The sequence below is a fragment of the Cnephaeus nilssonii genome (assembly GCF_951640355.1).
Source record: "Cnephaeus nilssonii genome assembly, chromosome: 9".
NCBI classification, from domain to species: Eukaryota; Metazoa; Chordata; class Mammalia; order Chiroptera; family Vespertilionidae; genus Cnephaeus; species Cnephaeus nilssonii.
Genome location: NC_137080.1, coordinates 7,571,314 through 7,859,671, shown reverse-complemented (window position 1 = coordinate 7,859,671; position 288,358 = coordinate 7,571,314). Strand labels below are relative to the sequence as shown.

At 39.7% G+C, this 288,358-nt stretch overlaps 3 protein-coding genes across 11 annotated transcripts; all 3 read right to left on the bottom strand.

Moving 5' to 3' along the window:
• Positions 1–99,670: 99,670 nt before the first annotated feature.
• Positions 99,671–110,266, bottom strand: FBXO5 (F-box protein 5). Its single transcript, XM_079780172.1, has 5 exons — positions 110,130–110,266; positions 104,411–105,116; positions 102,615–102,705; positions 101,611–101,793; positions 99,671–100,538 (listed from the first exon to the last, which is right to left on the bottom strand). Exons 1-5 carry the CDS (start codon positions 110,239–110,241, stop codon positions 100,287–100,289), a joined length of 1,344 nt encoding a protein of 447 aa, XP_079636298.1. The 5' UTR covers positions 110,242–110,266; the 3' UTR covers positions 99,671–100,286.
• Positions 110,267–113,636: 3,370 nt separating this feature from the next.
• Positions 113,637–127,132, bottom strand: MTRF1L (mitochondrial translation release factor 1 like). 7 transcript variants are annotated; one of them, XM_079780173.1, is made up of 7 exons: positions 123,664–125,211; positions 121,786–121,865; positions 120,748–120,931; positions 120,123–120,286; positions 117,498–117,615; positions 114,669–114,805; positions 113,637–114,018 (listed from the first exon to the last, which is right to left on the bottom strand). In XM_079780173.1, the coding sequence occupies exons 1-7, from the start codon at positions 123,926–123,928 to the stop codon at positions 113,818–113,820; spliced, it is 1,149 nt and encodes a 382-aa protein (XP_079636299.1). In that variant the 5' UTR covers positions 123,929–125,211; the 3' UTR covers positions 113,637–113,817. The 7 variants fall into 7 exon arrangements, 4 of the variants coding, with proteins under 4 accessions (XP_079636299.1, XP_079636300.1, XP_079636302.1 ...); XM_079780174.1 differs by lacking the exon at positions 121,786–121,865 and having other exon boundaries at positions 113,664–114,018; positions 123,664–123,788; XR_013813958.1 differs by lacking the exon at positions 117,498–117,615 and having other exon boundaries at positions 113,880–114,018; positions 123,664–125,217.
• A 44-nt stretch (positions 127,133–127,176) lies between these two features.
• RGS17 (regulator of G protein signaling 17) lies at positions 127,177–213,923 on the bottom strand. Of its 3 annotated transcripts, none has more exons than XM_079779845.1 (6): positions 213,784–213,881; positions 198,977–199,098; positions 166,447–166,590; positions 148,558–148,647; positions 145,002–145,236; positions 127,177–131,959 (listed from the first exon to the last, which is right to left on the bottom strand). In XM_079779845.1, the coding sequence occupies exons 2-6, from the start codon at positions 198,982–198,984 to the stop codon at positions 131,771–131,773; spliced, it is 666 nt and encodes a 221-aa protein (XP_079635971.1). In that variant the 5' UTR covers positions 198,985–199,098; positions 213,784–213,881; the 3' UTR covers positions 127,177–131,770. The 3 variants fall into 3 exon arrangements, with proteins under 3 accessions (XP_079635971.1, XP_079635972.1, XP_079635973.1); XM_079779846.1 differs by having other exon boundaries at positions 148,558–148,635; XM_079779847.1 differs by lacking the exon at positions 198,977–199,098 and having other exon boundaries at positions 213,784–213,923.
• Between the last annotated feature and the right edge of the window lie 74,435 nt (positions 213,924–288,358).

Below are 288,358 nucleotides of genomic sequence, written 5' to 3'. Positions count from 1 at the left end.
GAGTACCAGCCCTACAAAATGATGGGCATTTGGACTGCTGGTCAAAGTAGAGTGAAAGCAGCTGCTGGGAATAACACCCAACCATTAGTTAGAACCAAGTTCTAGTTCAACTCTAAGGGCGAGAACTGGTGGAGCCACAGAAAAGACTCTTAGTCACCTAGTAAGTATAGCAATGCCTCAGCTTCTTACATGTGAGTGAAGTTTCTGAATTCTTTTGTTTGAAAGATACTTTCCCTGAATACTGTTTTATAAATTACTCATTCAAGTAGGGTTGTGTTTTTTCTTGTATATAAATTTTGGACTAAAGGATTCAGTGGGTACCTTTGATTTTGATGTTTTCAATGTTTTAAAATATTCATTTGTGATTGTTGACCGTATAATAGATGTCCCCATTATCCCCACTTTGCTGCCCTCTATCCATCCCCAGCCCTCACCCCAGGTCTTCATAGCACTACTGCCTGCTGTGCGCATGCGCTATGCATATATGCACGTACGTTCTTTGATTAATGTCTTCCAGTCCTTTCCCCAAACTCCTTCCCTCTGAGATCTGTCAGTCTGTTCCAGGCATCCATGCTTCTGGATTTATTTTGTCTGCCAGTTTATATTGTGTCAATTTGTGTTTAAGTGCTGTTCTTTTCTGTCAGATGTTGGTTATGTGGAACTACAAAGCACATATTTTCCTCTTTGTTTTAAGTTTAAATGGATTCATTTTTAAAGGCATAAAGAGAAACATACCTGGAAGTCCTAATTTTCTATCTAAAAACTACTTAGAAATGTAATGTATATGGGATTGTATGTAAAAAGCACAACTTTTATTTTTAATATATTTTATGGCAACATTATTTCAGTGATGTCATGTGGTTTAATGATTTTGTGGTATTAATTTTTACTGATAATTGAGCTTAGCCATGCAAATATAGGTATAAGGACATAGACTTCCAATAATGTCTACAACTAAAAGCAAAAAAAAAAAAGATATAGAGAAAAGGAGATGATATGTAGATATAGACATAAACAGATAAATAAAGGTATTTATATAAAGGTATATAAATATACATAAATGTATATACACACATTATCAAATAGACAACACCGCAGTATTCTATTAGTCAGAGGCTACAACTTAATGTAGAAGAAACAAACAGTTTTTTGAAACTGTTAGAAAAGATACCTTGTGCCTGGCAAGAAATGTACAGCAGTTGAAGGGGATCCTAGTTTCTACTCAAGCACCTGTCACGAGAGAAATCCTCTTTATGTAAAATGGAATCATAATGCAGTTTATTTTTTTATAAGATGAATACATTTTTCCAAACTCTGCAACACCCTTTAGAAACTCTGCTACACACCCATAATTACTGGGTATCTTTCTGAAAATTATGAAAACACTACTTTGTAAAGATGATAAGTATATCTATGTTTATTGCAGTATTATTCACTGTGGTTAACACATGGAAACAATCTATATGTTCTTTAAAGGATGATTAGAAAAAGAAGTCATGATACACATGTACAATGGAATATTCATCAGCCATATAAGGAATGAAATATTGCCATTTTTAATAACATGAAAAGATCCTAACAGTATCATGCTAAGTGAAATCAGTCAAACAGAAAAGTTCAGAACCGTGTAATTTCACCACTTGTGGAATATGAAACAGAAAGCAACAAATGAACAACAACAACAACAACAAAAACTCATACACACAGATAAAAGGATGGTGGTTACCAGAGGGGAAATGGGATTCAGGGAAGATGAAGAAAAGAAGGTTAACTATTTGGTGATGGAAGGAAACCAGACTTTGAGTGCTGAGCACACAATGCAATATACAGATAATGTATTATAGAATTGTACATTTGAAATGTATATAATCTTATTAATAAATGTCACCACAATAATTTAACAAAAAGAATGGTCTGGCTGGTGAGGTCTGTGGGTGGAAAATCTGATGTGACGCTCTCCCTTTCGAGGTACAGAGATGGGAACCAAAAAGAATTCCCAGCTCCTTGTGCCCCTGATCCTTCTCAGCGTGCTCTTCTCACAAACATGGGCCTTGCCTGCTTCAGAAGCAGAAGTGCTGAGGTAAGTTCCCTTTCAATTGAGACAGTTGAACCTTCTGTCTTCACTGAAATGAGAATTTCCTCCCCAATGGCCACTATCAGTCTGTTCTCTGTATGTATGAATCTGATTGTATTTTGTTTGTTCATTTATTTTGTTTTTGAGATTTACATGTAAGTAGAAATCATATGGTATTTGTTTTCTCAGGCTGTAAATCAAAAACAAAATTTAAATTAAAAAAGGAATTTACTTTTTGTTATTTTAGACAACTCAATTTTTTAATTTATGGATTATTCATTAAAATATTAGGTTAATATGCTCAGTAAGACCGTATAGCATCATGTCAACCTGATTATTCCTTTGTACATCCATTACTGAAATTGTATGCATACATAAGATTACAAATCAGAAGGCCCCACCAGATTAATTAAATTTGAGTGATTATTCAGCAATGGGGCAAATCTTTGGACCTGATCAATACAGGGAAACATCACACCAAGGTGAAGCTGAGTGTTGGGACATAGAGAAAGAAAAATACTTGAGGAATGTTTCAGCCAAATGCTACTAAACATCAACAAATAGCCGAAACCGGTTTGGCTCAGTGGATAGAGCGTCGGCCTACGGACTCAAGGGTCCCAGGGTCGATTCCGGTCAAGGGCATGTACTTTGGTTGTGGGCACATCCCCAGTAGGGGGTGTGCAAGAGGCAGCTGATCGATGTTTCTCTCTCGTCGATGTTTCTAACTCTCTATCCCTCTCTCTTCCTCTCTGTAAAAAATCAATAAAATATATTTTTTTTAAAAAAACATCAACAAATATTCAAAATGCTGTCAGTTTTCATACTGAATATTAAAATATTTTCAAAGTTTCTATTTTGTATAAAGTCTTTATCCTGTGAAATTTAACTTCTCAAAGGGAAGATATTATCAATGAGGTATACTTGGCTTAATGCTCTGATCAAAATGAATTGAGTAGCTCATGCTTATAAAAGTTGTATGACATCAATTTCTGGGATAAACATACTTTTACTACTCATCTATATATATAAAAGCCTAATATGCTAAGTGTTCGACCATTCCATCGCCCCGTTCGGTCAACCACTCGACCAGTCGCTATGACATGCACTGACCACCAGGGGACAGACACTCCAACCAACAGGTTAGTTTGCTGCTGGGGGCTGATGGATCGGGACTGGGTGAGATGGGCCGGACACACCCTGGAGCCAACCTCCCGCGGTCCCTCCCAGCCTCTAAAATATTTCTTCTAATTTCCTTTCAATGTGCATGAATTCATGCACTGGGCTTCTAGTACTCTCATCTATTTTGTTGCAATTTGATAGTTCTTAATAATGTTAAACTTTGTATTAATAAAGTGCTCACTGACTTCTCAGACACTTATATTTTCTTGGTGGCAATTATTTGTAAATTTATAATCAAATTGAAGTTGACATAGTGAAAAATAAATAATACATAGAATAAAGTGAAGCAAATTTTAAGGTAAACCATAGTACTTATTTTTAACTTTCCTGCTCAAACCAAGCATTGGAAGATTCTTTCTTTAAATGGCCAAGAGCTAAATATAGAGATAGCAGCCTTCAGGGGAAAAACTTCTAAGGAGCATTTATTTTTAAAGAATATTTCCTCCCAGGGGCAGAACACAACTACAAATAGTTCCCCACTTAAATATATATATTTTTTACAAACATTTGCTCAGTTGGTACAGAATGTGTTGTAAATATCCCAGAAAATGGCTAATGTATTGGATTATTCCTATTTTCCCAATTTTAGCCTTAGGGGTATATTTGTTTTAGTAAAATTGTGATAGAAAATGAGTGGGGTGTTGGCATTCCTTGTTAGCGGACACCAACAAATCTAGTACTTTTGTCATATATATCTTTTTATTTTTTTTCTTATAAAACCCTGTTTGCTTTCTCTCATTTTTTTTTTTTTTTTTTTTTTTAGCAATGACATCTCAGAAGACCAGGGACCAATCAAACGCCAGGCAGGTTCAATTTTGAAACACGAATATTCTCCAAGACAGAAGGCTATGAGGGAATACTTGAAGAAAGTGCTTGACAAAAAGAGGTAAAGAAACAGAAAGCTCTCAAAATTCAGAAATTATAAATGACTTTCAAAAAACAAGCTATATATGGAGCCTTACCTAAATATCTCACTATCTATACTCTGCAGCAGTAATTCTCAACTTTGCCTGCCATTAGACAACCCTGGAAAATTTTTTAAAAAACAATGTTTGGGCCCTACCCAAAATCCATTGCCAGGAAATTAGTGCTTCTACAGATATGGCTTTAGACATGGGTATTTCTTAGCCACCCCAGTTAACTCTATTGCTTCCAGGGGTAAAAATGATGACTGTAGAGGCATCTACTCCAAATCTGGAAGCAAGTTTTATCAAAAGTGCTAGTTTTTAACCCTGGAAAGCAGAGTCAACTAGCAATTGATATTACATGGGACTTCCTGTATGAGCATTTCAACTCCCTTATTTTAACAAATTAGCTATGAGATATTTTGTCTTCTGAGATTCTGTAAATCCCAAGTCTGTCTGAGGTGTGTAGATATCAGAGCACAATTACCAAGAAGTGGGCTGCTCTCTCTTTTTATTCTGATTATTATTGTGTAGATGACTGTTAGGACAATTCAGGTTGGGTGAGAACAGACAAAATGACTCTCTTTGCCCACTAGATTAGAATTCTCTAAGGATAAGTTAAACTCCTTTAAGGTTAAAAAACAAATCATAGTTATTAACTAACATCATAGATACTGTATTTACCGGCTTATAAGACGACTGGGCGTATAAGAATGGAGTGCGGCTGTTTTTGAGCTCCCTGCACCGAAAGCGGCGACCGCAGATTCTCCAGTCCAGCTCGGAAGTTTCGGTAATTATTAAGCCCCCAGAGAATTTCACAGGGCACAGATAATAGCATAGGTTACACATCTTCATTTCTTTAGATGCTTTCTCATCTAAGACCCTTAACATGTACAATTTTTTCTTCCTGGTCTGCAGTAAATAGAGAAATTCTTAAGAGTCAGAAAGATGATTCAAAGAAACTCTTTGGAACAAAGCCGATGACAAGTTTTCAGTGGTGAGTATATCTGTGCATTCTTATCATATTCTTACAGCCATCGTCTAGCTATTTCAGTCACTTGGTTAGAAATACCCTACGCTTGTTGACAGCAGGACCTCATATAAGAATGACACTCCTATATATAGTGAACTGTGGACCAGTAATGGGCTTAAAATATTCATGCAGGGTTCTGATCGCATAAAGGAGAAAAACCACAACGAGTAAACAGTTTTCATCCCTACTTTACTCAGACATATTCCTACCTTCTGTCCAGATATAAAATGGAGGAGACTGACCCTCACCACATAGTGAGAGAACTGGCTTTCCTACTGAGATCAAGCCAGGCTGCTCTTATTGATTTAAGGATTCGCCTGATGATCAATTGCTAGCATCTTATTTAATTTAAGTACAGGGAAATGCCACAGATTATAGCAAGGCCATTGTGAAAATACCAAGGCAAACTGGGTCTAATTGTCTTCCTTGAAACATACCAAGCATCATGCAAAAAAAGTCAGCTTCTTTTACCTATAAAGTGAGTGTAGGTACTATGACTCCAATAGTAGTCACTATAAAAGATTTTTTGAGTAGAGAAAACACAAATAGGTTTGTTTTGTTTTTTGTTAAGTCATAAACTTGTTATCACAATTGCTTTTACATATACATGATATTTCTTTTCTGAGTACATTAATGTTTACATTAGCTCATAAAATATGCTTATAATATTTGGCTTAGTAAAATGTTCTTATCACTATATCAGAGTTGTCAAATTATTCTCTAAAGAAGCCACATTTTTCTCTAAAGGAAATATTTTTGGTTTTGTGGTTTATATGGTTTCTGTTTGAAATACTCAAATATACTATTGTAATATGAAAACAGACACAAATGATATGTAAAAGGAATGGGAGTATCTGAGTTACAATAAAACTGTAGGCTAGACTACAACCCTGAAGGGGTCAAGGAGATTACAGGAGACCCAAGCTCAGAAAGAGTGTAATTCATTGTCTTACTTCAGTCCTGGTATTCATGCGAGTCCTCAGTAGTGGGCAGGGTATCTGGGAAGACACCTGCACAATTGGTGACTTGTATCCACTGATTACCCTTCACTTCTAAGGGACATACATGGTCAGGGGTGTGGCGCATGCCCATTCGTGGTCATAGATGGATAGTTCAGAGCAATGGGTCCCTTTGCTCACAAAAGGAAGGTAATCCTATGAAGCTCCTTGAAAAACTGTTTATAAGAAGAAGCCCTCTCCATTACATTATACAGCACAGCAGACACTAAAGCACAGAAGAGGGCTAATCACTGTGTCTTTTGTAAATTGTAAGATTATTTATGAAATTACATCTTCCATTCTTATTTTGACATGTCGTTTTAGGTAACTTCTTTTTCAAAAGCAATCTTGTGGGTCAGCCATGTGTGAAATTACAAATGGGGAATTAGTGACTGGTCACAGGGCCCCTTCCCATCCCAGGGCCTATCTGTCCATCAGGCCTTTGGAAGATGCGCTCCTGATATCCCACCACATGCTCTCCTGTCACAGGCTGTGGACAAGGGGCAAAGAGAAAGAGATGTTCATCAAATGAGTGGATGAGGGAACGATATTAAGATGCTGCCATTAAATTACTTATATGCTTACATACCAATTCTTTCTTTTTCAGATTCCCCAAGAAAAATCATTAGATGAAGTAATTCTAGTTTGATTTCTATAGAAGTAACTCAAGAAAGCATAATTAATAAAATTAATTAATTAAAAAAGAAAATACTGTGTTTTGCTAGTTGTGATTTATTTTATTCTTATATGATAACTATTATGCTTACATTGGTGATAATATTTGTGAATTCTTAAGATTGTCTTTAGTGAAAATCTTGAAATTTTAATGCTGTGTTCACTTTCTGTCAAAAATATACTTAATGTTAAAAATACAAGGCTAATTCCAATTCTATGAGGCTTTTTGGAAATGTAATATTTGAGCAAAATTGATCTGTATTTCTAGAACTTCTTTAACTATTTAGATAGTAGAGCAAATAATCAGTGTGTGCAAATTTGAATGTTAAGCAGTTAGAATACAATGATAAATAAATCTAAAAATGTGTCAGAGACCCCAGCGGGATTTTCTCAGTGGTTTGAGCAATGGCCCACACACTGATGGGTATTGGGTTCAATTCCCGGTCAAGGACAATTACCTGGGTTGCAGGTTCAATTCCCAGTCCCAGTCCAGACTCATAAGGGAGTCAACCAATCCATATTTCTCTCTCCCTCTGTCTCTCTCAACCTGTCTCTCTCTCTCCTTCCCTCTCTTTTTCACTCTCTCTGAAAAAGTAAAGAAAATAGATATAACATATATAGAACTCAAAAAAGATTACATAAATTAGGATCTACATGAATAGCATAAAAATAAAATGGGTTGTAGAAGATTAGCTGCTTTGAAATAAAGGAGAATTATACATTTGTAAGAGTAAAAACATGTTTTTTGATTTGTGAATCTACTAAACATAAAATTTTTATTATTTGAAGAAAACTCATTGGTACTGTCTATAACACTAATCATTCACTTATATCTTTGCTGCTAATTGAAGAGAAAAATATTTCACATTAAACTTGGTACCATTTTTATCTAAAGAACAGGACATTTCCTCTTGATCTTTTACATCATGGACTCACTCACTATAAATCTATTCACCCTGTGGGAGAGGTGCTGAGACCTCTTTCAGAGTTTTGTGATGGCTCAGCCCTGAGTACCAGCCCTACAAAATGATGAGCTTTGAACTGCTGGTCAAGGTAGAGTGTAAACAGTTGCTGGCAATAACACCCAATGCTTAGCCAGAACCAAGTTCTAGTTCAACTCTAAGGGCCAGAAGTAGTGGAGCCACAAAAGGATCTCTCAGTTAACTGGTTGGTACAGAGATGCCTCAGTTTCTCACATATGAATGAAGTCTCTGAATTCTTTGGTTGAAAGATGCTTTTTCTGCATGCTTTTTGATTCAATTCTCTTTTTAAAAAATAATGCATTCAAGTAAGTGGGGTATTTTTTTTTTTGCTTGTCCATAAATTTATTTTTTATATTTAAATTTTTGACTGAAGGGTTCAACGGCTACATTTGTTTTTGATATTTTATACATGCTTTGATTTCTCTGTGTCATATGTTGATTACATGAACCTAAGAATTATATATATTCCTCTTTATCTTAAGTTAAAATAGATTAATTCTATAGGCAGAAATAGAAAAACACCTTGTACTCCTAAGTTTCTATCTAAACACTACTTAGAAATATAATGTATATGTGGAATAGAATTTTAAAGAAAGTTTAATATATTGTTCTTTTTATGGCAAATTGTTTTCAATGAGGATATGTGATTTAATGATTTTGTGATATTAATTTTTACTCTTTTTGAGTTAATTTGTTCAAGCCCAAGCATTAAAGAAATAAGATTTCAGCAATATCTACAATAAAAAGCCAAAAATGTACGTACAAAACAATTTTAGTGTATACATATAGATATATATATAGATATAGATATGTATAGGTTTATTCATATATATACACATATTATTAAATAGATGATACCACTGTTTTATATTATGTTGATGCTAAAACTAAATGTAGAATAAAGTCAGGGTTTTTTTAAAAACTGTTAGAATAGATACTAAACCTGTATGTCACAACTTGGTGATATGCAGATGGTCCCCAGGTTACTTCCAGGAATGTAAGAGTACAGCATTCATTATATACCTGGGCCAACTATGTGCCTGGTGAGAGGTGGGCAGCAGTTGAAAGGGACTGTAATTCAAGCACCTGTCACTGAGAGAAATCCTCATGATTAGAAAGAAAACAGCCCCAGCCAGTTTGCCTCAGTGGGTAGAGCTTTGGCCTGCAGACCTAAAGGTTCAGGTCAAGGGCATGTACCTTGGTTGCAGGCTCCTCCCAAGCCCTGCCCCTGGTCTACTTGGGCCTATGCAGGAGCCAACCAATTGCTGTGTTTCTCTCACATCATATTGCTCTCTGTCTGGTCTTTCCCTTTCTCTCTCTCTCTCTCTCTCTCTCTCTCTCTCTCTCTTTCTGTCTTTTCCTCTCTCTAAAAATCAAAGGACTAATATCCATGGGTAAAGAGTAACAAACAAAAACAGGAATCATATTGCAATTTAACCTTTTCATATGGTGAAAATTACTTTCCAAACTCTGGATGAACCTTCAGAAATGTCTGCTACACACTCAGTATTACAGGGTATCTTTCTGAAAATTAAGAAAACACTTATTTTTAAAGATAAGTTTACCCCTTTGGTTATTGCAGTATTATTCACAGTGTTCAAGACATGTCCTTTGACAGATGATTGGATAAAGAAGTAGTGGTACATATGTTCAGTATCATACTAAGTGAAATAAGTCAGAAAAATTCAGAACCATTTCACTCATTTGTGGGATATAAAACAGGAAGCAACAAATGAACAAGAACCAAACTCATAGATACAGACAATACGATGGTGGTTACCAGAGGGGACATGGGGTTAGAGGAAGATGAAGAAGGTAAAGGAGGTTAAATATATGGTGATGGAAGGAGACAACTCTTTGAGTACTGAGCACACAATGCAATATACAGGTAATGTATTATACAATTGCACACCTGAAACATATATAATCTTATTAACAAACATCTCTCCATTAAATTAACAACAACAACAAAAATGACCTGGCGGGTGAGATCTGTGGATGGAAAATATGACTCTCTCCCTTTCGAGGTACAGAGATGGAAACCAAAAAGAATTCCCAGAGAGTGCTTCAGTGTGCCTTGCTGGCAAACTTACCGTGGGTGCTCCTGTGAGCTGCCACTGGGAGTAAGTGCCTATCCACCACAGGTACAGCAGCAAAAGCTGAGTCTGCCCACCCCACAACTACAGAACTCTGGGTAACACAGTCACGCCTTTCCAGAGTGCAGGCCCCCCGAGCCACATCACCCTGACAGGCAGTTCCTTGGAGCCACTGTGAGTCCCCACTGGGCAAGCGTAATTTCAATTTAGGGTGCAAGACAGAAAAATTGGGATACTACCCTCCACGACTGCTGACCTCTAGACACTGCAGTTGTGCCTCTCAAACTCGCAGGCCTACATCAAGAGAACCCAAATAATTCAAGTAGGGAACTACACTAGATTACCAAGCCCAGGAGAACTGAGAGATTATACCAGTAGCACCATCACCAAAAGAACCTGAGTAGCAAAGCAATTGGAACTACAATTAAAACATTACAGGAAAACATGGGGAGACAGAAAGGAAATTCTCAAAGGAAGGATCAAGAGGAATCACCAGAAATGGAGTTAAATGAACTTGAGGCTAGCAGCTTAACAGAGAAAGAATTCAGAGTATTCGTTATAAGGATGTTTAAATGGATGGATGACAAATACACACAACTCAATGAGAACTATAAGGAGCTGAATGAAAATGTCACCAACATGAAAAGAAACCAAGAGGAGATGAAGAACAACATAGCTGCAATAAAGAACACAATGGAAGGCTTAAAGAGTAGAGTAGAAGAGGCTGAGGACCGCATCAGGGAATTAGAAGACAAGGTAGGAAAAAACACACAAACACAGCAGCAACTGGAAAGAAGAGTTACAAAGCAAGAGGAGAGCCAAAGGGAGCTTTGGGACGACAAAAAAAGAAACAACATTCGAATAATAGGGATAAAAGAAGGAGAGGAAGAGAAGCAAGGAGTAGAAAACATTTTGGAAGAAATAATGACAGAAAATTTCCCTGATATTGGCGAGAAAAAAACTATCCAAGTCCAAGAAGCATACAGAGTCCCAAATAAGTTGAACCCCAAAAGACCAACATCATAATTAAATTGACGAACACCAACGACAAAGCAAGAATCTTAAAGGCTGCCAGAGAGAGAAAGAAAGTTACCTACAAGGGATCTCCTATCAGAATATCAACTGATTTCTCAACAGAAACACACCAGGCCAGAAGGGAATGGAATGAAATATACAAAGTGATGCAAAACAAGGGACTGAATCCAAGAATACTATACCCAGCAAGGCTATCATTCAAAACTGAAGGTGGAATCAGAAGCTTCACAGACAAAAAAAGGCTAAGAGAGTTCATCACTACCAAGCCAGCAATGCAAGAAATGCTAAAGGGGCTGCTATAAGAAGAAGAAAGAGAAAGGCAAGAAGAAACACAAACACTAAGGAAAAATATGTCAACAAACAGGTACTTATCAATAACAACATTAAACGTAAATGGATTAAATGCACCAATCAAAAGACATAGGGTAGCTGAATGGATAAGAAAACATGACCCATATATTAGTTGTCTACAAGAGACCTACCTTAGAGCAAAAGATTCACACAGACTGAGAGTGAAGGGATGGAAAAACATTTTTCAGGCAAATGGAAATGAGAAAAGAGCTGGGGTTGTGATACTTATATCAGATAAAATAGACCTCAAAGTAAAGGCCATAATAAGAGATAAGGAAGGCAACTACATAATACTAAAGGGAGCAATCCAGCAAGAAGATATAACTGTTGTAAACGTTTATGCACCTAATGCAGGAGCTCCCAAATACATAAAAAATCTCCTGGAAGATATCAAGGGAGAGATCGACATCAATACAATCATAGTAGGGAACTTTAATACACCACTGACATCAATGGATAAATCCTCTGGACAAAAAATCAGCAAAGAAACAGCACTTCTAAATGACACACTAGATCAGATGGACCTAATTGACATCTTCAGAGTATTTCACCCCAAAACCATGGAATATATGTTCTTCTCAAGTGCACATGGGACATTCTCAAATATAGACCACATATTGGGTAACAAGCAAAGTCTCCCCAAATTCAAAAAGATTGAAATCATATCAAGCACTTTCTCAGACCACAATGGCATAATATTAGAAATAAACTACAATAAAAACATTGCAAAAAATTCAAACACTTGGAAACTGAATAGCATGCTACTAAACAATGATTGGGTTATCAATGAGATCAAAGAAGAAATTAAAAACATCCTAGAGACTAATGACAATAAAAACACAACATTGCAAATCCTATGGGACACAATGAAAGCAGTCCTGACAGGGAAGTGTAAGCTCTACAGGCCTATCTCAAAAAACAAGAAAAAATGGTAATAGATCATCTAACTCAACAACTCAAAGAATTAGAAAGGGAGCAACAAGAAAAGCCCACAGTGAGCAGTAGAAAGGAAATAATAAAGATCAGAGCAGAAATGAATGACATAGAGACCAAAAAAAATTACACAAGAGCAACAAAACCAAGAGCTGGTTCTTTGAAAGGATAAACAAGATTGATGAACCTCTAGCCAGGCTCACCAAGAAGCAAAGAGAGAGGACCCAAATAAACAAAATCAGAAATGAAAGAGGTGAAATAACAACAGACCCCACAGAAATACAAAGGATTGTCAAAGAATACTATGAACAACTCTCTTCCAACAAACTAGACAACCTGGAGGAAATTGACACATTCCTAGAAAAACACAACCTTCCAAAACTTACTTAGGAAGAGACTAAAAATCTCAATAGGCTGATAACTATGGAAGAAATTGAAGCAGTCATCAAAAAACTTCCAGCAAACAAAAGCCCGGGGCCAGACGGCTTCACAGGGGAGTTTTACAAAACATTCAAGGAAGAACTAAAACCTATCCTCCTCAAACTATTCCAGAAAATTCAAGAAGAAGGAACACTCCCAAGTTCCTTCTATGAAACCAGCATCACCCTAATACCAAAACCAGATAAAGATAACAAAATGAAAGAGAATTACAGGCCAATATCCCTCATGAACATAGATGCCAAAATCCTCAACAAAATTCTAGAAAATCGAATCCAGCAGTACATCAGAAAGCTCATACACCACGACCAAGTAGGATTTATCCCGGGGATGCAAGGATGGTACAATATTCGCAAATCAATAAACATCATACATCACATAAACAATTTGAGAGATAAAAACCATATAGTCATAATTGATGCAGAAAAAGCATTTGACAAAATCCAACACCCTTTCTTGATAAAAACTCTCAGCAAGATGGGAATAGAAGGATCATACCTCAACATAATAAAAGCCATATATGACAAACCCACAGCCAACATCATACTCAATGGGCAAAAACTAAAACCATTTCCCCTAAGAACAGGAACAAGACAGGGATACCCACTCTCACCACTCCTGTTCAACATAGTGTTGGAAATACTAGCCATTGCAATCAGACAAGAAAAAGAAATAAAAGGCATCCAAATTGGAAAAGAAGAAGTAAAACTGTTCTTATTTGCAGATGACATGATACTGTACATAGAAAACCCTAAAGACTCCATCAAAAAATTATTAGACTTAATAAATGAATTCGGCAGAGTAGCAGGATACAAAATAAATGCTAAGAAATCTATGGCATTTCTATACACCAATAATGAACTTACAGAAAGAGAGACTAAAAAATCAATCCCATTTACCATCACACCAAAAAAATTAAGATACCTAGGAATAAACTTAACTAAGGAGGTAAAAGACCTATACGCGGAAAACTACACAACACTAAAAAAAAGAGATAGAGGAAGACATAAACAGATGGAAGAACATACCATGTTCATGGATTGGTAGAATCAGCATCATCAAAATGTCCATACTACCCAAAGCAATCAATAATTTCAATGCACTTCCCATTAAAATACCAATGGCATACTTCACAGACCTAGAACGAACTTTCAAAAAATTCATCTGGAATAAAAAAAGACCCCAAATAGCTACAGCAATCCTGAGAAAGAAGAACAAAGTAGGAGGGATCTCAATACCAGATTTCAAGCTATATTACAAAGCCACTGTTCTCAAAACTGCCTGGTATTGGCACAAGAAAAGACATATAGATCAATGGAGTAGAATAGAGAACCCAGAAATTGATCCAAATCACTATGCTCAATTAATATTTGACAAAGGAGGCATGAACATACAGGGGAGTTAAGACAGTCTCTTCAATAAATGGTGTTGGGAAAATTGGACAGATACATGCAAAAAAATGAAACTAGACCACCAACTTCACCATACACAAAAATAAACTCAAAATGGATCAAGGATTTAAACATAAGACAGGAAACCATAAAAATACTAGAGGATTCTACAGGCAGAAAAATCTCTGACATATGCCAAAAGAACTTCTTCACTGATACTGCTTCTAGGGCAATGGAAGCTAAAGAGAAAATAAAAAAATGGGATTACATCAAAATAAAGAGCTTTTGTACAGCAATGGAAACCATCAATAAAACAACAAGAAAGCCCACTGCATGGGAGAACATATTTGCCATTGATGTCAACGATAAGGGTTTAATCTCCAACATTTACAGGGAACTCATGCAGCTTAACAAAAAGAAGATAAACAACCCAATCAAAAAATGGGCAACTGATCTAAATAGACACTTTTCTACAGAAGACAGAAGGAAGGCCAAGAGACATATGAAAACCTGCTCTAAATCACTAATCATTAGAGAGATGCAAATCAAAACAACAATGCGGTACCATCTCACACCTGTCAGAATGGCCATTATCAACAAGTCAACAAATGACAAGTGCTGCCGAGGATTCGGAGAAAAAGGAACCCTCGTGCACTGCTGGTGAGAATGCAGACTGGCGCAGCCATTGTGGAGAACAGTATGGAGTTTCCTCAAAAAACTAAAAATAGAACTCCCATTTGACCCAGTGATCCCACTTCTAAGAATATATCCTAAGAAACTGGAAACATCAATCAGAAAGGATATATGCACTCCTATGTTCATAGCAGCACAATTCACTATAGATAAGATTTGGAAACAGCTTAAGTGCCCATCAGCAGATGAGTGGATTAAAAAACTATGGTACATCTACCCAATGGAATACTATGCTGCGGTAAAAAAGAAGGAGCTCTTACCATTTGCAACAATATGGATGGAGATGGAGAACATTATGCTTAGTGAAATAAGCCAGGCAAAGAAAGATAAATATCACATGATCTCACTCATTTGTGGAATATAATGAACAACATAAATTGATGGTGGGAAAAATAGATCCAGAAACAGAGAAACATCAATCAGAATGTCATACCTCAGGGAAGAAATTGTGAGGTAATCAGAAACCCAAGAATGCACGAGAATGCCTTTCCAGACATGCTAGCAATCATCAGATGTACGGTAATTTTACCTGGGACAAGAGGATAAGTATTTTGGACTTATGCTCCTGACCCTTCATGGGTAAGACCCCTTATGTGGGCTGATCCCCTGACTAATGTAGTTACCAATAATACCAAACACCTTGGTCATCCAGGAGGTCCATGGGTGGGGCAAGAAAGTATAAATACACAGGTGTCTCCCCCCAGCTTCCCTTTTGTATGACACAAAATCAAAACAATGCCCCTTTGTTTGTAAAATTAAAGAGAGGTTTCTGGCTTGTGTGGACACCAAAGAAAGGGTGTCACTACTATCACTACTTGCCCGCGGTAGAGGTGCAGAAAATGTAACTAAGACCTTGTCTATAAAAAAATAAATAGACAGCCAGTTTGAAAGGGAATTGCCATGGACTAGAACAAAGAATATCCTTACATGATATTATTCTACAGTCATTAAAATTTTTTTCAGATTTGGATCACCCCCATTACTTATAATAGTTCCTCGCACCCATGGGGATAAAAAAAAAAATCATCTGTTTGGTGCTTGGAGACAAAGGTAACACATCTCTAGATATTTTAGAATTACAACAGCATATTATACAATTATCCCAAACAAACTTACAAATGAATTCTTTGAATGTCTGGCAGCAATTTAAAAAGGACATGAAAGGGTTTAATCCCTTCCACTGTGTAGAGGGCCCCCTGGGAAGGCACCTGAGCATTCTAAATTGGCCTCTCTTGCCCTTTTGGCCAAGAGGGACCCGCTTCTCACAATCCAATTGTCCACAGCTGTTGCCTGAGCTTCTGTTCATGCCAAGGTTGAAACCTCGTGATGGCTGGTACCATAGATCTGTCTCTCGCCCAGTGGGGTGAGCTGGGCCTCCTTGGAGAAGAAACTTGGGTTCCACAAGAATATGATCAGTGCTGGGACCCTGCCAGCAGGCAAGGGGATCCCAAGGCAGGTGATGGGTGTGGAGGCCATGGGGGCATAGGCGATCAAGGAGACAGAACTAAACCTCACATCACCCTGCTTGGCCCTGGAGGATGGCTGGTTAGCCAGAGACGGGTAAGATTCCTCAGGGAAGGAATAACTTAAGACAGGCACAGTTGCATAGGGGCCATCAGGAGAGAACTTGGGGGTCAACAGAGGTGGGGCACAGACCTTCACCCCCCCAAGTTTGCAGGTGCCTGAACCCTCACCCCTGCTGAGGGAGATCTCCTGCCCCCATGGCTGCTCAGCTTCACATGCCCAGCTCAAATTGGGACCCAGGTAACAGAGAATTGGCCGACAGCAGATGCCCTCTCACTGCAACAAGACTTGATGGTGATGTCTTGCACCCATGATCCAGGGAACTGGGGTCTGTGATATCTAAATCCAGCCTAGTACCAGGAATGCTTAGGGCCTACTCAAGAAGGCAAATAATCCTCTCCACTAATATTTACAGGGTAAAACAAGATGGTTATTAGAGTATTAAATTTGACAGTAAAATAGTAGTCAAGTTTTCAGACTAATTTAAATTGGCCAATCAAAATAAGCAAATACTCTAGAAAAATCAATTGTACTGGACAAAAAAGCTGTTCCTAAAGTGTTAACTAAAATTTTTATTGGTAGATCATCTCATGGTAAAATTGTGTAACATATAATGAACCTAAAGCAGTCACGTTTTAGTGCAAAAAAAGTAAAATTTAAAAGCTATCAAGATTACAGCATAAAATTTCCAAAAGCCTCCCAATATTTAAACCAAAAAAGGGGGGATAGTAGAAGAATATCATGTAAGGAAAAATACCCTGCAAATAAATTATATCTAGAAAATTTTTACTTTAGAAAATTAACTTTCATTTGTAATGCTAACAGCAAGACACCCAGGTAAAACATACATGGTGTCAAAACAAGCCAAAGGAAAATCGTTTGGGCAAAAAAATGAAAAAGGATCGCAAGTCAAATTTATAGAAAATATTCCTTTATTAACTTTTGGTTGAGAATATGTTTGTATATTTTCAGAAAACAACTCCGAGACCATGTGGATTCCTGCAACAGAGAGGAATTGACAGGAGTGCTCTAGCCATCAAGACAGAAGAGAAACAGTCCAGAGATGGAAGACGCTGACCATGCCTTGCCATACTAGCAGTCAGCAGATGTGCATCACTGCAGATTGCCCAGGACCAAACCAGAGAGGGTCGGACCTGCATTACCACCATTTGTCCACGATCCAGAACTGAAATATCATTGCTGTTATGTACACATAAGGAACTGGTGGACATAGAAATCGGGACTCAAAATAACGGTTGGCCAAGAAAGAAACTCACTATAGACTGATTCATTTGCCTCTCAGCATAACCATTATTACTTGTCTCATTTTCGGTTCCTATAAGTGTATTCCTAGTATCACATGAGCTCACTCATCTAGGGGAAAAGATGAACAACATAGACTGAAGAACAAGAACAGCATTGATCAGACTGTCAGACCTCAGAGGGAAGGTAGGGGAGGGTGGGGACAAGGGAGATAGATCAACCAAAGGACTTGTGTGCTTGCATATGAGCCTAACCAGTGATCACGGACAACAGGGGGATGGGGGCATGCGTGTGTGTGGGGGGGGGGGTTTGGGATGGGAATGGAGGGGGGGGTGTTGATGACAAAGATGTGATACCTTAATCAATAAAGTAATTAAAAATAAATAAATAAATAAATAAATAAATAAATAAATAAGATGGATTTGAGAAACAAAACAAAACAAAACAAAAAAACAATGGGGAGATTCTTTGGACTTGATCAATACAGAGAAACATATCACACCAAGGTTAATCTTTGAAGTTAGTATTGGGACTTGGAGAAAGAAAAATACTTGAGAAATGTTTCAGCCAAATGCTACTAAACATCAACAAATATTGAAAGGGCTCCCAGTTTTCATATTGAATATTAAACTTTTTTCCAAGTTTCTATCTATATATATAAAAGCCTAAGCAACCAACGACCGAATGATCAGTCGACCAGTCACTATGATGCGCACTGACCACCAGGGGGGGGGAGATGCTCAATGCAGGAGCAGCCCCCTGGTGGTCAGTGCACTTCCACAGCAGGAGCGCCACTCAACTGACCTTTGGGAACCAGATGCTGGGTTTATGGCTGACGAGCACAGCTGCAGCTGTGCTACCAAGCGACGGGGGCAGGCACAGTGGGGCCAGGATAAGTGGAAGTAGAATGGCACCCACTGGGGCTCTGCCCCAGCTGCCTGCCACTTCACGCACTACTACATCTCTCAGTCCCAGATTGTGAGAGAGTGCAGACCAGGCTGAGGGACACCACCAGTGCACGAATCCGTGTACCAGGCCTCTAGTTTTGTATAAAATCTTTCTTCCTGGGAAATTTAACTTTGCCAGAAAAAGGTATTACCAATGATGTGTACATTGCTTAATGCTCTGATCAAATTAAACTGAATAGCTCTCATGCTTGGTATGTGCGGCTTATAAAAGTTATATGGCATCAATTTCTGGGATAACCAAAATTTTACCACTTATACTTTCATAAACCATAGAAGTTGTTGTCAACTATGCTACCCATCTTTTTAATAGGTAACACTTCACAAGACTTTGAGGGTCTAATTTTAAATTGCCTCACTGATTTTGGTGACAGGGAGGCAAGAATAAAAATTCCTTATAGGAATCATTTCAAACTCTTGTCCTATATAATAAAGAGGAAATATGCAAATTAACCCTCATGCCCTCACACAAGATGGCCATCCTCATGTGGTCAAATATGGCTGCTTCCATGTGATCAAAGATAGCCACCACAAGATGGCTGATAGGGGAGGGTAATTGTGGGCGATCAGGCCAGCAGGGAAGGGCAGCTGGGGATGACCAGGCCTGCAGGAGAGGGCAGTTGGGGGCAACTGGGCCAGCAGGGGAGGGCAGTTGGGGGCAACCGGGCTGGCAAGGAAGCAGTTAGGCATGATCAGGCTGGCAGGGGAGTGGTTAAGAGGTGATCAGTCTGGCAGGCAGATGAGTGGTTGGGAGCCAGCAGTCCCTGTGGGATTGGGCCTAAACCAGCAGTCAGACATCCCTCAAGGGGTCCCAGATTGGAGAGAGTGCAGGCTGGGCTAAGGGACATCCCCCGCAAATGCACGAATTTCATGGACCGCGCCTCAAGTTTGTAATAATCAGATTTAAACACAACAACAACACACTAAGATTTCCTGGAATTAAGCCACAGTAACTGAGACTTAAATTAGAACTATGATCTAAGTAATAAAATTCCGTACATTTTGAAATGTAATTAATTTAATTTTTCTTGTAACTGGAATAGGAAGAATGATTAGCATGACAGAATATTTTTTAAATATATTTTTATTGAAATCAGAGAGGAAGAAAGAGGGAAAGAAAGATACAAACATCAATGATGAGATAGATTCATTGATTGGCTGCCTCCTACACACCCCAAAATGGGGATCAAGCCCACAACCAGGGCATGTGCCCTGACTGGGAATCAAACTGTGATCTTCTGGTTTAAAAGTTGGTTCATAAGTCATCTCTCAACCTCTGAGGCATGATGGCCAATCAAAAGCAAGATTTTCTTTACTGTATCAGTATGACTTTCACCAAAGCAAATCAATACTAAAATATTAAAATACAAGGAAGAATTGGACTTTTGAGTCATTCTCTCTGGAGGAACATAAGAACAAAACTAGAAAAAAAATAAATACACTGGAAAAATTGAACAGATAAAAGTAAAGAGAATATTTTACTTTCTTGTACATAAAGTTGTTCATGTGGCTGTACTTTTACTTTGAACTCTCTGAATGTATGCTAAGCTACTTTGAATTAAAAATCCATAAATAGTAATTAAGTGTGTGTCAAAGCACAGTACTATATCCATGCTTTCCAACTAGTTCTTTGCCACACCCTTTCAAGTGATTGAGTTGGAGATGTGTAAAAGCTGGTGTGGGTGTGTGTTGGAGAATGAAGGAGAAACACAGTAATTCTGAGCAGTGCAATGATTTATGAAAATGATGAGTATGACTTTTGGAAAAGAATAAAATTTGAATCCCTAGGGGTAGATAATCTGATAATTTCATTTTTAATCATTTGAGATTATGTGTGAGAGAGTGCATTGGGAAGGATGACATTCTATAGAAATGTCACACAGCAGTGGTACTACCACCTTCTACTACCCTATGCATGTTGCCCTAGCCTGGAGCCTTTCTGAAACTTTTACACTGGAATTAATTTCAACATAAAGGAATTGTAATAATATGATGGAAAATTACTTCTCTATGCTTTTAAAACTAATATAGGTCTCAAAAAAGATTACAAGAATTGGGGACTACATGAACAGAATATGATTTTTAAAAGGCTTTAGGAGAATTGATTTTTTTGTAATAAAAGAAAATTATACATTTGTCAGCATAGCAAACATGTGTTTGTTGCTTTTCAAATCTATTTCTGCACATAAAATTTTTATTTTCTGAAGAAAACTCAGTGGTTCTGATGATAATATTAATCATTTGTTTATATCTTTGCTGCTAAATAAAGATTAAAATATTTCACATTAAACTTGGTACTGTTTCTATCTAAAGAAGAGAACATTTCCTCCTGATCTTTTACATCCTGAACTCACTCACTATAAATTTATATAAATCAGATATAATAACAATTATATAAGAACTCCCTGACCTATGCACCCTGTGGGAAAGCTGCTGTGACATCTTTCAGAGTTCTGTGATGGCTCAGCCCTGAGTACAAGGCCTATAAAATGATGGACTTTAAACTGCTTGTCAAGGTAGAGGGAAAGCAGCTAATGCCAACAACACCCAACCCTTAGCCAGAATAAAGTTCTAGTTCAATTCTAAGGGTGAGAACTGGTGGAGCCAAAGGGAAGATTCTCAGTCACCTGGTAAGTATAGAAATGCCTCAGCTTATCACATATGAATGAAGTTTCTGAATTCTTTTGTTTGAAAGATGCTTTCCCTCAATATTGTTTTTTTAAAATTACTCATTCAAGTAGGATTTTCTTTTCTTTTATTCTTGTATGCAAATTTTGGACTAAAGCATTCAGTGGGTACCTTTGATTTTAGTTTCAACTTTTTAAAATATTCTTTTGTCATTGTTGACATTAATATAGACTAGTAGCCCTGTGCACAAATTCATGCACCAGTAGCTCTCTGTGCAGCCTGGCCACTCCGTGCCCGCTGCCCAGAAGCTCTCTGTGGCCCAGAGGCCCATCCGTGGCTGGGCGTGGAACGCTTGCCTCATCACTGTGGCAATGAAACAAGCATTCCACCAGGCCGCTCAAGCTGCCCGCTCTCAGTGGCTGCCCTCCAAGGACTGGGGGACTCCGGCGAGACTGAGAGGACTGGGCCCCACCATCTTGTGGTTATGGGCACCACCATCTTTGTGATGGAGTGATGGTTAATTTGCATGTTACCCTTTTATTAGATAGTATGTCCCCTATTTTCCATATTTTGTCCTCCTCTAGCCATCCCCTGCCCCACCTCAGATCTTCATAGCACTACTCCCTGCTTTGTGCATGGGCTATGCATATATGCATGTAAGTTCTTTGATTAATTTCTTCCAGTCCTTCCCCAAACTCCTTCCCGCTGAGATCTGTCGGTCTGTAACATGCATCCATGCCTCTGGATCTATTGTGTTCCCCAGTTTATATTATGTCAGCTTGTTTTCTATGTCATATGCTGGTTAGGCAAACCTAAAAAGCACATACTTTTCTCTTTATTTTAAGTTTAAATGGCTTAATTTTTAAAGGCAGAAAGAGGACCACACTTGAACTCCTAATTTTCTATACAAAAGCTACTTAGAAATGTAATGTATATGATGACATTGTATGTACAAAGCTCAACTTTTATTTTAAAAATATTTTATAGCCAAATTATTTCAATGATGACATGTTTAATGATTTTGTAGTATTAATTATTACTGATTATTGAGATCAGCCAGGCCACTGCAGGTATCCTACCTAATAAAATAGTAATATGCAAATTGACCACACCTTCGCTACACCCAATCCACACCCACCATCCAAAGCCATGCCCACCAGCCAATCAGGGCGAGTATGCAAATTACCCAACAAAGATGGTGGTTAATTTGCATACACTGAGGGAAGGAGGAGTGAAGACTGAAGACAACTTAGAAGGAAGACGGAGGAAAAGCGGAAAGCAAGATGGCTGCCAGAGGGAAAGCCCGGGCGGGGCGGGGTGGGGCGGAGCGGGGCGGGGCGGGGCGGGTGGCAGAGGCGCACGGGTGCAGGCGCGGCGGCCGCAACAGCGGCGGCAGCGGCAGCACATGCGGCCACAGCGGCCGCTTGCAGGATTTTTCCTGCAAATGGGCTACTAGTAAGTAAATAAAAACCTAGTCATAGGTATAATTAAAAGCCAAAAAGTCAAAAGAATGAGAAAGGGAGCTGATATACATATACATATACATATACATATACATATACATATACATATACATATACATATACAGACGTAGACGTAGACATAGACATAGACATATAAAGAAACAAATAGAGATATAGGTATGTACAGTTATATAAATGTACAATAAATATATACACATATATTATTAAATAGATGATATCCTAGTATTATATTAGTAAGAGGCTACAAGTTAATGCAGAAGAAACAGTTTTTTGAAACTGTTAGAAAAAGATAGCTTGAGCCTGGTAAGAAATGCACAGCAGTTGAAAGGGATCCTAATTTTTACTCAAACACCTGTCACTGAGAGAAATCTTTTTGATTTAAAATGGAATCATAATGCAGTTTTATTTATTTTATAAGATGAAAACATATTTTCTAACTCTGCAACAACCTTCATAAACTTCTGCGACACACTCAGAATTACTGGGCATCTTTCTGAAAATTATGAAAACACTTACTTGTAAAGATCATGAGTACAAGCCATGTTTATTGAAGTATTATTCATTGTGGTCAAGACATGGATATGTGTCCTTTCAAGGATGATTGGGAAAAGAGGTAGTGGTACACAGGTACAATGGAATATCACTCAGCTACATAAAGAATGAAATATTGCCATTTTTGACAACATGGGTAGATCCTGACAGTATCATGCTAAGTGAAATAAGTCAGACAGAAATGTTCAGAACCACATAATTTCACCATTTGTGGTATATAAAACAGAAAGCAACAAATGAACAACAACAACAAAAAAAGCTCATAGACACAGACAACACTATGGTGGTTTTCAGATAGGAAATGGAATTGGGGAAGATGAATATACAGATATATACAATGCAATATACAGATATTGTATTATACAATTGTACAACTGAAATGTATATAATCTTATTAACTAACTAGAGGCCCAGTGCATGAAATTTGTGCACGGGGGAGGGGGTCCCCTCAGTCCAGCCTGCACCCTCTCCAATCCAGGACCCCTGGGGGATGTCTGACTGCCGGCAGTCTGACATCCCTCTCAAAATCCTGGACCGTTGGCTCCTAATCTCTCACCTGCCTGCCTGCCTGGTTGCCCCTAACTGCCCCCCCTTGCCGACCTGATTGCCCCTCACTGCCTCTGCGTGCTGGTCTGATTGCTCCTAACTGCCCCCTCCCCCTGCTGGCCAGGTTGCCCCTTACTGCCCCCCTGCCAGCCTGGTCACACCTAACTGTACCCCTGCTGGCCTGGTTGCCCCCAAATGCCCCCCTGCCAGCCTATTCACCCCTCACTACCACCCCTACCAGCCTAATCTCCCTCAACTGTCCCTCCCGGCCAGCCTGGTTGCCCCAAACTGCCCCCCACCAGCCTGGTAGCCTCTTACTGCCCCCTCTACTGGCCTGGTCACCCCTAACTGCTCCCCCCTGCTGGCCTGGTCGCCCCCCGCCGGCCTGGTTGCCCCGCACAGCCTGCTTGTTAATTGTTTGGTAGTCCCTCACTAACCCCCCTGCTGGCCTGGTCGTAGGCAGCCATCTTGTGAGGGTGTGAGGGTCAATTGCATATTACCTCTTTATTATATAGAATATCATCCCATTGAATTAAAAAAAAGAAAAAAAGAATCACCATGCTGGTGAGATCTATGGTTGGAAAATCTGATGTGAATCTCTCCCTTTCCAGGTACAGAGATGGAAACCAAAAAGAATTCCCAGCTCCTCGTACCCCTGATCCTTCTCAGCGTGCTCTTCTCACAAACATGGGCCTTGCCTCTTGTGGAAGCGGAAGCTCTGAGGTAAGTTCCCTTTCAATACAGACAGTTGGACCTTCTGTCTTCATCAGAAGGAGAATTTCCTCCCCTATGACCACAATCATTCTGTTCTCTGTATGTATGAATCTGATTCTATTTTGTTTGAACATTTATTTTGCCCTTTGGGTTCCAAATACAAATGAAATCATATGGTATTTGTGTTTCTCTGACTGTAATGTAAAAAAAAAGTTTTCAATTAAAACAGGAATTTACTTTTTGTTATTTTGGATAACTCAATTTTTTAATTTACTTATTTTTATTGAAATATTAGTTTGATATGCTAATCAGGATCTTTTTACATCAGGTTAACATGATTAGTCCTTCATATAATCCCTTACTGAAATTGTATTCATACATAAGATTACAAACCAGAAGGGTACATGCTAATTAAATGTGAGTGACTATTCTCGATGAGGTTGAGAGAGTGGGGCCATTCTCTCGACCTGTTCAATACAGAGAAACAACATACCAAGGTAAAGTTGAGTGTTAAGTCTTAAAGAAAAGTACCTGTGGAATGACTCAGCTACTAAAAATCATCAAATACTCAAAGTGCTCTCAGTTTTCATATTGAATATTAAAATTTTTTCAAAATTTCTATTATGCATAAAATCTTGCTTCCTGTGAAATTTAACTTCTCAAAGGGAAGATATTATCAAGGCAGTGAACATGACTTAATGATCTGATCGAATTGAACCATGTAGCTTTTATGTTGGTTAAAGCAGCTTATAAAAGTTGTATGGCATGAATTTCTGAGATAAGCAAAATTGTACTACTTATACACTCATCAACTAGAGAAACCATTGTCAATTATACTACCCATCATTTTTAAATGGTGATACTTCCCAAGATTTTAAGTGCCTTATTTCAAATTATTGTAAAAACATGAGTGTTATATTGTGAGAATTTTATTATACTTGGTGACAGAATATCATTTGAAGGAGAACATTAACCTTGATCAAGCTTTATTAAAAGGAGACCCTGACTGGTTGCAAATTGCATTAGCTGAAAATGGCAGGTGGGTTCATTTTTAAGGAGTAGTATTTAACAAAATATAAATGTCTTATTTTCGTGTTTCCATGAAGCTATTTCTACAGTGTAATGCTGCATGTTTCCACGTGTCATGGCTTCATCCAGCCTCATTTATGGCAGCTTGTGCCCCTGTCCATGACTTGCATGCAGAGGCTGTAACATGGAACAAGCCAGGATGAACTAACAACCACTCACTTGTATTCTGTTGCACAAAATGTCAACATCAGAAATTGCAAGAATTCTAGGAAAACTTTCACCTTCAGGATTCCAGGTTAGAGGAAGTGTCATGTCTGTCTAAAGAAAAGATGTCTAATGAGAAACACTATTCATTAAGAGCAACTTGTCAGTAGCAGCATTGAGGTGTAGACAGAGTAGCTCTATACTGCAGACAAGGAAAAGAAGCTTCCTCATAGAAGAGAAATCTTGGTTCCTGGACCCTAACGTCATAACTATGTTAAGAGATTTTGATTCCAAAATAGTTTGGAGAAGAAATAGCAAAAGGTGTAATAAAGTTTTTGGTAACATCAAGATAGTTTCTTTTGTGTATATGTTTTGATTCTAAGTAGCAGAATCAATCACCATAGATAAATAAATGAAATGAAATTTTAAAAAAAACTAATTTAAATATATTTTTCCCACCAATGTGTCTCAGAGAAGAACTAGTTTTATAGATTCTGTTAGGGAGTGTTATTTAACACTGACATAGAATTTTAAAAAAGGTATTTTTTAATTTTACAAAATTTGGGATTGCAAATATAGAGTATATTTTTATATAAAATGACAAGAAATATATTTTATTAGGTTGTTAGGGAATCTCCTTTTGGATTTAACTGTACATGAAAGGCTTTTCCTAATAAGCTGATGAATTTCTTTTTTATTTATTTAGAAAAATAACATTTAAAAATCATTTTTATAATGTGTATGCTGTTGTCTTCCTTGTTTCAGGAATGTCAGACATGCTGATGGAGTGACATTAGTAGTCTCTTGGGTCAACATTCTGACAATAAGTACCCTTAGTCCCTTGTTGAAAAATGAGCGACATAAAGAGAATTTATTATTTTCATGAAACACAATATGTTAATTAATATGAAATTATATTGTCACTGTCAATGATTCATTTACTTGGTTGCAATTTGATAATTCTTGATAATGTTCAATTTAGTTGGGTACACCACACCCATGCATTAGGAAATAAGTCTTCGTATTATTATCATGCTCACTGGCTTCTCAGACACTTATATTTTCTTGGGAGCAATTATTTGTTAATCTACAATCAAATTGAAGTAGACATAGTGAAAAATAAATAAGACTTAGCATAAAGTGAAATAAATCTTAAGGTAAACCATAGTATTCATTTTTAACTTTTCTGCACAAATCAAGCATTGGAAGGTTCTTTGTTTAAATGGCCAATAGCTGAATATTGAGATGGCGCCATTCAGGTGGCATAGCTTCTAAAGGAGCATTTATTTTTAAAGAATATTTCCTCCTAATGGCAGATCACACTACAAATAGTTCCCTGTTTACATATATATTTTTATAAAGCCTTTGCTCAGTTAGTACAGAATGTGTCTTAAACATCCCAGAAAATGCCTAATGTGTTGGATTATTCCTCTTTCCCAATTTTAGGCTTAGGGGTATATTTGTTGTAGTATAATTATGATAGAAAATGAGTGGGGTATTGGAATATCTTTTTAGCTGACACCAAGAAATCTAGAATTTTATCATACATATAATTTTTGGGTAAAACCCTTTTTTGCTTTCCCTCACTTTTCTTAGCAATGACATCTCAGAAGACCAGCGACCAATCAAACGCCAGGCAGATGCAATTCTCCTTAAAGACTATACCCGCTTTCCTCAACAAAACCCTGAGAATGAATACTTGGAGGAAGTGATTGGGAAAAAGAGGTAAAAAACAGCAAGCTTGCAAAATTGAGAAATTATAAATGACTTTCAAAATACAAGCTACATATGGAGCCTTACCTACCTCCCTGTCTCTCTATTCTCTGAAGCAGTAATTCTCAACCTTGGCTATCATTTTACGACCCTGGAGAATATTTAAAATGCGATGTTTAGGTCATACACAAAATTCATTGCCAGGAAATTAGTGCCTCTACATATATGACTCTAGACATGGGTATTTCTTAAGACTTTCCAGATAACTCTGTCTCCAGGGGTGAAAAAAAAAATAAAAATGACCATAGAGGCATCTACTCTGAATCTGGAAACAAGTTTTATCAAAAGAGCTGATTTTTTAACCATGGAAAGCCCAATCGACTAGCAATTCGGTATCACATGGATCTCCCTGTATGAGCATTTCAACTCCCTTATTTTAATAAATTAAGCTCTGAGTTATTTTGTCTTCTGAGACTCAGTAAAGCCTGAGTCTGTCTGGGGTGTGTAGACATTGGAGCACAATACATAGGAAGTGGGGTGCTCTCCCTTTTTATTGCAATTATTATTGTGTAGATGGTGAATGTTAGGGAAAATACTGGTTGGGTGAGAACAGACTAAATGACACTCTTTGTCCACTCCTATATAATAAAACTATACTATGCAAATTGTCCCCTCCACTTGGAGTTCATCCTGGAGTTCAACCAGGGGGTGGGGCCAGCCGGCCAACTGCCCGCGGCCCCTCCCCCCTGCTGGCCCCACCCCGATCGCCCTGCAACCCTGATTGGGCCAACCTCCCATGTTCCCTCCCCTCAACCGGCCCTGCTTGATCCACCCAGATCAGGGTGGGCCGTCCGGACTCTACCCATGCTCAAATTCATGCACCAGACCTTTAGTAGATTATAATTATGAAAGAATAATTTTAGCGCCTTTAAAGTTAAGGACCACTTCATAATCAATTACTAGCATTATATATAATTATTTAGACCACAGAGAATTTTACAGAGCACAGATAATATTACAGGTTACATATCATCATTTCTTTAGATGCCTTCTCATCTAAGAGTCTTAAAATGTACATTTTCTCTTCCTGGCCTCAGTAAGAAAAAATCTTAGGAACCGGAAAGGTGATATTTAAAAACCTCTTTGGAACAAAGCTGATGACAAATTTTCAATGGTGAGTACATCTGTGCATTCTTATCATAGTCTTACAGCCATCAGCCAGCTATTTCAGTAGGTAAGAGTCGCTTGGTAAGAAGTATCCTAGATTTGTTCACAGTGAGACCTCATGTAAGAAGGACACTCCTACATGTAGTGAACTGGGAAGCAGTCAAAGGCATCAAATGATTCATGCAACTTCTGGTTGCATAAAGGAGAAAAATCACAATGAGTAAAGAGTTTTTTATTTTCTAGTTTACTCAGACACATTCCTACCCTCTGTCCAGATATAAAATAAAGGAGGTCTGACCCACACCACATAATGAGAAAACTGGCTTTCCTGTTGTGATCAAGGCATATTGCTTTAAGAATTTGTCTGATGATCAACTGCCAGCATTTTATTTAATACTAGAGGTCAGGTGCACGAAATACATGCACGGGTAGGGTCCCTAGGCCTGGCAGGCGATCAGGGCCAATAGGGGCCTTCCGGCTGCTGGCCAGAACCTCCCTTCCCCAGCTGCCGGCTGCCAGCTGGGACCTTCCTTTGTGGGTCAGCGCACATCATAGGGAGCAATCAGTCTCCCAGTCAAACTCCCATAGGGACAATTTGCATATTAGGCTTTCATATAGATAGATAAGTACAGGGAAAGGCCACCAAATTACAGCAAGGCTTGTTGTTGTGAAAATACGAAGCAATTCTGGGTCGAATTGTATTCCTTGAATGAAACATAGCAAGCTTCTTGTAGCAAAAAGTCAAATTCAGCTTATTTACCTATAAAGTGAGTGTAGGTACTATGATTGCAATAGTGTTCACTGTCAAAGATTTTTCCAGGACAGAAAACACAAATAGGTATTTTCCTTTTGATTAGTAATAAACTTGTTATCACAATTGTTTTTATATATACATACATACATATATATTCTTTTCAGAATACATTAAAGTTTACAATAGCTCATAAAATATGTTTGTGATATTTGGCTTAATAAAATGTTATGTTATTACTATATCAGAGCTCACAAATTTTTTCTCTAAAGGTACCAGAGGAAATATTTTTAGTTTTGTGGCTTATATGGTTTCTGTTTAAAATACTCAAATATGCTATTGTAATATGAAAGCAGATATAAATATTATGTGAAAGGAATGGGAGTAGCTGTGTTACAATAAAATTTTATTGCTAAAACATGAAGGTAGGCTTCACTACAACCCTGAAAGGATCAAGGAGATTACAGAAGACCCAAGCTCAGAAGAGTATAATTCATTGTCCAACTTCAGTCCTGGTGTTCATGAGAGACCTCAGTAGTGGGCAGGGTGTCTGTGAAGACACCTGCACAATTGGTGACTTGTGTCCACTGACTACCCTTCACTTGTAAGGGACATGCATGGTGAGGGGTGTGGTGCATGTTCATTCATGGTCATAAGTGGGTAGTTAGAGAAATGAGATCCTTTGCTCAAAAGAAAAGAGGTAATCCCGTGTAACTTCTTGAAAGACTGTTTATAAGAAGAAGGCCTCTTCATGACATTATATATCACAGCAGACACTAAAACATAGAAGAGGACTAATCACTGTCCTCTGTAAATTGTCAGATATTTTATGACATTACTTCTTTCATTCTTATTTTGATATGTAGTTTTGGACAAATTCTTTTTCAAAAGCAATCTTGTGGGTCAGCCATTTGTGAAAATTACAAATGGGGAATTAGTGACTGGTCACAGGGCCCCTTCCCATCCCAGGGCCTTTCTGTCCATCAGGCCTTTGGAAGATGCGCTCCTGATACCCCACCACATGCTCTCCTGTCACAGGCTGTCGACAAGGGGCAAAGAGAAAGACATGTTCATCAAATAAGTGGACAAGAGGATGAAATTAACATGCTGTCAATGAAAATATTTATATGCTTACACACCAATTCTTTGATTTTTCAGATTCTCAAAGAAAAATCATTATATGAAGTAATTCTAGTGTGATTTCTTTAGAAGTAACTCAAGAAAGCCTCTTCAAATAAAGTAAATGAATTAAAAACAAGTAAAACAATGTGTTGTACACGTGATTTATTTTATTCTTATGTGATAAAAATTGTGCTGACAATTTGTGAATTCTTAAGTTTGTCTTTAGTGAAAATCTTGGATCTTCATATGCTGTGTACACTTTCTTTCAAATGAACTATATATATAAAAGCCTAAGCAAACAAATGAATGAACGACTGGAATGACCAGAACGACTGGAACAAGAGGCCGCTATGATGCCCGAGGATGCATATGTTCCACACAAGAGCTGCCCCCGGTAGACCTTTCACTCCTAAAGCAGGTGTGTCGCTCAGCTGATAGACCCATCCCAGAGTCCCATCGTCCCAGTGGCAGTCACTCCCTCAGTAGTCCTGCAGGTCCAATCTCTAGAAGACGGGCCAGGCACCATGGACCAGCGCCACAGGCTCAACCCCAATAGTGCCACCAGCCTCCTGGAAGTCAGCCTCAGGCACTGCAGCTGCTTCTCCTCCCTAGACGCTCTACAAGGAAGAAAGGATATAAAATCGGCTACCAAGTGGCTCCCAACAACCAGCAGGAATGTCAGCAGAACTGATTCGGATCCTGGGCCGGCAAGGGCATCCCACCACCTGCCCAGAGGGCCAAATGCATCCCCCACCCCCTTGGAACCCCACCTGTGCACGAATTCATGTACTGGGCCTATAGTATTCTATCTAATAAAAGAATAATATGCAAATTGACCATCACTCTAACACACAATATGGCCACCCCCATGTGGTCAAAGATGGCTGCCCCCAGGTGGACACAGATGGCCACCACAAGATAGCCGGCAGGGAAGAGCAGTTGTGGGCCATCAGGCCAGCAGGGGAGGGCAGTTGGGAGGGACCAGCCCTCAAGGGAGGGCAGTTGGGGGTGCCCAGGCCTGCAATGGAGGGCAATTAGGGGTGACCGGGCTGGCAGAGGAGGGCAGTTGGAGGGGACCCAAGCCTGCAGGGGAGGGCAGTTGGGGGGGGGACCAGGCCTGCAGGGGAGGGCAGTTGGGGGGACCAGGCTGGCAGGAGAGTGGTTAGGGGGTGATCACACTTGCAGGCAGAAGCAGTTAGGGGCAATTAGGCAGGCAGGCAGGCAGGCAGGCAAGCAGTTGGGAGCCAGCAGTCCAGGATCAGGCCTAAACGGGCAGTCGGACATCCCTCGAGGGGTCCCAGATTGGAGAGGGTGCAGGCTGGGCTGAGGGACACCCACCCCCGTGCACAAATTTCATGCACCGGGCCTCTAGTATCTATATAAATATCTATATGTATATACAAAAATTGTTTTGTATGTACATTTTTTTGTCTTTTCATTGTAGATATTACTGAAACTTTATTTATTTAATGCTTGCATTTGAAAACCTTAACTTGATTAAGAGTAAAAATTAATATCAACACATCATTAAATCACATATCCTCATTGAAATAATTTTGCTATAAAAAGAACAGCATATTAAAAACAAAGCTTGTATTTTTACATCTAATCAACATATACATTATATTTTTATGTAGTTTTTAGATACAAACTTAGAAATATAAGATGTGTTTCTCTTTCTGCCTATAAGAATTAAAGCATCCTATCTAATAAAGAGGGAATATGCTAATTGACCTTCACGCCATTGCAAAGATGGTGGCACCCACAGCCAATAAGGAGGGAATATGCTAATTGACTGCCCCACCCTCAAAGATGCACCCACAGCCACAAGATGGCGGTGCTCAGTCCCCTCAGCCTGCCGAGGCAGCAGGTGCGTGACAAGGCCAGGCCTGCCCTGTGCACCTGCCTCCACAGTGCCCCAGTCCCCTCAGGCCCCAGCTGCCCAGGGCTGGCCCAAGGCAAAGGCAATCCTAAGATGTCAGCTGCCCAGCCTGCCAGGGCTGCCCGAGGCTGAGGTAACCAGGGCCGGCCAAGGCTTGTGCTGCCAGCAGTTGCAGCAACAGAGGTGTGATGGGGCGTCACCTTCCCCTGATTGCCTGGTCGCCTCCCACCCCTGAGGGCTCCCAGACTGTGAGAGGGGACAGGCCAGGCTCATCACCTTCCCCTGATTGCCTGGTCGCCTCCCACCCCTGAGGGCTCCCAGACTGTGAGAGGGGACAGGCCAGGCTCATCACCTTCCCCTGATTGCCTGGTCGCCTCCCACCCCTGAGGGCTCCCAGACTGTGAGAGGGGACAGGCCAGGCTCATCACCTTCCCCTGATTGCCTGGTCGCCTCCCACCCCTGAGGGCTCCCAGACTGTGAGAGGGGACAGGCCAGGCTCATCACCTTCCCCTGATTGCCTGGTCGCCTCCCACCCCTGAGGGCTCCCAGACTGTGAGAGGGGACAGGCCAGGCTCATCACCTTCCCCTGATTGCCTGGTCGCCTCCCACCCCTGAGGGCTCCCAGACTGTGAGAGGGGACAGGCCAGGCTCATCACCTTCCCCTGATTGCCTGGTCGCCTCCCACCCCTCAGGGCTCCCAGACTGTGAGAGGGGGCAGGCCAGGCTGAGGGACCCCCCTCCAGTGCATGAATTTTTTCACTTTTTTTTTTTAAACATATTTTATTGATTTCTTACAGAGAGGAAGGGAGATGGATAGAGAGGTAGAAACATCGATGAGAGAGAAACATCGACCAGCTGCCTCCTGCACACCCCCTACCGGCGATGTGCCCGCAACCAATGTACATGCCCTTGACCGGAATCGAACCTGGGACCTTTCAGTCTGCAGGCCGACGCTCTATCCACTGAGCCAAACCGGTTTCGGCCAGTGCATGAATTTTTATGCACCAGGCCTCTAGTTTTAACTTAAAATAAAGAGGAAAATAAAAATATTTTTATGTTCATTTAACCAACATATGACATAGAGAAATCAAAACTATAAAAAGACATTTAAAATCTCAAAACAAATGTACCCATTGAATCTTTCAATCAAATTTAAATACAATAAAAATAAATTTATGTACAAACAAACAAAAAAAACCCCCAAACCTACTTGAATGCATAGTATTTTTAAAAAGTATTGAGTCAAAGACAAGCAGGAAAAGCATTTTTCAGCCAAAAGAATCAGAAACTTCATTCACATGTGACAAGCTGAGGCGTTTCTGTATAAACCAGGTAATTGAGAGTCTTCCCTTTGGCTCCACCAGTTCTCACCCTTACAGTTGAACTAGAACTTGATTCTGGCTAAGGATTGGGTATTATTGCCAGCAGCTGCTTTCACTCTACCTTGACCAGCAGTTCAAAGCCCATCATTTTATGTACTCAGGGCTGAGCCGTCACAAAACTTTGAAAGAGGTCACAGCAGCTCTCCCCCAGGGAGAATAGGACTGAGAGTTCTTACTTAATAGTCATTATATCTGATTGCCTACCGGGATCGGGCCTAAACGGGCAGTTGGACATCCCTCTCACAATCCAGGACTGCTGACTCCCAACTGGTAGCCTGCCTGCCTTCCTGATTGCCCCTAACCGCTTCTGCCTGCCAGCCTGATCACCCCCTAACCACTCCCCTGCCAGCCTAATTGATGCCTAACTGCTCCTCTGCCAGCCTGTTTGCCCCTAGCTGCCCTCCCCTGCAGGCCTGGTCACCCCTAACTGCCCTCCTCTGCAGGCCTGGATTCCCCCCCAACTGCCATTCCCTGCAGGCCTGGTTGCCCCCAACTTCCTTCCTCTGCCGGCCTGGTCACCCCTAACTGCCCTCCCCTGCAGGCCGGGATTCCCCCCCAACTGCCATTCCCTGCAGGCCCGGTTGCCCCCAACTTCCTTCCTCTGCCAGCCTGGTCACCCCTAACTGCCCTCCCCTGCAGGCCGGGATTCCCCCCCAACTGCCATTCCCTGCAGGCCCGGTTGCCCCCAACTTCCTTCCTCTGCCGGCCTGGTCACCCCTAACTGCCCTCCCCTGCAGGCCGGGATTCCCCCCCAACTGCCATTCCCTGCAGGCCCGGTTGCCCCCAACTTCCTTCCTCTGCCGGCCTGGTCACCCCTAACTGCCCTCCCCTGCAGGCTTGATCACCCCCAACTGCCCTCCCTTGCAGGCCTGGTCCCTCCCAACTGCCCTCCCCTGCTGGCCATCTTGTGGAGGCCATCTTGTGTCCACATGGGGGCAGCCATCTTGTGTGTTGGAGTGATGGTCAATTTGCATATTACTCTTTTATTAGATAGGATTATTAGATAGGATAGAGGTCTGGTGCACGAGTGGGGGCCAGCTGGTTTGCCCTGAGGGGTGTCCCAGATCATGGTGGGGGTTCCCTTGGGGCATGGGTCGGCCAGGGCGAGGGGCCTGTGATGGTTTGCAGGCCGGCCATGCCCCCTGGCAACCCAAGTGGAGGCCCTGATATCTGGGATTTATTTATCTTCAATAATTGAAACTTTGTAGCCATGAGCAGAGCCAAGCCTCCTGCCCACTCCATGGCCAAAACCATTTTTGTTGAGATTTATTTATATTCTATAATTAAAACTTTGCAGCCTTGAGTGGGACGGAGGCCAAGGCAGGCCAGGGCAGGTGGAAAGCTTGGCTTCCTCCAACGCCAGGGGCAACTCATTGAGCTACTCTCTCCAGCTCAATGGCCTGCCAGGGTGTGCGGAAAGCTTGGCTTCCTCCATTGCCAAGGAAACCCAAGCCTCCTGCTTGCTCCATGGCCACAGCCATTTTGGTTGGGTTAATTTGTATACTTGCTCCTGATTGGCTGGTGGGCATGGCTTGTGGGTGTAGCGTAGTGATGGTTAATTTGCATATTACTCTTTTATTAGATAGGATGTATAGGTATATACATGCACACATATATATATACACATATTATTAAATATATGATATCCCACTTTTCTATTAGTCAGATGTTTAAAATAAATGTAGAATAAACAATCAGGTTTTTTTAATTGTTAAAAAAGATACTAAACCTATATGTCACTACTCGGTTATAAGCAGATGGTCCCCACAGTTACTTCCAGGAATGTAAGAGCATGTCATTCAATAAATACTTTGGCCAACTATGTGCCTGGTGAGAGATGGGCAGCAGTTGAAAGAGACTGTGATTTAAGCACCTGTCACTGAGAGAAATCCTCTTGATTAAAAAGGAATCAGCCCTAGTGGGTTGGGTGAGTGGATAGAGCAGAAGACTGTGGACCAAAAGGTTCATTCTATGTACTTTGGTTGCAGGCTCCTCTCCAACCTGGGCCCCGGTCTGATCAGGGCCATGCAGGAGGTAACCAATCGATGTGTTTTTCTCACATTGATATTGCTCTCTGTCTTTCCCTCTCCTACACTCTCTAAAAATCAATGGGATAGTATCCTTGTGTGGGAATTTAAAAAATGAATCATATTGCAACTTAAGCTTTTTATAAGGTGAAAATTACTTTCCAAACTCTGGAAGAACCTTCAGAAATGCTTGTTACATACTCAGAATTACTGGGTATCTTTCTGATAATTATGAAAACACTTATTTGTTTGATTTTTTTATCTTATTTTTTTAAACACTTATTTGTAAAGATAAGTTTACCCCTTTGTTTATTGCAGTATTAACCACAGTGGTCAAGACATGGAAACAACCTATATGTCCTTTCACAGATGATAGAATAAAGAAATAGTGCTACATATGTTCAATAGAATACTACAAAACCATATAATTGATGAAATATTGCCATTTTGGACAACATGGATAGATCCTGACAGTATCATACTAACTGAAAAAAAAGTCAGAAAAATTCAGAACCATATAATTTCACTCCTTAGTGGAATATAAAACAGAAAACAACCAATGAACAAAAAACCAAGCTCATAGACACAGACAATAAGATGGTGGTTACCAGAGAGGAAATGAGGTTGGGGGAAGATGATGAAGGTAAAGGAGGTTAAATATATGGTGAGGGAAGAAGATTAACTAGTCTCTGCGTGATGAACACACAATGCAAATACAGATAATATATTACAGAATTGTACACCTGAAATGTATATAAACTTATTAACAAATGTCACCCCATTAAATTAACAAAAAGATTGACCAGGATGGTGAGGTCTGTGGTTGGAAATCTGATGTGACTCTCTCCCTTTCGAGGTACGGAGATGGGAACCAAAATGAATTCCCAGCTCCTCCTGCTCCTGATCCTTCTCAGCGTGCTCTTCTCACAAACATGGGCCTTGCCTCCTTTGGAAGCAGAAGTGCTAAGGTCAGTTCCCTTTCAATTGAGACAGTTGAACCATCTGTCTTCATCAAAATGAGAATTTCCTCCCCAATGGCCACTATCAGTCTATTCAATGCATCTATGAATCAGTTCTATTTTGCTTGTTCATTTATTTTGTCCTTTAGATTCCACATATAAGTGAAATAATATGTATTTGTCTTTCTCTGACTGTAATTTAAAAATAAAATTTAAATTAAAAAAGAAATGTACTCTATTTTGGACAACTCAAAATTTTTAATTATGGATTATTTATGAAAACATTAGGTTCATACGCTAACCAAGATGTTTTTAGCATCAGGTCTACTTGATTATTCCTTCATACATCCCTTACTGAAATTATATTCATAAGGAGGATTACAAAGTAGAAGGCACCACAAAATTCATTGAATGTTAGTGACTATTCAACAATACGATGATACTTTGGACTTGATCAATACAAAGAAACCTATCACAACAAGGTGAATCTTTGAAGTTGTGTTTCAGGACTTAGAGAAAGAAAAATACTTGAGGAATGTTTCAGTCAAATGCTACTAAACAACAAATAATCAAAGTTCTCTCAATTTTCATATTGAATATTAAACTTTTTTTTCAAAGGTTGTATCTATATATACAAAAGCTTAATATGCTAAGTGTCCGACCAATCAGTCAACCATTCAGTCGACCACTTGACCAGTTGCTGTGACATGCACTGATCACCAGGGGGCCGATGCTCTGACCAGTAAGTTAGCTTGCTGCTGGGGTCTGGCCAATGGGAACTGGACGAGACAGGCCAGACACATCCTTAAGCCCTTCCACGGTCCCTCCCTGGCCAGCCATCCCCATGGCCCTGATCAGGACTGGGCAAGATGGCCCCAATTGGCCCCAATCGCCGGCCAGGCCAAGGAACCCACTCATGCATGAATTTGTGCACTGGCCTCTATTTTCATATAAAATCTTTCTTTGGTGAAATTTAACATTGCCAGGGAGAGATATTACCAATGAGGTGTACATTGCTTAATGCTCTGATCAAGTTGAACTGAGTAGTTCTTATGCTTGGTACATGCAGCTTATAAAAGCTGTATGGCATCAATTTCTAGGATAAACAAAATTTAACACTTATACTCTCATAAGTCATAGAAGCCATTCTCAATTATACCACCCATCTTTTTTAAATGGGTGATATTTCCCAAGATTTTGAGTATCTTATTTCAAATTTCTTCACTGATTTGGGTGACAAAGAGTTAATGATAAAAAGTTTCTTATGAGAATCATTTCAACCTCTTGTTTGTAATAATCCTGTAAAAAGAACCCACAAAGATTTCCTGGAATTAAGCCACACTTACTGAGACTTAAGTCTGAACTATGAACTAGGAAACAAACTTCCTTATATTTTGAAATGTAATTCATGTAATTTTTCTTGTAACCAAATTAGAAAGTGTGATTAGTATAGCAGGATATTCTTTTACTGGACCAGTATGAATTTAAACAAAGCAAATAGATACTAAAATCATAAAGTACAAGAAAGAATTGGGCTTTTGAATCTTTCTCCCTTCATGAACATTAGAACAAAATTGTAAAAAAACTATATACACTATAAATTTTCACGGATAAAAGTAGAGACCATTTTACTTTCTTTTCCATAAAGTAGTTCATGTGACTATTCTTTTACCTTGGACTCTGGTTAAATGTATGCTAAGCTTCTATAAATTCAGTTCCCACAACCATAAATTAAGTGTGTATCAAAGCACAGCCCTCTATCCATGCTTGCCAACTAGTTCTTTGCAGTACTTGTCAAGTGATTGATTTGGAGCTGTTCAAAAGCTGGTGTGGTTGTGGGTGTGTATTGGAGAATGGGGGAGAAATGTGGTAATTCTGCGCAGTGCAAGGATTTATGAAAATGATGCGTATGACTTTTGAAAAAGAAGAAATTTAAATCCCCTGAGAAAGACAATCTGGTAATTTGTTTTTTAATTATTTTAGACTAGAGGCCCGGTGCATGAAATTCATGCAGGGGTAGGGTCCTGAGGCCTGGCTGGTGATCAGGGCTGATCTTCAGGGCGACCAGTGGGGTGAACGGAGGGCCCCTTCTGGCACCCACCTTGGCTGGCCTGGCACTGCCCACTTGCCCACGCCCTCGTTGCCGCCACTGGTCAGGACCTGCGGGATGTCGGAAGCTCCTGCTTGAGTGTCTGCCCCCTTGTGGTCATTACGCATCATAGCAACCAGTCGTTCCATGGTCATTCTGCTGTTCAGTCGAATTTCATATTAGGCTTTTTTTATATAGGATTATGTGTGAGAAAGTGCATTGGGAATGATGACATTCTATAAAAATGTCAAACAGCAGTGGTACTACTACCTTTTATTACAGGGTGCATATTACCCTAGAATAGGGCCTTTCTGAAACTTTTATATTGTGATTATTTCAACATCAAGGAATTGTAATAATAAAATGATGAAAATTACTTCTCTATGCTTTAAAACTTATATAGATCTCAAAAAAGATTACATAAATTTGGGTCAACATGAATAGCATAAAACTTTTTAAAAGGCTTTGGGAGAATTGATATTTTGTAATAAAAGATAATTATAATTTATTAGCATATCAAATGTTTTTGTTACTTTTCAAATCTATTCCGGCACATAAAATTTTTATTTTTATGAAGAAAACTCAGTGGTTCTAGCTATAACATTAATCATTTGCTTATTTCATTGCTGATAACTAAAGATTAAATTATTTCACATTAAACTTGGTACCCTTTTTTATCTAAAGAACAGGATTCTTTTTCTTGATCTTTTACATCATGAACTCACTCACTATAGATTTATATGAATCAGATATAATAACAATTAAGTAAGAACTCCCAGTCCTATTCACCCTCGGGGAGAGCTGCTGTGACCTCTTCCAGAGTTCTGTGATGGCTCAGCCCTGAGTACAAGCCCTATAAAATGATGGCTTTGAACTGCTGGTCAAGGTAGAGGGAAAGCAGCTGCTGGGAATAATACCCAACCCTTAGCCAGTCCCAAATTCTAGTTCAACTCTAAGGGTGGGAACTGGTGGAGCCAAAGAAAAGACTCTCAGTCACCTGGTAAGTATAGAAATGTAGAAATGCCTCAACCCCTCCTGAATTCTTTTGTTTGAAAGATGCTTTTCCTGAATACTCTTTTAAAATACCTCATTCAAGTTGGGTTTTCTTTCTTTCTTGTATTTTGGACTAAATGATCCAGTGGGTACCAGAGGGGAAATGGGGTTGGGGGGAGATGAAGAGAGTAAAGGAGATTAAATATATGATAGTGGAAGGAGACCAGTCTTTGACTGCTGAGCACATATTGTAATATACAGGTGATGTATTATACAATTGTACACCTGAAATGTATATAATCTTATTAACAATGTCACCCCATTAAATTAATAAAAGAATGATCAGGCTGGTGAGATCTCTGGATGGAAAATCTGATGGGACGCTCTTCCTTTTGAGGTACAGAGATGGAAACCCAAAGGAATTCCCAGTACCTCTTGCTCCTGATACTTTTCAGCATGCTCTTCACACAAATATTGGCCTTGTTTGTAGAAGCAGAAGCTCTGAGGTAAGTTCCCTTTCTATTCAGTTGAACCTTCTGTCTTCATTGAAATGATAATTTCCTCCCCTATGGCCATTATCAGTCTTTTCTCTGCATCTATGAATCTGTTTCTATTTTGTTTGTTCCTTTATTTTGTCCTTTAGATTCCACATACAAGTGAAATCTAAGTTATTTGTGTCTAACTGTAATTTAAAATCAAAATTTAAATTAAAAGGAAGAATTCCCTTTCTGTTATTTTTAAATTATGGATTATTTATTGAAATATTAGGTTGAGCCCTGACCGGTTTGGCTCAGTGGATAGAGCGTCGGCCTGCGGACTGAAGGGTCCCAGGTTCGATTCCGGTCAAGGGCATGTACCTTGGTTGCGGGCACATCCCCAGTGGGGAGTGTGCAGGAGGCAGCTGATCGATGTTTCTCTCTCATCGATGTTTCTAACTCTCTATCCCTCTCTCTCTTCCTCTCTGTAAAAATTCAATAAAATATATTTTTAAAAAAAGAAATATTAGGTTGATATGCTAGCCAACATTTTTTAACATCAAATCAACATGATTAGTTTTTCATACATCCCTTACTGAAATGGTATTCATACATAAGATTACAAACCAGAAGGCCACACTAAATTAATGAAATTTTGAGTGACTATTCAGCGATGGGGCGATTTTTTTGGACCTAATCAATACAGGGAAACAGCACAACAAGGTGCAGCTGAGTGTTGAGACTTAGAGAAAGACAAGTACTTGAGGAATGTTTCAGCCAAATGCTACTAAACACCAACAAATATTCAAAGTGCTCCCAGTTTTCTAATTGAATATTATTTTTTTTTCAAAGTTTTTATTTTGTAAAAAGTCTTTCTTCCTGTCAAATTTACCTTCACAAAAGGAAGATATTACCAATGAGAAGTACTTGGCTGAATGCTCTGATCAAAATTATCTGAGTAGCTCATGCTTGGTACAAGCAGCTTATAAAAGTTGTATGGCATCGATCTCTGGGATAAACAAAATTTTACTCATACTCTCATAAACCATAGAGGCCATTGTCATTTATGCTACCCATCTTTTTTCATTGGGTGATACTTCTCAAGATTTTGAGTGTCTTATTTCAAATGATTGTAAAAATATGTGTTATATTGTGAGAAAGAATTTTATTACACTTGGGTGAAAGAATACCATTTGAAGGAGAAAACTACCTTGATCAAGCTTTATTAAAAAAGACTTTAACTGGTTGCAAATTGCATTAGCTGAAAATGGCAGATCGGTTTATTTTTAAGGAAGAGTATTTAAGAAAATGTACTTTTGAAATATAAATGCTTTATTTTTGTGTTTCCATGAAGCCATTTCTACAGTGTAACACTGCATGTTTCCACGTGTCATGGCTTCATCCAGCCTCATTTATGGCAGCTTGTGCCCCTGTCCATGACTTGCATGCAGAGGCTGTAACATGGAACAAGCCAGGATGAACTAACCACTCACTTGCATTCTGTTGCACAAAAAGTCAACATCAGAGATTGCGCCAATTCTAGTAAAACTTTCACCTTTAGGATTTCAGGTTAGAGGAAGTGTCATGTCTGTGTAAAGAAAAGATGTCTAATGAGAAAAGTTGTTCATTCACAGAGCAATTTGTCAAGAGCAGCACTGAAGTATAAACAGAGTAACTCTCTACTGAAGACAAAGAATAGAAGCTTCCTCATTAGAACAGAAAACGTGGTTGCTAGACCCTAATGTCCTCTAATATTGCAAAACAAATAGCAAAAGGTATAATAAAATTTGTGCTAAAATCAGGATAGTTTCTTTTTTGTATATGTTTTGATTCTAAGTAGAAGAATAAAGTACCAAAATTAAATTAATGAAATGGAAAATAAATATTTTTTCCCTCCAATGTGTCTCAGAGAAGAATTAGTTTTATAGATTCTGTCAGAGAGCATTATTTACCACTGACATACACTTCTAAAAAAGGTACTTTGTTAATTTTGCAAAATTTGGGTCTGAAAATATAGATTTTGATATGTGATGAAAACATCTTTTATTAAGTTCTAAGGGAACTTCTTTTGCATTTAAGTTTGCATGAATGGCTTTCATAGTAAACTAATGAAGTTCATTCATACTCAGTTAATCAAAATAACATTGTAAAAATCATTTCTAAAATACTGCCTATCCTGTCTTCCTTGTTTTAGGAATGTCAGACATGCGGATGGAGTTTCCACCAGTGACATTAGTAGTCTCTTGGATCATCATTCTCCCAAAGACTACCCGGAGTTCCTTATGGAAAAACGAGCAAGGTAAAGAGAATACACTATTTTTCTCAAACACATTATGATTAATTTATTTGAAAATTACATTTTCAGTGTTAATGATTCATTTACTTTGTTTCAAATTGATAACTCTTGGTAATGTTCAATATAGTTAGATACACCAGGCCCATGCCTTAGGACATAAGACTTTGTAGTAATAAAATACTCACTGGCTTCTGACAAACTTATATTTTCTGGGTAGCAATTATTTGTAAATCTACAATCAAACTGAAGTAGACACAGTAAAATATCAATAAGATATAATATAAAGTGTAGCAAATTTTATGATAAACCAAAGTACTTCTTTTTAACTGTATTGCTCAATCCAAGCATTGGAAGGTTCTTTCTTTAAATGGCCAATAGCTTACTATAGAGATGGCACCATTCTGGGGCAAAACTTCTAAATGAGCATCTTTTTTTAAGTCTTTTTAGTTGAAAGTACTACGTATGTTCCCTTTCTTCCCATTGACCCCCCCCCCCACTATTTTTTCCCAGAGGCAGAACACCATTGCAAATAGCTCCCCATTTGTGTATTTTTTATAAAGCATTTGCTCAGTTAATACAGAATATGTCTTAAACATCCCCCAAAATGTGTTAGATTATTCCTAGTTTCCCCAATTTTAGGCTTAGGAGTATTTTCCTTTTAGTGTATTTGTGATAGAAAATGAGTGGGGTGTTGGAATACCTTTTTAGCTGACACCTAGGAATCTAGAAATGTTGGCATATATATCATTTTTTTAAACCATTTCTTTGCTTTTGCTCGTGTTTATTAGCAATGACATCTCAGAAGACCAGAGACCAGTGAAACGCCAATCAGATTCTGAATTTACTGCTGCTTTTAACCGCTTCCTTCAAAAAAAAAAGGCTAAGAAGCAACCAAAGAAGAAATTGAGGAGAATAAGTAAGAAACTGCAAACTTGCTAAATTGAGAAATTATAAATTACTTTCAAAATACAAGCTACATATGGAGCCTTACCTATCTCTCTATCTCACCATCTATACTCTGAAGCAGTAATTCTCAACCTTGGCTGCCATTAGACAACCTGGGAGAACTTTTAAAATACCTGTTTGGGCCCTACCCAAAACCATTGCCAGGAAATTAGTGCCTCTACGGATGTGGCTCTAGACATGGGTATTTCTTAAGCCTTCCCAGTTTGACTCTATTGTGTCTCCAGGGTGAAAAAAAAAATGACTGTAGGGACATCTACTCTGAATCTGGAAACAAGTTTTATCAAAAGAGCTGGTTTTTAACCATGGGAAGCACAGTCCACTAGCAATTTGGTATCACGTGGAACTCCCTGTATGAGCATTTCAACTCCCTTATTTTACTAAATTGAGCTATGAATTATTTTGTCTTCTGAGACTCAGTAAAGCCTGAGTCTCTCTGGGGGGTGTAGACATTGGAGCACAAAAAATAGGAAGCAGGGTGCTCTCTCTTTTTATTCCAATTATTTTTGTTTACATGTTGAGTGTTAAGGACAATTCTGGATGGGTGAAAACAGACAAAGTGACACTCTTTGTCCAATAAATTGTAATTCTGAAAAGATAGTTTAAGCTTCTTTAAGGTTAAGGACCACTTCATAATCAATTACTAGCATTATAGATAACTAGAGGCCCGGTGCACGAAATTCGTGCACTGGGGCGGGTGTCCCTCAGCCCAGCCTGCACCATCTCCAATATGGGACCCCTCGGGGGATGTCCAACTGCAGGTTTAGGCCCGATTCCACAGGGATCGGGCCTATACCTGCAGTTGGACATCCCTCTCACAACCTGGGACCCCTGGCTCCTAACTGCTCACCTGCCTGCCTGATTGTCCCCTAACTGCTCCCTTGCTGGCCTGATTGACACCTAACTGCTCCTCTGCAGGCCTGATTGTCCCCAAATACCCTCCCCTGCTGGCCTGATCACCCCCAAGGCTTTTATTAGTATAGATATGACCCTGCACAGAAAATTTTACTAACCCTGCTTTACAATAAGGGCTTGATAATTGAATCATTAGGACCAGACACCAAGATTTTCTTTCTTTGAATAGTGGAGGGAATAATTATCTTGTCTTTAAGTTGCCTGGAAATTAAAATGAGATAATGACTTAGAAAAGTATAAAAGTATAAAAGCACCATATAAAGACAACTGTCTTTTTAATGAAGTGGTAAAATGAAAAACACTATTTTTATTCTCCCCTTCCTTCCTTTACAGCTTTTATTTAAACTTTGAAATTTATAAAAATTTCACTCCAATTTTCATTTCTTTACATTCAATATTATTTTGTATTGGTTTCAGGTTTTATATTAGTTACAGAATAGTGGTTAGACAATCATATTCTTTACAAAGTGTTCCCCGATATTTCTAGTACCCACCTGGCATCATACCATCATTACAACACTATTGACTATATTCCCTATTTAAGTGACAATGGGTTTACAGGTTCCTTTCAGTCTTTCTTTTGTGTTGCTTGTCCTTCCTTTTCTTTCTCACTTCTTCCCTCATTTTCTTTATATAGTACCTCAATTGGCCATCAAAGCTCAGTGAAGGCAGTGGGACACACTTCATCCATTTTACAGACCAGGAAACTGAGGCCAATTCCAGTTGGCTGTGGAACTTGACTCAGCACACAGGAAGCCCTCAGAGCCATGCTCTTTGCGCTTCCTAAGAGGCAGCGCCCGGCAAACAGAACAAACCTTCCAGTCAGGCTTCCGAGCCTCTTTCTGGAGCACCTCTTCATTGCGGATGCTCCACATTCTTTCCTCTCCCCGTCCCCTGCCCCCCATTCTTTACTGCCCCCGCTTCTCCAGAGCAGGTGGAAGGCTTTGCACTCACTGCCTAGGCATGCTCTGCCATGGGGCAGGGCACCGTGGGCTTGCTTTTGGGTCAAGGCAGGAGCAGGAGTCACTGCCTCTGAAGTGTGAAGGCTGCCTGAGTGAGGCCCGTTAGCACTGGGAGCTTCTCTGAATAACATCAGTCAGTCCAGTACCCTGCAGTGCAGCATCCCTCCACTGAGGTGGCACCACCCCTCAACCCCCGCCTCAGGGGTGAGGGTCCTTGCCCCTCCGCCCAGGCATTCTTCCATGCCCCTTGATCCCTGGCTGGGCCCACCCACGTCTTGGGGCCACTGCAGAACCTCTGTCTCTCTGCAGATGAGGCAGATCCCTGCCCTCGGTCTCCATGAAGCTATGAATCTCAGCAACCCCATGCCTGCAATGTTCCCAGGGACCCCCGGGAGCGGCTAGGGTCTAGCCTCGCTTCCTCGGGGCAGCGATCTTCCCAGGGACCCCCGGGAAGTGGCTTGGCGGGTCCGGCCTTGCCTCCCCAGGTGGCGATCTTCCCAGGGACCCCTGGGAACGGCTAGGCAGGTCCGGCTTCAACTCCCCGGAGCGGCAATGTTCTCAGGGACCCCCGGGGAGAGGCTTGGTGGTCTGGCCTCACCTCCCCTGGGCAGCGATCTTTCCAGGGACCCCCGGGGAGCGGCTTGTTGGGTCCAGCCTCGCCTCCCCGGGGTGGCGATGTTCCCAGGGACCCCCGGGAGTGGCTAGGTGGGCGCTGCCCCTCCTGGGGCCTGCAATGGACCCGGACCCCTCCTGTGCCGTCTGGCGCTGCCCACCCCACCTCCCCGGCCATGGATCGGTACCTTGTGGACGGTGTCTGGCGCTGCCCCGCAGGGCCTCCTCTGCTCCCGATGGCCCCCGGAAGCAGGCCATGGTGCTGCCTGCCCTGCCTTTGTATGCAAATTAACCGCCATCTTTGGTGAGTTAATTTGCATACTCACTCTGATTGGCTGTGGGTGTAGCGAAGGTACAGTCAATTTACATATTTGTCTATTATTAGGTAAGATTATTTAAACCACAGAGAACTTGATAGAGCACAGATAATATTACAGATTATATATCATCATTTCTTTAGATGCTTTCTCATCTAAGAGCCTTAAAATGTACATTTTCTCTTCCTGGTCTATAGGAAGTCAGAAGGATGATTCAAAAAGCAACTCTTTGAAAGAAAGCTGATGACAAGTTTCCAGGGGTGAGTATATCCATGCATTCTTATCATATTCTTACAGCAATCATCCAGCTATTTCAGTAGGTACCTTTTGTCCAGATATAAAATGGAGGAGACTGACCCACACCACACTAATGAGAAAACTGGCTTTCCTATTGAGGTCATGGCAGGCTGCTCATATTGATTTAAGGTTTATCTGATGATCCACTGCTAGCATCTTACTTAATATATGTATAGAGAAATGGCACCAAATTACAGCAAGGCTTGTTATTGTGAAAACACCAAGGCACTCTGGGCCGAATTGGATTCCTTGAAACATAGCAAGCTTCATGCATTAAATGTCCAACTTGGGTTCTTTTACCTATAAGGTGAAAATAAATACTATGACTCCAATAGTATCCACTGTGAAAGATTTTTTTAGTAGAGAAAACATAAATTGTGGGTTTTTTTCCTTTGTTAACTGATAAACTTATTATCACAATTGCTTTTATATCTACACATCCTATTTCTTTTCTGAGTAAATTAATGTTTACATTAGCTCATAAAATATATTTATAATACTTGGCTTAGTAAAATTTTATGTCATCACTATATCAGAGTTGGCAAATATTTCTCTGATGGCTCCAGAGGAAATATTTTTTGTTTTTTGGTTTATAGGGTTTCTGTTTAAAATACTCAAACATGATATTGTAATATGAAAGCAGCTGCAAATAATATGTAAAAGAAATGGGAGCAGCTGTGTTACAATAAAGCTTTATTTCTAAAACAAGAAAGTAGGCTAGACTACAACCCTGAAGGGGTCAAGGAGATTAAAGGAGACCCAACCTCAGAAAGAGTATAATTCATTGTCCAACTTCAGTCCTGGTGTTCATGAGAGTCCTCAGTAGTGGGCAGGGTATCTGGGAAGACACCTGCACAATTGATGACTTGTATCCACTGATTACCCTTCACTTCTAAGGGACATACATAGTCAGGGGTATGGCGCATGACTATTTCTGGTCATAGATAAATAGTTCAGAGCAATGGGTCCCTTTGCTCACAAAAGGAAGGTAATCCTATGAAGCTCCTTGAAAAACTGTTTATAAGAAGAAGACCTCTCCATTACATTATACAGCACAGCAGACACTAAAGCACAGAAGAGGTCTAATAACTCTGTCCTCTGTAAATTGTAAGATTATTTATGAAATTACATCTTCCATTCTTATTTTGAATATGTCGTTTTGGACAAATTCTTTTTCACATGCAATCTTGTGGGTCAGCCATGTGTGAAAATTACAAATGGGGAATTAGTGACTGGTCGCAGGGCCCCTTCCCATCCCAGGGCCTTTCTGTCCATCAGGCCTTTGGAAGATGCGCTCCTGATATCCCACCACATGCTCTCCTGTCACAGGCTGTGGACAAGGGGCAAAGAGAAAGAGATGTTCATCAAATGAGTGGATGCGGGGATGGAATTAAGATGCTGCCAATGAAAATATTTATATGCTTACATACCAATTCTTTCTTTTTCAGAGTTATAGAAGAAACATGATTAAATGAAATAATTCTAGTTTGACTTCCAAAGAACTAATTTAAGAAAACATTTTCAGATAAAATAAAACCAAATAAATGCTGTGTTGTGCATGTTGCAGTTTATTCCAATATGATAACTATTGTGCTTACATTGCATTTAATATTTGGAATTCTTAAGTTTGTCTTTAGTGAAAATCTTGAATTTCATTTGCTGTGTACATTTGATGTGTGTACTTTTCTGTAAAATACAATAGCACATCAAAAAAATAATACATCACAATCAAGCGGGTTCATGCCAGGCACACAAGGACAGTTCAACATATACAAATGTAATCAATATAATATACCACATTAATAAAAGAAATGATAAAAATAATATCTTATCAATAGATGCTGAAAATCATTGATAAAATGCAACATCCATTTATGATTCAAATACTCAATAAAATAGGAATAGAAGGAAAGTTCCTCAACATAATAAAGGCCATATATGATAAACCCTCAGCTAATATACTCAAGGGTGAAAAACTGAAAGCTTTTCCTTTAAGATCAAGAACAAGACCAGGATGTCTACTCTCACTATTCTTATTCAACATCATGCTGGAAATCCTAGCCAGAGCAATAAGGCAAGAGAAAGAAATAAAGGCATCTAAATAGGGAAGGAAAAAGTCAAACTGTCACTTTTTGAGCACTGTATGATTCTGTATATAAGCCAGTTAGAGAAAGATAAATATCACATGATCTTACTCATTTGTGGAATATAATGAACAATATAACTGATGAACAAAAACAGATCCACAGACAGAGAAGCATCGATCAGACTATCAAACCTCAGAGGGAAGGTAGGGGAGGGTGGAGGTAAGGGAGAGAGATCAACCAAAGAACTTGTATGCATGCATATAAGCCTAACCAATGGACACAGACACCAGGTGGGTGAGGGCATGAGTGAGAGGGTTGTGGGGGGTGGGGAATGGGGCGATAAGGACACATATGTAACACTTTAATCAATAAAGAAATAAAAAAGGAAACCCTAAAGACTTCACACAGACACACACACACACACACACACACACACACACACACACAAACTATTAGAAAGAAATACAGTCAAGTTGCAGGATAAAAAATGAATGTGCAAAAATCCATTGCCTTCCTGTATACTAACAACAAATGTCAGAGAACAGGAACCCCTATGCACTGTTGGTGGAAATGCAGATTGGTGCAGCCACTTGGAAAACAGGATGGAATTCCTTCCAAAAAATTAAAAGTAGATCTGACTTATGACCCAGTGAATCCACACTTTGGCATGAAGCTAAACTCAGAGTTTATCTCAGTCCTCAAGAATATACCCTTCCCAGCCAGGAGAGATAATAAAATGAGCAATTACTCTCTAACAACTGATACCTATATAGACACAAGCAAAGTGTGTTATATGGGAAAAGGAATCACTGGGGACTGGGAAAATTAATTCACAGTATCCCAGAGTGCAGCCTTTGATAGTGTCTGTGAAGAGAAGATGGCCAGACTTCTTCAAGGCCTCTTCCCATGGGAATAATGGCCTCCTATGTCTAAATCTGATGTAAATGCTGAATTTCCTGATGTTCTTATGTACAGGCCTGCTCATACAAAGCAGTCTGGGCACTAGAATCCATAATAGACCTAACTATCAATAAGAAGGGTCCTCATGGGACATTTTCAAAAATAGACCACATTTTGGGTCACAAAGTCTCCCCAAATACAAAAAGATTGAAATCATATCAAGCATTTTTTTAGACCACAATGGCATAATATTAGAAACAAACTACAATGAAAACATTCCAAAAAATGTAAACACTTGGAAACTGAATAGCATGCTATTAAACAATGATTGGGTTATCAATGAGATCAAAGAAGGAATTAAAAACATCCTAGAGACTAATGACAATAAAAACACAACAATGCAAATACTATGGGACACAATGAAAGCAGTCCTGAGAGGGGAGTTTATAGCACTAGAGGCCTACCTCAAAAAAACAAGAAAAAATGGTAATAAATAATCTAACTCAACAACTCAAAGAATTAGAAAGAGAGCAACAAGAAAAGCCCACAGTGAGCAGAAGGAAGGAAATAATAAAGGTCAGAGCAGAAATGAATGACATAGAGACCAAAAAAACAATAAAAACATCAATGAAACCAAGAGCTGGTTCTTTGAAAGGATAAACAAGACTGATGAACCTCTAGCCAGGCTCACCAAGAAGCAAAGAGAGAGTGTCCTGATCCAGGACACCTTTCAGGGCAAACCAGCTGGCCCCACCCCTGCACCAGGCCTCTATCCTATCTAATAAAAGAGTAATATGCAGATTGCTCATCACTGCAACACACAATATAGCTGCCCCCATGTGGTCAAAGATCCTGCCCCCATGTGGACACAGGATGGCCACCACAAGATGGCCAGCAGGAGAGGGCAGTTGGGAGGCACCTGGCCTGCAAGGGAGGGCAGTTGAGAAGGACCAGGCCTGCAAGGGAGGGCAGTTGGAGGTGATCAACTCTGCAGGAGAGGGCAGTTAGGGGTGACCAGGCTGGCAGAGGAGGGAAGTTGGGGGCAAATAGGCTGGCAGCAGAGTGGTTAGGGGGTGATCAGGCTGGCAGGCAGAAGTGGTTAGGGGCAATCAGGAAGGCAGGCAGGCAAGCAGTTGGGAGCCAGCAGTCCTGGATTGTGAGAGGGATGTCCGACTGCCCGTTTAGGCCCAATCCGGGATCCCTTGATGGGTCCCTTGAGGGGTCCCATATTGGAGAGGGTACAGGCTGGGCTGAGGAACAACCCCCCTCCGTGCAAGAATTTTGTGCACTGGGCCTCTAGTCCTATATAATAAAGAGCTAATATGCAAATCATCATCACAACCTCACGCCTTAATGCCTTAACGGCTCAGACACACAACACTGGGGAAAGAGGAATGGGGACCAGCCAGGCACAAATGAGCTCGCGAGAGAGGAATAGGGACCAGCCAGCCTGCGGCCCAGGAGAGGGACAAGCCACATGCCCCACAGTCCCGGGCACCAGCAGCTGCATCTGCACCTGCGGCAAAGCCTGGGAAAGGGACAAGCCACCTGCCCTGCAGTCCCGGGTGCCAGCAGCTGGGCTGTGGCTGAGTCAGGGAGGAGGGACAAGCCACCCACTCCGCGGTCCCACGCGCCTGTGGCTGCAGCCCGGGTGAAGCCCCCTGCCCACGGTCTCCTGCAACTGTGGCTGGCCCTGATGAAGCCGGCCCAGGAAATGGGTGTCTGCGGCTGGCAAGAGGGAGGAAAGCCTGGGTCCCAGTTGCCTGCAACTGGCCAGAGGTGGGAATCCTCGGTCCTGGATGTGGGGCGAGGCAGAGGTTGTTAGGGGCAATCAGGCCAGCAGGGGAGCAGTTAGGGATAATCAGGCAGGCAGGCAGAGGTGGTTAGGAGCAATCAGGCAGGCAGGCAGAAGGGTTCGGGGCAATCAGGCAGGCAGGCAGGTGAGCAATTAGGAGCCAGCAGGCAGTCAGACATCCCCTGAGGGGTCCCGGATTGGAGAGGGTGCAGGCCAGGCTGAGAGACTGCCCCCTTCCCCATGCACGAATTTCATGTACCAGGCCTCTAGCATATATATATATTCACACACACACACACACACACACACACACACACACACACACACATATATATATATATTACATGAATTAGTTTCTACATGAATCGCATAAAAATTAAAAGTGAATTGATGCTTTGTAATAAGAGATAACTATATATTTATAACCATAAGAAACAGGTTTGTTGCATTTCAAATCTATTCCTGCACATAATATTTTTATTTTCTGAAGAAAACTCAATGGTTCTGGCTATAACATTAATCATTTGCTTATACATTTGCTGCTAAATAAAGATTAAAATGTTTCTCAGTAAACTTGGTACCGTTTTAATCTAATGAACAGGACATTTCCTCTTGATCTTTTACATCCTGAACTCACTCACTATAGATTTATATGAATCAGATATAATGACAATTAAGAACTCCCAGACCCTGTGGGAGAGCTGCTGTGACCTCTTCCAGAGTTCTGTGATGGCTGAGCCCTGAGTACAAGGCCTATAAAATGATGGGCTTTGAACTGCTGGTCAAGGTAGAGTGAAAGGAGCTGCTGGCAATAATACCCAACCCTTAGCCAGAACCAAGTTCTAGTTCAACTCTAAGGGTGAGAACTGGTGGAGCCAAAGAAAAGACTCCCAGACACCTGGTAAGTATATATATGCCACAAATGCTCACATGTGAATGAAGTTTCTGAATTCTTCTGTTTGAAAGATGCTTTTCCTGCTTGCTCTTTGACTCAATACTGTTGTTTTTTTTAATTATGCATTCAAGTAGGGTTATTTTTTGTTCTTTGCTTTTATATAAGTTTTTGGCTGAAGGGTTCAGTGGATACATTTGTTTTTTTACTTTAAACTTGTTTTTATAGTGTTGGTCTCTCTAAGTCATATATCAGTTATATAAACATAGGAAATATATATTTTCCTCTTTATTTTAAGTTAAATGCCTTAATTTTTTATAGGAAGAAAGAGAAACACACCATGTACTCCCAAGTTTCTATCTAAAAACTACTTAGAAAAATAACGTTTGTGGAATAAATGTAAAAATCACAAGCTTTTTAAAAAAATATTTTTATAGCAAAATATTTCAATGAAGATATGTGCTTTTAATGATTTTGCAATATTAATTTTTACTCTTAATCAAGTTGTTATTCAAATCCAGGCATTAAAGAAATAAAGTTTCTATAATATCTAAAATTAAGGGCAAAAAAATGTACATACAAAACAATTTTATATATACATATAGATAGATAGATGTATAGGTATATACATAAACATACACACATTATTAAATAGATGGTACCCCAGTTTTATATTAGTCAGATGTTAAAACTAAATGCAGAATGAACAAGCAGGGTTTTTTTTTTAACTGTTAGCAAAGACACTAAACCTGTATGTCACAGCTGTGTTATAAGCAGATGATCCCCAGGGTTAATTCCAGGACCGTAAGAGTATGGTATTCAGTGTATACTTGGGCCGACTATGTGCCTGGTGAGAGGTGAGCAGCAGTTGAAGGGGATTCTAATTCAAGCACCTGTCAGAGAGAAATCCTCTTCATTAGAAAGGAATCATATAGCAGTTTAACTTTTCTTATAAGATGAAAATTATTTTTCAAACTCTGCAAGGACCTTCAGAAACTTCTGCTACACACTCAGAATTACTGGGTATCATTCTGAAAATTATGAAAACACTTATTTGTCAAGATATGTTTACTTCTTTGTTCATTACAGTATTATTCACTGTGTTCAAGACATGGAAATAGCCTATTTGTCCTTTGATGAATAGTTAGATAAAGAAATAGTTGTACATATGGACAATGGAACACTATTGAACCACATAAATGATGGAATATTGCCATTTTGGATAAATCCTGACAGTATCATGCTAAGTGAAATGTCAGACAGAAATTCAGAGCCATATGATTTCACTCATACAGGGTGTCCCAAACACTTTAACAGCTGATAGCTCAATTTTGAAAATGAAATGAATTTTAATAAACATTAACATTATAATTATTCAAAGTGTGTGTATACATTTTGTGGACACCTGTGTGTGGCATATAAATCAGAGCAACAAATGAACAAGCAAAACAAAAAACAAACTCATAGACACAGACAGTAGGATGGTGGTTGCCAGAGGAGAAATGGGGTTGGAGGGAGATGAAGAAGGTACAGGGGGTTAAATATATAGTGATGGGAGGAGACTAGACTTTGAACGCTGAGCACACAATGCAATATACAGATGATGTATTTTACAATTGTACACCTGAAACATATATAATCTTATTAACAAATATCAAAATTTTTAAAGAAAAGAATGGCCTGGCTGGTGAGGTCTGTGGGTGGAAAATCTGATGTGACTCTCTCTCTCTTTGGAGGTACAGAGATGGAAACCAAAAAGGATTCCCAGCTCCTCATGCCCCTGATCCTTCTCAGCGTGCTCTTTTCACAAACATGGGCCTTGCCTGCTTTGGAAGCGGAAGCGCTGAGGTAAGTTCCCTTTCAATTGAGACAATTGAACCTTCTGTCTTCATCTAAATGAGAATCTCCTCCCCTATGGCCACTATCAGTCTGTATCTATGAATCTATTTCTATTTTGTGTGGTCATTTATTTTGTCCTTTAGATTCCACATACAAGTGAAATATAAGGTATTTGTGTCTTTCTGATGGTAATTTAAAAACAAAATTCAAATTAAAAGAATTTTCTTTCTGTTATTTTGGACAACTGAATTTTTTTTCCATTATATAGAATTTATTGAAATATAAGTTTGATATGATAACCAAGATTTTTTAACATCAGGTCAACATGATTAGTCCTTTGTATAATCCCTTACTGCAGCTGTATACATATTGAATGTGAGTGAGTAATGAGCAATGGGGCAATTCTTTGGACTTGATCAATACAGAGAAACATTACACCAAGGTGAATCTTTGAAGTTGAGTTTTGGGATTTAGAGAAAGAAAAGTACTTGAGTAATGTTTCAATCAAATGCTACTAAACATTAACAAATATTCAAAGTGCTCCCAGTTTTCATATTGAATATTACAACTTTTTCAGTTTCTGTTTTGTGAAGTTTAACTTCCCTACAGGAAGATATTGCCAAGAAGCAGTACATGGCTTAATACTTTGTTCAAATTGAACTTAGTAGCTTTATGTTTATTACATGCAGCTCATTAGAGTTGTATGGCATCAATTTCTGGGGTAAAAAAATTTTATACTTCATACTCTCATAAACCATAGAAGCCATTGTCAATAATGCTACCCATCTTTTTTAATTGGGTGATATTTCCCAAGATTTTGAGTGTTCTTATTTAAAATAATTGTAAAAATATAAGTATTATATTCTGAGGAAGAAATTTATTATACTTGATGACTAGTAAATGAAAGAAGAAGAAGAAAATTAACTTGATCAACATTTAGAGAGGCTAACTAACATGTTGCAAATTGCATTAGCTGAAAATGACAGGTGAGTTCATTTTTAAGGAGTAGTATTTAAGAAAATGTACTTTGAAATATAAATGTTTTATTTTTGTGTTTCCATGAAGCCATTTCTACAGTGTAACACTGCATGTTTCCACACGTCATGGCTTCATCCAGCCTCATTTATGGCAGCTTGTGCCCCTGTCCATGACTTGCAGGCAGAGGCTGTAACATGGAACAAGCCAGGATGAACTAACCACTCACTTGCATTCTGTTGCAGAAAAGTCAGCATCAGAAATTGCACCAATTCTAGGAAAACTTTCATCTTTAGGATTCCAGGTTAGAGGAAGTGTCATGTTTGTGTAACGAAAAGATGTCTAATGAGAAAAGAATTCCCAGCTCCTCAGGGGCATGAGGAGCTGGGAATTCTTTTTGGTTTCCATCTCTGAACCTCCAAAGAGAGAGTCACATCAGATTTTCCACCCACAGACCTCACCAGCCAGGCCATTCTTTTCTTTAAAAATTTTGATATTTGTTAATAAGGTTATATTAACAAATATCAAAATTGTTCATTCACAGAGCAACTTGTCAAAAGCAGCATTGGAGTATAGACAGAGTAACTCTCTACTGAAGACAAAGAATAGAAGCTTCCTCATAAGGACAGAAAACTTGGTTGCTAGAACCCAAGGTCTTTGCTATGCTAAGATATTTTGATTTCAAAATAGTTTGGAGAAGAAATAGCAAAAGGTGTAATAAAGTTTTACTAAAATCACAATAGATTCTTTTTTGAATATGTTTTAATTCTAAGTAGAAAATAAAGCACCAAAATTCAATTAATGAAAGAGAAACTAATGTAAATATATTTTTCCATCAATTTTTCCATTCTTTCCATCAGAAAAGAATTAGTTTTAGTTTTATAGATTCTGTCAGGAAGCGTTATTTAACTATTATTTCTACAAGATATTTTGTTAGTATTGCAAAATTTGGTTCTGAAAATATAGAATATATTCTGATGTAAATTATAAGAAATTATCTTTTAATAGGTTGTGAGGGAATCTTCTTTTGAATTGAAATTTGTATGAATGGCTTTCATAGTAAGCTAATGAATTTCTTTTTACTCATTTAGAGAAAATAACATTTAAAAAATCATTTTTATAATAATGGGTATCCTATCTTCCTAGTTTTAGAAATGTCAGACATGCTGATGGAGTTTCCACCAGTGACATTAGTAGTCTCTTCGATCATCATTCTCCCAAAACATACCCAGCGTCCCTTATTGAAAAACGAGCAAGGTAAAGAGAATTTATTATTTTTATCAAACACATCATGGATAATTAATTTTAAAAATTATATTTTCACTGTTAATGATTCATTTACTTTGTTGCAATTTGATAACTCTTGATAATGTTCAATTTAGTTAGATACATCAGGCCCAGGCATTAGGAAATAAGACTTTCTAAGTAATACCACACTCACTTGCTTCTGACACACTTATAGTTTTTGGTAGCAATTATTTGTAAATCTACAATCAAATTGAAGTAGACTCCATAAGAAATGAATAAGATATAGTATAAAGTGAAGCAAATTTGAAGATAAACCATGGCACTTGTTTTTAATTTTCCTGCTCAATCCAAGCATTGGAAGATTCTTTCTTTCAATGGCCAAGAGCTGAATATAGATATGGCACCATTCAGGAGGACAGCTCCTAATGAAGCATCTTTTCTTAATCTTTATAGTTGAAAGTACTACATATGTCCCTTTTTTCCCACTGGCCCTTTATTTCCTCCCAGTGGCAGAACACCGCTGATTTAAGTATTTTTTTATGAAGCATTTGCACAGTTAGTACAGAATGTGTTGGATTATTCCTCATTTCCATATTTTAGGTACAGGTGTATTTTCCTTTTAGAGTATTTGTGTAAGAACATGAGTGGGGTATTGGAATTCCTTTTTAGCTGACACCAAGAAATCTAGAACTTTGGGCATATATATCTTTTTTTTTTTTTAAAGAAAGTCTTTGTTTGCTTTTCCTTGCATTTCTTAGCCATGCCATCTCAGAAGACCAGGGACCAATTAAACGCCATTCAGATGCAGAACTCTCTTTGGCTTATTCCCGCCTCATTAAAGTGAAGGTTGGGAATAAAATCGTGAACAAATTGCTTAAAGGCAAGAGGTAAAGAAACAGTAAGCTTGCTAAATTGAGAAATTATAAATTATGTTCAAAATACAAACTACATATCTAGATGTACCTATCTCTCTACCACACTATGTAAACTCTGAAGCAGTAATTCTCAACCTTGGTTGCCATTAGAAAACCCTGGGGAAATTTTAAAATACCGTGTTTGGGCCCTACCCAAAACCTTTTGCAAGGAAATTAGGACCTCTAAGGATATGGCTCTTGACGTGAGTATTTCTTAAGCCTTCCCAGTTGATTCTATTGCATCTCTAGGGTTAAAAAAAAGACATCTATTGAGGCATCTGCTCTGAACCTGGAAGCAAGTTTTCTCAAAAGAGCTGGGTTTTAACCTTGGAAAGCACAGTCCACTAGCAATTTGGTATCACATGGAACTCCCTTTATGAGCATTTCAACTCCCTTATTTTACCAAATTAGCTCTGAGTTATTTTTGTCTTCTGAGATTCAGTAAAGCCCGAGTCTGTCTGGGGTGTGTAAACATTGGAGCACAATAAACGGAAAGTGGGTGCTCTCTCTTTTTATTGTGATTATTATTGTGTAGATGGTGAGTGTTAGGCACAAATCTGATTGGGTGAGAACAGACAAAATGACTCTCTCTGCTGACTAGATTATAATTCTATAAGGATAATTTAATGTTTTTTTCATATTTTTATTGATTTCAGAGAGGAAGGTAGAAGGAGAGAGATAGAAACATCAATGATGAGAGAGAATCATTGATCAGCTGCCTCCTTCATGCCCCCTACTGGGGATCAAGCGTGCAACCCAGGCATGTGCCCTTGACCCAAACTGAATCTTCACTCCACAGGCCAATTCTCTATCCACTGAGCCAAACCGGCTAGGTTCTGTAAGGATAATTTAAGATACTTTAAGATTAAAAATCAATTCATACACATACACACACACACACACACACACACACACACACATACATACATATATATGGCTGCGTGACCTTCTGACTGTCTGACCGGCCGGTAACTATGACACGCATTGACCACCACGGGGCAGACGCTCAACGCAGGAGCTGTCAAGCTGCAGTGACTTGGCAGCGGTGCTTCTTGGGTGACGCACCCTGAAACCAGAGAAGAGGGAGCCCGATTCCTCGCAGGGCCTCGCGAGTCCACCTTTGGCCTGGGGCACTGTCAGCCCCGAATCTGGTTTACTGCACACTTGTGTTTGCTTTCCACACCCTGTATGACAGCGACTTTGCAGAGTGCCCTCTCACACTCCGGGACCCCTCGGGGGATGTCGGAGAGCCAGTTTCGGCCAGATCCCCAACAGGCCAGGCCAAGGGACCCCACCTGCCAGAGGGACCCTGCTCACTCCGCAGACGCCCTTAGAGCCACGGGGCCGCCCCAGGTGCGGCCAGCCAGGGAGGGACCATGGGAGGTTGGCTCAAGGGCATGTCCGGCCCGTCTCACCAGTCCTGCTCCGCAGGCCTCCACCCAGGAACGCCTGCATTAGTTCCTGCACCGGAGCCGGAAGACTCAAACACGAGTTTTCTTTCTTTTTCTCACCCCGCCCCAAACTCCGCAGACACCTTTTGAGCTGCAGCACTGTCTCAGGAATTCTAATTAATTTCCTTTCAATGTGCACAAATCTGTGCACTAGGCCACTAGTAGATAATAATTAGCATCATAGATAATTATTTAGCCCCTTGGGGACTACAGAGCACAGATAATAGTATAAGTTTCACATCATCATTTCTTTAGATGCTTTCTCATCTAAGAACCTTAACATGTACAATTTTCTCTTCCTGGTCTGCAGTAAAAAGAAAAAATTTAAGAGTCATAAAAATGATTCAAAGAAACTTCGAAACAAAGCTCAGTGGTGAGTATATCTGTGCATTCTTATATTGTTAGAGCCATCATCCAGCTTTTTCAGTAGGTAAGAAATAAAATTAATGGTAAGATATTAAATATACTTAATGGTAGGTAAAAATATATTTAATGATAAGAAATATCTTAGACTTGTCACAGTGAGGCCTCATGTAAGAATGGCACTCGTATCAGAAGTGAACTGTAAACAAACTTCAAAATATTCTTGCGGGGTTTTGATTACATAAAGGAGAAAACCATAGCGAGTAAACAGTTTTTCATCTACTAGTTTATCACACATATTCCTTCCCTCTGTCCAGATATAAAAGGGAGGAGACTGACCAACCACATAATGAGAAAACTGGATTTTCTATTGAGATCAAGCCAGGCTGCTCGAATTGATTTAAGGATTCGTCTGATGATCAATTGCTAGCATCTTATTTAAGTGCAGGAAAATGCTACCAAATTTCAGCAAGGATTGCTGTTGTGAAAATACCAAGGCACTCGGGGTCTAATTGTGTTCCTTAAAACATACCAAGCTTCATGCAGCAAAAGTCAAGTTCAGCTTCTTTTACCTATAAAGTTGAGTGTAGGTACTATGACTCCAATAGTATTCAGTGCAAACGATTTTTTGAGTAGAGACAACATAGTTTTTTTTGTTGTTGTTGTTAATTGATAAACTTATCACAATTGCTTTTACATATGTAAGTCATTTTTCTGTTCTGAGTACATTAATGTTTACATTAGCCCATAAAATATGTTTGTGATACTAGGCTTAGTAAAATATTATGTTATCCCTATATCAGAGATTGGCAAATATTTCTCTAATGGCTCCAGAGGAAATATTTTTGGTTTTGTGGTCTATACGGTTTCTGCTAGAAATACTCAAATATGCTATTGTAATATGAAAGCAGTCACAAATAATATGTAAAAGGAATGGAAGTAGCTGTCTATAATAATAAAAGGGTAATATGCTAATTAGACTGAACGTCCTTCTGGGCATCATACTGGATGTCCTTATGGATGAAGCTGGGGCCAGAGGGAAGCAGCCTGGGTCCCAGGTGCTGGAAGGAAGCTGGTACCGACAGCCGGGGGAAGGAAGACCTACTCTTGCACGAATTTTCATGCATTGGGCCTCTAGTATTACAATTAAACTTTATTTCTAAAACATGAAGGTAGGCTAGACTCCAACCCAGAAGGGGTCAAGGAGATTACAGGAGACCCAAGATCAAAATGAGTATAATTCATTGTCCAACTTCAGTCCTGGTGTTCATAAGAGTCCTCAGTAGTGGACAGGGTGTCTGCGAAGACACCTGCACAACTGGTGACTTGTGTCCACTGAGTACCCTTCACTTCTAAGGGACATGCAGGGTGAGGGGTGTGGCGCATGACCATTCATGGACATAAGTGGGTAGTCCGGAGAAATGAGTCCCTTTGCTCAAAAATAAAAGATAATCCCATATAGCTTCTTATAAAACTGTTTATAAGAAGAAAGCCTCTCCATGACATTATACAGCGCAGCAGACACTAAAACATAGAAGAGGACTAACCACTATGTCTTTTGTAAATTGTAAGATTATCCATGTGATTCTGTCCTTCATTCTTTTCATTTCTTTTTTGAATGGGTAACTTTGGACACATTTTTTAATAGAAAAACCTGTGGGCCAACCATTTGTGAAAATTACATATCAGTAGTTATTGTCTGTTCAGAGAGCCCTTCCCATCCCAGGGCCTTTCTGCCCATCAGGCCTTTGGAAGATGTGCTCCTGATTTCCTACCACATGATCTCGTGTCACAGGCTGTGGACAAGGGGCAAAGAGAAATATGTGTTTATCACATGTGCGGATAAGGGAATGAAATTAAGTGGATGTCAATGAAAATATTTGTATGCTTATATACCATTTCTTTCTTTTTCAGATTCTCAAAGAAAAATGATTGAGTAAAGCAATTCTAGTTTGATTTCAATAGAATTTATTCAAGAAAACATCTTCAATTAAAATAAAATCAGATAAAATGCTGTGTTGTGCATGTTATTACTATAACTGTTACATTTACATTGAAAATAATATTTGTGAATTCTTAAATTTGTCTTTAACTCCAGAAAATCCTGAAACTTCATATGCTGTGTATACTTTCTTGCAAAAATATATTTAATGATAAAAATACTAAGTTAATTTTAATTATAGAAGGCTTTTTGAAATTGTAGTAATTGTGCAAAACCAATGTGTTTATTTATAGAGCTTCCTTAAATATTGATAGTAAAGCTAATCATCAGTGTGTGTAAATTTGAATGTTAAATGGTTAGAATACTGTGCTACATAAAGCTCAAAATGTCTAAGAGAATACCAACATAGATAAAAAGTCATTCTACAAAATTTTTACATGTCATGCATTTCTGTGTGGTTTTTTTTTTAATGAAATACATTTTTATTGATTTTTAGAGAGAGGGGAAGAGAAAGATAGAAACATCGATGTAAGAGAAACATCATCTATTGGCTGCTTCCTACATCCCCCTACTGGGGATTGAGCTCACAAGCCTGGGGATGTGCCTTAATCTGGAATCAAACCAGTGAGCTCATGGTTCATGGGTTGATGCACAAACACTGAGCTACACTGGCCGAGCTAAATAAAAAATCTCTCAAATTTGAATCTCTAAATGCCAAAGGCACTCTTTCAAAGCAGTGTTTCAATGAAAGGAAATGGCCTCTACTTCTGACATTGAGCCTTGCCTATATGTTGGTTCTAAGTATGCTTAGAATGTAAACTGAGAGGAACATTTGTGTTTCAGTGACAAATTTATTTCTAAATAATACTTTGGTGATACCAGGTTTCATCAGTGAAAGTAGTTCCAGCCATCATAGCCCATTTTAGGCATTGAGATAGAAGAAGTGACATGAAAAACAAGGGAAGGAAAGAAGGCATGCTGGTTCCCTTCTAGCTGATACCTTACTAGTGGTCGGCAAACTGCGGCTCGCGAGCCACATGTGGCTTTTGGCCCCTTGAGTGTGGCTCTTCCACAAAATACCACGGCCTGGGCGAGTCTATTTTGAAGAATTGGCGTTAGAAGAAGTTTTAAAAATTTGGCTCTCAAAAGAAATATTAATCGTTGTATTGTTGATATTTGGCACTGTTGACTAATGAGTTTGCCGACCACTGCCTTACGCTAATGCTAACATCCCCTTGACTAGAGCTCAGTTGTTTGGTCACAGTCATTTGCAAAAGAAGCTGGAGCATGTTTTGTTTTGTGTTTGTTGTTTTTATATGTCCTGCTAAAAACTAGTGTCCCGTTAATATAAAACAGAGCACTAGCCGGTTCGGCTCAGTGAATAGAGCATCGGCCTGTTGACGGAAGGGTCCTGGGTTTGATTCTGCTCAAGGGCATGTACCTCTGTTGCAGACACTTCCCTGGCCCGAGCCCTGGTCAGGGCTCTTGTAGGAGGCAACCAATTGATGTGTTTCTCTCACATTGATATTTCTCTCTATCTTTTCCTCTCTCTTCCACTCTCTCTAAAAATCAATGGAAAAAATATCCTCTGCCCTGCCAGCAGGACTCAGTGGTTGAGCATCGACCTATAAACCAGGAGGTCACCAGTTCAGTTCCCAGTCAGGGCACATGCCCAGGTTGCTGGCTTGATCCCCAAAGTGGGGCATGCAGTAGACAGCCAATCAATGATTCCCTCTCATCATTGATGCTTCTATCTCTCTCTCCTTCTCACTTCCTCTCTGAAATCAATAAAAATATATTTTTTTAAAGAAATCTTTTCAGCCGAAACCGGTTTGGCTCAGTGGATAGAGCATCGGTCTGCGGACTGGAGGGTCCCAGGTTCGATTCCGGTCGAGGGCATGTACATTGGTTGCGGGCACATCCCCGGTAGGGGGCGTGCAGGAGGCAGCTGGTCGATGTTTCTCTCTCATCGATGTTTCTAGCTCTCTATCCCTCTCCCTTCCTCTCTGTGAAAAATCAATAAAATATATTTAAAAAAAAGAAATCTTTTCAATTTATCCTCTATCCTTTCAAGAAATATTTATTGAATGACTGATGTGCAGTGTAGAAATCTGAGTGTTTGGGCAGAAGGCACAGCTAGTTCCAGCGAGGAAATAGTCCTGGTGCAAGGAAGCCAGTGTGGCCTCACAGTGTGCACTGCATGAGGGCAGAGGTGAGGATGAGCTCCGAGAGGTTACCATGTTCTGGTCCTTGAGGGGTCTCATAGACCCCCAGGAGGACTTGAGGTCTGAGAGGAGACGATGATGCAGAGTTTGGGACAATGGTGTTATACTAGCTGAACTACATAGGGATAGGATCATTCTGGCTGCTATATTGTGCATAGAGTGAAGGATATAAAATCAGGAAGCAGGGAGACAAAGAAGGAGCTCCTGCTGTAAACCAGGTGAAAGATGGTGGTGGCTACCAGGGCACAGACTAACGTGGTGAGAAGTGGAATGTGAATATGTCAAATATTTTGCTGATAGATTTACGATATGAATGAAAAAGTCCTGCAGGTTCCAAGGTAGATCAGCTGAGCAACGTGAAGGGAGCCATTGCAGATAAGTGAGAGGGCAAAGAAGGGAGGAAGGAGGTTCCAGAGCACAGTGAGCTCAGATTTGGACATTTTAAAGCTGATGTTGAATGGAGTTGGAGATATATGTGGGAATTTCTGAGGTGATGCTGGCTGGAGGTAAGCAGTTGGTAGACTTCAGTATATAAATGAGACTTAAAGGCAAAGTCATGAGATCACTAAGGGATGGAATGTAGCTAAAGTAGAATCTCAACACCTGCTACCCGGGTGTGTTCATTTACTTGGGCTGTCAAAACAGCATACCGCAGACTCACAGGTTAAACAACAGAAATGTATTGTCTCACAGATCTAGAGGTAGAAGTCTGAGCTCAGGATCTGTAGGGTTGCTTCCTTCTGAGGACTGGGAGGGAAATTCAGATCCAGGCCTCTCCCTGACTCTGATACTGTGCTGGCAACTCTGGGGCTTGTAAAAGTGTAACCTTGATTTCTTCTTGAGCTTACCACCATGTTGTCCCTGTTTGTATGTGTGTGTTTATGTCTGTGTGTGTGTGTGTCTCCAAACTTCCCCTTTGTAGAAGGACATGAGACATATTAGATTAGCCCCCATGCTAATGACCTCACTTTAACTCGGTTATGGCTCTAAGAACCCTATCTCCAAATAAGGTTCTATCTGATGTAATGGGGTTAGGACTACAGCATATAAATTGGGGGTAGAGGGTGACACAATTCATCCCACAACACTGAGACACTCCAACATCAATAATCTGGCATGTTGAGAAACAAATGGTATAAAATGAAGTGAAAGAAGAAGCTAATGAAATAGGAGAAATATAGGCCTCTTGATTCACAAATGCCTTGAATTAGAAAAGATGTGTTTTAAAGTATTCTACAGCATTCCTCTCAGTGCTTTGCTCATTGAATCAAGTTCTTCATATTCAATGCATGATTAGCAATACAATATCTCTTTGCAACTGAATTATTTCTAAGGCACATGTAGTACCAAAGTTATTAGCAAAAACACACACACACACACACCTATTTTTTGTTTACTTTGAAAAAACTATATATTACTATGAATATATTGCTAAATGCTATTTTAATATTAAACTAACACACACACCATGCAGTTTCTGGTTTTCAGATAAAGAATCCATTCTACAGGCTTTCTTGAAGACAGAAAGTAAGACTTCTCTAATAATGTCTATGAATAACTGAGAACCCTTGGAGATGAACATTTTATGAGATCTAGATTTTAGAAAAATGCTCTCCCTTGTTTTACTTGCCTGTTTGCTCGGTGCTCCACACTGTGGTTAACTGATAGCGGCTGCCATTGTCTGACGGAGAGAGGGGAACAGGCACCTTTAAAGCATCTGCCTTGTCACTATCCTGTCCACAGCTTTCTCTCCCGACTATTGGGAGGAAACATTCACTCGGTCCTTCTCCTTTGCTTCCTGTAATTGCAGGTCTCCTGCAAGATGTGTCTCCTTTCATACTTTAACTTTTCTCATTTTCCCCACACAATTCTTCTCTTTCTTTCTCTCTTCCTTGGAAACTCGCCATGGCTTCCTAATGTTGCTTCTTTTTCTTTGACTCTTCTGTTTTCTACACAGTCGTGGCTTCATGCACTGGGTCCTCTTGCTCTGCTTCCTGTCTTACCCACATATTAACCTCATTTGTTCCAGTGATGGAAAATGTATGTAAATCTCCCAAGATTTTCTTTTGTCTCTTAGACTTCAGAACTCAGAATTAACCAAAAGCTGGCAACAGTCTGAGGAGGATATATTCAAAAAATGGCCCAAAAACTACTCTGTAGTGGAGAAACAGGGAAAACCCAGATAATAACCCAGACTAATTCTAATTATACTAGTAGTTTACCTTTATTGGACATCAGGGACTGATATGTGCATGGTCCTAGTTTAAGGTCTAAGGACCTGACTCATAGGTCCTTTAGAATAAATTATGGTCAATATATTACCTACCCAGGAAAAATTATACCCTTAAGCAATATATTGTGCATTATAATTTACAAAGTTTATTATGCATTATATTACAACTAATAGCCCATCGTGCGATATCAAGCGCATTAGGACGCCCACCGCTTCTGCGGGAGCCGGCGGGAACTGCAGCACACCGCTGGGAGCTACGCTACTTCCACAGGAGCTGGGAGGGACCCACGCTGATTCCACGGGAGGTGGGAGGGACCCACGCTGCTACAGTGGGAGGGAGGCCCTCTGTCTCCTCCCCAGGCCTGCGCTCAGCCACGGAGGCTGCAGGCCAGCTCCCCTGTCCCTGTCCATGTCTGCTCTGGTTCCAGGGGTCCGGCCTGAGCCGGGCGCAACGACGAAGCAAGCATTCCACCAGGCCGCTCACACTGCCTGCTCTCAGCAGCCACCCTCCCAGGACTGGGTGGCTCCAGCGGGACTGAGAGGACTGGGCGCCTCCATCTTGTGGTTATGGTGCCACCATATTTGTGATGGAGTGACAGTTAATTTGCATATTACCCTTTATTAGATAGGATCAATTATCATAATAACTCTGAATTATTGTTGCTGTTATCATTATCATTAACAAAACAAACACATTGAAACCAGGTGAATTAATTAACTGACCAGGGTCACACACAAATATATGTTAGAGCATTATGCACACTTTCTGACTCCTAGCTTGTTCTACATGTGAACTCAGCCTGCAAAGGTTTGTTTCTTGCTAATGGAACTTTAGGCATCATTTGTTTGTTTGTTTGTTTGTTTCTTAATCCTCACCTAAGGATATTTTCCCATTGATTTTTAGAGAGAGTGGAAGGGATGGAGAGAGACAAAGAGAGAAACATCGATGTGAGAGGGACACATTGATTGGTTGCCTCCCACATGAGCCCTGACCAGGACTGGGGATCGAGCCTGCAATTGAGGTACATGCCCTTGACCAGAATTGAATCCAGATCCTTCAGTCTGCAGGCCAACACTCTATTCACGGAGCCAAACTGGCCAGAGCTAGGCACCATTTAGTAGATGGGGTGTGTATGTCATTTTTTAAGTATAAAGGGTCTTCCTTGGTGCTCTGAATGCAAAATAATTATTAAATGACATTCATTTGTTCTTTCATTTATTCACAACTGAAACCCCAAGTCATATCTAAGTATGTTCTTTCTGGAGTCCAGGACATTCCAAGAACCAAATAGAAGATAGGAGCCAAGTAGATAACTAAAAAGGAGCAGAAAAAATAAAAAGGAGGTGAAACCAAAAGAGTGGAATGTCAAAAGCTGAGAGAGTTTCAAAAGACAGAAGTATAATGCTGAGAATAAAATAAAATAATTATTAAATAAATGTTCATTGGATTTGGCAACATGGAAGCAATTCTTGGTCTTACAGGAAAGCTAATATAAATGTTTTTGGGCAGAAACCAAACTGCAATGGATTAAGGAGCATATGGATTGTATTATACTAGAGTCCCGGTGCATGAAATTTGTGCACTGTGGGGGGTCCCTCAGTCTGGCCTGCACCCTCTCACAGTCCAGGAGCCCTCGGGGGATGTCCTGGGGTTGCAGGCTTAAGCTGTCAGTCAGACATCCTTAGCACTGCTGCAGAGGTGGGAGAGGCTCTCACCACTGTCGCTGCGCTCGCCAGCGGTGAGTCCGGCTCAGGGGTTTTGGCTGAGTGGTGCTCCCCCTGTGAGAGTGCACTGACCACCAGGGGGAAGCTCCTGCATTGAGTGCTTGCCCCCTGGTGGTCAGTGTATGTCATAGCGACCGGTCATTCCGCCAGTCATTATGCCGTTTGGTCAATTTGCATATTAGGGTTTTATTATATAGGATAATGTGCAATTAAAATAGTAGCTACATCTGTTTTGAAAATAATTCTAATGTCTTTTACTTACAGATATTAGATCTTTGGGTGGAAAAAGCATGACTATGTTGGAAGAGGGAACTCCTACTGAGATGTTAATAACAAAGGGGTTTAGTATCCAATGGGAAGTGAGAAGGTGTCACTTTGATTCTCCCAAGAAAAGAATCAGGAAAGGGAAAAACATAGTCATTGAGGAAACAAAGAATTTGAGCGGGGATCGAGAATTTAGGGGAAAGGATTCGCTTTGCAAAGAGAAATGTCTACTTCTGGAGAAGGAGAAAGGGGAGAAGATGCATCCACATACACTCGGTTTTGGGGAGCGGAAAGAGTTCAAGTACTTCACCGTATATAACCTTGAGAGGGTTCTGGCAAGGAGTAAAAGGCATAACGGTGGCATTGGGTTTGAAAAAGGAAGGTTTAGAAAAGCTGCTATAGGTGATGCAACAGACAAGATATGTGGAGAGAAAAATGTCCATAGTAGAAAAGGTCCCACACAAGCATTTGTAGCATCATGTTCCCCCTAGACTGTAACTTGAGTGTTATGATAACATGCAAAAATAATTGTTATTGGAACATAAAACTAGTAGTTTTTAAGCTAAAACATGGGATTTAAAAATTTTTCACCCATTTCATGACCTTATGCGGTACTCTCAGCCTTCCAAAGATGAGTATTTGGTTGAAAACTTTGAAAAGCACTGCTTTTCAAAAAAGGTATGTATAGCAAATTCAACTAGGATTTAAGGAGAAAACAAATGCCACCATTATGAATAAAATTTTAGGAGCCACAAACAATTTGAAAACATATGGAGGCTATACATGGTTTCTTTATCTCTGCTTCTTGGTGGTTAAAATAATCCACGAATTGGAAGGTCTTTAGTTTGCATTATAAGGAAGAGAGTGCCCAGGCCAGATCATTGTACTAATTTATTTGCCATCACTACTCTGTACTGAGACTACAAATGCAGAAAGAGAAGTTGAGACACAGTTGCTGACAAATATGCTGCGTGTATTGAAAACCAGAAAATTTGCAGCTGCCTCCCAGACTCCATTGTGCATACTGACAATGAGCCACGAAAGGGACATGAGGTAAATGTAGGGTTGATGCTGCAAGGCATTCTGATGAATATCTGGAGGACAATTTAATATGAAATATCAGCTGGTAAAAGAGACCAGCTGCCTGTTTGGAAGGATGACTCAAGCTAAAAACTCTAGCTTATATTTTATCATGAAAGATTTCCAACATATAAACCTTCATTTGGGAGAAAACAGTGATGGGTTTGCATGTGTAATGGGTATGCCTGCAAACTTCCAAAGATCTGATGGAACAATTTTCCTCAGTCTAGTCAAAAGTCAAAATGTCTTTGGAAATCAAATATGCAGAAACCTTTTTAAATTTAATTTAATTTTAAAAATCAATTTCAGAGAGGGAGAGAGAGATAGAAACATCAATGATGAGAGAGAATTATTGATCAACTGTCTCCTGCACACCCTACACTGGGGATTGAGCTGCAACCCAGGTATGTGCCCTGACTGGGAATCATACCTTGATCTCCTGGTTAATAGGTCAACTCTCAACCATTGAGCCACGCCAGCTGGGCCAGACCTAATAAAACACACACACACACACACACACACACACACACACACACACATATATATATATATATATATATATATATATATATATATATATATATATATAATTTTCCTTATGTAGCTAACTGACCAATCCCCCTATATCAACCTCACATGAATCTCCTTTTTAGAGTTACCAGATATACCCAGTTCCTGAGTTCCAGCAGTCTTACAATACAAATCACATTTATCTGGGTAGCACACACTACCAGTTTAGCTTTGAGCTTTCTTCATCCTATAAAGTCAATTGCCACGAGTCCATCTCCCTTCCAGTTTCCAGAATGTTGTTGCTGTCATCACCTCTTGTGTTCTCTATATTCCGGTGCGAAAATCTGCCTCACCATCCCCTGACGCAGGGTATGTTGTTCTCACAGGACTTACTTATCCTTTGCATCCAAGGATAACATCCCTGTTATACCAACATTCTATTGCAAGCTCTAAAGGGATCCTTTAGCCACAATGGTCATGAAAACACTTCAGTCCATTCTTTCTCCTTCTTCCGTTAGGATATGTTTTATTAGGTCTCCTTAGTTTAATCCAATGAAAGAATAGAAATTCATTTTACCAAAATAGATCACCTCTCCATCCTAAGACAAACCCTGTGAAAATTCCTAGAAATGAAATCACCCTGATGTTTAAGGCCTACCTAACTGGGCTATGCTTGTAACAGAATCTGCCTGCAAATGAAATTCTGTGCCTATAAAATAAAAGTATGTAGTTGAAGACTTTTGCCCAGGTGTTTTAGCACTTGTAAGTAAAAGTGTGAGCACCTAGGTCTTGGAAGCTTGTCTGAGAAAAGAAGGCAAGAAGAGTTTAGAGGAATCTATCTGAGAGGAGTAAAAACATATATTCATACAAGGACATGTCCATTAATGTTCACAGAAACATTATTCATAATAGCTCAAAATGGAAATTACTCAAAAGCCCATCAACTGGTACACAAATAAACAAAATATAGATACTCATACAATGAAATCTATATAAGATTTAAAAAGAGAGGTACTGATACATATCATAACATAGATGAACCCCCAAAACAGTATGCTAAGTAAAAGAAGCCAGATGTAACACTCTACATGTTGTATAATTCCATTTATATAAAATGTCTAGAAAGGGCAAATTTATAGAGAAAAGATAGATTGGTGGTTGCCAAGAGCTGGGGGTAGAGGGTATTACTATTGTCATACCTTAGGAGATGTTTTAGATACACGGAGCAGAAATTGAGTTATTAAATACAGGGAAGAAAATATAAGCTGTTTTACTCAGTTGTGAATCTACCTTTTTGCCTCATGGGCAAGAAATTACTTAATTACAAACTTTAAGAGTCAGAAAAGTGTTCATTAAGTGTCCACAAGTGACGTATACTTTCAGGTAGAAAATAATTTCATATCAATCTCTCTCAGCTCTGCTTGTACACAAAGGACACAAAATCAACATTTGCATTTTGGTTGATTATGAAAGAACATGACATTTAAGTATGAAATAATGGGCACAGAGAATACTTCCTTTTGATTTAGGATTAACATTTTGTTGTTGTTGCACCATTTCAACCCATAAATCAGCTGATTCACGTAAATGTCACAGAACTATTCTGCATATTGTCAGAAAATAAATATTCTACAAATATCTGCAGCCAGGATCTCTCCCTGTAATTAGCTTCTCATTATGTAGCTCACCCTTCAATTCGTTCTAATAGTCCTTTATGCTAATTGCATAATATTTCATTGTTAGCAGAATGTGAAATAGTGCTCTCACCATTTAACAGAAGTTGGATTCTTAATGTAGACCTTTTGTAAATTAAAGTAAATTGCCTGACACATAGTACTTACAAAGTTTTGGTTTAGTTATTGAACATTATTATACTTAAAATATGAATAGATACATTTATTTTTTATTTTTCTTAAATATATTTTATTGATTTCAGAGAAGGAAAGAGAGAGAGAGAGAGAGAGAGAGAGAGATTAATGATGAGAGAGAATCATTGATCGGCTGCCTCCTGCACACCCTACACTGGGGATCGAGCCCACAATCTGGACTGTGTCCTGACTGGGAATCAAACTGTGACCTTCTGGTTCATAGGTTGATGCTCAACCACTGAGCCATGCCAGCCAGGCTGGATAGGTACATTTTAAGTGGTGTGTTTTATAAGTGTGATGTATTACTCAACAATTCATCTCCTGAATAGCTCAGTATTTCCTTGGATTTCTCATTCTTACATTTAAAATGATAAATTCACCCCTACAGCTGGGATAAAGGAGAACAGACTGGGATTGTTAAATTTAGAGATTAACAAGAGAGCTTTGTGGAGTTGGGACCCATGCTCATGAGGAAGGAGCTTCCCGGCTGCAATTACTCCCAGGAACTGAGGAGAAGGCACCTTGGAACTTGTGAGGCCGAGAGCTGCAGGGGTGAGCTTTCTTCCTGCAGTTGGACCTCTGTGGATCACTAGTTGTGACTATTTGAATTTTCAGTTCCCTAGTACTTGATTGACAGTCATTCATAGCCAATCTTATTAAATTAGCTGGCGTGGTTTCTCTTCCTTGACCAGATCCTAACTCATAGAGAAGAGAAAATGGAAATAATGTCAGGAAGACTGAAACAGGGAAAAAGCCAATAGAAAAGAACAAAGTAAAGCCCAAAGTTTTCAAGTATTCTAGGTAACTGTATCCTGGGAACAGGAAAACATACCCAGGATTTATTTAGGACTAGAAATGGGGGACAAGATAAGAAAGGCAGAAGCCTGGTTACTAAAAGTAAGACCAGGAGCACATTTTCTTTAGTGAGTTTTTAGTTCTGGTTCATTATCAGAGTCACTTAAGGAATATTATAATAATGCATATGCCTAAGCCCCACAATGGACCTGCAAACTCACAATCTCTTGGCATAGAGTCCAGGGATATGAATTTACTAAAAGCTCTTCTCGGTAATTCTGATATTCTTCAGGTTTGAGAAGCACTAAACAAGGGCTCCTTATACTTCTCTTCCTTGACCATAGCCATCATGACAACCCCCACCAATCCAAGATCATGACTGAGCCTATCACTGGAATCCAGGGGAAGAGGCTGAGAACACAAGAAGCCCGTGGACAAGCTGGCTACATAACAACTTCATAGCAGAACAAATTTCACCTTCAAAGTTCTGCAAGTCTTGTAGCCAACAAAAGATGTCCAACACAGGAGGCCTCAAGGTTTGTTGTTGTTGTTTTGTTTTGTAAGAGTATTTAAAATAGTTATCTGGCATACCGATAAAAATCCCTCTGACCCATTCCCTTGCTTCAGTTCAAAAATCTCTTTGGCCCTGTTCTCTTGCTCCATTTCAACAAATAAATATAAATTTCACTTATCACTGAGACTTCTTCTTGTTTGAGATTTTTTTTTTTCATGCAGTGACTATTGGCACACAGCAGTGTTGAATAGAATGTTAATTTATTTTATTTTTTTTAATCAGGTTAGATTTTATTCCTTTAACTATTCTGATATCTTAAATAGAATAGGGTGTTAATTTAAACCAAACAGAATTGGTAGCATTAGTTGTTCCATGGCTTCATGCCATGTTATGCTATTTTTCAAAAAAATTTTTCCTATAATTTTAGTTTTAATTGTATATCTGATAAATCACACCAAAGCAAAATGTGATCTAGAAAGATAATAACCAAGCTAAACTTTATAGCAGATGAAACCTCTCTTTGTAAAGAAAAAGCAGGAGAATCACAAGATAATCTGTTTCAAAAATCAGTTAATTGGTGCTAAGTACTGTCCAATTGCATAGGGTGCTATCCAGTTGAAATTGAGCCAGGCCACCTGATTCCTGCTTCCCCTGGTGAAGCCCACGCCGTACACACCAGCTGCCATGGATGTGGTTCAGAAAGCTGTCCCTGAAAAGAACTCTGGGCCATCTGTGCTTGCAGTTCTATTCATAAAATGTTTTCCAAATTATAGACCTTCATCCGGTAACCTCACATCAATACCTTCTCCAAAAGATTTTGAGATCATCACTCATGGGCATTTCTTGTTTCATTAGGAGGTTACCATGATTGAAGGGAAGGGGAACCAGGGTATGGTTGGAATCTAACAAGACTGTGAACTATATTTTCATCTTTCTAGGGTCAGGCACGGTCTGACAAAAAACAAACAAACGAAAAAACTTGTATGCTGAATTATACTGAAGAATCTTATCAAGTGTTGAGCGCAGTGCTAGAACTATAACAATATTATCTCATAATGGAAATAATAGTTTTTGTTATTCTAAAGAAAGGTGAGAAAACTTAAAACTTAGACTCATCGGTTACTGAGTGGCAGATTCGAGATTTAGATATAGAAGTAGTGACTCCACACCTCTATTTGGCAATTTTCATTATCTCACACTCTTTTTGTCTTTCTGATTGTCCTTTAGAACTTCAGCTTTGATTGTGATTTTTTTTCTCTTGAGCAAACCTTTGACACAAGTTTTTTATGTCTCCTGAGAGAAAGGTGAAATGATTAACACAGTGAGGGTAACGTAGCTGTGAAATTATTTTTACAATTTTATGTTTAGAAGACAGGGACTTTTAAAACATGTAGACATAACAACAGAGGACTTAGACACAAAGTAGAGTCAAGCCAGGCAAAACGTATACGTTCAATAAACTTAAGAAAAAAATGCTAAAATTCACTAAAGAAGTGAAAAGAATATTTATATTTAGTTCTTTTTTTAATGTATGTTTATTGGTTTCAGAGAGGAAGGAAAAGGGAGAGAAACATAGAAACATCAATGATGAGAGAGAATCATTGATCAGCTGACTCCTGCATGCCCTGCACTGGGGAAAAGCCAGCAACCCGAGCATATGTCTTGACCGAGAATCAAACCACAACCTCCTGGTTCATAGGTCAACGACACTCAACCACTGGCCATGCAGACCAGGTTATATTTAGTAATTTTTACTTTTGTTAAATATATTTTTGTTGATTTCCTAGAGGAAGGGAGAGGTAGAGAAAGAAAGAAACATCAGTGATGAGAGAGAATCATTGATCGGCTGTCTCCTACACACCCCACACTGGGGGTTGAGCCCGAAACCTGGCCATGTGCCCTGACTGGGAATTGAACTGTGACCTCCTGGTTCATAGGTTAATGATCAGCCACTGAACCACACTGGCTGGGTTATATTTAGTTCTTTCTTTAAAAAGAAAACTTTTGCTAAAGCCATCATTTACTCTTCAAGACCATTCAGTTAGTGGATGCCAGAAACATTGTAAAGATATCTAAATATATTGATGTGAAATATAGGTGTGGCATCCCCATATGTAATGCACTGGTGAGGAAAGAAATGTAAGTGAGCCATGCCCTTTATGGTATTTGTCTACCATGGCCCCACTCCTACGAACAGTGCCAAATAAAAGAAACGTGAAGATGACAAAGATAATTTGAAATACAGCCTGAATCCAAGCATATGGCATATGATATTTTATATAGTGTCAACATAAAATAAAATGGAGACCAGACTTGAAAATCTCCCAAGCAGACAAACCCATTTAGTCCATGTAAAGAAAACTAAATCTAGTTTATTTCATGAACATAAGAGAAAGTTAACTTGGGTTATTTCTTGTAAACATCTCTGATCTTCATAAGTAAGTTTCTCTGTTCATGAACAGCTTCCCATTCAATAAAATATTCATAACAAGTAAAGCTCTCTAAATTTTCTTTTGAATATATTAACATAATAATATATATATAATACATCATATATATTTTATGTATTACATTTATAACATATAACAACTGCCAAGAACTGAAGTGAGGAAGAAGTTATGTAAATATGTTTTAAAAATCTGACATAGAAGTTGGAATACAAGTCAAGTCAACAAATCATCTAAGAAAAATGGTAATATAGTTTGTTCAGTCGTTCATGCATGTGCTAGAAAGTGTTACATGTTCGAGGTTATATGATTTTCAGTATCTATTCAATGTATTTAGATATAGTCCCAATTTAGTGAAGAATATTAAAATGTATTTAATTTTTTTATGTTGGGCAAAGAATTGGAAAAGACTTCTAAGAATATATAAAAGACAGAAATTAGGGGGAAAAAAAGAGAAAATACAGAGTTAAAAGTTTGTTTTAAAACATAGGATAAGGAGCCAAATCAAGCTGTTCCCGGGGCCAAATTTCTATTTAGTAGCCATTATTACCACAACACGATGAGAAATTGCCTGTGTAAAAAAAAAATAGTTTCCAAAATCTGTTGTTTTGCCACTCAAAATGAAGCTTCACATGATCTATTGCACTCCCACTCAAAAGACTACTTCAAGATTGCCTTTCCATAATTACTATTTTCCCTCCTTTATTAATTACTAGAGGCCTGGTGCACGAATTCGTGAATGGGTGGGGTCCCTAGGGCTACCCAGCGATCAGGGCCAGGCCATTCAGGGCCTGCCGGCTGGGGGGGGAGGGACAGAGGGAGGGACCATGGGCCAATAAGGGCCTGCCAGCCAGGGGGGAGGGACAGGGTGTGGCAGGTTGGCCACCGACCATAAAGAGGGAGCCGGCCCTCAGCCCCCCTGGGAAAGGCGTTGCATCCACCACCATCCACCCCCAGTTCCCCGTCCCAGCCCAGGGCCCAAAGGCCCCAGTGGAGTTGGGAGAGAAGGCAAAGGTCGCTGGACTGCGAAGGAATAGTCGCCGGATGCCAACGCCACCGGCCAGCTGTGGGAGGTTGGCTATGGGAGCATACTGACCACCAGGGGGCAACTCCTGCATTGAGCATCTGCCCCCTGGTGGTCAGTGCACATCATAGCGACTGGTTGACTGATCATTCTGGTCCTTCCGTCATGATGGTCGCTTAGGCTTTTATATATATAGATAGTGCCCTGTTCTAGAAGCTGTCTGCCCATTCACATGCAAAGACAGTGGTGGCCTGACCTTTCCTGAGAAATAACTTACTTAATTTGAATCATATTAAAGTTGGTTACGCCCAGCTGGTGTGGCTCAGTGATGGAGGGTTGACCTAGGAACCAGGAGGTCACGGTTTGATTCCTGGCCAGGGCACATGCCGAGGTTACAGGCTGGATCCCCAGTGGGGGCTGTGCAGGAGACAGCCCATCAAAGATTCTCTCTCATCATTGATGTTTCTATATCTCTCTCCCTCTCCCTTCCTCTCTAAAATAAATAAAAAAATATTTTTAAAAAATACTCTTGAAGTTGGTTTAACAGTTGGCTTCAGGCAGATGAAGATGATTTTTCTGGAGAAAAATTCCTCTGTTACCATGTTATATTTTATCCCATATCAAGTAGCAAGATGATATTATTTACTTATAAATAATACAGGAGTAATCTGGAGGTTTTCCCTAATTAATGACATGTAAGATGAATACCTAAATAGGTCAGTTAAAATGTTCATATAGTTCTCCCTATATATAAATTGTATCCCTCAAGATCCATCTGAAATACCCCCTCTGTGAAGGCTTTGCAAATTTCAAAGCAGCCTCATCACAATGGGGAGGGGGGTTTCTTCCCTGAACCTGAACCTCAGTGGAGGCATCCAAACCTATCCTGTCGCATCTAGTTTGTAGAATGCCACATTTAGGACACATATCAGTAACAAACACTGGGACCCTACAGCCCAGAGGGTCAAAGTTGCGCCTGACCTATCTATCACTTTGCAGCTACTAGCATAGGACTTGAATATCATAGGAGCTCAATCTTTTATAAATAAAGCAAAGAATCTTAAATTTGTGAGTTAGCATTAGATACAATTGTTTACTTTTTATGTAACACCCGGTAATGATGAAGTCTCAAATTCTTGAGAAACTTAATCTAATGGATTATTTTTTGAATAAAATATGGAGAATTTTATGAGTTTTTTAAATCAGTGTTCAAGTAAAGAAAAGGTTATATGCCTGAGGAAAACGTTATTGAGGAGCTTCTTAAAAGCTTTGTCTCCTCCTTAGATCTCCCAGAATTCTCATGACAATGAAATGTGCGCTCCACTAGTACCATTAGAGTTAATAGAACATTGCACTGGGATCGATGTCACAAGTACATTCTAAACTGCCCTAAGTTCCAGTTATGTTAGAAACGAGAAACGACTTCATAGAACATTGTGGACTAAAAAGTAAAATTCAAAAGATTACTGTAGCCCTAACCGGTTTGGCTCAGTGGATAGAGCATCTGCCTGTGGACGGAAGGGTCCCAGGTTCGATTCTGGTCAAGGGCGTGTACTTTGGTTGCGGGCACATCCCCAGCAGGGGGTGTGCAGGAGGCAGCTGATCGATGTTTCTCTGTCATCGATGTTTCTAACTCTCTATCCCTCTCCCTTCCTCTCTGTAAAAAATCAATAAAATATATATATATTTTTAAAAAGATTACTGTACTCAGTGAAGTGTGAATTATATTATCGTCCCTTTCCTGAACTGACTCTTGCTTATGGCATGTTATATATCCAAAATGTTGGTATTCATGAGACTGTAGCTGGTAACTCATGCATGAATTGTTTGCATCAAGTACAAGGACAAAAGCATTTTCACTGTCTTTTGCTCACATAGACAATACATCAAGTAAATCACAGGGTTATCAGCATTGCTCCACATTGTTCATATGTGTATGAAATAAATTTTTTATTATTCTGAACATTTTAAAAACATTTAATTCTGCGTAGTAAAAAAAAATGAATTTTTTCAACTTATTCTTATTCTTTTAATCATATTCTCTCATTCTGACCAGACTGAGAAAATCAATTGTCTTTCCTACTTCAATTAGTACCACAGGACTCATTTCGCCAATAAAAATTCCCAAATAATTTAAACCTATGTCTAATAGAAACAAAGACAAATTAGTGGAACAAGAGCCAAACCTATGATATAACATTTTCTTTTACTCTTAGATACTTTTTTATTAAGTGAATTGTTCTGTTTGTGAAGTTATCAGTCTAGCCTCTAAATCTATTTAGAAAGAAGCTTGGGATTTTATCTCAATGAATGGACTGATTAGATGTTACATAATGTAATAGAAACTATTACAACCAGGGCCTCTGAAAACAATGAGTATATCTTTGTAAGGATGTTTTACTTTGTAATAGAGGCAAGGATGCTACAGCTGTGAAAGGAAAAAAATGGCATTCTGTTCTCTGTTCTTCGACCAACCAAAAACATATGCAGTAAGAAGTAATTGTTGGCAGAGAGCATAGCTAACCTCACCAAAGACATCACCACTGAATGTTATCCCCAAACTATGAGTGTGTATAGTGTCATAGAACAGAAGGAAAATTGGACTTGCCTCACCCAAATCATAAAGTAGATTTGTACTTTAAGGCCAGAAAGTTCCTTTACATTCCATACTGAGGAGTGTCTGCCATCTATTGTTCATGTAGAAGACTACAGGAGTTGGAAATCCAGTCCTGCCCCTCCACAAGTGAACTCATTCACCAAGTATTCAAAGAGGACCCATCCCAATGGCCCTCCACATTCCTCTCAAGTCTCTTTCCTCTTATTAAAAATAGAAAATATTTGAGATTATGAATCTTTGTGAATTACTTTAACTATAATAAACATCTTTCTAAATGTGAAAAAAAGAAGTAATGGTGAATAAAAGGAAGAAAGGACTACATGAAAGAAGGACACCTTGATAGAGTTACATAGTCTTCACATATGGTTAAGACTGTTAAATATGTTACTTGCTAAGAAACTGAAGTCTAGAATGGATACGCTTGTTTAATTTTACACTTCTCTAGGTATTATTATTTTTTAAGTTATTTTTATTGATTTCATAGAGGAAGGGCAAAGAAGAGATAGAAACATCAATGATGAGAGAGAATCATTGATCCAGCTGCTCCCTGCATGCCCCACATTGGGGATCAAGCCCAACCCAGGCATGTGCCCTGACCTGGAATCGAACTGTGATCTTCTGGTTCATAGGTCGATGCTCAACCACTGAGCCACACTAGCTGGACTCTAGGTATTATTTTAACACGTCTTGGAAAAGGTGACTATAAATCCTAACTCAACTGTGTAAAAAAAAAACACACACACATCAAATTTACAAGTCACTACTGCGGGAACCATGAGTAGTCACGTTCCTGTTAAAGTTCTCGTTGTTTCTCCTACTGCCAGATGGAAGGACAGAACACAAGCAAGACACTCTAGGCCAAAAAGTAGTCCTCTCTAGGAATCAAAGCTAAAGAGGGGGTAAATGAAGTTTCCAAAGGGCATCTGATTAAAGAAAAGAATCCAGGCAGACGGAAGCACAGAGACTAACATAATGGCTATTTTGGTCCAGTGAGTACTGACCATGGGAGAAAAGGGGTTTACATTGTCATTCTCACTCCTATCTGACAAAGTCTAAAGGTTTCTAGGTCACCATGTACCCAGTTTTATCAGAGTGACTTTTAGATGTCACATAACTATATAATTTATCTTCTGGCTGAAGTTAATCAAATAAACTAGGAGTTCTTTGAGGGCCAGGCTGACCCTGACCTGCACATATTCATTCTTCATAGCTTTTTCAATGAGGAAACTATTTCCGTCTTAGGTAGTCTTAAAAATAACAAGGAGCATTTTCACAAGAACCTATACATGAGGTGGGGGAAAAATAACCATTTTCAGGTAGCTTTTCTTTCCAACATATGATTACACTCTTTATGTTTTGACGTTAGACTTTCAGGCTGGCCAGCACTTATAGGGAAAAGAAAAGAAAGGCTTTAGAGACTGGTCAAAATGCCACTGATTGAGATGGAAAAATACTGTGTAAAAAAATTGATGAAACCAACACATCTAGATAAAGGTTTTAGGGATATCCACCTTGTCCTGAGTGTCAAGATGTAGAAGAAGCACCTCACCAGACTACAGCAAATGATGACATCTGGAAAAATCATTCTCCGCATAATCAGACAAAAAAAAAATGATGGATGACTTAACAAACAAGTTCCTTCTTTTTTGGTGTCATTTACACATTATTAATGATTCATCCTAAAATTACTGAGTTTAAGATAAATACCACTTAGATTAAATTATGTGAACTATAATGTATTTGATTTTAATTATCCACTCATTTATCATGGTTTGTGGTTAATTTCCTAAAACCTCATTTAGGCATGATCAGAAATGTTTAATTATTCATAAATAAATTGTGTATTTTTTAAACTTTTATCAATGCTATCCATGCACACATCCAAACAGTTCTACGAAGTTCAAGCACTTATTTTAAGGACTCAATTAGCTCTACATGACTTGCCAAGGAAAACATAGCTTCCTTAGACCCCTCACCTCCACCTTACCCTCCTAGCAAGAATTTTATTTTATTTTATTTTTCTGACCCAGTTTTTCTTTTATTAGTAGACTAGAGGCCCAATGCACGAAATTCATGCACGGGTAGGGTCCCTAGCGGCTGCCGGCTTGCCAGCCAAGGCCTCCCTTCATTCCATGCCGCCCCCATGGCAAGAATTTTAATTCTTTTGGGTGTTCACCCCTGCATAAAGTATTTAGACTGCCACACCCTAACTTTTCAACATTAGGCATAATCTATGCATTTGTACTGTCAAAGCTGAAGGTCACTTCTTTTCCTTCGCCTCTATGTACTCCATAGGCACATTTCTTATTTCCCTTTCTCTTTAATATTGTAGATTATCATTGTGAGTTGGGTTATCAGATCATATAGAAATAGAACAAAAAGCTGATTGGGAGTTTTGCACAAAACTGGAGCTTTGGGCCCTAACCAGTTTGGCTCAGTGGATAGAGTGTCGGCCTGCGGACTGAAGGGTCCCCGGTTCGATTCTGGTCAAGGGCATGTACCTTGGTTGCGGGCACATCCCCAGTAGGAGGTGTGCAGGAGGCAGCTGATCAATGTTTCTCTCTCATCGATGTTTCTAACTCTATCCCTCTCCCTCTCTGTAAAAAAATCAATAAAATATATTTTAAAAAAATGGAGCTTTCGTTTGTGGATTTCACTCAGATCTGTGTGGTGGTGGAGGTAGACCTTGAAGGGAATCAGAAGACAGCTACCTCGCAGGAGACCATGGTAGTTTCTACAGGCAGGGGGACAGTAGCTCTCTAAGACTGCAGAGAATAGGATGCTTCTATTGGCAAAGGAGGCTTGGCAGAATTTAGGGTTTGATTTTCTCAGCTTTGTCAGAATCTGCTCGGATTTTATTATCTCAATTTTTCAGGATTCCATCTTCCACAATTAATGTCTTAAATGTAACTTAAGAAATCCAAAAACGCTCAGCCTGACAACATTATTTTCTGTGGGAATGTGTTCATGAAGGTACAGTATAGAACTGTATCATCAGCTATTATCAAATACTGATGTAAGAAAAAGACACTAAAAGTTCTCTATATTTGTATAACTACATAAGTGGTGCCGATTTTGTTTTTCATTGTGCTCATATCAAAACAAACATGATAAATTCAGTGTCATAAAAATGAGATTATTCTCTTAAGAAAGTCTAATGCTTCCCCTTACTAGATGAGAGCTCAATTATAATAGCTTTTTTCTTAATCTGGGTTTCCTTTTTATATCTGCCTCCATCCAATGCAGGACTCTTATTCTTTTATCAGAATTGCAATGGTTCTGTGGCTTTATTGCATTTGTCTTTTCTTATTGTATTAGAGCACTTTGCTCAAATCATCACTGTAATATTGACTACATATATTATTGCTAATTGCTGGCCTGCCCAAGGCAGTGAACTTCTTGGGTGCAGAGAACACAGGATATCCACTCTGACATACCACTGTGCCAGGCACATAGAAGATGCTAACACGTTTTTATTGATTTGCACCATTGAATTATTTACAAGCTACCTCAAATCCTTTTTGGTAGCAGGCAAAGTAAAACATAAATAACAATTCAAGTAAGATATCACAAAGTGTGTTTGGACCTCTTGACATTGGAATAAAATATTTTACTGTTATTCTTCTAGGAAAAGATAATTTCTATGCTATTTTTATAAATAAGAATGTCACACAAAAAATGCTGAAAGTTGTCAGTACTGATTATTTCTCTCAACACAATGTGCTGAAAATCTCTGATGTATAAATCACTATTTTTAAGCACTGGAGAAAAATGCTGAATATAACAGAAGTGTAAACAATAGTAAGAAAATATACTTTATCATATAAGGTTTCTATTAATGGGATCCAACTTTCTTATACTTCTTAAGAGTATGATAATTAGAAAAATTGTAACAAATATAGCAATGTCCTTAGTCTGTCCTTTAACAGAATATCTGTAAGCACCAAAAAGAAACCTTGAAATAAGTGGCATTTAGGTAAATACAGGTGTAAGTGGAAGAGAAAGACAAATCTATTTCTTATAATGTTCCTTTAAAACAAAGTCATTTTGAGAATAAGAGGTCTATGGAACAAAAGCTAAAGTTATCATGGGGTCTTAAGTGCTGGGTTGTATAATAAGCTTTTATTCAGGTTTTCTTAAAAGTATATATTTGTATTGATTTCAGAGAGGTAGGGAGAGGGAGAGAGAGATAGAAACACAAATGATGAGAGAGAATCATTGTTTATCTGCCTCCTTCACACCCCTAACTGGGATGGAGCCCACAACCCAGGCATGTGCCCTTGACTCGAATCGAACCCCCGAGCTGACACTGAGCCAAACCAGTTAGGGCCAGACACCAGGTTTGACTTAACTCTAGTAAAGTTGTAGAAAAGTAATAGGGAATTCAGGATTCCAGGGTTCTAGTCCATAGCCCCTCTGTAACCTCAGGAGAGTCACCCTTTCTTGATATTTCATTTGAAGCTCTAGGTAGAGTAGAAGTGACAATAATAAGTACTAATATTTGCTAATATTTATTAATATTTTTTCTTTCTCTAACTTACTAATTATTTCTGAATGATTATTTCCCATATACACTTCCCTATATAGGAAGTATGGATTCTATAAGCTAGTAAACAAATTTATACTGAAAATAAAATAAAAAACTATAATTTCCATTGTTTAATGGTTAGTATTATTCATAAGGGCAAATTTGATGTCAAACTAATATTCTTTCTTATTTCAGAGCAATGGAAAATAGGTGGGGAATGCTTGGCAGATAGTCAGCAGAAATGTTTACAGTTCTGGAGGCTGGCATGGAGATCAATGCCCTGGCCGATCTGGTGTCTGGTGAGAGCCCACTTCCTGTCCATAGAGGCCATCTTCTCACTGTGCTCTCGCGTGGTGGAAGAGTGGAGCAAGCGCCTAGGGGCTCTTTTATAGGCAACTATTCGTATTTACAAGGTCTCTGACCTCATGACCTAATCACCTCCCAAAGGCCCCATCTCCAAATACCATCACACTGGTGATTAGATTCCAATATCTGAATTTTGGAGAAACAGAAATATTCAGTCTATAGCAGTCTCCCTGGTGTATGGTAGGGTAAGGTGGGGATATAAAGATCTATAAAACCCATCACACTTGGTTATTACTGTTTACCACTGGGACTGCATTTTCCAACCTTCATTCTGTCAACATTTTCCATAGCTCTTGGTATTTTGAAGCCAAATATTTTATGAAGTTTAATTTGTATCAAGTTGTTAATCACCCTGATTATCACCGAACCAGTCAGTGCTATCTAATGCTTATAAATAAGAGGAGGTCTTTTATGGCTCTTATCTTTTAAATTCATTTTAATATAACATTTTAAAACAGAAATATAGTATATAGTAGCTTCAAATAATTGGAAATGTGTACTTTAAAAGTAAATGTATACTCAAAATTCAGAAAGAAAGAAGGAATATATTTTGGCAGATTATCAGATGTTTCCATCTATTTTGCATAATGTCTACAGATAATATTTTTATTTATTTACCTATTTATTATTTTCCAATTCTTTTTTTTTAAGTTATGTGATTTTAGTGAGCACATGAAAAAATAGTAATTAAAATTATTTAACTAATGTGGTTTGATATTACATTACTAGAGGCCCGGTGCACAAAATTTGTGCACTCCGGGTGGGTGGGGGGGTTCCTCAGTCCAGCCTGTGTCCTCTCACAGTCTGGGAACCCTTAGGGGATGTCCGACTGAAGGCTTAGGCCCACGCCCCCTAAGCCGTCAGTGGGACATCCTTAGCGCTGCCATGGAGGCAAGAGAGGTTCCTGCCACTGCCGCTGTGCTGGCCAGCCATGAGCCCAGCTTCTGGTGCACTGACCACCAGGAGGCAGCTCCTACATTGAGTGTCTGCCCCTTGGTGGTCAGTGCACATCATAGCAACCAGTCATTCTGTCGTTTGGTCGATTTGCATATTAGCCTTTTATTATATAGGATAATCATAAAAGAAAAATTAGGCTAATTAAGAGTATTTTGGGACTTTAAAATTATTTCTTTTTCAACTCTGATGATAACTGAGGTTTGGATTATTTCAAGTTAGGTTTTCTCATGATAATACACATAGATCTCACTCATGCTTGCATTATTCGATCTGCTTGAATACATCTGTCACTTTTAATAAATGCTCAAAATTTCAACATCATCAATTATTTCCACCTAAAAGTGTGTTGCCCTATAAAAATTATTAAATCAGTAGTCACAGAACAAAAGATTATACTAAGCACATTTTGAGTAAATTTAAAGAACAATTGGTATAGCATTTAAAATATAAGATAAACTTGGTATAAAATGAAAACTAAAGAAAAAAATGAAAAATAGACATTGCCTCTCCTAACTTGACACATATTGTTTATGTGTAAACATGCAAAAGGGCAATACCCATATGAAAGCCAATTACATGATGTTAAATCACATTTAAAATATAATTTTATGCCTGACATGTTTATTTATCTTATAATCTTATTAAAAAGCTATCTTAAGATGTTTGAAGTATGTTGAAGTATTTTGAAAAAGGAGTAAGAAGAAGAACTCTCTCCATACCCTGATTTGATGAAAGATATATAACCCTAAATAGAATTGTTATCTGGGGATAGATACATTATCATTTTCTTCTTATGACTCATTTCCACGTCATATATAGCCTTACTTCATTTTTTTTCCCCCTTTTCATCTAAGATAGCAATCATAGCTCCGGGAGTTGAGAGCAACAAACCAATTGTCCCTATAAAGGTCAGTCTTAGTCATAGATAAGGCGGCGGACATCTTGGGGGTATGACTTCAGAGGCACAAGCAAGGTTCCGTTTCCTAAAATACCTTCTCCTCCATGCCCAAATTCGTCCTACAGGATATATTCTTTTATTTCGGTTAGGGATAAGACCAAAAATATGAGCTCTTCAAACACATGCCACTTTGACTTAAATTTACAATGAAGACTACTATCCAAGTAAACCCTTCTAGCTGGAAGGGTTTTGTAATCGAAAGATAGAGAAGAGGGATTAAGATACAAGGTTCCTCAGTACCCAACACGGGTAGAGTTAAAGGGAAGGGAACAGTCTCATGAGTCAGATACACCTGGACTTACCTGGCCTCTGTAAGTCCCAAGGTAAGCATTGGTAAAACAAGACTCAAAAAAGCATCCACTGGGGGACAGAGGTTGAGGGAAGAAGGGAGTTATATAGGTCAAATGAGTTGGTACCACCTAAGATGTTAGCTTAGAGTCTAACACAGAGAGAGTACTCAGTGATGGTAGTTGCCGTAATTATCTCTTAAAATAGATAGAAAATTCTCCGTGGCAGATAAATCAGGTGTGCAAGGCTGTATGCCTGGAAAGGTCATGAAGGAAAGTTAACCAGGTCACAGTGCATCGCAGACTGCATCCTGCCACGAGACTCTGGTCTCATGGTTGTTCAACCAGTCGTTCACCTACTGATAAGGCTGTTCCCAGAGCCAGTCTGAGACTATTCCAGGGGGAAAGAGAAAGGCATTTTGCTCTGACACCTCATGGAAACCTGCAGGTTTTATTCTCACAGCAATTCAATTCAATAAAAGTTATATGCGGTATAAAATATCACGCAAATTATGCTGGACTTTGATACAGTGGTGCTTTTGTTAATGCATCTGCAGGAATAAAGCTCTTAATTAAATAAACCATAAACTCTGGTTAGAATATGAGGGAGTAAGTCCTCAGACAACATAGAAACAGGATACTGAAAGATAGAAAAATAATGCACTCTTAGAGATGCCAGTTCATGTGGAACTGGGTACAGAAGCCCCTCAGAGATCCTCTTTGGGGGTAATAACCATGAGATAAACTGTGACATGTAGGAAACAGGCTGGAGAGATTACAGGAAAATGTCCAAACAATAAGGAATTGGACAATTCGGTATTTTCAGCTAAGTCCATTAAAAATGAACCCTACTTCCCAAGAGTAGAAAAGTGCGAAGCATGCTCTCACAGCTTAATACCCAGTAAAATAATCACGAGCACCCCTTTAAAAATAATTTGGTTTCTCTAGAAGGCTTTTCTTTCCCGGAAGGAATTGTTGGTTAAGGAAAAAAGACTATGTATTTCAGTTAACAAGTCATTTTTTAGGTGAAATAAAAATATTCACACTCAACCTATCTCAAGGAAACTGAAATATATCAAAGGAAACCAAACCCGAGTTTGCCTTTAGTTGAGTTCTGAGTCCCTAGACCCAGTACGCACATCTAAGTTAGCTTAGACCAAATGGAACATAAATTATTGCTGTGTTTAGAAAGCCTACATAACGAAGCCAAAAAGTCTGTGCCGTGTCTTACTCCCGTCCTCAGCCCAAATTCCAAACCCAAGTCTTGGAATTACCTCTTGCCTCCATAAATAAACAGGAGGGGAGAAAAAAACAAGAGAAAGTTTTCACTGAGAAAGAATTGTCGTTTACATAGAATTTTTGATTGACTCTAACGTAAGCAAGACTATGGTAATCATTTGATAGCCAACTTTTTGCTATAGTTCCCTTGGGTACAACTTAATTTGATCATATGATACCGTAGACTATAGTAATAATACCTTACATACGTGTTTTCATTGGATTTTGGTTTCTTGGCCATCAGATTCTAAAGGCAGGCATTTCAGAGTCTCTTTATTGTCCTTATCACCCAGCCTTTCCCGTATAGTTCGGGTCCCTCTACTTGTGTCCTGTACTTATTCAAAATTAAGGAGAGACATCCTTAAGAACAATATGGCAGGGACTTACTTTAAAAGCTATCCCTCCACGTGAAGGGACAAGAAAACTGCTTAGCAGATCAGAGATGTGGCAGGAAAGCTTTTCCATGCTTGGGTCTTGCAGCGTAAGGGGAACCAAAACAACAAAGTACATTTTTTTGTGTGGCACTCAAAACCCTAGTCCTTAATATGAATGAAAGGACAGCAGGAATTTGAACTATTGTTATGGGGTAGGAATCCAAGGTGAAACATTTCACCTAAACCTGGTGCAAATAAAGCACACCTCTGGGCACTTAGCAGAAGTCAATGCAAAAGGGCTCTAAAGAAACTTTTCAAGACGAGTTCATGGGAGTTACACATAAAAAAAAAAAATGCAGTCTCAGCCAGATATTAATTCATACTCAAAAATTGCATACTGTAATAAAGAAATTATAAACTCCATGATGAAGTAAAAAAATAAATACTATAAAGGAAGTACTTACATTTAGAGCAGGAATACCTGAAGTGGAATGCCATAAAAAGGTCACAAGTAATGAGATAGAACTAGATATGTCAGACAAATGTTAATAAAGGAAATCTAGCTTATCAGTTGCTAGGGCTGTCAGAACAATATACCACAGACTGGGTAGCCAAAAATATAGAAATTAATTTTCTCACAGTTCTGGAGACTAGAAGTCCAAGGTCAAGGTGTTTTCAGCTGTGGTGTCCTCTGAGGATTCTCTCCTTGGCTTGAAGATGTGTGTCTTCTTGCTCCTTCGTCACATGATTGTCTCCCTGTGCATGCACATCCCGAGGTCCCCTCCTCTTCCTATATAGAAAACAGTCATCTTAGATTATGGCTTCATCCTAATGGCCTCACATTTAGCTTAATTGTCTCTTTAAAGAATATATCTTCAAATATGGTTCTGAGGTACTGGGTCTTGGGACTTCAGTATATGAATTTCGGGGTAACACAACCCAGCCCATAGCATCTGGTACAGCTAAACTTCCATAAGATAATATGGTATTTAATATAAAAATGCACTAATAGGAATTGCCCAGCCTGGTTGAGCATCGACCTATGAACCAGGAGGTCATGGTTCGATTCCTGGTCAGGGCACATACCTGGGTTATGGGCTCCATCCCCAGTGTGGGGAGTGCAGGAGGCAGTTGAACAATGATTCTCTCTCATTGATGTTTCTCTCTCTCTCTTTCTCCCTTCCTCTCTGAAATCAATAATGGGTATGAATGCACTAATAGGTACGAATTCACTACACTGATAGAAGAGATGATTCTCAAGGAAGTTCCAAAAGCCCTGAAATTGTATACACAAAACAACTTAGCCCCAAAACATAGAAATCAAATATTATAAAGAAATGGACATATTCCTAATCTAAACAAGGGATGTTAATGTACTTACATGAGAATTGATAGATCAAAGAATCAAAAATGAGTAAGGATTTAGAAGGTATGGATAATACAATTAACAGGCATGGATATAAATCTATATACCTAACAATTGCAGAATACACATAGTTTGAAATCAAACACTAAACATTTATAAAATTAGACTACATACCGGTCCTCAAAGAAAATCTCAGAAAATCAATATCATATTATGGGAGGAGGTGGGGAAGCCACAAGCTAACCTGACTAATTCAGGGAAGGCCTGCATGGCAGTTTTGCAAACTCAAAGACCTAAAGTAACCACAAAGGATGGTCTGAAATTAAAAATTTAACTAAAAGCAGTAGTCATTTCCTAGGCCAGTATTTTCCCTGACAAAGATCAACTTCTGATCTTTACCCAGCCTATAGTCTTTCTGCATCTAAAATAACACCCCTGTGAAATGTCTGGGTAACTTCTAACTTCCCTTTTTCAGGACCCCTCAGGCTCAACGAATGGGACCAGAGTGGAGACCACAGATTCCCTCATTGTTATTGTTATCATGTTAATTGTCGACTGTTAACTATCCTTATCCCCCTATGTAAAAGAAGCATGTGTCCATCATTTCACTTTTTATCCAATCCATTACCTTGAGGTTTTGCTTCCTGGCAATTGTAGACAGTTTGGCTCAAATAAACTCCCAAAAATTCTTTACAGGTTTGAATGATTTTTTTTTACATTAACAATATTTACTACCTTCTCACTGTATTTTCCACAGTTAAATAAAGTTAAAAATCTAGAGCAAAACGGTGCACCTAAAATTCTACTTATTTAGAAATCTGAGTTTATTTATAAATAATTTTTGGATCAAAAATAAAGAGTAATGGGAATAATAAAAAACATTTGTAATAACAGTGAAAATAATACATATTAAAACTTGTGGCCTACAGCTGATACAGTATTGAGAAAGAAATGCATTGCCCTAATTGTAAATGTTTTTTTTTAAAAAAAAAAAACACATTGAAAATTAGTTATTAATTTCTTTACCCCAAAAAGAATAGAACCAGACAGTGGCAGGAATACAAAGACCAAAAAGGAAGAAAATTGTAAAACAGGGTCAGAAATTAATAATATAGAAGGCAAAGGGAAGCTCCCCAAAAAGTTAAAAGTTAAAATTACCACCTAAAAACGGAAGAGAACTGTAGATAAAGCTCGAAAGAATTAAAAAGACATGTTACCTACCGGTGAGATGATGAGACCTCGGTTCTTGTCTTCTTAAAGGCAAGATTTCAATCAAGAGACAAAGTGTAGCAAAGTAAGAATTTATTGGCCACAGCAAAGATATACTTAGGACAGTGACACAAGGAAGGGGAGCCTAGGCTGGGCTGCCTTAGCTCACTGGGAAGTCAGAGGAAAGAGGCCGTGGAGGCAGGTTCAGGCAGTTAGCCCGGGATGGGCTGTGCTGCCCACTGCTCCCCTGGTTACAAGTCTCATGGGGTTCCCCAGAGGGAAGAAGGGGGAAGAGAATGGCCGTGCTCCCCTGGGGGAAGAGCCCATGCTGGGTCCTTTGTCCTGAGCATACTGATTTCTCTCTTGCAGTTGGAAATCTCAGGGGAGGTGTAGGGAAGGCTCTCGGTAGAATGACTATATATCATCTTTCCAGGTGTGCTCTTTCAGGTCATGGTCTCCACTGATTGGTCAGTGCCAGGGCAAGGGGTCATTAGTCAATGCAGCTGGTCCTGAGGCAGCCATAGCAGCACCTGTCTGGTTTTGCTGCCATTTGGGGGCCTGGGGCTGAAATACAACTGAGGCCTACAAGTTATCCTTAGGGAGGAAAAGGTCAGGGGGTCCAGATGGCATGATCAGCCAGGGAGGAAAGGTTACCCTGGGGGCAAGGTCCTTGCTTTCCCAGTTTTGTCCCTTACTAGGCATCTGGGCTATCTGCCTGGTGAGCTCCTGTACCTGGCCCATTGAGCTTGCTCTGCTCCTATCTGTCTAACTGCTGATAACACTATGACTCCCCTTTTAATGATAATTCTTTTTAAAAATGAAATACAGCCTGACCAGTGTGGCTCAGTTGCTTGAGCATCATTCCATGTACCAGGTGGCCAGTTTGATTCCCAGTCAGGGCACATGCCCGGGTTTCGGGTTCGATTCCCATTAGGGGGTGTGCAGGAGGCAGCCAATCAATGTTTCTCTCTCATTGATGTTTCTATGTCTATCTCCCTCTCCTTTCCTCTCTCTCTAAAAAAAAAAAAAAAAAAAAAAATCAATAAAAACATATTTTAAAAAATGAAATACATAAAAAATTTGTTTAAAAAAATAGCCTAACTGGTTTGGCTTAATAGATAGAGCATCAGCCTGCAGACTGAAGGGTCCCAAGTTCGATTCCGGTCAAGGGCATGCACCTTGGTTGTGGGCACATCCCCAGTAGGGAGTGTGCAAGAGGCAGCTGATCAATGTTTCTCTCTCATTGATGTTTCTAACTCTCTATTCCTCTCCCTTCCAATCTGTAAAAAATCAATAAAATATATTTTTTAAAGTGTTCTCTGATTAAAAAATAAAATAAGACAAATATACAGGTTAACTATAATATATATGTATATATGTAAATGTATATGTATACATACATATAATGTAAATGTACATGTAAATGCATATAACACTATTGAAGCCATTTCTGAGCCAGATATCTACTTACCAGGACTTGGATGCAGGTAAAGGTGGACTCATGGTTCAAATATGCTCACCCACTGAAAACAACCACAAAAAGTGAAGAAAACATTTTTAAGTTTGCTTACAGAAATAACAAGGCAGAGTTGTCCCTTTAGACTTTACTTACAAAAAATAAGTTAAAGGTAAAATTATTAAGGATTTTAAGAGGGTGTGAGCAGAGCATTAAGCCATTCTAGACCTGCTGAGCGCAGAGTACAATGTGACTACACAGGTCAACGCTCACGAAACGGGCCCTGACTAGGTCATTCCCGAGGCTACCGGTGAATTGAAACTCCTTAGAGATGGGATAGCTTTTTTTCTAAGGTTTTTGTGTCTCAGGAGCTTCTAGCACATAATCAGATTTACTTTTTATAAAAATCGCTCTTACAGGGGAGTCCAGGTAAGAAGCTCTTGAAGTAGTTTTGCTATTAGTGAAAATACTCATTCTCCACTCCTGTCTCTTTGAGCATCGTGAAAAACTGGCCACTTGAAAATGCTTTGTTTATCAATCCTCAGAGATCCAATTTCCATGGAATATATTTAACTGGCAAAAAAATTCAGTATATGCCTTTGCTTATATGTGGTGTTCCCTTTTCTTATGAATAGCGAATCATAAGAGTGGAATCTTGACAGTGAATTCCACAATATACTGACACCGTCTTCCACAAAAATAAGCTAGGGATGTATATTTAAATGGAACAGAAATTATGCTTCAAAAATGCTTTTTGATGCTAATGACCTAAACTATTGTTACTGAGGACATCCTTCAATTTGGCTACATTTCCAAATAGCTTCAATAATTGCTAAAACACTGCCAAAGCCCTTTGAGTCTCCATGAACTCATTGCCTCTAATAGTATGCAAGAGGAAGAGAGAAAGAGGACATGGGCACAGCTGTCTTCACAAACAAGAACAAAATGGCTTTCAGAGAATAAAGCCCCTGTTCGTGGAAGTAAATATGAAATAGAAGGTGAGAGCCAGTGTTTTCCCAGGTGCTGGAGGGAAGCCAGTGCTGGCAGCCGGGGAAGGAAGGTCTACTCTTGCACGAATTTTGTGCATCGGGCCTCTAGTATAGTATACTAGGCAGTATATTTCCTTGTAACTAAAATTTGTTAGTATCATAGGCAGCAAAGACAGGAGACATCTGTCACAGAGAAAGACAGTTCCATAAATTTCCACTTGACTATCCACCTCCACGATGGATTTAAGAAACACATTTTGGTGATTCATAGATACAGCATAAAGATAATATCGACAATAAAATACACCCATAAATAAAGGGAAATCAAACCTTTCATACAAGTAATCCATGTAAGAAATCATTTTGTAAAATTAGAGAAATTTGTTCTAAATTGGCATGGTACTTGCAAGTCCCTATAAGGAAAAAATAAATGTTTGTAGTCTTCATTTTTTAATACAGAGTTCCTCCTCACCCCTCGAAACCATGTTTTGTAGTTTTATAGTGCCTAGCATTATTTTTTTTCCCAGTCCCTTGCTTTCTGAAACATGTTCAATAAAAAGTGATTAACTAACTAGTTAATGGAAATCCATCATGTATTTTCCTTAATTAACCATACTGAGGAGGAGAGCAGCACTTCTCAAACCTTAACGTGCATATAAATCACCTGGGGATCTTACTAAAATGTTGATTCTGATTCAGTAGGTCTGGGCAGAGACTCAGAGAAGGCATTTACATACTGAGTGTGAACCAGCCATTGCATGTTCCAAAAAGTAGATTTTAATGTAAGGAGGCTTTTGAAGTTCTTTTTTCTTTATTATTTGCTTCCATTTTAGTTATAGAAAATAGGTTGCCAAGTGCCTTAGGAAAACGTGTTAGGAATATTTGCAAGACCTGCTTGAGAGTAATTAAGTAATTTTTTTCCTGAATTAATGTTTTGCTAAGCACCATCCAGACGCTGGGGAAAGAGTCCTCATAAACCATTAGCAAAGGAATACCTTCTGTTCTCCCTACTGACAGTGGAAAACGCAGCCGGACAGTTCAGTTATGAAAGTCAACCGAAAGTTCACTTTCTTCAACCCTTTAACCTTCTCACCCTTTCTCCAAGGTAACAAAACCCCCTGGAAAGAAGACAGGTTTTTGATAGGATTTAGTTGTGTGTGTGTTGTTTTTTATTAAATCCTCCCCTGAGGATATTTTTCCATTGATTTTTAGAGAGAGTGGAAGAGAGAGGGAAAGACAGCGAGAAATATCGATGAGAGAAACGTATCGATTGGCTGCCTCCTGCAGGGGCCCTGACCATGAGCCGGGTAGGAGCCTGCAACCAAGGTACATGCTCTTGACCATACTCAAACCCGGGACCCTTAGATCCGCAGGCCAACACTCTATCCACGGAGACAAACTGGCCAGGGCAGGATTTAGGTGCCGATAAAGCAGAATCCAGTTACTTGTGTGACCCTAGGCAGCTTACCTCCACTTCCTAAGCCTCTGGGTTTCTTACCTGTAAATATAGTAAAAATCCTGGTACTTTCATTGAAGCAACACCTTCAATGCATCAGACGCTGTTGTAGCCCTTGAGGTGGATCCATAAACAAAGAGACATAGACTTCTCCCTCCTATGTTTGTTGGGTGGAAATGTATATAAGTAGGCCTGACACACACCTGACACTCAGGAAGGGTAGTCATTAGCTGTATTTGTCGCTTCCACCTCAGACGCCTTCCAGCCAGGTAACTCCTAGTTAAGTGGAACTGCCATTTTCATACTTTCATGGCAGCTGCCACTTACTAGTGCTCACTGTAGTCCGGGCACAGTTCTGAGTGCTTCACCAGGTGTCTACACTCATTCAATCCCCATAACAAGCCTATGAGGCAGTTTGTTAGTCTCATTTTACAACGATGAGAACACATAGGGAGGATATGAAGGAGTTTCAGGGCCACAGAGCTGGTGGATAACAGAGCCGGGATCTGGATTTGGTCTCCAGAGACCCTACTCTTAACTATAGCGCCGTGGAGTAATGAAATTAGAACCCATTTTCTTAAATTTTATTTTTATTGTTGAGAGTATAACAGATGTCCAACCAAGTACAAAAATTTCATGTATTAAAAAAGTCTGCGCCTAAGTATGTATTAGATGGGTTTGTTATGCCCTCTGGTGGAAAACCAAAGCAGGGAAAGAAAAGGAAGTTAGGTGCACTAGGAAGAAAAGCCCCCAGTTTGCTGACATTCTGGGCTCTTCAAAAGTTTGCAATCTCAAGAATATGGCTCGAAAATCTCTCAGGAATAAAATGTGAGACTACTCAGGATGCTTCGAGATAGTTAACATGACAGCAAAGCTTGCAGAGTGACAATGGTGTGGAGGGTAAAATCCCAAGGGATAAATATCAGATTACAATGTTATTAGAAATAATCTTAATTAAAAAAAAAAAAAAGCATGATCATGACCGATACATCTCCTAGGTCCTAGACTAGGACAATGGAAACTAAGGAGAAAATAAACAAATGGGACTACATCAAAATAAAAAGCTTCTGCACAGCAAAAGAAACCATCAACAAAATGACAAGAGAGCCCACTGCATGGGAAAACATATTGGCCAATGATATATCCGATAAGGGTTTAATCTCCAAAATTTATAGGGAACTCATGCAACCTAACAAAAGGAAGATAAACAATCCAATCAAAAAATGGGCAAAGAACCTAAATAGACATATTTAAAAAAATGCTCAAAGTCACTAATCATCAGAGAGATGCAAATCAAAACAACAGTGAAGTACCATCTCACACCTGTCAGAATGGCTATCATCAACAAATTAACAAACAAGTGCTGGCGAGGATGTGGAGAAAAAGGAACCCTCATGCACTGCTGGTGGGAATGCACACTGGTGCAGCCACTGTGGAGAACAGTATGGAGTTTCCTCAAAAAATTAAAAATGGAGCTCCCATTTGACCCAGTAATCCCACTTCTAGGAAAATACCCCAAGAAATCAGAAACACCAATCAGAAAGGATATATGTACCCCTATGTTCATAGCAGCACAATTTATAATAGCTAAGATTTGGAAATAGCCTAAGTGCCCATCAGCAGAGGAGTGGATTAGAAAACTGTGGTACATCTACACAATGGAATACTACCCTGCTGTAAAAAAGAAAGAACTATTACCATTTACAAGAACATAGATGGACCTGGAGAGCATTATGCTAAGTGAAATAAGCCAGTCAGAGAAAGATAAGTATCACGTGATCTCACTCATTTGTGGAATGTAATGAACAACATAAACTGAGGAACAAAAATAGATCCAGAGACATAGAAGCAGCGAACAGACCATCAAACCTCAGAGGGAAGGCAGGGGAGGTTGAGGGGTAAGAGATCAACCAAAGAACTTGTATTAATATAAGCATAACCAATGAACACAGACAATAGGGGAGTAAAGGCCTGGGCCGGGGGTGGGAGAGGTCAATGGGGGAAAAAGGGGACATTGTAATTCTTTCAACAATAAAGAATTTAAACAAACAAACAAACAAGATCATGAAGCTATTGTACACCATCTTCTCTTGAATGAATTGCTAACAGATGAGGTATTCCCTTCATTGAAGTGCTGGGATTGTCAGGATTCATGAATTCTTAAGACATGACCTAAGAGCTGCTTCTGCAACTCCCTACTTTTGTGGACGAAAGGAGCCACATGCTAACATGACAAGCTCAGGGGAGGCCTGCGTGGCAGTCTTGCAAACTCAGAGACCTTAAATAACCACAAAAGATGGTCTGAAAATTAAATATTTAACTACAAACAGGTTATAGTGGGTAGTCATATCCTAGGACCTAGGCTGGTATTTTCCCTGACAAAGATCAACTTAGATCTTTACTGAGCCCATTTGCCTTTTTGCCTCTAAGATAACATATCTGTGAGATGTCTGGGTAACTTGTAACTTCCTTTTTACCCTGGACCCCCCAGGGCACAATAATGTCCAGGGCACCTGGACATTCCCTCATTGTTATTGTTATCAAGTTAATTGTCAACTGCTAATTACGTTAAAGTATCCTGTACCCAGCTCTGTAAAAGAAACACATGCCCATCATTTCACTTTTTACCCTATCCCAGAGGTCTCCCCGCTTTGCTTTATCCCACCTCCTTAACCTATCACCAATGAATTTCATGTAACTCACCTACGTCCCTTTCCTTTGATTGCTATGTACAAATAGAGATGTAACCCTCCATTCTCCGGAGCATTATCTCAATTCATTGAGGTTCTGCTTTCCCGGCATATGTCCACAGTTTGGCTCAAATAAATTCACAAAAATTCTTTACAGTCTGAATTATTTTTTTTTTTTACGTTAACCCCTTTATCCTCCAAACTAAAGCCAAGGTAGAATTAAGACTTTATTTCTTTGCTCATCAGAGTATACACTCAAGCAGTTTAAATACAATGGTCCTTAAATGCAAACTGACTCGTACAACCTGATGATTGAACAGCCTCTTTTATGAAGTTACCAACACTGATACTTTTCCTCTGCTCAGGCAGTGGAGGAGGGGTGGGGAGTACTGCCTTTCTATGCTCTCTTCTCTCTTCCCCTCAGTCCCAATCTGAGAAGCACCTTGCTCCCTGGAGGCTAGGAGGGTCTCAAAAGACTTCCTGTTACTCCTGGTACTGTATTCCCTGGAGGGTGAGAAACTGACACCCTCAACTAGGCTCTTTAAGGATTCTCCTCTCTGCCACTTATTGTGTCTCACTCAAAGGGAGATGGTGATGGCATTAAAAGATTGCCTGCAACCAAAATGTAAATAGTTTATATCTACCTATTCTCGATTAACACTATGTTGTGGCCTTAATCTTATAAAACACAAATTGAATAGAAAACAGCAATACTGTTTGATCCATTCTGATATTAAGCTTCACAAACTCAAAAATATGGTGTTATGAGAGCACCATCTTGTGGCCTGTTGTTTACATTGTAGGGAAGGGGGAATATTGGCAATCAGTGTCAGATTATGAATGTAAGAAATTACTTTAATAGAGGAACTATCGTTGTTTTCTGTTATATGCAGTCTTTTTGGCAAGTCCTCAAGCTGTGTGAATGGGCATGAAATTTCCCAGCCACAGGATATGGACATGCTCAACTCTGGGCACCAGATAACACTCCAATGTGAATCTTGACTGACGGCAAGCCAGACCAAGTTAGTACATGTGTGAGTAGTCCTGGGGAAGTCCTAACCATATTATTATTAACTAGTGGCCCGGTGCACAAATTCGTGCACATTGAAAGGAAATTAATTAGAAGAAATATTTTAATATCACTATTTGCCCTTTCTCTATAATAGAAGTGTCAGAGATGAAAGAAAATTATAAAATGTACATGAAAATAATATATAAATTGATGAATAAAAAACAATAGCAATATAACGAGTATTTTCCATGAAATTTTCAGTCAGAATCTTCATTTATCATTAATTTTTTAAAAATATGCTGGGTATTCTGGAAAATTTATATAATTTGGACAAACTTTGCCTTTGCTACAACATCGAGTAAATTTTCCATCAGATGGTTTTTCATTGGAGAAATTTAGGGATAGGCAAAATTGACATGTGACAGTCATTCCACCACAACTGTGTTCGATATGAAGTCAGTTTCTACCAGTATTGGTAGTACGTGTTGATGACTGTTCTTCAGCCATATTCTGTCGATGACATTGCTTTCTTTTGGCTTCAGAGGTACATTGTGGCAAGTTGGTTTTCAGACATATTCTGTCCACAATTTTGACTTCAGAATGTCAACAAAAAACGTGACATCATTACCCAGTGCCCACAGCCACCGTTTGTGAGCTGGGCTGGGCCATGGCAGCGCTGGCTGCGATTTGGTGGGCTGCAGCTCTGGGGTGGTGGTGGGGCCTGTGTCCTACATGGGGGAAGCCGAGTGTTGCTTTGTGGGTGCCAGGTCCAAGGTGCTGTTTCTCTGTGTGTCACGGCAGCTTCTGCATTGAGCATCTTCCCCCTAGTGGTCAGTGCATGTTATAGCAACCAGTCAGACTGGGAAGGACACTTAGCATATTAGCCTTTTATATGTATGGATTAGTGCAGCTAATCAAAGGGTGCAAGGAAAGATTTCTACTCATCTTTCTCTTGCCCAATGCCCCAAGAAGGCTGTGCTCACTTTGTATTCATTATTTATTGTATAACAAATCAAACTTAGAGGTTTAAAACAAGAAACATTTGTTATCTGTTTGGGGAGAGATCAGGAATTCATTCAGCAGTAGTTTATGTGGGTGACTCAGTTTGTACTCAGGATGTCAGCAGAGATTATAGTTATTTGAGAGCTTGACTGGAAGACGCCTTACAAGACTCACAGATTTAGCATTTGGCTAGAAGCCTCAATTATTTTTTTTGGGCTTTCCAAAGACCTACTGTTTTTCATTTGGGCCTCTCTATAGGTTGCTCCCAATAGACCTTTCCCTAGTGATTAACCTGAGAGATAGAAATCCATGTCTTCTAGAACCTAGCCTCAGAAATGACATGCAATCACTTTTTCTGTATTCTCTTACTCACACAGACCAAACCTAATACAGTATGGGAAGGGTTTATATAAAGGTATAAATACCGAGGTTGGGATCATTGGGAGACATTTTAGAGGCTAACACAGTCTGCCCTGACTCCCATAATTCACATCCCTCTCATATGAAAATTAGACTTAGCCTCTCCCTAAACTCTTGAAAACCTCATTACATTATAGCTTCAGCTCAAAATTCAGAATCTCATCACCGAAATCTGACCCTGGTACAGGTGAGGTTTTTGAGGTATGTTCCTGAAATACAATTGAAGTGTGGTTTCTTCCAAGCTAAGGACTTGTACACTCAAGGGGGAATTTATGTCTCCCAAACACCCAGTTTACAATGGCTGCACAGGCAGAGGAGTGTCCTAAGTGCAGGAAGTCAGAGGCCCACTCTTACTATTTCTATTCACCATGGAGGTTCCAGCCAGGGCAATTTTAGACAATAATATTAAAGTAATGCAGCTGCTGTGAAGTTTGGCAGTTCCTCAAAAAAATTAAACATAGAATTACCATGCCATTCAGCAATTCACTCCTTGGTAAACCCAAAGTAATAAAAAAGATATATTCAGACAGAAACTTATATGAATTTTCATATAAGCATCATTCAAATGCCTACCAAAAAATGTGCTATATCTGTGTAGTGGAATATCATTCAGTTACAAAAAGGAAATACTTACACATGCTACAATATGGATGAACCTTGAACACATTATGCTAAATGTATACTTTCATCTATGTAATATGTTCAGAATAGGTAGCTATAGACAAAAAGTTGATTAGTGAATGCCAGAAGGTAGGGATATTAGGGAATGGAATTACAGGAATTTTTACTGGGAGTGGTTGATTGAAAAAAGCAAAAAATACCATTTGGCACGTAATAAATTCTCCATACCAAAAAAGATGAAATGTTTTTAGACATGCAAAGGATGAAAGACCAGCAAATCTGCATTCTAAAAAAAATTTAAAGCCCTCTACCAGGTAAGATATATAAATAAAAGTTCACAGTATTTATTAATTTATTAAATTCGTGGTAATTTTATTTATAACAGGAACAAAATTTATTTTTACATATATGTACAAGTCATTTATTTTCTTTACATAAAAATAGAAATATTTATATATTTACAAAAATATTAAAACATACAGACTTTACAAATAAAGCAAACAGGAGTTCACAAAGGACACTTGGAAATATACACACTGAAAAAGACATTAAACAAATATGACGAAACATTTAAATTAAGACTCCAGAGTTGCTATTTCAAAAGATATTAATTTGGTAAAGCAAATAAAATGTCTCAAATACTAATAGATGGTAAACAAAATTTAGGTAAGATTGTGTAGGTAAAATTCCATGAGCTTCTTTACTAAAACATTCAATTTTATTTTACCTCTAAAACAAAAATCAGATGACTATATTTTTAAAAATATTTAAATTTCCTGATTTATACTGAGAACTTTGAACTTTTTCACATTAAATTTTAAAATATTTTAAGAGGCTTGCATCCTCTACTTAGAAGAGGGGCAGAAATCCCTTGCAGGATATTAATTTCAACATTAAATTGAAAATCACAACATTTATTCTTAATTTTTTAAATTAAAACCTAACTTTTCTGACTAACCTTCATGATCAGCTATAACAGATATTAATAAGATATCACAATCGTCGTAAATTCTTCTTGCTTTTCACAGTACCAGGCAGAGGGCCCATTTTATAACTGGCTTTTAGAGGCTTGCCATTCAAACAGTCTTCGGTGGTATGATAATTACACAGACATCTTGTACAGTAATCAAACCCACAGCCTTCTCGTTTGCAGACTGCCCTTTGCAAATAGCAATCATATTTTGCAGGTGAATTACAGCGAATACAGGCTTTGAGGCTTTCATTCTTTTTCAAAGTCTTGGCAACCTAGTAAGAAAATCCATAAACAAATTTTAGTGAAGACTGAATTGAATGTAACTTCGGAAAAACAAGAATGGCACCTCTGTACTCTCCACAATACAGGTAATGAAGAATCAATGTCACACATAAGAGAACTCCTTCTTTCCCCAAAGGACCCTCACCCTGATATTATCAATGAGCGAGAGATAATATCAGCCAGTTCAGTAGCAATTTCCTAATGCTACTTTTAAATATGTTCTTTTCCTTCATGAATGCTACTCACACATCAATGCCTAAATTAAATAGGCACCTTTTCTGTGAAGTTTTCCTAGTATCACTCAGGAATTGGCTGCACTTTTACCTCTAGTTTTATGTTTTCTTAAAGTGCCTATCATATTACATATTTTTTCTTTAATGTGTTATCTTTCATTCTAGATTATAAGGCTATGAAGGTTACTACCATGTTTTCTTCTCTATGCAGTACCCGATAAGACAGCAGATACTCAAAAAATGCTTTGGAATAAACTTACATTATAACAGGCATCAGAGTAATAAAGAGAGAATACTAAATTTCATTACATAAAATTTATATTGACCAACAAATGAGGTCAATATTTTATTTCAAAACATATACTCTTTTAACTATGAGTTTTAAATTAAGTTTGCAAAATTATCCATGAGAACTTTTGTAATACACATTACCCAGTGATGTGAAGGTTTAATAGGAGGCCCTGAATTTCTGTAAGTTGGCCCTTTTCTGCTTAGATAGCAAAGTGTTTTAAAATCAAGAGTCTCCATTATTTTCTTAGCGTTTCTTAATTAAATTTCAACATCACTAAACTGTCTAATAACGCCAAATGTATATTATTTTTATCATAGAAAGGTAACTCTGTACTTTCCCAACATATTAGTTGAGTTATGAAATGATTTCTTAATTTCTAACACTTTTGGGAGTAGAATGAAGGGTACAGAAGATTAGGTCTCCATTAATAGTTCTAATTATGCTATGATTAAATTTAAAGTTCTCCCTTTCTTACTCTAAATCCTCTTAACAATAAATGCCCCATATGACTAATTAATGGATAAACAAAAAAATTACCTCAGAAAATTCATTGTGCCAACTGTAAGTAGAACCTTTCTGATCAACTGGATCAGATAACTTGTCTTGAGCATCATTTTTGAGGGGAGTTTGGGTTGCTGATTTTTGAACAGAGGCCAATGCAGTTCTAAACATAACATATTCTCTGGTTGAAGCATGTGATGAAAACTTAATGTTCTTTTCCTAATTAAAAAAAAAATGTTTTAATAGGATTTCAATTTATTTACACATGCTTAAAAAAAACAGCCACATAAAAGTATTCACACAAACATTTAAAGGCTAATAACTAAGCTATCGACAGAAATTACAACCCAAATTGTGAGCACTTGACATGCTTAGTCTATATAGCATTGAATACATGATTTATCAAGTTCTGCCAGAACAGTAATTCTTCCTACCAACAGCAGAGGGCAATTAGTCAAGCTTAAGTGTCACTCCAGTGTCATGAAAAGATTCAATACCACCTTTTACATTAGAAAATTTTCCATTAGCACCTGCTTATTGATAAAGAAATTAAACTTGGAGAATGAAAGCAATACTAATATAGAGCAACACAGCTAGTAAGCAGCACCAAAATTTGGACCTAAGTCTGCCAACTCCTTGGTCTGAAATTTTAAATATATATTGATCTTGAAGTATTTCTGACAGTAAATTAATTCTTTCCTATATTAGGAATCTTCAGTATGTAAATATTTTACTATATATCTGGTAAGTGAAAAAATACACACAAAATGGCAACCTATATTAGCTGTATGATCAACACACACTGAGAACTGAGTAATTTTCCCTTTGGATATTCCATTTTTAGGACTAAATGATTGAAATGGGATTCCTTTCCCTTTCCCTATAAATTTTATGAGTTCTAGTCAAGTTTGAAATGCTTTTTGAATGTAACAAATTTCCAGATTACCTATTATCTTTTCTATTTTCCCCCTTCTATTTCTAATGGTAAAGATCACTAGCTACTGTATATTAAACTAAAAACATCAACTGCAAAGACTTACAGTAACTCTTTGTATTGCTTTATTGTACAGCTGCAATGCCCGCTTATCATCTTCTAGAATCTTCTTCCAAGTTATGCTCACTTTAGACACACTAGAAAAATAAATGATTATGAAATACACAATTAAAGCATCACAAAGAGCTCAGATGAATATACTACAGAAACATTAATAGTGCAAACAAGAAATTTTTATTAGCACTGTTTCTTAAACTTAACTTTACATTAGAATTGCCCAGGGCACTTAAGATTTAAGGACACCTCATGCTTAGCATTTGGGTTGAATTGGTCTAAAATGGGGAAAAGAGTTCTGTATTTTTTAAAAAGTTCCCTATCAAGTAATTTTAAGTGCATCCAGGCTTAATAACTACTGATTTATATTTCACTGGAGGGTAAGTGCATGAATTTGTGCACCAGTGGGGTCCCTCAGCCTGGCCTGTGGGATCAGGCTGAAACCGGCTCTCCAACACCCCTTGAGGGGTCCCAGATTGTGAGATGGCACAAGCCAGGCCACGGGACCCCACGGATGCACAATTGGGGTGCGAGAGGTTGGCCAGCCGGGGAAGGACCGCAAGAGGGCTCCAGGGTGTGTCCAGCCTATCTCACTCAGTCCCAATCGGCCAGACCCAAGCAGCAAGCTAATCAACCGATCAGAATGTCTGCCCCTGGTGGTTAGTGCACGTCATAGTGACTGGTTGACCAGTCAACTATCTGCCCCCCATGGTGGTCAGTGCATATCATAGCAACTGGTCAACTGTCTGCCCCCTAGTGGTCAGTATATGTCATAGTGAGCTGTTGAGCATCCTTAGCATATCATTAGCATATTACGCTTTGATTGGTTGAACAGATACTTAGCATATTAGGCTTTTATTATATAGGATTTTTTTTTCACATTATCTGCAAACATCAAGGAAGTAGCCACTGCTTACTATTTGTTAGCTATTTGTTAAAAGTTGTAGACAGATTTCAAAGTGCTTTAGGACACACTGTTATTAGCAGAAATCAACTTGTGATGTTGGTTATCCCTTAAGAAGCTAGCCAACAATAAAAATCAATATTTGCTTATCTGTTTTGCTTTAGCTACATAAAGACCAGTGTAAAACACTTGCTAAGAGTACTTCTGCACACTTAAAAAAAGACCCCGTGCCGAAACCGGTTTGGCTCAATGGATAGAGCATCGGTCTGCGGACTGAAAGGTCCCAGGTTCGATTCCGGTCAAGGGCATGTACATTGGCTGCGGGCACATCCCTGGTAGGGGGTGTGCAGGAGGCAGCTGGTCGATGATTCTCTCTCATCGATGTTTCTAGCTCTCTATCCCTCTCCCTTCCTCTCTGTAAAAAATCAATTAAAAAAAAAGACCCCAGTTGGGCTGAATCCAATCTAACCCAGTAGTCTGTGTAGTCATCTTAATTCTCAGTTATCTCATTCTGATTTTATTGGGTGGAATGAGGAAGAAAGGGTAGTTCGTTAGCATACGGTTTCTAAGAAATAGCATATGGTTTCTAAGAAATAGTCACAATTGAACCCATTTGAGAGTAGCCATATTTTCATTATTGTCAAACCTAGAAGAGCCCTACATTAAAAATGGCCTAAAAGACCAGAAATCATTTATCTTAAGTGCAACAAAAGTCACAATGCTTATCAGACCTGTACACTAGAACTAGACATTGTTTTATACTTAAGCCAGAAAGATGCAGCTTACATAACAGAAATTTCAGAACCTGAAGAAACAAAGATACCAATCTAACAAAAATAATTTGCATTAGTGTATTATACGAATACACTCAAAGCAACACTTACTTGATTAAGTCCATATCGCTGAGCTGTGTTAAAATATTTGCTAAGAGATGTCGGAGTCCCCTTCGAAAGAGTTCACTGAGAATATCTACATATTCTAGGCCCATTTTTCTGCCAATTATAGTCTGTAGCCTAAAATCTACATTATACTCCTTTAGCTTCTCCCAATCTATTTTATGATTCCGCCTGGCACTCCTCTTTAATGTTGAACAAACCACTTTTGCGAAATGAAGAGCTGGCATCAAGTTTTTGTTGGGATACTGGCTTGGGCTTTGAGTCTGAGGTAGGCAAAACTGTGGACTGCCACTGCAAGTTTCTTCCGGGGAAAGGCTAGCCTCTTCCTGTTCCTCCAGGACACTCTTTTGGGAAAATGACAAATAGCCACTGTCTTCATAAGGTCCATTGGGTTCTAGTTCTTCTATTTCATTTGAACTATTAAGTGTTTGTAGCACATGTTGATTTTCCTTGTTATGCAAGGGCTTGTTCTCAGTTTCAAGTTCTACAATCCTGGGGCTCACAATCGGTGACCCAATATCTGATAGCTTTTCATAGTCTTTAATGCAGTCTTTATGAGAACTTTCCAAACATGCAGAAGTGTAGGAACCTAGCCTTCCACTGTCATCAGGTTTTACCAGCTTAACTTCAGAATGAACATGGTTATAGTTAAAATCACACTTCATTTTGATAGAAAGAGAAGTTTCTCTGCAACCTATAAAAAGAACATAACATATTTACTTAATAACAAATTTCAACATATCCTTACTACTTAAATTGGGATATAAGATTTAATTACTTTGCATCTCTTAGCACTGTGTATTGTCTAAGTGGCTGTGAAGTTATCAAAGTTTAATTATGGAGATGTGACATAATGAGGAAATATTATTTTATATATACATATCTTATTCTTAAAAAGGTCCTTCAAAATAGAAGGACCATTGCTCTTAGACCTGTATAGCTAACTACATTTGACTTTTAGAATCTATATTGACTGAGTAAAAAATAGTGAAAGAGGGACCATTTAACAAATATCTGTGCTTAGGGGAAAAATAAGATGTGAGGTATCAGGAGTGGGGTCTCAGGTCAGAGATACCCTTACAGTAATCAAACACTTCTAGAATCAGTGTTGATACCATGGACTTGAAATGACACTAGTCAGCTTTACTTAAGCATAACTCAAAAAAGCAAACACTAGTTTAAGGTTGTACCATCAGCCAAAGGCCTTAGAAATCAGTTAAATTATCTTTAAATCAGGTATTCTCAAAGTTGTACACTACTGACACCTTTGGACAAGATAATTCATCATTCATGAGGGCTGTCCCATGCACTGTAGGATACTTAGTAGCTTTTATGCCATTCACAGCCCCTACCCCTTAGGTAGGATAATGAAAAATGTCTCGTCACCAGTTATTGCCAAATGTTGGGAATGGTGGTGACAGCAAAGTCTCTCCCATTATCCAGTTGAGAACCACTGCTTGAAAAGATTAGGATTTTGTCAGGCAATAGAGGCTGGAAAGGGCACTATATTGGGAAGGAATGCAGTAATGGGTTCAGAAAAACTGCTTAGCATTATTGAGGGCAGATGAAGAGTATATGCTTCAAGTTTACTTCCCATCTACTCTCCCCAATGCAAGCCAATCCTAAGTAGCTAACAACTTATCCTATAAGTAAGTGGATATACCAGTATGTTTAATCTACACCAAATATTGGTAAGATCGTCATAACAATTTTACCATTTTTATTTAGAGCAAAACCTTTAAGTCAAAGCACCAAAGGAGATGTTGATAGAGAGTAACATTGTAGGTAGGGACTCTTTGATTAACACACTGGAAGACATAGTATGTGCTCTAAGACCCCATATACCTTGTACTAAATCCTAAAATTTAGATTAAAGCTAAGAGTTTGGGACATAAATAAAGAGTATACAAGTCTTAAAGCAACACCCCCCCCCCCCCCAATTAACCCTAACTTGAATGCTTCTCTTCCACCCAGAAAAAGAAAAATATTCCAAGAAAGATATTTTTGTCAAGTGAAAAATTAAGTATAATTACACATGGCCATATTTAATCTGTAGAAGTCACCTATAAAGACAATTTTTACTTTGTTTACCTGCCTAAAGGGAAGAGGCCTAAAATTGTACTTCAGGAACTCTTAATTCCCTCTTTTCAAAAGCATTGTTCTTCTGCTTGTCTTTAGAACCCAATAACTGGGATTGTTCCAGCTTTGCCACTGTAAGTTCATGTCCATTTGACACACTTGCACTGTTTTTGGAACTTTCCTTATTTTCTAGCCCTAGAATCCGTTATTTCTCTAAGAAGCTCTAGTTCATTTTATTGGTTCCAGAATCTAGATGCTAGTTGTAGATTTAGTTTTAAAATGTGAAATTATATAATTTAACAATACTACAAAATAAAGAGTAAGTACCACTCTTTTTTTTAATATATATTTTATTGATTTTTTACAGAGAGGAAGGGAGAGGGAGAGTTAGAAACATCAATGAGAGAAACATCCATCAGCTGCCTCCTGCATACCCCGCACTGGAGATGTGCCCGCAACCAAGGTACATGCCCATGACCGGAACCGAACCTGGGACCCTTCAGTCCGCAGGCTGACGCTCTATCCACTGAGCCAAACCAGCTAGGGCAATACCACTCTTTTATATGAAAGGAACCTGAAAGCAGACTTTGTAAAAAGCTAATTCCTGGTTTTTCAACTAGTTCAGTGCTTTCCAATGACCAAGCCAAATATCCCTAAACAATATGGGGAAATACATGTATTTATATAATTGATCTGAGTTTTCAGAAAGGAGAAAAATATCACAAGGTTTCATCATAACCTCTTGAAATCAGATGGACGAGGGTTCAAAGTCTAGTTCTGTCACTTCATTCATTCATCCAATCCTACTTAGTGACCTGGTGTGGAGAGGAATCTTTTGGAGGTGACATTCTGAAATCTGAAAGCCTTGTGAAGATCTGTGAGTTACAGACAGGGGTAAGTACTAGAAGCAACGACAAGTGTTGAGTATCAAGTAATAGAAAGTTCTGTAAGACTGCAACTTAGTGAGCTAGGTGGTTGAAAAGTAAGGTTGGAAAGGCAGAATGATCTATAGGATTTTTAGGGTAGGATGGATTATATTCATGGTGTAGTAAAGAGCCTTTGAAGGGTTCTAAGTAGAAACATTTTGGTTTACATTTTTAAAAAATCATGGCAGCTGCCCTGGCTGGGTGGCTTAGTTGGTTGGAGTGTCACCCCATACACCTAAAGGTTGTGGGTTCGATTCCCAGTCAGGGCAAATATCTAGGTTATTATGGGTTCAATCTCTGGTCAGGGTGGGAACAGGAGGCACCAATGGATGTTTCTCTCTCTCTCTCAAATCAAATTCTCAGATGAGGATTAAAAAATAAATAAATAAAGGTAAAAAATCATGGCAGCTGTGGAAATGGACTGTAGGAAGGTACATGTGGAAGCAGGGAGGCTAGTTAGAAATGTGTATCAGAACATTTCCGAGCTGGGTACTTGAGACTGGGTGGCCATCGTGGAAATGAAGATAACTGAACAGATATGAGATCTATGGAGGAGGTAAGTAAAGTCAAAAGTCAGCTGAGCTTGCTGATGTGTTAGATGTGGATGATGAAGGAAACTGGAGTAAAAAAATGCCCTAGGGTTTAAAGTTTTAAGATCTAAGCTAAAGTGTCATTTGTCAAGTTGGGAGAAAACTAAGGAAGTTAACTCTTTCCTCATCTATAAAACAGGGGTGAGAAAATAAAACTGAACTAAACTTATGGCACAGTCCCTGTCACATGTGGTCTAATCAACAGAATCTACAGAAGTCTAATTACCACATTATTCTAAGTCAAATCCCTTCATGTTCTTTCAGCTGTATATCATGAACCTTTTATAAGTAGCAAACTATATCCCAGACAGATAGATGTATGCATTTCACATTATATATTTGTTCTAGGAATGAGATCCAGTTTCAAATGAAAATCCTTGCTCAATCTTTTGACTAGCTTTTGTGACCTAGAACATTCAATTAGTCTTTCATTTTCTCTAAAATGGAGCTATTAATATCTACCTCATGGAGTTGGTAGATTCAACACACTGCATTTTTTAAACCTTTCCTTTAGAGTATAATCATGAAAAAGACATTATTAGTTAACTTTCAAAAAGTAACCTATTTAACTTTTCAATATAAGTCTGACACTCCTTATTAAGTAAATAGACTACAGTGCTTAAAAACCTTTGTTATTTCAATGTTAAATAACTACTCCAATGTTAAATAACTAAGTTCTACAATCTCCAGTACCCATTAAGACAATCACCATGTGCCCAACACTAGGCCTGGCTATTCCAAAAATTTAAGAGGCCCAAACCTTGCTACCATTACCTGCCTATCAGCCATAATCCCTAAGAGAAAATTCAAAAAACGTTGGAACTCAATAAATTTTAAAATTTCATTTCCCCGAATTTATAAACAGGAAAAGAATTCAAGACGATTGCAAATATCCTCTTTAGGAGTAAGATGGTAAAGAGACAATGGGAATTAAACAACCAAACAACTTAAAGCCATCAAGCTTCAGAATTTCACAATGGAGACATCTAATCTGTAAAAATTAAGTATTTTTTCCCCCCTCTCTCCTATTCCAGATTCCTTTTCTAGAGAAATGGGCATCTTCCAGAGATTACCAAATATTACACTATCAAATTGCTACTTAAAAAACTTTGGTAATATCTAAGTTTAAATAAATGCATTTACATCTTTTTTAGAGACAGCAACAAAGAGCATAAAAATAAGCGTTTATCTGAGCGCCTTTCATTCTATCCAAGTTTGGAATAAAAACCTAGTGTTTCAGGAGTTAAAAAAAAAAACCACAAGATTCTTCAGTTCTCCCAAAATCAGCTCAAAATGGGCAAATTCCTGGTTTTGTACTAAAAACTAGTGTCCCTAAAAATCAATCCCTTTGATTCCAGGCCTTGAGACTGAGTTACTGGGTAAAGGAAAACAGGAGAGAAAATGAACGTTTTTGTTTGGACACCCCTAGAGAGCTCGGTTCAATGAGGGGGGTCCCTGTATTTGGCGGGAGTGGTGGGGGGGAGACCCTGGAAACGCTGAGGGGTCGGCGGGGTGGCCCCTGAGGGCGCGGGCCTGGAGGAGGAGGCGGGAGATAACAGCCAGCGAGATCTCCCGCGCCCGCCAGCAAGGCTGAGGTGGCCCACACCCGAGGGGACTGACCTGGGATCTGGGGGTGCGGGTCCGATATGGAAGAGGGGCTCCGGGAGGTGGGGGGTCGGGCACCTGGTCAGACACCTGGCCAGGCCCTGGGGGCCGCCCAGCACAGCCCGGGCCCCGGCTACGGTGGGGGAGGGGAGGGGCATTTGGCGCCCATTCCAACCGGGTGGGGAGGCAAGTCATCCAAGGGCAGAAGGGCGCCCCAGGAGGCCTCCCCCCGCACCTCCCTCGGAGCTGGCGTCCAGGTTCGGCGTGGCGGGCGGGACCCGGGCCCGCCATCCCGCCTCAGCACATCTGGCTTCCCTTCCCGGAATGCCGCATTCTTCTTTCCCCCCGGGTCCCAGGGACCCCCACCGGCGCCCGCCCGGGCTCCAGCGTGGGGCCGCACGTCCCGATTCCGGGGTAAGATCCCCTCACCCCTCGGCATGCCCTCACCCCTCGGCATGCACCCCTCCTGAAACCCGCACCCCGCTCGTGCCCTCTCCCTTCACTCACTATTCAAGGCAGCAGGGCGCCTGGGAGCTGTCACCGCGCTGCAGCTGCAGGAGCTGGAGCTGGAGCTGGAGCTGGAGCTGGAGGGGGAACAGCTGCAGGCGCGCCGGCTCATGGCCGTGGAGGCCGGGTCCTCCTCAGGTGAGCGACCTGCTACCGCGCGAGAGGAGCGGGCTGCAGCCGCACACAGCTCTACCTCCTAAAAGGCGCCAGCTGGTACTTTTAAAATCTTTGAATTTGGTGCCCAAATTCGCACCGCCCAATGGGACGCGCCGCTCGCACGCGCGTCCCAATGGCAAGGCGGTGGGCGGGGACGCCCTCCCCCAAGTCCAATGGAAGGCTGCCGAGGCGGGGCCAGCCGCGGGACCGACCCGCCCTCCTGCCGGCCGGCTCCCCGCGCCCGGAAGGATGCTGAGGCCGGGGGCGGGGCCGGGGCGGGGCCTCGGAGCGCGGGGAGGCCGCGGCCCGGCCACACGTGGAGGGAGCCTACCACGCATGCGCCCACGCGCCCAGCTGCGCTCGGCGGTGGGAAGCGGCCTCCGGCGAGTCCTGATCTCATCCCCACGGCAGCGCGGGCTCCTCTCGGAGGCTCTCCGATGGGGACACAGGGCCGCCGGCTTTCTCCGGCCATCTCCTGCGCGGGAGGCTGGTGAGCGGCGCCTCTGGTCGTCCGGGAACGCAGGCTTTCCGGAAGACGAGCCCTCCTCAGCCCGCCTCTCTGGGATTTGGGCGCGCTCCTCTCCACCTCCTACCTTCGCCCCCTCCCTCCCCCCCGGCCCAGTGCTTTTGCGCAGGCGCTTATGGCGGGAGGTAGCGGCCGAGTTGGCGGGTTGACGCCTGCGCGCTGGGGTCCCTCGCGAGGCTCCGAGGGAAGCAGCGGAGCGTGCGCGGGTGGGTGGGTCCTCCCGGCGCGCGCGCACCTGGTCCCGCCGACCCGGTGGCGGGAGGCCGGGAGCCCCGGCCCCCTGGGTCCTCCCGGCGGGTGTGGGGTTGAGGCCGACAGGGACTTGTTTCTTGTAAGCGTGCTTTTTCTCTCCTGCCACCAGTATTGCGTGCGGGCCTGGAGCTTTCTGAATTTGTATCTAGTTTTTTTTGTTTTTGTTTCTTTCTTTCCTTCAAGGGCCAAGCGCGACAGTAATCCTGCTCCCAAATAGTAACTCCCTGGAGTTCCGGTCTCCACACGGGGGGCTGCAGGCTGCTGGCCGAGGAGTGGTTTCCTAGTGATGGAGGGACGGGTGAGAGCTGATGGCCGAGGCTCCGATGACAGGTTGCACGGTTGTTACTGTTAATCGTGCTGAACCTTTTGTCACTTTTGAACGTGGACTTAAGCAGGGTCAGTGCTGTCCCCGGACTGCGCTCTGGCTACAGCGCCGTGCAGCCACATCATAGAACATATAAGCTCAGAAAGTCCGAGCCCTTGTGTTTTGCAGTTTTAGTGGGTTTTTGTTTGTTTCTTTTGCTTTTCTGCAGCCTCGGGGAGAGTTAATCCTTGGCTTATGGGTAGCGGTCCTTTAAAGCCCTGGCTAGTCCTGTGTGAGGCAGGCGGGATCAGGATGGGGAGGAATCTGGGTGAGTCATGCCATTGCAGGGTGGAGCCGTTTTTATGTAAAATTTTGATAATGGAAAGTTCATCATAGTTCTTTGCACGCATTTTTTTTTTTAGAATGTTGTGTTAAATTGGGATTTTTCTTGATTAGTGAGAATTTTGCATCTCCTTCATTTGTCTTTTAATTTAAAGCGAGAGTTTATTAGTGGGACAAAGTGAAGGCAGAGCAGTTAGACATTCTCTTAAATTTTGCACCTTTAATCATGGGCCTCCCATTATATATCCTGGCCCTGGTGCGAGGGCCTGGAGGTACGGGTTGAAAAGAAGTTCAAGTTCTGGCCTTCGGAGAGCTCACATAATCAGTATCAGTCAGGACTGTTGAGTTTTTAGGTGCAAAATGAGGTGAAGAGGGAACTGCCTTTGTTCTTCCATCAAATTATTAACTGTCTACAACTTCTGAGACTTTAGGGATTGTATGAAAATAATTGGGACATGGTACCTGTCCTCATGCTTACTATCTGGGCCTGTCACCTAATTAGACATGAAATGCTCAGTAGATAATCTTCGAGTAAAAGCATCATGGGATACAAGGGGGAAGAGATAGCATATATAAAATATAGCTATAATGGAACATTGGGTCGTCAAAAACATCGTTATAAAACTTTTTATGGAACGGTGGAGTTACTTGTATTTGACAGGGTTTCTCAACCTCAGTACTGGTGACATTTTAGGCCAGATGCTTCTTTGTTGTAGGGGGCTATCCTGTGCATTGTGGGATATTTAGCAGCATTCCTTAGCCGGTAACACCCCAGTGTAGTTAACCTGCTCCAGACATTGCCAGATGTTCCTTACGGGGGTAAGATTGCCTGTTGAAAAGAACCACTAGTGTAGGGCAGTGGTTGGCAAACTCATTAGTCAACAGAGCCAAATATCAACAGTACAACGATTGAAATTTCTTTTGAGAGCCGAAAACTGACTTTGCGCATGGGCCACGGAGTTTCAATCGCACTGTACGTGCGCGCCCGCACGTGGTATTTTGTGGAAGAGCCACACTCAAGGGGCCAAAGAGCCGCAGTTTGCCGACCACTGGTGTAGGGGATGTGTTTTGAGAGAATGGAAAGGAAGGAAGCCTTCCATGGCATAAGAAACAAAATCAGGGAAAGCTTAAATCAGGTGCATTTATTTGTAAAACAAAAATATGCTCTTTGATATTTGATAAGGGGGTGGTGTGCAAAATGGGCTAATTTGAAATGATGCTGGATGCAGATGTGGACGTCTGCACACTTAAGGATCAGTTTTATTTGGGAGGCAGTGGGAACCTACCAGCTCTAACCCAGGGAAAATTCTGTCATCACATGAGCTGTAGCCACACCCTCTCCCTTAGGCCTGCCTTGACACCTTGGGGGAAGGGAAGCCCTTTCCAAGGGTGTTCTTTCCTTGGATAACCTCAGTCCTAGTGTATTAATGTTTTTCCCAAGAGCTAATCCCATTATCAGTTAAAACACTTTATCAAAATTACCCCCATTAAAAGTAAAGGTACGGCCCGGCCAGTGTGGGCCAGTGTGGTTTAGTTGGTTGAGCATCATCCCACGCACCAAGAGGTTGCAGGTTTGATTCCCAGTCAGGTCAGGGCACATGACCTGGTTGTCTGCTCAACTCCCAGTAGGGGGTGTGCAGGAGGCAGCCAATGGATATTTCTCTCTCATTGATGTTTCTCTCTCTCCCCGCTCTCCTTTCTTCTAAAATCAGTAAAAGCACTCAAAAAAAATTTAATGGTATGGTTTCTGTTTCCTGACTAGACCTTAATACAGTATTTACTGTTTTATTTCCACTATATGCTTGAAGTGTTTTATAATAAACCAATTTTTGATCAGTCATTAAATACTTTATAGAAAACAATGACTTTCCTTTGTCTATTTCTTTTTAAGGAGTCCAAAATACATAACGAGAGCCATGATTATACTGTATGTATATTTTTACTTATACATTGAGAGATTTATTTATATAAACCGTCCTAAAAATATGCGTATTGCTTCTGTGTTAACTCATGTTTTTCAAGACAATATCGGTGATTATTTACACACAATCTGATTTGCTGCAGTAGAATTTTTCATTAGCTGTAAAAGTCTTTAATAACAAATCAATTTAAAGTTTTTTGGAAATAACTTCTACTAACGATTCATAATCCGCATAGTCTTTCAATGACTGTACAAGTTCATCCAGTAGGTACTCTCCTTGCATAAACGTTTCAAGATCATGAAGTGACGTGTTTATTCTGTGATCTGTGACACGATTCTGTGGGAAATTATATGTCCTTATTTTCTCGGACCTTCCTTTAGTTCCAATCTATATGTATATAAAAAAAGATATGAGATAGTTAAATTCAGGGCAACTAAACCTACAAATTTCACATAACTGGAGATTAAACTCTTGCTTTATAATTTGAAACATAATGTAAGAACCAAGTTTTAACATGACTCCTCAAATAACATGGGAACATGTTAGAGAAAAACGAACAGGGGCTTTAAAGGCAGACAGATTACTATCTGAATCCTCTCTGTCACTTCAGTGCTCTAGGACTTCAGGCAATTTATTTCCACTCTAAACTTGAGTTTCCCCATCTGTAAAGTACAAATAATACCTACTACACAGTGATGATGTGTACATAAAGGGTGGCACAGTATTCAAATGGTAACTATATATATATCTGTGAATTAATTTAGTTATCTTCATTGATGACAAAGTGATGTATTTCCCATTAATACAGTATGAATAAAATGTCTCTGTAGTTATAATTAAATAATAGGAAGAAAGTTCAGTTGGCTTTCCATCTTACATAATTTTCAGAATGGAGACGCCATATATCTTTTTTTAGTAAGTGATTAAAAGTCTGAGAAAAATGCCCTTGAATATAGAAAGCAGAGTATAGGTATAAGATTACTATAAAAACAGAATTAAATGTTTACCCTTTAGAAGTATTTTCATTTCAGTTTTACCTGAATCTTTCTAGCATTGTATCTTTTACTTGTTTCTTCTTCAAGCTGCATGCTGTACAGTTTTGCACGTAACTTTTTCATAGCCATCTCTTTATTTTTCAGTTGAGATCTCTCTTGCTGGCATTCAGAAACAACACCTGAATAATGTGATGAGAATTGAAGAGTTTTAATAAAAAAAATGATCTTCATTTTATTATCAAGGAATACTCCTTTTCCTTCTCATCCTTTTTTGTCTTCCTTTATGAGAGACAAATAGGATTCTAATATAAAAGGAAGACTTAATTTATAGTTATCAGAAAACTCAAAATTTAAGTGTGAACTATAGCACAAAGTGTTTCCATATTGAAGGCATACATACTACACAATAAAAATTAAGACCCTGAGACATGCGTCTCTCCACTCCAACTGCTCTGAAGCTGGCAATGGAGGAACCTATGAAGAATGGACCTTTACATTTTGCCTATCAGGAGTTGGGACACCTACTGCTAATATATAGAATTATTCTATTCATTTTGGGAAGAAAGTCACAGATGGGGACCTTTACACGTTGGGACCCAGTATCTGAGGAAAGGATGCTGGGATGTTTTTTCTAAAGGTTGCTGCAGTAACTTCCTGTGGTGAATGTGATTTTTACCAGGTGTTATAGTTATTGTCTTTAAGTATCTAATAACTACAATATGAATTGTTCTGACAATTTCGCCCTCCCTTATAGTAATGGACATACTACCAGCTGCTGGCTGGTTAGTTTCTGATATGTGAAGTAACTGTTTATTCCTATATTCCTGCAAAGAGCGTGGGGGGGTGGGGGGGGAGGAGAGACTTGTTTCTTAGGACGAATGACCATCTTTATGCTCCAGAAACATCACATGGTCCAAACCAAAAGAGACCTTCTCACAGCCGTGGCCCCAGACTGCAACAGAGACCTCCACCTGTGGGGCCTTGCTGACTATATTGCTTTAACCATTTTTGTTACGCTAGTAGTGGTAGGCTCCCTTAATGTAGAAGCCTGGCTGGCTTGTAGCATGGTAAAAGCCCTGAATGCCACTTCTAGACTTATATATGGGATAAATCAAGAGCTGAGCCAGATCAGGGAGGCAGTTCCAGAGAATCAGGCAGCAATAGATTATTTGCTCTTGTGGCATAAATGTTAGGGGCAAAAATAGAATACTGGGGACTAGCTTTGGTTATGGGAAATATTAATCATGTTCTGTTAACTATGATTGCCTTGTTCTGATGAAAGAAAGGATATTCTAGCCTGGCTGGGAGTTAGAAACCCAGGGAGTCAACCTTGGGATGAGGTCCCTTCTCATTGAAGAACCACCACCTAGTTGCCAAACAATGGCGTCCCCCCCCAGCCTGCGGAGCCCTCCCTGTGTAATCTTGGTCCTGCCCTATCTAAGCAGCTGGTTTGGAGGGGTCGCAGAGCAGATTTTTGTGGGTGACCTGCTGCTCCACCATACTGCCAGCATTATTGGAATAAATGCTCACATATGATTAAAAACAATTTAATATGAATTGCTTCTTTATACCCTCAACGAGGTATCATAATTTAAAAAATCTCAACATAGAAACAAATATATTAAAAAGTTAATCCTCTTACCAGAGATCATCACTATTAATGTTTTTCAATATTTCCATCCATTTTTTCTATTCTAGTTCTATGTATTATGTAAGACATCATCTTAAAGTTTAACATGAGAAGTTCCTCATATTTAAGAATACAAAAATACATCAAACTATCCTTCCCATCAACCACTACTGGTCAATGGGATTTATACCTGTTTGAGATAGGCCACTGTAAGAGAGTCTTAAGTATTCTCTTTCTAGATAACTCAGGTTTGCTCTCCATCTGCTTTTTATTACAAGTGAATCATTACAGTTCTACCTAACAGGATACTGCAGGCCCAGGAAGTATTTATATAGCTCCACTGCTAAACTATCTAGACTTAGAACCCCTGATGGTCTGTTCATGGACTTAATGGAAAGAAGACCCTGAAATTATATGGAAAACTTTGCATATATGCATGTTTATGGGTAAGGGATCCAAGCTTTCATTTCCTCAAAAGAATCCATGCCCTTCTCCCTTCAAACAAAGCTAAAAACTAGTGATTTAGAGCATGTATACTAATAAAAGGTTAATATGCTAATTAGACCGGACGTCTTCTGGACAAAGCCACGGTGGTGGGGGCCAAAGCAGAGGCAGTTAGGGGTGATCAGGCCGGCAGGGGAGAGCGGTTAGGGGTGGCAGGCAGGGGAGAGCGGTTAGGGGTGATCAGGCAAGCAGGTGAATGGTTAGGAGCCAGCAGTCCCGGATGGCGAGAGGGATGTCTATGACCGCCAGTTTACGCCCGATCCATGTGGGATTACATCCCCTGAGGGGTCCTGGATTGGAGAGGGTGCAGTCAGACATCCCCTGAGGGGTCCTGGATTGGAGAGGGTGCAGCTGGTCAGAGGCCCTCCCCCCCCCCGCCTCGTGCACAATTTTGTGTACCGGGCCTCCAGTTTTCTTATAAAGAAGAATCCATGATAACGAACTATATTGTGGGGATTTTTTAATATAAATTTGAGAAGGCTCCCTGGAAGGGCTATCCACACCTTCTTGTCATTGTCACTAATATGGAAATTCCTTGGGTTTAGATCCCTTCATCTTCTTGGCTTTGCAACTACCCTGCAGAGTTTGAGCCAAAGAGTCTAAATAAATCAAGTATTTAATAACAATCCTTAGTACAGATTCCTCTGGTAATTGAGGATCTATTTCAGTGAAAAATTAAGTCATTCAGAATTTGATTTCTTTCTTCAATATTCTGTGTTGAAGAAGTGAGTACACACCTGTTGGAAGATGAACTATCCGGACAGCACTGTCGGTGGTATTTACATGCTGCCCCCCAGCTCCACTGGCTCGCTTAGTATCAATTCTCAAGTCTTTAGGATTAATCACTAGATTAATCTGTACATAAGAGGAAAATCTGGTGTTAAAAGTATTACATATATGAACTCTTCAAAAGAATGAAATAGCCATTTATAAATATATGTTATGTATAGAACTTACGAAATTTAGAAGGTTTAATTTTAATAGAAGGTAGTTAGAAGGATACCATTTTTTAAACTTTTCATTTTGGAAGAGTAGCAGATCAAAATATACTATAAAAACAAACCCTAATCCTCAGAAACTGGACTTCTCTATAAATTATCCTCTTCTTACCACATGAACAGCAGAACTTATGTTACTATTACAAATGTTAAGTATTTGAGCTGAAATGAGATTTTGCCAAATATTTCTGAGTTCAAGAAGACTTTGGCAGAGGGAAAAAACAATGCTAGCTTAAGAACTATGGGAAAGGCTTATTTTGTTTAATTTTAATTAAAGGAGGACTTTAAATATTTTTGGAGGCAGAGGAGAGGCAAAGGAAAATTGCCAACCCAAGACTCAATTCATAAAGACACTGGGATCCGATGTCAGGCTAATGCTCTGTCCTGGGAATCACCATCAGAAGCAATGGATTAAAAAAACTGCTTCATGAATAACCGTGGACCACTCTGTGCCATGTCTACAATCTACCAGTAAGAATCCTACCATCCACAGGCCCTCCCTTTCTCCCTACAAGCTGCTATAAGAATTAGATGATACATGGACCTCAGTTTCCACCTTTTCTGGAAAACTCTCTTCTTCCATCCCTAAGATGCTTGAACCAAAGTGATTAGTATCTACGTATGGCTCCTGTTACATAGTCAAATAGCACTTTCCCACAAATTAATAAAGAGAAACCCTTAATTAAACTTCCTTCTCAAATCGTACCTACTTCATTTTGAAAGACAAGTCAAATATTTATTACTTTTCAGCAGAAGGGATGTAAGTGAAACAAAACATCCCCACTAAGTTATTTTATAAACTAGCGTTCCCGTTGCAGGAAAAATCCTGCAATAGGGTTTCCTGCTGCACTCTACCCCGCCCTGCCTGCTCTCCTCCCTTGTCCCCCCGCCTGCCTTCTCCGCCAGCCCGCCTGCTTTTCCCTTCTCCCCCGGCCCCGCCTCCGCTCCTCCCTTCTCCTCCCCCTGGCTTGCTTGCTTCTGCGCAGCTTTGCTCCCTTCTGCAGCTCTTGGCTTCTTTCTACGCTGTCTTGATATGCAAATCAGCCGCCATCTTTGTTGGGGTAATTTGCATATTCGTCTGGATTGGTTGGTGGGCGTGGCTTGGGCGTAGCGAAGGTGCGGTCAATTTGCATATTTGTCTATTATTAGATAGGATATTATAAAACTGAGAAATTTCTTTATGAGAAGAAAGTACACTCATTGTGAACACTAAGAATATGTTTCCATTTTAATGTGATTGGGTTATGAAGTAGTAATTGTCACCTTGTTAAAACAGGATTCTTGCTATTGACACTCTGAGAACCAATCAACACAAAGCAAAAGTCATTACAGTCTTAATCCCTAATTAAATTTGGTTAATACTATTTCTCCTGAAGAGATGATTTCAATATAACTACTTTAAACTACACAGTACAGGAAAATTAATAGTGCACAAATTGATGATTTACACATCCTTAATTCTCCCCATCTATAATAATAAAAGTATAATATGCTAATTAGACCAGACGACCTTCTGGACAAAGCCGGGGCTGCAAGGGAAGCCTGGGTCCCGGATACCTGCTAGCAGCCGGAGGGAAGCCAGTGCCAGCAACCAGGGGAAGGAAGGCCTACTCTTGCACGAATTTTGTGCATCAGGCCTCTAGTCCTATCCTATCTAATAAAAGAGAAATATGCAAATTGACTGTACCTCCACTACACCACCAGCCAATCAGGAGTGAGTATGCAAATTAACCCAAACCAAGATGGTGGTTAATTTGCATATCCAGGCGCAGAGCTAAGACTGAAGACAGTGTAGAAGGAAGCTAAGCACTGCAGAAGGGAGTGAAGCTGCGGAGAAGCAGGCGGGGCGGCGGAGAAGGGAGGGAAACAGGTGGGGCTGGGGAGAGGGCCACAGGAAGCCCTATTGAAGGAATCTTCCTGCAACGGGCCTCTAGTCTTATATAATAAAAGGCTAACATGCAAATCCACCGAAAGGCAGAATGACCGGTTGCTATGATGCACACTGACCACCGGGGGGCAGACGCTCAATGCAGGAGCTGCCCCCTGGTGGTCAGTGAGCTCCCACAGGGGGAGCACCACTCAGTCAGAAGCCCTGAGCCGGGCTCACAACTGGTGAGTGCAGCAGTGGTGGCGGGAGCACTAAAGAGGTCCGACGGCTTAGGCTCACTCCCCCTGCACTGGGCCTCTAGTATGTTATAAACTCCTACTTATTGGACTGATACACCACATTCTCAAAAATAACTCAAAATATGTGATGAAGGCCAAATATGACAAGGAGATGGACAATTCAGTCAAGTGAGTGTTACTCTGGGACAAAGCACTGTGCTAGGCCCACAATTCTGAGAGGGGACTGTGATGCCTTACCTCAGTGGGTAGGGGTAATATTGCCACAGTCATGGTGCTAGTGTGAATGCGGCCTTGCTTCTCTGTCTTTGGCACTCTCTGTACTCTGTGAACACCTCCTTCAAACTTCATGTGCTTATAGGCCTCTGGACCCCCAATGCTGGCAGATGCATGTCTAAGCCCACCTTCAAAATATTGGGAAAACAGAATTCTTTTTTTACTCTTATCATTTATTAACATTTGACCATCATCACTTCTACCATCTTGAGACATATTTTAAAAAGCTACAAAACCACCTATTGATGGTAAAATATACTGAAAAACTTGAACAAGTCTATGACGGTGTTTTAATACGTAATATATTTATTGCTAAATATTAAACCTAAAGCATTTATGGTGTTAACTGACTCAATAACAGGTCTAAAATACCACTTTTAAAAGACAGTCATTCAGTGCTTAGTATTGACTAACATTTTTTAGGCTCTTGGTATATTTGCATTCAAACTTATTTAAGTAAATGATGAGCATAAAACTACTTAAACATCCTTACAAATAAATTCAAAAGCCTAGTCTTTCCAACTCTTTTCTTAGGACACACGTAGATAAATCTACACTTTTCCCAAAACAAATTAAACAGTTCACTGACCTATTTCACTTGGAAAATATTCCAGGGTTTCAAAATGCCATCTTTTAAAAGCAGCATATTGCTGATACATATCAAACATCTCTGAAGTGAACAACATTGCCTCCTGACCCCCAACTCCTGCAGTTACCTCCAGGATCAAATCATTTTCATCTGTTTCTTCTGAGGGAACCAAAAGTAAGATAATCTGTAAATAAAAAAACATCACCCCTTCTATAATAAATAATTACTTAAAACCTTGAAAAAGAGGCAAATGGTTAGATGCAGGATTTTAAATATTTAATTTACTTAAAGTTTCTCTAAGCAAACTTAATACCGCTGATTACTTCCAACCATTTTGCCAATTAGAACCATAAAAGCATAATTTCTAAAAAATAATATTACCATCTATGTTATAAATGTTTTAAATTCAGCTAAAACTTACAGCTTTGTTTTTGTGGGTTTTTTTTTTTGTGTTCATATATACTTTACATTAGTTGTTTATTCAGTGAATGATTAAGTACTTGCTATGAGTAGAACAGTATTGTGTGAAGAAAGCAAAAGAGCCTATCCTTTTGAAATGTGCAGCCTAGTATGATAGAAAAAAATTGCATTTTTAAAAAATCTTCTTTAAGTGGAAAAGAAACTTGCAATTTTGGAAGTGAAAAGGCCCTTCGAAGACCTGGTCCAATTCCCTCCTTTTACAGGTAAAGGAAAATGAGGTTAACAAAGGTTAAATGATTTGTTAAATCTTCTACTCACTGTCTACCCACACCCTCATCTTTTAAATAAACAAAAGAGAGGATATAGAATGACAATATTACCTTGCCTTTTTGGCAAATCCTATTCATGTAACATTCATCCTTGTGCCAGAGTTTTATAATCCTTTCAGTATGATAAAAATGGGACCACAGGGAGTACTTTTTCCGGCTTTAAAAAACAGTTTATATTTCTAACTACCAACAAACTAATTAAGTCCTAAGTTGTTTTTATTAACATCTAATAAAAGTCTTTAGAAATAATAGTACTAATGCTACTTTATTCTTTGTATAAATACTATACCTTTTGCTTCAATTGAGCTATTTCTTTTTGACAGGAAGCTATTTCATTCTCTGCAAGTTTCCTTAGGTCTTCATTTTCATCTAAGAGATGAAGGCAATAGTAGATTCAGTTTTCCTTAATTAGTGCTAAATTGGCAACAGAATTTAAGGAAATAATTTTGTTATTGCAGCTGAAGGGAAAAAATATCTTTCTTGTCCTTTTAATAACTGCCATTAATTACAAATAGCACTTTATGCGTTAGTTTTCATAAACATCTAGCTTTAAAAAAATATTTTGCTGATAAAAGCGTAAATAAAATAAAAAATAAAAGGTAATCTATATAAAGAAGCTTTTGAACTTTCTTATAATTCTACCTCCATGAAATATTCATATTAACAAATATTCTTTTAGTTTCTCTTAAATCGCTTAATTTGGACTCTGCTTAACTCTGACCTTGATTGTTGCACTAGGCTTCACACTGCTGTCCATGTCACCTTCACCCTCTTTCCAGGCTGACTTGTAAACCACCACAAATCCAGCTTCCTAAGCCACAAATCTATTTTGAACATTCACTCCCCAATCTAAAAACTTCTGCTGGCTCCCTTCTGCCAACAGGATAAAATCAACCTTTTCATATGAGTATTTGATGCTCCCCTTACAACCTGCCAGTTCCCATAACCTCGCTTCTCCCTTGGTTTAAGGAAGAGTACCGTGATTAAAAGCATGGGATCTGGAGTCATTCCAATCCAAACTCCATTCCTTAAAAGCTGTGTAATCTGAGTGGTTACTTTACCTCTATGCTTCAGGTTCCTCTTCTCTCACAGGAGGCTAATAGTACCGACTTTACACTTTGTTGTATGAACTGGATGAGTTAATACCTCAAGAAAGCTAAGCAAAGTCTGGAGTGTGTATGGTAAAGGATCCATAAAGGTTAAGCTACATTATATCCTCTAAGGGTGGGCCTTTATTCTTTTTATTTTAAATTGATCTTCATTGTGAAAGTATTACAGATGTCCCCGTTTTTCCCCATGAACCCCTTCCACCTCACACTCCCTGCTCCTCAACCCCCTCCGCCAGGCCTTTACCACACCATAGTCTGTGTCCATGGGTTATGCATACAGGCCTTCCCAAGAAGTTCTCCTTGCTCTACTAGGTCTATTCAGATAGCTGTTCTCACTTTTTAGCTGTATTATAATTAACTCTCTTTCCCCAAATAACACCGTGACCCCCCCTCTAGAGCCCTGCTACCCAATGAATTGCCCATGAACCAGTCAGTAGCTTGGCATCCCTGAGAGCTTCTAGGAAGGCAGAAACTTAGGCTCCGTCCAGACCTGAATGCATGCTAACCACTTGAGAAACTTGTTTTTTTTTAAACATATTTTATTGATTTTTTACAGAGAGGAAGGGAGAGGGATAGAGAGTTAGAAACATCGATCAGCTGCCTCCTGCACACCCCCTACTGGGGATGTGCCCGCAACCAAGGTACATGCCCTTGAACCCGGGACCTTTCAGTCCACAGGCTGACGCTCTATCCACTGAGCCAAACCGGTTTCGGCAAGAGAAACTTGTTAAAAACACACATTTCTCAGACTCTGAGTCCTATGTCTGGTTTTACCAGGCACCTCTCCGGACACCACTGCAGGTGGTCCTTTCACCACACTTTGAGCAGCACTGCGGGGGGCTGTGTCCATGGCACACCAGGGCTCAAACAGGAGGGGTCAGGCTCCAAACGCACTGAATGATGCCTTGGCCTCTGACCCAAACCGAAAAGGGCTGCAACTTAAGTGAAGACCTGCAAACTCGGGGACAGTGCGGACCCCTGACCAGAGCTCAGTGGGAAATGCCAACGAAGCGTCAGGGGTGTGTTTTGCATCCCGATTCCTCGGGCCCGGCCCTTACCGTGCAGCAAGGGCTCGGTCTCCCGCAGCTCCCGCTCCTTCTCGCTCAGCCGTTGGGCAGCGGCCACCAGCTCCGGCCCCCTGGCCGGCACCTGGGATGGAGACTCTGCCTGGCGCTCCAGGAAGGTGCGCAAGGGCCCGCCGCGGGCGAACAGCTCCTCCACCGGCAGGCTCCCGCAGCTCCGGGGCCGGCGGGCCGGGGCCGGGGCCGCGGCCGGGCGCGCCCAGAGACGCCGCACAGCACCCCACAGAAGACGGGACCGCATCGCTCAGCCCACTCGGCCCCGGCGGACCAAAGCCGGAAGTTCCCTCCAGAGCGAGTCTCGCGACACCGCGCGGGGTTTGGGAATAGGGGCGAGAGCGGACGGAGCCCGGCCCAGTCCACGCGCCGGGTTTAAAGGGCCTCCCGGAACTTCCGGCCAAATCTTTCAATGCCACCATAGTCGCAGAGGCCGGAAGTTGGGGGCGCGGAGCGGAAATTGGTGGGGGCGGGTCCGGGAGACCTTGGGCTCCTCCTCTAAACGGTGGGTTGTGAGCGCCACCTTGAACTTGACCGGCGGGGCGGGTGTGTAGGTCCGCGAGGGGGAAAGTCGTGGGTGGCCACTCGGTCTTCTGACGTCGAGGGTTGGTTTCCCAGGCGTCGCGCGAGGGGTGCCTGGCACCGCGGTGGGGTGCAGTCTGCTGTTCGCTCCGAGGCTGAGGTCACCGCGAAGGAAGCGCCGGGGCCAGCCTGGCCTTCCGTTCCGAAGAGCGCATTGTTTGGAAACAGGGCGAGGGCGGACCGTGTATTTTTCCGTCGGCGGATGAGGCTCAAACTAATGAGGACCTGGCAGGCGTGCTCCAAGGCAACCAAGGAGCGATTTCGCAACGTCTTCTTTCCGGTCCCGAATCTGCCAGGGAACTTGCTCCCAAAGGCCTTCCTTCCTCACCCAGTCTCCTGCCGGTCCACGCACACCTCCTCCTTAGCTGCTTTGTGAGGAGGGGGCGGTGCCTTGTTCCCAGAAACCACCGGGAACAAGGCCTTCAGAGCCCTGACCCTGTGGCCTGTTCCCCCCAACCTGCCCCCCAAAACTCTAGATAGCGGATTGGGGCCGGGGATGCTGAATGTTAATCGACATAATGCTTTTCATTATTCAAAAGACCTTTTTCACAGCCCCCCAGAGGAGTGGGTGGATATAAGGGGGAAAATACCTGGCTTGCAAGGGCCTAACCCTCAGTCTGGGAAACTCCCACTGTCTCATTCTTACAAAACGAGCTTGCGTTGCCTCGGTCCATTCCTCATCTCTACAGACAAATGCAGAGTGAATGGAAGAGTGAGATGCATCTCCCAAGTGCAAGGCAAAAATAGGTTTTGCTACTTCAAAGCTCCAACTAATCACCTTAATTATTTGTCTCAGTTTGAATGTGTATTCAAGCCACACTATAAAATTGTTTTCCTTTAAGGTAGCGGTTGAAACCCATATTAATTCTGGTCCGATGTACAACAGGACTGATAAAATTGTTCATATCTGTATTAGGAACAGTTATTTCCCAAGTCAAAACTTTGAGTTCTTTTTTTAACCATAGAAATGGTGGGAGTCATTTGAACTCAACATGATAAATCTCCCAGCTAAATTCTCAAAACAAGTCATTTCGAGGATATACTTTTATTTATAAAAGGTGCAAAAATGCAATAAACAATAACCTTAAGGAACAATGTAAAGAATCTAGTCAGAAATTATTTTCCCACGGACGTGTAAGCAATTTAAGTAATATAAATAAGTGTCCCTTTTACCCTATAATGTTACACCAATGAGGAAACAGTAACTTGTTAAGGATATATTGGTGGATTCTTTATTGATTCAAAACATTTTTAAAGTCAGTGTAATGCATGTGCATTTTACAATAATATCCATAGGTTCACACAATATGGTCCAATGAAAACAGCTGTAATTTGATTTACTTTGAAAACTCAAATATACATAGTTTGAGACTTCTAAGTTTTCTTACATTATTGTCATGCTCAAATTCTATTACATTTGAAAATGCTAGCATTTTCAGTGTCTATTGTACATAAGTAAAATGATAAAATAGACTCAAGAAAGAGGGAACAAAACCCAAAAGTTAAATGGGAGGAAAAATAATCTGAATTATCTATTCAGTTTGTAGGTACCTACAGTTATTCTGGCATTACAAAATAGCCAAGCATGGTATCTCTTAAATTGTATTCATGCATTCACAATTTCTTTATGGCCAACTAATATTGGTGGGGTCCAAAATAAGGGTACAGATTATTAAGTACAATGAACATGGTAGTAAAAAATGACATATGTTCAATATGATAAATTTTACAGAACCAATCACATTGAAATTATTTTTTATATTTAGCAAATATACTAAAATCGTATACAAGAAACTGTGTTTATGACAAATAGGGAAAAAGCAAGGGAAAAGATCAAGTCTTTTACATTATTTCAATATTCAGTGTTTATTGTTCATTGGAGGGCGGTATAGAAAAACTCAGCAAAATAATTATCAGTTTAAATTACCTACTATGACAATTAGTAAGACTAAAGTCTTTACTACCAAGGAGATGTAGAGGATTAAGGTAATTATACTATTTTAAAGGAAAAAATTCACTTTCCCCTCCATTAGATGAATATTCAAGCTAACACTGTTTTGGAATTTTTCCATTTCACTTTTCAGTTCATTGTATTTTCTTCATAGTACTTGTTAGCAATCATTTAATGGAAACTAACACCACTGCTGAGGAATCTGCTCATAATTTTTTTAGCTCAGTATAAATGTCCAGTAAATTTACATGCAATAATACCTCTTAAAAATCTATTACTTTACAGTAGAGAAACCTGACAAACACTATCTCAGCCAGATGATCAAAGTCAACATCACCAACAATAAGTCATGATGGTGGTATACACCTCTGACGTCATGTGATTAAATGCCACTTTACTTCTGGGGTCTTCCTTCCCCAAATGGTAACACCTGTCTAATCATGGGGAAAACATCAGACAAATTCCAAATGAGGAACATTTTTGCAAAATACTAGGCCACAGTGCTCCTTAAGTCTGTCAAAGTCATCAAAAGCAAGAAAAGTTTGAGAAACTGTCACAGCTAAGAGGGGCCAAGGACACACGATGACTAAATGTAATGTGGTATCTTGAATGGATCCTGGAACAGAAAAAGGAAAAAACTAAGGAAATCTGAAGTGTAGACTTAATGCACTGATATTGGTTCATTATGTGACATATCTCATGGGTGTGCTGGACATGGAACCTCTCTGTACTATCTTTGCAGTTTTTCTGTAAACTTGAAATTATTAAAAAATAAAATGTTAATCCTAAATTTTATGAGCAAATACATTTATTATTTTATTTTCATAGTAAAATTAATTTTAAAATCATACTACTCTAATATTAAAAAATGCTTTCTATTCCATGTTGATATCAATGTTTTCTAATGACCAATCTCATAACAATTTTAGTTCTACCCCCCCCCCCCATATTTATTTGGCAAATTATTTTATATTCTCCCCATTCTTATAAATTAATTCTCTTTTTTAAACTATGATTTAAACCTATATTATACACACACACACACACACACCTAACCATATATATCTCCATGTGTGTGATTTTTTTTTCTTAATTGTAGATTCAGAGTAATGTTAGTGAACTGAAAATAGTGATTTTGAATCACATTATTGAACAAAGCATGACATTCATATATTCCTCCATCTGAAAATAATCTTGGTTGTATTTTTTGGATGAATACCTCAATAATATTTTTAAAGTATGGTTTGAAAAAAAATATGGGAGAAGTGCATTAAAATGGCATTTAATGTATACATTCTTGAAAAATGGGAATTATTATTGAGTTGGAGAACTTTGTTAAAATAACACTTTACCCATGTTTATTTCATTTCTTTCTTAAGATCATCTGATAGAGAATATTCCTCATTTGAAAATGAGGAAACATGGTCAGGATACATGGTTTTTGCCCGGTCACACAGGACAGAAATGTAGCTTGAAATCAAATTTGTAATTAAAGCTTCGTATTTGTAAATAAAACTCAACAACCTGTTGTGTGTTGCAAGGATAATATTAAGAATGTTTCAGGGAAGATCTGAAACAAGTTTTTGGTATCAGTTTTATTGATAAATATTTTCAGTTGTAGCAAGTGAGGAATAACTAAAATTTTTAAAGATTTAATATTATTTTCTCAGGAGAATTAACATTGTATATTGGTAAAAAATTTATAAAGAACTGAAAAGAGGACATAAATAGAAGCCTTTGCAAAAGTATACTTTGAAAATTAACCCTTACAACTATCAATATAAATATACAGGCCGGAAAATTTTCTGGAAATACCTTGACCACCTTTCACAATAATTTGCCAATGTATGCAGTGCAAAGTTTTCAAAATTCATGTTTCATAGGGCCCTAGTTAAAGGCATTTTAGATCTAGGAAATTTAGGTGGCACTCAAAAGGTTCTTATTTTATTTTCTGATTGTACATTTTTTCCTCAATGCATCTGATATATTGTATTTTTTGCAAATATAATTTGTCATAATTACAATGACTTATTTTTTCAGTATAAGTTAAAAGTGTGTAGGAAAATAGATAAATTAAAAACTAAGAATCAGGTATTATTTTAAATCAGCTTAATATGGTGAAAATGTATTTTTGCCCCTAATAAGTAAACATTAGCTACCTATTTCTATAGTCCTTTTGCAAAACTGAATTATTGGGTAAGAATATGATATACATTCCATTCTGTAAGTAAGAATCTAGGCAACATTAAAGGATACTTACTATTAAACACCCATGCACCATGACCAAATATCAGAACTGGTCATCCTATGTACAGATTTTAAGATTTAAAAAAAAGATCACATTATGGTCTTGATTTTTGCACTGAATAACATTGACATCAAAATTCTGTTTTGCTATAGTTGTTCGTATGCCAGTGCACCTGCTGCGCTTACAGCTGCCTTGTAACACTGTTGGGGTATCTTTATTACCTTTGGGTAACATAATAATTATCTATAGTAAGGAAGAAGTGTCACCCATCCATTATTAGTGTGATCTATGTACAAGATCCACCTCTGGCTCTCCAATTTATTTCTATATATTTATATATAATCTATATCCTCTACTTTTCTTTCCATCATAGGCACTGTAGAAAAAGCATTATTCTCTTTCTGTGTGCATTAGCAGATTCTAACAGTATACAAAGATCTTGGCAATCTGAAACACATGTGTACCTTCTAAAGTGCTAATTTCTCCTCAGGGAGGAATTCACTCACTAGGAAAGTCTAATTCTACCAAAACAAATATTGTGCTCTTGGAATGGTAGCATAGACACCATTTGAGGGCATTTTTTTGTTTATTATAGCTCTGTAATTAAAGCAAATTTATAGAGTTGCAAATATACAGACATACCCTTAGATAGAAACTTTAAACCATTTGAAATTAAATGAGAAACCCTCCCCTCCCCCCAAAGTAGGAATTTAGCACAGAAATGCTACATAGCATGGTTAGCAACATCTGATGTGTAAAATCTACTCTAGAATCATTCGCAAAACAACTTCCTAATCAGGTTTCAAAAGGATATACTAACTTCAAAAATCTGTATTCTACAAATGCCCAGGTTATAGATCAGGACTCTTTATAAAGATCCTTATCTTTTACATTTGGTAAAATATTAAAAGTATTGTCAAACAGACAATTCATCTAAGAACCCAAAGTATCTTATAAAGATAACTTACGACTAGCAGGTCACCATCATATATAGTAACAACAAGAATATAAAGTGTACATTTAAAACATTGATGCATGCAGTATATCATAATATAGTACATATTTTCTAGTCATGTGCACCAATTTATTGTGCTTCAAACACAGCAACAAGTATGATATCATAACATATATGTGTATACATCATAGTAGCATAATAAACTCAATTCTAACAAAAAATTAAATAATTCAGGAACAATAGAACTTCACAATAGAAGTGATGATTCTTTTAGGTTTTTCTTCACTCTTTAGGAAAAAAATATGACTTTTTGTAAACATCTTTATCATTTTTCAACATATTACTGAAAACCATTATTCAAATAGCAAACATCTAATTGACATGGATAAAGTATGTCTAAACACACTAACACTTTCAGACAAAAACAGGCATTGGTTAAAAGAAATTATCATTATAAATATTTTCTATCTTGTATTTTAAGTACATTTTCATAAATAATGTGTTTAAAAGTGCTGAATATGGTAGGATAGTCAGCAACGCCAGTGTAAACAGAACATTTTTGTTTTCTACTCTTCAAACATTTTTTAAAATCCCATTTTGTTAAACACTGAAACAGTTAAAATATTTGCATAGGGAATAGATAATAGCCCTTTTAAACGTATCTCCTGAATCCTATATAAATTAGAAAATTAAATTCACTTAAAAAAACAATTCTTAAAATGTTTTAAGTTTATGGAAAAAGAAACTTACAATGCCAACCTTTCAAGTAAAATAAAATTTCAAAAGAAAACCCAAAGTTGTTTTTTTTAATGTTTAATAAATTAAAAAATGAGAGGTAGTTAAAAATGACAATGAAAAACCTATAATTTTAATATCATCCTTAATATAAGGCCAGTATTTTCATTGGATATAAATATTTTTAAAACTTTCATTTTAGGTTACTCAATATTATATTTAATAAGTGTAAGATTAAAAAAATAGCCTCCAGGGTATATTAATATTCAAATGTAATGTCTTGATATAAATATGACTCTGACTTTTTTGTGTTGGTGCACAATAGGATACTGTTTTCTTGAATGTCAAAAGTGCATGCCAATGTCAGGCAAGTATTTTGTCTTAAAGATTTAGTGATTCTTTAAAAAATAATATGGCAGCTAGGAGATTTGAGCACTGTACTGCCTTTCAATTATGGATGAGAATTAATAGTTTGGTTTCAACATTTTTAAAATAAGTAATTCTTAAGATACTATGTGAAACAGTTAAGGTCTGAAATAGAGGATTACTAGTATCTTCTTTATAACCCTTATAAAACTTGAGTTGGTTAAAAACTTAGATTTTCACTGGATTTCACTTTCATGGAAACTATGCCACAGGGACAGATGTTTTTCATCAACATTTTTTATGATGCTACATGTAGGCATTCCTTTATTAGAGCCTTTCCTTATATTTCAAAACTAAGTTATCAAGCTTATCATTTTTTTCTTGCTAAAGTACATACATTACACAACTGTTTTAGAACTGGAGAGCCAGCCTTTAATAAATTAATTACAGTATTGGACATGTGATATATACATAGATTCATTTTCTTCTGTTACAATTAAAAACAATATCACTCTTTGATTTGTCATTGAGATAAAAGATCTTCAAATTATTTTGTGCTTTTTTTCTCTTTTCATCTTATTATTTTTTACACAACAAATGCTTCTGTAATAAAAATGCCACAGTTTTGGCAGTGAACAACCAGAGGAATGCCCCATTGGGATTTCCCAACAAACAGAGATAAATAGCTCTTTTTTCATGTACAGATATATTGGCTTCAAAATGAGTGTACTGAGCACAGTATATAGCATGTTGAATACTATTGTTTACAATTTAAAAATTGGCTTTGTCTGTCTTAGATTATATTTAAAAACGCAAACTACAGCCCACTTTTTGGCAATTATTTCTGTGAGACCATATTGCACAAAAGTCCTTAAATACAGATATAAGTTATGTCATTGGATTAAATATTACAACAACTACATGGCAAATGAAGCAGTTTGACTTTGCACATGCAGTCTCTGGAAATACACTAGGAGACTGTTCATAGGACTACAAATACAGTTTGCTTGCAAGTAGTATGAGTGTTGAGTAAAACAAACTTAATTTGGCAATTCATTGTTTCATGTGGTATTTTCTCCAAAGTTAACCATGGATAACCTTGATAAAAATGGAGACAAAGACCATATGGTTTTATTTTCACAGTAGCCTGAGGAATGCTAAACTGTAGTTCTCCAGGAACTCCGTGTCTGGTGTTATATGACAACTTTTATTTCCCATCCCAGCCCTCCAAAATGATTTCTTTAAATGAAAATTAAGATTCAGAAGTAGAACTGGCAGTACTTTCAACAAATGACTTATATATTTGAGAGTTCAAAAACCTTGGAAAAGAATCTCTGTGCATTAAGGTATATATCTGAAGTTGGGCATCTTCATACATGTGAGGATTGGGATCCAACAGATTTCTATTGATCACCTCTCTAACTCGAGAATCAAGACTGACCTAAAAAGAAATAAGAGCAATACATTAAATCATATTTTTTCAAATTTTCTCAATTAAATAGCTAGAGGTTCATGACACTTCAGAGAAATTCCAAAGAGTAAATCCAGCTACCTAAATCTTAAGGTTATCTTTTTCAAGGCTATATAACCTTGCATACTGTTCTCCTTTAAAAATTGAACTAAAAAACAAAAAGCAAACAAACAAAAAAACATCATTTTTGACAATTTCTATTTATTGTTGGGGTAGCAGAGAATTCCTTCCTACTAGTATGTGACATTGGGGGAGACCCTCTTTATGGAACAAGGTAGATATCTTGCAGAGCATAGTTCTCTGGAAAACATTGACATCTGTACCCAATGCTGATAGTTTCATATCCCAAGTTCTACTTTGTCAAGAGTAGAAAACCAGGAATGTGGAAGTTCCTAATAGAGCAGAACCACAGCAGAGATTCTTTATGCCTTAGGTCTACTTGGCAAGGCTTAGGAAACTATCATACAGTCCTTCCATCGGAATACAAGCAAAGATCTCTGTACTACACATTAAGCAGAGGCAGCTGCCGATTTCACAGCCACTAATGGTCTCCTTGACAAATCAAAATCCTGAAGTAACCTCGGGGTCTTTAAAATGTCAACTATAAAAATGGGCAGAATTTTCCTTGGTCATATTGGTGGTACCCATCCGGTTTTTTGTTCAAACTGACGCTCAGAACTCATCTCCACTCGGTTCCCAGAGGCCACTGGGCGGAGCATTTCTTTTGAACAAGTTTGTTAGGGAATTAGCCTTCAGTACAGGGAAATTCAAGACCAGGTCATGCTCACTGGCTGTCACATGGTTCCAGATGTGAGCTGTAAAAACTGCTATAGCAAACCAGGCTGGATCTGTGAATTTGCCACTGGAGACAGCCAGCTTGTAAGGAAGGCCCTGTGATCCTACAGCGTACTCTAGTTCGAGACAGTGAGGGTCTTCAGGAGCAGGTACCATCTGATAACTCTTGAAGAAAAAGAGATAACTTCCTCTCTGTCCTGGTCTCCTTCACTGAAAACAAAAATTTCGTATATACACTGTCACCTTAGCATCAGAGTCGGATTCATGAACTACGGAACAAGAGGTTATGAGAATCTAAGATGGAACATTTCTTCCTTTCGTTTTAAAATTTTCTATTTTCCACCCAACAACAGTGTGTAGAGAGAATATTATGCAGATGCTATTAGTTTCCCCCCCCCCCCCTACTTTTCCATCTTGAGGCAGAATAGTCTATCTGCAGCTACATGGTGGGCTATGTGAGAAAAACAAAAAGTCTATTAGAGTGGGAAAGTATGTCTTACGTAAATTTTGAAAGGAAAATGTGTCAAGAGCATGGTTTTTAAACTTATCTGGGCTTCATTTTAAAAGGTTTTTTAACCCAATTTTTCACTTGATTTACTAGCTTCCGAGAAGAGATCCGAACCTGTGATCAGTGTGAAAGGTTCGGTGTCAGCATGGCTTGTGCTGGCCATTGCGCTATACTCTTCTTGGAGATGAACCAGAGCACCAGAGCCCATTCTCCCTTGTCCTGGACCCAAAGCTGTCACCATTCCGTGTTATCTGCCACCATGTACTTGGTGTTGATGGATAACTTTTCCTGAAATGGGGCAGAACTGCTTTGTTGTCCTTTCCATGTAACTTAAACGTAGTACTATGAGTAAAGTAATAGTTGAATGTTAAAAAAAAAAAAAAAAGATTAAGCAGGATAATTGCGTGAAGTGGAATCTTTGAAAGGAGAAACATAAGTAGGAATTCAGAACACTCATTAATCAATATGATGTTATTTGAAAAATATACAGAAATTCTGTAAGTGATTCTGTGATCGTTTTTCCTCACTAAATGCTAATCCTGTTGGAACTGGTAGAGCATGTTGGTAAGTTAAGTGGAGAAAAATTAATCTCAGTAAGTGCATGTTCGGGGAACAGAACTAAGCTCTGCCCTGGAAGGACATGTTAGCCAAACCCTGTAAGAGGCAAACCATCACTGAGTCCTGACTGATTTCCTCGGTCCTTACTGTTTTACAAGTAGTAGGGCACCCTGATCCATAGTCATCTGTCTCATGATGTACTCAGGTCTACACAAATCTTTTATATTTATACCTAAACATTTCATCACAATTATTCTTCACAAGCTTTTTTGTTCTGGCTTCTTGTCCCATCCACTGTTTCAATTATACCCAGAGCTGGAAACAGTCCAAATCTGGTGTCCCCAGATTTCCGAGCTCTATAGTCCACGTGGAACTGAGTTGATTGATACACCCTTGGGATGGCTATTATGGGAGGATTTATTAGGAAACAGTGATCCAGACTAAATATCTGTGGCCTAGCTAGACCAACTTATATAAAGAACAAAAATGAAACAACTCTTGGCATATACACTGAGTGGCCAGGTTATTATGATCTCTGAACACACAATAATCTGGCCACTCAGTGTGTGTGTGTTTTAGAGGCCCGGTGCATGAATTTGGACATGGGTAGGTCCAGCCAGCCTGGCCATGGGGAGGGCACATGGGTGGTTGGCCGGTCTGCCTGCTGGTCGAACTCCTGGTTGAGGGGACAATTTGCATATTAGCCTTTTATTATATAGGATATACACTGAGTGGCCAGACTATTATGCGTTCAGAGATCATAATAATCTGGCCACTCAGTGTGTCATGAATTGTAAAAAGAAAAGTATTCTGTAATCATATCAATTAGGTTTTATTCTCTGTGTTATTGCCATATGAAGTGATCATCAAGTACAAAGTAATAAAAAGTACAGAAAATTTTCTCAGCTTTGTATTTAAAATATCATTTGTGTTTCTACTTAACAGGAAAATGTTGGCATGGGAGTTTAAACTGGTTGATCTTATTCTGTAATGTGGTGTTATAATAAGGTGAAGTATTACCAAATGCACTCCACTGTTTTTATAAATGGTCGTTTTACTTTCAAACTTGAGAACTTTTTGTTGCAATGGAGAAAGAAACGTTAGATTAGTGATAAAGAAAGAAGGTCATTTATTTCTGAAACAATAACATAGTTGAATATAGTATAACAGTTTTTCAGTAGCTGGAATGATATTAGTTATCTTAAGATAGAGAAATAAAATAACTTAACTTGCTAAACAGAGAAAGTAGTACCATTCAATGTTTAGTAATCTACAACAAACGCACATTTGTTATTTCCATATGAAAAGCAAAATATTTAGGAAGATCCAAGATGGCTGTGGTGTAGGTGAAGCTACACTTACCTTCTCTCAGCCAAACAGGAATCACAACTAAAATATAGAGCAATCAACCTGAATCACCAACTGAAGACTAGCTGAAGAGAAGTCTTACGACCAGGGATTTACAGAAGAAGCCACATCAAGACTGGTAGGAAGGGCAGAGAATGAAAAGGGCCGGCTCTGCTCCCATGAGTGGTGGCTGAGCTTCCAGAGGGATATCTCAGCTGCAAAGCTTCCCTCTGAGAACCATGGGGTCCCCAAACCAAGCTGGGCTCCCCAGTCCAGAGCACCTGAGCAAGGAAGTGGTACAACATAATATCCAGTTGTGAAAATGGCAGAGATTTTTTTCTGCCAGGGGAGATGGGAGTCTCCTAGAGACACAGGTGCCCTTTTAAAGAACCAACACACAAAAATCTCATTTGTAGCCACTCACACCGGGATTCTACGGAGGGAAGGCAGAGTGGACTGGAGTCGCAAGAGTACAGACTGGGTTGTGTGGCTCTGGGGAGAGAGCTGAAGGGACAGCCACCAGGATACCTGTGCTGAGTCCCTCTCCCACACCACAGATGCCATCTTTCTTGGGTGGGGCACTCCCCTTCATATGGCATCAGCCTGGGGGGATATAGTTGCCCCACTCTCTGAAATTCATGCTGCCCCACACTATGGAGCATGTGCCCTGCTGAGGAGTCAGCTGCCTGGGCCAGGATATACAGGTCTGGGCAGACTCAGGGGGTGTCAGTGATTGAATGGTATAGCTTTGGGGTGAGGGTGGGGGTTATTCTTCTCACTTACCCATGAACTACACTAGTACTTCCCCCTCTTGTGAGATCCACTAGACCCACTCCCTGGGCTCCCATTGGACTGCCCTCCCAACTCATGGTGACTCCACCCTGGAGAGGTCTGGGCAGAATCTGGGAAAGGCTGAGTCGTGGGGTTCTGGGAAGGGGCCACAATCCCCATCTCCCTCCCTGTCTGACCAGCACCTCTTCCTTATGACAGAAACACTAGCCCCATCCTCCTGATTCCCAGGGGCCCTGCCCTGCTGAGATAAGGCGCCTGGCAGACTCTGGGACAGACCGAGTTGTGTGTCTCTAGGACTGGGGCATTTTTCCCTTGGAAAGGAAGAAGTGAAAACGTCATTATTTGTAGATGACATGATACTGTATGTAGAGAACCCTAAAGATTCCACCCAAGAACTACTAGAACTGGTAAGTTAATTCAGTAAAATAGTAGGTTACAAGATAAATGTCCAGAAATCAGTTGCATTTTTATACATCAATAATAATATATGTCCTTGGGCCAGAGAGACAAGAGAAAAAATAAACAAATGGGACTACATCAACCTAAAACGTTTTGGCACAGCAAAGGAAACTATCAAACAAAATGAAAAGACAGCCTACTAAATGGGAGAACATATTTGTCAGTGATACATCTGATAACAAACAATCCTATTAAAAAATGGGCAAAGGACCTGAATAGACACTTCTCCGAAGTGGCCATACAGATAGCCAATAGACCTATGAAGACACACTCAATGCCACTAATCATCAGAGAAATGCAAATTAGAACCACAATGAGATATCACCTCACAACTATCAGAATGGCTATCATTAATAAATCGACAAACAACGTGCATTGGCTAAGATGTGGGGAAAAGGGAACCCTTGTGTACTGTTGGTGGGAATGCATATTGGTGCAGCCTCAAAAAATAAAAAATGGAGCTACCTGACTCAGCAATTCCAATTCTGGGAATATATCCAAAGAAAGCTGAAATACTAATCTGAAAGAATACACATACCCCTATGTTCACTGCAGCATTATTTACAACAGCCAAGATTTGGAAGCATCCCAAATGCCTATCTTTAAAGAACTAGATTAAAAAACTCTACGTAGTACATTTACACAATGGAATACTACTCGGTCATAAAAAATAAAGAAATCTTACCTTTTGACACAGCATGTATGGACCTGAATACCATAATGCTAAGTGAAATAAGCCAGTCAGAGAAAGACAAGTAATATATGATCTCACTTATATGTGGAATGTAACGTACAAAATGAACTAACAAACAAAATAGAGACAGACACATAGATATAAAACAGATTGTCAGCCATCAGAGGGGAGTCAGGGTTTGTGGGGCTGGGTGAAAAAAGGTGAAGGGATTAAGCAAAATAAAAAAAAACCAAAACAACAAACTAGTTGACACAGACAATAACAGTATGGTGATTACTAAAGGGGAAGGGGGGGTGAGGGGAGGTATGAGATTGTATAGGGGGCTGGATGGTAATGGAAGGAGACTTGGCTTGGGGTGGTAAACACACAATACAATGTACAGATGATGTATGATAGAATTGTACACCTATATAATTTTATTAACCAATGTCACTCCAATAAATTCAATTAAAAAAGCTAAAAATACAAACTCACTGAGATCGGCACCAAGTCTTACACTAAATCCGTACGCGCCCCCTCCCAGCTGCAGTATGTGTAAAAGGTGTTCAATAAATACATACAGGAGGATGAAAAAAATAAAATAAAATATTTACCTTCACATCTGGTTGTTTGTTTGAAAAGGTTGTCGGTCAGTCAAAAGAAGTGTAGAGAGGTCAAATAGCAAGGATAAAGCCCATGGGTCTAACAATCTACAGTTTCATCTGGTGGCATCTGTGCTTCAGATTGTGGAACATCTCTAACACAAGTTAGTGGGCGTGGCCCCCAGCATGGGTGCTGAGCCATCGTCCCGCTAGGGCTCAGGAACGACTGGATGGCTTACGAGGCCATCGTATGTGGGGTCCAGTGCAGGAGGGACTGAGGAGTCTCCTGTAAAAAACTCATCCTACAGGAACAGAAAGTTAAGTAGCACAGACAGCGCTGCCCTTGGGCCGTGGAAATTCTTTTCTTAGTCCTCAGGGACTGGCATCTAAGTGGCAGAAAGGAGGGGTGCAGTGCATCTCAGTACAGAAAGGAGGGGTGCAGTGCAGCCATGACAGAGTTGAAGTGGGACAGGGCACAAGCCAACACCGACAGGGTTGGCAGGATTTAAGTGGCAGTGTTATTAGCAGTGCTGGAAACGTGGGCAGTGTCGAGAGGTGGCAACAGAAGCTCGGAAAAGGCATTGGTGACTTTGTGACGGGCCTCGGTGAACTTGGAAGCTCTCGTTCCCACGGGGAGTAGGGGACGGGCAAGAAGATACGCAAGGGACTTGCACATACAAAAATATCCATTGGCAACTCCACCAACTAGCTGGGAGGAAAATGTAATGAAAGCTAAAGGTTCAACATGAAGGTGGAGGGAAGGTGAGGGAGGATGAAGACGAATCTCGCCAGTGTGGGTTGGGAGAACCTGGTTCACACACTGTTCTATACCATGCCCATTCCTACCAGCTTTCCTACCCTATGGAGGAGAACATTGAGATAGATGAATACTGCCCTGTGGGTGTGGCGCATGGTTGAGCGTTGACCTAGGAACCAGGAGGTCACAGTTTGATTACCGGTCAGGGCACCTGCCCCAGTTGCAGGCTCAGTCCCCAGAGTGGGGCATGCAGGAGGCAGCCGATAAATGATTCTTTCTCATCGCTGAGGTTTCTATCTCTCTCTCCCTCTCTCTTCCTCTCTGAAATAAATTAAAAAAAAAATTTCTTTTAAAAAGATAAATGATTACTGCCAAAAAGGAGCACACTACGTTTTGGTGCTGCCTTTTTGTGCTAGCCATTAAGATGCAATAGACATTTTGACTAATTTTTGGCAGAATTACACTAAAATGATAAATTTTCACTGAAAGTACTTTTTCCTCATAGACACCCCTCATTAAGCAAATTACATTAATCCTTAGACAATTTTTTTGCATATCATGATTAAGATCCTCCCATTTTTTTTGCATTTTATTTTTAATTTTACTGAAGTTGTTTAATTTAGAATTTTTTTTCTAAGTAAAATATTGAAAGATGTTTTTCTTTTTTGGTTATATGTCCATATTAAATTTTACTGATTATAGCTTCTGTCCCTGGATATATTCGTTTATAAATTTTATACATCTAAAGAATAGCTGGTTCTCCCATTTGTTTTAAGACATTTTTACAATGAGTTCTTTTAGCCGTATTTTGTGTCGATTATTTCTACTGAAAATCATCACAGATTGCAAATACTTGTCGGTATTTAGTTCTTGGAGCACAGATCATTGGTAGGATAAAAGGCAGGAGCCATTTTCTCGCTAGGGTTTAAATGATAGGACAGTTCACCTTGCTTGTCCAAGTTCAGGCATGCAGTGAAGGTTGCAATTTCTCATTTGGTCTCAAGTTCTAAGGTGGGGTTCATAGAAACCTATAGTCGTGAAGAAAGTACTAGACAATGGAATAACTAACCAGCATGTTGTAGTCAGAAGAGCACTGCATTTGGAATCAGAAGACCTGGGGCTTATGTTCTCTCTCCACAAGAATATAATTCTAATGTCCTTCTTGAAGAGTCTGTTTTCCTTTCTGGGGAATAAATTTTCTTTGCTGTAAAATGATGCCATCGGTCCTAGTGGCTAACATATTACTTTGAGACTCATATTGTAATAAAATAGTAAGACCATTGACCGTTTCACCAACTATAAAGTTTAAGCCCAATGTAAGGTACCAATAATAATTGGTCATAGGTATGATGACACTTTTTTGATCAAACCCAATGTATTTAAACTTTGTAACAAGTTGAATTTTATCTAATCAGAGTGACCTTACCTGACTACCCCTATTCTAAAACTACATCATTCGACTTTTACCTCCACCATAATGTTTATCACAATCTTTAGTCACTTGTTTTGGACATGATTTGTCTGTCTTCCAAAAATGTGCACTCCATAAGGGCTAGGCCAATGGTTTTTGTGTTGTTGTTCACTATCATATCCCAAACAACTAGCCTACGACCTGGCTCATAAGAAACACTTGATAATATGCATGCACTTGCTAAGTATTTTTGAATGATAACATGCATGCACAAGGAAATGAATTTAAGAAAATACAGTCAAATGAATCCTGTTTATAAAAACTGATGCAAATTATTGAAAGTGCTAAATTCACATAGTTTTTTTTTTAAAGGAATATACATGTACACACTGAATCCACATGCCTATCACACATGCATTATTTTTAGATAATTCTAGTGTGTAGGTTTATTGCTTTTTTCCTCCCATATAGCAATTGGAAATTTAGGATGAAATCAGAAAAAGCAAACAATTCTCATTGCTATTAAAATTGTCATGCAGATAGATTCCGTAGATTTTACAGCTTTTTCCATACCATCGCTTTATGAAACAAGTAAGCTGAGGCCGCAGAGCACTGAAGTGAGGTGCTTAGTGTCACTGGAGGGTAAGTGGCAGATGACAGCCCTGGTTGAAGACAATGCTATCACTAAGGGAATTTGTAGATATCGGTACACACATCGTTTTCATCAATTCAGATAAAAGTCTTACATTTGTTGTAAGGATTTATAATCATTTCTTTGTTCTATAACTCAAGCTGTTTATGGCTGGTAACACCTTTACTAGTAAACAGACTTTTTATTAAAGTTCTGTTCTTTGTTGGGTTTGTCTTTTCAATACTTAATAAATGTAAGCTGCCGGTAGCATCTGCTCTGTGCAGCACGGCTGCTATTAGCCCGAAATTCCTCTTTACTGCCCCTATATGTTTTTTTCTTTGAGGACATTGCATAAAAAGGAAAATTGAATTTTGAAAGAAATGCTATTTTTAATTTGTTTTTTAAGTATATTTTTTAATTTAAAATGTGGCCCTTGTCCTCTTAAAATGTATGCTATAGCAAGAAATGGTAGTTACATTGCCTCCTGATTGCAAACATCTATTTTATGACATCATGTTTGAGTTATTAAAAATCCATAAACATGTGCTCTTAAAACAAACAATGCAATGCAATTTTCAGCATACTGGCTCCATGTAGTAAATAAATCATATATATATAAATAATTTTAAGAATGTAGACTTTCTTTACACTTAACAAAGTGAAACATTATAACTCAACCCAATTAAGATAAAATGAAAGTGTAGTGAAGAAAAATGAAGTTCTAGTTAAGAACGAAATCCAGACAATTTTTAGTATTTACTCATGACCACTTTATAAAGGATTCAGATGTTCATGTTCTTGAAAATGTTTGGAATAAAGGGAAGCAGTTATAGAATTTCAGAGGTAGAGAGGCCAGATTATCTAGCCCCTCGATGGGAAAAGATCCCGACCCCACTTGGTTTGTAGTAGCTGCTCTGAGTACAGGGTTGCGAGATATTCTGAGGTTGAATCTGGGGACCGCAGTAAGGAGGACCAGGATTTATTAACCGCGTCATTCGCGGGGAGAATGGAGTAGCAGTACAAGGGCCTTGCAGCTGCCATTCCGATTTGGTTTACTCCTCTCTCTGCCCCTTTTGAATGCAGTGAACTAATGTATCCGGGTCACACAGGCAGGTGGAAGCAGAGCCAGGACTAGAATCCTGTGCCCTGGAATACCAGTCCAGCGCTCCCACTACTGGTCAGTCAGGGCTGTCTCGATGCTACGTGTTCCCTCCAGTGTAGGTTAACAAAATGTAAAGGGTGATAACTCAGTATTGCCAGACAATGGGTAATGTGTTGAGGCTGACTAGAAGTTGATGAGTGTTTGCACAGAAAGGTCAGAGAGATGTAAGATTTTGGAAAGGGCTCTGGGATAGCTACAAAGGGCATGCTATACTGTAAGTGTATCGGTGAGGTAAGCCATTGGACGTGGTTCAAGCGTAAATATACTATACTGTATCTACACTTTGGCTCAACACATGACTTGTGAACCATTGTCTTTTATAATTGCAAATACCTAATGGTTTTGGTTTATTTGTTTTTGCTGCAAAACAATAATCAAACACAAGAGTGGGCAAAAGTAGGTTTACAATAATGAATAAAGTATTAATACAAGAATAAACCCTGTGTTTCCTGTACTCACAACGGTAAACCCCCTTTGGACTATCCCTGTATGATTACTATGTTGATAGGAAAGCAATCAACTGGCTAAGCAAAGGCCGTTCATACAGTCCAAAACTTAGATTCTGTGTTACGTTCTTTACAAGTCAGCATATTTACAAGTAACAGTGATAAAAATTTGAATTTTACCTCTCTCTCTGTAGTATTTTCAGGATATTAGAGAGTATGGCCTACTTACAGGTGTTAAAAAAATAAAGGAGGACATAGATATGACTATTACACTAAATATTAGTCTATTTAATTTAGCAAAGATTGTGTTTGCGATCAGAAAATGTTATTTTAATGACCGTTGTGGGAAACTCAAGTTCAAGTCTAAATTGGGCTAGAACCGTGGTCGGCAAACTGTGGCTCGCGAGCCACATGCGGCTCTTTGGCCCCTTGAGTGTGGCTCTTCCACAAAATACCATGGCCTGCGCGAGTCTATTTTGAAGAAGTGGCATTAGAAGAAGTTTAAGTTTAAAAAATTCGGCTCTCAAAAGAAATTTCAATCGTACTGTTGATATTTGGCTCTGTTGACTAATGAGTTTGCTGACCACTGGGCTAGAACAAAACTCCATTATTTTCACAAAGAAAATGAAAATCCTATAGTTTATCTTTCAATAATCAATAACTATGATTTCCCTAAACTATGGCCCAAATAAGAAGTAATTTTGTGAAAATTAAGTATTTTGTGAAGCTCCATCAGTGACACATGGAAATCGGGAGCTGTGAGGACAATGGAAAAGTATTTCCCATAAAAAGCTAAAAATTAGAAAATGTTGACTAAAGTAAAGGAACTTTATATACTTAATACAGAAACTATGTTTTCTTTCTACTAACATTATTTTAAAATGGAATAGTCATCATTTTAGATAGTACAAAGGAATGGACTGATAATCTAGGCAATTATCCTTTTAAGATGACACATATTACATATTTTGGGAAGAGAAATGGACTGGGTAAGACTCTGTAATTGTGTATAACTAGAGGCCTAATGCACAAAATTCATGTGTGTGTGTGTGTGGGGGGAGGGGGGCGTTCCTCAGCCTGGCTTGTGCCCTCTTGCAATCTGGGAACCCTCGCTCCTAACTGCCCACCTGCCCGCTCCTTAGCGCTGCCGTGGAGGTGGGAGAGGCTCCCACCACCACCTCTGTGCTCACCAGCCGTGAGCTCGGCTTTTGGCTGAGCGGCGCTCCAGCTGTGGGAGCGCACTGATCACCAGGGGGCAGCTCCTGCATTGAGTGTCTGCCCCCTGGTGGTCAGTGCATGTCATAGCGACCAGTTGTTCTGGTCGTTCCACCATAATGGTCACTTAGGCTTTTATTATATAGATTATGGGCAAGAGAAGCATGCCTCTGGGCTCATTTTAATTATTTGATATATTTACCATGCAATGAAATATTAAATTAAAAATGAGAAAAATGTTAATGTGCTAATAAAATCCAAGCAGTATTGGTTAAATGCTAAGGTTCTAGGTAGACCAGAAGCCTGAAGAATGTATTTTTAGGATGCAGAATTATAATGGTGTTAGAACTACAAAGGCACCTGGAATAAATGTATCAAGGCTACAGAAATAATTCTCCCCACCTTGTTACTATGAATACCTTTTCTAATGTAAATACAGGAAATAAAAAAACAAAACAATCTTTTTGTATGCAGTTCAAGGTTTCTCATCTTTAAGAGACAATATGATTGGAGTACTCTGGAATATCAATGACACTTATAATCTAATAAAAAAGTGAATTACGTAGGTATGCCTCATTAGAGGTGAAGTAGTTTATATAGACTTTCAAACATAGAGATTGCTAAAGTAGACACTAATCCATTCTATAGATTTCAAGGTAAGAGTGTAAGGCATCTGAGGCCCCATCAAGTGTTGAAGGATAAACTCTGGGAGCAGAAAAGTACGAGGTCAGGACATTTAAATGCACAGTTAAAAACCACAGTGGCTTAAGAGGGTGGTGTGGAGAAGACAAGGCATTCTAGGAACCTCTGAGTTCAGATGCCGGAAAGTGCCTCTGGAGCTCAGCACTGGAGGCAGACCATTCACCCCTCCCTCCCCAACAGCTTTGAACTCTAACAGCAGGAACATTTCTCAGGAGCAAATTAATTTCTATGAAGTTAATGGACAAGTATTCATTTGTTTGCTTGAAATGCTCCTAATTTATTAGGTATATTGTGGCAATGGGAAAAATAGCTTGTACTTTCAATAGCAGCAAAACTAGATAAGTAAAATAATTACCATACCCATCTCTGCTCAAGAATATTAATGGATCACTCTTCAGTTCTGTAAAAATTGTGTCATGAGCATCACCAAACGTGGTATGTTTGTGTGTGTTTTTGAGCCCCTCTACCAGAGGTTTCCAAACTCATCTTTATGTGGAAAACTTGTTAAAAGTACAGATTCCTGGCTATTTCAAACGTGTCGGATTCAGAAGTCCTGGGTAGGCCTCAAGAATTTGCTTTTCAAACAAATGCTCCCGGTGATTGACAGTTGATGTGGGGATTGCACTTGGAGAAACACTGCCCCAAAGCAAACTCCTTTCCACTTTAGTTCAAGTCATAGCAAGTTGTATTTTCAACAGGCTTCCTAGTGTTAGTTCTGAGAAGCAATGAGACTACCACAGAGTCAGCCAGAGACAAATGATCAAAGCACAGCAAGGAAGTCTAGCCTTCAAACACATATGCAGGGAGATCCTCACAACGGATCCCCATTTTCTCCCCGGAGAAGCCTCCTCGCCTGCCCACACACACCCCATGCACTACCCGATTTGGACAGAAGTGCCTTTAGGTTCACCCTGGGTGTTAGGAAACTCAGGTCAATGTTTGCCAGTTTTTTACCTCTTTTGGTGATAGTATCGAAATGTAATCGTCATATATCATTCTGGCCTTTTCTTCAATGACTTTTTTGTTCTGCTCTTTCTTTAAGTCTTCACAGGCCAGCCAGAACAGTAGGTTCTCTTCGCTGTATTCTGTTCGGAGGAACTCTCGGAAAAGATTTCTTCCTGCCGGGGCCTTCATCATCTTGTCAAAATTTTGAGACCAGGACAAGACTTCATCTGTAGTGGGGTTTTGGCTGCAGAGAAAGAATGGGCCCATAATCAAAGGTGACTTTGACCCAGATAGGGGGGAGAGGAGCAAATAGAACTGCTATTCAATTGCTGCCATCTAGTGGTCATTGCCACTCAGTTTGGTCTTCTCTGGCAAATCAGCCACCAGGACCAGGTTAGTTATTTCTGGGTCTTGACAAAAATGAGTGTGACGCACCAGCTGCATGTCAGGAAGCCTAGTGTTCAAATAGCAAGTGACTATACATACTATGCACATGGTCATAGCAGATTCCTAATGGAGATTGCAAATGTTCAAACCTTATTATAGGGTGTCTTAAAAAATGTATACACACTTTGAATGATTATAAAGTCAGTATTTATTAACATACAGTTCATTTTCAATATTTAAAAGAATCAACAGAAATGAATGATTTTTTTTTTTTTTGTCAATGCCTGTTTTCAAACTGATGACCACTCTGGTCCAGGCACTGCTGATAACTTGAAGCAATGGAATTGCGAACATCAAGAATCATTTTGTTCAGTATTTGTCAACCGTTGCCGGTTTTGTACAGTAAACTATCATTTATGTATACCCATAAAAAGTCTAGTGGATACATTTTCTTTGTTTAAAGCTTAGTCTGGCTTAATGCATTATTTCAAATCAGTTAAACCTGAAAAGGAGTGAAAATTAAGTGAGCTATCAGCTATTGACATGTATATACACTTTGAATAATTATAAAGGTAGTGTCTGTACTTCAACTGCATTTTTGAACTTCCAGTGGCATTTTAGGATAAATTTATTTTGTTTAAAGCTTAGTCTGGCTGAAAAGAAAGAAGTATCAATTGAGTTATCAGCTGTTAAAGTGTGTATACACATTTTTGGGGACACCCTGTATATTGCAAGTTGGTAGAAACAGTCCATACATTCATTGTTTGAAGGGCAAACTGAATTTTTCACTTGCATCTGATGTAGATTTTCATTTTGAAGCCATAAGACACAGTTTCTCTTTTCACTTCTAGTAGCTTTTTTTTTTTTCACTTATCACTGGATCTAAAATATACTTTGTGCACTTGTCACATATTTTCCTAAACTTAAATAATTATTCTATTAAATACAGGGTGGGTCAAAAGTAGGTTTACAGTTGTTCCTATGGAAAATAATACAATCTATAATAATAAAAGCATAATATGCTAATTAGACCAAACAACTGAACGACCTTCCGGATGTCATTCCGGACATCCTTCAGGATGAAGCTGTGGTGGCAGGGGCTGAGGCAGAGGCAGTTAGGGGCAATCAGGCAGGCAGCTGAGTCGTTAGGGATGATTAGAGAGGCAGGCGAGTGGTTAGGGGCAATCAGGTAGGCAGGCAGAATGGTTAGGGGCGATCAGGCAGACAGGCGAGTGGTTAGGGGCAATCATGCAGGCAGGCGAGCAGTTAGGGGCATCAGGCAGGCAGGCAGAGTGGTTAGGGGCAATCAGGCAGGCAAGCAGAGGCAGTTAGGGGTGATCAGGCAGGCAGGCGAGCAGTTAGGGATGATCAGGCAGGCAGGCAGGCGAGTGGTTAGGGGAGATCAGGTAGGCAGGCAGAGTGGTTAGGGGTGATCAGGCAGGCAGGCAGGTGAGCGGTTAGGAGCCAGCAGTCCCAGATTGCGAGAGGGTGCAGGTTGGGCTGAGGGACCCTCCCTCCTCCCCTGTGCATGAATTTCATGCACCAGGCCTCTAGTAATCTACATAATAAAAGAGTAACATGCTAATTGACCATACCTTCACAATGCCCATCAGCCAATCAGGAGCGAGTATGCAAATTAGCATACACAGGCGCCAAGCGGCTGGGGGCGGGGTGGATGCACCACCCCAGCCGCTCCGGGCCTCTGGGCAGTGTGGGAAGGTGGAAAGGCGGCTCTGGCCAGAGCGAAGGCGCTGCCGGCAGCCAGGGGAAGGAAGACCCATTCTGGCACAAATCTTTGTGCATCAGGCCTCTAGTTAATGAATAATAATACAAGAATTAACTAAAAAAAAAAAAAAGAATTAACTCCATGTTTTTCATACTCACAACTGTAAACCTACTTTTGCCCACCTTGTATTATAAATGCATTGTTACCCATGAATGGAGATATCACAGCGACAGAGCACAGGGCCCTTACAATGACAATGAGAACATTTTAGAGATCTATATTCAGGTTTTCAGTGAATACTTCCCTGCAGAAACCACCAGTTATTACTCCCTTTGCTTATACATCTAAGAAGTGAAAGAAATGAACTGGAGATTCTTATGGTTAAACTAGAGGCCTGGTGCATGGAATTCATACACTTGGAGGTCCCTCATCCCGGCCTGAGCCCTCGGGGGATGTCTGGGAGCCCATGGGGAGTGGGCTTAAGCCAGCAGTTGGACATCCTTAGCGCTGCTGTGGAAGTAGGAAAGGCTCCTGCCACCACCACTACACTCGCCAGCTGTGAGCCCAGCTTCTGGCTGAGCAGCGCTCCCCCTGTGGGAGCGCATTGATCACCAGGGTGCAGCTCCTGCATTGAGCATCTGCCCCCTGGTGGTTAGTGCACATCATAGCGACTGGTTGTTCCTCCGTTCAGTCAATTTGCATATTAGCCTTTTAGTATATAGGATTGGTCTTGCTTTCTCATTCATTGTTCTATTTAATAAGTTTCCAAAGAAGGTATGCATACCTTTTTGAGCAAGTATTTTAAACAGATTTTTGCTATTCAAAACTGTCTGAACTTCCTCATTCATTAAAAAAAAATTCAAAAGAAGAAAAATTACTATGAAGCAGCAACATTAAAACCTTCTCATAAGTAGAAAAAGAAAGCACTATAATTTTATGAATATTCTACTTGTGTTTTGATTTAATTCTATAGATTCAGTTCTGCATTCAACTTCTCATTTTGGATAAAATACTTGGATAGAGTCTGTTCTGAAGGACATGGGACCAGATGCCAGCTGGGTGCCCTTCCTGACAGACTTAGGTAATTCCATATCTTGTGTGTGTGTGTGTGTGTGTGTGTGTGTGTTTTACATTCTTTCCACATAAAGAGAACAACTTAAAGATTCTCAGAAAAGAGACGTCAGAAAATAGGGCAATTTGGGGAACTAACTCATACAACAATCATTATTTTTGAAAGAGAAAGTCAGGCAATATTTTAGCTGATAGTTTCACATAGCTAATAGAAAAGTACATGAAAAGCAATTGCAATCACAAAGTAAGACCTCCCAGCTTGTATATTCATTTCACCAAACCATTTTGAGGAGTAACAGGAAGCGAGAGCTGATACTTAAGCACTGAGTCGAGGTAATCAGTATCTGAATACAAGACACAATTATAATGTGAGTCACTCACCCTTCCTCTAGGACCTGGATACTCTCCATTTTGGTGGTGAGCGTGGGTCTTTCCGCAGTTTCCGCTCTCTCTTCGTTCCTAACAGTGAGGCTGTAATGTAGCATAACACTTTATTTTGTCTAGGGAAAACCAAGTATTGAAAGAAAAGAAAAAAAATTGCAAGAAAATATTTCATGGAAGAATTTTACTTTCGACTATGTGAGACTATTTAGTGTACAAAAAGAGCAATGCCATTTTTAAATGATGGGTAAGCCCCTTTCCACTAAGGGAAAGAGAATCATTATTTAATCAAATTATAAAATAAACCAGAACTAAAAAATGGATACCATTATACATTCTGACTTCATCCTTACATAATTTAAATTACTTGAAATCCCTGACATACCTACATGATTATATGCTTTGATAGCATTTGATACACATTATTATGCCACTCTTGGTAATAACTCCATTTTGAATTTTTGTTAGTGCTACTCATAGTTTGTTTTCCCTTTATTTCCCCCCACTGATACCATCCTTCCTCCATCCACTCAAGTTGGAACTACTGGATTTATATTTGACTCTGTCTTTGCCCTTTCACCCCAGTTAATCAATTTCCGATGTCTCCAGAGGTTCTGAATAGGAGAGCATTGGATGAGAGGAATCTGTGTCTCTGAACATAAATTTAGGAATTCTATAGGATTACAGGAGCCAGGGCAATCCCATGTACAGTAGTAGTTCAGAACAAGACTAAGAATTGTCTGATTCAGGCTCATGGTAACTGAGTAGTGTAGATGCAGACTAGACATAATGAGGGAGATTTGGGACAGAAATGAAGAAGCAGGTGGGGAGGATTACTTGCAAAAGTCAAGCTACTGGATTAGCAAACTGATCCCTTTATGCAGAAGCTGAGGAGCTTCGTAGGAGCCTGTCAGACGACAAAAGAAATTCAGATAGCATCTCTTTCTTTTATTCATTCGTTCATTTTTCCAACAAGAAGGAATGGGAACCATGATTTTCTGGTGCCTATTATATGCCAGGCACTGACTTTTTACCTTTAATTTTATTATCCCCATTTTATAGATGAGCAGTGAATCACAGGACTGTGTGTTACATAGGCCCAAAGTCAGACACTAACTATGGTATGGTTGGAATTTGAACCCGATTCTGGCAAATGACCTTGCTGATTTTATTGAGTAACTATTATGAACCATGCTTCCTGATAGGCACTGACACAACAAACTACTCACTATGTGAATGAAGAAAAGGGTCACTCAATATGGTTATGGTGGACAGAAGGAGTTTAGTGGGAGAAAGCTTCCAACAAGCAGTTCTTCTTAATCTGCAAAGTTTGGCATTTGGGAAGGGAAGCAGAGACAATGTCTCATGGATTCCTCCTTTCATGATCAGGTGCGGGGTGAGGGTGGAGAGAATGGAGCAAAGGGAAGAATTTAAGGAAGAGAGGTCCCTCTACAACGGAAGTGAGACCAGCCAAGGACATTTAGTTGAGAAAGTTGACTACCTGGAGAAAAGTGAACCCAATAAAAATTGGAAAGGATTCTTTAGTCAGAAAAAGGACATATCAATGAAAAAACAAAACAAAAAGTGAATAAACCTAAGTTCTCTTCTAACAATTTCTAGGGGGAGTGGTAGATTTATTGGTGCAGGACCATGGCGAGAAAAGAGTAAACCTCCCCAAACGTGGTGTGGCCCCAAGAATTCTGGGAAGCAGTAATGACAGCTGCTTGTTGCTCAGACACCCAGCAAACGGAGTTGTGCCCTGCGGGAAGGCAGCCATTCCAGAGCCCTCGGGGTAGGAAGCCATGGGGATACAGCAAAGCGGATTCAGAGAGAGCAGTGCAGTTGTCTGTGTGCCCGCGTGTGGGGACTGCGAATGTGTCTGCAGATGGAGGTAGCCTAGGAGACCTCAGTCCTCCGTGGTCCTGACACTTAGGTCAGGGCTGTGTTTAGAAGAGTCACTGACTTTTCAAAGTGTCTTTGACGACAGTGCTTCTCTGGAAATTGATGTCTTTCCATTGCTTATGAAAAAATGGGTGGGAGGAGGTTGGCATTATTCTGTGAAACTTCCTGGGAAAAATGAATGATGCCAAATATATAAAATATGAAAATGTTTGATACATTCTAGAAAGATCATATTTAAATAGGAAATGAATACTCATTCTGCCAAGCTTTACTGAGCTTATGTGTGTGTGCAAACACATAGTAAGATACTATAAAAAGTAGAGGGGAAAAAGCATGCTTTTGTTGATTAAATAATGCATTTAAAAATTATTTTTGTTACATTTCCACACAAGTGCAGTGTGACACACAAATGCAAGAATGCTCCATTTTATGCAACATTTTAAAATCATTTTTTCTCCATGGTGTCTTTGCTGTGGAATATTAAATCTGGAATCCACACGCATGATTAACAAGTTTCTGAACATGAATTCTGGCTCTCCTATCTGTTTCCGTGATATTTACAAACACCCCAAATGCCACCATATTAGAGTGATCATTATGAAATATTGGGTTGTGTTTCTATCTTTCATTTCTTACAGATGGTAAAATATGGACACACATGTGTACTAAAGTGACTTAAAATAGACATTTAATAAGTGCTTAACTGCCCACTGTTTGCTCCATTTCTTGATAGAATATTGGACACAAACTTGTCCTGTAGAGAGAAACTGACAAGTGTCCTGTTAATCAACTTGCCAATTCTTGAAAAACCAGTTTCAAAGTTTTATTTGTCAAGAACCACTGATAATGCGATTTTGAGATATAAAGAAACGGAGAAATTGATAGGAGAGTTGCTACTAGACTGCCATTTATGTCTTGGGAATGACGAATATCTGCCCCCAATTTCACTTAGTCTTGCTCTAAGTAATATAGTGGGTCTTGTTAAGATAAATTTGCTTTAGATCAACATATACATGTTGTATATGCTCGAGAAAAGCTCTAAAAGGAAAACATCAAGTTTAACAGTAATGAGGAGTCCTGTGGAGACTTTTTACTTTTACAGTGTTTGTAACATCTTAAACGAACTTGCTATGTTTTCAACAACTAAACCCATAAATAGAGCAGAATGCATATACAGTGCTCACGGTGGGAGTCTTGATCGAGCTTAAATATTTATGGAAGACGATGACAATAACCTAGGCTACATATGCACAAATAAGCACTTACAATCCCATTAGACATTTTGGAGGATGGTGACTCTGAGAAGGGAGAAATACAGTTGGTATGTTTCAGAAAAATCAGGAAATAATGCCTTCCTTGTGCATGGATGGACTTTTTGATTTGTTTTCAGGGAGTTTGGAGAGTGGGGTGAGGAAAACATCGCTGGCTGCCCATTATAGCATTTACCTACTGATTTGTCATCATGTTTACGTGCAGGGCCTATTTTGGAAGAGAAAACAACTGGTTCTTAGAGAGAACCCTTGAAATGGGCAAATAAATGAAGACAGGGCAGTAGCCATGGTAACTCTGGGATAGAGGCTGAGCACAAAACTACATGTTTATACAAGAACTCAACTGAGAAATCAATACGATGCCTAAATTTAATGCACTATGACATGAAGGTTCACGAAGGAACCCCTGTCATTGTTAAGGCATATATTCTAGTAGGCTCACATCATGATTTCAGTGTTTCCTTTTTTATTTAACAGCTTCTGCCTCAAATTTCCCAGTGCAAAAACGAGATCAACAACCTTCAGCTTCTGAAAGAGAATCGGTAGGTTATCCTTGAAATGTTGCATTTTCCTCAATCAAAATATCATGGTGAAATAATACAACAGCTTTGTTTAGTGGTTGACAACAATTTATAAATACATCTGAGACACCTGGTTTATGCAACATTGCCTGGGTTGGAAATTCAAGATCAATGAGGCCATGGCCGGGTAGGTCGGTTTATTAGAGCACCATCCTGATACGCCAAGGTTGAGGGTTCAATCTCTAGTTCGGGCACATAAAAGAAGAAAGCAATGAATGCATAAATAAGTAGAACAACATATTGATGCTTCTTTCTCGCTCTCAACTCAATAAAGAAAGATCAATAAGACAGGCTGTGAAATCGAGGAGCTCTAGCAGGTGAGTAAGCATCACGTGGCATTGCACTGAGAGCTAAGATAGAGGTTTGCATGGGGTGTTTTGCAGACACAGGCGCAGTATCTACAATTTTGCATGAGAGAACTGAGAAAAGCTTTCCAGAGGAGGTAATGATTAAACTGGATTGAACAATGAACAGGCGTTTGCCGGATGGAGACTTGGACAAAGGGAGTTCCAAGTAGAGGGGGGGAATGTGTGGAGGCTGGGAGTTGAAAAAAAAAAAAAGAAATGTTATAAATGTAGGACAAAATGGAGAGATCAGATGTTTCAGGGTGGAAGCAATAAATTAGAATAGGCAGTGAGGTGTAGCTACGTAATGGGCCAAGAACACAAGGAGGAGACTCCAAATATACACTGAGTGGCCAGATTATTATGATCTCTGAATGCATAATAATCTGGCCACTCAGTGTATGTGTGTGTGTGTGTGTATATACATACACACACACATATATATATATATATATATATATATATATATATATATATATATATATGAGGGCCCAGTGCATGAATTCGTGCATGGGTGGGGTCCGGCCAGCCTGGCCAGGGGGAGGGGACATAGGCGGTTGGCCGGCCTGCCTGCTGGCGGAACTCCATGTTGAGGGGACAATTTGCATATTAGCCTTTTATTATATAGGATATACACTGAGTGGCCAGATTATTATGTGTTCAGAGATCATAATAATCTGGCCACTCAGTGTAGACCATACCTCCCTTAAGATGATTTTGGCTTTCCTTGTTTTATTTTCCTCGTTTATAATGGGGACAATAGTAGTGCCTACTACACAAGGCTACAAAGTAAAGACTAAAAACTGTGACAAAAAGGCAAATTATTACACACGCTTAACTGAATGGGAGGGCCAACTGTTTGCATATTAAAATGATAATTCCAATTTTACCAAAGAACTTTTTTTCCTCTAAAGAACTTTTTACCTCAACCTAAGGAAATACTGACACCTTGCCATTATGATACAACACTTCCTCATACATTGCCTTGCTACTTCTTTCTCACAACCGTCCTGTAAGGTAGGCAGGGATTTGTTATTAATCATTCCCATTTTATTTAATAGGAAACAGTCCCCAAGGTTGACGTAGATGCTAGTAATGCCCACACCAACATATGTCAGTGTTAGCATTGGCATGCATGTCTTTTGACTTCTTTGTCTCATGCTTATTTTTGCTATGCAATGCTGCTTCCCTTTATAGAAAACATTAACTGTGGAATTTCACCTTTTTGGTTATATACAAAAATTGGTTGCTCTGAAATGTTTGGGAAGGTTAAACCTAAGACAAACCAGTGTATGAAGGGCAAATGTCCCCTCTATCAGCATTTTCCCACAGACATCAGTCTATAGGAGTTATTGCCCAGAGGACCCAATATACAATAGATATTGGAGACGTTTTGTTTGTGCGTTTTTTAAAAATATGTTTTTATTGATTTCAGAGAGGAAGGCAGAGGGAGAGAGAGATAGAAACATCAATGATGAGAGAGAATTACTAACTGGCTGCCTTCTGCACATCCAACACTGGGGATCAAGCCCACAACCAGGGCATATGCCCTTGATGGGAATCAAACCCAGGACCCTTTAGTCCACAGGCCAATGCTCTATCCACTGAGTCAAACCAGCTAGGGCTGTTAGAGAAGGTTTAGACAAGTGTCATAAAACAAGTATTTCAATTGGCTGAAGCTTTTGTGTCATAAACTTGAACCTCTCTCAAAATTAAATAATCTGCTATTGAAAAATCTGTCCACTAGATGGCTGTGTTGCCCTTATAAATATAATGTTTTACTTAGAATAAAATTGAAAAAACATTTCTGGGAGTAATTACCCTTATTTGGGGGGGGGGGGGGAATCTATTCTTATGAGTGTGGAGTTTTGATAATTATATGTTTTAAAGCATTTGAAAAAAGTCATTCAATTTTTCTGAGAGTGAAATTATCAAACTAGGAGACAAATTTAATCTTGAGAGGTGTGTATAATAACACCCATTTCCCTTTTTGGTATTTAGAGAATGTTCTGGATACTCCCTGGCCCCAAATCATTTGATTTAGAAGTAATACTTCAGTTTTTTTTTAAAGGCAGGCATAATCCTATTAACATAGTAGTTATTTGTTACAATAATAAATTGTTTTGAATTCTAATGTCTCTTGCTGGGTAACATGGATCTTAGGTCATACATTCTTGGAGCAAATTAATTTGAAAAGGTTAACTACCAACAGGCAGAAAGTATTTGTTTTATTTAAAATGTTTTTGAAAAGCAATTTCAGTTCCAATTTGGGTTGCATGTAAATGTTTGTGTATGTTTGTTTTACTTTTTTATTAAATGCATTGGGGTGACATCCTATCTAATAAAAAGGGAATATGCTAATTGGCCCTCACACCATCACAAAGATGGTGGTGCCCACAGCCAATAAGGAGGGAATAAACTAATTGACTGCTCCGCCCTCAAATATGGCAGTGTCCACAGCCAATAAGGAGGGAATATGCTAATTGACTGCCACACCCTCAAAAATGGTGGTGCCCATAGCCAATAAGGAGGGAATATGCTAATTGACTGCCACACCCTCAAAGATGGTGGTACCCACAGCCAATAAGTAGGGAATATGCTAATTGACTGCCCCACCCTCAAAGATGGCAGCGCCCACAGCCACACGATGGCAGCGCTAAGTCCCCTCAGCCCTGCCAGGGCGGCAGGTGCACAGCAAGGCCAGAGTCCCCCAGTCTCCTCAGCCCCCCAGCCACCCAGGGCCGGCCAAGGCGCAGGTAACCAGGGCTGGCCGAGGCTTGTGCTGCCGGCAGTGGCAGCAGCAGAGGTGTGATGGGGCGTCACCTTCCCTTGATCACCAGGTCGCCTCCCACCCCTGAGGGCTCCCGGACTGTGAGAGGGGGCAGGTCAGGCTGAAAGACCCCCCCTCCAGTGCATGAATTTTCATGCACCAGGCCTCTAGTTGGTTAATAAACTTATGTAGGTTTCAGGTGCATATATTATCTGTATATTGCCTTGTGTGTTCACAACCCCAAGTCTAGTCTCCTTCCATCACCATTGATCCTCCTTTCCCTCTGGTAATCACCATACTGTTGTCCCTTCACCCTTTTCACCCACCACTGCCCGGTCCCCTTTCTCAGCTCTCAGTCTGTTCTCTGTATCTATAAATCTGTTTCTATTTTGCTTATTTTCTTCATTAAATTCCACATATGAGTGAAATCATATGGCATTTGTCTTTCTCTGGCTGGCTGTCCAGGTTGTATATAAATGTTGTTTTTAAAAAATATATATTTTTATTGATTTCAGAGAGGAAGGGAGAAGAGATAGAAACATAAATGCTGAGAGAGAATCATCGATTGGCTGCCGCCTGCCCGCCCCCTCCCACTCAGATCCCCAACCCCCACTGGGGATCAAGCCTGAAACCAAGCATGTGCCCTAAGCAGGAATCAAACCATGACCTTTTGGTTCATAAGTTGACAGTCAACCACTGAACCACAGGGGCAAGGCTGTATGGAAATGTTAATTTTTGTTTTTTTATGCATAGAAATGGAGAAGAATTCTCTTCATTTTCTCATACTCTTTCTTTGCTACCAAGTTCCTTTTTATACTTGCTTCTGTTTGAAAAGATGGGTTTCAAACATTCCCTTTTTCTACTGATATTAAATTTTTACTTTAAACCCCAAGCTGTGCATTTCAGGTTCATCGACACATTGATTTGATGCCAACTGCATTTAAGGCTTTTTTCCCCCTTAAAATTAAGAGAATTATAGGACTGATATTTTGATGCACTTCATATAACACACACCAATCATCAGAATCTATTTCAGTTTTCAGGTTGATTGAAATCCTATTTTGAGCTCTTCCTTCCACCCACTGTAATTTTCCCTGTAAGTCATAATTACGTTAGAGGATGCTTTTGTGGGAAAGCAAATATCTTGGATGTGAAAAGGCCAGAGGGACTTCTATTTAGTTAGTAGACACTGTTATTAAAATGGCATGTGCTCATCCAAGTCTTTAAAGGCATCTGTGAAGTTGGAGCTCAAGCTTCTGGTTTTAGTTAACATGTGTCCCTATGATAAGAACCAGAATGAAAACGTTAGGACTGTAGTAGCTGATACTCAGGAAAAAATCTGACAGATGCAAGGGTCACTTCTCCATCCAACCATTCATTCCTCTCCTGGCATTTTCTAGTTACTGTGAGTGTGAATAAGCATGGGCTTGAGGGTAATGATCCTGGGAAAGGCCCCAGTATCTAATGACCTTACAATGCTCTGGGGATCCTGGGGCTATGTGGTGCCTGCTCTGAGGATGCTGAGTGATACCTGTGCTTGTTGACCTGAGAGTTGGGGACAAAGGGTCAGGGGTACAGAATGCAGAAACAGGTTCTGTTACATTCACTGGCAACATCCTATATAATAAAAGGCTAATATGCAAATCAACTGAACGGCAGAATGACCGGTTGCTATGATGTGCACTGACCAGCAGGGATCAGATGCTCAATGCAGGAGCTATCCCCTGGTGGTCAGTGTGCTCCCATAGGGGGAGCACCCCTCAGTCAGAAGCCGGGCTCATGGCTGGTGAGCACAGTGGAGGTGGTGGGCCTAAGCTGTCAGTCGGACATCCTCCAAGGGCTTCTGGACTGCAAGAGGGTGCAGGCTGGGCTGAGGGACCCCTGCCCCTAAGTGCACAAATTTCATGCACTGGGCCTCTAGTATAAATAGAATATGCTAAGCATACAGTAGTCAAATCCTACAAAGTCTGCTAATTTCCTTCAAGCCTGAGATTTTTGAGGAGGTCAGAAATAATACATATCAATTATGGCATTTTTGGAGCCCTGACAATGTACTGAACCCCAAATTAACTGATGTATATATGTTATTAATCCCATCTGACAGGTAAAGAAACTGAGGCTGAGAGAGGTTGAGGTTTCACAGTGTATATCATAAAACAAGGACACATCTCTGCAATGCCAGTGTCATCCTTATTTCCTACCCCATGCTGCCTCTGGAAATAGGCTTTATATGAGGAAGACATGTTATTAGAATTTGTTCGTCATCTTCAAATATGGCAAGACTACATCTATTTAGAATGGATCACATGGAGTTATTATTCCACTATTAGAAAGTGGGTTGGTTAAAATGGTTCTGAACTTTTATATAATCTACTAGAGGCCTGGTGCACAAAATTAGTGTATGGGTAGGGTCCCTAGGCCTGGCCAGTGATCAGGGCCTATCTGTAGGGCAACTGGCAGGGTGATTGGGGAGCCCCTTCTGGCACCCACCTTGACTGGCCTGGTGCCACCCACTCACCAGCCCCACCCCCCGCTGATGTTGCCAGTTGCCTTCCTCTGTGGGATGACTGGCAGGGTGATTGGGTGGCCCCTGCAGACACCCACCTTGGAGGCAACCAGTGGAGCGATCGGGGGCCCCCGCTGGCACCCGCCTTGGCTGGCTTGGGACCTATGGGCTGGGGGCCAGTTCCTGCATTGAGCGTCTGCTCTCTGGTGGTCAGTGCGCGTCATAGTTACTGGTTGTTCTACCGGTTGTTCTGCCATTCAGTCGATATGCATATTAGGCTATTATTATATAGGATATTGCTTTATACAAAAAGCAGCAATGGCAGAAACTTGCTCTCTACTTAGGAACCCATGTTCCTGGACATGAGATGTACTTTAATATATAGTAGTATATGGATAGCTTAAACAAAAATATGGATTTTATAGCACCAGATCTTATAATATTTATCAAACCCAATGAAGCAGAATTATTAAAAAATCAACTCCATATTCAAGAGAAGTGGATTTTATTGTCGTTCTGACAAGAAAACAAATAACTCTTGAGGGACGTCCTAAAATAGCAGGCTTTTTAATGGGTCTACCAGGCTTACACCGTGCAAGAGTGTAAGCTAGGCCTAAAACAAATAATGAAGAGTTTTAGGAGAGGGACACAAGTAAAATGCTAGTGCTCTCTTCAATCAGATAGTACAACCATGACATCTTATAGAGAGGGAAGGGGTAGCACCATATCATAACCTCATCTTTTGTGTCTTTATTGATTCAGAGAGGCTGTGGGGACATTCTTAAATGCCGTCCAGATAGCTAGTAATTTTGGCCTGGATTTGGAAGGGCTGAACTTCATATTGTTTTAAAAATGGAATAATTTGCTTCGATTAAGTCAAGAAGGGAACCCCAGCTTCCCCGAAATTGAGCTTTCACCCTGAAAGGTCAGGACGTCCCCGGACCTTTGAGGAGGGGACACTCATTTTCTCTGTCGGCAGCTTTTCTCTCTAGACTCTCCCTCCCTATACACATTAAGGAGAAGCTTGATTCTCTCTGAGTTCACTGCTAACCTCCTGTTTGGCCAGATGTTGTCAGTTCTCATCCCAGTGGGCCTCCCTGGTGTATGCACCACATTGGTCCTTCCGGTCTTTGTGAGACTGGACTCCGATGCTGTGCTTGTACCTCTCCAACTGCCTCTCCTCTGAGTTCCATGTTGACAGCGCTTCCACCGTTCTCTCTTTAAATGCTGCTGTTTCCTGAGGGGTCAGTCCAGCTCTCCACGCTGGGCCATCACTCTCATCCCCTGTATACTGCATACCGATGGCTCCAGATGGTTACATCTAATCGAAACTTGCTTCAAATTCATTTCCACAACTAACTCTTGGGTACCTCCAACAGAGCAAGGTGAGCTTCAAATTCATTTCCACAACTAACTCTTGGGTACCTCCAACAGAGCAAGTCCAACACATCCCCTTATGCTAATCAACCTCCTATTCCAGCATTTTCCCATTTGATGGAATCACTGTCAACTGGCCACTTGAGCAAGCAATGTGGAGTTATGCTTCCCTCCTCTTTCTCACCTACTGCAAATTCTTGATGGCACACCCTAAGCTTTTCTTGAATCTGTAATCTCTCCACTCCCACTTATATGAAAATATTATGCCATATGTATACTGTAATATTTATAAAACCCAAGTATAATATTTTAATCTATTCTTTTGTTTTCTTCTCATGTATTTTTCTATTGATGATCTAAACACTGCATTATGACACTCAGAAAAAAACAAGCATTTACAGCAAACACAGTCAAGAGTACCAGTTGCCTTAATGGAAAATGGTCAAGGAGTTCTTCTAGTTCTAGCAGTTTCCCAGTAAGTAGCACTCCGGTCATATGTAACACCGACTTGACAGAGGCAGCTTGAATACTATGCTTTTCTAGAGGATGACCTGGGGAGTAATACCCAATATTCATGTCAACATTTCATTACTTATTGAGAATCTGTTACCTATCTCTGTAGAGGCAGGGAGAATCTGGTGAAATCTAAGGAAATACAACAGTACCAGGCAATAAATTGTAATGAGTGAATTCACAAATTCCTGACATACAGAAGGTCTATAGTCCTAATGTCCACTTTTTGGTTTTGTGTACATGGCCTGGGAAACCTGGGTTCATTTTGGTAGATGTCATTGTGTGAGTTATAGGAGCTATTAAGGAAACTTATCTATGCAATGGCGAAATGGCGTTTCGAAATAACTTTGATTGTGTAAGTTACAGAAGCTATTGAGGAGATCTGGCTGGATTAGCTCAGTTGGTTAGAGTGTCATCCTGATATGCCAAGGTTGCAGATTCAATCCCCAGTAGGGCATATACAAGAATCAAGCAATGAATGCATAAATGGAGAGAGGGACAACCTCCATTTACTGAGTCGGGCCTATCCATGGTCTGGGAACTCTGGGAACCAATGTGGAACAAGAAATCTCTGTGTCTCTCTCTTTCTTTCCCTTGCTCTCTCTCTAACAATCAATAAATAAAAATTTATAAAGAAGCTATTAAGAAAAGTTATCTAGCCTGGCTGGCCTGGGTCAGTGGTTGAGTGTCAACCTCTGAACCAGTAGGTCACGGTTCAATACCTGGTCAGGGCACATGCCCAGGTTGCAGCCTTGATCCCCAGTGTGGGGTGTGCAGGAGGCAGCCCATCAATGAGTCTCTCTCATCAATGATGTTTCTAACTCTCCCTCTCCATTCCTCTCTAAAATAAATAAAAAAATATACTCAAGAAAAGAAAATTCATCTATGCCATGCAAGATAGAGTTTCAAAACTGTAGGATTTTTTGTAAATGGCATTTACGATGATCTGGTTACAAGTGCTGTGAAGTCCTATGCAGCTAAGTTATGTTCCTATGTGGGACGGATCGGGTCTCTGAGGAGGACAGGTATGGGAAGAGACTCTGTTCACTAGTGCTTTGGATGAAATGACTCATCTTGCCTGTGTGAGCAGATTTATTTCCAGAGGGTGGTTTCTTTACCATGGAGCAGACGTGGATTTGTTTTTCCTTTCAAAAAATATCCTTTGGCTTTTAAAGCATGCATCGTAGTGTTTCCATTGGCAGAGAGCTGAAATGTGACAGCGTCAGAGGATAAAATAGGACGTTATTTTTGCAGATTTGAATTATAGAGGCTGCGGTGATTGTTATAAATGGAGAGAGGGACAACCAAAAGCATGTTTATGAAGAGTTTAACATTTACTGAGTCGGGCCTATCCAAGGTCTGGGAACTCTGGGAACCAATGTGTTCAAAGGGGGATGACTTGAGCTTTCACAGGGATCATTTACTAAACTCAGTCTGTGACCAATTTCTCCTGAGAAGAATGGAGGAGATCTGATTTGGGCCAAATAGCATAGGAAAGGTACATTAGTGCATGCTATTGTGAATTCGATTGGAAAAGTATCTGATGTCAGTCTTGAAGAGTTTGTAAAGGAAGAAGCTTTGGGCATGGTTCAGATCAAATCTGGAAATGAAAAGTTTGGAAGTGTCATCTTCAAGTGGACAAAACAAGGGATGGATATTCAGGGACTTGCATTTCAGTCCCACTTTTCTCATGGACAGGCGTGGGGACAGGAGGCAAGCCGTCCGTTTCCTTCTCTGTGAAGGCAGACACAGCATTTTCCAGCTTTTTAATGCGGGTATTTTTTCTTCCAAACAAAAGCTCATAGCTAAGTCTAATATGTAAAATAGCTACAGACAGAACAATTCCCTTGGAAACTGCATGGGGGGAGCCCGGGACTGTGGTCAGACGAGGGGTGGGTCTCCCCACCCCCATTCCCCCAGAACTTTCTCCTCACCCCCAGGAAGCAGCATGAGAGTCAGTGGGGACATTTGGGAGTGAAAGTAGCTGAAATCTCTTGAATTTGAATTTTTTTATTGCTTGATAGGACATCACCAGGAGCCACAAGGAATTAAAACAGGGATGGATTAGCATCTAAAGCGTTCATTTGAAAAAAATAATAGTCTGGATTATTTTAATGTAACCTCTGATGTTAGGAGAGGACCTGGGGACAATTAGCTTTAAGCTCAAAATGCATTTTGAAAGCTCCACCTTTCATCTCCTTCTTGAGGCACCTTTTTTGGTGAGCACACAGCAGTTTCTGATTTGCGAGGTGCTTTCACATGTGTCCTCCATGTGTGGACTGTCTGAATGACCTCCCAATTCACACTGTCCCCGTGACGGCGGTTTCATGAGGATCCCCACATCCTTCAAAGGTTCCTTTCTCATGAAGAAGGGGAAAAGCATTAACTACCTGAAGAGGGGGGCCACTTTTTTTTGAATCCTTATGTAAGAGGAACATTAGGTTTTGACCATGGCGACCTTGAGCCTGTAGACAAGTCCTGACTAAACTACCTCTTCTCCTGGTCAGGAAAAGCTTGGTCTACTGTATAGAATTTTCAAATGTAGAGACTTCATTTTATGACCAAGACTCAGGCTCCCATGACCCATGTATGTAGCACAGGTGAAATGGTCTACACCTCATTCCCTTGTTTTGTTCTTCCCGAAACAAGGGCTGTGAGGAGAAGAAGGAGACAGAGAGACCGATCTGGAGAAGGAAGTGGCCCCTGGACAGGGGCAGAGAGCAGATCAGCTTAATCAGTCACTGTGACCAAAATCCAAACTTTTTATAGTTTTGAAGGAAACTGGAAATATTCAGCAGTTATGCACTTACTCTCTGTATATCCCCCGCCCCAAATAAAGTGTGGTGGTAATTTTATAAAGAAAGGGATAACTTTAAACATAGGAGAAGAGTTGACAATGAACTATGAATGAGAAATACAATTTGAGGGAAATGCTGTATTGTTTCAAACGTAACATGTGAGCCTAGGTTGAGGTATTTATATTTATTACTAGATATAGACATTTATTTTCCTAGCACTCTCTTTCCTTAAAAGGAGGAAAAGTCAGCTACATGACAACTGCTTCTATTTACAAATGACAGTTACTCATATTTTGATTTCTAACTTTTTTTTGGTCCCTAAATTACATTTTTTAGTGTTTCTTTTTGTTCTGCTCCTTTGACCTAGCCTGGAAAATTCGAAGAGCATTTCTTTCTTTCTTGTTCCTTCTCACTCTAATAAGCCTTTACAAGTTTTTTTTCCCTAAACTCAAAGTACAAAAAATAAAAATTTTTTGAAAATGCATGTGTAAAGGACATTTTCATTTGCAATGAGATAACAGCCATAGTTCAAGACAGTTCAACTTTCATTTTCTTCATCAAGTTGTTTACTGTAGAAATTAGCTCTACTTATCATACACTAGAGGCCTGGTGCATGAATTTGTGTACAGGTGGGGGTCCCTTGGCCTGGCCAGCGATCGGGCCGATCGGGCGTTTTGCCCATTCCCTATTGGGGCCAGCTGGCAGGGGTAAGAGGGAAGGGGTCGGTGGGAGATTCCAATCTGGGTGATCAAGGCTGGCTGGTCGGCGGGGAGGGGCTGTGGGAGGTTGGCCAGCTGGGGGGAGGGGCCGTGGGAGGTTCTGATTGGGGCAATTGGGGCCAGCTGGGGTGATCGGGGCCAGCCAGGAGGTTGGCTGTGGGAGTGCACTGACTACCAGGGGACAGCTCCTGCATTGAGTGTCTGCCCCCTGGAGGTCAGTGCACATCATAGCAACAGGTCGACCAGTCGTTCTGGTCATTGGGTCATAATGGTCGCTTAGACTTTTATATATATAGATAGAAGATTTATAAATGTATAGATTATGCATCTTATAGCCTATGTTCAGGTGCCTATGGTTCATGGCTAACAAACACAGTTCTTGAGAATGATACTCTAGAACTAATAGAACTCACCTAATGCACCATATGTTTGGGGTCTACATACATGTCACCATAGAGGTATACAGAGTTAATACAGTTTCCAAAAGCTGCTCTAGATCCATAGTCTTGTGCTCTGTGGCAATCTTATGCTCACAGATTCATGTTGAATATTTTGTTATTTAATGTGCATGTTAAGAATTAATAAAAGCAAGTCTTGCTAAATATCTGTTTGACAGCAAATGAATATAGTGCAATGAATTTTCAGTACTTGATCTGTTTTGTTGTTGTTGTTTTTTGTTTGTATTTTTTTGTGTGTGTTTATTGATTTCAGAGAGGGAGGGAGAGAGAGAGAGAGATAGAAACATCAATAATAAGAGAGAATTATTGATTGGCTGCCTTCTTTATGCCCCCTACTGGGGATCGAGCCCACAACCTGGGCATGTGCCCCTGATTGGAATAGAACCCAGGACCCTTCAGTCCAAAATCCGACACTCTATCCACTGAGCCAAACCAGCTAGGGCTGTTTTGGTGTTTTAATCCTGAAGCAATTCAGAATTAAATTTGGCAGGTAGATAAAATCATATACTAATTATTGGAACATGGTCTGGTGCAAATGAGAAATAGAAGTAGTATAATTCTCAGCAATGTGTAGCAATGTATTTGAGATGTTTATATAGAATTTAAATAAAATAGCTTTCCTTTCCAATGTATTTTTTGTATTATAACCACAAGCAGATGTTTTTTGTTCTTTTAAAAAAATATATTTTATTGATTTTTTACAGAGAGGAAGGGAGAGGAATAGAGAGGTTGAAACATTGATGACAGAGAAACATCGATCAGCAGCCTCCTGCACACCTCCTACTGGGATGTGCCCGCAACCAAGGTACATGCCCTTGACCGGAATCAAACCTGGGACCTTTCAGTCTGCAGGCCGATGCTCTATCCACTGAGCCAAACCGGTTAGGGCAAGCTGATATTTTTAACATACTTTATTTCAAACCAGCTCCTCGTTAAAGAGATTTTATGTTTCCAATATGAAGTGTTCAATAGCCCAGTGAGCTAACTCTTATTAAATGCATGCTTAAATGTGTCAAGCACTGTTCTCAGCTCCTATGTGCTTTATTTCATTTAATGTTTACAGAAACCTTATGAGGTAGGGATTCTTATTACTGTCATTTGACAGATGAGGAATCTGAGGACATTAAGGAACTTGCTGAAGGTCAAGCAGATAGTGATGGATGAGGATGAGTTTTGAACACAGGCAGTTCAAGTTCAGAGCCACCATATTAAGTCTCATTTGCACCAGGCCATAATCTACTGCATTTCATGGGTTAAGACCAGAGGTTGGTGATCTCTTTAGGTGTGATACAGAAATAAAAATTATGTTTTTATTGAAATATTTCTCTCTTCTAGAACTCTATTTCCTCCATCTGAAATAGTCAAGGCTTAAAAATGAAATAAAAGGAATAATTTTTTACTATACTTAACAAAGAATCATCATCTGGGCAGCAACTTTGATATATATAAAAGCTACTTTAAATCTTCCGAATCACAATATCTGATGGTTTTCTGCAAATGAAGTGTTCTCAATGGTCAGAGCTTGTTCTACACCAATTTTACCACTGCACCGGGACACATTTCATCTTCTACTTTAGCCACAATCCTAGAACATCATGCCACTACATCATAACAATAACCCGAATGGATGCTGGGAACTAGTGGAGATCATACAGGCATTTGGTACTTTCTCTAGGGTTTGAAATAGTTTAGTGCGAGGGGGGGGGGGCAGGGGAGGATCCAGAAAACCACCCCTAACCCAGAAGATCCCCTTGTGAGTTGGGTCTTAGAGGAGCTCGAAACCTATGGTTCTTTGGAAAGTTCCATTAGTCTAACATCTCCTTGAGAAAACGCATCTGCACATATCTTGGGACTCAGGGTCTTACTGCTTTTTTTATTTGAAGGACCTTTGGGAATTTGGAACTGCAGAAGGTTTTCTGAAGTGCCTGAATCATGGACTAGACAGGATCTTGGGATTCAACTTGTGTAACTCTTCATCATTTTGCCAACAAGGAAGCCAAAGAGCAGAGATTACAACTTTAATGTCACAGAGCCAGTCAGTGATAAAATCGCAATGGAAAGCAGATTCTCTGGCTCTGAGTTCAGAGTTTCTAATTAACCGACTTGGCCTTCATACCCATCATAGCCCCTGGCCTTTAGAGCTGTCAGCACGAGTCTGCAACACGATTCCTTTTACTGCCTTTGTCAGGGCTCTGAGGCTGAGGTGGCCACCCTGACTCAGTTTTCTGACTCTGGGACTGAATGAGCAACACCCTATGAAACAGCGTAAAACTAAAACACATACATCCAATACTACTAGATAGTATCTCAATGTTCTTGCACCTTCTGTTACATTGGAGAACATTGTTTATTGTTAAATAAATATACAACCATAATCTTATTTTCACCCATATCTTTAAGAAACATGGGTGAAGCAAAACATGATATAAGATAATTCTTCATTCTTTACTATCAATTTAAGGATAGATTCTGAGGAAATGCATTCTGCATATAGAAAGGTTAGCATTAAAACACTGATGTTCTCCAGTAACTTTTACTTTTAAAGGAAGAAGACAGTTTGAGATGTTTGTATGACCCTAAGAACTGACATGATGTTCACTCTCACTATGACCGCACTGAGCTAGGGTATCTTACAGATAACAGGACATACCAGGAGCAGCTGCAACAACAGCACCAACAAAAGCAACATGTGTTGTTGGGCCTCTGGTTTCCAGGTGCTTGAGACACGGCAGGTGTTCCCTCATTTTGTGACTGCTGCCTCTTTCGCATTTCAGCTACCGTAGTCCCGGATTGGCTGAAAGAGAGAGAAAACATAAGGTAGGGGGGAAAAATCACAATAAAGATAAGGAAGTAAGGAAGCATAATTTGATTAAAAGGTGGGGGAGGGAAGAAAAAGTAAAAACAAATAGGCCTGGGCTGTCAAGTTAAAATTTCTCCAGAAAAGTTTTTAGGAGGATATCCTAAAAGCTTTTGGGGACAAACTTCTATTAGGACCTGCTGCATAAAATCATAGCAACAATATGGCCACATAATCAGAATCAGTTGGGAAGGTAAATATAAGGCTTGAAAATGTATTTTTAACTTCCTTCTTTACTCAATGATTACATCTGCTTTCCAGTATGAACACCTTTAAATGATTGTAAAGGGTGTGTATTTCTCATGTCTCCATACCACTGATGTTTACAGTAAGGTTAACTGAGCTCCATAAATCACCACTGGAGGTTTTTAATGACATAACATTGTGTGGAAGATCAAGTTTGTTTGTGGTGTTCTCTCACATTTTTTTTTTAAACATTCAATCTCCTTTTTGGCACTTCCGGTGCACCTTCCCGGGCTAATCTTGATAATATTGGCAACGCGCCTTGTGCTGTTACATAACCTTGTTGCAAAGGCATCACCTCCTTCCCCTCCACCACCCAGATCTATTTTCATTTTGTAGAGAATTGTGAAAAGATAAAAAGGGATCCAATCAAGAAGAATTACTCTGGTGGGACTTATATTACTTATCATGGCAAATAAGAAAACTATTGGGGTACAGAGTACCGTACCTGTGACCTTAAATATTAGACCAAGTGAGTTGATTTCTTTGTATAAGCCCAACCCTGATCTGGGACTTAGTTGAGGATAAAAAAAAAATTTTGTTTTAGTACAATAATATCAAATTTACTATGACCTCTTTGGAAAAGGAATGAATTCTACTGAATGGTGTTTTTCAGATATATGCAATGTATGTAAATCACATACATATATGGTCATGTGTGTAACTGAGAGCAACACATATGAAAAATGTAAAGCACTTCAGGTTATTTTGGCATTGTGACCTCATGCTTTACACATTATATCTTTTGTTCTAAATGCAATAATAGATACTTTTTAAAACTACTGTATTCTTGAAAACAAGATAGGATCTCTTTAAACCAGAAAACTACAAAATGGTCAGTAAATGGGGGCTAAAGCCACAGACATTTTGTAATTCAGGTGCGGGAACAGATAGACACAGAGGCCCCATACTCCAGGGGGTATAAAGTGCTCCACTGTGAGCTCTCCACTGAGAGACCAGATTCCAGGGCACCTGCATGAAGTCAGGGGCTGTGGGTCTGATACTCATAAAAAGATGCTGAAAACACTATCTATCCCACTCAGTGGTGTCAGGCTGCAGGAGGGAGAGGATGCAGAGAAAGGCATCTAGCCCTGCCCTGGGCCAAGCAGCCCACAGGCTCAGTGACATGGGTCAGAGACCCGTCCAGAACCACTGATGAATGGGGGGTAGGGATCCTGAGATGCTGATGAAAGAATGTTCCAAGGGACCAGCGGAGACAAGAGAAAAGCATCACATTATGAAGAATGAGTGAGAGTGAGAAATATACCTCTCACTTGATGTGTTTCTTGAAAACAAAAAACCTAAATAACACTGAAAAATAGAGAGCCAAATCAACAACCAGGAGATGGCTACATTCCTGATCAAATACAAAAACAGAATCATCTAAAACTAGTTTAATATGCGTACATTTAACGTAAACAATGTGATAAAGGAAAGACTATGAGAACATTTGTGCTACTCATGCAAGAGAACAATGAATTATAAAAACAAGTATAGGAAAGCAGGAAAACAAGAAGAGAGAATGAAAAACAAATGTAAAAACAAAAACACATAGTCATCAAAAATATTCGAAGGAAATAATATCTTCCCACAGAGAATAAGAGACGGTGCTGTGCCCAGAATTCAGCGGAAGATAAAAAGATGAAACACAAAGGAGACAAGTACAGTGTAGCATTGAAAGGCTCCAACATATGCCCAATAAGATTTTTATCATAAGCAGAAAACTCACGGATTACCAGAGAAGTATTATTTTCAGGGAATTTGGCTGAGAACTTTCCAGAATTGAAAGAAAACACAACGAAACAAAGCCTCACATTACAAGAGTACATGACATGCTGCCCAGGACCAATAAAATAAAAGTAGAGCCACACTTACATGCATTCTAATAGAACCACAGAACTGTGAGATAAAGGAGTAAGCTGAATTATTACCCCCAGGGCATAGCCTGTACAGACAGTAGCAATACTAGATGCCAGAAAGGTGAAGGAAGGGAGTAGTGTTTTCCATGTGCAGAGGGAAGAAAACCATCACCTACAGTTTTACAGTGAGCTAAACACAAATTCAAGAGTGAAGATGATTTATGATATATAAACTGATTTATTTCTCAAATCCTTGCTGAAATCTACTTTGGCAACTATCGGTTTTTTCTTGGATCACTTCAAAAATTATATGTGTCTATATATCACTATGCTGTACACCTGAAACTAATCCTATCTAATAAAAGAGTAATACGCAAATTGACCGTACCTCTACTACACCACAAGCCATGCCCACCAGCCAATCAGGAGCAGGTATGCAAATTAACCCAACCAAGATGGCTGCAGCCACGGAGAGAGCATGAGGCTTGGGTTGCCCCCGGCAATAGAGAAAGCCAAGCTTTATGCCTGCCCTGGCGGGCCCAGGCCTCCGCTCAAGGCTACAAAGTTTAAATTATAGAAGATAAATAAATCCCAACAAAAATGGCTGCCGCCACAGAGCAAGCAGGAAGCCCAATATGAAGCAGCAGCAAAAGGTAAAGGTATTGCTCCTACAGAAGTAACATGATTAAATGATTTATGATTAAATACGATCATAATAGTGATTCAGGTAGATATAATTATCCCTGTGTAACCGAAGTTGCCGTCATATGCAGAAACGATGATGGAGAACCTCTTTTTGAAAGGGACTTGCTCATTCACTGTAAACCAGATCCCAATCATCCGAATGCCACTAAAATGAAACAAATCAGTATCCAGTTTCCTATATTAGATGCAATGACATACCCTATTCTTTCCACATGGTGAAAAAGGCTGGGGAACAGATATTGCATGAAGACTCAGAGACGACAGTGTAATCTTACCTAATAATAGACAAACATGCAAATTGACCGTACCTCCATTACACTACCAGCCAATCAGGAGTGATATGCAAATTAACCCAACAAAGTTGACAGTTAATTTGCATAGTCAGCCGCTGAGTGATGGGGGAGGGACGCAGGCATTCTGCCCCACCCCCGGTCTCTCAGGCCCCTGGCAGCATGGGAAGGAGGGGCCAGAGTGGAAGGAGGCAGCTCTCGGAGCGGAAAGAGGTGGCTCCGGGGCCTGAGCAGAAAGGGGCTGGGCCAGAGTGGAAAGGCGGTGCCAGCAGCCAGGGAAAGGAAAGCCCATTCTAGCATGAATCTTCGTGCATCGGGCTTCTAGTCAACAGTAATACCAGACAAGATGTAAGGACACGAGTCACACAAATGCAGCATTATGGATTTCATCTCTCTGTGTGGGACATGTTCAATCCTATTTTAAGTGCAGCAAAATTAACTCAACAGTATATTGTCGATTCATATTAAAAAATGGAAGACAATTGGATACATTTCATTAAAGCAAACCAATCTAAGTTGAGAGTTGAAAAATATATTGGTTTGATGGTTTATCTCACATCTAGATCTGAATATCACAATGTGCTGATTGGTAAAAGAAAATACTTCCATTGTCTTTTGAGGGTAGTCCCATAAATATGCAGCAGCGATATCAGGATGCTATGGCAATTGTAATGAAGTATGGCAAGTCCGATTTATTTATAACCATGACGTGCAACCCAAAGTGGGCAGATAGTACAGATAATTTACAACACTGGCAAAAAGTTGAAAACAGACCTGACTTGGTAGCCAGGGTTTTGAATATTAGGCTGAATGCTCTTTTAAATTATATATGTAAATTAAATTTACTTGGCAAAGTTACAGCTAAAATTCATGTCATTGAATTTCAGAAACATGGACTGCCTCACGCTCACATATTATTGATATTAGATAGTGAATCCAAATTATGAATGGAACACGACATTGACTGTATAATTAAGGCAGAAATTCCGAATGAAGACCAGTGTCCTTGACTTTTTCAAATTGTAAAATCAAATATGGTACATGGACCATGTGGAATACAAAAATCCAATATTAAATATTAAAATATTTCTTCTCATTATTTTCCTTTCAATGTGCATGAATCCGTGCACCAGGCCACTAGTGTGTGTGTGTGTGTGTGTGTGTGTGTGTGTGTGTGTATATATATATATATATATATATATGTATATATATATATATATATATATCAAGGTAATACTGGAGAGAATCGTTCATAATGTTGCCAACAAGTTGGTGTGGTACAATGTTTTCAGGCTGGGATGTTGAAGATTCCCACCAGTGTCTTTTTGCCGAGACATCATTTACTTCTTATTGGGCAGGTTTTTATTTCCATTGGGTGGAATCTTCCTATCTCAGGGATCTACACAAAGGCTTGATGAGTGAAGAAAGAAGACTGATGGCTTGGTTTTTTCATTTCACCATGACATTGCAATTTTTATCACATGTAAAATGAACTAAGTCTCAAATGACTCATAGTACCCACAATCAACTCCCTATCCAACAAACTTCATGATAATTGCAGCCATCTTGTCATGTTTAGTGAAAGCATTCAGTTTTGCCATATATTTGTTGATTTGGAGTTTAGCCCACCAAAAGGTATTTGCTAAATAAGCCAAACCTATGAGGCTCTCATTAGCACTGGGATGGACAGGGAAGCCACTCACCATGTGCAGATATTTATGCCTCGTTGTGATGTATTTTCCCTTTGAACAGAAATAACTCACTACTCAGTCTTAAATGTCTGATAATTACCCTGCTTTAGCCAAGCCAGCATATGTCTATGCAATGAAGCAAGCTTTCAATGTGTCTTCTTGTCTCAAGCATATTTAGCCAAAAAGAGTTGTGCCCAAACTAGTTTTTGCTTCTTTTTTTGGGGGGAGGGAGGTGGAATCGGGGCATATATTTTAGTGTGCTATTTTCAAAATTGTGATACAGTAGTTCCCTCTTATCTGAAGTTTCACTTTCTACAGTTTCAGTTACCCATGGTCAATGGTGGTCTGAAAGTATTAAATGGAAAATTCCAGAAATATACAATTCATTCGTTTTAAATTGTGTATTGTTCTGAGTACCTCACTTCGTCTCAGTCCGTAGGCACTGTATCATCTCACATCATCACAAGAAGGGTGAGTCCAGTACAATAAGATATTTGAGAGAGAGGGAGACCACATCCACATCAATTTTATTTCAGTATATGGTTATAATTGTTCTATCTTATTATTAATTATTGTTGTTAATCTCTTAATGTTCCTCACTTATGAATTAAACTTCATCACAGGCATATATAGGAACAAACAGTATACACAGGGCTTGGTACTACCCACAGTTTCAGGCATCTGCGGGGGATCTTGGGATGTATCCCCCGGTTAAGAGGGGACCATTGTACTACCCTTTCAATGCTCATCTTACTTATCATCCTGTCCCTTTCTTCTTTCTTCCCATTTGGGAAGAGCACTGTGCACCCACCACTGTAATTTGCATACAAGCCTGTTTAAATTACTGATCCGGCTCTACAGCAGCGGTTCTCAACCTGTGGGTCGCGATGACCCACAGGTTGAAAACCGCTAGCAGGGTCGCCTAAGACCATCGGAAAACACAGATATTTACATTACGATTCATTAACAGTAGCAAAATTAGTTATGAAGTAGCAGCGAAAATAATTTTATGGTTGGGGGTCACCACCACATGAGGAACTGTATTAAAGGTTGCGACATTAGAAAGGTTGAGAACCACTGCTCTAGCGTCTCCCCCCTTTTGGAGTCCCCAGCACCTGGTGGAGGCACTTCCTCCAGGCAGTCTGCAGCCCCTCCCAGCCTGTGTGGGAGGGTACCTGGCACTGCCCCAGCGTCTCTGACCTGAAATCCATATGGTTCTATAGCTGGGCCACATGTGCTTTTCCTACAAGCCCAGGAGCTGAGTGCAGAGGCTGAGCCGTCCATTTTAGTATTCTTGGTGCACATGGAGGGGTAATTATGTGTCTCTATTAAGCTCCCGCCAAGAAGTGGAATTTTGTGAGCTGGAGCCAGTCTTTTATGCCACAGAGAACCATTCCTCTATTTTGCTCAGAGGAAAGAAGTTAATTTAATGGGGAGAAATGTTTCTCATAAAGTTTATCACTTTTTTCCTTCTGAAAATGTTGGTATCTGCTAATGTTTTTGCATTTTGGAATCTCGTATACACCAGCAGTTATGTAATTGTACACATACATGCAAAATTAGTCACTTGGATGTCCATGTCATCAAAACGATATGTGGTAAAAAAAAAAAAAAAAAAAAAGCACATTACTTCCAGGAACTTCAACGCACGAATGAGCCTGAGAACCAGTGAGCTCAGTCAATATGTGTTAAATGAGTGAAACAAGAGAGATGGAAGGCTTCTTTCTAGCACAGGTTTCCTTACAGACTCCAGATTTGCCCTGAGATAAAGGGGAAGGTCATTCAATTACTTGGCAATTTTAGAAAGTCAAGAAGACTGATACTCATACAGTAGAGCTTTTAGAAATCCAATTTTTACCTGACTTATCTGGGCTTTGCTTTAGTTTAGAAAGGCAGCATTAGCTTAGGGTAAATGTTTCAGAAATTGGACCAAAAATACCTGACAGTTAAGAGCACTCTTTGGCATAAACACTGCATGGGGACAATGAGAGCCCTTAGCATAACCCCGGGACTTTCCTTGTCCATTCTAAAATATGCCACGATGAACGTGGAGCCATACATGTTTACTTAGGAAAGTACTGACTGCACTTTCATCTGCGTGACATATTCATTTTCAGGGTCATCAAACTGCTCTTTCAGAGAGAAGGGATGCTCATGATTTCAATTCACATAAAGATAAGCAAGTTACTATAAGGAAAGAAAAAAAAAAGTCTTAAAGTGGGAAAAGAAAAAAAAATTAGAAGAGAAAACAAAACCACAATATTTGAAAAAGGGTGTGCCAGAGACCATTTCTCCTAATAATAATTATTCATACATGGATTTAAGGAAGCTACCAAATCAGGGATAATTGCTGTGGAAGTTTCATACAGAAAAATGTTCATATAAATACCTTCAATGGGGATAAAGAGATTAATACTATGTGGAAGCATCCCCAGAAGGAGCGAAAACACAAAACATATCCCATTTATGTCTGTGTTTATTGCAGTATCCTTGTATGCTATTCAATCTTTTTCTACAACTAAGCCATGTAGGTCGCCTCCGATTCGCACTTGCCCTTCATGTTACTTTCTGTACGAGGAAGAGCTTCACATGCCACCTCCTCAGGTATATTCCGCGTCTGAATGCGTTCATTGCCTATTGTTTCCAAAGCTACATTCTGTATAGTTGGTCTTACACCAATAGACATCTAAAAGAGAACATTTAAAGATACAATCACATAACCAGGAACCTTCTTCCAAAGCTCGTGTTCTATTCAAGGTAAAAAAATGGTCGAAGAGGATTTATGGGGATGTTTCCCTAGAGCACATTATTATGGCTGTTTCATCAAATTTATTACTTCCCTTCAATCTGCTTTTCAGATAAGTGTTTTCAGCCAACTGGCCCATGTTATAAAGTTAATAGCAGCTCAATCTTTTTCCTTTTTTCATAAATACACCAGACAGTACACAAACGATGCAGTCCATTCAATCAGCTCTCTTCACTCACACAGTAAAACATATTTCCTCATTCCAGGAAGAGTGGGAGCCGCTATTAGAAAGGCTGTGTGTGAAGATGAAGGGATAAAGGCTCTACCCAGAAGCCTCTGACACGCTATTCACATCTCACTCAGTACTATCTGAAACGTAGAAAAGGCTAAGAAGTAAAATGACAGGTTATTGTGTTGTTGTTGTTGTTTTTTTTTTTTGGGGGGGGGAGTAGGTTAAGGAACCATAATTATTCTCCTCCCTTATGTATGCATGGAAATGCATCTCTATATATAAAAGGCTAATATGCAAAGTGTCCCCTCGAGCGTTTGACTGGGAGACTGGGCGTTCTATCGCTCGCTATGACGTGCGCTGGCCACCAGGGGGTGACACAGAACAAAGGAAGGCCCCAGCCAGCAGCCAGCAGCTGGGGAAGGAAGGCCCTGATTGGCCCTCATGGCCGGCCAGGCCTAGGGACCCCACCCATGCACGAATTTTGTGCACTGGGCCTCTAGTTGGTAATATAAGGAATCCTATTGTTTTTGTTTTGTTTTCTTTCAAAGAGTAACTCTTGGGGGAGAAGTGGATATTGTCAGTAATATACAGAACATAATCAAATATAGCAGGCATGATAAATATGTACTCAGAATTCTAGAGTTGTTGTGAGATATTAAATAACTCTCTCCACACACAGATATATATGTACTAGTGGCCCAGTGCATGGATTCATGCACATTGAAAGGAAATTAATTAGAAGAAATATGTTAATATTGCTATTCACCCTTTCTCTATAATAGAAGTGTCAGAGATGAAAGAAAATTAGTAAAATGTATATGAAAATAATATATAAATTGATTAATAAACAAACAATAACAACATGATATAACAACAAAGACATAATATAAAAACAACAAAAACATGATATAAAAAACATTGATACAAACAAGCACTGATGAATTCATTAAGCTTATTCTAATATCTCCCTGTATACCATATTAACCGTAAAAACAATTTCAGAATGCTTGACTAATTTCCCTTGTGATGAAGTATTTACAACTTTAACTTTAATGTCACACGCTCTTCGAACTCAAGAGAAAGCAACATATAACTGACTATGTCCAAAAACGGGTTCAGGTAGGAATATTCCTACTTTGCCTAGAGTTTGTCCTTGTGATTTATTAATAGTCATCGCAAATGCTGGCATCACAGGAAACTATCTTTGAATTAATTTAAATAGGAGGCCAGTGTCAGATGGGGACAAATATCACGCATATGCGAGTCAACATTTATTTTTAAATTGCCAGTGCACATCATATGTACCGGCCGGTTGGTTGGACAGCTGGACAGACATATGGTTGGTCACTTAGCCTTTTATATATATAGATATACATATATGTATATTTATGGTACTGAATATATAGTTTATATGCATATACATATATGTTGTATATATGTATACATGTATATGTATACTAGTATATATGTATATATGTATACACACACATATATACACACACACATACAGAGAGAGAGAGAGGAAGAGAGAGAGCGAGAGAGAGACACTAAGCACAATGATGATCACATAGCAAGTACTCAATGATCATCAGCTATTCTCCTTGTCATCATAATTCCTACTTCATCTATGATACTTTCTGGCCTCACTAATGCTCTGGATGCACTGTTGGTGGTAAAGGACCAGGGTTTGTTTTGTCTTGTGTTTTTGTTGTTTTTTGTTTTGGTTTTTTTTAATTTCCAATCAGCCACGGAGCTATACTTCGGTTAAATACAATAAAAATAAATAACAAAATGAAAAGATCCCATGGAATATACAAGACCCAATTAGTTTTTGCTATTAGATTTAATAGACATAAAATTACCGTCAAATTGCTTTAACATTTCTAACTGCTTAGCCTCAATGTCATTACTTACTTTGTCATGGACCAATAACAAAGGCTTTGCCCAACAGCACATGGATCACATGTGATCACACACTGAGTAGCAATGTTCTAATACTCATTGTCTGTACCGAAGGTCGGAAAATGCATTTTATAGTCTAATATAGTAGTTGAGAGTTCAAATTATAGCTCTACCTCTTACGCTTTGGGCCAGTTACCAAACCATCTTGAGCCCTAGGTCATGGGATTATAAAATGAAGATAATAGCATTACCCAATTCACCAGGATGTGTGAAGATTAAAGGAAAAGATCCTTGTAATAAGCATAGTGCTGGGAACATGACAACCTCTCAATTTATGTTAATTATCCTTATTTTTATGTGCTTGTCTTTTCTGTACAAGTGTTTGGAAGATAAGGGGACTTATAGAATTATTTGCATCTGCAGCATCTAAGAGAGAGCCCTCTTGTCACTGGCCACCCAGTGAATGCGGATTACATTGATTTGTCATGTGCAGCCAGAAATATTAGTATGCACAGGAGGGTTAAAAAGTATAAGCAATTCACATGCTGTTGGGAAAATGCCTTGCATCGCTCTGTTCCACGTAATTACTGGATTTTGTCAATCTCTCCTGATGGTCTAGGCTTCTATACATTTCCAAAGTAACCTGGAATCATTACAGCTAAATTTCTCTATCAGTAGGGAGATTATAAGAGTCAGTACTTATTTAAATACCTGCTGGTGGCTCATTACACCAATAAATTTACAGTACTTTGTTTCCATTAGATATGAACTATGAGAGATTTGATCCAAAGTTAAAAACATATAGGTTGTGACTTATAATTGAAGATTTATGAATATAGAAAATCATCTGACATACATATATTAAGTTCCGACTATGTACAGTTTATAACAGGCCAAAGATAGTGTCCAGACCTAAGAAATAAGATGGAAATGAAACTCAAGAGGTGTGTTAGAATTCAGATGTATTTTAGGAATATTAAGCTGTGTCGCATGTCACTCTTGAAATATAATGAGGAGTGTTTTTTTCCAGCATGTAAAAATGACTGGAGAAAACGAGCCCCAAGAAAAGAGCTGTCCCCACTGGTGACATATTTACACAGTTTCTTACGTTTCCAGAGCTGAGAGCTGATAGTGTTTTCGGTGGCTTGTTGTACAGTAATTTACTTCTGGCTGCTCACTTACATATAATCAGCACAGCGAAAGTCAGTGTTTCTGAGTTTTAACAGGCAGACAAAATCGATTCAACATGACTAGTATTTCTCCTAATAACACACCCCCTTCATTGTGTTTGGCCCTGCATCCCTTGTTTAAACTTGTCACATAAAACATGTTCTTAAGAGCGCTATTCATTTTCAACAGCTTCCTCACCACAAAACCCCCTGTTAAAAGCAGAATAGATGTCAGAAGGCCTTGCAACTCTCTAGTTACCATATTGAAAATGACTGTGGAGTGGAGGGAAAAAGGAATGTTTCCTTAATGCTGTAATTGGCCAGAAAAAGCTGCCTTTCCAGTTACCAGGCATAAAGCTGTTATAAACAGGATACGACTTATTAAAAATTCCTCCTTAGCCTTAGCAAATTAGATGTTGTCAGCAACCCTTAATTTCATCATTAATTGGGTTGGTAACATTTTAGAAAGGATTTTTTGTACTGCCCGGCCGGTGTGGCTCAGTGGTTGAGCATCGAGCCATGAACCAGGAGGTCAGGGATCCATTCTAGGTCAGAGCACATGTCCAGGTTTCCATTCCCAGTGGGGGGCATGCATGAGGCAGCCAATCAATGATTCTCTCTCATCATTGATGTTTCTATCTCTCTCTCCCTCTCCCTTCCTCTAAAAGAAGTGGAAAAAAGAATTTCTGAACATACAGCAATCCAGTATCAAAGATAGCTTATTGATTGATTGATTGATTGTGGTCCTTTGATATGGCAACCTCAGTTTGGGAAAAGAACCCAAATCCATTCTCTGAGCTCTCCTTTTGAGGCACTCTGCTAAGAGAGAAGAAGCTTGGGGAGGCAGGGACCACCATCTGCTCCCCTGAACTTGGAATTCAGCATGAAGCCATGAGCTGCCCAGCCTGGATGCTGATCAGAATAGAGAGCAGAATTGGGCTGATTATTTCAACTACATGACTTTACAAAGTGATGAGTGAGCAGCAATACAAATAAATGAGTTCATGCATTTTATCCTGTGCTCTCTTTAAAGATTATTTACATGGATCAAATTAAGTAATCTAGCTTTAAATAAATGGAAAATAATTTGATTTATTTTGTAAAATGTCATTCTTACTTGTCTTTCACAGGTAAACCTAGTTCAATATTGATACTATATACAGAGAAAATAGAAATTTAGTATAGAATAACAAGGAAAGGATTCTTTTGAGTAGTGTTAGAAGAAATAATAGCTATTTAGAGAGAGATTAAAATTAATTAAATCCTCCAAATATATACCAAAATATACTCTAAATATATTCCAGACATAGATGCAAAAATTAAAAATATACAAGTAGTAAAGAAAACACGAGTTGAAATCTTATAACCCAGGAGAAGGGAAAGTCTTGCAAATGATTATCAAATTCTAGAAAAAAATAGACTATTTGCATGACAGAAAAACATGGAAAACAAACAAAAACACCACCATGAGCACAATCTATAGACTGATGATGACAAAGGGGAGGAATATTATTAATTTATAGCTTAAAGGGTTAATTTCCACATAAATAAAGAGCTCTTTTAAAAAAGAAGCAAAAACCGAGTAAAATGGGCAAAAGATATACATATATGGTTCACTAAGAAGAAATACATAATTGCACTTTAACATAAGAGAACAAACTTTAACCTTACACTTAGTAAAATACAAATTGTATTACATTGCTATGCTGCTTTCCAAATATCAGATTTATGAATCAAAAGCTAGGCAACATCTGTCAGAAAAGCAATGGAGAAAGAGCTACTTTCTATCTACTACTAGAGGGAAAACAAAATCATTCAGCCCGTATGCAGGGTAATCTGGCCATATCCAACAAAAGTACATATACATTTATACTTTATGTAGCCAATCCCACCTCCAAAAATCTACGGTGAAGATTCCTCTCTATTAAAATGAAACAACACGTGCATGTTATACATTGCAATGTAATTTAGAGTAAAAAAAGATGGGAAGCAACCAAAATGTCTATGAAGATGGGCCATGGCTGGCAGGATAAACTACGAAACATTCTGTGGATAAAGTGTTAGTCAAATCTTTTCCCTTCTGCACGAGGATTGGCTCACTGTCCCAACTACTGTGCTCCTGGCAACTTGATAAAATAGGATTTCAGCCATATCCCGGCAATATTGCCTCTGATGAAAATGACCCGTGGCTGGTAAATTGCATCTAGCTTGGTGGCGGGGGAGGGGGGTTGTAAATAAATTATAAATACCTTCACTGAGGATGGTGACTTTTGTAACTAGGCTTCTGCCTTATGGGGACCCTGAAAACTATGCCTATGGAGTTGTTATAAGAGATACTGGCTCCCTGAGAGCCATGGCGCCTCCCCACCCCCTCCCCCTTCCCTCCTCCCACGCCACCTGCTGTGGATCTCATCTCCTTGCCCTGAGGTGTGTCATGTGGGAAAAGGGCTGATGGACTGCCCTTGAGCCTTCACCGGCTTGGACTGCTCTATGGATTTCTGCTGAGAGGAACACTGGGGCTGCCTTGGGGTTCCTGTCTTTGGGTCTGAATGGTTAGGAAAACTCACCAGAGGGCGCATTTATAAAACGGAGAACAATGCACCTGTGAAAATAATAACTATCTCTGTGACTGACATAAGATAATTTCTAGCACATCTGTGTTAAATGAGGCGATAAACGGACAGAATCATGTTTTGTGTGGGTGTATAAAAGGAAATAGGATACGTGTGAATGTGATACACACACATACCTACATATACATATTTGCATAAATAGTTATGTACTTTTACCAAAGAGGGACAAGCCAGATGTGATCTTGGTTTCCTTAGAGGGTGGGCAGGGATAAAGAAGAGGGAAAAGGGACAATTAGAAGTCAGATTTTCAGATTATAACTTTTTACATGGTTATGACTTTTGAACCATACATTAAAATATATATATATATATATATATATATATATATATATATATATATATTATTTCAGAGAGATAGGTAGAAACATCAATGATGAGAGAGAATCATTGATCAGCTGCCTCCTGCACACCCCCTACTGGGGATCGAGCCTGCAACCCCAGCATGTGCCCTTGACTGGAATTGAACCCAGGACCCTTCAGTCCCCAGGCCGACACTTATCCACTGAGCCAAACCAGCTAGGGTGATTTCTGTAGTTCTTTACCTGAAAAATAGCCTCCTCTCTAGAAACCTCCCCTACAAATTCCAGTCTCCATCTTCCCCAAGGTAAGCTTGTATCACTAATAGTTTATTTGAATTTTGATGGTGAGAAAATATGTGTTTCATTTACAATGAATATGTCAGGAAGCTAAGAAAGTTAGTTTTCTCCATTAGTTTTTAGGGGATAGGTGATTACAGTTTCCACCGCAGATTTTACAAAAGTTCTCTTTTGGTAAAACAAAAGCAGCTTAAGGTCTATGCCATAATCAGATTTATGGGAGATAAACATTGTCTTATTTCTTTTAAAATTTTAACAAATGGACCATTTTCTTCAGGCAAGCTTGCAGAAAGAAAAGCTGGCAGAATGGCAAGTCTGTTTTTATGGAAATAAGGCCATTAGTTCATCTTTGATGAACACAATTCATTAATTCTTGGACCATACTGGTGGGGAGGAGAGAAGGAGAAACAAACAAGAAACAGAACCAGTAAATATTATTCCAGCCTTAGATCCCGGAATTGAAACGTAAGAACTGCTACAACATGACCTAAATTTAAACTCAAAGAACCATGCTGTAACAAAGAAAATCTGATATTGTAAGCTAAAATTACTTATCTTTGTTGATGCTGCAAACCATAAAATGGCATGCTTATCTTGAGGAGACAATGTTAGTATTACCATGTTAAAATCTGCAACATAGTTTTCCAGATAAAGGGTTTATTTTTATTTTATTTTTACTTTTTAAATATATTTTTACTAATTTCAGAGAGAAAGGGAGAGAGAGAGAGAGAGAGAGAGAGAGAGAGAGAGAGAGAGAGAGAGCAACATCAATGGTGAGAGAGAATCATTGATCGGCTGCTTCTTGCACAATCTGGGGATCGAACCCACAACCTGGGCATACACACACACACACACACACACACACACACACACACACACACACACCAGCCTGGATAAAGCTCCAGTACAGAAGTAGCAGCATTGTTTTCCTACTGCACCCCTGTCGGGCCTTGCTCCTGGATGTTCAAATATAGATACTGTGTCCATGATCCCCTTAGAAATCTGTGAGCTACCTACAGGCCCTTAACAAATGTATTTTCTGTTTTATACTGGAGTAGATTCTATATCTGACTGACACAGAAATCAAGACGGTTACATGGGGGTCAGTGGCAACCAGAGGATGGGCTGTATTAACACCGTCAGAGATGTGGGACTAATGGGAGTAGTGTGAGGTACAAAGGAGAGGTACAGGACAGGAGCCAGCTGGCGTAAACAACTCTCAGAAACGTCTGGTTGTGAAGGGGAGAGGAATGATGGAGAAAAGCTGGAAAAGGATGTAGAGTCATGGAGGGAAGTTTTATTTTTAAAGATGAAAGTGATTTTAGGTTCCTGAGAAGACTGGGATGTAAGACAGAGGACAGGTGGAGGTCACTTTAGGAGAAGCTGTGCCTCTTTAATGTGATAGAAGGTGATGTAGGTACAGTCCAATGTACAGCTTCCAGAACTCCAGAGTGGCTGGGAATGTTTGTTCTGGAAGAGCTCTAACTGGTGCAAGAAGGAGGAGCTAAAAAATGCCTAGGGAATTCCAAATGGTGAGTATATAGAAGTTACATGCAGTGAGCTATATAGAAAAAGACTCAAAATCATTGGTGTATTATTTAATTGAATGCATTTATGCGCTATTTTCATTTAGATATGTGAACAATATAACCATGTTATGAAAATGTAGATAACATAGCAAGAAAAAATTCAATGCACAGGACTGATAATTTCTCAATGCTTTTAAAATTATGGTTTTAAAAAATGTCATGCTCAGTCATTTCTGTAAGGCATTTTTACTAGTGGCAATCCTATATAATAAAAGCCTAATATGCAAATCGACCAAACAGCGGAACAGCTGGCAGAACGACCAGTTGCTATGATGCGCACTGACCACCGGGGGTCAGACACTCAACACAGGAGCTGCCCCCAGCCCGCAGGCCCCAGGCCAGCGAAGGTGGTTGTGAGCAGGGGCCCCCCCACATTGCCCTGCCTATCACCCTGCAGAGGGAGGCGACCGGCGGCGGGGGGAGGGGGAGGGGAAGGGGGCAGGCCAGCAAGCGGGCAGTGCCAGGCCAGCCAAGGTGGGTGCCAGCGGGGACCCCTGATTGCCCTGCTGGTCACCGCACAGATCAGCCTGATCACCAGTCAGGCCTAGAGATCCTACCTGTGCACGAATTTCATGCACCAGGCCTCTAATAGGATATACATGCAAACAGTGTAGAACCTACTGTTTGTTACACTTATGATAATAGTGTTTCTATCTTATACAATATTCACAGACATCATTGTAATAGTATAATACTTAATTGCCTTAATTTACTTAGCCTTTTCTCTCTTGCTAGCTGTGGCTATACCTAATCTCAATCATTGCACAGATTTGAATTATAGCTCTGGAAAGGACCTCAGGGGTTATCAGGTGTCACATTCTCTTCATACGGAGAAGACCAAGATACAAAGAAGGCCAATAATTCTATCAGGATCATACAGCACATGTGCAGTAAGAGGCAAGGCCAGACTCTGCACCCTAACATGGACAAAGGGTAGGTTTGCAGAACTGATTGAACCTGCACTATTCTAGCTCAGTGCTTCTCAAGGTTCTAGTCTGTAAAAGGCTTCTTGCTGGTCCACACCGAGATGAGGGGTTTGCAGATGAAGAAGGGAAGCAGTGCACAGACTTCTACTCTGTGACTGGTCAGTCACTCTTAGCTCATAGACCAGCTTTAATCCATGGGTTAGCCTTTGAGCAGTACAGGTCTAATTGAAGGCAAAATCACTCCCAAAATGTCTGGCTCTCCCTGTACTTACGAGTAAATATGATGTTGGAGTTTCATAGCCACATTTACTTCATTACCCTTCCATTTTCTTCATTAACAAAATAATGTAAGTGCCCAAGATACAGACCTTCCAAAAAACAGAGCAAACATACATGGGCTGCAAGTATAACATGACAAGCTTACTGTGCAGGTTTACATGACTTTATTTAGAGGGAGTCCCATAGGAAAGTGGAGTGTTGAGGAAGTGGCTGTACTTTTAACCTGGTCAACTTTTTTGCTTGATAATTTAGCAGAATTCTTAGGTTTGTCTGTGTTTGTCCGAGAGAAATAAACCTTTGAAGGATAATTACATCTCTAGTTATTCCCAGCCTTCAGCTATTCCTAACTAATACTAAACTAATTGGTTCTAGAATTCTTTTATGGATTTAGTCACCAAATGCACCATGGTAATTGTATCCTGTTTTTGTTTTTTGGTCCACAACCTGGAGAAAATGACAATACTAAAGAAAAAAAAAGGATGCAGAACGCATGACACCATGATTCACCATACTCAATGTGAATTGATTTTTAGAACAAATGACAAATTTGGGTAGGGTGCTTTAAAAATATATTCTATAATTAATAAGCTATCTGAAATTTAATTCTAAGCTTGAGAAAAATTACCATCGAATCACTAGGGTAAAACGATCATTGACTTCATTTCCCACTTTATAAATCAGCCTGCACATCAATTATGCTGAAAAGAAATGACGAATCCTGTTTAGAGATCTCTAGAGGAAGAAGTGATGCCACAATCACTGTAATAGATAACATATTTACAGCTACCCTGAAGAAAACACTAACTCCTACTTGTCCCCTACTGATTGGCTATATTCTTTCAGTTCAGAATGCTTAAGCAGTACTGGCAATATTCAAAACACATGGACTATAGTATTAAATGTTCTAATTGTCGCAAACACACTAACAAGTAGGTACTAGGATTTAACTCCATCCTATAAAGGACTGGAGACTAAATTAAAGGTTAATGATATAACTCGCTCTAGACTAAACATAAAGATGCCAGATATAAGCCCAGAAATCTGTGCTCTTAACCACTAGCTTATGTTTCTCCCCTAGAAACAACGGTATTAGGGTATCAGTGTTCTAAAGTAACGCCCCATCAATTTGGTTGTTTCGTCAAAGTGCTTCTTGTCTTTACCGACCTCCAACCCCGTTTTTCTTCATTCTTCCTTTTAACAAAGAATGTACAATTATACATGGCTTGGGGCAGAACGGGCTTTGGATATCATAAAATTAAAGTGCCACAGTCCACTTAAAAAAAAAATGCCTCCAGGCTACAATGTCAAGTGAGACTTGGCAATGCTAGGGGTCAGAACATTGCTCACAAATTATCCCGGTACAATTTAGCTTATGAGTTTTTTGGAATTACACAAAAAGCATCTGATGACTCATATAACTTGTACCATAGATGTGTTTTGCTGTTGTACGATCCTTTTAGTCCAAGTACCCTGAGGAACAAAGTGTTAGAGAAGCTGTTATGGTTTTAATTTCCCTCTATGACTTGCTTTCATTTGTAAACCAGAAAAGGAGGGAAAATGGACTGACCAGCTCCTGACATTATCAGAGCTTCAGAATACTAAATTTCCACTCCCTTTGTATCAGGAGAGAGAATGCTACCTTGATACAAAACAAAAACAAACAAACAAACAAAAACAAGAAGCAAGACCTATTGCAGAGATGGAAAAACAAACAAAAAAACAAAAAACAATGATAGGAAATTCAGAACACTGAATACATTAAGGAAGGCTGGTTCCATGTTACAAGGAACTAGAAGAGTTTCACTTCATAATTCTTAATTCCTGTAGTTCTTGAGGTGTTTTCAATATAGTGGTTACTTGAAAATTACATAAGCAATCCATGGGAGAAGGGCAGAGGTCTCAAAAATTTTCCCCAGCTCTTCCTCCCTCCCTCCCTCTTCCATCTTTCCTTCCTTCCTTCCTTCCTTCCTTCCTTCCTTCCTTCCTTCCTTCCTTCCTTCCTTCTTTCTGCCCCCCTCCTTATTTATACACAGACATATACGGGGGTGAGCAAAAGTAGGTTTACAGTTATGAGTACATGAAACCCAGTTTTTTCTTATATTATTATCTATTAATTATTATATTCTTTGTATTATTTCCATACAACAGCTGTAAACCTACTTTTGTCAACCCCTATATTTTCATTGGAAGGTTTTTATACCTTCTCCCAAACAGACTACCCAATTTTGTTATAAATGACATCTCTATCCTATATAATAAAAGGTTAATATGGAAATTGTCTCCTCGGGAGTTTGACCAACTGAGAGTTCGACCACTTGTTATGATGTGTGCTGACCACCAGGGGGTGGCACAGAATGAAGGAAGGCCCTGGCTGGCAGCCAGCAGCTGGGGAAGGAAGGCCCCGATTGGCCCTGATTGCCGGCCAGGCCTAGGGACCCGATCCATGCACAAATTTCATGCACTGGGCCTCTAGTAAAATATATTTGAATTAGGATGTTCAATTAAAAAATTTTAAATCTTTTTTTTAATTACCTCATTCACAGATGAGTATTACTTTCTGGTTTATGTATGTATAACATCCTACATAATAAAATGGTAATATGTAAATTACCATCACTCCGCTACGCCCACGATTGGGCCAGCAGGAGGCGCAGGGGGCGGGACTCAGGGTGGCCGGGGTAGCTGATTGGGCCAGAAGGACGCTGAGCTCGCGGCGCCTCTGGCGCCGGGAGCTCAGCGTCTGTACCATGGCTGCCGGAGGCTTTCGGAAGGCCTGGGGCGCCTGCGGACAGCCAGCCGGACAGGTCCCCCGCGATCAAAGGCCAAAGCGGGGGACCTGGCCGCCTATCTGCTCCGGCGCAAGGCCTTTCGAAAGCCTCCGCAGCGCCGGAGGCTTTCGGAAGGCCTGGGGCGCCTGCGGACAGCCAGCCGGACAGGTCCCCCGCGATCAAAGGCCAAAGCGGGGGACCTGGCCGCCTGTCTGCTCCGGCGCAAGGCCTTTCGAAAGCCTCCGCAGCGCCGGAGGCTTTCGGAAGGCCTGGGGCACCGGCGGACAGCCCGCTGGTGCACCAGGTGCATGATTAAATCATGCACTGGGCCTCTAGTAATATAATGTTATGTTATTTATAACATAATCTTCATAAATAAAAGAAATAAGATGAGCATTTATCTCTAAAACATAACAATTTTATTAGCAATGCAACACCTCAGATATGTCCATTAAGAGCTTTATATTTGTTTGGTATGTGTTTGTGGAAATTTCAGAAAGAATCATTATAATGTTTTAGAATATTCATATCATTTTTATTCATACATCATGTATATGCTATTTATTTTTGTGTATGGATTCCTACATTCTCATTAATGTGTCTGTCATGGGGTATGTGATCAATGAGGTAAATATCATGATTTATAGTAACTGTCATCTAAGACCTAAGCAGAAAGCCGCATGTATAGTGGGCATTAAGTAAGCATATTGAGTTAATGGTGACAGGGCTGATATTGGAGCACCATGCTCTTGAATTGCTTTCAGTGGAGATCTGCCAACAATTTGGTGAAATATCATTGGACAACTCTTATTTCATGTTGGTATTTTTCCAGAGTGAACAGACTTTGAGGTGACTATTACAATTATTTTTTCCCCATTTTTTATTATGGTAAAATACACTAATATAAAATTTATCATAGTAATTTTAAGTGTACAGGTCAGTGTTATTAAATACATTCATAATGTATTACTCGCATCATAATCCTTTTCCAGAACTTTTTTCATCTTATAAAGCCACAACTCTATGTCCATTAAACTTCACATTCTCTCTCCCCCCTGCCCCTAACAAGCACCATTCTACTTTCTGCTTCTATAATTTTGATTACTAATAATTATCACATTTTTTAGAAAAATAATTTAAATAATTTGGGAAAAAATAAAAATCTAAGGGATATTGGCTGGGGGTGGACAACAGTAATGAAATTCAATTTTGTTCAATCACTCGCAAATTTCTTAGAGATCTTGAGTAGCAGAGAGAGAAAATCATTTTGTTTCATAATGAAACATCCTTATATGAAAAAGTCTGTTAAAAGAAATATAAGGGGGGTGTATCTTGCCCACCATGTGACAGATATTTTTTTAAAAAATAGAAGTATCAAAACGAATGCAGCATGAATGAAACAGAAGATACATTTCTGAAGTAGTCCATTATGTTCACTATTTTAAATATTTCTACTTTGCATTCTGGAAAATGCTGCAATTTAAATAATTTTGAAATTGAATACCAGATGTATTTACTCTAGGAATATCTGTGCACTTAATAGCTGAATCTGTAGTACAGCAGACTTTTAAATTACATACACTGTTGTACAGAGGTACAGAATTGAATTTCTAAAACCACTGCAAATGAGTCTCTGAAATAAATACTTTAAGAGGAATAATCTCAAGCTGGTTACCAGAATGCCATTCCTCCAACTTTATTAACAGATTATAAAAAAAATGATTTAATTACATTTTACTCCTATTTGCCGATTTGTGAAAAGGATGCAGAACTCTCCACATAGGAAGGCACCTGATTATTTAGATTCTGTAAGAAATATGGATAGCTTGGTTTGCAAATAACTACAAACAATACTTAGGATGCAAACTGCTTTCAAAACTTGAATATATCAGCTTCATTTCTCCAAAACGTATAGTTTGTCTTATCGTCATCCAGCTATCAAGGTTTAGACATCGTCTATCTATAAATGTTAAGTCCAAGGAATCTAAGGGAAAAATAAGAGTCTTCACGGAGCTAAGTCTTGAGAGAAGAAAGAAACATAAATTGATAATTCATCCTGTCACAAGAGTAAGGCTTTGATGGAGGTATGAACAAAGTCTTCTTGGAATTCAGCAGAGAGGGCTGGATTGGCTTCCCAAAGTAGTGCCATTGCAATAGGGTATTAACGGTGAGGGGAAGGCAAACAGGTGGCCAGGTAGAAGACACAGCCTCTGTAGGGTTAGGAAAGGGCCTAAAGCTCTAGGGAAAAGTGACTTCAAAGAGGCTGAAGTCAGGCGCTGCCCCTCACTTGCTGTGTAATATAGAAACGTTATTAGCCTCTCTTGGCTACGTCCTTATTTGGGAAAAGAGGGGAGGATAATAGGACTACTGGACTGGGAGGATTTTGTGGTGCATGTGCAATGCTGGCGATGTTTGCTCCCCCCTTGAACACTCAATAAGCACAAGCTGCTGAAAACTGGACATCCTGGGTGTCCACGTGGGTTCGTGACCTTATTACATTTAAACGGCTATTTAATCTCATTGGGTTTCCTCGTCCTTGTCTATATCAGGAGGAGGATCACCTGTCTGATCTTCAAGTCTCTTGCAGCTCATAGACTCTTATTGCTGAAAGGCCATTGCCACATACATCCCTACTTCATATTTATCCCTAAAGCTTGGGAATATTTTTTCTATAAGGAAAATGTCCCATTAAAAAAAATTTAACGTGTTAAATTTGATGAATAAAAGAGTCATAGAACTGGCCTTCGTGTGTTCAGGTTGATTCACTGAACACTGAAAACCCTTGACTTTATCTCAGATAAATTAACTTTTTTTTTTGAAGGACGTCAGAAACATGATAGAAAGTATCTGAAAAACATGGCCAGAGGTAGAGACTGCCTCTTCTTGATAACAGTGCTTCATCCTCTAAATATAACATTGGCAAGAGGGGAACTGGCTAGAACCTATTTGTTTTATGGCTGCTTCAACTCAGTCTCTTGTTGGATTGTAACTTAAGAATAAAATGTAATAGCTTAACAGACACTATGACTTATCTGTTCCTTGACAAATTATGGAAAAAGCAGTGAACTACTCAGCTGGTATTTGTGGTCTTTGATAAAAATATGTATTATAATGGCATGAGAGAATGGTCAGATATTTAAAAGCAAAAGCAGGAAAAAAAGCCTTGCGGGTTTAAACGTTCTTTACATACGTTTCTTTTTTAATTCAACAAATGTTTATTGACCAACTATTATGTGCCTAGTAGGGTTTAGACAACAGCAATGCACAGATGGATTTTAATAAAGATTTATCACCCAGGAGGAGTGAGAAGATACAACGGGGATGAAGGACAATGAATTACCGGAGTTTGGGTCCTTGTGTGGTCCAAAGATTGTAGCAGTGTGGGAAAAGGATGAGTTAATAATATGGGTAAGGTCAGATAATGGGATGCCCAATATGGAAGTTATGGAAGAGTTATATAATTTCATCATGTGTCAGTTTAAGGAGGCACGAGAGGGGAATGAATGTCTAGCATAAGATAAAGAACAAGATTAGTGGGAAGGAGGAGGTGAAGGGATGCTAGGATGCATCTCTAACATCGTTAAGAATAGGCATAAGAGTGACAGTGTGCCCAGAGCACAACCTGGCGAGAAATGAGGGAGAGTGACCAGGAGTTAGGTAGATGATAGCAACAATGAGTGGTGTAGGGTTTACATTAGGAGATTTTCAGGGAGGAGGGAGAGAGATTGGTCTGGAAGGGGCAATAGTGAGCAAGAAGGATTGCTAGCAATAATGCCCCAAGGAATAATTATAAGGAGATGAACTGAGGGAGTGAAAGAGGAAGATGGATCAAAAATACCAGAGGGAAGATTCTTGGGGCCACTGTTTGGAACTTCGTATGATTTTGCATGGAATTGTTCATATCCACATCTCTTTGCTTAAGGTGAACGTTGCCAGTGTCCTTTTTCACTTTCTAAAGTGAAGTTGACTTGGGTGATAAATTATATGACCTTTCTAGACATAATGGAGTGCAGAATGAAAATGAATACACTAGTTGTAAACACGTATACACACACACACACACACACACACACACACACACACACAGCAGTTAGTGGAAATAAAAGCGTAATCCCTACACTCCCTTGTACACTTTTTTTAAAAAAATTAATTTCAGAGAGGAAGGGAGAGGGAGAGATAGAAACTTCAATGATGAGAGAGAATCATTGATCAGCTGCCTCTTGCACGCCCCCTACTGGGGATTGAGCCCACAACCCGGGCATGTGCCCTTGACCGGAACCAAACTCTGGACCCTCAGTCTGCAGGTTGATGCTCTATCTACTGAGCAAACCGGCTGGGCCCTCACTCACTTTTTAAATGAAGCCAAGACTTTCATACCTTTCTTTCTTTTTCTCTTCTAGCAGAGTTTGTGAAAAGTGACTTTGTCTCCTTTTAAAACATATTTAATATTTATTGATTTAAATTCAGTTACTTTCAGAACTTTTAATCTTTAAAAAAAAGATTGAGTGGAGAAATTTGGACTAAATTTTAAATACCTCTGTGGGAAAAATGAAGTTCGAATAAGTATAATCCTGACTCAATTTGAATTATTTTTCCACCCTGCTATTATTAGAGAAGCATAACTATGAGAAAAACTCCTTTCTAAAATTTATTCATAAATAAAAAAGGATGGCCTGTCCGTCCTAGTGGAAGTATGCCTTGTACTAAGTTCCTCTCTTCCTGGAATCCAAGTGACTTTGGATTTCACGAGTAGCTTTGTGAAGAACAAGAAGAAAGTGTTGGAGAGGGAAAAAAAGAGGTTCGGCTTTTCAATCAGAAGTACTGCTTTAGAATTCTGTTGGAGTCACTCACTACCTCAATGACTGTGAGTATATTACCCAAATTCACTACATATCAGTGTCCTTATCTTTATAATTACTACTCCACAAGAGGAATGATACTTCTTAGAGTGGTTGAGAGAATTAAATGAAAAAATATGTCTGAAAGGACTTATGGTTGCCTCAAACGTAACTTGGCAACTTCACTTTCAGCTTCTTCTCTTTGAATCTATAGTCCTTCAAGTGAATACTAGTTTTAATAATATTTTCAAGCTCCTCCAAGTTTCCAAATCAAAGACTACATTCAGGACATTCTCTTGATGGGGCAGAAAAGTAAATCAACGCATTTTCAATTTGACAAGAATTTTCCCCAAGAAATTAAGACTTGTTGAACCTTAATTAACCTGGTGGATCATTTACCTCATAGCTCTATTCCCTGAGTGTTCTGATTAATCAAAATTTTATGTGAGGGTAATATGACACAACTTATGTATTTAAAGATGAAATGCTTTTATTTATGTACCATACATAGCCACATTCTTCTTGTAGACATTATATATTGTTTGTGTAAGAGGCAATACTAAGCTCCTATTTGTCACAGTTTATTTGTTCTTTCCTCCAAAAACTTATTTCTACTAGATAATTTTTTATATTTGGATGTAATTGTCCATCTTGCTCTTTCACTAGAATCCTGGGATTAGAATTCAGATAGCAAAAGGAATGGAAATAATAGTTCAAGTATTAATATATGCTGGACATTATTGCTAGATGTTTTACTTAATTTATTCCTTATAATTCTATCAGGTAAAGTTTTTGTTTTGTTTTTTCACTTTAAAATGAAAACCTGAGCTCCAAAAATTTTAAGCAGCTTTCCCATATTCTAAGCACTGGAATTAAGATTTCAATCTGGTCTTATAGACTTCAACATTTATGCCCATTTTTTTACATGCTATTACCCTATTCTATCCAATCCAATCCAATCCAATCCTATCCTATCCTATCCTACCCTACCCAATCCGTGACTATATTGTATGCGATTGATTTAAAAGTACTGACAGATGTCATTTCCATAAACAGCAAAATTTCTTCATAAAATGGAAATGGAAACTGGTAGGATTGATGTTAGCGGTCAATAGTATGCCACCCTGGGTGAATATTGGTGGTGGGTGGTTATGAAGAGGTTACTACCAGCAAGATATCAAACTCATTCTCTGGCATTCAATTAATCAATACGGTGACTAGCCTTTGTGCTTTGAAGGCATTCTGCTCCTTGAGAGCCTTCAACTAGGACAAGTGATGAGCCTTATCACCCAACTCCTGTAATAAGTCCTAACAGTGGACGCCAGGTGATGTTGTTTGATGGGACACCAGTCGGGAGGATAAGAAATGTAACATGCCAGAGACACACTGGCCAATCTCACACATCTTCCAAGTGAAGTAAAACTGAAAAGATAATGTGTGTGTATGTACACAAACATATGTGAACACACAGAAAGACTAGTTCCGTAGTTGTTACATCCTAGAGATGTGATTTGGATGATAAAGGAGTAGAATGATGAACTATACTGGAACTTTTTGTTTGATATAAATTTATACTTTCCTAGTCAAAGATAATAATGTTTTTTAGAGCCAAACTGAAGTCAGAGACACATCACTCTATAACCTATTTCCATTTTTTTTTTTATTTTGGCTGGAAGCACACTCAAATGGAAGCCAGTGATCTCATTTTCTAATGTTCAGATCAAAGGGAAAAAAGGAATCAAAGAATCAGTTGGCATAGGCTCATGAGATAAAAGGGTTTCCTAAGTGTCAATCTGTTAATCAATTCTTCAGAGAAGGGGAAAATGAGGGTAGCTGAATTATACAGGCCTTGTAATTAGATGAACTGAATCATATGTTCCTTACTCTGAGAAATGTAGACAGAGAACATAATAGATGTATACGTGAGTTGTAGACTTTGTCCAGAACCCATTAAGCACATAATGAAAAGAGTGGGGAACAGATGACTGAGTGTGCGTAAGACTATCCAGGGAGAGTTCATTGGTCTTCTTTCGCCTGTCTCTCTCCTGTGGCTGTAAACCAGACAAGGTCACAGACAGTGAGGGACCCTCAGTGTTCCTCCAGGCCCTCTGTGCATGTAGCAGAATCTAATCACAGGTGCCAGCAGAGGACTGGCCTATGTGAATGAATCAAAAAGTATTTATTTTCTAAGTATTACTTTCTTTCAAATGCTAATAAGAACTGAGCCCAAAACATTTTGGTGCCCTCTTCAAATAAAAGAAAAGTACAATACAAACATTAGGCATTCTATTGTCACGGTGTACGTGTCTTGCTTTATGCATTCTATCCTAAAACATTTAATTTTACCCATGGCCCTGATACTCAGTGCCTGGCACTTGGTTGAATCTCAACTACCAGTTTAATTGCTGAATGAGTAAAATGAACTGTGCAATGAGCTTTCTCTACTGAAAGTCATTATGGAAGCTAAGTACATCCATCCCAGAATTTTTATAGTTCAGTGAACAAAGGATATGGTTAATGAGTGTCGAATTTCTTGCAATAACCCACATAGCATTCTTCAGTTACTTCCCCCCCCCCCCAATTCTTTTAACCAAAAACCAGAAAACTGTAACAAACCGTAAGATGTATAGGAGGCTGTCACATTAGAGTAATGACCTATTGCTAGTTCCTAACACTGCATTAGTAGCCTCAGTCTAATAGAAGGGTGTTTACGGAATAATGGGCTGAAATGTTGCATTTCTTTATGATGGCATCTTTAGTAGTAACTTTTTAATTCCATTTGTGTTCATATTTTATTTTAAGAGGGCCATAATGTATTACCACCCATTGGCGGCAGGCAAGATAGGATGGCTATATTCCCATGCTCTTCCGCACAAGGCGGGGTGGAGAAGGCTGCTCGGGGCTGTGGGTTTCTGCCACAGCCCACTGGCTCCTCTGGGATGGCAGAGCCACGTGACCTCTTGAGTGCAGCTACTACCCCTTGCTCCTAGCAACTGTGTTCTGCTAAAGTGTGGTTGCTGCGGTTGCCAGGATATTATTCTATTCTTGTCCTCCAGGACCACACCAAAGAGAAGAGAAAGTATCAACCAAACTAGAGTGAAGACACAGGGAGGGGGACCCAGAAAAACAGAGTGCCCTCCTCTTTAACAAAGAAATAAACTGAAGAGTGACTTCATGGTTCATGCTTTAACAAAATGCATAACTTTTCTTTGAGGTGAAATCGGAAAAACACGTTTTAAAGACAACCTGCCAAAAAATATGGCTATTAAACTATTAAGGCACAATTCACCACCTTATTATTATTCATTGAAAGTCACTTTTTTTCCCCCAGTGGAAGAGAGGAAAATGTCTTAAAATTGTCAGAATGACCTGAGAGATTCTGAACTATAATTATCATCCTGTGTCACATACAAAAGTTGGAAGTAGATACCACATTTCGCTTAACAGAAGACATCATTGATTGTAAAGGGCATACTGATTTCTGAAACGTTAAAAGGTGAAAAATGTGTGTGTCGTGGATTTGTTAAAATAATACACTATATATCTCATTCAGAATTTCGATCAATTCTGAGATAAAATTTGTTCCTTATTTATAGAAAAGGAGGTAAATTAAGTTTCTCAGGGTCATATAGCTAATAAGTAAAGACAGAATGAACTCGAGTATATATTTGCTTGACTATTATGTTCAAACTCTTCATTATGCAATGTTGTTTCTTCAGTTCCTTGTACAGATAAGAAATAAAAATAGGTACCAACTAACATGTTTATAGAACTTTATAGCTGCAGTGTTTGTCATAGTCCTAGTAATCTGCTAGGTATCATCAGCCCTGTTTTTCAAATGAGAAAAACTGGACCCAGGAAGATAGAATGACTCACTCAAGGTCACATAATTAGAAAGTGTCAGAGCCAGGAGTGAAACCCAAGATAAATGACTCTTCATGCAAACCATGTTTGACTAAGGTAAGACATTAACCAGCTACCAGGCTTGAAATTAGATCACAGACATAAAGATTATTCAAAGAGAAATATATTGGATATATAAGAAGAGATGTCGCACATGTCAGATGAATTCATTGAGTTATTCAATGAATTATTGAATGGCTACTTTGATGTAGGTTGTTTCAGTACCTGGGATAGAGTAGTGAATAAAAGACAAAAATCACATGGAACTTCTAATTTTTATAGAGAGAAATAAGGTAGGAGAGGGTAGGAACGGGAGCTTGCAATTTCAAATAGTGGTCAAGGAAGGTGTCCCTGAAAAGGTGTGACATTTGAGCCAAGATAAAGGCAATAAAGAAGTGATCCACATGGATAGCTGTGACAAGAACATTCCAGGCAGAAGGAACAAAGGACCCGAATTGGTAATGTCCTGGCCTATTGCAGGAGCAGCTAAGCGGTCAGAGAACTACTGGGGGCAGAGGGTGAAGTGGGTGTGTGGACATATCACCTAGGGCCTTACAGGCCAATGTAAAGACTGGGACAGAGCAAAATGTTGACCTTGGGCAGAGTAGCCTCATGGAATTTGGAATCTGGTCAACTTGAATGAATCTGTTCTAGGCATTCCAAGTTTGTCTACATCATCGGTCCAATTTAGTCTTGGGCTACCTGGCAAACAGATGTTACTCTGTGCCTACCTTGTTACTGTTTTATAAAGCATGACCTATCTAGAGAGTGTTGACAGGTTAGCTTCCAGATTAATAGACAGCTAATAAATAAACATGTATTAGAGACCTATAATCAGTGCTGGATATTTTAAGAAAGGCATCCGGACTCACATGCTTGGTCATTCTGCCACCACCATTGTGGAGGACAGGTGGAGTGAAGTGAGAATGAAGTCAAGGAGTCTGTTACAATAGTCCAGGCAAAATGATGATGGTGAACTGGGAGAGGAGAAATGGAAAAATGGGGTAGAGATAAGAAGTACCCAAGAGGTGGGCCAAGCCTAGGTTACGGAAAGATTAGATGAGCAGGGTGTGAGTGAGAGGTGGGTCAAGGTTGACTGCTGGTGGTCCAGCATGGGTGACTGTGTAGATGCCATCCTTCCCTAAGAATGTGGGAAGGAAAAAGGTTTGCTCATGAAGGCAAGAAAACAAGTATCATTGTTCTGATGCAGGCAGTTTCAGTGGAAGGAGGGATCACTAGGAAGTGTCCAGATGAAGATTCTTGAAGGTCTTAGGGCTTTAACTTAGACCTAAAAGATGGTCAGGATTTAGAATAGAGAAGGGAAGGAAACACAGACAGCATTCCAGGCAGAAAACAATATGAACAAAGGCACAGAAGTGGTAGAGTAACTACATGGGTCTTTGTAAGCAGGAGAGCAGTGGAAGAAAGGATGAAGAGGATGGTCCTTGGATGCTAAGGAGTCTGCATCTGAAATCCTCCTTTCAGAAAGAGAATTCACTGTTTCAGCAGGCATCTAGGCCCACTGCTGATCAGCAACCTTAGGTGACTAGTAGTAGTAGCCATAAATGTCCTGATAGTTTTGCTAGTAATCTCATAATACACTTGGTTGGTGCTGGGCAGCTGTACAGCTCTAGCCAGAACTCAGCTCTCCTGAATCCCATCTCAAGATTAAACAGACATTTTAGTAGTTTAGTATTCATGACCACTGCGCTATCTTTCTCCAAACACATATTATAGTTATATTTTAAGTGTCAAAAAACAAGTTTAGCATTTTATCTAAATTGATTTCCTTTCACCATGAAGCATTTATTGTTCTTTTAATTTGAACGAAATAAATTCTGTAATGAATTTTTCACACTGTTGATATAAAGCAAAATAAACTTTTAGTCTATCCTGTATTTTCTAGCCAATCAGGCACATTAATAATCAAATTTTTAACTCCATCCAAATAATATATAACTTAAAAGTTAATATTTAGAAGTCTCAGCTGTAAAAATATCAATTGCTTGGCTCAGTCTGAAATTATTGCCTGTGGTGATGGGACACTTGTAATGTCTTTTCAAGTCCATCATGGAAAAAGAATACAAACCAGAGCATTAGCTACAGTTATGTATTTTCCTGAAATACATTCACATCTCTCCCCTTCATTTCCCCTTGGCAACAACTGAATGCCTAACAGCTCTGATAATTCATAATTTCTTGCTTCAGTGCCACCCTTAAAAACAAAGCCATCCTGTGCTCCGTACGTGTCATGAGGAACCGAGACAGATCACAGGTAAAACGGGGGCTCAGCTCACTCCAGATGAGTTCTTCCAGGAAATACTGCTTCTCCTACAATATAATCGGAAACTCTGAGCTCACGTCAGTTACAGGGCAAACTGCTAAACGCCTGTCAAAAACAACAAAAAGAGGACGGCGTCCTTCCTTCCTTCCTGGTAATTTTAAGCCGCCTCTGCCTCTTCCCTTTTACAGCTTCCTTCATTTTCATTCATTTCACTGCCGTTCTGGCTCCACACAGAATACAGCTTCCATACCTAATTTTTTCCAAGGGCTTAGATGCAATAAAACCACTTTCCTATCCGACTGCATTTCAGGAACACACTCCCTTTGGTTTTCTACCTCTGTTAAATTCAATCTCAATTTTCTGTTAATTGTGCTCTAAATTCTCAGAAATGTGCCTCAGAGGCTGGATCACGAGGAAGAGGAAGCAAGTCTGGCAGGCAAATGCAGAAAACAGCTAAGGGATGAAGATAAAACAGGCGCGCGTTCCTGGCAAATTACTCGAGGGAAGTCAGATTTCCAGCCTAAGACAAATGAGCCCACTTCTCCCTTTTGTGCCCAGAAATTTGGATGCTACCTAGACACATCTTCAATAGCCTGCTTTACAAAGGACCCTAAATGCTGTACAAAGGGATTCCCTCTAGGAGCCAATTTTTAAAAAATCACTGATCAAACATAGATGCTTCATGGAAGGAGGCATTTTTGTTTTGTCCATTAATAAGTCGGAATCTCCCAGAACAGTGCCCGGCACACAGTAGGTACTTGATAAGTATTTGTTAAAAGAGCAATTTCACTGGATGCACCATACACAAAAAATTTTCTCTCTCAAACAGTGAGCGTGAAGCCCTTTAACTTACAACTGTTTTCCAAATCACTTATTCTTCATTCCCAGATCATTGCTATAAAAGCCAAGTACAGTGGAACATTAGAAACAAACAATAAAACATCACATTATGAATTGAGTTTGTTCTTTGTGATTTGAAAGATTTGCCATTAAACACTGATTTCTTTCTTTCATTTTTGTTATCTGCACTTCAATTTCCAATTTACCCCCTTATTTTGAATGACAGCTCACTATTCATCCTTCAAATATGAGAATGAGCATATAAAAATCTACCTTATTTCACCGTGAATTCAAAGATTGCTTTTTCAAGGAGGAGTGAGGCGATTATTTTCCTTTTTAATGCTCACTTCCATTTTTTAAACTTGCGTTCTTACCAGGTTGAAACTTTGGTAATTTACTTTTTTGCCCATTATACAAAGGAACACATTAGATAGGACATCCTCTTGTGGCACAATTTAACACAGTGTCATCAGGAGAGTCTTTTTTTTTTTTCCTGGTTTGTTTTAACCACCAAACATAGGCCATTTGACAAGTAATTCAGTTAATATTATGACCAGATCTCCTCATTCAGCATAGAAGAAGAACTAAATTATTTTTAATTTTGTCTTCTTCTAAATGGAAAACAAGTTTTGTCGTTTTGGATGCTTCCAGTAAAGTCATTAGAAAAGACCCAATTTGTGTATTTTCCCCAAGACATCTCTCTTCTGGCAATGAGTTAAAATGTTAATAATGAGGAGATGAGGGGGAAAAGGACCCATTATTTTGTGGACTCAGATGATTTCAAGGTTCCATTAGAGCTTGTGATGCTGAATGGTTCTAAAACGCCTTACCTGTCCATAGCCTTGGGGAAATTCCACTATCTCTGAACTGCTAACTTGTATCCTGAAGTCTGCAGGCAAAGCCCACAATAGGGCCTAATTAATCAAACTTTCTCCCAAGCACCAGGTCCAACCTAAAATAAGTGAATGAATGAATTAATAAAAAATAAATAGCACAGGCTTTTTCCTAATATTTGTTTCAATTTTGATTAAGGAACATGTACAATTTCTCAAGAATGAATACAATTGGTGCTAATTCCACGGCATTTTCCCTGAATCTCTCCATTGATGAGCCTGTTTCCCATTGCCAACAAACTTAGTTTTCCCTAAACCTAAAATAAATGTTTAACAAAAGCTTTTCTTGGCTTTGCTCCCCACCTCTCTTCTGTTGAGTCCTCACCTCCCCATAGTTTGTCTACACGTACTGGCTCACCTACTCCTGGCTCCAGTCTCAAACCGCTGGTTCGTTTCCTCTCCATCTTGCAGGGTGTCCTCTCAGGCACCTCCGCTTTTCTATGGATGTGTTAGTGATTGGATTTAGATTGTAGGCCATTTGGATGCATTTCTTACCACCAACACACAGGCACACTCGCTGGTGCACACACACATTTTAACACAATAGGGGTTCTATTGTTAGCTGCCAGGAGGGATCATAAAAGGACTTGCACCTAAGAGAAAATTCTTCTTCGAATGAGTCCTGCAACATTATTTATGTTAAAATAGCTATTTCTCAACATTTCATGGGTGATCTGAAACAGAATTTCCAAAAGGAGAGGAAAGGGACTTTGCCACAACGTAGGGCCCTTTCTACACTTCCCACTTAGGCTCCACCCCCTTAGAAACCTGCTCAATGAATATGCATAAACTTACCATTCCTATTAGTATCCTTGTGAGAGAGAGGGAAAATGTACGGAGAATCTGTGCTCCTCTTCCAAACCCCAATGGTTTTAAATCCCCAGTATGAAATTGTTCATGATCAGAATCTTCAACCTCTGCTCAGTTAACATTTTAGGGAGAACTTAACTCCATCCCCGGCACAACCATGTGTTGAGTTATCACATGGTCACTGAGCTGAGCTCTTCCCCATACATAAACTATTCATTCCTTAGACATACTGAGCACCTCCTCTGCTCCTGGCATTGTTTGATGTACTAGCTTACATTCTACCACGTGGGAGGAGGGGCACTGATAATAAATAAAACAACCTAACAGAGCAGTAAATGCTATGAATTAAATAAAACATTATTGTTAGAGAGTGACACATTGAGGTGGATGGATGAAGAAGGGACAGCATTAGGCAGAGTCCAGAAAAGATCTCTTTGGAGAGGTAACATCTGAACTGAAACTTGAAAGATGAGAACAATCCGGGGGAAAGTTTTTTTAGGCAGAGAAAGCAGCAAGTGCAAAGGACCTGAGGTTGCAAGGTCCTTGGTGTCCTCTCTTCCCTGAGCTCCTGGCACTCCCCTGGAATCTTCTGTCTAGGACGTCCTCCTCTCTCAGGCTGTCTTATAGGCTGAGATTTCAGTCTCAGCAGTGTTCAGATGCTCAACTAGTCTGAAATGATCACAGGCTTCATTTCAATACTACGCACTTGATCTTCAAGGGCTTCAGAAAGAAATAGCAATTCAAAGCAAGAAGCAAGTCTGCGAATTCACAGGATCACTGCTGACCCCATTGTCTAATATGTCACCTTCCTTATCTAAGAATCCATGGGCTACACTCCACAGAATTCAGTGCCAAGAAACAAAAATTCTTCTGAAAACCTGTCTCCTGTCATGAGCCAATGAGTGGTAAGGAACCTGTTCTGTAACCCTTTTATTCTGGCTGCTGAAACCCCGGAGCTAACAAAATGTAGTGCTCCTGCTACAATAACAATCCCATCCATGGCTTGTGCTGTGTTCAAACCCCGCCCCCCCCCCCCGCCCCGCCTCCTCCTTTTATTTCTGTCTGTGGCTTCTTATCTTTATTTTGTTTCATTTTCATTGCCCTGTGTGAAGAGTGCTTTTATTAAGCTGCCCCAACCCTTTGGGAATAGATGATGTGTAAATCATTAATCATGAGTGCTTTCTAGACAATCACAAGGAACTTCCTCATTGCAAAACCCAGCGTGTTGCCTTGGTCCTATTCTTACCCTCTCTGCCACACGGCCAAGCTTAGCTGCTCTCCTGCCTTCAGTCTGTCTCCCCTCTCCAACATCTTCTGGAAAATTGATGTACGGATGAATACAATGGTTGAAAAACAACCCTTCCTTGGTTTCATGGCATACAGCAGTATCTCCATGCATATAACGTAGTTTAGTTTCCTTCTTTTCCCCACACGCCCAGGATTCTATTCTAGGCCCGCGGTGCTCTCCACACGTCTTCCTTTGGCAATCACCTTCCACTGTCACCTCTCGGGAAAAGATTTTCAGATTTTATTTCCAGCCCCAGCCTGTCTCTGGAGTTTGCATTCCAAAGTCCCTGGAACCATTTGAAGCTCAGCGTTAGGATGGCGTCTTCAAGTTCTTTACCCTCCGAGTCCTTAAACTCCCCACCACATCTCTGCCATGTGCTCATCCACCAAGCGTTGGACAGCAAATTTACCACCTTTCAAGGCAGCCCACCTAGCTAGCCAGCATTGAGGATTAAACACCTATTTTCAATAGAACGGCAAAATCTAACTCTCTGACGTGTGCCCACTGGTTTTAATGCTCTTAAGAGAAAGGATGAGAGCTGAGACACACTAAATGCCAAATGTGTACCAGGGGCATTGCCCATATGATCTCCTGACAAGCCTGCCATGTAGTTTTATTATTCCCGCTAGTGGCCTGGTGCACGAAATTCGTGCACAGGGGTGGGGGGTGTCCCTCAGCCTGGCCTGCACCCTCTCCAATCTGAGACCCCTCGGGGGATGTCTGACTACAGGTTTAGGCCCGATCCCTGTGGCAGATGGACATCCCTCTCATAATCTGGGACTGCTGGCTTCTAACCGCTCACCTGCCTGCCTGCCGGATTGCCCCTAACCACTCTGCCTGCTGGCCTGCTTGCCCCCAACTGTCCCCTCCACCAGCCTGATCACCCCAACTGCCCCCCCTGCTGGCCTGCTTGCCCCCAACTGCCCCCCTGCTGGCCTGCTTACCCCCAACTGTCCCCCAGCCAGCCTGATTGCCCCCAACTGACCTTCACTGATGGCTTGCTTGCCCCCAACTGGCTCCCCCTGCTGGCCTGCTCACCCCCAACTCCCCCCCCCCCGCTGGCCTTATCACCCCCCCCCCCCGCCCCCACCACCACCCTGATCACCCACAACTGCCATCCCATCCTGGGCTGATCACCCACAACTGCCCTCCCCTCTTGGCCCCTAACCACCTCTACCTTGGCCCCGCCACCATGGCTTTGTCCAGAAGGATGTCTGGAAGGTCTCCTGGAAGGTCTCCCAGTCTAATTAGCATATTACCCTTTTATTAGTATAGATTATATCATTGGGGCAACTTAATATTAGTCTAATTGTTTCACACGGCCCTTCTCCAGGTGGTGAAGCACTCATATTCTTCAGAGGAACTGACTTTATTCCAGGCTCAGAAAGTACACATTCCTCCAATCACTTCTGCTGTGAATTATTGTTCCTTTGTAAGTTTACCATCTGTATTGAAAACCTCTAACCATGGTGTCGAGAGAAAAATAACAGAACACAGTTCAAATGAACATTCCAGTTGTGGTCTGACTGCGCAGAATAGAACGGTCACCGACTTACACTAGATAGGGTGTGCTTCTGTTAACAGACTCTAAAACCACACCTGCTGCTTTCTACGAAATCAACTAGGCTTTTGATGGACAGCCTGCTGACCATCTGCTAGAACTCTGATGGAAGGGCAAACTGTTTCCCAGACTGAACTCAGCCTATTTCTTCCCTAACCTCTTCATCAGTTTGGTTTCTCCGGATCTTCACAGCATCTGTAGTAACCAGACATGCAGGCTCAAATGCTCCATGTGAACTTTAGAGGTCCTTTTACATCTTCTAAGTCTCACTGGTGACCAAATCCCGAGGGCTCTGAGTCAAACCAAGTTCCCACAAGGTCATCTTCCCACTGCCTTAGCTTGGACCTTCCCAGTTCAGGCCTGGACAGCTGAAATTCTGTTCCTGCCCCCACCCTGGCCCCCCACTGCACAGAACTGAGGAAGCACTGGTCTCAGGCTATGATCCCTACCTACATAGCATGCATGGCACTCCATGACTATCAAGGGCAATTCTAGCTATTCACCTTGATATATATCTTAGTGTTAATATTTTCTATCTTTTTATTCATCTGGGTTATTTTTATTATTATTTAAATTTTACCTTTATTGTTGAAAGTATTACAGATGTTCCCTTTTTTTCCCCATTGATCCCCTCCATCCCGCCCCCCTCCTTCCCCACACTATCATCTATATCATGGATTATGCATATATGCATATACATTCTTTGGTTAATCTCTCCCCACCCACCTCCACACTCCCTACCCCCATCTTCCCTCTGAGAGTCATCTGTCTGTTTCATGCTTCTATGCCTCTGGATCTATTTTGTTCACCTTGTTATTAACGCCCACCAGCACCTGTCTCCTTTCTGGCCTTATCATCCTAGGATTTCCTGGATTTGTTATATATTCCTGGAAAACTACGCCATCAAGTATTGTTTTGAATTTTCTTAGTTCTGTGCCTTTCTTTATTTACATTGTCCTTGAGCCTGGGAGACTTCTTCTTTTTTTTTTTTTTTTTTTTTGCCTGTCAAATTTCTCTCTCTCAATAATTTGAGAAAATATCACAAGCTCTATGAAATTTGTGCCAGACCTGACCATCTAAAACCATTCTGAAGTTCCTGAATTCTCACAGCATTTTATTTTTCTCCTAGAGTAGAATAGTAATAGCAATTTATATTCGTATTTTCTTTCTTCAATTAGCTTTTAGGTTCCTGAAGCCTTGGCTTTGTCTTATTTAATTTTACTCTTCCCAGTTACAGAGTAGGGCTCCAGCGAGTTGCATGAATGATGAAGGAGAAAGTAGGAAACAAAAGAGGTGATGGAGAAAACGTGGAAATCTAATGCAAACACTTGGGAAATCAGACCAACAGGCCATATTTACAGGTGCACCAAAAAGGCCACTCCTCCTTCCATTACTTCTGCTTGCCCCTAACTTAATTTTTTAGATTGTACCCTCTGAGCTCTTTTCCCCTTGGTCTAACCAGACTAGAACTCTCCTGGGGCCAGTGGTGAGAGGCCAACATACCAAGAGCCAACCTTGGTTTTGGTTGGAATCAGCAGCTTCACCGAGTAACTAATTTCAGTGACCTTACTGAGCAATAAATCTACCTACCTTCCCTTAAAAAGAATCTCAGTGACAATTAGCAGACAAGCTTCTCCACATATACATGTCACTCTTTTTTGTTGTTGTTGATAATCCTCACCCAAGGATGTATTTTTTTCTTTTTTAATAAAATAGTTTCATTGATTTCAGAGAGGAAGGGAGAGTGAGAGTTAGAAACATTCATGATTAGAGAGAATCATTGATTGGCTGCCTCCTGCATGCCCCGCTACTGGGGATTGAGCCTGCAACCAGGGCATGTGCCCCAACAGGGAATCAAATCATGACCTCCAGGTTCATAGGTTGATGTTCAACCACTGAGCCACACTGGCTGAGCCAAGGATATTTTTTTCCATTGGTTTTTAGAGAGAGTGAAAGAGAGGAGGGAGGAGAAAAGAAGAGAGAGAAATGTCGCACCTGACCTGGGCCGGGGATGGGACCTGCAACCGAGGGCACCCTTTGGTCCGAGGGCCGATGCTCTAACCACCAGCCAGGGCAAAGTCTTAATAAAATAAATAATTTAGACATTTAGTCATTGAACTGCCCCACTGCTCAATAAAACACAGCTTAGCATCTGCATTTATTCAGGGCTGGTAGTTTAAAGCAAAATACAGAGGTCTGTTTACAACACAAAAATCAAATAGATTTTATCTAAGATGAAGTTAGGAGTCATTACACTTTAAAAAAATATTTGGAACAGTTGTTTTTTTGTTTTGTTTTGTTTTTTTGTTTAATCAATGTGACTGAATCTTGTTATCACCTAGAAGAATTTTTAATTATTTAACCATAACCTGTGTCAGGTCAAGGAAAGTGCTTCACATTTTTTGCTTCCTGGAGTTAACATTTATTTAATGAAATTCTACTTCACAAAACACCACTTGCATTACTCAGATGTTCAGTCAATGAAATTACTGAATTAATGGGAAAAAATTACCTTCTTAAGATTAGGTCACATGAATTCCTAAAACTGGAAGTGGTTACATAATATAGCAGAGTTATATAATAATGTATTGAGGGATGCTATGCTTTTAGATATAATGAGTTTTAAGCTAATAGTCTGGTGTCCTGAGCCCAGCCTTCTGCATTTTGCTTGACTTTTCCTCATATCACACTGGAACCGCCCCTAAAGGGTGCACCTTTTCCTTCTATACGCTTGGCTAGAATTACTCAGGCATCAGTCCGTTGTTTCCTTCAATCAACCCACGAATAACATGGGGACATACACACACACTCAGACATTGACACACAAAATCATCTTTTCAAAATAATAAACTTTGGAGGCAATTTAGTGTAACAAAGATTTTTTCTATCTCTTTGTTTTCAACATTAAAATGATATATAAACATATTCTTCAATTAAACCCATCATTTATTTAAATATCGCTGGGTCATTAGATATTGGGTTTACCAAAGGCAATTTGGTCTAAAATATTTCTTCAGCAAAAATGCAGACTACCGGACATGAGCAGATAAAGAAAACATGGGTTCCAATAGCTTGAATCAAAATTGCCAACATTATTTACTCATACTTTGGAAGAAATATGACAATCAGGCCAGTTTATTTCTGACTACCAGAAGAGAATAAAACAGCAATTCTTCCCTGACAGATTTAACATTTGAATTCCTGATATGTCTTAAATTTTAGACCAAAAATTATATAACTGTCCTAAAATTATAAAAAATAACACAAACACCTATTTTATGTAAAATGTTAGATGTACAAAAAGAATTGATACTCTCTTCAATTTATCTATGAGAAATAATACACATATTAATACTACTACTACTAGTAAAAAGACAGAAAGGTAAAAATCCAGCATGAAGCTTTCCCCACACAACAGGTAGGAAAAGAATAATACTCCAGCTCACGGTGCAGTATCTAATACTCTGTTAGAGTATTTAATACTCCAATTCAAAATATAGCATTCAGTTAGTCATAACAATTTGTAAATTATATAGGTCACTATTTTGCTTTATAGCATGTCTGTGCTTTAGTGCTCTCGTAAAAGGTGTTTGTTTTCCTTTGCTGTTATCTAGTCTTGATCATATTCACCTCACAGGTCACAGGTGAAGTATTGTATGGTAGTGCAGAGTAGAAATAAATGGAGAGGGCAATTGACAGTTTGGCTCAAATAAACTCACAAAAACTCAAAAAGAAAAACACACCACAAAAAACAAAGAGAAAGAAATAAACAGAGAAATAGATTCATACCTCAAATTAGCAAATACAGTTATTTCTGAACAGTCCAGCTAGCGGTTTAATGACAAGCAAGTTAATTTAGTGGCTGAAATGAGGGTTAGGCTTACCTTCAAGTTAATTCATGATTGCATTTAGCCAAATTTACTGTATATTACAACCTTTTGCTAGGAAGGATCTAAGTCTTTACCCTGACTTTATAAGTGATGTCTAATCTTCCTATATCACAAACAATCTGGCAGTTGCTAGAATGAGAGTTCACCCTAGTGATTACAAGTAGATGTGGAAATGGTTTTCTTTCTCTAAAAAAAAAAAAAAAAATCTGTGGAGAGTACTTTGGATTTCTGCTCAGTTTACTGTATTATAAAAAGATTATTATCAAAGAAGCAACTGCAATAGTATTGGGAGAAAACTGTAATATTTTTATTGCATGGGAATTGTGGATCCTTAGGAAGGGTTGGGGGTACCTCTTTCTCTTTCCCTTGGTTCACCCATACCCCAACATTTTAATGTACCTTAAATTATCATGGTCCCGCAGAGGGGGGAAGGCACAGTGCACATAGACACAGTGTATGTATATGTTTTCTTCACGGTGATGAGGGAGCAGTGGGAGGGTTGACAATGAGGGATGTCACAGGTGTTTTGTTGTTTGCCTGTGGGGTGGTTGCTAGGTCATCCACCAGCAGAGCCACTTCCTGCTTTCCCTTCCCCTTATCTGAGTCTCTGCTTAGCAGCCTTTGTGAGGGGCAAAGACCTCTACACTTGGAGATCAATTAGGCTGAAAATGCTAAATTATAAAGAGATCTTTGCATATTACCCCCAGGGTGTATTTAGTTATGGCTTGTAAAGTTAGAACGACCAGGGCTCACTAGATAAAAGCAAAATAATAGTAAGTTGAAGAAGCCTATATGTGAACGCCTTTGGAAAGAGGCCATATTTAATTAAATCTTGCATGCAAAATTATATCACAGAGCCTGGCACACAGTAGGTGCTCAGAATTTTTATGAATGAGTCATGTAACTGATCGGTTAAACAAGCTGGTCAGAAAAGGATAACACGGCAAACATACAGAGAGCAACTTCAACATTAATCAGGGCCCTTAGTTAAGACATACTAGCAAGAAATTAAAATCCCTTGGAACAGATCACCTACATAGTGTTTCTTGGGTTTAACTATTTAATTGCAGTACAATATCTAATAATCTCACAGTGACTGCATATATATGAAGTATTTTTATAGACCAAATTTAATTGAATCCTTAAACATTGTTGAGGTACGTACAGTTTTCGATTTAACAGATGATGATACCAAGGCTCAACAAAGTTAAGGCTAAATCCTGGTTATCTGAATCCAAAAATTGGTCTTTTTTTTAAAACCAAATTACGTTTTCTGCTTTCAAAGTCCCTTTCTTTCAAGGGCAACTTTCCATAGCCTTTTTCACATTCTCTAAATTAAATCATGTAGAATGCTACTTTTCACCCAGAAAACTTTGGAATAGTTGTTGATCTTGATTAACTGAAGCTCACAAAAGTAGGGGAGTTGAGGGAAACAGGGTGGGGACATGAGGTAGTCTTCCCCAAACCAAAACTGGCTCATAAAATCTCTAGATTAGATAGCCTCTCACAATACACCAAAAACAAGCTCCCATGTCTCATTGAATCTAGAAATAAATAGGGACAGTGTTGTCAACTTTCACAAAAGATTTTGCACGAAATTTAACCCAATCTGCCATTAGGAAGACCTGAGATAACTGAAGAAGTGAAGTAAACATTTACCTGCTCATTTCATTTATGTCATAATTTCCCTTGGGTTGTGAATGCTTTATTGTAATGCCATGGCTCTTGAATTATAACCTTTGTATTTCAATAGCCAATCAGCAATACTGAGAAAAGCCTGTGACCTAATACAAGGAAGTAAATATTTGCTTTGTGAAACACATTCATTGTCTATAATAAAATTGTGTATTGACACAGCGATATTTTAAAAATCTCAGGCACAAAGTTTACAAAATTTTTAAAGAGATTTTAGGTGTTTATTACTCATGCTAGAATTTCAAGTATGAAGCACTTATATAATTTAATTTAAAAAGCCTGCGCATCCAGGGAACAGCAGAGCAAGAACTCAAATCCAGGTCTATCTGAAACGAGATTTTGAGTTCCACCATGACTCAGGGCTTCTCGTGGAGCCTCCCATTCACTATAAACTCCAGGCTCTTGATTCTGAACTACTGAGGGCTTTACTAGATTGGATAAACTGGAACTAGCAATAATTATAAAATGTTACACTTTCTAGGTAGTTTAACATCTAAGGGATTTTAATAATGTTGTCAAGCTAAATATTTAAGCTGTTGAAGCCAAATTTGTCCAAAGTCATGGAAATAAAACTGTCAAAACCAGGAGCTTACAAGAGTTATGTGAGGTACTATAGACACAGACCTCATTAAGACACTAGATTAGATTCTTACCTTTTAAGTATTTAAATTTCACGACAGCTTAAAATTGGAGATATGATTCTTATCTGACATGGTTTTATAATTAAATGTAATTGGTTTCATTCTGATGAGACATTGCAAGTAATGCTCTATAAGGACCTCCATGTACTCCCATGTTGCCTTTCCACTTCATTTATTTCAAGAAAACTCAAAAGGTCTATAACATAGGCAACTGGCAGAAACCCTCCATGAAAATCTGGGAACTCCTCATTTACCAGCTGTCATAGTAAGGTGTGAATGTGTGTGCACAGGTGCCCGAGCAGAAAATGACATCCCCCAACCATGAAGCAATTCTGGGCTTCTGAAAGGAACTGTGCACTTGGGAAAGCCCAGGCATTGGGGCAGGTGGCTGTATGCCATAGACACATAGCAGCCCTAACCCCATGGCTGGTCCATCTCCAGCCTCTGATGATGTTTGCTCTGCTCCATCTGAGCTGGAGTCTGGTTCAGCCACATGAACTCTGTAGTGCAAAGGCCACACACATTTTTTGTCATTAAGCATTTACTTTTTCTTTTGCCTTTTAAAAAAATAACATTAGCACTCAAATAAATAAGAAAAATATAGCAGAATACCAATTAAAAAATGGGCAAAAGACTTGAACAAGCCATCCTTATAATTTTTTTCTTATAAACAAGTCAAAATTTTAATCAGCATTCTTAGTAACCGAAGAAATAAAATTTTGAAAAGTATAATTTTCACCTATCAAGTTAGCACAGGTTTTTTAAAAGATGATATCATGTTGGTATGTACTAGATGTTCTAAGCATCAGGCCTAAAGGGGGGGAAATGCCATACAGCTATACAAACCAAACCTAAGCATAAGGATGTACATGAGTTAAAACAGCAAAATACTGGAAACAAAATAAAAATTCAAAAATAAAAGAGTGGGTAAATAATTAAGTCATCCATAAGATGAATTATGTTGCAGTCACTCAATTGTATAAAAAATACCAGCTTCAATTTATTGGGAAACACCAGTAAAGTGTTGTTAATTTTTTTAAAAGCAAGTATGACATTCTACAATATGATTCTAACTCTTAAAAAAAAAAAAAAAACAGTCCATTTATGCATAGAATACAAACTGGTGGTAAACTACCAGTATTTTCAATAGCAGTTCTTACGGCATGGGGTTGGGATAATTATAAGTACTCAGTCCCTGCTAGACACGTGTTAGGAGGTGGATCTTTATCTCTATTGTACATCTGAGGAAACTGAGGCTCACCGGACCTTGGTGACAAAGGTATTAAATGGAGGAGCCCAGGGCACAAGCTAAGGTCAGCTTGACCCAAAGCGTTCATCACATCATGTCTCCCCACAGGTAATTTAAACTCTCAGGTTTATACAATATTTCATTGGTCTAGGGCCGTGGTCGGCAAACTGCGGCTCGCGAGCCACATGCGGCTCTTTGGCCCCTTGAGTGTGGCTCTTCCACAAAATACCACGGCCTGGGCGAGTCTATTTTGAAGAAGTGGCGTTAGAAGGAGTTTAAGTTTAAAAAATTTGGCTCTCAAAAGAAATTTCAATCGTACTGTTAATATTTGGCTCTGTTGACTAATGAGTTTGCCGACCACTGGTCTAGGGGATTTAAAATCAGCACATGTCGCTTTTATAATTTGAAAACAAATCAACAATATAAATGTTATACTAAAAATTCTATACATATTCACAAAGTGACAATTTTAAAAACTGTTTCCTCAAAAGATGTAGGACTGTGAACATGACCTTTAAGATTTCAAACTACTGTATTTGAGCATTCTTTTTTTTTTATAAATATATTTTATTGATTTTTTACAGAGAGAAAGAGATAGGGATAGAGAGTTAGAAACATCGATCAGCTGCCTCTTGCACACCCCCTACTGGGGATGTGCCCGCAACCAAGGTACATGCCCTTGACCGGAATCGAACCTGGGACCCTTGAGTCCGCAGGCCGACGCTCTATCCACTGAGCCAAACCAGTTTCGGCCATTCTTAAATATATATATATAATCCTAAATCTTGGAAAACTTTCGTGAGCCTTGTAAATTGTGCAAAATTTATTCATTTAAGAAATACTTATTGAACACTGGCCTTTTGCTAGGTATCGTGCTAGGTGTTGGCACAATGGAAGAAACAGCTGTCTTAATGACTTTCTCCGAAGGATACTGTTAGGAAAGTCTTTGAGGGATGTGTACAGATGGAGAGAGAAAGGGAAGGAGAAAGTATCCATCAATGTAGCCCTAAAAGTTCTGGCTTCCTACATCAAAGGATTGTTTCCGTTTTTAAGGCTTCCACAAGAACTTCTAATATTTCTGAGGCTCCCAGACAGCCCTCTGGAAATGTCATACAATTTTAAACCTGTAAATAAATGCATTCATACCTAAACTGACCAGATAAAAATAAATGCTCTTGAATCTCACACAGTGCTATTCTCCGCGGGGGACACAGTGGTCCTGGCACCTGCATTCTGGGTGGTGCAGTATCTTCCCCGGACTATCAGGAAAAGGGTTCTCAGCAGAAAGGCAGCTGGGAGGATCCCCTTCCCTCTGGGCTCCATGAGTCTTTGTCCAAGCCCACCTCCTCCTGCTCTAGGAAAGCCCAGGTCTTCCAGCAGATTGACGTCTCATGCGAAGGCCACTGTCTGCAACTGTAGGCTACGAGGTAGGTCAACGAGAATTTTTATGGATTCAGATTTAGCTTTGGCTGATACTATAAGGTCAAATGAACTCTCCTTGTGAATTCTGTCCCATGGGGACGAAATACCAAGGAAGAGCTGAGGAACTGGAGCCAAAAAGGGTAGAAATTGGCACAACAATTTATGCTCTTTGTTCTGTGAATCAGGTGGTTTGGTAATGTTTCAGACTACAAATTCAAGAAGAAGGATGAGTGGCCATGGCTCTGAGGTTGGGTGTCACTCCGTGGAGATGCGTCTTATTTAGTAAATGATACCATCCAGTTACTCTGTAATCATAAACACTTGTCTTTGTTTTCTCCTCTCCGAAAATCACAAATACACGGCCCTCTCATAGTTTCTCTCAACATAGTTTTTAAGACTACAAAAATAGTGAATAAATGGACTCTCCCTCAAGTATGCTAATTACTGTTTTAGTTCATGCTAACAGAAGCAATAGCTTAATAATAGTAACTTAACTGGAGAAGGTCAAACCTTTCATTTCTTTGAATTGATGAATACAAATCGCCTTTTCATTAGGTTTTAGTGCTATAATGTGTATGTCATGGATAATTGCTACTATTACTACAAAGAACTTTAGAAACACATATTTACTTAGTTTCAGAGTTTTCAGAATTCAGACAGTGTCTAGCAGCTATGAAACTAGGAGGAAAACATTATTTTCCAAGAGTAAAAATGGTTTCTCATTTCTCCAATTACATGATTTTCTTCGGAAGAGCTCATCACCCTGCAAAAACCCATATGAATGAATGCCGGAAATGGGGGGGGGACACCCAGTCTCAGAAATGCTTATTCTGGTCGGGAACCCCACTAGGAGACTCCTCTGTGGTTTTTTTTTGCGATCGTTACCCCACGATGGGGAAAAACTCGCTGGAAAACAATGAAAAGATGAAGACAGCTGTGGGAAGCTTGCAAAGTTCTCTAGACAAGCCTCCCAGTGGCTCTTAGAAAAGGAAGCATTGGTCCAAGGGTCCTGGAGGTTAGGAGAACGATGCCAGGAGCCAGGGGCAGCCCCGCCAGAGGGACTCCGATAGGGCGGGTCCGGGCGCCGCGGGCAGCGTTGGGGGCCCGGCGACCCCCGCTCCGCCTGCGGGAGCCCTCCGACCCCGGCGGGTGGCACGGGCTGCCCGGGGCGCGCGGTCAGCAGCCTCCGGTCGCGACCAGCATCTCGGCCACCGCGGTCCCTCGGCCGCCCTCCAGCCCTGCCTCCCTCCGACATCTTCCCCGGAGCCCGGCGGCAGCGAGCAGAGGTGGAAACCGCTCGGGTCTGCGCCCGGCCTCCGCCGCAGCGCACGGAGAGCGGAGGGAGAGGGGGGCCGGCGAGGAGGCAGCTCGGGAGCTGCGATCCATCGACGATAGAAAGGATCAGCGTCGCCCACCGCCGGGGCGTCTCGGGGACACCCACCCGGGCAGCGGCTGGGGGTGGGTGGGCGTTCCTCCTCCCGGTCCCTGGGCGGCGGGGAACCCACCCCTCGCCGAGCCCACGGGCGCTCCTTCTCCATCCACTCGGAGGAGGGGAAGGAACAAAAGAGACCCTCCACCCGCTACCCACATGGGTATCGGAGGCCGGAGGTCGGTGCGTTTTGGCCGTCTCCCGGATACACCTTCCGCACCTGAACGGCGCCTTTCCCCAAAGGCGAAGAGAGGAAAGAAAGAGAGAAAAAAGAATACCGCCCGAGGGGATCGGTCGCTCGGACGCTGTTCATTTCACATTCGGTTCTCTAACCAGCAACCGGGAAAACCCCGCAGGACCTCGCGCCCCCCGCCCCCGGCCCGGCCCTCTCGGCCGGGGGCCCGAAGGAGCCCAGCTCCCCTCGAGGGACCCCGCCGAGGGTTCCCGGGGCGGGCAGGACGCTCTCCGGGCCTCCCGCAGCGCCCGGGGGGCGGGGGGGGGGGGCGGCGAGCGAACCACGCGGGATCCAACTTCCCAACCTGCGGCGCGGCCCCTGCTCCCCGCCCGGGCGCCGCGGGCGGCGCGGAGACCCCCGCGCGGCGGCCTCCCCCGCTGGGGCCACGGCACTTGCACTCTCCGCCCCCTCCTGCCTGCACCTCCCTCCCCCACCACCTTTAAAAAAAATGCATCCATTGGTGCAAAGCAGACATTTTGCTGTCATTGACTTCTCAGCGCTTGGCTTCGGGGGGACCCTCTTACCCGGGCGCCTGGGGGTGCGGGCAGCGCGCGGGGAGCTCCGGGGGCGCGAGGCTGGGCGGCTCGGTCCTCTAGCGGAGCCCGTTCGCTGCCATCCGTCCAACTTCAGCACCCGGCGGGCGAGGAGAGAGGGAGAAGGCGAGGATGCAGGGGAGGCGGGAGGAGGAGGGAGCGGTGGGCGGGGAGGGAGCGGGAGCCCTTGGCAGCGCGCATGCGTCTCGCGAGCGGGCTCGGCCCCTCGCCGGGCTGGGTCCGTGGGGCCTCTTCTCCCCCCGCCTCCCACCTCCCACCCCCCGCCCCGCCCCGCCCCGCCCCTCCCGCGTGGGACCGCGTGAGTCACAGCCCCGCCCCTCCCCGCACGGCCAGGCCCCCGCGCGCTCTCCCAGGTCCCGCGCGCACAGAGCGGAGGGTCTCCGGTGGGGCTGGGGCCCCGGGAGGCGCCGGTCCGAGCTCCGCGGGAGCCTGGAAACCCGGGAGTCTTCCCTGATGAGAGGCTCTGGCGCCCAGGCTTCTCCACCTTCAAGTTCGCCCGCAGCCCGGCTTCTTCGGTCCTGCGCTTTAGGCGGATGCCGGGCACCGGAGCGCGTCTTTCAGGGGCAACGCAGCCGCGGGTCCGGGGGGAGGGGTGCGGGGTGCGGTGCGGGGTGGGAGGGGCGTCAAGAACTTGGGAAGTGAAGCAGGTCTTGCCTACCAGAGGCTGGACGTGAGGGAAAGTTCTTGACTTCGTTGACGTCCTCACCCAGAAAGCTGGCATTTCCCCTAAGATTGATTTTCGGGTCCCCTCTGGTCTGGGGCATATGGTAGCCGGAGTTTGGACAGAGAGGGCCACGCCGAGGCAAGAGTCTTGCAGGACTGACAGAGGTGTTGACGCTCGGGGCCTGGAGCATCCTTCGGGGGCAGGGACGGGGACAGCTCAGTGGCTCTCCCGTCTGATAATTGTTCTATTCACAAGCGCAGCCTCGCTGGGTAGCGAAGGCGCTTTGGATACTTAATGCATCCTGAGCGCTAGATTGCATCTCCCGTGATTAGATTGAAGTGTTTGTGAGGGAGAATGACGGAAGCGGGTGTCTCTCTTCGGATGTGTCATCTGTGGGAAGAGGAGTGAGTTCCTGGCAGGAATGATTAGGCTTTTTTTTTTCTTTCTTATATCTATTTAAAACCGATCACTCGTAAATATATAGGATTTTCCGTTGCTTGTGCGCTCACGCATTCGAATAGTGTTAGGATTACTTCAGACTCCTTTAGTGAACATCCTTCTGCACCCCTCCTCCCCCTTACCCCCTTGAGTTCAAAATGTCTCAGGGTTGGCTCCAGGGCCTCCTTTCTCTAGTTACATTATGAGTCCTAGTGCTCTTCAAAGTGTATTTCCTGAGCTGGTGTCGGTCTGGTCTGCAAATGGTTCCTTATTAGTCTGTAATGAGAGAGAGATACAAGAAATGGAGAGTAGAGTTAGAAATGTCTAGAGCGATTTGACATTGCCTGGGCATCGGGGCACATTAGTCCCTTGTACTGTGTACATTTTATTTTGTTTGTAAAATAATTCGTTTTTGTTGGATTTTACAAAAGTGTTGGTCTGTGATGCATTCAAAATAAAAGCCCTTCACCAAAAGCTGGTTTGCAGCACTGAGTTCTACAAAACCCCCAGCTGTATCGCTTCTGTCCTGATCTCTCACAGAACTCTTTTATGTCCTCAATACCTTTGCAACTCTGCTTGAAAAGTAACTATAATAGTTAATATATAGTGAACAAGTACTGTGTGCTAGGTATTGACCTGTTTTGCATAAGCCTTTTTATTTTTGCTGCAAGGTGGATACTATTATTATGTGTAGCAGACAGCTCGGAAGCAGAACTCCAGTTATCCACCTCCTCCAAACCTGTTCCTCTTCAAATTGTTCCACCTGGTTACCCAAGTCAGAAATTTAGGTCACCCTTGTTTTCCCTCTCTCTTTCTTCCTTTTTTATTAATTTCTTTTCCAATGACAGTTAACATACAATGTAATATTAACTTGAGGTTTACAACGTAGAAATTCTTAATTTTCTTCCTTTATTTACCCCCACATCCAATTAATGTTGTCTCCTCCTCCAAAATATATCCCCGATTCATCCACTTCTCCTCTCTCCGTTGCTATAACCATGGTCCAAGAGCCTCCGCGCTCTCACCTGAACGACCACACAAGCCTTCAGATGGTCTCTCCTCCACAGTCCCGAGCAACACATTCTAAACAACAGCTGAGTGATCTTTTAAAAACATAACCAGACCATGTCATGCTTCTGCTTAAAACTCTCCAATGAGTTTTCATTGCATTTTACATATAATCCCTAATTCTAACCACAGCACAGAAGGCTCTACACAATCTTGTCCTCGCCTTGTCCACACTCCCATACACCACGGGTATGTGTGCTGTGGTCACCTCTGTCTATTTCTTTTACTTTCTTGAATATGTCTAGCTTATGCGTGCTGTTCTTTCTGTCTGGAGTCCTCTGTGCTCAGATCTCTCCATTGTAGGCTCCTTAATATCCTGCAGGTCCCTGCTCAGATATCACCCATTCAAGCTTTATTTGTTATTGTTTTTTAAATATATTTTTTTATTGATTTCAGAGAGGAAGGGAGGGAGAGAGGGTGAGAAAAAGGGAGAGGGAGAGGGAGAGGGAAAGAGAGAGAGAGAGAGAGAGAGAGAGAGAGAGAGAGAGAAACACCAGTGATAAGAGAGAATCATTGATCTGCTGCCTCCTGCACACCCGCCACTGGGAATTGAGCCCAAAACCCAAGCATGTGACCTCCTGGTTCATAGGTCGATGCTCAACCACTGACCCACACTGGCCAGGCCAGGCTTTATTTAACCACTCAACCTACTCTGCCCCAGAGTTCTCTGTTGGAACCCTTGCTTTATTTTCTTTGAAATACTTTTCACTATCTGAATCAGCTTCCATTTGTTTACCTGTTTATTACTTCCTCCTCCCCCCTCTAAAATTAATTGTCTCAAGAGCTTTGCCTGCACTTTTCAGTTTTACCTCTAGTGCCTAGAACAAGCTTTGGCATTGGCACATTGTACATACTCAGTAAGTACTTAGCGAGTGAATGAATAAACAACACACTTAGAAAAAGAATTTAGTTTTTCTTCTGATGCTCCTTCATTTTGCTGCCTGTCAGAATCTGCTGTTTCTCAGAAGGGCACAGGTGGACCCCATTGTTCCTGCTGCCACTCTGTCAAAGAGGGCTCCAGGCAATGCACACATTCCACCTAGATGCCAGACTGTTGTTCCGAGAACCAACTTCGAAACAAGCATACCTGATAAAAAAGCATACTTCCATGAACTTCCCTAAACTGTCATCATGGCCATTTGGGCAAATTTTTGCACCTATGACAACTTGGCTATTCTGCCAGTAATTTACTTGCTAAAGTCAAACGTAATCTTTTGGGGACTTTCTTTCATGTTTAAGTCTGTTGTGTAATCCTTGATGTGTCAATCAGAATCTTCAACGATAGTGTTCTAGGAACTAAACATGTTGCCTGTGACCTGAGTGCCCAACAGCTGTGTGGACCCGACCACAGTTTTAATGACCTTCACCTCATAGAGGCTGATCACCTACAGCCCTTGTGTATATCTGGTTCTTACCGCGTATCTGCAATACCAATGGCATCCAATGATGACTACACCAATAATTCAATTCAATAAACTTCATTAATGTTTACTATATGCCTGGTATTATGTCTTTAAGCTTTTTGCAAAAAATATAAATGTTATATAAAATTACTATCGATGACTCAGGAGTGGATTTCCGTTCTCGTTGTGCAGAATTTCAGAGCTCACTGGGCTTCTGGTCCTTGAACAGCTGTGTGGTAACTATGAAAAGCAGCATTTCATCACCATCATTTCCATGCCATTATGAACGTGTTTTTCAAGTAAAGAGAATCTGCAGCAGATTTTGGTGTAATGAATTCATAGGAAGGCACATAGGAGAGTTACAGGCAAGCTATTTGCAGACAGAAGATATTGGAAAAGGACAGAGCATCAACATATTTACAGTGCATTTACTCATAATTCGGGATATTTGTCATCATGAGGAGACCTGAATCTACCTCCGTGATTTTGGTACCCTTGAAAGGTTATTTCAGGAAGATATTATGTAGCAATTTTTTTACATTTCATTTCCTTCTTTCCTCATATGCTCACTTTAAAAAACAACAACTGAGCTACCTTTGAAAGCAAAGGGAGAATGAAGAAATTTGTTTGAAACTAGGAACCCCTGACTGCTTCCTCCAAGCAAATTTCTCCAGAGTGAAGCATGAAGGGATAATTAAAATATGGCTGTGTAAACACACTGTTTCTTTACTTTTAGGAACCATGACTTATCATGTTTCTTCAACTGGTTTTAATCAAACCTTAGAGGACAGGCTTTTCTCAGGGAACTTATTTAGATGGAAAATGCTTGTGTTTCCTCATCAATATTTGAAGAAGATAAGAGAAAGGAAAGAAAAGGTAACCTGCCTCCAAAATATATAAAATAAGATAAAGAGTTTCATAATTTATATGTACTTTATTTTTTAATATATTTTTATTGATTTCAGAGAGGAAAGGAAAGGGAGAGATAAAAACATCCATGATGAGAGAGAATCATTGATCAGCTGCCTCCTCTATGGCCCCACACTGGGGATTAAGCCCTCAACCAGGGCATGTGCCCTGGCCAGGAGTCAAACCTGGACCTCCTGGTTCATAGGTCAATGCTCAACTAATGAACCGGCTGGGCTGTACTTTATTTTTAACAAATCATTAGTTATTAATGTTCTCTTAATAGTTTAATTTATCAGCATTGAACTTAAAAAGCTCAATATTATTCTTTTATTGAGAATAAAAGAATAGCTCAACATAATTGGATAAGTTTTATAAAAGTAGATATAAACAACTTTATGTGATGTTTATTGGTTTCATCCAATTTTGTATATCATACATTCCCACAATGGCTTGACAGTATAGAGTTGGTTTTGAGTCAACCTAAGTAATTTATAAAAGTGATTATTAGATGGAACCTGCATATTCACATTTTTTTAAACACGTCTGTCACACAATGTTGGACAATAATTCTCTGCTCTGTCTTGAAAAATAACAAAATGTTTATCTTACCCAGGAGAAGGTGATGTTCCATTATTATAGTCCGATTCTTTGTGGATGGAGAAAGTTACAGAATTTAAGGGTCCTGGTTATATTATGTTGAGATTGTTGAAGGTTTGTGGATGATAATAGCTGGATTGTGGAACAGGCGCCTGCCTTATCAGACCTGCTTCAGGGTCTGATGGAAGGAAGGGTGGAGAGAGGCAGAGGTTTGATTTCCCAATAGTTTCTCGCATCTTCACTATGTTTTGGTTCATGGCAAAGCTAGTTCAGAGTTGTGTAAAGTTAACACAGATCTTTGTGTATGTGCGTGTGGAGAGGGATAGTTTGCTAAAGATGTCCAGTATCTAGAAGGGCCCAGCTGACTAATTATTTAGTTCCATATCGAAAGATCCTTACGTTGCAAATCTGGAGATTCATATTCACATTGCGAAAGTGGTGTTAAAGGTTCTTTGGCTTCTTGATTTTCTGTGAACCACTTTCACATTGTGAATATGTTATAGGCTCACGTAAGTCTTCATATTCAAATTTTAGTAGAATTTACCTAAGGCTGAATTCGAGCTTATTTAAATTTCAGACATTCAGCAGCTTACTTAAACAGCTCTTAGAAAGTGTCTGTCCTGGCAGTGTGGGGAATAACAATGCACTGGAAAATCTTGCTACTATCTTTAAGAATTCATAATCCAAGTGAGATGGGCTTTATATACATTAAAGTAACCAGAAGAAATCAAGGAGAGCACTTGAGACAATGTGGTATTTTCTTTTTTCCCCAGGTGGTAGGCCAGAGAATGATAAAAAAAATAAAATCGTTGGTTATATAATCAAAATTTTAAACTGCACAGCATAAAAATTACAAATGATCAAAGTGGCCTTTTGAAGTACACACTGAGAACTTTCTTTGTATTACATGGAACCAGTTTTGAATGGCTTTGCAGATATGTAAAGGGATTCAAGGAAGGAGAGGTTTAGAATATAATATTCAAAAAGGAAGTTATTGTTACAGTTTTACTTGACAGCTACATGGAAGATATTAAGCACCTTCAATATGCAAAGTGTGTGCAGGGCTCTGAGAACGCTGCATAGATGAATCAGAATGTAAGGAATAGTGATGAGTAGCATAGAATCCAGAGAAATCATGCTCAGCTCAGTGGTGATGGATGAGCATGGCCCTCTGACTGATCTGCAAAGAATGGGGCCCATTTGCATATGCTGAGATGTTTGGAGCAGAAATCTCCCTCTATTATCATGATTCTGAGTTGGTTCCATGGGAATGAAAGAATACGTATAGAAAAACTTGATCAGTATGGCTTAGTTATATAAAGTTAAGTTTTAAATGTAGATTGAGGCTACATTGTGGTTGGGGGTACAGTTTAAATCACTGGTATGGCAAATTTGTTTCATCTTCATACCAGCTCTAATCGACGACTAGTAGTGTGTTTAATATGATTCTGAGGCCAAATCTGAGATGAAGCAAGGAAGATTACTCTGATTATCATCAATGTCTGATATGCTATTGGTACATTTGTCTAGTGTTTGAAATCTCTATTCTTATAAATTGGAAGTCAAATGATTTGAAAAAGAGAATTCTTCCATATTCAGGACAATTGTTCTTGAAAAACTCTCAGACTGTTATTTTCCCTTTAAAATTGGCATTCTGAGAACAATGAATTCACTTGGTAAATAAACTGGGATAATGGAACTTGATATCTAAAGTTATTTCTAGGGATTTAATAAATGCGTTGGCATATTAAAGGCTTTGACTTTGATTTTTAAAAGCCAAAATGCTACTAAATATCTCAGAAGATTCTCTCTTACACACACACACACACACACTATACATATATATATACACATACCTACGGTATCAAGACCTCAATTTTATTGATTCTATGATTTAAATTAAAATAAAATTATTAATTTTAGTTAATCATAAAGTCATAATCAGGATCTTCTTCACACATAAGTGTTATAAGCTTTCTCTTTTTAAATTCATTTGGTGGATATATGTTGAGTATTTATCATGTGATCATGAAGCCAGTGATGGGTAGAAACAAAAATCAAAGTAAGTAGATGAAATATATAGCAAGTTAGATAATTATAAGTGCTACAGTGAAAAAGTAAATCAGGACAAGGGGATAGAATGTATATATGTGAGTTGGAAGGGCTTCTGAAATCATATACAGAGAACCAGAGAAGGCCTCAATGAAAAGCTGATATTTGAGTCAAACTGTGAAGGAGGCAAGAGTCTGAGTTAGTGGTTATTGGGAGAAAGCATTCTAGCAGAGAGCATAGCCAGTGCGAAGTCCCTGAGGTGAGAGGGTGTCAGTCATAGACACAGAACATCAATGAACAAATGAGGGAGTTGTGAGATGAGGTTAGACGGAGAAAGAGAAGGTGATTATGTACTACCTTGTCGCTCAGGATGTTGGAGAGTTTTGAATGGAGGGCCAGGGAAGACAAGCCATGGCCTAGGAGATTATTTGCAATGTGTATATAACACAATCCTATAAAGAACTGTTAAATATCAATAAGAAAAAGACAACCGAAGAAAAAAACGGGGCAAAATGAGAGTAGGACCACTCTGTGTACGGTGCTGAGGATGGATGGAGGTGGGGGTGCGGGCTGAGGGGAAGAGCAGAAGCCAGGGGGGTGGCTGGAAGCTTTTGCAGTCAAGTTGGTGAGGGATGATGGTGGCATGGCCCAGCACAGCAGTGGGATTATTAAGGAGCAGTCAGATGCTTGATACAGTTTCAAAGAAGAGTTTACAGGACTTGCTGACTGTTTGGCTCTGTGGCATAAAAGAATTTGAGGAATCAAGGATGACTCCACGGGTTTTGGCCTGATCACAGAAGCTTTCCTCTCATAATGATGTGCTTGACTTCCTGCTTCCAGACTCTGCCTATCTCCACAGCTGAGACCAATAAATTACTGTAAACAAGCTTAACCAACAGTCTTCGCAGGGCCTCTTGGTCCAAAGAGCAAGAGGGATTCTAGAAAGAGGCTGTAGAGAGACCTGTCTGCATAGCCTGCTGGCTCTGCATCTATCGGCTTCTCATTGCTGGTGCAGCTTTGACCTTGAATCCAGGCTTTGGATCTTCCCAGTCCTTCTGCCTGTTTCCTTTGCCCCTGCAAACCTCCGTTTGTTCTCTGGAATAAAGTGCCACTCAATGACTCCAGTACTTAAATGGGACGAGGTCCTGTTTTAGTGCTGCACTACCTGTACCTGCTTCCGAAATCCTTTTTTTTTTAAATTAAATATTTTTATTGATTTCAGAGAGGAAAGGAGAGGGATAGATAGAAACATCAATGATGAGAGAGAGAGAGTCATTGATTGGCTGCCTCCTGCATGCCCCTCACGGGGGATCAAGCCCACAACCCAGGCATGTGCCCTTGACTGGAATCGAACCTGGGACCCTTCAGTCCGCAGGCCGACGCTCTATTCACTGAGCCAAACCAGCTAGGGCAACTTCTGAAATCCTTGATGCCAACCACCTGCCTGCCTGGTTGTCCATCTTTTTCCTACTGCCAAGTCCACGGACAGATCTACTGAGCTGCCAGGCCATCTCCCTGTTGCCTGTGGTTGGACCTCTAGGATGCTGACAACTTGCCAAACTGGTCTGGAGCTTTGCCCATGACCTGCTGTCAACTGTCACCATCCTCTAGAGCTCTGTGCCTTTTCCCATGTGTTCAGTTCTTTCTCGTTCTTAAGATAATTCATTCATTTAAGGATTCGTTCATTCATATCTGCATTAATGCATTCGAGTTAACATTTACTGAGTGAAAACCTTGAGTCATATTTCTGTTAGAGACTAGATAAAAGGGGAATCACAGGGGCAGGCAAAAGTAGGTTTATAGTTGAAAGTACATGAAACAGACTTTATTCTTGTATCATTATTAATTAATGTATTATTTATTTGTATTACAACTGTAAACCTACTTTTGCCCACCCCTGTACTATCCTAGAGGATCTCTTAGGGTCTAGAAAGACATGGGATCATGAGGGTATGTCAACAATATTTACAGTGAATTGTGACAATTGCTCTCAATCTAGAATCATCTTTTTTTTTTTTTTACATGGAGACATTTTGCTGCTCTCATAGGGCATGGTACAGTGTTTTACATCCTCAAATTGGAGTTAATCTGTCCAAGGCCAGAGTTTTGACTCTCCCACTCACTAGCTGAGTGACATTGGCAAGTTAATTTACCTCTAGTACCTTAGTTTCTTTATCTTTGGAATGGGAATGATAAATGGATGTCTCTTGGGGTTGGGAGGAGTATGTCAGATACGCATGTAAAGTGCTTTATCATTCTTCTGACACATACTAAAGCACAGTAAGTTTGAGCACGACTTCATTTTCTCTTCCTCCTCCTTCCTCTCAGCAGTCTAAATGGGTGTGGCAGGAACACAGGAGAATTCAGGGCTTGAGGAAACCTTCCTTGATCCCTGAGGCCAGGGGTAGGGTCTCCGGCTCTCGGAGTGCTCACTCTGTGCTAATCTGAGCCATAACATTGCTTAGTCATTGCCTAGTGACTTGACCATCTCCCTCAGAAGCCTTTCCCTTTTGTGGACAGTGACTTTGCATGCTCCCATTTGCACCCTTAGCATCTGGCACAGTGCCGTGTACCAGGAAGTGCCAATAAATATTTGCTTAATAGTAAAAAAAAGAAAAGACCCCCAAGGCTTCCCATTGGTGGCCACAATTAAATTAAATGTGAAAGAAGGAATTCATCCCATAAGTGAGAAGTAAGCCTGTTTCAAGCATTAAGGCTAGTGTGAGCAGAGTACCATGACACAAACCTTTGAATGCATTCAAGGAAGCTCAGGTCATGCTGGAGTCATCTATAAACCTGTCTATGACTGCGTGAGTTTTTGAATTTCGAAATGAGGGCAGTAGCCATGTATACAAGGACATTGTATGTATAATAACTAGAGTTTGGACCCTTCCTGGGATGCAGAGCACAGAAGGATAGGAAATAGGGTAATCAAGGCTTTTCGTGATCTAGTATTTATCTCCATTTTTCAGACATATTTTGAACAATTCATGCCTCAGCAATGCTAAAGTGTGTACATCATCCCCAATGGTGTACATGCTGTTTGTACACCATGGTGATATTAGAGGGGTGGGTGCCTCTAACGTCATGATGTTTCTGTTTCTTACTTTGTTTCTTTGCTTATGTTGTTCTCATTGTCTGGAATGTCCCCATCCCCTCTTATCACCAACACCCCAGCTGGGCCATCTTCTAGGCTATTATTGATCCTGTGGCTCAAGTGTCACCATCTCCAGAAAATCTTGAGTTCCTTCACTCCCAGCCAGTCATTAAAGTTCACAGTCAATGAGTGCTGGCTATGTGTCAAGCACCCTGGCATTTACTTTGTGCCTATAATTTGATCTAATCCTTACAAACCTTTAAAATAGCTACTATTATTATCCCTTTTTAAATGATTATTATCCTTTTTAATGTGAACAAAGGGGTACAGTTTTTAAGATTTATTCTATATTTTGTAGACTAGCAAACTACCGCTTACATAAATTATCTAGGGTTAAAGAGTGGCTGAGCTATAGCACTTGATGTGGGAGCTTCAATCTCCACCATCTTTGAACTTGAACATTAAATTTAGCTGCTTAGACTGGGTCATGAGACCCCTTTTATCTACATACTTTTTTTTTTTTAGCAGTAGCAACTTGGTAGAATATTAAGTTGACACAGTTTTCTTCTTTTCAGTTATAGTCTTAAAACTTTCTATATCAAACCCCCTTTTCCCACTCCTTGAAAATATACCTTGGGCAGATTCCATGATTATCTGGTCATGTTCCATTATTAAATTTACTCCAGCCCGGTTCAAATTTTTAATTTATTATTTTTTTCAAAACTCCTTTTCTTCCCATTGCAGGACAGGCTGTTGGCACAAGGGACTTGGAATGGAGATTGGGCACAGCCTGCTCTGTCACTTCCTCCCCCATCTCCTGGAGCTGGGAGCCAGCTCCATTGGGTCAGAGGGCGTCAGGGAGGAGCGATGTAGAGAAAAGGGCAAACATCTCTTTACTTGGCTGGTCTTGGCCACTGCTCCCTCCTTGTTGGCTGCGTGTGCTTTGGAGACGGACACTAATGGGCTGTCATTTTCATCCATGTGGCACCTGTCCAGATGCTGGCTGGCTGTGAGCACATGCGCCGTTTCTTAAGAGGGCCGGGCAGAGCCTCCCACTGTACGGTTCCCTCCTGTTTGAGATCCAGCTGCTGGGCTAGCACTTGCAAGCCCCTCTCACGCCAGTTCTTGCCACTGGTGGTGCCTCTACAGACTCTTGTGGTTGGAGTCTCCTCACCGAATGGCCAGCCCTCTTGGCTGGGGTGCCAGCAAGTTGACTCAGACATCGGTAAGTCTCCTGATGTCCGCACAGTCGTGAGGCATTAACACAATTTTTCTGTCTCAGAGGGTAGAGAGAGCAGAAAGGCGTTTTGTCGCCTGGACTCTCTGTGCTGTCATGGAGTTGATGAACAAATCCACAACGTAAGCAGATGTCCATTCAGGCTACGGGAGTCCTGCTCCCATGTAGCGTGCAGTCCTTGTCTACTGCTTTTGCCTTTAGAAAGCCCCTATTTAACATAAAATAAATAATTTACAATAGAGCATATATGCACAGTTTAAGGAACACTAATACAAAAAACCCATATACCTGCCATTTTGAGACATTTTGAAACATTGCCCATTAGTACCTCAGAAGCCTCCCAGCATACTCTCAATGCCATTCTGGATTTTGTGTTAATTCATTCTTATACATTAAAAAGCAATTTTAGTACATGTACATTGTATTTGTTTTCTATTGCTGAGATAATAAATTACCACAAACTTGTGACTTAAAAGAATATACAGGTATTATCTTATATTTCTCAAGATTTGGAGTTTGACATGAGTCTCGTGAATCTATAAAAGTAGGGCTCAATAGGCTGCATTCTTCTCTGGAGGCTCCAGGGGAGAATCTACTTCCTCACTTTTTCCAGCTTCCAGAGGCTACCCACATTCCCTTTAAAGCCAGAGATGTTGCATCTTTTAGTTCTTTTATGAAATATTTTTATTTATTTATTCTTAATTCTGATATCTATTCACTTCTGAGCTCTTCTACTTTTTAATTCTGCTGTTTGTATCAAAGCCTTAATTGTTTCCTAATGTTGAAAAATTACATTGAAGGTTTCATCTGCTCTGTGACCTCATTTTTTTCTGGTGAATTCTCATTGCTTGTCTTAATGTCATTAAGGCCTCATTTATATTTTAATAGTAATTTGTATGGTGATAGGACTTTCTGGGTGTGTGTGACCCATGGTTGAGAAAGGAACCAAATAAGATGAAATTTCCTGGGATATTAGGAGAAATGCAGGCCAGGGTAGCTTCTTTTATATCTGACTTTAAAATTTTATTTCTCTGTTTTTACCAGTAAAGATTCAAAATATGCCCTCTTTATTAGCCACTGTCTGTTTCTTGAAGCTATGTCTGATTTAGAAAGATTGTCTGCCTCTTGTCCCTGAGGTCCACAGGCCTTGCCTTCTAATGTACCTCATACTTCCTGGGGGTTCTTTTCTCTGAGCTCCTCAAAAATTCTCTTTCATTCACACAGTTCCTTCCTTGCTCAATTTGGCTGTTCCCAATAGGAGGAGGCACTGTCCTTCTAAAAGAGGGAAGTAGTTTCTGGATATTTGTGAGATTTTATTAAAGACTAGAACCATCATATCCATTGTAGCTTCCTTCACATCCGGGTCATTCTTGGCACTTATCTGTAACTCTGAGCCTGTGAAGATTTTTGTCTAATTTCATTAATTTATCTGTGTTTTTCTTTTTTTTTTTTTCTTCCTAGATTTCCTTTCAGGGTAAGTCCTTTTTTTTTTTTTTTGATGTATATTTACTGGGGACTTTGAAACTGTTTAATTATTTTTCACTTCTTGCTCCCTTGTTGCACAGCTATTGATCTTGGACATGTCACCAGCACATTCCCATATTCTGGGTGTGTTATCTACATTGTCTTTAGCCATACTGGTTTTCAGGAGACGTTGGGAAATTTAAAACCATTACATTACTGACACAATCATGTTACAGAAATTCTGATGTACAGTTTAAGGGAATCACTGTGTTTGCTGTATTGAGATTAGGCTATACTGGTAGGAAAATGAGTAAGGAAGCAGGGAGAGTAATTTTATGGCTATTGCAGTTACTCAAGTGACAAATGATGATCGTTTGGAAGATGACTTCCAAAGTTAGATTCTGAATGTTGTCTGAAGGCAGAGCAATAGATTCACTGATGGATTGGATGTTGATGTTAAAGAAGAAGAGGAGCCAGAACATTTTGAGGGATGGAGTTGTCATTAACTGGAATATAGAAACTGTAGCGAAACCAGGTTGAGTGTCATATTAGTCAGGTTGGGGTTAGGCTATGCTGTAGTCATAAACCCTGAACTCTCAAGTTCTTGAATAATATATAAGACGATAGCAAGCAGCCTTCCTTCATCTTGTAGTCTTGCCATCATGAATATTTTACCTCTACTTTTTGCGATAGCAGGAGGATCATAGAAAATGGCTGTGACTGCTTCTGTTCTCCTCTGCCTCCTGCTCCCCTTCCTCCTTTTTTCTTATCAATCTCTCTTCTTCTTCTATCTCCTCTTCTTCCTCCTTCTCCTCCATTTCATTCTCTTCTTTACCCATCTTCCAATATTTAAAGTTCCAAACAAATGCATAGTAACTTTGAAGTCTACTGTCTAACATAATGAACGTATTCCTGTATAAACCCAAACAAACCTTCCCTCTGAGAGCGATAGCACAAAGTCTCATTCCTTCCTGCATTAATTTCTGCTTTATGTTCATTCTTTCCATTCATAATTCAGCAGCATCCTGATATCCTGTAGTCTTTGTGCTATTATTACCTACACATCCTGTCTAATATCATTTGTCAAAGTGAAAATGGAAAAGAAAGGGAATCTTATAGAAATAAAAACAGAACAGATCAATGAAAATATGGGTCATCACTGTAGTCCTCATTTATAAAGCTGTTCACAAAGTCATATTTGGCATATAATAATTTCTTTCCTAACTGTTCATTTCACATTTTCTTTGCTTTTAGCCAATACTTTCACTGGACAGCTTCTTTAGCTGACAAGGAACTTGAAATTTACTCCTGAGAGATTTGAACACTTGACGATCCTGCCTGTACTAGCTTACTGAATTATTTCCTTCTCTTGTGCAAGTGCATGTGGATGCAGTAGCAAGGATGCAGCAGCGACAACATACTCCTCCTTGTCTCCAACCATACATCACCACTCCCACCAGCTCTAAATGGCGAGAATCACTTACCAGAGATGACACAACAATGACTATGGTGCTTGACCTTCTGCCCTCTTGGAGGAGTTCCCATCCCCATTGTCCTTTAGGATCACCCTAAATGGAAAATGTACACCATTAATAATGCAATTTTGTGTGATATCAGGATATCATGAAGAACCACTTGTCAACCAGGCTTGATGTTTTTCCTTCTCAAACAATTAGTATGAGGGAATTCTGCGTGCAACCCAGGTGTTTGCTGGGGTAAGTGAGGGGCAGCAGGAATGATCATCCTGGGTATGTGTACCTCCCCCCATGTATGGTGTACTCAGGACCTCCCTAAGCCTGATAATGTCGATACCACCCCCAGTTGGAGATAAAAGTTGGATGGGCATGCCTTCCTTTAGCTGGTAGGTCAGATGACACCCACTTGATAATGTGCTTCTTGGGTCACTTGATTACTTGGTGTTTCATAGTCATGTGTTAAGTCTGTGTGTGACCTTAAGAGTCAGCCCAAAACTGTTTCTCAAAAGGAGAACAGTTACTTGTGGAAGAGGGCATGGTTTTGTCCACAGCTTCTGCTGTGATTTTATGTTGAGGTTTTACCATAGGATGGTAACAGCACTCTGTTTAATCACACAGAATGTGAGCACGGTTGGATCCATGAAAACTGACCACAGAGACAAACAGAAGCTATTTCTTTGGAGTCACAATAAGGTTGTGGATTCCTAGTGAAAATATCAATTTTTCTGACCTGATGTGAAAAAAAAGAGTCTGTGTACACATTTTTAAATTTATGTATGAAAGGGTAGGTTCTTCTTTCCTGGAAGTTGGAGGAGATAGACTAAAATAAATCTTTGAATATTAGGTCTAGAGATGTTTATATGAAATGTCAAATAATAAAAATTAAATAGGATATTGTAAAATATGTAATTTAGCACATTTATTACCATACATGTTTTTGTATCTAAACCCCATCCCCTCAAATTTAGATATATTTTTGATCAAGATGTTGATACCATTTTATCAAGAGAAGATAGAAGTATTTGTGTATGATTGAAGCTTAGAAGCACCATTATTTTGATTTTCTTTTACTTATGGCAGAGGAGACCTCCAGGTGATGTACTATGATTGATTAAAAAAAAAACATCCAGCCCTAGCAGGTTTGGATCAATGGATAGAGCATTGGCCTGCGGACTAAAGGGTCCCAGGTTCGATTCTGGCAAAGGGCACATGCCCGGGTTGTGGGCTTGATCCCCCACAGTGGGGGACGTGCAGGAGGCAGCCAATCGATGGTTCTCTCTCATCATTGATGTTTCTATCTCTCTAGCTCTCTCCCTTCCTCTCTGAAATCAACAAAAAATATATTTTTAAAAAATCCAAGCGCTTCTCTTTGCTAGAGAGATGTTTAGATGTTTCACAGTGAGCCGACTCATATGGCAGCCACTTTCTCTCAGATATGGATTTGAAGGATGTGTATGTACTTGTACCCACGTATTTCTTAGGAGTTCTCAGATACCCACTGCACTTTGCTGAGAGCAGAGCCCCTTCATCACTTAGATGTCCTCTTCTTTGCACCTAAGAGGCAGTAAATTAGTGAAGAGTTCTTTCTGGAGGGTTTTCTGCGTTTGCTCCATAGGGCTGGTGGTTCTGCTTAAAGATCGAATTGAGTTGGAACTTTCTAAGTGATAACACCCTTTCCTGAGAATAGGGGTCGATTAGGTACTGCAGTTCTCTTGGTCCACGTAGGCGCACTTTCCTCTCTACTTCATGCACTCAGACCTTAAGAGAGCCCTGAAGGGTGATTGTAGGGTGGCATGGTGTTCCATCATCCAATTGTGGGTTATGTCCCTCAGATTCACGCACAACTGAATCATTTATTTTAAGATCAAAGGCAGACATTGCTCTCAGGTAACATTTTTGTTGGTGTTTATTTTTATTGTTGTTAATGAGACTACACATGCTATCCAGGAATGCAAAAGTTTACAAGCTATCAAGGTGTGTTTTCTCCTCATTGGTAGAAGCCAGTCTACTTGAGACAAAATTACAATGCCTGTCAGTTTTTAACTTTTAGGTGGTCAGCTATTTCTGCCTGTTTTCTGTCTTGGGGAATATCTGTCAATTACTTTCCCCTATTACTTGAAGAATTGTTAGTAAAGGGCATTGTTGGTGTCTTCTGGACAATAAATGTTCAAAACCTACCAATAATCATCTATGTTTTAAACTGTTATCTTAGCAATTAAAAATCATTCTCCTCTTTGTCAAAGTTAAAGCTGTTCAGGAACCCCTCCCCTCTTACTAAACAACTTGTGTGTGAGTGGATGTTTAGGAAACAGAGATTTTCCATTTGTATTTTCAGGATGAGTATCAGTTTAATCCGCCAGGAGGAGGCGGAGGGAAGCACCCACTCCTGTTTTCATACCACAGACGCAGATTCTTTCCCATTTCAGCAGGTCTATTTCAATGCTGTGAGTGGGAGCGGCTTATGGGTGAGCATGGCTCTTGGAAACAGATAAGAGAAAAATCTTACAGATAAATTAGCAATCTCTTCCTTAGTGGACTTCCATTTTAAAAAGAGAAAACAGAAAAGTTTGCATTACTTCTTATTTTAGAACTTTTAATGAAGTGCTAATAAGAAATGAGGAATATTTGTTTAATAGTCACTGGCCTGTTGAATATAGTTCAGTCGTGGCGTAGACGGATTAGGAAATTGATAAACAAAATGCCAAATTAATATATACTTTTATGGAGAATAAATTATAAAAATAAAAATTCTCTAGAAAGAGATTTATCTTAATATTAGGTACAAATGATATGCATGTCTACACAGAGTACAGAATTTAATACTTAATTTAATACTGGATGCCTAAATTACAGGTTAATTACCAAGTTATAGACATATCAGACTTTTAAAATCACTCCTCTTATGTTTAATTAATTAATTCTTGTGTATAATGTCCAAAAACTCTTAAAAACCAAATGCCAATGTTTACACTTTGAGTAAAATAAAGTAAGATATGAAAGCAGGTATGAATTAGAAAGAGGACTACGTATAATGACAGGCAAATATTTTTATCTGTACCTGACAACGTTATGTGGATCAGATGACATTTTTAAGGTATTTAAAGACAAAGCCACATTTTGGGGGGCAAAGAACCTGAATAGACACTTCTCCAAAGAGGACATACAGATCACTAATCATCAGAAAGATGCAAATTACAGTTACAATGAAATATCACCTCACACCTGCCAGAATGGCTACCATCAATAAATCAACAGACAATGAGTGCTGCCGAGGATGTGGAGAAAAGGGAATCCTAGTGCCCTGCTGATGGCAATGCAGACTGGTGCAGCCACCATGGAAAACAGTATAGATTTTCCTCAAAAAATTACCTGTCCAAGATATGTCTACCATTTTTAAGTAGAGCCACTTTCTTTCAAAAATTCCACTTTCTGGTTCTCAGACATGACACTGAAAAATCAGGTAGACATGCAGGCTACTAGATATCGACTACTAGTATCAACTATGCTTAATTTCTCTTAAACGAACTCTATTTACTGGACAAATGATATAAATAGAACAGGACAAGAAAGAGGAAGTTCTTGAATTTTAGGAGTACATCATGTTATCATTCCCAACTTTGTGCATCAACCCAGTATCACAGTACCAAACTTGATTTTAATAAAAATTGGTCAACTTGCACATCCCTGTATGCCTTCTAGAGGAGGGCTTTAATAAAGCCACTGAAATTTGTCCTTCTCTTCTTGCAACACAATGATTTCTGAGACGATCCACTTGGTTTTTTATGTTTGATATCTTTTATTTTCTCCTTCCAGAGTTTCAGCGGGCCATTTAATTGTGAGATCTGTAAAGAAAGATTGGGATAGGGTTTCCCCATTGCATTTTATTTTATGTTTGTAACCCACATCCATGGACATTTTTTATTGATTTTTAGAGAGAGTGGAAGAGAGAGGGAGAGACAGAGAAATAGTAACGTGAGAGAAACACATCGATTGGTTGCCTCCTGCAAGAACCCTGACCAGGGCCCTGGAGCAGGAGGAGCCTGCAACCAAGGTACATGCCTTTGACTGGAATTAAAGTCTGGTCCGTAGGCTGACGTTTGCTCTATCCACTAGGATGCCATTGTACTTTATGAAAGAAACCAGCCCTTTTTGGTTGCAACATTTAAAAAATGTATATGGCACTGACTGTGTTCTCTGTTCTTAGACCTCGGTCCCCCCAAAAGGACTCTGTTGCCTCAGTTTATATTCTTTTCATACCACCCTAAGGAGATGGATTAGGTCTCTGATCTCAACAAGTATTTTATAAGACTACTCATGACTTACGGAGATAGGGATTATAATTTTTGGATTATTTTTCAAATTAATCAACTGCCTTTTGGCTTCACTGATGAAAACATACTGCTAAGTAGGACAAAGTACTCATTCTCATGACCCAATCCTTGAACAGGTTGCCTTTCACAGGAAACCATGCAGCCTAATGTGAAATGAAGGCTGTAGCATGTGTCAGTACTCTCTCTAAGCATGCAGTCAAGTTGAAAAATCTTTTTTGCTTCCTGTCTTATGGAGTGAGAGGGGGGAAAAAATCTGCATATCCCTAAATGCATTGGGAATAGCAGTAAAATGACCTCAGCCACGGAGAACATGAAATTGTCCTTGAAAACTGCTGGGGACTGAGGTTCCCCGTGGAACAGCTGGAAGGCAGAGAGGAGGAGTCTTTAGTCACTAGGGCTGAAAAATGTTCATGGCTCCATTGTTTTGTGAAGCAAATCTGTACATATTTATAAGAGATGGTTTGGAAATTATAGTAATTTGATACATTGTTGATTTTTGTAAACATCTTCAATTAATATAAATATCTTGTGCTATGTGTTTGCTTTGCTGAAAGGCACTTGTTGAAAATTAAGCACTTAGTCACAGAAACATCTGGGCCAGAGAGCGGATGACTCAGGACAAACTCATCACCATTATTGAAATTGAAAGAGCATGGCTTCCCGACAATGAGTCACGAACATCATATTCTCATACAGGGGGCTCAACCGCTCCTCCACCTGCCCTCACCCACCCTCTGCACCCCCGCCCTCGCCATATTATTTGGATCGATTTGTAGGCTTCACTTGTAGAAAGAAAACATGCCATTTTTATCATGGTGTGTGTGTTTTTTCTGTTTTGTTTTTTTGCTCACATTAATGCTTAATGATTTTATACATAGTAGTAACCACAGAAACATAATTTCCTCTTTATAAATGATACTGATAAAGTCATGAATAATAACATGGGATAGTCATTTCAGATTCTGGTTCACCCCAGAAATTCCAGGAAAAATAAAAGAAACAATCAACCATTTTCATTTAAACTAAATCCCGATTTTTAACCTTGCTAGTCTCAACACAAATTAATGGAAAGCTATCACTGCCAAATTGGAGCCATAGTTTCCATGATAATGGTTAATATTCAAATAGGATTACATGTGTTCCTTTGGGTTGAGTAAGATAGAGGGTTGTATAAATATGTCTTTTAGAAACTTGCCTTAAATATGTTTTTAATTATATGCTACTCCTGGGCCTGCAGCACTGAGACCACATGTTTAAATCAAAGAGTTTCTAGTGAAAGATTAGAGCACTTATATTCCAAAGAATGCTGGCTTTTCCTTCTTTTCGTTTTAAAGCTTGTCACTATTTGGCACAGACTGAAGCTTTGATGTACATATAAGGCATGGTTTTTACTTTTGTGTCTTAGTTTATGATCTATTTTGTAGATTGAGGATGACATTCTGGGGTTGAAAAATGGTCAAGTTCTTTCTAGAAAGAAAAGAATTCCCCAACCTGGAGCAGCCATTTGAAAATTATTTAATCACCCTTAGAATAAACGTAAAAACACTAGGTTGTTTTCTAAATGGTATTCCCAGAGGTGAGCAGCCAAATTTACACTTGGAGTAACCTCGTCTAGGATTGACATTGCTTCATTATGAGAAACACAAAGTACTACCGAGCTATGACAGTTTCTAGTAACCAATGATTTTGGAGTAACTGGGTAGTGTCCACGTATTGCCTGGTGCCAAGAAGGTTGGTTGCTGTATGTCTATAAGATTCAACTGTGTCCGGTTTTAAATATAAAATTAATGAATCTGATTTAATGCTGTCTCTGAATTCGAATGAAACAGTGTGGCGTCAATTTTTTTAAATGTAAGAAAAATGAAAATAACAATGTAAAAATAATTTAACCTTTTGACAAGTCTGCTATTGAAAGAATAAAAAATTCACTTTGTCAGAATTTTTAAAATAGCAATGTAGCTAAAAAATTAGACATGAAAGAAATTGCAACTAAATTTTGCACAGGAACATACTTCATTAGCAAACAAAAATGTTATGCATATATAATGATTATAGTAATTAACATTTACTGGGGACTTACTATATATCATTGTTTTAGGGTTTTGTGCTTTTGTTTGTGTGTGGTTTTTTTTTCTGGTATAATTTCCTTTCCATTTACTATTAGAATGTAGAGGGTCTGCCTATATTTCTCTTCTGTTCTTCACATTAGAGGATTTATCCAGGGGCTTCCTGGTTCTGACCTGAGGGTGCTCTGGAGCAGCATCTCTGTGATGCGGGCACATGGGTCAAAGGCTTAAAACTTGAGATCTTTCCATCTTGTGTTTCAGTGTCAACTTTTTAAGCTGTTATGGTCTTTGACCAACTGACCGAAATATTGATGAACACTGGCATATTCAATAACACCGACCCAGCATAAGAGAGAAGCTGCTGATGAACTCTGGGATTTTAAATTTAGTAGCTATTACTATACATATATGTCATAATGCATTGATGTGTCAAACATTGACTTATTTTTTACTATGTGCCCAACAGTGTGTTAGACAGATGGGATACAAAAAGGAGCATCAAAAGACATTGTGTCTGCCATCACCAAGCATAATGTTGGGGGTGAGGAGGATGGAGATTTCAGAGAGAGACATAATTTAAATAACTACACAAACTAATATAAAAGTGCCCCTCTGGCAAGTACCAGAAGGCGTCATCACAGTACTGTGAGAAATTTTTTATTTATTTATCTTTATTGTTGAGAGTATTACAGATAAATAATATCTGTAATATATTATTACAGATAATTTATTATTAAATGGGTCCCATTTCCCCCCACTGACCCATACACCTCACCCCCACTTCCCCAGCACTGTCTGTGTCCAGAGGCTATGCATATATGTATATACATCCTTTGGTTAATCTCTTTCTGCCCACCCACCCACCCTGACCTCTCTTCTGAGATTTAACAGTCTCTTCCATGCTTCTGTGTCTCTGGATCTATTGTGATCATCAGTTTATTTTGTTTTTTAGATTCCACATGAGTGAGATCATGTGATACTATGAGAATTTTAATCATGGGTTATAACCTAGTTAGCAGGGTGCTTTGAGAAAATGATGTTTGAGCTAGGATCTGAAGGAAGATTATGCTTTTTTTTTTTTTTTTTTTTTTTTTTTTAGCTGATGATGGTGCCACCCTCTCTTGACCATTATTGTTCTCTGGTGAGCTCAAGACATTCCCTTTGGTACAAGCTTCTAAATGCCATTTTCTCTGATGGAGCCCATGCGTGAGGTCTTTCCATAGGATTCCGAGGGCCTCCTCATGGTCTAGTGGCTTCCCTGCTCTTGCTGCCACCTCTCATGTCCCACCCACACCTTGCTGCTGACTTTTCCTTTCCCAGCAGCCGGTCCTCCTGCATGAGGTGCTGGCTTAACAACTCACACTCCAGCAATGTTAATGGTGTTTACTGGACCCATGGGATACTTAGATGTGAATAAATGTGGGAATTCAAAACAAAATACCTGCATCTCTGAATTGATATCCCTTTCCAGTTCTTTTTTTTTTAATCTTCACTCAAATATTCACAAGTAGTTTATGAATAAATTGAGAGAGAGAGAGAGAGAGAGAGAGAGAGAGAGAGAGAGAGAGAGAGAAAGCCACTCTTCAATCTCTTTACCTGACTTTCTGGGGATAATAATGGTATTGGCAGGGTGATTGGTGGTTCACAAAACTACAGAACTCTTCTCTAATCATAACTTCTCCTAAATCCTCTTCTTCCTCATAGCATCTGCTTTGTTTTTATTTTATTTTATTTTATTTTATTTTATTTTATTTTATTTTATTTTATTTCAGAGAAGAAGGGGAGGGAGAGAGAGATAGAAACATTGATGATGAGAAAAAAAATCATTGTTCAGTTGCCTCCTGCATGCCCCACATCGGGGATTGAGCCTGCAACCTGGGCATATGCCCTGAGTGGGAATGGAACCGTGACCTCCTGGTTCATAGATTGAAGCTCAACCACTGATCCACGCCCGTCGGGTATAGCATCTGCTTTTATAAACTGGAGGAAGACAGTAGGATCCTGGTTGGAGGCTGGTTTGGATACTTCTTAATAAACTGTGAAGAAGTCTCTGGCCCCTGTGGGTTTTCTGGTGTCTTTAGATTATGGATAATTTTTACTTCATGTTCCTAACTTTAGCTCCTGCTTTGATCTACTGCAATAAAAATCATCTTATTTGGATTCCTATATGGCTTGGACTATAATTGTGTTAAAGGAGATGGAGATGATTCACTAGGTGAGAAAAATGCATGATAAAATACACAGTATTTGGTGATAGACAGGATATTGAGGGTGAAGGAGAGAGAAGGGAAAAGGATGACTCAGAGTTCTGTTTTATACTAGTACTCCTCAGTGGATGGTGGTACAAGAGAAGACACTTGACGAGGCTCCCCTGTATTTCACCTTGCCCCATGGGAAGAGGAAGCAGAATAATAAAGTGATATGTGTTCATCTTTAGAAGATATTAAGTAGACAGGGCTAGAGCTCAGAGGAGATATCTAGGCCAGAGATTTATACCTGTGAGTCACCTTTCATAGGTGATAATGGAAACCATGAGTATAAATGGTTTTGCCAAAGAGAATTTTTGGTGAGAAAGGTACAGTATAGATAGATAGATAGATAGATAGATAGATAGATAGATAGATAGATGATAGATAGATAGATAGATAGATGATAGAGATATATTCACATATATACAGAGGAGGTTTGTAAACATAGACATCTACAAACATTATAATGAGTCTTAATGAAGTTGAAATCGCTGCCATTATGTCATAGTCACACACTTTCACCACTATGTATCTCTATCTTTATATCAAATGTGATATGGTTTGTCCTATAAATTCAAGTAACCCGGTGATAGGCTTACTTGGTTCCCATGTAACCAAAATCTGCAAACAACTTCAACTAGATTATTTGCTTTAGAATACAGTGTTCAAACAGTAGAAAGGGAAAGAGGTAGAGAACTAATAATCTTAGAAAACATAGTTGGGTATGGATGGAAATATTAAGGCCCAATAATCACTCCAGGAGGGAGAAGTCCCATGGCAGAGAGGCTGGGGTCGGGGAGAGGGGCAGGCAGAGGCTATGGTTGCAGCAAGTGAAATTTTGAACAAGATTGGAGACCCTGATGGTGAACTTGGGGAAGAAGATTCATGGATTCGATAGAAGTGGTCCAGAATAGGAATGTTCTAGCTGATAATTATTTTTTCCTTGCCATTGCTAGTACACCATTTCCTCCTAAAATAATTTTATTTTTATCAGTGTACATTCTCTGAAAACACCTCTGAAAGGTGTAAAGGAAAGGTGCAACAGTAAGTAACAATGACAGCAATGCACACAATTAATACTACACATTCACATCTTCTCTTAGACTCAGTACAAGGTTCCCACTCTTGGCACTTATGGGTGGAGGACGAATTCCACCCCCACTCCAGATGCCTGGCAGATGGCTGTGTTTCTCTCATCCTGCTCCATGGGTTGAATCACCTTTGACAGCAGCCAGAGACTCTGGGCAACTTCTGCAGAGAAGCCTCACCTGTGAGCTATTGGGAGGCCTGGTGTTGCTCCTATCCTAAATTTTAAATCCAAAGTGCCAAGCACAGCCAAATTCTGGGGACTTTATCTTGAAACCTGGCTGCCCAGAGAATGTTTCCTGATGCATTATTATTAATTCTCTCTTACTTTGGGAAACATCTTACTTTCATCAGCATTGTGCTCGAGTCATTGGAGGCTCTAACAGAGCAGTATGTTTTATGAGGAGCACATTTGCACTTTAATTTGAATGTTTAAGTGATTTCAGGAATCCTAGGATATGACTGACTTCCTATTATAGATGTATCTTCCCTGTTCCTTAGTGTTAAAAAGCACTCAAGATTAGAAAATAGTTATTTGCTCCAGTGGTTTTCACACTGTTGTTTTGTTTTGTTTTGTTATGAAGAAAAGTTTCTGAAAGAGATAAATGTCTTGCCCAAAATATTCAAACTAATGAGATTTTTTTTTTATGAAACAATTTTATTTTGGCACACAATAGTCTCATTAAGAGCAGTTTGTCCTCATAATTTATGGCTTAATTTTGCTGGCCTCCACTTTATTCAGTCATGGGGAAGACTGTGCTATTATAAAGATCCCTTAAATGCCCAGCAGGGAGATGTGGGCAGGATGGTGCCAGTATCCCTGTGGGGTTAGGTTCTCAGGCTTTCCAAGTAGCTTTGCCTGGTGACCAAGAATGGTGTGAATTGTCAAAAATCCTCCTTCACTGCTTTTGCTATGAAGCAGGGCTGCCTGGAACATTTAAAGCAACAATAAATGTAGATTTGGCAAGAGAGACAGAGAGAGGGAAAGAATGACTTATAATTTAAAATGAGGATAAAAGCCAGATCATGTAGGCAATTGAAAATACCTTAGGATTTACTTTGAGAAGTAAAACCACAGAGAGCAGATAGTTTTGAGCAGAAGGGCGCCATGAGGATTCTGGGTGACAGAGGATTATAGGAAGGTAAGGGGAAAGGAGGGATGCCATGTAGGAGCAATTGCAGTGATCCCAGTGAGAGTGGTTGGGTTGCAGCAGGCAAGAAGTAGGGGAGGCAGTAAGAACTGGGTGGATATTTTATACATTTCAAAGGTAGACCAGACAGAATTTTCTAATAGACTGGATATAGGGTGTGAATAGGAGGAGTCAAGAGCAAATGAAAGGTTTTGATCATTCAAGGGGTGATGTCAAGGAGCAGGTTGGATACACAAGTTGAGTTTCCAGGGGGCCAGTGAAAGTTATTGTCATATCCCACTGTTCATAGGCTATGTCTACTTTGGGGGAGAAGTTCAACATTACTGAAAGGTTTTTCTACTCTCATTAGCAGAGTAGTGTCAACACACCCCTTTATTCTGCATTGGTAATATTAATTTAATAGAAAAAGAGAAAATAGTTAATTCTGGGAATGTCAGGTGACAAAGCTAGAAAATGAAATTAACAATGAACCATTTAGGAAGGAAGAAAATACATAAGCGTTTGCTGCTGAACACTAAGCTTGGTGCTGGCATGCAGGTGGTCATGCTCACAGTGTTGCCACTAAGTAAACCATTGCGCTACGGCGTGAAGAGTGCCACGAGAGGGAGTGACAAAGAGACTGACAAAGAGTACCCACGACAGTCCTATGGAGTCAGAGCAGTGACTTTGCTGAAAGGTGACTGCTAACTAGGCAAAGCATTGGCAAAAAGAGGGAGGGCATTTGAGGTTGTGTGAAAACCATATGCAAAGGCCAGAGATGAAAATATGGCACATTTGGGGAAGCAAAGAGAGGTTTGTATGAGTGGGGTATAGCGGTAGGGAGAGGAAGACTATTCTATGTAAATCAGCACTTCCCACACTGAATTTTGTGAACTATTGTCACCACCACATATATAGAGATGTTTCACACGAGGCAGGGGTGGCCCTAGCCCAGTGGTCAGCAAACTCATTAGCCAACAGAGCCAAATGTCAACAGTACAACAACTGAAATTTCTTTTGAGAGCCGAAAACCGACTTCTGCGCAAGAGCCACGAAGTTTCAATCGCACTGTATGTGCCCGCCCACACATGGTATTTTGTGGAAGAGCCACACTCAAGGGGCCAAAGAGCCGCATGTGGCTTGCGAGCCGCGGTTTGCCGACCACTACCCTAGCCTGTTTGGCTCAGTGGATAGAGTGTCGGCCTATGGACTGAAGGGTCCCCGGTTCAATTCCGGTCAAGGGCACATGCCTGGGTTTTGGGTTTGATCCCCAAAAGGGGTGTGCAGAAGGCAGCCGATCAATGATTCTCTCTCATCATTGATGTTTATATCTCTCTCTCCCTCTCCCTCGCCCTTCCTCTCTGAAATAAAAAGAGGCAGAGGTGGACACTCAACAAGTGATCAACACCCCCGTGCCTCCCAGTAATGAAACAGTTCTTCCCCTTTAACTTCTGTGTTAATAGGTTAGTCCTATTACATAACATAATTTACAAATTCTACTTGCAAAAATTTGAAAGTTCCTGCCAATGAGATAAGTAGAAGATTTGAGTTTGGTTAGTAATCTTTAGGTAATTAAAAAAAGAAAACAATGTATTATTAAAATATTCTCAAATATTAATTATTGATATCTGCGAACTCATTCTCTGTGGCAGGCGGGGCACTGCCTGTTGCTCACACTGATGCACTGTGAGTGGATTGCAGGAACCTGTATCTTTTGTTCCTATGAGAAGCCAGGTGGGATGTGGAGCAACTCTAGCTACAAACCTCCTGGTCTGTTTCACCCTTGTGCTGTGCAAATACTATCATTTCCTCTGAATATCGTGATATGAAATGGATAGATAGCACTATACCAAGGTGATATTCTTTTTTGAAAATATATTTTTATTAATTTCAAAGAGGAAGGGGGAGTGAGAGAGCAATAGAAACATCAATGATGAGAGAGAATCATGGATCGGCTGTGTCTTGCATGCCCCACACTGGGGACGGAGCCCCCAAACCCCGGGCATGTTCATAGGTCGAGCCTCAACCACTGAGCCATGCCAGCCAGGATTCTAATTTTTATTTTATTGTCAGTATGTTTCCCCATTGTCTGTGCAGTTTTGATAGACACCGATGTTTCTTCTCCCAGAGAGAGACTGTACCCACTCAATGTAGGAAACCAGCCTGTACTTCTAAAGCATAAGCACTTCAGCAAACCACTATAAAATAGTCCATTATTAGTGATCCCTGTTTCATGAAGACTTGAGGGAAATTATCACATAATCACCTAATTATCACACAATTATGGAGCATCCGGCCCCCAGATAATCTGTGAGGTTGGCACATTCATCACCAGAGAGGACACACAAATTGGTGTAAAGAGCAGGTTTGAATTCTGGCATTACCACGCACCAACTGTGTGGCCTTTGGGGAGTCACTTAACATCTCTGTGCCTTGGTTTCCTAGTTTGTGAAATGAGCAATAATCATCATATGTATCTCATTAATTGATCAAGGTGAACAATCTCATTAGTTAATTTATTAAAAAAGAACAACCCCGTGTGGTTATTGTGAGGATTAAATGAGTTATTTTCATGTATACATTGGGTTCAGAATAATACTTCCCATGAGGTGAGTGCTATAAAATATTAGCTATTATTTTTATCTTCAGGTAGGTGGAGGGGCAGGGTTGATCAAATATTTCTGCCTGGATAGGGACTCAATGATGCAGGGGATTTGTGGGAAATGATTTCCTGAATCTGAGTTCTGTGGAAGAGGTCTGAGTGATGTCTCACTTCCCCTAATTTTTTTACCACTTTATGAGTCTATAATAGGATCCTCTTCAGGCTTTGAGCAATCAAATACCCTTCAAATACCTTCCTTTCCTGTTTAAGTTAGCCTGAGTTGCTATCTGCTATTTGTAAACAAAAGCCCTGAAGAGAGCACATGTGCATTTGGATGTTTAAGGAAGCAGTTCAGAGGGATGATGAATCTCGCTCAAGTTTTTGAAGTGAATAGGATAGAAGGAATTCAACTCAAATTATCCTTTCTCTAAGATTTCAGTTTCCTATTACATGGTCAATACATTTATTTAATAAATGGTTACATGGTTATTTTTGGTACTGAAAAGGAAGGATTTTTAATTTTTTGAACACCATAAGGCAATTACCGGTTGAATACTAAGATACTTAATGACACTTTATTTTTTGGCACTTTTCATTGGTAAAAGCTCTCTCTGCCTAACATTAGCATGATCTTGATGTCTATGTTTATTAATCTGGAGCACCTGCTGAGTGCAAAGCTGAGTGTAAAACAAATGTTTCAAACTACAGTATAAAGTGTGTGAAGTGTACATTATAGTATCTTACGATACTGATTTAGTTTACCATTAAAAATGAACTATGATTTAAATATTTCACAGTAAGTCCTAGAGAAAATTATTTGTACAGTACAGTATGAACAGAGACACCCTCCAGCGCGTGATGAATGCTATACATCTGATTGCCCAAGTTCCTGGTGATGCGTTATTTCCTTAATCTGAACTACCCAAGTTATTGTGTCAGTTCAGGGACCTCAGGGCATGCCATTATAATTTCTTCAGAATTGTGTGACGTCTTGCAGAAATGATTTGGTCTATGCCAGCTTCATGCTGTGGTGTTGAGGCTTTGATGATGATGACGGGGCCATCAAAGCTCATTGGGAACCAAAAATGCCAAATTAAACCATAAACCCAGCGAATAAGTAGGAGTTAGAATTGGACTATGAAGCCAGAAATGGATCTAGAGACAAGCCATGGTTGTATGTGAAGTTAGGAATAAAGGGAGCCATACTCTGAGAGAGAGAGGGAGAGAGAGAGAGAGAGAGAGAGAGAGAGAGAGAGAGAGAGAGAGAGAAAATCATAGAGAGAATCATAGAGTGGAGGAGTTGGGGGAGACAGAATAGTAGACAGAGCCAAAAATCATGAGGTGTCAGCTTCTTAATGCTTGGATGCCCAGCATGGTGATTCTCCACCCGGGTCATACAATCTCTACTCTGTGACAATACCTGTGGGATTTTGACAGGGAGTTTTTAAGTGGGTGGATCTGACCTGTTCATGTGCTTAAGGACAGCTTAATCAATCCCATGACACCTGCACTAATTGAGGAACTAAGCCAATAACTTACGGTACACGACATCTAAACAATGGACATCTAACCAGAAGTCAGAGAAAATAATTCCCTTCGCACTAATGTCCAGCTTTAATTTTCAGAAATTAAAGAAATTTCTGTACAAGATAAGAAAGGAAACAGAAGGCTTGTAAAGAAAATCAGCCGTCTCCTGTATATCCTCCACATCCTCAGGAAATATTAATAGCTTCTATATTTGCTTGTTCTAGTGATTACTCTCATATCACTTGATTTGTTGACATATCTACTTACTTATACATTCAAAATAATAAGATTTAGTTGACACTGCACTCTCTTTTCCATCATCTTACCGTAATTTTTGATATCATTCTTTTGTTAGCTACATTCATGCCTTTAAGTAATGTAGTCTTCCTTATTCCATCAGGTTGAAGCAATATCTCTTGACGGCCCCGATCACCTTGAAAGATGCTGCTGCCAATGCCTCTGCTCTTGTCTTTGCCTCTACTTCTCCCTCCCCTCCCACCTCAGGTCTGCTCTACCTTTACTTTTATACTCTCAAAGTTATGACCGTTACAGTACATTGTATTCTTCAACCACAGAAAGATTGTATATGTGTATACAACTTGAATCCAAAAAGTGAAAAATGTGCTAGTGAGTCTTTGCTGTTTGCTCCTTTGGGGGTTTTATTTTATGTTGTTGTTTTCCTTCAGATGGTGATCTTTAGTTGTTTGTTCATGTTTCAGGATTGAGGACTTGGTTGAATGTGAAGAAAACCAGTCTCCTGTTAGTGTGTGTATCTTTTCCCTGCTAGGTCTTTTCAATGAATAGATACTACTCTGAGCTCTCTGCATGGAAAAGGGCTTATCAGCTGTCCTTACCAACGTGAGAATGAGAAGGACAAAAGCTAGTTTCAGAGTAGGGTACGCAACAATCCAGAATGGAAGTGATTTCTTCTGGAATTCCAGAGCCATCCCATCAGCCTTAAATTCCCACAGTAATATGGTAAATTTATTTGGACCTCTCGGGTGTTTGCCAGTATAAACTTGGAAAATGAAGGGAATTTCACACTTAAGATATTTGGTCTTCATAGAAACAGAGTAGAAAAGTGGTTGCCAGGAGAAGAGTGACAACAGAAATAAGGAGAGGCTGGTAAAGGGTATAAATGTTTAGTTATAGGCTGGATCAGTTCTGAGGACCAAATGTCAAACATGGTAGCCATAGCTGATAACACTGTACGGCATAATTAAAATCTGCTATCAGAGTAGGACTTAAATATTCTCACCAAAAAAGAAAAGTTAAATATGAGAGGTGGCAGATGTGTTCATTGACTCCATGGGGAGGGGATCCTTTCACAATGTGTACATATATGAAACCATCATCTTGTACACTTTATTTTTTTAAATATTTGTATTGATTTCAGAGGGGCAGGGAGAGGGAGAGAGAGATAGAAGCATCAATGATGGGAGAGAATCATTGATCAGCTGCCTTCTGCACACCCCACACTGGGGATCAAGCCCGAAACCCAGGCATGCGCTCTGACCAGAAATAGAACCATGACCTCCTGATTCATAGGTTGAGCCTCAACCACTGAGCTACGCCAGCCGGGCCATGTTGTACACTTTAAATATCTTACAGTTTTATTTGACAACTACACCGCAATAAAACTGGAAAAATGTATTATTTCTGAAGGTATTTCCAAATCATACTCCATTCTCTGTCTTGTTCTCACCAATCTGACTGGATTCTCACTCTCCTTTGCTGTCATCCTCCTCCGCATATTTTGCACTGTTTTTAATCTGTCAAAGGACTTCCACTCTGTTTCTGTCTAACAGATATTTGTTAAAAATCTCTTATCTTTGTATGAGCCATTTTCTCTGATGTAATGCAGTTATTTATATAGTATCATTTCACTGGGGATATTGGAAGGGGTGGAGATAAACACTGGCTCTAGGTCTGCATACTTGAATCAGAAAACCAACAATAGCTTTTTGATACCTCTTTGGAAAGATCTCACAAACTTACCTCAAATTAAAAAAATAAGTTAATATCTATATAATACATTGAAATATGCATAAAGCTACTTACATTTTTAATATTATTCACCAGGACATAGAACAAGATCTGATATAATGGAGCCATCAGTTTTCTCTGTCAAGTAAATCCCTGAACGTTTCCTGGGAGATCAGAGTAAGAGACATTTCGATCCTATAGTAAAGTCTGGTATTTCCCATGGGATAAACCCGGGGTTATTTTTGTTGGCTTGATAGTGTTTGTTTATGGGGAGGCGGGGATAACTGAGACAGCCTCAAAGAAAATTTTCAAAATTTCAAAGAAAATATTTCACTGGAAATCATTAAGACTCAGCTTCTTCTGATTCCCTGCTGTCTGGTTTTGAGATGTCAACATGCCTCAGAGAGGAGGCATGTGACCATGAACTGAGAATAGAGCCAAGGCCATCATTTCAGTTTACATGGTGAAGAGGAGGGAGATGGGGGGGCCAGGCTTCAGCAGCAACAGGTTTAACATAAGCATGAGATCAGAATGTCTAAGAAATGGACATTAAGGAAGGATTCTTAGGTGCAAAAAAAAGATGCAAGGGTTAGGTATATAGGAATTTTTGAATAATCTATCTGCTGACTTCATGTTTCCAGTGATGTGGAGGTTTGCATCAAAAACGGAAAGTTATTCCTTGAGTGCTGACTTGTTAATTCACTTAATCATTCATTTATTTATTCATTCCACAGATATTTATTGAGCAAGCATTAAGCTACTTACTATGAGAATCCAGGGGATCCCGTGGGGATAATTCAGACTTAGTTTATACTCCTAGAGAGTTTAAGATCTAATGTGGATCCAAACTATTGAAAAGACAATAGTCTTTCCCAAGATCTAGCTAGAGCCAAAGCACATCATGGTAATTCAACAGATTTTGCCATTACTAATGTGTCCTTCCATGTTAATTAAAGTTCAGTAATTTATGAATGTTTTCAAATACAAATATTGGCATTCATAGAGTAAACACATTCATATGAGCATGGGCAGTCTTAACCATCAGTTGAAAATTACCTTTGTAACATATTATTCTCAGCAATATTCTGGTACAAATGATGTTGATTCTCCAAGTTTTGCAAAGAGAAAGTTCAAGTTAATTTTCTGAAGCCTTAATGGTACAAAGAAGTTTTGATGGGGCACATAAACTTGATTTCATTTCCAGCTGGGAAAATAGAAACATGGCTAGGGGTTCACTGAGGTCAGATTCCAGAATCGATGTGTTGGATTTTGATCAACACTTGTATCCCCCTTCTCCCTCCTGATCACCACCTGAATGTCTGCCTGGAGACATGGGGTTGATCAGGTACGTGGGAACGTTGGTGTAGTCATTCCGTCTGCCCTTAGAAATCAACTTGAGAAAAAGTTTGATGGAAAGGAATGAACTGAGCATGCATTTAACAAGCTAAAACGACATCAAAGGGGCAGAAAGAAACCACTTGAAAATAAAAATGTTGTTTTGATTGAAACTGGGCAAAAAGCCAAAGATACTGGAAGGAAACTCTTAAACATACTGAAGTGTTTCTGGATCAAACACTCCATAAATCTAGGGTAAAATGTGAAATTTTTGTAGTAAATTGTGAGGCTGCATCAAAATGGGTTTCTTGCTGAACTTCAGAGTTGAGCTGTTTTCATGAAATTTCTTTCTAATGAAAGAAGAGGTATAGATACATGTTTTCATGTAAGATGGATTTATCATATTTTGGACATGTATAAGAATTTCTCATCAGGAATTCTGAAACATTACAGGCTTGTGTTTTCACAAATTTCTTTGATTACAAAGAAGTCATTTCATAGATTTCACAGAAATCTTTTTTAAAACAACTAAACATTCTTAAAAATGCCAGCTATATGACATTCTTTAAAAAAAATAATCCAATAATACCTCAGTTGACAGAGGTAATTATAGTCAGAAGCTGAAGAGATGAAAAATAAAAATAAGTAAATCGTAATATTAAATGGAATGATGAGGAATATGGCAATGGAATAAAGTAAACATATTCTCTATACAATATTAAAACAAAGACATTTAAAATATTAAATTATTTTATAATATATGTGACATTAAAAATCACACAATGGCAATTGCTATATAATCCCTAGGATTATATTAATAAAGACCAATATATAAATGAGAAAAACTTTAAAAATTGAAAGTTTAACACTAGTAGAATGGAGTATATGTCTTCTAAAACACTGCAGATTATATCAGTAAAATAAAACATTTTAGAAATTCCACATAGTAAAAGAAACAAACAATCAAACAAAACACAAAGGAAGCAGCAAGAACATAAAACAAGGTAAAAGAAGCCAAACACAGGTGATATAACTGAGCTGAGGATAAAGATTTGTGCGCTGTTTGAGAGAAACCAGCTATCATAAGCAACATCATTAAATGACACCTACTCTAGATATTCTGTGGCAATTTTTAAAGTCACAAAGGTGAAGAAAAAACTCTGAGAGCATATACAACCAACTCAAAAGGGCTATTTAAAGATGAAGCTCTTGGGTGAGGTCCAGCAAAAAACAAATTTACTGAAAGTATCATATAAAAAAGTGCAAAAAGGTTGCAAGTAGAAGAGCAGGCAGTTTTATTAAGCAAATGGAAGATTTAGGATAGGAGAATCAGATATGTAGAATTCCAGGTATAAGCGTTAAGTAGCTGGAAAGCATTAAATGGGGCAAAGAAACTTAAATTCTTTAATGTGAAAATAAAAGTGTAAAGGAATAACAGATTTTAGTCAATTATTATGTAATCTTGCAGTGGGCAGTGCTCTGTAAGCTGATCACAAAGCCAAAACCTTAAGGGGAAAACAGATTGATCTTTTTTTCTTTTCTTTTCTTTTTTATTGATTAAAGTATTACATATGTCTCCCCTCACCCCCCCATCCTATTGACTTCTCCCCGGTGCTCCCACCCCCCAGCACATGCCCTCACCCCCCTACTGTCTGTGTCCATTCGTTATGCTTATATGCATGCATACAAGACCTTTGGTTGATCTCTTATCTCCCCTCCCCTGCCTTCCCTCTGAGGTTTGACGGTCTGTTTGATGCTTCTCTGTCTCTGGCTCTACTTTTGCTCATCAGTTATATTTATCTTTCTCCAACTGGCTTATTTCGCTTAGCATAATGCTCTCCATGTCCATCTATGCTGTTGCAAATGGTAAGAATTCCTTCTTTTTTACAGCAGTGTAGTATTCCATTGTGTAGATGTACCATAGTTTTTTAATCCACTCATCTGCTGATGGGCACTGAGGCTGTTTCCAAATGTTAGCTATTGTAAATTGTTCTAAAGGACTTAAACATAAGATGGGAAACCATAAAAATCTTAGAGGAGTGCTAACCGGTTTGGCTCAGTGGATAGAGCATTGGCCTGTGGACTAAAGGGTCCCCGGTTCGATTCCAGTCAAGGGCATGTACCTTGGTTGCGGGCACATCCTCAGTTGGGAGTGTGCAGGAGGCAGCTGATCGATGTTTCTCTCCCATCGATGTTTCTAACTCTCTATCCTTATCCCTTCCTCTCTGTAAAAAATCAATAAACTATCTTTAAAAAAAACACCTTATAGGAATTCACAGGCAGCAAAATATCAGACATATGTCATAGTGATATCTTTACCGATACAGCTCCTAGGACAATGGAAACTAAAGAGAAAATAAACAAATGGGACTACATCAAATAAAAAGCTTCTGCACAGCAAAGAAACCAGCAACAAAACAACAAGAGAGCCCACTGCATGGGAGAACATATTTGCCATTGTTATATCCATAAGGGTTTAATCTCCAAAATTTATAGGGAACTCATACAACTTAACAAAAGGAAGATAAACAACCCAATCAAAAAATGGGCAAAGGACCTCAATAGACACTTTTCGAAAGAGGACATTCAGAAAGCCAAGAGACATATGAAAACATGTTCAAAGTCACTAATCATCTGAGAGATGCAAATCAAAATGATTTGACCCAGTAATCTCACTTCTAGAAATATATCCCAAGAAATCAGAAACACCAATCCGAAAGGCTACATGCACCCCTCTGTTCATAGCAAACAGATTGATCTTTAAGGTACAAAATTTCACCCTTCTACAATATCTTTAAAAAAGGACAGATCAACAATATAATGAAAAGGCAGTAAGTAGCAAATCTGGGGAAATGTTTGCAATGTTTATGACAGACAAGTGAAGAAAGATTTTAATTTTAAAACACCTCTTAAAATACTAAAAGTAATTGTACAAACTCAATAGAAAAATGAGTACATCACAAAATGAGGCCAAAAATAAGAGAAATGGGATTAGCAAATACACACGAAAAGGTAAAAAGGTTAACCCAATTAGAGATCAAAGAAATGCAAAATAAAATGACAACAAATTTCAGTGTTCGCCTGCTAAATTTATGAGTAGTCTTTTCTTGTCATTTTGTTTAAAAAATAGTAATGGCATCTTTGAGTTTGCAGGTAATTGAAAATTCTCATACACTGTTCACAGGCATATAAATTAGCAATTTTTCTTAGAGGCATTTGCGTAACTTGTATCAAAAACCTTAAAATATTCATCTTCTTTGACTCAGTAATTTAACTTTCCAGAATTTATTCTGGAGGAAAAAACATGCATTCACACAATGTGTTCATAAGGGAGTTCAGCACAGATGTATTTATGCTAGAAAGATGTTTCCTTTCTGTTGTATTTGACTAAAGACAATTCTTAAAGTAGAATATTTAGCAATCATTAAAATTTATGTTTCTGAAATACGTATAATGACAGATAATTCCCATTGTATAATATTAAGTGAAAAGGGTAAATTAATACATTTTTATTACCCAAATTCTATATTAAATTATATTTATGAAAAGAAAAGTGAATAAAAAGAAATATAAAACATAATATAAACATAAAATATAAAACATCTTTCACTGATGTTTCCAGTGAAAGAATTATGAGTGGTTTTTATTTTATTGGTTTATATATTTTAAAAATTAACTGTAATCAAAAATCAATTTTATAATAAAATGTGATTTAAAAATACCAAATGCTGAAAGAAATATAATTTGAGATTTTTTCCTCAGCTTGAGTAATTTCAAAGTTATTTCTGATTCCCCAGGTAGAATTATCGATCCTTCCTTTATGTCACCCAGAAAAGAAGTATGTTTTCAAAAAATGTATTTGTTGACATATCTGTCTCTATGTCTTGGACTATTAGCCACTCAATTGGAGGTGTCCAATTTTAGTAATATTAGAAACACAAAAAGACTCAGTAGTAAGGTATTTTCCAAATATTGATAATGTTTATTAAATATTTGTTGAGTTGAATAAATTTATTCCACTTTTATTATGAAGAAGGAAATTTCTAGAAAGAGTAAGTGGTTTATAAAATTATCTAATAATAAAAAACACTTTGAATGTAGGTGTTTTAATTTTGTATATTTTTAATTTGATAACTTACATATTCGTGCATTTAAAAAATTTGGTCTGACCTTGTTTTATCTTCTTTTATGTTTCTTTAGCCATTTACATATTTCTAACTAACATATAGAGAATCTTCTTGTAATATACACATTGTAATAATTAGAGAATTTGGAATAAATGTCTAACTTTAAAAATACTGTTGTTACTTATTTAAAAGCCCATCATGCTTAACTTGAGTGAGGACTGTTCTGACAGGAACTATAATGAATTTTCACAAATTAAAATGTCTAAAGTCAGTACATTTTCCTAATTTTCATATATATTGCATTTCTCCTTTGCCTTGAGAAGTTATATAATTTTTTTTTTCTCCTTTTGAAATTCTAAATGAGAAAAATAATAACAGAAACCAGATGAATAACATTATGGTGCCCTTGAGATGCAGGTGCCACATAGAACAGGTATGCCCAGGGCGAAGTGCTAAATATAAGCTGGATAAAAATTACCTGAAGGGACTTTGCAGCTATAATTACTGAATATCTACATGAGGAATCTTGTGTTTATCATTTTCCTACTGCCAATCGAGTGATATTTTAAGGCCTCTTTCGTACTCTATTGCTAGATGGAGGTTTAAAATCTAACTGAGCGGGGTAAACAAACAGAAAATAACTTTTTGATTTAAAAATAACTGAATGTGTGATGATCACATGGTTTATGCTTACTTTTCTGGAATAATTATTAGTAGTATTTCTTTTCATTCTCCTACTGTTGAAGAAAGTTTTTACCATCACCCTAACTATAAGGTATATTAAAAATAACAAATGACTAATAGATGTGTGTGACCCTGAAGGGCTTAAGACCTGAGAATTTTCCACTGTGGTCTCCCAAAGATCTTGCCCCTGGCAGCTGCTCCTCCAACTCTCACACATGACACAATCCACAACTATTCCTCTTCATCCTTCAGATAAAATCCAGGCTGTGCAAACAATGGCTGCTAATCCACATGCAAAATCCCTCTCTTCCCATTTCCGGAACTAGCTGAACTTTGACTGACCTTCCTCCAGCTACAGCCCCTCAAACATTCCAACCCTCCCCCACTTTAGGATGCTCCTTCACCCTTCAGAGCCTCCTCATGCTGGGCATTTTTGGAATCAAATCTTATCCTAATGGTACTCTGGTTGATTTTCTTCCCCAAGTAGGAAATACGCCTGGAATTCAGAGGTAGGAGAGAGTATTTCTTCTACCTGTGTGGTCAGTGGAGATGAGTGGAGTGGGGGAAATATTTGAACTGAGCCTAAATGGGTGAATTGTGTGCAGGTTAAAGGATAGATTTTATATAGTATTTAAAGCTCATAATCAGCAATGAGTTTCACCCTGAAATTATTGTAATTAAATTATTGTAATTGTTGGCTAATTAAATTTGAATACTTGATACAAATTGGGCAGTTTATTCAGTAGAACTTTGGAACACTCAGTAAGAGTCTTTGCAGGTCTCTAGCTACAAAACTTTGAAATCATTTGAGTTATTAGAAACAAATAATGAAAAATTTTCTGCCATATAACAGTGTTAAAGGGAGCTGAATTCCATGAAATCAATTCAAACATAATCAAAACATAAACCATATGACAGATGAATCACACTTATGAATAAATGCAAAAGTATTAAATGTTAGTAAATCCAGCCAAGCATTATAAGAATAACTCAACACTTCTAATGAATTTTTCAATAATTCCTCACTAGAAAGCTTATTAACATAGTTAATCACATTCATATCCAAAGGAAAGGGATTTTGATCATCTTGATAAATACTAAGTTGTATTAAATACAAATGAATTCTGTATTAGCAAAAAAACTTTATTATTTTAACTGAGAAATTTTTCACATTATGAGAAATAGCTATCTTGTGCAGAGAACAGACTGATAATTATCAGAGCATAAGGGGTTGGGGGAGCTGGGTAAAAAAGATGAAGGTATGAAAAAGTAGAAATTGGTAGTTACAAAATAGTCATGGAGATGTAAAGTATAGCATAGGGAATCCTACATAATAAAAGGCTAATATGCAAATCGACCAAGTCGGGGAACGACCGGTCATTATGACCCGCACTGACCACCAGAGGGCAGACGCTCAACACAGGAGCTGCCCCCTGGTGGTCAGTGCGCTCCCACAGGGGTAGCACCGCTCAGCCAGAAGCTGGCCAGCTCAGCGTCGGCTCTCCTGCCTACGTGGCAGTGCTAAGGATGTCCCACTGCCGGCTTAGGCCCACTCCCTGCAGCCATCAGTGGGACATCCCCTGAGAGCTCCCAGACTGTGAGAGGGCACAGGCTGGGCTGAGGGACCCCCCCACCCAAGTGCACTCATTTTGTTCACCAGGCCTCTAGTGTAGTCAATAATAATATTGGGGGAACACTTTGTAAGGTATATGATTGTCTAACCACACTGATGTACACCAGAAACTAAATACAAAATAATATTGAATGTAAACTGTAATTTAAAATGAAATTTAAAAAGTAAAGACAAAAAAAGAAATAGCTATCTTGAACTAATAGGTACTTATATTTAATGTTGAAAATTAGGAGCATTTACATTTAATTCTGGAATATGAAATGTTTTACAACTTATAGCCCATTGAATTAGACAAGTAAATAAAACAAAAGAAGTAATAGAAAAGATGAGAATGAGTATTGTTATTTTCAGATAACATAATTTCATAGATGGAAAGTACAAAATAGCCAAATAAAAAAATATGTTTGATTAAAAAAGAAATATGTAAATAAAAATGGTCAATATTAAATAGTTAGAACGTGAAATGAAAAGAGAGATAGCACCCACAATAAGATCTACTTTATAAACTTTCTAGGAATAAAAAATATTTTTACTAGGTTAAATTTTGTCTAGCTTATATTAAACTACTTTATAGAACTTTAATCATTGGACATAGATTGTGGTAGTCTGATTTCATTAATGACTTTGTATTTTTCTCTATAATTTAATAGTAGTCTTCCTTCCTGATTCTTAGCTAAGCTGTGTGTCTTGCTTTGACCACTAGGAGGTTTGCCAATGTGAAACAAGCACAGACTTGAGAGGTTCTAACATATTAGGCCTTCTTCTTGCTCTCTTGCTTCTCTGTGATTAGCATGAACACGTACTTGGCCAAGCATAAGTGATATGAGAGACATATGCGTGTGAGAGACAATTGGAAGAGATCTCAATTTTCCCAACCAAAACTATGCTAGATTATTCTTGAGCCACCTGACTACAAATATGTGAGAGTGTCCAACAAAGATCCTAGAATCTTCCACCCGTTCTAAAGCTAACTGTGGATTGAACTCAGCCATCACCAGAAAGCAACCTAGGTAACCTGACGACTTGTGAGCAATGATAAGTTCTTAGTGTTATCAAACACTGAGTTTGGGGGTATTTTCTGATATATAGCAAGGGCAACTTTAAACATGGATAAATAGATTAGAAAAGATACAGCTTTAGGTCTCTGGGGGAAAAGATTGATTATTTAGTATGTGATAACTGCTTTATGATATTGAGAATAAACAGGCAAGCCAATCAATTAAGTTAGAAGTGCATCTCGCATCTTAAACCATATTAAATTTTAGATGAATCAAAGGTGTTGGAAATATGGAGAGCAATCTTAGTAAGCATGACCTTATAGTCATATAATAAAAAAGTAGATTATATAATACGATAATGAAAAAGATCATATTGGGTTAAGAAATGAAATAAGAAATCTTTTACTCCACAAAATTCTCCTTAGGGAAAATATTTACCCTTGTTTTGAAGGATTATTTGAAGGACTTCCTCCATTGATATCAGCAAACAGGGTGCTGAGGTTGGAGGAAACTGAATTGCATTAATCTGTGTAGCTTGGAAGATTATACAACAATTGTTAACTAATTACTAGAATTTCTGGATGGTGGAATTAAGAGTTTATTTTTCTTTGCATCTCTGTTATTTCTGAATTGTTTTATAAGAGACATGCTTTGCTTTTTTTCACATCCTCTAGTTCTTTACATAACACTTTCATTGTGATGTTTTGGGGGAAGAGACTAGCTGATTGTTGATTTCTAATTTATCTAACTTCGTATGGGCTCAGAGGACAGTCTATAGGATAATAATTATTGAGTCTTTTTGAGACATTATTTATTAGTAGCCTTGCATGTAGAAGATTTGAAATGCTTTCATTTTGGGGGAATATGGTATAAGAAGCTCTCTACTATTAGACCAATGGATATTGGTTATTAATTATTAATTCTGTTATTTAAATCTTCTTTACTCTCACTACTTTTGTCTGTTGGCTCCATCAGTTTCTGAGAGCCATGTGCTCTGTTAATGATTGTAGCACTGTCAAACTCTCATTGAAGTTCCATCAGTTTTAGCTGTGTTTTAGGGTATATACATCCAGGTAATTGTTACATAGTCAACTTTATCACAAACTATGCAATGCTCCTCTTTCCTTAATCTTCACAACCTACTTCCTCATTCTCAGATGATTTTTATAACATTTTATTTATATCACATGACATGCAAAATATGTCTTACGGTAAATAGCAAAGATGTGTATAAGGCCAGAAGAAAAACAGATTTGTGAAAGAGGTTGTTAGGGATGGCAAAGGGAGGCAGAGAGAAGAAATAGAAGAAGCCAACAAATTAGCTCCTGAAAGCATTCGGATCATTCCCATTGCTAAGGAAACCACTTCACAATTTCCTGTCTCCGTCTCAGCTCTGAACAGCTGCTTTGCTTATATTTGGCTTCACAGAAGGACTTTAATTGCGAGGTGAAGAAGAGCCAGAGTGCCAGTGTTAGAGTGGAAAGAAGAATTATGGCGATGCAAAGGAACATCAAAACAAATGATTTAGGATAATTGGTAAAGCCTATGCTTTTAAAATGGAGGCCACGGCTCATCCCTTTCTCTCTAAAGGTATCCTAATGGTGGTGGCAAAGTTATTTAAGGTGACCACTTAAAACTGGGGTTGTTAAATTTTCTCTGGGTGAAAAAAAAAATTAATGAATACTATTAATCCGTTTTCCTTCACGAGAATGGTCAAATTGATATAGTTAACCTTCTTTCCCTTCTCTTATATGTTTTACTAAAAGAAGTCAAAATGAACGAACTGCCTCTCTAAACGAATGGGAGGAATCATCAACGTTTGCCCATAGCTAGAGTTTTGCTAACTCTACCAGAATGCAGTTTTATCTTGGGCTGGGTCACATGGAGTTCTAGCAAAAGAACCTTTTCCTGCATTCTACATTTTCATTTTTCTCTTTGCCTGAACGCAGTCACTTTCCTTCTCCCCTCTGCCTCCAACATTGCTGGTGAAGTATTAGCTTCTCTTTTTCATCCTATTTTTTTTTTTTTTGCCAAAAAATTAATTTTGTTTCTTTTAAAATAATTTTTAAAAGAAAGTTTGAAGTTGTTCTAGAAATTAATGATTCTAAGCTACTTAAAGCTCTTCTTGTACATACATAATACTAGGCTAAAAAACCCCAACACCACACCTAGAATTATTCTGTTTTATTTAGTAGAAACTCAAGATAATCCAGAGAAAACAGCCACCTCATAACACGTTCAACAACAACCTTAAAAGGGGTCTAGATCAGTAGCATCCACTATAATTTCTTCCATGATAAAAATGTTCACTGACAGTCCTGTCCAATCTGAGACCTACTAGCCTTTGGTTGCTATTAAGCGCTTGAAATGTGGCTGGTGGGACTTAAGAACTGACTTCAAAATTTTATGTCATTTTAACTAATTGAAACTTAAATAATTACATGTAAGTAGTAGCTACTGTATTGGACAGTGTGATTCTAGATGGCCCTCACTGGCATTATTTTATTCATTCTTATTCTAAACTATTTCTAGCAACCATGCCACTTTTCACCCATTGAGGGCAAGAGATGCAGAAGAATCCCTTGGATTGAAAATATATTTAAGGGCTGACAAAAATTCTGAATGCATTTGGAAAGGGATGTGGGTTGGTGCTGTGCACATACCTAACTTTTGATAGCTATTTAGGTTAACAGGTTAATGGTTGGACAGTTGTTGTTACAACATAAAAGAGATGAGGTTACCATTTACTTAAACCAAGACCTTTACAACTAATACTTCCTGACAGCTTCACTGGCTTTTCCATTGCTCAAGTTTGTCTTTGTCTCTGTTACCTGTAAAACCCCAACCTTCTGGAAAGGGACAGATCCAGTGTAAGGAACAGCGAGGTGCTGGAACATGCGGGAAATCACATACTCTAGAAAAACAAGGCTCTCTCCTATCATTTCAAGAGCTTCTGAGATCTCACTCTGTGGCAATGTCTGCTCACATCCAGGCAGTGGCTGTGTCGACTTCACCTGGGCTTATCTTCACCGCCTCCTCCCTCTCTAGATCTCCATATGATCATGAGTTGGTCCTCTTCACGCCACGAAAAGCTGATATTCACATCAATGTTCTTCTGGTGGAATGGTCTTATTGTTTCGTTCCTTATAAAAGAACAAAATGTTCTTGGGTTGTAAACTTCTAGGGCAAAGATTATGCTCACCTAACTGGTTAAATTCAATGTCAACTTTGGCATCAAAAAGTTTGAACACTAGCCCTAACCGGTTTGGCTCAGTGGATAGAGCGTCGGCCTGTGGACTGAAGGGTCCCAGGTTCGATTCTGGTCAAGGGCATGTACCTTGGTTTGGGGCACATCCCCAATAAGGGATGTGCAGGAGGCAGCTGATCGATGTTTCTCTCTCATGGACGTTTCTAACTCTCTATCCCTCTCCCTTCCTCTCTGTAAAAAAATCAATAAAATATATTTTTTTAAAAAGTTTGAACACTAAAAAAAATTCACTTTTCTTGCTGCTGCTGGAAGAGAGTGGAGCTTTAAGCTGCAGTAGAAGGAATCTCTCTTCCTTTAAAAATGACATGCATTACATGGTCGTGTCTAACACAGGTTGGGAAAAGTTGAAATATTTTGCAGATTCAGAGTGAGGCAAATGAAGCACGGGATCTGGAGGTTAGCAATGCCCACAGCTGCTTCTGCAAACGTGCTGAGCCTGGAAAAGCAGATATCAGAGAGTGTGGCTCCTGCCTTGTTTTCCATGAAGTTTATTTCCCTGCTAAGCAACCCTAAAACATCTGATATCCCTAATCAGAACTCACTGATCCACCATGGGATATTCCTGTTTGGTTCATTTTTAGGGTACATTATAAAACTAACACTATGTGTTGTGTATTTTAACTTGTGAAAATGAGCCAGGGGTGAAAAATAAAAACGGAACTAAAGTGCTTTTACAATAACTCATATTAACTTTTTTTGTATTTAGTAAATCACTCTAGGCTTTCCCCCTTACCCACCACCATCCTCTCTGTTTTGAAATGCCCTAACTTTCCTTTTAACAATCCTGAGATTTGAAAGTGACTGCCTCAGATACGAGTGTACCTGAGCTTTGAAAATAAGCTGTTGGATCCCACTTTGGGATTAATAAAAGAAGTGGAAATAAATGTTAATTGTTACTCCATTCAAGAATTCTGAGGGTAATTAATGTCTTTTTCATAAGAAACATGAGATCAATTCATTTTGTTTAAGATCTGAAGAGGCTGTCATATTATTCTTTGATCTGTTCTGTCCAGGTAATTACGGGTAATTGACCTTCACAACTCAGCATTTGTGGAAGAAAAGGAAAAGACAATACCCTGAGTTTTATTTAAAAGCCAAATGGTTTAACACAAATCTTATAGTAAAGAAAATGTATAGTTTTGATAATTACTGTAGAGAAAAAATCATAAAATACTATTAAATCCAGCTTTCAATTTTGCATTATTGCCTATATACATATACATATGTGTATACATAAATACACTCACACACATCTATAATAATGAAAGTGTAATATGCTAATTAGACCAGATGACCTTCTGGACGAAGCAGGGGCTGCAAGGGAAGCCCGGGTCCCAGGTGCCTGCTGGCAGCCAGAGGGAAGCCCAGGTCCCAGGTGCCAGAGGGAAGTCAGGGGAAGGAAGGCCCACTCTTGCACGAATTTCTTGCACGAATTTCTAGTATATCTATAAAAGTTTACTAGAGCTGCCATAATTAGCTATCACAGATGGGATGGCTTATACAATGGAAGGTTATTGTCTCTGGGTTAGAAGTCTGAGATCAAGGTGTTGGTGGGTTGGTATTTTCTGAAGTCATGAGGCTTATAAATTGCCACTTTCTTCCTGTGTCTTCACAGGGTTTCCCTCTGTGGATGTCCTAATCTCCTCTTCTCATAAGCACATCAGTCATATTTATTAGGTCCCAAACTAATGACCGAATTTTAACTTAATCATCTCTTTAAAAACCCTATTCCCAAATATAGTCACATCCTGAGGTACTGGGGGGTTAGGGTGCCAACATATTAACTTTGGGGGTAACGATTCAGTTCATAACATACATTTCCTTAAAACTCATTTAGCTTGAATTGTTTTTACTTTCTTAAGAATTTACTTATTTTTAAAAAATAATGTGCAATATAAATAAATGGGGCAACATTTTAAAAGGCACAAAATATTTAGTCTCTGTCTTTCATCGACAATCATTACTCATCTATTTTCCAGAGAGATATTTTATATATTTATATGAATGGCTATATGTTGTATATGTGTGCATGTGTGTATATGTATGTACATGTGTGTATAATTAAATGCAAACAAGTAGAATGCAGAGCATAGTATGCTTCCATTTGTATCTGAAAAATGTAATACACACAGATATGTGTATAGCTGTACATGCATACATACATTATTTTGCCCTGGTTTTATTATTTTAAAAATATTTAAATGACACATTTGAGATTTATTTCTGGGCAGCGAGATTAACCCTGTGACACTGGGGAGCAGCGGGGTGGCAGAGTCCCACCATTTGAGCACAATCCAGGTAAAGTCTACCTGTGCCCATCCCAGCTGTGTCTCTAAGGGGTTGGGAGAGACTGTGCTCACCTACGCTCACTTCTGCTCACACCCCATGGTGCTTGTAGCTCCTGTCCCAGCCCCTCTCTTGACACCATTGATAAATAAGATCAGGAATTTTGTTATTGTAGCTTTATAATATATTTCAGTAAGTGCTAGAGTTGGTACTTCTTTTTCTTCTTTTTTAGATTCTCCTTCCTAGTTTTGCTTATTTTCTTCTATAGTTCCAAGAACATGTTCCAAGTTGCAAGAACGTTGTTATTTTTGAAACTGTGTCTGCTTTATAGACTACTTTAGGTGTTTATTCTCTCTGGAGATGAGGCGGCTTACGAAGTTGGGATTGACTCTTGTTAGGAGAAAAATAGGAAGGAGAGACAGGAGCTGGGGCTGCCTTGGCCAGATAGTGAATTAAAGAGGTCTGTGTCTGTGTTTGGAGACATTTGTACTTCTGTAGATAACAGCGCAAAGATATGGGTGTCTGGGGACCAGATGGGGATGCCGTGAGAGGGAGATAGCACGAGGTTATCTTAAAATGGATCTAACTGAACAGGGCTGTTTGGAGAAGAGATGCGACCACAAGGAAGGGCTGGTGGTCACCGGAGCCCGACTCCCGAGGAAGTGGGCATACATCGCCAGACAGAGGTGAGGTATTGCCCACATCGAGGCGATGCTGTAATGGAAGCTTTCAGTTTCCTCATTCTAAGTCCATGGTCATTTCCTCAGTCTCAGCTGGTATGTGCTCTACTGTTTGCTTTGGGAGAACTGGGGTTTTAGGGCAAAATGGTTCAGTCTTATAGCATTTGTAGAATTATATTCAGGGGTGTGGCCCTCTCAAGTCACTCTTACAGGGATATTCTTGCAAGTTCATACGAACCCCTCTGCCCCCCGGTTGGAATCTTTGGTCTGATGCCCCACTGCTTCCGGCCAGCAGGCAGACACCCCTTTGGCCATTTGGCACAGTGAAGTTGAGATACAGATGAAGGGATAGGGACAGTGAGCAAGTGTCTCTCCATCCACTAGTGCTGTCATAGTCTAGGCGTTGCCAGCTTTATGTTGTAAACTTGGAAACACTGATAATTGTGATGTCCAAATCTTTATCTTTAAAACTTGACTGATTTAGCAATTAGTAGGAATTCCGCTTAAACTATGTGGATTTGTAACATTTCAAAATCTTTCCATAAAATTAGAAAACATTGACACCAAAACCTAGCAAAATGTAATATAAAGAAAACTGTCGTCCAGTTCAATTACATATTGGTAAACATAATGCATCAACATATTGGAAGGATACTTATAGCATGAATACATTCGTTATAAAACTGGCAAGGTAGTGCAACATTAACAACTCAATGAATAAATTTCATATTAGATGTAACTAGGAAAACCAGGGATATAAAAATTAAAATTTATCAAAGTCGGGATTCTTTGTGACATGCTTATTCATACTTTATTCTAGATTGTATATCCACCTATAATTCACCTAAATTCATACTTGTTTTGTAGTGCACGGAATGGACTAAACCCAAGGAGAGAAACTCATTTTGCCTTCAAACCAACACGTCCTATCACATCTTCCTTCCTCACCCTTTACTATCTGAGGCAGATCCATCCACTTTTCAGTATTAAGGATTTTATCAAGTTTTCACGTGAAAGTTCAGTCTCATGTTCAGTGTAAAACTTAGCCTTTCCAGCGCAGGCCAAACAGTCATTAGGGGAGCTGTACCAGAGAAGGGTGGGGAGAAAGTTGGCTTCTTCTTCCACCCTTTCTCACTCTTCCCTTCTCCTTGCCCATGGCTTTGATGCTTCTGAATTTCCCTTTCTTTGCTGAGCAACATCAGTTTCCAAAAGCTAGGATGTGAAAGTTGAGCTTTCATAAAAACTTTTCTCAAGTTGATTTCGGTGCCCTGGCATGGGACTTGCTTTCCAGCAGCTCGGCAAGCATGGCAGCCAAGAGCGAGGAGCCAGGCTCCCCCTCCCGCAGAGAACTTCATCCCGGGGACTAGATCTCTTGCATTGTCAAGGCTTTGGAGCTCGCTGGGAGGAGTGGGTGACACTCCTCCTCTTACGGTCAGACACAGGCCCACCGCCTGCTATCACCACAGTTTCATTTGTCTAAATAAAGCCCAATCTTCTGCTGAGATGGGCTAGACAGGATGCCAACCAGTTGCCATTGCTGGGCAATCCCTGGGGAGAGACGTCTGGCAGCTTCTTGGCTGTTCTCTTTAGAATGCAGGGTTCTTATCTATTGTTCTTTGTTTTGAGGTTTTAGCCAAAACTCTATGAACAAGAAAAGTCTCATTCTATATTCTGGTGCAAGTGTGTGAGAGTGTGTGTGTGTGTTTTCCAGGGTTTTCTAGCATTTAAGCAGCTTTATTTTGCTCCTTTTCAAACCTGATCTGAGTTTTTTTCTAGACCACGAATAAAATCTTGCGTGTGAGGTCTCCTGGTTTTTTCAATCACTTTGAGATGTGTTTTACGGAGTTTAATAATTAGATAATTCTTATAATATCACAGTTATAAGAGTATTCCACTAAAATCTTCCTGTACCCACAGCATGAGGGTGTTCAGAGCTCATAATTCATGCCATGCAAGACGGTGGGGTGTCAGACTCCCTGATCGCTGACCTTTCTCCCCACTTTGGGAAAGCAGGCGGCCTTAGCCAAGAGGGTAAGTGATTGGTAGGTAATGACCCTTGAGAGACCACTCAGAAAGGCAGTTCACTAACATGGAGGAACCCAGCCCTGAGATGATGTGGGATGGGCTGCCAGAGCCTGGAGCCTGGGGTCAAGTCACAGGAGAACAGCTCTCACAGGGAACTGTATGGACACAGACAACCCAGCGGGGTTTGCAAGGACTGAAATTCAGTGGTAGCTCATTAACAAAAAACTGCTTTTAACTGCCATGCATTTGGAAGTTAAGAATTAGAACCAATTGTGGCTGAATAAATAATTTCAGAATTTAGAAAATATTTTGAACAAAATGATAGAATAAATATTCCATACCAAAGCTTACAGATGCATCTAAAACAAAACTTACATGAAAAGTTATAATCTTGAATATTTATTTTAGAAAAGTCTTAAGGACACAATAAATGCAAAGACACAATCATTATAACGTTATAATGGAGAGAATCAAAAATGGCAGAAGAATCTTTTAAAGAAAAATAATTTGACAAACTTTGACAAGATTAATAAAGATAACAAGAAAAAAGAAGTAATTGTGTTATTTCTTAAAGGAATGATAAAAGGGCCATAGTTTAGATGGAATATATTTTAAAAGATAACGTAGGATGCAATAATAGCTTTATTTCTGAAATCTGAAAACTGAGGGGAAGTGGACATATTTCTGGAAAAATACTACCAAACTGAATCAGGAGAAAAAAGAAAGCTGAATTGTCTTATCTCATTAAAGAAACTAAGTTATTAGCTGAAATCTTTGCATTTATGTAAGTCTGTGTGTGTGCATTTGAACATGGAAAGAAGTATTCCATTTGTTGCCCTTGGTTAGCTGAGGAGGCTAAGACTTGAAGGGACTTCTAGCTGATTCTTCTCTCACTGAGTCATTAGAACCACCACCTTTCCTCCTCTGGATATAAATCATTCCAGAATGCATATTCATGTCTGATTTATAATATCCTAGCTTAGACTCCTCTGTACCCGTCATACTATTTTTACAGTCTGGAGTCAGAAACTACTAATATATTTTAACCTCAATATTCCTTCTTACCTTCTTTCCTAACATAGCTTCAATGATAAAAGGAAACTGTCCCAGCAAATAACGCATTTTTTCTGCTTTTCCTTGCAGCTACATGTAGCCTGTGAACTAAGTTTCAGGTCAACGAGAGAAAGGTAAAAGGGTGCATCGGAGTGATAGCTTCCCACCTTCCCCTCCGCTCTGTGGCCTTGAACCCCTGGAGGTCTGCGGGGACCACTCCTGAAGTAACCGTGGAACAAACAACACCGCGGCATTGCCTCCTTTCTTACATGGGAGAGAAACAAATATCTGTTGAAAGCCAGTATTATTCTCTTAAAAAACACACAAATCACTTCTGATATGTGTAATCACACCTAACCCCGACACAAGGCCCCGGCAGAGACCATGTCACAGTTCTCCCGGTGGAACAAGCCACATACTGTTCTCCAGTGCCCGGTATTTATTTGGCTTTGTTGTTGTTGTTGATTTGTTTTGAATTTTTATTGAATTTATTGGGGTGGCATTGGTTCACAAAGTTATGCAACTCCGTAATACATCATCTATATATTGTTATTTTTAACTTTATTTTTATTGTTGACGCTCTTAGAGATGTGTCCCTTCTCCCCTCCTCTGCTCACCTCCCTCTCACCCTCTCCCCACCTTCCCTCCGGCCAGCACCCCACTGTTGTCAGTGTTTGGGGTTATGCACATCTGTTCTTTGGCTAATCCCTTCACCTTCTTTCAACTACATCTTGTATTGTCTGTTCACCACCCCCCCACCCCCCACCAAGTCAAGGTGGGAATACAAATTGGTGCAGCCACTGTGGAAAGCAGCATGGCATTATCTCAAAAAAAAATGAAAACTGGAACCGCCCTGAGGCATTTACATTGGAGTTCAGCACCCCCGCGGCGGTGCCTGCCCCGTCACAGCTGGCTTTTTCTAGGGCAGACCTTCACAGGAGCGGCCACCTCGAGGGCTCAGAATCCAGAAACCACCTTTTCTCTGATTGTGAGATTTTTCATCTATTTAAAGTCTCTGTGATAGGATTTCACTTGGTGCCAAAGTCCTTCTGTCTCTACTCTGCCATTATTTCCCAAGAAAGTTTCCATTTTCTGGTTACAAGAGCTTGTCTTAGGGGGTCCAGCCTGGGAGGCCCCAGTCAAAGCCACGTCCACGAGGCTGTGCTGCATGGAGCCAGGCTGAGGGCTGTACCAGCCCCGGTAGGTCTGGCATACAGAGGTAAGAAATTGGGTGTCCACTTAAGATTCTAGCTCCTGGTCAGCATTCACTAGGAAATTTAAGACATTTTCTCAATTTAGTCAACTGGCACATTGCACAGATCTGGTGTTCTGCCTGGAACACCCAGTACCAAACCACGCGTTCCCCCCAAATTGAAATTCCACTCTCAGTGTGGTCTCCAGGCGATCCCTTTCCCTTTCTGGCAGTGGTCCAGACACCGCCCCTGCTCATGCTGGGCCCAGATCCTCCCTCCAGTCCTCTCTCCAGAATCTAGGAGACTGAGTGAAAATGCACGGTGACGATTTACATCTAAAATCCAGCTGGCTTCAAATCCCTTTTTTCCCCTCCTATTAGCACCATCAAATGTAACACTTTAAAACATTGACCTGGGTGACTCACCCCACAATTGAAAGAAGAATGTCCTGGAAAGCAAGAGTAATTCTAAAATAATATGTAAAGGGAACACTCCGTCCTCAACAAGACTTGTCATCCCCTTTGTTTCTTCTCCCAGTTACCTTGCACCAAAGCTACCCTGATGTCAGCATAACCCACTCCCATGCTTCTCTGCCATCGTCACCTATGTGCACCTCACAGTTTCCGGGGACCCTCTTGCCTTCCTCCAGTTCTCCCTCACAAGAGCCGAAACACCTGGTCCTCTAAGAAAGGCTCCCTCGAAGAATAGAGGGGTTTGAAAAAAGACCAAAATGGGGCCAAGCAGAGAATTCTTTTTGAGGGTAGGGAAAAGATGGCTGGGAACATTTATCAGTTAATCATTTTTATCCCGACACAGAGCCAATTCAATGTTTCTTTTTCTCCTGTTAGGCTGAGGGTCTGTTTAGTTGATCGATCTTGAAGTCTGTGCATCGGAAGGCACTAGCAGGTTCCTTGGTCATCTCACTATCTATGATTGCTGTTTACTTAAACTACAGACACCGTGCTGCTATACACCAGAGCCAGTAAAACCTTTTCTCCCGCAAAGAAGCTGGGGTCAAGGCCATAGTGCTGTAGGTGTGAATTACGGTAGTCCACCTTCAATACCTGTTTGATCATGGATTCTAAAAGCTGACGTCCTACTGATACAACGCAGGTTTTGACTGAAGTGTCAGAACAAAGTACTTTACATCCGAAATAAAATCAGTGGATAGAAAGGGATAGGACAGGACAATTTGTGGAGGAGGTGCATTCTTGTTTTTTTCTTTTTTCTTTTACATGCCTTTTTTTTTTGGAATGAAAAAGAAAGACTGTTTCTGACTTCAGGAATCATGATCGTGATCAGAAGATCAAATACTAGAAGCTGCCAGATCCCTTTTTAGTCCCACAGTTTCACACTCAATGAAGATCGCCCAGTGCTGGAAGGTCATTAGAACCGGTGCGCCCGCCAGGCCTCCAGCCCGTGGGGGAGAGGCCTCTGAAAGCAATCCGATGTGCAGCAAAAGGAACCACAGCGAATTCATGGAACTTGCATTTAAAAAAAATATATATATATTTTAATTGGTTTCTAGAGAGAGAGGAAGGAAGAGGGAGAGAGAGAGAAAAAAGACATTGATGTGAGAGCCAAACATCAATCAGCTGCCTCTTGCACGTCCCCTGCTGGGGATCAAGCTCCAACCCGGGCATGTGCCCTGACTGGGAATCAAAGCAGCAGCCTTGTCTCAGACTTCTTCCATAAAAGTAAACTCTACATGGCTAAAAAGAGTTCATATTAATATATAGCCAAATTAATCCCCTTCCTCTTCAAATTCTTTTTTGTTGAAGATATGCTCATCTTGTATATTTTCTTAGTCCTTGAATGTCTGCTATTGTTATTTGTTTTAAAGGAATTACTAAAAGATATTATCAGCAGATGTGCTTCAACTAAATGAGTTAAATCAAAATTACTAAGCAATGGGGAAACCATGATATAAATGTACTGAAAGCCAGTATGGAAATTTGCATATATGGCTTCAAATTTATTTAAAGAACAAATAAATGATTTTTAAAAATAAAAAAAAATCATGTAAGATACATTTAAAAATAAAGCCTATAGCCATAACCCTACTTTTTCAGATAATAAATACTAATATAATTAATGCAAATATTTATCTATTGACTGTCTATTAAAATCTACGTATTTAAGCTGTGCTGAGAGAATACCATGTGCCAAGTGCATCTAAAGCATTGAACCAATCTCCCAATGTGTAGAGATTTCCCGAGACATTTTGTTTACACCCCAGCTTATTTGGAAAAGGAATTTTTTGAATTTATGTAGAAGTAATTTTTAGTGCTGTTAATATATGGTCATAAATTGAAAGGAAGATAATCCAAATGAATGTGATTTCATCTAATTTTTGAGATTCCAAAGCCAAATATGTAGCAGAAAAATATGTGAAGAACTGACTTTCATTCCTTTAGTGTTGATTTTAATAACAGGAGTTTATGGAGTAAAGATATTAACAAAAGTGCAAGTAAAAGTTGATATTCATTCCAGCTACTTTATTTTTTATCATTTAATCATCTGCTATTTATCATCCAAAGTTATCTCACATTGTCTCCTCACTTTTTTTTTTGTCTTTTTGTGTTCCTACCATTAAAGATATTTACTGTACTTACAAGTGGACTAGAAAAACAATAGATAAATACTTTTGATCAATCTGCAGGGTTTAACAGAAAGTCCCTGGGGACAGTTCCAAGCCGGGAAGTTGTTATTTTAAAAATGTTATTCTGACTGCTATGTGGGTCAGAAAGCAGGTGAGCCGTTAGGCAGACCCTGCAATCCCAAGGAGAGAGATGATGGCGTCAGCACAGTGGTGAGGTCACGTGAGATACACTCAGCTATCTCCTTTGTCAGCAGTAAGTATATAACCATATTCAAAGGAATACCTTTAAGTTATATTCTAGCTTAGAGGAAGGAGCCAAGAATGATAGACATTTTGAAGACATCACAGAAAAATAGTACATTCCAAATCTAGATTGTTTCCATCTACACTATTCTTGTATATTATAAATATTTTAAACTAACATTTTTATTTCCATTTAAATATTATCTCTCAAGCTGGGATGTTGCCTTCACTGAAGAGAGTCACAGTGTGTCTAATGTAAACACAAGAGAACAACGGGGCAAAAATGAAATGTGAAAAAGTGTTAAGATTAAAAAGAAACTATTTTGTTTTCCACTTGTTCTTTCCCCCCCACATTTCTTTGTTAAACCCTTTGAAAATGCTCACTGACTGATAAGATAATGTGATTTCACTTACTTTTATGTTGCCACAATCTTTATCAAGAAGCATATACTCATTTCATTTTTAGGTACACTAAATATTATCCCTAAGTAAACTGAATTGAGCAAACAGAGTCTCTGACTGCTTGGTGTAATACTTGAAATAGTATTAAGTAGTTCGGTTCGGGTGTACTGTGGGCAGGCACGTCCTTGATCAGGACCAGAACCTTGGCCATGACAGAGCCTTTTCCTCTTCCTAGGCGTCTATCCTTGTCTTAAACACCTAAAATGTGGTCAAAATGAGTGTCAAGGTTAGTTGTTTACACAAGTAGCCACAGAGTTCTACTTACAATCTGTGCATGTCTATGAAAAAAGACAAGCAAGGTGCTTCTGAGGGGCTGGTGGGCCAAGGCCAGGCATTCATACGGATAGTGGAAGTTCCTACATTTTTTGTTAGGAGGAAGGGACATGAAATGACTGAGCTCTGGAACCTCCTTCCGCATCGTGGTTCCATGATCTATTGTTTTTCTCTTCATATTTTAATTGCAATTTTTGGAAAGTTTTCATTGAATTTATTGGGGGGACATTGGTTAATAAAATTATGTAGGTTTCAGGTGTACAAGTCTACAATACATCATCTGTTTATTGTATTGTACTCACCATCCCACGTTAAGTCTCCTTTGATCACCATTTATTTATCTTTACCCTCTTCTACCTAACCCTATCCCCTCCCCCTAACCCCCCCCCCCCGGCCTGGAAATCATCATACTGTTGTCTGTGTTTACAAGGTGTTTTTGTGTTTGTTTTCCTTAATCTGTTCACCTTTTTTAGCAGCCCCCTACCCAATCTCCTCTGAAAACTGTCAGTCTGTTCTCTATATCTATGAGTTTGTTTCTATTTTATTTACTTGCTTATTTTTTTCACTAGATTTCACATATAAGTGAGATCATAAGGTATTTATCTTTCTTTGACTGGCTTATTTTACTTAGCATAATGTTCTCCAGGTCCATCCATGCTGTCACAAAAGGTAAGGTTTCCTTCTCTGTTAGGGCTGAGTAGTATTCATAGTGTAGATGTACCACAGCTTTTTTATCCACTCATCTACTGTTGGGCACTTGGGCTGCTTCCAAATCTTGGCTAATGTAAATAATGCTGTCATAAACACAGCTACTTTAAAGTGCTGGATTTATCTACATTTACTTATAACATGAGTTTTAATAATTTTTATAAATAAACATTGTACTGGTTGGGCTTATATACACTTTGCCTTTAGTCTTATAGAATTTACTCTCTAATTTGTGTTTTTTAATTTTATTTCTAGGTTATTATCTATGTTTCAAACAAAAAGTACAATGAACTAAAACAAATTATTGGACAGATTTGTTTTAAATTCAACAACACAAATGTCAAAACTGTCACAAAACAAACAAACAAAAACCCCCAAAATTAAAACATTAAGACAATAATAATAAGCCTAAATCAAGTATTTTTTTTGGAAGGAGTTAGAAGTGAAATCATTCAGACAGATGTGAATTCCTTTTTTCAAGTTTGGGAATGAAGCAGTCTTGCTCCAAGTAGAGGAATGTTAGTATCCCCTCAAAGCATTTTCTCAACACCCCCTGATTTACTTTGATGGACAGATCATTCCCAAGCAAAATATTTATAGCACCAGGGACAAGTATGGGCTCTGCTGGGCTGTTTGGTTACAGCGTCACAGGCTGCTGCTATAGGTGACACGTGTCTGCCTGCTGCCAGTGTCTTGTCCAGGTGAGGGTCTTGCTATATTTTCTGAGGCTGAGAAAGAGAGCCTTGCACAGTATTGCAATTGGCTGGGGTTGAGAGCCCCGGATGTGGAAGCTCCTTGCTGCAGGCATGAATGCAGGCTCTGGGAGATACCTTTGACAAAGAAAGATTTTGGAAAACATACCTATCAAACTCCTTTTTGAAAGATGATGGTTTACTGAAGCTGTTTCGTGACACATGTTTCGTGAATTACGGGCTTTATAGATCATCTGAGTTTTGCTGCATCAATAGTCGGACCATTAACCAGGCCCACCTTTAGCAGAGCGCTTTACATATCCTGGCAGGCACTTGGAAGGGATTTATTTATTTTCTTCTATGGGGAGCTGAATAAATCTTGTGATAAATGCAACAAAGGTATTGCTAAAAATGCACATGTGTGTGGAACTTTTACAAAGGACTGTGAACGGACTGGATATGTCGAAAAGAAAATTGATTTTGAAACCTGCTCTGCCATGACCAGAGATAAAAGATCTTTTTTATTATACTGTTGGTTTTTAAATTATGCTTCCTGATGCATCCGACAGTTGCAACAAATTTCTAAAAATGCTCAAGCTACCCCAGCAAGGTTACCACCCAGCATGGTTACCACCCCGCATGGTTACCACCCAGCATGGTTACCACCCTGCATGGTTACCACCCAGCATAGTTACCACTCCACATGGTTACCTCCCCAGCATGAATACCACCCCACATGGTTACCACCCAGCATGGTTACCACCCTGCATGGTTACCACCCAGCATAGTTACCACTCCACATGGTTACCTCCCCAGCATGAATACCACCCCACATGGTTACCACCCAGCATGGTTACCACCCCGCATGGTTACCACCCCACATGGTTACCACCCCGCATGGTTACCACCCCGCATGGTTACCACCCAGCATGGTTACCACCCAGCATGGTTACCACCCCACATGGTTACCTCCCCAGTATGGTTACCACCCCACATGGTTACCTCCCCAGCAAGGTTACCACCCCGCATGGTTACCACCCCACATGGTTACCACCCCGCATGGTTACCACCCCACATGGTTACCTCCCCAGTATGGTTACCACCCAGCATAGTTACCACTCCACATGGTTACCTCCCCAGCATGAATACCACCCCACATGGTTACCACCCAGCATGGTTACCACCCTGCATGGTTACCACCCAGCATAGTTACCACTCCACACGGTTACCACCCCAGCAAGGCTACCAAGTTCTCACTTTGTCACTGAAAAGCGGTCCCTTCCTGTCAGGGTTGCAGGCAGTTCCAGGCTCAGCCACACATGAGGCTAGAAACAACCTCTGATTCGCGGCCACGTAGACTCAGTCCTAACTTTAAGTCTCTAGTCCCGATGGCCACTCTCTTTATGGTGAGTTCATCATCAATGTTTTGGTTGCAAACCCCAAACCGATTTTTGGCGAACTTAAAACCAGAGAGACTTTATTGAAGAAAACTGCCCAGAGGCCGGACAGCCAGGCTTGGGGACGGCCAGGGGGGTGGCGAGCAGGGAGAGCAGCCCCGGGCAGAAGCCACCCGGCTGCGGTGCCATCGCCACTACCCATTCTGCTCTTGTGAGACCTCACATTGTCTGCCTCTGCCCTCTGCTCACTTACTCACGGCTCCACGTCCGGGAAAAAGCAGCCATTCGGTTACCTCTGGCTGCAAGTCAGAGTTCAGTGGGCCCGGAAGAGAGGCCTTCGGAAGGAGAAAGCAGCCTCTGAGAACACCACCCCCGGGGGAGGGGAGAGTGCGACAACGTGCAGGCCCCGGTGGATGACCGACATGCCAGTGTGGGTTGGAGCGGGCTATCGTGGTCTCGCGAGGTCCTGCTCACGAGAGTGAGGTCACACCATCACAGTTGGTGGCGCACAGCCCTCAGAGGGGTCATGAGAGTACTGACCCCCAAAAGGGATGAGGTGCATTCACTGTTGCTTTTTCTATGAGTCTCTAATGCCCATTTATCCACAAGGAGCAGCAACCTATTATAAGACAAAAGAGTAAAAACTTGCTTGTTTTCCATTTTTTCCAGTAACCAAAATATTTGTTTGACCAGAAAAGAATGCAGCCAATATACATTGAGCTGGCAACTTGCCGGTGGCAATTTCTCTCACAAAAACTGTTTTGATCTTCTCTCTAACCAAAATCCAACTAAAAATGATGAAAAACTAAGATATATAACAATTTAGTTCTAAATGTTAAGTCTTTTGGAAAGTCACTTTATTGCTCACTGAGCATTTAACATCATACAGACAAGTGCTTTTCAAACTTGAACGTGCCTCAGAATTACTGAAGGAATTTGTTAATACGTAGACCTGGGTGAAGCAGAGGATGGTTCTATGCTATGGACCTTGAGTAGCAAGGATGGAGACAAATAGCTTCAGCAAGAAGACCAAAATCAGGGTAGCTGCAAACTAATATGAGAGCTTTGAACTCTGCCTTGGAAGCTCTAGGAACTGGTTCTAGCATGCTGAGATTTTTAGTTTGGAGAAATCACTCTGAACGTTGTTTGCAGTGTGCACGGAAAGGGAATTGGACTAGAGCCAGAGAAACTAAATAGGAGACAAGAAGTAATCAAGTCATCTGGGCAGGGCCAGATTCAAGGCGGCTAGCCCCAGGGCCAGACAGAGAAAATTTAAAAAGGGCACTGTCTTTGACAGAAATACACTGAATCATGCTGCCAGGACAGCCTGACTTCTACCCAGGACTTCCTCTAACTGGTGAAATGTGAAGTGATGCTGCTGCACGCACGGCGGGTTCTACCTCCGAGCATAAGTAACACAGCCGCTTTGCTCTGCTTCGCCTAGGCCGTCACTGCTGACTGCTGTTGGCGCTGGAGGTGCCGGCTGTGAGGAATACCTGCAGGCCTAGATCTGACCATGTGACCGGGCACCTAGAAGCCTCTGGAAGTCTGCAGTTCTGTTACCACCAATTTCCTTCGAAGCTGAAATAATGCATGGTGTTCACTGTAACATGGAAATGAGCAATACATTTTATCATCTAAATGTAAGCCTTTCCAGATACCTCCCAAGACATGGCCTAGCTCATAAAATTGACATGAAACACACACGCACATTTTGAGTGTGATCCTGTGATGAATGAAGACCATTTGGAAGAAAAATGTAGTTCCACATAAGTAAAGATCCAATGTTACATTCAGTACATGTAACAAACTCTTTTGGAACACAAAGAAAGAGAATTAGAAAACTTTAATTAACTTACATTAGAGTCTCTATGCCAACACACATTAGAGGTTGAGGTAATGGTTCAGAGTATTTGCTTGAATGGCCTTGCATTAGCACACATAGGGGTGTTCATAGGAGGGATTTTGAATGCATTTAAGAGACAAAAGTAAACAATAAGCTAAATCAGATAATGAAAATGAATGACTTCGTCTTCCTTATGCTCCTTCAATGTGTAGAACACCATCTACCATGTGAGTAGCAGTGCTCACGTAACACTTCCACCTGAATAGAGGTAATTTTAGAAATAACTGGATGCTTTCCTTTCCTTGGAGATCTGATTTTCCTCCTGGTGTACTATTTCAGCCCTAGTGAAGAATGTGTGTGTGTATTTGTGTGTGTGTGTGTGTGTGTGTGTGTGTGTCTGTGTGTGTGTGTATGAATGATCCTGGGGTAGGAGGAAATTATGATGTAAGGAAAGTTACTATGATTCAGGGAGAAAATGCAGAATTTTTTTTCAAGGGAAACATGGATGGGAGGAGGGAATCCATACAGCCAGTATTAAGGGGCTATACTCAATATTCACATTAGGGGATGCAGGGAGAGGTCCATCCACCGTGTGAATAGGGCCATCCCAGGGGCTGGGGAGCAGTGTTAGTGTGTTCATTCAGGCAAAGAAAAGAGTAGAGACACTGCTCCTCCAGGCTCCTCTTTCTAAGCTCCATGGGGCCTGGGCAGGACCCAGAAATTCCCAGGGGAGCAGGGCAAGAAGCTGAGATTAGAACTTGGGGCTTATGACAGGGCTTCTGTAGAAAAGACGGTGAGGCCTCGGAGCAGAGATAAAGGTGCTGCAGCCGAGATGAGATGGCCCAAACCGTGATGGTGTGGGTCAGGAAGGAAGGGGTCACTGGGCGCTGAGCTTACAGAGGAGCAGAGCAGGAGATTCATCAGCTTTGGAGGCCAGCAGGCGCCAGTGACCAGGAGGGAAAAGGATATTGTGTTACAAGTGTAAGTGGGGACCCAGGGCACCGGACAATCTCCTGCACATGAACCCAAGGGCCACCTTCCCCTTTTCCAGGATGACATACAAGCACTGCAGTATATTCAGATGCCATCTAGAACTGGAACCAAATGTAAGGCTTACTCACTTCAAGAAAGATGATTGCCTCTGAAATGTAATTATGTCTTACATTATTTTGAGTAAGAACTTGGTAAATACTTTCTTTGAGTTTTACTTGATGAAGAACTAAACAAATGTGACATTTTGGGTTCCAATTCAAGAAGCTTTGTTTTCTAACCTTTGAATTAAAAAAAAAATGTTCAATTTAAATTCAAAATGCTCATTAGAGAAAGCGAAGCAGCGATCTTTTCTAGCCTGATGGTTGATATATTATAATTATTACTAGAAGCCCGGTGCACGAAATTTGTGCACGGCGGGGGTTGTCCCTCAGCCCAGCCTGTACCCTCTCCAATCTGGGACTCCTGGAGGGATGTCCGACTGCCCGTTTAAGCCCGATCCCTCTCACAATCCAGGTCTGCTGGCTCCCAACTGCTTGCCTGCCTGCCTTCCTGATTGCCCCTAACCGCTTCTGCCTGCCAGCCTGATCACCCCCTAACCACTCCGCTGCCAGCCTGGTTATACTTAACTGCTCCCCTGCCAGCCTGTTTGCCCCCAACTTCCCTCCTCTGCCAGCCTGGTCACCCCTAACTGCCCTCTCCTACAGGGTTGACCACCTCCAACTGCCCTCCCTTGCAAGCCTGGTCACTCTCAACTGCCCTCCCTTGCAGGCCTGGTCCCTCACAACTGCCCTCCCTTGCAGGCCGGGTGCCTCCCAACTGCCCTCCCCTGCTGGCCATCTTGTGTCCACATGGGGGCAGGATCTTTGACCACATGGGGGCAGCTATATTGTGTGTTGCAGTGATGATCAATCTGTATATTACTCTTTTATTAGATAGGATAGAGGCCTGGTGCATGGGTGGGGGCCAGCTGGTTTGCCCTGAAGGGTGTCCCGGATCAGGGTGGGATTCCCTTGGGGCGTGGGGCGGCCTGAGCGAGGGGCCTGTGGTGGTTTGCAGGGCGGCCATGCCCCCTGGCAACCCAAGCGGAGGCCCTGGTATCTGGAATTTATTTTCCTTCTACAATTGAATCTTTGTAGCCTGGAGCGGAGCCAAGCCTGCTGCTCCCTCCGGGGCGGCAGCCATTTCTGTGGCAGTTAATTCACCTTCTACAATTGAAACTTTGTAGCCTTAAGTGGGTGAGCCCAGCCAGGGTGTACGGAAAGCTTTGCTTCCCCTGTTGCCGGGGACAACCCTGGCCTGCTCTCTCAAGCTCCGTTCTGCCGCCATTTGTTTGAATTTGTTTACCTTCTATAATTGAAACTTTGTAGCTTGAGTGGAGGCTTAGGCCTGCAACGGCTATCGGAAAGCTTGGCTTCCTCTGTTACCTGGGAAACCTTGCTCTCTGTGGCTGTAGCCATCTTGGATGGGGTTAATATGCATGCTCGCCCTGATTGGCTGGTGGGCATGGCTTATGTAGCGGAGTGATGGCTAATTTGCATATTACCATTTTATTAGAGAGGATGCCTAGTTTACATGGTAAAGATAAATCATTGTGGCTGTGCAATAGAATATAATGCCTAAGGATATTAAAAGTTTTTATGTTTCTCAAATTTAACTACTGAATTTTAGAGAATGCTGCTGCTTTTAATTATTTTCTTTGCCAAGCATGTTTGCTTGGATAATTTTTACATCGTGTGGGGTTTTAAATGTGTGAAAATATCTTTTAGGAGAGATTGGTTCGCTTGTAATTTGTATGCTTTTGCCTGTGTATGACTTTAATTTTTACATGGGAAGTGTCCTCCAACACATGAGACGGGTAGAAAAAGGACTCTTTTGAGGGTTTTATAAGGCTACCCTTAGCATGCTGGGGAAACGTATTCGCTAAATGGACCCTCAACTGCAGCATAAAATTTGCTCTTTTATGTAAATCCTGCATGGTTACTTCTGCTGTTAACCTGATTTTATTCATTTCTCCTAATCTTTCTCTTCATAGCATAAAAATGTTCATTCAGGCACTTAATAATTTTGTGAAAAGACATTTCAAACTAATTTCAGGGTTTTGTTTTTTTTGTGTGTGTGTGTTTTACATTCTTATGTTCTTTCCAAAGCCGATCTTCAGAGAGTCTTTTTGTTATCTGTAAAATTGGAGTTTCTTTATGGGAAAATATATTTTTTTTAATGAGTGAAGTAGTTCTGTTTCAGCTCTTTATTGTTCATCGTTAATATTTTCCTTAAGAATCTGAATGCTAAAGAACTCTCCCATAAATTGGAGGGTTGTCTATATTTACTTAATGAGCATATTTTTAGAGAGAGCATGCTGTACACGATTTTTGTTCAGAAAATTCCCCCAGAGAAATAATAAGAACGTGCAAAAGAAATAAAATGATGCAGGATTTTAAAGGCTGTTGCTGAGGTTTTATTCCCCACCCCCCCAAAAAAAACACTAACAAATATGCATTACTTTGAGGTGTATTTGTCCATGGCAGTGGAAAATTCCTTGCAAAAATCAGAAAGATCTGCATGTGTTGCATGTTGAGTGTGGTATAAATGCAGCTGCAATACTAGGCACTAACACCAGACGGCGCTGAAACACTGCAGTAGTGGTTGGCCCGCCAGTCGAGGTGGTATCCACAGCCTACTGGGCACATAGAGCTAAATGGAGGGGTTGGGAGGGAGGGAGGGGTCCATTGGAACTACATTTGGCTTTGTGATATTTAAATACGGGGTATTTTCTATTTTCTTCCTGTACCTGAGACAAGACACTTCACAAGTGAGCTTCAGAAGGCATGTCATTCCCCTTTATCTCTTGATGGCAAAAATTAGCCTTTGTGTGCCTGTGACAGAAGGACATAAGCTGGCTGTATCTGTTTAAATTAATCACTGGTCATAAACATTAGGGGAATGACAGGAAGGAAGATCCTCAGACAGAAACTCAGAGACAATTTACAAAGGATCGGCAGTGTGCATGTCTGGAAGCAGGGGGTGGGGGTGGGGTGGGGGGAGGAAAGTCCATTTTTTAAAACACTCCACAAAATGTAAGAACAATTATTTTCCCTCATTCTATCGTTTCCCTTTGCAAGTGATAAAATGGAGGATTTTGAGACTGCATATTAGGATCAATACTCAAGTTTTAAAGAAAATCAGACATTCTTATAATATGCTGCAGCTTGACTTAGAATGGAAAGAATGAGGGCTCAGTGCTCTGTTGTGGATGAAAAATGTGTGATGGAAAGCAACGATAAAGCTAGGCATAATTCCAGAATTGCTTTTTAAATTTCTCCTAGAGATTTGTTTATTACTAGGACAACAAACACTTAGCAGAATATTTGTTTTAAGTTATGTGAGAATCTGTATATATGGCATCATGAGCAGAATTAAAATTTTCTTTTGCTTCTAACATCAACTGATGCTCTGTCATTGGAGACACAGGAGCAGAGCTTGGTGATCACCCATCACTGATGTCTATGGGCTACGTGCAGGGTAGAGTTGGGCTCTGTTCTCTGATGTTTCCCACAGTTCAGTGATATGTCATTTTATGACAATGAAAATTATTGGATAGTGATAATGGAGATATCATCAGGAACGTTGATTCCTTTAAACTGTCTTAAGATGTGAACACCTAGAGGTAATGTGTTTCTCAATGATCATATTGTATTGAACATTCTCAGAAAAAGTTTGTTAAAAAACAAAGTAAGTAAAAAACTTAAAAAAAAATGTATTGGTATATTTTGGGTTTGTGAGATAGAAGAAGAGAAAAGGCAAAAACAAATTGGACAGCAAAGCTAAATCAATAGACTTAGTGACTTATTTTTAAGAAATATAATAGTTGAATATCCAAAGAAAACTATACATAATAATTTGGCCACTCAGTATGTATATCAGAGGCCTGGTGCATGAATTCGTGCAGGGTGGGGTCTGGCCAGCCTGGCCAGGGAGAGGGGACATGGGCGGTTGGCCAGCCTGCCTGCTGGTCGAACTCCTGGTCGAGGGGACAATTTGCATATTAGCCTTTTATTATATAGGATATACACTGAGTGGCCAATTATGCGTTCAGAGATCATAATAATCTGGCCACTCAGTGTATATAACATGAAGATTTTCAATTGCCTTTGAAAAAGATTCTAATACCTGTTAATTCTAAATTTATTGCAGGTAAATTTATTCACATTTACCACCAAAGATCTGAAAAAAAAATACTTAAAATGTTAATATATCAATGTATTCCTATAAATAATCACAGAAAAAAATAAAGCAACCTATTTAATTAAGAATAGAAAGTATTAAAAAGAGAAAATAGGAACTAGGCCATACATGATTCTGCAAACTTTCTAGAGAAGGTCATTGATGACGGCACTGCAATTAATTTGATTAAGATTAAAAGAACACAATTGCTATCTGATAGTGAATACAGATGTTCAAATGTATGTCGCAGTTCTTTTTCTGAAAATAAAAACTTTGTATAACCACTTAATAATTTCTAATTTTCAGGAGATGATATCCAATAAAACCTGTTACTTATATCACTTAAAGTGATTAAAGCATTCTTAATATTTTTAGTCTGTTTTGTTGGTATGGGAGGATTTCTAATAGCAAGACTTTGAAATGACTGAAGTTTTTTAAAATGGCTTTGAGCTCATCAATTTGTATTACTCTTGTAAATATAAATAGAAGTGTGAAAGTAATGAGCTTTAATAACCAAATTAGCATAATGGCAATTTTTGTTTCAATCAACTTCTTTTATATTTCATGTGGCTTTAATAGCTCTATGTATATTTTAGAAGTTTATATGTGTTTAATACTACATTTAGAAGTTTTATATATAGCTTTAATTGTTTTTATGATTATATAAATAATGGGGAATATGTTATATTTTTATATGTTAAGATAGAACTTTGGAATCAACTAAATAAGCATTCCTTATATTTTATTCCTTCTTATTATTGTTCCAAATAATGGCTTTATGATTAAGATATCTGGATATTTTATTTCTTTATCAGAACATAGTATTACATGAACTCCATCCATACTTATCCTTAAATTTTGATACTAAGGCAAGGAACACATTGGCAAGTATCTTTGGTTGTTTGGTTCTTAAAACCTCTGGAAAGCAAACAGAAAGTAAAAGTTGTGACTGTGGTATCACAAACAGGGAAATTGAAATGGTAACTTCTTAATAAAAAGCTAAAAGAACCTAATCCCAAAGGATTCAGTACCTGTATATTAGGACTCTCTTCTTAATTTGCATATGTGATTTGAGAATAGCTTATGGACTACAGTATAAGGATGGATGTTAATAGAACAGGAATCCTGAGGAAAGATGAATAATATTACACAATGGAAATGTGATAAACCATCTACGATTTGTGATGGAATCCTATGGGACTGGCCTCCCAGTGGAGCTGGAATTGTATAGTCTAAGATCCTTTCTTACTCACACATCTGAAGCAAAACTCATATTGATGAAACATAAAGCTAAACGTACCACCATATTTCAAATGATCTCTTGTGCAAGTGATGCAAACACACTCCTTTTAACCCAATTTTAGTTCACTATTGTTTATGAAGATGCCCTCAAGGGAAAGCTTGGCCACAAAGTAAAAAATAGTAGAAAGCTCCAGTAGCAAACACAAACTGAAATATCTCATGATTCTCAGCACTGCCAGTGTTCTACATTATTATTTGCACTTTCGGTTTTTGACAAGCCACAAAAGCAGAATGCCCAGAGCAAGGTGAGAATAAAGCCCACAGTTCTGATAGAACACTTACATTTTCAGTCCCAGCTTCCTTAAACTGTTGCTGTGAAGAAATTTCATCGGTTTGTGACAACATGGGGCCACGAGAGAGACTGCATAAAGTCATCTCAAGCCATCTTGCGTTCAGTCAGTTATTTCCATGAGTGATTTAAAAATCACAAAGTTAATAATGTGTTATGATTATAAAGCAACAAGTCAGATTTCCATAATTTAAACATCAAGTTCAGCAGTATGCTGACATTAAATCATATTTTGCAATTTTTCCTCATCAATGGTAAAATGTACTTTTATGAACCTCTTCATCAAATTTAAATAATTTGCAAACTTTAACATATTTTATTCTAATTGAAATCAGCTTAATTTAACACTTTCTCCGACTGCATTTCATTGGTTGTCATGCAGTATTAAAAAAAAAAAAACCAACATTCAGTCTTGTGAGTTAGATTAATCAATGCTGTCTTAATAATGAGTTTGGGGTCCTTATTATTAACAAAGAGGCAAGAGTATCTGCCTTAGGATTTGAAGTAGGAAAGGGTATAGAATCTCTTCGTTATTGGGTTTACTCTGTGAAAAGAGAATTTTGAGTTTTCCTGTATTTTTTGTTTTGTTTTGTTTTGTTTTGTTAATCCTCACCCAAGGATATTTTCCCATTGATTTTTAGAGAAAGTGGAAGGGAGAGGGAGAGACAGAGAAACATCGATGTGAGAGAGACACATCAATTGGTTGCCTCCTGCACACACCTGACCAGGGCTGGGGAACCTGCAACCAAGGTAGGAGCCCTTGACCCGAATTGAACCAGGACCCTTCAGTCTGCAGGCCGATGCTCTATCCACTGAGCCAAACCAGCTAGGGCTGAGTTTTCCTGTATTTGTCTTTGTTGCTTTACAGCCTAATTACCACATAACTTTCTAACACTTCCCATCGCAGAGTAAAATCCAAAGTTCTCACAGTTGCCTACAAGACAGGACATCTCTGAGCATGCTCTGACATCTACTCCTCTATCTTTCTTGCAACACTTCTCTGACACTGGTTGACTTGCCATGCTCCTACGCCCATTCCATTCCAGCCTCAGATCTCTTCAAAAAGAGTTAGAATTCAAAATATAATGATAGGAGACAAAGCTGTGACTTCATCACATTGGTTGCATGAATGAATAAGGTGCAGAGCAAGGGCTGTGGAGCAATGGGGACTCTCACACATTGCTGGTGGGAATGTAATCTGCTACAAACACCGGAAAACTGCCTGACAGTATCTAATAAAGTCATACATACACGTGTGCTAGGACCTAGAATTTAAGGCCTAGGAATGAAGCCTGGAAACTCTTGCACATTGATACCAGAAGATACATAGTGTACACAGCAGCTTATTCATAGTAGCCAAAAACTGGGAACAACAAAATTTTCCTTAATAATAAGTTATGGTCTATTCATACATATGAATGCTATCTACACTAATAAAAGAGAAATATGCAAATTGACCATCACTTTGTGACACCCACCAGCCAATCAGGAGTGAGTATGCAAATTAACCCAACAAACATGGAGGTGGCCCTGCCCTCCAGCCGCTCTGGGCCTCTGGGCAGCACGCATGCAGGTGCAGAGTGGCTGGGCGGGGCGGGATGACTGCTATGAGGGCGGGGGGGGGGCATGGAGGGAGCTACAGGAGCAGCGCTCCAGCTGGAGCTAAGACTGAAGGCTCCGGCTGGAGCTAAGACTGAAGGCTCCTGCTGGAGCGAAGACTGAAGGATCCGGCCGGAGCGAAAATGGAAGGCAGTGGCCAGAGCGAAGGCCTGGGTCCCGGGTGCCGGAGGAAAACCGGTGCCAGCAGCCAGGGGAAGGAAGGCCTATTGCACAAATCTTTGTGCAATGGGCCTCTAGTAGAACAATAAAAATAAATGGATTGTAGCTGTCTGTATTGCCACAGAGAATTCCACCAGCCTCATAATGAGAGAAATAAACCTGTTACCAAAATATAGATACAGTATGATACTATTTAAAAGAAGTTCAAAAACTAAACATATTATTGTATGTGAGTAAGCACAGATTTAGTAAAACTAGAAACAAAAAGACAAAGAAATCATCATTGACAATGTCAGGATAGTGGTTTCCTAAAAGAGGAAGAAGGGTATAGTAAAGCAGGAAGCATAGGTCTCCTAGGGTCTGTGCAATGTTTAATGCTTTATTAAAAATATTTATTGTTGAAAGTATCACATATATCCCCTGTCTCCCCCATTGGCACCCTCCACCCCACACCCGCCCTCACAGGCCTTCACCACACTATTGTGTGTATCCATCAGTTATGCATATAGGCATACAAGTTCTTTGGTGAATTTCTCCCCACTCACCCCACCTTCCCTCTGAGATTCATCAGTCTGTTCCATGCTTCTATGTCTCTGGATCTATTTTGTTCATCGATTTATTTTGTTCATTAGATTTCACATATGAGTGAGACTAGTCTTTCTCTGACTAGCTTATTACGTTTAGCATAATATTCTCCAGGTCCCTCCATGCTGTATCAAAGGGTAAGAGATCCTTTTTTTACTGCTGCATAGTATTCCATGGTATAAATGCACCACAGGTTTTTTTACCCTTTCATCTACTGATGGGCACTTGGGCTGTTTCCAGACCTTAGCTATTGTAAATTACGCTGCTATGAACATAGGACTGCATAATTTCTTTCTGATTGGTGTTTTGGGTTTCTTAGGTTATTGCCAATGATACATCTGATAAAGGGTTAATATCCAAAATACACAAGAAACTCATACAACTTAACAAAAGAAAGACAAATAATCCAACTAAGAAATGGGCAAAGGACCTAAATAGACACTTTTCCAAAGTGGACATACAGGTAGATGGCCAAAAGACATATGAAAAAATGCTCAAAGTCACTAATCATCAGAGAGATGCAAATTAAAATGACAATGAGGTAGCACCTCACATCAGAATGGTTACCATCAACAAATCTACAAAGGACAAGTGCTGGCAAGGATATGGAGAAAAAGGAACTCTCGTGTACTGCTGGTGGGAATGCAGACTGGTGCAGCCACTGTGAAGAACAGTATGGAGTTTCCTCAAAAAATTAAATATGGAACTCCCATTTGACCCAGTGATCCCACTTCTAGGAGTATATCCCAGGAAACTAGAAACACAAATCAGAAAGGATATATGCACCCCTATGTTCATAGCAGCACAATTTACCATAGCTAAGATTTGGAAACAGCCTAGGTGCCCATCAGCAGATGAGTGGATTAAAAACCTGTGGTACATCTACACAATGGAATACTATGCTGCTGTAAAAAAGAAGGAATTCCTACCATTTGCAGCAGCATGGATGGAACTGGAGAGCATTATGCTAAGTGAAATAAGCCAGTCAGAGAAAGATAAATATCACATGATCTCACTCATCTATGGAAAATAATGAACAACATAAACTGATGAACAAAAGCAGATCCAGAGTCAGGGAAGCATCGATCAGACTGTCAAACCTCAGAGGGAAGGTGGGGAGGGTGGGAGTAAGGGGGAGAAATCAACCAAAGGACTTGTATGCATGCATATAAGCCTAACCAGTGGACAAAGACAACAGGGGGGTGAGGGCATGAGTGGGGGGGCAGAGGGTTGGGAAGGTAATGGGGGGATGAGGACAAATATGCAATACCTAAATCAATAAAGAAATTAAAAAAAACAACAAGAAATGGCATTAAAGACCAAAATGCTTATGTATTATTTCCCAATCCTATGTATGCTATTTGACCCTCATGCCCCACATAGATGGTGGTGCCCACAGCCAATAAGGAGGGAATATGCTAATGGACTGCCACACCCTCAAAGATGGCGGCACCCACAGCCACAAGATGGCGGCACCCAGTCCCCTCAGCCCCACTGGGGCGGCAGGCATGCCTGCCTCCAGAGTCCCCCACTCTCTTCAGCCCCTCAGCCACCGAGGGCCAGCCCAAGATGCAGGCAAGCCTTGGATGGCTTCTGCCCTGCCGCCCAGGGCCGCCAGAGGCTCAGGCTTGCACAAAGCAGCAGAGGTATGATGGGGGTGTCGCCTTCCCCTGATAGCTGGGTCACCTCCTGCCCCTGAGGGCTCCTGTGAGAGGGGGCAGGCTGGGCTGAGGGACCCCCCCCCGCCCCCGCTCCAGTGCATGAATTTTCATTCCGGGCCTCTAGTAAGAATAATAAAAGCCAAAAGGATTATACAATTATGTTTTCTGATTAACAAATTCTTTTCCTGAAAGGATATGTGAAAAGCCAAGTTATAATTAGAAGGAAGCTTGATGAATGTGAGGTCCAAATGTGGTAGGTGGATTTATACAATTTCAGTGTTTTGTGGCTAAGAAAGTCTGATGCATCCAATTCCAAAACTAGGAGCTGCCAACTGGGCCAGGATGCTCTTGTTTTGAAGCCAAACTACCACTTCTATGACAGTTAGGAGAATATTATTGGTTTTTGTTTTGGCAATATTTCTTTTTATATTATACCTGGGCTGAGAGAAACAATCTTACTTTAGATAACACATTCAATTAAGTGCCAAGCAAGTTTTGCAGGCTTTAGAGATAGTCATTGTTTCTAAGACGAGTTCACATATCTCTGGTCCATATTTATTTAAGAATGCAATGATTATCCTTATTCATAAAATTATGGGTATATGTTGTCTTTATGACAACTTTTAAAATATTTTCTTCACAGACTATAGATTACTAAGTGTAGAACCACATCAGATAAGAGTATGTGATCCCAAATACCTACAACAGTTTAGGGCCTTTAATAGACAATTAATGTATCCATATTTGATTAACAATTAAAAATATGGGCCGAATATTTTTATTTTTATTGGTCATCTTCTCTCTCCAGGTAATATTCTCTAGTCACATTCATGACTGAATCTCGAACCTTCCTAATTTATTACGGTTTCCTTCTAAACATCCCCAGTGATATTCAATGTAATGTAGGAATTGCATCTACTGCTGTCACTCATTATTAACAGAATTTTACCCTTCTAGTTCCTAATCACCCTCAATTCTGCCTCCTAATGAAACTCTATTTTGTGGGTTCATTTTCTTTCAAATCCCACTCTATGAAGGAAATCTTCCTGATATATGTAGTGAACAAAAAGACTCCAATTTCTCCCTTCTTGGTTGACTATATTCCCTTTCATTTCTAAGAGTGAGAAAGGCAATTTAAAAAATAGAGACATGGACACAGGCAATAGCAGGCAGTAGGGTGGTGAAGACCTCGGGGGGAGGCATGGAGGCATATGTAATACTGTCAAGAATAAAAATATATATATTAAAAATAGAAACACTGAAATCAAAACAGAAAAATCTTATAACGTTCTCTCTCTCTTGCTCTCTCATTGCCTATTTGAGCATAAGCTAAATTACATGTGTTTTGGGGCAGAATCAATACATTCAGTGTAGACCATAAACTTTGTAATTAATGATGTTCAGAAATAAGTGTATATATGTAGCATACGTATGAAGGTTTGTGAGATTCATAAATCATATGTCTTAGTAATTACCTTTTCATGACTAACATATTGCACTGGAAAGTAGAACTCGTTAATGCAGATATAAAGCACCTAGAAAATACAAGGAGCATAGGAATATTAAAAGCAAAAGTTGTAAGACTTTCTACTTTTTCCTCCTATCCTTTCCTCATGACATTCTCTCCCAAGAAATTCACTATCAATAAAATTTTGTGCTTTGTTTTGTTTGTTTGTGGGTTGTTTTTTTTTAAAAAAATTCTATGTAGTATACTAAACCTTGCCCTTATCTATTTAATTTGTGATATTGTAGTTGAGTGGATTTTCCCTGTGGTAATTTGGAAGGCTTACCATTTGCTTTGATTCTTCTAGCACTTGCCTTTGTCATTGTTTAATATACCTAACCACTTTCATTTATTTATTTATTTTAATCCTCACCTGAGGATTTTTTCCATTGATTTTTAGAGAGAGTGAAAGGAAGGGGGAGAGACAGAGAGAGAGAGAGAAACATCGATGTGAAAGAAACACATCTATTTGCTGCTTTCCACACGCATGCTGGACCAGAGCTGGAGATTGAGCCTGCAACCGAGGTACATGCCCTTGACCGGACTCAAACCCCAAACCCTTCAGTCCACAGACAGAGGCTCTATCCACTGAGCCAGACCGGCTAGGGCTACCTAACTACTTTTATCGTTTACCTACTGTGGAGGGCTCCCACTGCCTTCCTGCTGGGAAAAATGGAGAAGATACTAAACGATGTCTCTCCCTCAGTTTCCTTTTCTAACTCTGGCTCACACTTTAGACTGGTTGTTCTCTTCATGCCATCCCATTTATAGCTCTAAGTAACATGCATTCCCCTGTTCCTTGATTATTCAACTTTAATGCTGCCTGTTTGACCCCCTAAAAAGAAGATGAAGAAATTAAAGCACTTTGATTTTTTTCATATTTATTTCTTTACGTTCAAAATATGATTATTTAAATTTGTATTTTCAAGATTTATCATAGCTTGTCAATCCATATTCAATATAGTTTTTTAGGTGTTGTGCTTTAAAAAATAAAAATTCAATGTTTCCCCACTGGTCCTTTTAGCATGATTTCTTCTTTCATTTGTGTGTTGTTTTTGTTTTCTCAAGTCCACTTTAAATTCATTAAGTTTTGAATGGTGCTTGCTATATTTTCTGAGATCTTTAATATTTAAGAATGTTTGCTTGCCAGCTATCTATTAAATGACAAATTGTATGATTCAGGGTCAAACGTTCTTTACCTCAATACTTAGTAACTATTATTTCATTTACTCTTGATTTTGGATGCTGCTATGAAGAAATCCTAAGTGTCTGATTTTTGTCTCTCTTATAAGAAATCCTCTCCCTCTCCCAAAGTGATTGGAGAATTCTTTCCTTTTCTTTTAAATTTACTAATAATCTAGGTGTCAAACCTTCTGTGTCATTATTTTTCTCAAACTTTAAGCTTCCTTTAATCTGCAGATTCAGTTTTCTTTTAAGAAAAAATTCTTTTTACATTTTGGAATATATTTTTGTTCTCTGTGTTTGGTTCTCTGGGGTCACATATTTTATAAAATATAATTATAAAATTTTATAAACAATAATTAGCCTTATGTTCTTTTTTATTTTGACCCTGTTGTCATATCTATAAATATTTCTATAGTTGCTTTCATTCTTTCTTCTATCTGTATCTTTGTTTCTTTCTATTTGTAATTTATTTACCATTTATGTAATTAGGTCATTTTGATGCCACAGTTTAACTATATTTGATAATTTGTAATATATATGGGTGACAGTCTTTAGCTCCTTTTAACTTTAGATAAAAACATCCTAACCTAGGAAAACAGTGGTTTTTTTTTGTGTTTTTTGTTTTTTGCCATCTGTGTGTTTATGGCTGCAAATAACTCTCATAGTAAATATCCATCAGGGGTTGTGGGGGGTAGCAGGACCTTGAGCATTCGTTCATAGCTGGAACTATGGTATGAATTATCCTCATGACAGTTTTAATCATGGACTGCCCTAACGCTCTAGAGTCTGAATAAGTAAATGTTTTACATGGATGATTGATGCCCATAGAGAGCATACAAATGGCCTAATGATACCGTGTAAGGTCATCATGCACCCTGAAGATCAATGATATTATTTTATGGCCAAATGGACTAACTGGCCCACTTACAATGAAACTTCACTCTTTCAATCAGCAGGCAGCCAGCCAAGACACAGAATGTAAAGCTTGCTTCAGGCATTAAAATCAATGAGGTTCATAAAAAAAAAATACACGTTTGCTGAGTTTGAGAAAAGTAAGTGAATTTAAAGTAATCAAATGACCAAACTCTTTATTGATTTTACTCTAGGTTTAAACACCAATATATTAAGACAATATAAAGTTCAAAGAATTGTGACATTGTTTTATTGACTTCATTGTTTTTAAATTACTGTTTTTCTCAATTCAATATAATGGATGTTTCAACCAATTATTTAGGAAAAGTAAAGAAATATTCCCAGCTAAATGGCAATTGGTACTTATCCAAGATAAAAAATATGATTGAACATCAACAGATGCTTAATTTTAGGTCACAAAATAGCCATTTCTTTCACTAGATAAAAAATGCATATTATGTGGATGTTATTATATATATAATTATTAGTGTGTTCAATAAATCAACTCAATTTTAAACATATATTGCTTAAGTAATATAGTAATTGGCCTATTTAAATAGTCAGGTTTGGCGCTCATTATCATTAAGAAAAATATGAGGAGTTAATTAGAAGCACTTGAGATAGATAGGATATCCTCAAATGTTACAATATTTGAAAAAATGCTGGAGTCAGTGGCTGGAATATTAATTGGTCTATTCTAGAAAGTAGTCACTACATAGTTTTTTCTGAGGGGGATTTTACATTAAGGCTATAATTATAAGCTGGTTTGGAAGAGGAAAGAGCAAAGGCAGTTTATGCAAATTCAAGCCTTATAGCAGTGAGTGACAGAGTGAAAGCCAATATGTTAACCTTCCATATAAATGCGGAAATCTCATATGAAAATCAGAAGATAATTTTTCTAGAGATGGGGAACTATTAGTCTTTAGAAAATCATTTTGTTTTCTTTCATTGGTATATTATAGTTCATTATCATATGAAAGTGGACTAATTTATAATCTGTTAAATGTCTGTCTTTATGACTTAGATTTTATCAGAGTATTTGAAGTAGTTAATAATAACTATTTTGATGACATACCGTCTGGGTATAAATCTTGGTTACATTACAATCAAGTAAAATTATCCCAAATTATTCTAATTGGAAAAATACAAAAGACTTCTTGAAACTTTGATATTATTCTAGAGCATTTTCTAATTAACCTGTTTGAATAAAAGCAGCCTTTTCTACTCC

What these genes read in the sequence shown, in the direction of transcription:
- FBXO5 (XM_079780172.1), bottom strand. Translation starts at nt 110,241, where the DNA reads ATGAGCCGGCGCGCCTGCAGCTGTTCCCCCTCCAGCTCCAGCTCCAGC. An exon ending in AGCGATATGGACTTAATCAA is followed by an intron (nt 102,706 to 104,410) that starts GTAAGTGTTGCT and finishes TTATTTTTCTAG; the next exon opens with TGTGTCTAAAGTGAGCATAA. An exon ending in AAGCAATACAAAGAGTTACT is followed by an intron (nt 101,794 to 102,614) that starts GTAAGTCTTTGC and finishes TTTTTTAATTAG; the next exon opens with GAAAAGAACATTAAGTTTTC.
- MTRF1L (XM_079780173.1), bottom strand. Translation starts at nt 123,928, where the DNA reads ATGCGGTCCCGTCTTCTGTGGGGTGCTGTGCGGCGTCTCTGGGCGCGC. An exon ending in ATATTTTCCAAGTGAAATAG is followed by an intron (nt 120,287 to 120,747) that starts GTCAGTGAACTG and finishes AATATTTTGAAG; the next exon opens with GTGGGCTTAGACATGCATCT. An exon ending in GATAGTTCATCTTCCAACAG is followed by an intron (nt 114,806 to 117,497) that starts GTGTGTACTCAC and finishes CACATTATTCAG; the next exon opens with GTGTTGTTTCTGAATGCCAG.
- RGS17 (XM_079779845.1), bottom strand. An exon ending in TGTTGTTGCAGCTGCTCCTG is followed by an intron (nt 148,648 to 166,446) that starts GTATGTCCTGTT and finishes GCTACATTACAG; the next exon opens with CCTCACTGTTAGGAACGAAG. An exon ending in CGATACTATCACCAAAAGAG is followed by an intron (nt 131,960 to 145,001) that starts GTAAAAAACTGG and finishes ATTTCTTTTTAG; the next exon opens with GTCAGTCTTGATTCTCGAGT.